At 41.1% G+C, this 288,358-nt stretch overlaps 2 protein-coding genes across 2 annotated transcripts; both read left to right on the top strand.

Moving 5' to 3' along the window:
- The first annotated feature begins 92,318 nt into the window (after positions 1–92,318).
- Positions 92,319–251,349, top strand: ZMIZ1 (zinc finger MIZ-type containing 1). The gene is made up of 20 exons (XM_059821143.1): positions 92,319–92,408; positions 109,485–109,598; positions 122,861–122,966; positions 201,790–201,934; positions 217,558–217,672; positions 219,642–219,859; positions 221,321–221,519; positions 222,539–222,811; positions 224,965–225,147; positions 227,431–227,605; positions 228,939–229,080; positions 232,421–232,631; positions 233,843–233,948; positions 234,503–234,663; positions 234,977–235,044; positions 236,913–236,981; positions 237,503–237,750; positions 240,789–240,952; positions 246,727–246,975; positions 250,702–251,349. The coding sequence occupies exons 1-20, from the start codon at positions 92,349–92,351 to the stop codon at positions 250,807–250,809; spliced, it is 3,114 nt and encodes a 1,037-aa protein (XP_059677126.1). The 5' UTR covers positions 92,319–92,348; the 3' UTR covers positions 250,810–251,349.
- Positions 251,350–266,034: 14,685 nt separating this feature from the next.
- PPIF (peptidylprolyl isomerase F) lies at positions 266,035–274,804 on the top strand. The gene is made up of 6 exons (XM_059820964.1): positions 266,035–266,223; positions 268,459–268,489; positions 269,374–269,462; positions 271,669–271,765; positions 272,586–272,661; positions 273,079–274,804. Exons 1-6 carry the CDS (start codon positions 266,035–266,037, stop codon positions 273,212–273,214), a joined length of 618 nt encoding a protein of 205 aa, XP_059676947.1. The 3' UTR covers positions 273,215–274,804.
- Positions 274,805–288,358: the final 13,554 nt, after the last annotated feature.

Raw genomic sequence — 288,358 nt, 5'->3', positions numbered from 1 at the left:
TTGATTGACAGCTGGCTGAAGATGAGCCAGCAGTGTGGCCAGGTGGCCAAGAAGGCCAACGGCATCCTGGCCTGTATCAGAAACAGTGTGGCCAGCAGGAGCAGGGAGGTGATCGTGCCCCTGTACTCGGTGCTGGTGAGGCCGCACCTCAAATACTGTGTTCAGTGTTGGGCCCCTCACTGCAAGAAGGACATTGAGGTGCTGGAGCGTGTCCAGAGAAGGGCGACGAAGCTGGTGAGGGGTCTGGAGCACAAGTCTTCTGAGGAGCGGCTGAGGGAACTGGGGTTGTTCAGTCTGGAGAAGAGGAGGCTGAGGGGAGACCTCATCGCTCTCTACAATTACCTGAAAGGGGGTTGCAGAGAGGTGGGTGTTGGCCTCTTCTCCCAAGTGACAGGACAAGAGGAAATGGCCTCAAGTTGCACCAGGGGAGGTTTAGATTGGATATTAGGAAAAATTTCTTTACTGAGAGAGTGGTGAAGGACCAAACAGGCTGCCCAGGGAGGTGGTGGAGTCACCATCCCTGGAGGTGTTCAAGGAACGTGTGGACGTGGCATTGTGAGACATGGTTTAGTGGGCATGGTGGTGTTGGGTTTATGGTTGGACTTGATGATATTACAGGTCTTTTCCAACAGTGATTCTGTGAGTCCTGACTCTGTTTCTATAGAGAATAACGCTGGACATCTTTGGTGTATCAGAAGGGGAATGAGCAGTAGCTGCAACTGTTGCCATTAGGGTCCTTTGCTGTGTGGTATGTTCACTTCTACCAACCAAAAACATGAGTGCTAGGCAGGTAGATGTCCAAGATCTTTCAGGTTGGTCAGGAGGCTAATCTAAACATGTGAGTGAGTGTTTGATCCCTCTCATTTGCTTGGAAGGGTGATTTCTGACTACATTTTTTTTGTTGGTCTGGTTTTTTAAGCATACTTTTTTTGTTCCATGGGAGAGAATTAGGGTAGTTCCCCATCTGGTTTTGAGACACGGGAAGGCGCTGTTGTAATGTTGAACTTGATTGTGAGAAGCATCTCATGCTAGGTGTGCCAAGGACACCATGACCCCCAGGAAAATGGCCTGATTATGGAAGAGTCATCGGTTTTACTCCTGATTTGACTTGGTTCTTGCTGGTCTGCTGCTGATAGCTCAGGATACTCCTGTCTCAGCCTCACTACATGGAAACTTCTAGAGGTATCACGGAAACTGGTTTGTTATTGTAAAGCACTTTGTAAATAATAAGCAGTAGTAGAAAAATAATTATAATGTTATTGATGTATAATTAATTCTTCCAATAAAACTATGAAGAATTAATTTGCAAATTGAGAACTCAAATCTGAGGTTTTCTGCCTGTACGAACCAAAAGACATTTCTGTGGTCATATTTCATTTGCAGTTTATGAAATAACTTATTTTCATGTTGTAAAATTACCTAGTATGCAAGCTCTCTTGATTGAGTACTTGAAAACAAACATGGCTTTGTAGTAACTTGCTCTTTTCCCTGAAGAATATGCGTGCCCTTTCTTGCACTTGGCATTGTACTGCTTCATGTGGTTTTGCCTTTGGTATACAACCCACTGTGCTCCAGCTCCATTCTTGATTAAATGGCATTATGAAGTCTCTAATTATAATACCTTCACTTTATTACACTCGAAAGGATTGGCTCTGGTGGATGGTAGTGCTAACAATGTGTAAAGTGAATGCGCTATTTTAGTCTCCTTATTTGTGTTATTGATATATGCATTGTGATCTTGCCTTCTGGTCACCATCATGGAGTTAAATATGATAGTGGCACTATACATAATGAAGAGATGGTGCCCTTCATACTTTACTATCTAACTAATAGTTCATAGTTTTATTGCAGTGGCAAAGTCTACATTGAAACAGGTGTATCTCACATGAATGCAGTATCCCATATCAAAGTAAAGAGCTGGTTTTCTTTTTTGGATGGATGTGAAGCAAGTGTTAAGACATAGCTTTTCAAGCAAGATTTTGCTAGGGAAGACAAATAGATAATAAGGTGTTGTGTATGGGTTTTGTAGCTAATCTGAAGTCTGGAACCATAATGACAAGGAAGTTTAGTGTGGTGTTGGAATCCTGTCTGGTTTTCTTTCCCTTCAACTTAATTAACCTCTAGAACAGTAGCAAAGTTGCTGCATGGTCATTTGTATTTATGGATTTGCCGCTTATGTACTATTTCTTCAACAAGAAATTGTGGAGGTCCTTAATGGGGTCTCACTTCATTGACGGTAATGTTAAAGTCTATGAAGCTGTTCACATGGTGCTATCTTCAGACAAGGATCTTGTCATTTTAATAGTACAATAGCAGTAAGGAGAGTTAATGTCCCTATTGACTTAAACTCTCGTAGTACAGAAAGTCCAGGGAATTTGACTGAAGAAGGGACAGAACAGGACTCTGCAGAGACCGGTCTGGGATGAAGGGTGTAGTTTAAGTCTTACCAGGGACAGAGGAAAAATAAAAAGTCAAAGTTGTGGTGAGGACCTTGCCGAGAAGGAAATAGTTTATTGAACTTAGATCCAACAGAATGTAGGGAAAAGAAGAAGTGTAAGAAACAGAAATGCAGGAGTATGCTCACTGGGGGAGTGGGGTAAAAGTGGCTGAAGAAAATAAGTCATAGGGAGTCATTGCACCAAAAAGCAAGTAATACTCACTCTGGGCAGAGGAGGAGCATGGCCTCCTATTTCTTGAGGGCAAGGGCCTCTGTTCCCTTTTACTCCAGGCAGATGCTTTTGCCTCCCTTTGAACACACTCCTCGATAGTCCGATGCCAGGTTATGTGATTGCTCCTCCCAACCCTGCTTTTAGCTAGTGTCCATGCAGCCAAGCTCCAGGAGAGCCAGTCCCCTTCTCTCCTTCCTGGAGGCAGCAGTCAGGTGAAACAGGATGTGTGTCCCAGGTGTGCTGAGGCTGAGCCCGTGTTTTGAACAGCCAGTGTGGCATCGCTACGTGCATCCGTACGCTGTGGCGTGAGTCAAGGGCTTTGGATTATCTTAAAACGGAAACAATGTCATTGAGGCACTGTAAAAGAAGCATCAGCAATTATTTCTGAGTGCTGCAATTTTTTATTTTTTTATAAATATGGGGGGGGTTTTGCAACCAAAAACATCGTAAGCTTATTAAAAAAAAAAAAAAAAAACAGAAAACAAACCCAAAAAACAAACGACAAAACCCAAGCCATTGAGTTTATTTAGTGTCTTGTTTAGCCTGATCACGGGGGCATAATCTCTAAGGATATTTTGTGTCCTGTGAATCAGAATTGTGGGCTGCCGTTTTGTGCGTTTGTGGCAGTGATTTTGTGGTAGGCTGGCAGAGTCTCTGGGTTGAAACCAAGTGTTGGTGGCTGGCAGGCGTGGTGGCCGGCATGTCTAAGCGTGGTTGCGTATAAAGAGCCCTTGTGCATGCTGAAAAGAGGTGAGATTATAAATGTGAAACTCTTGAAAACGATCCTTCGCCTTTGAGTTTAAAGAAATTCAATTTGTTTCAAAAATAGATTCAATACCTAGTTTTCCTGCTTTAACTCAGCTTGATGTATATAGGATCTAGTAGAAGGCGCAGGGGGGTTAGTTTTGGAGCAAAGCAGATCACTGGCAGATTTAGCATCGTGTATGTGTGCGCCAAGTTATTCTTAGCACGAGTGGAGCCCAGTCAAAAGACTTCTGGTTTGTGTGCTATTCTGCTGTATTTTAAACTAATGCTGTGCATAATTGGCATTAGTTAAAGGGAAAATGTGGTGCTGTTTGCTTACATCATGCAAGGTAAAATTAGTGCCCAAATTAATAATAACTCATTTTTGAGGCATGGACTGGAAGCCAGTTGCGTGGCAGTACTGTATGGGGAAGAAGCAGCCAGCTCAGTTTTTATATTGCACTCATTAATATTTTCCTCCTTCTTCTATCCTTTATGTTGACATTAACATTAATTAGTTACTTGCAGCAACCAAAAAGTATTGATGAAAGCCCGGGAACCCAATGTGCTTTTGTAAAATTAGTTTCCTGCTTAAGCAGATATTTCTCTAGTAATTGACACAAACCAGCCTCAGATGGGGAGGCAGAGGCAAGCTGGTTGTATGATTAATTCACCATGTTCTGTGGTAATTTCATGTTTATAGAAAAAGAAGACTCTAAGTATAGGGCCAGATGCTCCACCTGTGTCCTCAGCTGAAGATCTGGCCTGAATAATTTATTAAGGTGCTATCCTTTACATTCTGTTCGACTAGAGGTCTTACCATAAAAATGCTAGAATTGGAAAACCTTCCTCTTGTTTTCCTTTGCCTTTATTAAAATAGTGGAACAGTATTGTCAACCCTAATACTGGTGCAGAATAACAAACCATACGTGCGAATGCTACAGTGTCTGTATTGCAATATGGGAAAAATAACCACCCACTTATAACTGTATTCTCTCAAACGCTTACTAACTGCAGGTGTTAAAGTGACTCATCTAATGTTTTAAGGACACATTAAAGGAGTTTGTTTGGGTTTGTTTTTTTTAAGAAAAAGATTAATAAATAGCCTCTTTTGTTATCCCAGGTAACCTACAGAGAAGAAAATGGCATCAAATAAGAACTGATCCCCAATAACATTTTCTCTTTGAAAGGTTAAGTAGTTACCCGGTGCCAACCTTGTGGCTTTAGTGTGATCTCCCAAATAGCACAGAAGCTTGCTACTTTAAGTACTGACTTTCAAACAGCTAATATTCACTTCTGTCTTACAGGACAGTGAATCCTCCTGATATTCCCTCTGTTTTGTTTTGTGATTTTCATTTTTGTGTAGGAATGTCCAAATATTATAAAAGGTCAGGTGGTTTCTGTCTAAGTAATGGATTGCTCCAGGCTTTAAAAATGATGCCTGTTTATGGTCCTGCCATCTGCAGGAGCAGCAGCCTATCATGAAGTTACTGTATTGATCTGTCACTAGTGCTGTCTTGTCTGCCAAATGAAAAATGGCTTAAACTCATAACCTGGGCCAGCAGTTTTCTTATTGTAAGCCAGACAAAAATGCTATTGATCTTCTTTGCTGAAGTGTTCTTTTCACAGCTTGCCAGCATCAACAAACTGTTGTCCTTACTCAGGGCTAATTAGCTAATAATTTAATGCAATTGAGACGGCAGTCTCAGTTTGGTTTAGCAGCAAAGGAATATTCTGTAACTTCAAAAGTATGAGGGACCTTTTTAAAACATGGTCCTGATTGCAGTGCTTGTCGCAACTTTTGCTTCAAGTTTGATTTCCTCTGCGCTAAAGAATAACAGTCTAGTTAGATCGCGGTGTGCTGTCGCTTTAGGATTTATAGGAAGCAAACCCCAGGTGCAGCGTTGGTATCTGTAGTCTTGTACAGTGCTCTTGGTTATGCACTCACACTTTAGCTTTATATGATCGCTTCTTGAGTGAAATCAAATAGTTCATTAAATTAATCATGGGAACCCTGTGGCTCGTGAGTTACAGACCAGATAGATTCAGTCACGTCTGAGAAACAGTAGATTATACTTTTTTGGGTTGGTTCATTTTTTTGTGTTGGTTTTTTTTTTTTTTGGTAAAATACCAGCCAAACAAAAAATCCACTGCTAAATTGTTTTAAATCCAAGTTTATACAATGGATCTTTCTTCCTAAGAAATATGTTTTCTTAATCCTCCTACTGCTATGAAGGCCAGAAGGTTGCAAGGAAATTCAGGTGGGAAGCATGGGAAAGATGTAATCTTCTCACGTGTTGAAAACTCATAGGAGTCCTCCACAAGGCTTTTTTGATCTTTTTAATTCAAATGTTTGGATAATCAGGTGTATGAATGGAGATTCCTTGTCTCCAGTCCCTAGCTGCATATAAGAAGCAATTGGTACAATTTGGGGGTGGGGGGTGGCTTGATGTTGTTCAGCCCATGTTTCATCTTGTGGGTGGTTCTCCTGGCTTGTCTCATACTCTTGTGGTGGTGAAAGATACAGCCTATACAGCATTTCTTTTGGAATAAATGGTAATAAAAGCTTCTGAAATATAATTATACGCATTTTGCCAAAAAGAGATGGCAGACATCATCTAGCAGTTTTCAGCTGTCACATATTTTTTAAAAGTTCTTGACTGAAGGCAGCTTCTTCTGCATTCTTTGCTCAGCCAGTATATGCCGCATCTTAGTTTATATTTCAGAATTAGGCATGATTCAAGTTGTATCTTTGTTTTCTGTTCCACGTTGCTGAGCACAGTATAAGGCAGGGCGTACAGGAGGCGGAAGAAAACAGATAATCCCTCAAGGAAGTTATTCTTTACATTTCATACATTAATTTTGCCGGAGTGTGGGTGCATATGTTAATTTTGAAAATCTATGAGGACACTTAAAATTTGCTTGAAATAAGGGAACTTTTAATCTCTGAAAGCATCCCCAAAGTGCAATTAACTATTCTGATGTCCTGATGACTCAACAGATGTTTCTGTAAACTAGAACACATCTGTCAGATTACAGAACTGATATGCCACTATATGTGATTTAAAATGACTGCCCATAAATGGATGTATTGTGATAAATAACATATAGATGGCAGGGATGTCCATCTTTTCGATAGTCCTGTAATAACATTTCACAACGCACTATTCCTTGTTACTCTCTGGAGGCTGCGATAGTTCTGTGAAACGTCCAACTCTTCCTTCGTATCTTTGTAAACTTGTTTGGGTTTTTCTGCATCTTCTTGGCTCCTTTTTAATGCATGCAGGCTATTGAGTGGTATTTTTAATAAAACAGTAGAACTAAAGATTTTTCTAAGCCTTTCTGAAGATTCCCTGTAGCCAATTGAACTGATTTTAGACTCCACTCCATCTGTCTAGGAAAGAAAGAAAATACATTAGTAGTCCACACATGAGCAGCTTATTAGTTCACTTGGTGTGTGCAGTACAGTGATTCAAGACTGATCTAAAATATTCATCCACAATTACTGGTGCAGCACAGTTCAAAGTGCTTCAAATCTGTGGGTTTGGCTGAGAAATTTAAGGAAAATAGCTGCAAATTGATTCTGTATGTAATTAATGACACGTTTCATTCTTATGTAAATATTAAATGCTTGGGTATTTTTTTTCCCCTTTTTTCCTTTCCTCTTACTGAGCTCCCCCTCCCTGACCTTCATTATATGTTTGTTTGTTTTACAGGATGGTGGGTGGGCTGCCATGGGGGCATATTCTCCTGGGAGGAGGAATTAATAGCTGAGTCCTGTGACTCATTCACTGAGCAAACAGCTGTTCTCCCTCTAATTCACCCCTCCTCAGATGGCCATCCCACCCCCGGAGAGGAGGTGCCAGAAGGCAATGTTTGCCTCTGCGCGGTTGTTGAAGCTCTCCATCCACTTCCTTAGCAAAAATGCACTTTCCTTGACCAAACCGCCCCGTGCACACGTCAAGCAGAGGTGCGGATGTGAGCCCCCCTGGCCAGCTCCGCTGCGGGAAGCTTCCTCTCCGTCGGAGGGACATGGCGGATGGTCACTGGCAGCCACATCTCAAAAGTGTCTGAGCAAGATTTTCCAGGGCTCACCTCTTACAGAGCAGTGGCTTTGCCACAGCAGTGCCTCTTCTGAGCGGGGGCTGGATGCTAGTGGCTTTAATACGGGTTAAAAGCTTTTGATGTGTTGGAGAGAAAGGGCTTTTGAGGACAGGAGAGGAGAGAGTGGATGTTTATTCGGATGTAAGGAGTGAAGTCGGTGAGGCAGGGCTAGGGTTTTGCTTAGGGTCTCAGCCCACCTCTTTCAGTGTCACAGAAAATTAATCCAAGTTTTACAAATGCTATCAGTGGAAAAGTTTAAGAACAGCCTGCAGTAAAACTTGGAAGATCCTGAGGCAAACTTCAGCTTGTTTTGAAATGACTGTCTTTCCAGCTCAGTTGTCCACGCAGAACACAAATCGTGCAACGTTGCCTGCTCTTGGCTGCCTCTCTGAGCTGCTGATGGCCTCGAGTTTCAGCGCGGGCAGCCTGGCAGGCTTTGGCATGAGGGGAGGCCCTGGACCCTGCCCTGCAGCCCACCAGGGGACCAGAAAACCAGGATCCAGGGCTACCAGTGTCGGAGTACTTGCGTAACGGCTTGTGTGATAAGACAGCAAGGAGCGCTCATCTGCTGCGACCAGATGACTTACAGGGAAGAAGGGGGGGGGGGGGGGGGGAGATGCTTCTAGCTATTAAATCCCAAGATATGACTCTTCCTCTGAGGCATCTGTGCAATTATTCCTTTCGGTGCTTTTATTTCTATGACATTAATTTGCATAAAAGGCTTGGAGCTGTAAAATTGTTTACCTACATCCTACTTGGGTGTTGCAGCTTCCCTGGCACGACAGCACCACTCACACAGGCAAAGCAGGCGATAGCCCGCACGCTACACCGTGTGCGGATGTAGGTTTTTGCATGTATGTGCATGTACATGGCTTTAATCTTACAGAAGAAAGTGGTTAGAATATGGTAGTATTCAGTGAGCTGATGAGAAGGTGGTCAAGAAAAAGAACTTGGCAGTGGATAGATGTGAACTTGCATGAAATGCCTAGCTTTACACTTAGTGAGGTACGTGTTCATCCATAGGTTTTGGCGCACCCACTAGGGATAGTGGCTAAACCCAACGAAATTAGTGTTTGTAATTAATGAGTTGACTGGCAGCAATATAGGATGTTAAAATTACTTTTTTTTTTCTTCCACACACATGTGGGTCTTTAACACATCACTTGAACTGCTTTATGTTCAAATACGTGTTTATTGGCAAGTTCCATTCTGATTTAACTAAAAGGGGGAAATACCCTTCTCATCTCCAGTCCCCTGAGTGGAAGATAATGGCAGGAATAGAAATTTGTATATTGATCAAGTTTAAAAGGTTATTAGGCAGAGATGGTAAAAAAAAATATCTGCCCCTGATTTCACATTGCTGACCTTTAAACTTTATTTCAGATAGGAGAATGTGGGAGAAGGAGATGGGTTATATATGTTTTCTTCAGATACTTTAGTAAGAGCTCTTAGATGCTAGTCTTTGGTTTTCAAAAGTAATGCATCTAATTTTTAACTTTTAACTTCCTCTGTTTTAAGAAGCTAAACTGGAGGGGGTTTTGCTTTCTGCTGCTAAGGTCAGAGCCCTCTTTTGTCATTGTTATTTGAGGCAAGTGGGCACAGGAAAATTTTTGGGATTTCAGCTAAGTTCTGCGGAAGGGTTTTAGTAACAGGGGATCCAGCTCAAAACTACAGGTTGGGGGTACTTTCCACATGAAAAAGCTGTTTAAAAAGTACTTTTTAGCTAAGAAGAAAGGAAGAGTTTTTCCTTAAAACCTGGGCACAAGGCTCTGAAAATGTTTAAGGCTTTGTGGGGTTTTATTGGTATTTTTTGGTTTTGTTTGGGATTTTTGTTTCTTTAAAGTTTTATCTAAAAAGCCTCTTTCCTCACTTTTGTGGTCCCTTTCTGCCTATGTGTACTGCTGTCTATGCAACCCTGTTTCTTTCATACTGTATTAAGGAAGAATGTTTTCTGACCAAGATGAAACACAACTTTTTGTTTATAAACAAAAGATGTCTAGTGTAATGAAACAAGTGGAAAAGATACACCTCCACCATCAACAGGTGTAGTCTTCTAAGTTTCTTTCACCCCAGTATTTTTCCTGTAATGTAGGTATTGTGGGGGGTTTTTTCCCCCCACCAGCAAAAATAACGTGCATGTATTACATGCACTTCTAAGCCGTTTGTTCTGCCACTGCACTTAAGTGGTAATGCCATAAAGATTTTAAAAAATATTCTACTGCCAAATAGAAGACATTTGTTAGTCTCAGAGATGATGGCTTAATTTTTAGTATTCCTTGGTGGTTCATATCTTGACATTTCTTATGACCTACAATTAAAATGACTTTAGTGAAGTCTCAACTTATATCCAGATTGCTGAGTGTGGTTGAGTGTCTCCAGGGAGAGCCTTGAACTGCTCGCTAAATCAATTTGTTCTTTTCTCAAAACAGATTAAATATGTTTTACCACTTTAAATTTAAAAGTAAATAACCCCATATGACATAACTGCTACATGTAAAATTAAAAATGCGCTCTGCACATTTTGAAGGGTAGTAATTTTGATGCCAATGCTGTTCTGATGGTATTCTACCAGAGAGAGAAATGAATGGTTAAAAAAAAGCATGTCTAATCCTGTCTTGCTGTTCTGCTAGTCTCATTTGAGAATTAAGTTAATGGCACACTGCTTGGGTGGGTGCTAACTGCTAGATGTGGCAATAATCTTCTTTAGCAGAGCCTGAGACACTCTGCTTCCACTGTGCCGCCTCCCTGGAGTTAGATTTTTTTTTTTTAATTTGTCTTGTTCATGCATACCGCTTTCTTTTCAGGTCATCCTTCTCTTACCTATTCCTGTAGCAAGATGAGCTGCAGAACTTGCTTGTGACTCACCTGCACCCTTAATCGATGCTTCAAGTATAATTTTAGTAGACAACTCCTGCCTGCAGCTTATTTTGTATCCAACACACAGCAGAAGCAGAGGGAAATCAGTAGCTTTTGGCGCTCCACAAATCTGCGGAGGATATGCAGGCAGCTGTATGCAGGGAGAGTCAGATGCCGTGGCTATGCCAGAAGCAGCCTTTGTTCCTTCAAACCACTTCCATGCTTGTGCTTGAGTGGGTTATTGTTTAAGGCTCTGTAAGTACAATAGGATATAGGGAAAAGGGAAGGGGAAATTTTTTCTAAAATAGAACAAAACAGACTGAAAAAGTTGCTACGGAAATAGATGGCAAATGGTCCCTAATAATGGGATCTTACAAGAGATGTCCAATCTCCAGAACAATGGTTCAGTTTAAGCCAAGGTTAATAGTGCTCGTTACCCTACGCCTGTGAGTTGGCAGTTCAGTCCTCTGCTATAAACAGATGCAGTCTAATATGCTACTGTCTGCCGCGGACTTGGGTAGGAGCCATTACTGCAATGGTCACTTGTGAAATGATAACGAACTGCAAACTTCTAATTGTTTTGGATTCACCTGCCCCAGGCTGATTTTTGCTATTGCTGGCTGCGACGCTGTTAGACTGGAGCGAGCGCTGGAGAGGGCGCAGCCTGGCTGGGGCTGACTCCCTTGCGCAGAGTAGCCTCACCAAACCTTTCTTGTTTCAGCTCAGGCCAAAGCCACCTGCATCAGGTTACTGTTTCACAGCAAAGCTGTGGTGTGTCTCTTCAGAAAGAGGCACCGAAGTGCCCGTCCTCCCAGTCCTATTTCTCCGTTCCTACTTACACCCATTCCTCCTTCCTGGTGCTGGATCTCCTGATCCAGCCTACTGACTCATGTGCAGCCCCTTAAATGTGGGATGTGAGGCTGGGAGGGAGGTGGGGTGCAGCGCTGCCTCGCGAATTGGAGGGTTTCCAGGGTTGCGGCAGGAGAGCAGAGACAGGGGCAACAGCGACGTTTGCCTGGTGGCTTTAGGTGCACTGGGCCCGTCTTAAGTTCACATGTGGCATGGAAAAGAGGGCTGGATTGGAAAAGTGGTTCTTTCAGTAATGGAGTTTTTGTGGAACAAGTTGGGAGAAGCAAAGGATTTTGTTGTTGTAAGCTGAAGATCATGATACTGCTTACTGCTGCTGTTAGGTCTTATATATGGAGGGTGTGACACAGCCCTACCGTTCTGTTCCATCTCAAAGTGAGGAAATTGCAACTTCATGGCTTCCTACATCTGAGAAAAAGTGTACTCCAGTTACGTTTTATTTTTTTGAAATTATGTGAAATACAATTTTGAGATGGATTTAATTTCTCTCTATGCAGGGAAAAAATTAAAGGTAAATTTTTGTTAAAAATTGGGAAAACTAAGAGAGGAAATGGTGACTGAAGAAACAATAGGGGAAAGAACCCAAGCAAACATGAAAATACTTATTACCGCGATTCTTTCTTATTTTGCTCTACCCTGGTGGCGTTCTGCCTAACAAGGTGAGCCTGAAAAATCTCCCATCTCCCAGGAGGACTGGCTGCAGTAACAATGTGATACAGCAACCATAGGTTTGACGGCATGTCTTAAGCGCCTGTGGCGTTCAGCACAGCGGGCTTTGCCATCACAGCCCCTGCGATCTACCCTGCAAGAACCTGCTCCTGTTTTGGGAACAAACTGTATCAGGAAGAAATGCTGTAGTGCAGGAGTGCTGGTCAAGGGTTTGCCTGGGACTTTGGGGGGCACGGGGAGCCCTGGTGGGATGCAGGCAGGGAGGTTCAGTGCAGCGTGGCTGCTTTCTGTGGCTTTTTGCTGCTTGTGTTCGGAAGGAGTGTTCATCCTTTCTGTTCCATCAGATGAATGCCGGTGTTTTACAGCCATGTGGCTGCTGCATTTTGGTGCGATGTGTTTGTATGCCTTTTCGTTCTTCTTTTAATAAGGATTATTGCGAACCAAGTCTAGGTGTAGGAAAGTTGAACGTTGTCAGTTTGAAGTTGCAGTCCCTCTGCCCCCCTTCCTTCTGCTTCTGTCCCCCCAGATCTTTTATTCCCAATTTTACTCTCCTCCCTTTACGCCGTCTCTGCCCAGGAAAGGAGCACACCAGCCTGCTTTGAGCTTAGTCTCTCTTTTTCTCTTTCTCTCTCTTTTTCGCCTCCAAAACCCCCATCTATTTTGCATTGCTTACTTTAGCAACAGTTTATGCTTCTCTTTCATATAAAACTAGCAGACTACCCCTTTTTCGGCAGAGGACAGCATCCGATGCTCATCAGGTGTACACTCTGTTGATTTTGAGTTGCTTTATAATTTCAAAAAAGCCCAAGTTTCTAAAAAATCCTGAGTCGATAGAGTGCTATGATACCTAAAAAGGACTGCATATAATATTTAAACACTCTGTAGAAGTTTGTAAATTTTCCCATGTAGCAGAAATACTCTTGTTGACCGGTAATCTTATTTAGAAAGTGCAGCACTTTGTGTTCTTGACCTATGACCCAGTTACAGCCCTGGATAGATGAGAAGTTGGGATTGCTGACACGCTGTGGTTTTACAGGAATTTTGAGTTTGAACATATTCTGCAGTTCAAGGAGAATAATGCTGGAACTTGGAAATAATTTGTGAAAGTAGAAAAATACCCTGAAGTGCACCTGTCTTATCTATGTCCCTAAGAAGACTGTACAACATACTTAACTGTCTATCTTTGCAGTATTTCTGTTTTCCAACAATTTCTCTGTGTGTTTTGTATTTGCTATCTCTTCGTTTTTGTTTGGGTATGTAGAGGCCAAGCGGTATCTTGTGTATGGAAACTGAAGGTTTTGCTCTTGGTTACCCTTAGAATTTTATTTACAGTTACTGAAGTCCAGCACAGGCTGAGCTGAGGTGTAGACAGTGAGATACCCGGGGTCCCTCTTGCTTTCCTCAGAGGGTAAGGCTGAGGAAGAGACACAGGGCTCCAGGAAGCTCTATAATAGTCCAGGAAGCTCTATAATAGTCCAGGAAGCTCTATAATAGTCCAGTCTCTAAAAGCTGGTGGCCACCGGGTGGGACTGGGATGTGGGGAGAAAGCAGGGAAAGTTGGTTGTGTTTGACCCAAGTCCCTTGCAATGATACGGCTGAGACTTAGGAGGCCTAAAGATGAACTCTGTATTGCTTCCCTGTTGGATTTCTTCCAGTTCCCCCCTTCAGTGTTTCTTACGTGCTTGGATTTTAAGACTTGCCGTGATGCACAGTTTGCTCTGGGTGTTTCCTTTATGTATATTGACCTTTTTCCATGGATTCATCTTGGCAAAATCAGTAAGAACCAGAGTGCCATGTTAAAAGAAAAATGTTGAAACTGTGTGGTATATTGGGCCTAAAATGCAGGGTTTGGTGGCAAGGGCTGCAGGGGTGGGGGGCATCCCGTGGGCTGCCCTCAGGGATGCCCCTGAGGGACCAGGGCTGCCCCAGACTGGCGTGAGGGCACCCCTGAGGGACTGCAGCCACCCCTGGCCAGAGCGAGGACATTCTTGGGGGTCTGGGAGGAGTTGTCCAGGCTGGGACAGGGGCAATTGAGCGAAGCAGCAAGGAGCAGTGGAAGGACAAATGAGAGAAGCAAGGAGCAGCAGACAGAAACTATTGCATACACAACCCACAGTCTCCTGTGCTGCCTGTCGCCTTGCCAATGGCATTGGGATAGACTGAGTCCAAGGCATGGCGGAAACAAGGGAAGTTAGACTAGCAAAGCAGGGGGGAGAAAAGGTGTTTGACTGAAGTTCAGCCTTGGGAAGCGGGAGGAAAAGAGTTACCCTCAGTGTTTGCTGAACTGCTTAGTCTCCTTTTTTTTCTTCAACTCCGGAAACAGTAATTAAAAGTGTGTTAATTGGCAATAAATAAAGTAAAATTAAGTAAAATTCCCTGAGTTGAGATTTTTGCCCATGACATAGAGACAAGAAATTTTGGGGGTTCTTGTACTTCTTTGCCAGTTTTTGAGTCTTTGGGGTTCACCTCAATCAGCTTTGCAGCTTTGCTTTTGAACTTTGGAAGCCTAGACCTATATCCTTTAAAACAACAAACAAAAATCTGAAAGCTGAAATTTTTGTGTGATGATGAGACTTTGGAGAGCTGGCTGTAGGAAAAATTCCTAGTATTGCAGGATACACAATAAAATCGCCAGAGTTGGCAGCCCTGCTGTGTTGCCTCTCCTTCCTCCTCTCAACTTCTGCAGCCTTCCCTGCTTGTGTTGGTCGTCTCCTTCACCATATTGATTTTTAGGGTGTATTCTACTTGCAGCAAGGGTTTTGTCTCTTATGCGTTTGTAATGCACCACACATGCATTACTACAGAAATAATCTACTACAAAGTGTCTGGGATTTCAAGCATCGAGCGGTTCGTAGCCAAAAAAGCATTTGGCCAAAAAACCGGCGTTTTTGTGCTCCCTCTGCTGGATCTGGAACAGCAGAAATCCCACCGGCCGGCACGCCGCCCGTTCCCCTCCTCACTCGCCTCCGGTTCCCCTTCTCACTCTTCCCTGATTCACACCCAGCAGCTCCCTTATCGGGCACTGGTGGGTATTTGCGGGAAGGACTTGGTGCTTTCCAGTGTCCACTCGTGCGGCTGTGTCACAGGACGTGGAACGGGTGTGAACATGAAAAAGGTGGAGATTGTGCGGCATCGAGTTGTGCCACAGCGAGGCCATGGTTTCACACCTGGAAAGGGTGGCTGATGCCAGGTTTAAGGGGTTTCCAGTTGTCTCCCCTTCCCCACCCATCTATTTTCATTTCCAGGGGTAGCCCGCTACCCCCAGACTGTGCCAGTGAGACTGTTTTAGGGATCTTCCTAGAGATAGGATGAGAGAACGGATCAGGCTTTAACAAAAAACTAATTTCACCTTTAGAAACTGATTCCAGTTCAGAGCAAAACCCTGTGAAGTCTACTGGCAGAGCTGGGGCTGGCATGAGGGCACGGGAACAGACTGGGGCGGCGGTGGGGGAGATGGTACAGCCCCTGAACAGGCTGGGTGATGAAACCAGGGAGCAGATGCTGGTGGGGACAGTGCCAGTGTCCTTAGAATAAGCCTGGACCTGTTTTGCGAAAGGGGTGGGTGGTCTGTAATGTGAATTCACAGAAAAGTTAATGGGATAACCCTTTTAAGAGGTGCTTTATAAAACAAAGCAGGAATTGTGGTGCTAGTTTTACAGATGGGCAGAACTAAAGCACAAGGGGGGGAGCAAAGCCTTGGCTTCGTGTGTTGCAGCAGTGCAAAGGAAGCTGGTTTAAGCAGGCTCTGTTCCTACCCTCTGCCATCACGGCTGATCACTCCTGCCCTGTGCCCGCTCCCTGTGTTGTGTTGGCACAGCTGTTTACGAGAAACATGCTAAAGGAAATTAGTTCCCTGATCCAGCTAACCATGCAGCTGCACAAATGCAGGGCTGGAAGCAAGCGTCCAGGAGAGGGAAGTGAGAGGTAAAGTTTAAGCTGCCAAGTAAATGCCACAGCCCGGTTTGCCCAAGTCCCATCCCGTCGCACCTGGGCTGGTACCCAGCTCCTGGGGCAGACAGAACAAAAGTTCATCCTTCGGAGGAACAAACTCAGAAGTTGGATAAATAACTAATTCCAACTTCATTAAAGACCCAGTCTGCATAAGCTGACAAACTCATGTTAACACATACTAAATCTGACTCAATTAACATGTTTTTCCTGGCTTGTATAAGCAGAACAAAAGCACTGGGGAAAACTTCTGGGTGAGAATAAATATGTTCTGGGGGAAAACATTCGCAGCTCAATGAGGCCTTAAAAGCCAATCATTCACCCAGGGTGCCTGTCAATATGTAACTTCTCTAAAGCTGCCGTTTGTTGTGGGACAGGAAAACAGGCAGAGTTCCTGTCCGAAGCAGACGGTCCCTTGGTGGCACTGTACGTGTCAGGGTGGGATGACTGTTTCTAACATACATTTTTCGGACATGTTTTTACTCTTTGTGAATTATCAGTGAACAGAATAAATATGACTACAGAACAAATATTGACTGCAAGTAACAAGCTATTTGTAATAACTTGAGGTTTTTCTTCTGCAGTTTTTAAGTCACCTGTAACTTTTGCATCATATGAGTTGTTATGGAAGTGTCTGTTCCCACAGCTGGTCCTTTGGTGGGGGGGAACCTGGACTGGCCGGGAATTGCGTGCCTTACTTTTTTCCATAATACTTGCTTTTTCATGTTTGATGGAAAATTCTTCTGCATTAAATTTATTTGGAAGTTAGTCAAAAGAGAAGCAAAATGCAGTCATCAGGTTCCTTCCTTCAATATTTGCTGAGTTTTTGTGCCTAGTAGTATAAGGCTGAAAGGACACCTTGTCTGCTTGCTGAAACAGCATGTAACAAAATAGGTACTGCCCGTAAACATTCCCCTGTCTCCCTTTGCAGTCTGTCTTTATAATTAAAAAGCATTTCCTAGAAGTCACAGTGCTCTGCCAGCGTAATCCATACACTTGCTTTGTTTTGCTATAGACAGGATGGTGGTTTTGAGGTATTTGGGCATATTCGCTTAAGCAGAGTTTGGGGGTTGGTTTGTTTTTTTTTAACGGCACTTAGCTCACAACAGTCAGCGAGTAGCCTTTATAAAGAGAATAAAAGAGACTTCAGCATGACCTTTAATGGAAAAAAAATTGCCATTTCACTCAGGAAATTCTGATATAAACCTCAACAGAATTCTTATTATTTTTTCTTCATCTCATTGTTACAGGCAAGAAAACCTGTAAGATTTAAACTGCTGGAGTGAGTCTCAAAAGCTTGAGTGTGGCAGAGCTGGGCTGGAACCCTGACCCAGCCTCAGATCTGGTCTTCCAGGCTTGGTCCTGGGACTCCTAAATGCTCTTCATTTGTTTCAGGTCTGTTCAGTGAGCTTCTTCAAGTGCTGCTGTGTTATGCAGGAGAATGGAAGTATGATGTGTCTGCATTTTTATTGCAGGAAAATGGATCTTGTTATGTGAGGGCGTTGAGGAAACAGTCCCCAGCTACTGAGAGGAAGAAAGGCTGTGGGAAATATTCAGGTAGGAAAGCTTTATGGACTATCAGGTGGTAAAAACGCTTGTGGACCTTCAGTCTTTTTCCAGATGCTGCATCATCTTTTATGCTTTAAGGGCTGATCTGGTCACTATCAAAGTTTATTTGTTGTTTTAAGAAGCAGTCCTGTTTAGTCAATTGATTGCAACAACAAAACACTGCAAGTAAAGCCCTCAGCATAAACATTCCTCGGGCTATCCCTGGTACAATATTGATCTTGATACAGAATACAAACAAATTACTCTTTGCGTGAGCCAACCTGAGCTATAGAACAGAGCAATGATATGTTCTATTTGCTGCCAATAAATATGCATTTCTAATAAACAAAGTAGAAATCCCTGAGTGGAAATGAACAGTAGGTTTAATAATGTGTTTAATAGCTCATGTCCAGCTGTTGTACTGAATTAAAAAAACCACAGAGTGGGCACTCCAGGGTTTCAGTTGCACCCCCCCCCCCCTTAAGAAAAATAATCTTTGCAAACTTGTTCTATTGCTGATTTGGCTTTGTTTGGAGATTTTTTAAGATATTTTAAGTATTTTATAAAGCAACAGGTAATCTCTTCTCTGCCTTATTTCCAGTGTACTTCAGAGTTTCTCAAGAATTTGGTCTACATCTTAATTTTCTTGTGGACCAGCTGCCTTTCCTTACACTGTTATGTGGGTCATCTCCACTTTAACTCCTTGTCGTATCCCTGTGGCATTTCCTTATGCTGGGAAATAGCATTAAAGACACTTTCATGTATTTGTAGTTGTTTTGAATGCAGCTCGAATGGCGGGGGGGGAGGCGAGCAGTACCCTTGTGCCCATCACAACCAAGGGTGTATGGATGATAACTGAACCCATATTCAAAAGGAAAAAAGTTAATGGTCATTAGAACATAGATTTCTTTTTTTTTTTGATCTGTTCTACCGTGCTCACATAATCTTCCTCCCCCTCATCCATATTTTCAGTCCTGTACTTTGATGAGCTACAGACAGTTGACCTGAAGGCATTTCTTGATGAACATTTCTGTCTGCTCTCAGACTTGAAAAACTCAACCTTTTCAAGAGCTGTATGGGAGAAAAATGTGTAAGACTAATATTTATAGGCTGAAAGAGAGGGGAGAAGAAAGACTAAAGTGTAAAACTTGCTTCCAGCAGAAATGCCATCCCTTTTTTACCTCTGATAATTAGAAGTATTTCTGACATGGCTACAAAAGCAAGTTAGTGGTGTGTGCCTGCCATTTGCTGTGCTTTTGTACTGCAGGACTGTTTTCCTTTTTGTATGGTGATGCTTTCTTCTATTTTGTTTTTAAGACAAAACACAAATTTCAGCTGATACTCAAGTATTACATTATGATTCATACATACTCCTAAAATTTAAACGATTATTACTTGGGTACTTACACATGATTGTTTGTAAAAAATGGAAGGTTGTTATTCAAGTTCACATTTTGAGTACTTTTTCATAATGGTTAGCACAGATCATGTGCATAAATCCTTTCATTAATAGTTCTCATCATACTGAATGAGTAGAAGGAGGAGAGGTTTTAACTGCTGTAATTTTTGCCGGGGAAAGATCTTGGCTATATTAAGGAATACAATATACTGATTGTAACTCTAACAGGAGGTTTAAAGGACATTGCAAATAGTCCTTAAAGAGTATACTGTATTTTATGCCCCCTGAGTATAGATCTAAGATATTGGTCTTTTATTGTAAAAATAACGTGTGCAGGCATAGAAATGCAGCAAATAATTTGAAAAAAAAACCCCAACCAACCAAAACAAAAAAAAACCCCCACCCACACTAAAACCCCACCCTGTTTTAAAACTGTGTTCCTGAAAATTTCCTGGAGATTTCCCTAGACTTGGATCCTGGTTTAAAAAATAAAATAAAAATCACTTTTTCTGTTCAGTGAAGAAACTTGGGAAAGAAGTTCCTTGCTGTGCCTTCGGGTCATGTGGCCTCGCTGCTGTAGAGCTGGAATGTTTGCCATGGTATTTCCGGAGGCTTCATAAACACATAGAAAGAAGGGGGGGGGTTAGGAGGATTTTTTTTTTTTTTTTTACATTATTATATTCTCTCTCCCACCCCTTTTTTTGGCAGCCTAAGTTCATTACACTTTAGGTGTGGTGGTTTTTTTTAGGAATTCAGAAGAGTTTTTATCTGATCAGTCCAATGAATTCTAAGAATTAATCTGTTTTTCTTTTTTTTAAAGAAAAAAGTTAAAATATATTTGGCACTTCTTTAATTGCTGAATTTGTCTAGAATTATTTCTTACTTAATGTAATACCTAGCAACCTACATATTAAACCTAACTCTGCTATTTGGACGGTCTTAATGGTTTAATTTTGGCATGTGTCACTGTGAGTGTCATTCAGTGATCTGACTTGATAGCTGTCATCTTGCAAGCTAGAGTACTGCAAACAAAAGATGAGCACTCAAACAAGGTTACAGTGAAGATCCATTTCCTAAGTCCTGCTGCAGCGGTGTAGGGTCCCCAAGTCAAATCAGAACAGTGCAGAATTCGTTCCGGCTCCTAGGATATGAGGGTTAAGATTATGCAAACCTCTTCTTTCTAACTGTAGGAATAGCACATGCTCCTTTTGAGACTTTGCAAACACCAGTTCAAACTGGGATTGTGAGGACCTTGGTGTTAGTCTGTAATGTCATGGATATGTTATGTCTTAGCGGCAAGGTGGGCTGAAGGAGACCCTGCAGTCCTTCTTACACCCCTGGGCTGGCAGAGTTGCATCTTCTCCTCCTCTTACTCACTTCCCCTTCCAGCCAGGCTGAGCTGCCTGTTGAACAAGGGCAGAGAACTGATCCTTTTTAAAAATAACCTGGCAAAAAAGGGGGGCGGGGGGGAATGAATGGACTATTTTTAGCTTAACCAACTCAGTTCGCTACAAAGTACGGTAGAGCTGTCCTAACACTACCAGGAGGGGTGGGGAGAGAGCAGTACAAGGGGAGCTGGTAACAAGTGGCCAGAGGTAGGAATTGCTTGTTCCAGCTTTGCCACTGAGAAAAATCTCCCCGGCAATGTGGCTGTGTATTCCATGAGGCTGCTCAGGGCATGGTCAGTGGAAGGTTTATAAACATAGCAAGATGGGCTTGTTGCTAAGTCAGATTAATTACATCAGAAGGCATTACAAAAAGGCAGCACAGTTTCTCTTAGAGCTCTCCTTTAAAGTATGAAAGAGATTTTTTTTTTTCTTCTTTTTCCCCCAGATTCAGGCCCTGAATTGGCATACCGAGGAGGAGCCTTGGTAGATCTGGAATTGAGCAAGAACTTGGGTTCTGCACATTGCCAGGGCTTCCTTGCTCCTTCTTCCTCTCCCCTGCCAAACTTTTTGAAGCCCGTCTTTAAGTGTGACTAATTATTTAATGACATTCTTCTGATATGGAAGTGTAGCATCATTTACTTTATTAAAGTAAGACTTATGTTTGGTTCCAATAAAATATGTAAAGTCTGATTGCCACAGGTGCCATATTGTCTGACTCCTGCAGGTACCCCTGCACACCTGTGTGGACACAGCAACACAAATGTTGGACAACAGAAGAAGGGAAAGAAGACAGAGGAGCAAAATCATGTATTGAATAGCTGGGAAGGTCTTAGGGTAGGAAGAGTAAGGCAAAGACACAGCAAGGAAAAAAGGCTGGAGGTTTGAGGAGGGGAAATTGTCCCTTCCAAAACTGCCTTTGTTGACAGAAGTAGATGTAAGAAAACATGGGCATATTCCCGTCTAAAAGAAGATGGGAAGAACCATTTGAGGTGGTTATAGTGATAATTTTGGAAGTGCTCCCATGCTGTAGGGGTAGGCAGATGGGGTACAGCATTTGCTGTCTAGACCACTGATGGTTGACTCGCTACTTCTGTTTGCATTTCTGCAGTTTCAAATCTGTAAAGCTGAGTTGAAGCATGCTTTGAGTCTGAAGGTAGCCAGTGGAACTGGTAATGTTCCCACTGTTTTCTGGGTGCTCTGCCCCTTGTCGTGTCAGTATTGGCGTGGGGAATGGGAGTCCTTTTTTTCCCCCTGCTTACCTCGGCAGTTATCGGTAGAAAACTCTTGGATCCTGTGGCGTAAAACACGTACTATGATAATTGGTCAAAGTCTTCTGGATTGGTCTAGTCTATAATGGTGATTCAAAGGCAAACTCTTTTAAGTTCAGCTTTATCTGCTTGTATATGTTTGGTTTTTTCCAAGTGAACATGTACAAATGTGGAGAAATACCCAAGAAATCTTGCACAGTATAACTGAGTAAAATGTTGGTAACTTCTTACTTGAGTTGTTTGCAGTGCTGTGCTTTTTAGTAAAATGCTGTAGCACCTTATGTTTCAGGTAAAAAAGAGACACAAAGCTGCCTCTTTAGGTAGCGGAAATAGTGTACAAAAGTTTCCTTTTTTTGGAGACGTTCCAGTGTTTTATCTTGTTCCTTAGTATATGTCACTGGTTTGTAGCTTCTGTGCCTTTGTAAGAATGTTCAAAGACGTTTTACAGTTAATTTTGCAATGATAATATGTGTATCTGAATAATACTTTTCATGCCTTTTGGCTTTGCCCTTTGCCATCTAAGACTTCCCAAGCCTTTATACGGAACCTTTGTTTAGGTAGGCCAATGGGAATCATGGTTGAAACTTGTTCTCAAAAGCTCCGTGTTCTTAATTGCCTTTGACAGTAGTTGGGAAAGATGTCACTTCAGCATAGTGAAAAGCAACCAAAATAAATTGTATTTTTAATGAAGAATTCTCTATCTGGATGAATTGATACTGGCAGCACAGTATTGGTTAAAAATAGAAGAACCTGCTGCAGACACATTGCAGTTTATCCTGGTTTTGTCTAAACAAAAAGCAATGTACACATACCAAGTGTAGACAGGCCTTTTAGTCTGAGGTGCTTCCTTTGGCAGATGGCTTCTGATTTTTTTTTTTATTTTATTTTTTTTAAAAGTAAGTATTGCTTTGAAGGGAGACCAAATAGAATCAGTATTCAGGTATTGTGTTTATCATGTGACTGCATGGGAGATGGCTGTATCCTGTACTAAACCTATTTTATGGTGATACGGGCAAGATTCTTATGGCCTTATAATGGAAGCTAGCTTGCATTCCTCTGTGCAAAGAAGTATTTCCAAAAGAAATAATACGCTGATTGAATATTTATTTTTGTTCAATACAGAAGTATTTGTAGCTAACTGGCAAATATTTTACTTCTGTCCTTCCCTGTTCCCCTTAATCTTATTTATCTCTTCAGTGTTTTCTTCCAACTATTAGAAATGTGTTTTTCCAGGGTACTTTAGATCAGCTGCTTTACAAGCCAAGAATTTGTACCTTTTCACGGAAAGCATATGTAGGGAAAGGGACTGAATGGTTAATTTGACTCGTATAGCTTATGCATGAGTATATTGAATATATTAGACATTTTTTATGTATATTAGATATGTGTGTGTAAGTTGAGAGGTTGTTTCAGAACAGAGTCTGTTAATGGTTGACAATTATATATTATATATGTATTTTTAAATGACAAATTTTAAATAAGGTTAAATTAACCTGCAATAATAATACTGTTGCAGATTTTTAAATATGTTTCATATTGAACAGTATTTAACTAAATTCCTCTATTTAATCTTATTTAAGTTAGAAAATTCAAGGTACGACTGTTTTTTCACACATTTTATTAGGCCTTGATATTTCTGATAGCATAGCTTTCTTTTTCAGGCCTTCAAGTGGGAAAAGAGAATGAGAAATTTATTTCCTTCTCAAGACAAAAGAACAATGCAAGTGTAATCTCAGCTCTCAGATTTTCTTTTGTCTATGGCTAAGTCCATCTCTTAACCCGGTATGATAAATCTGGTTTGATTTTGTTCATGTTTTTAGAAGTTTATGAAAAGACAGAGGAAAGGGAAGAAGAAATTCCTTTTGAAGCATCTATCAGTGATTCAAATGCTGGCTTGAATCATAAAGATTACATTTGACCGAGATCTGTGTTTTCAGAGTGCAGGAAATACTGTGTGAAATGCTAGCAGGTGTATAGCCCGAACTGATGATCAGGGCCAAGTACTTAAACTAGTTGTAGTCTGCTGAGAATGTATGGTCTGCACCACAGATCAAACTCAGGTTTTTCAAAGAAAAGCTTTTGAGCTAACAAATTGTGGAAAACCTCCACGTACACAATGTAATCTAAAATCTCACACATGAAAATAAACCTAATTGAGCTGCAGAATGTAAATATGTGGAGGAAGGAAGGTGTCTGTGACACCCCGTGAGGTCCCTTCTCTCACTTGCTTATACCTGTCCCATACAACGGAAAGCTCAAACAATGGAAAACCAAAAATGCTGCTTTACAAATAGAGTGGGAGGAAGAAGAAAACAGGCGTGAACACCACCTTTCAAAGATACTAAGTGTTTGCTGCAGCAACAGTCTGGTGGCAGAGAACTCAACAAAATAATTACATGTTGAATAAGAAGGTGTTTCCTTTTGTTGCCTTTGAATGGGGTATGGATGTTCCCTAATTTAATGGAATTTCCTCTTGCTCATGTGCTCTCTTACTGGGTGGGCAGAAACTTACTAACTTCTGTAGGCCGGTTTCTGTTTAATATAGCTTAGCAATGACCGTTTTATTACTATCCTTTTAAATGTAAACATGCTCAGTCTTCCCAGGCACTCTTCTTAAAACATGCTTTGTTTCACACACACCCCACCCTGATGATTTTCATTGCTACTCTTTGATTTTTGTCTCATTTTGCTCTGAATCCATAAGTTTCTCTTAGAAACTATTGCCAACCACTAGATTATCACTGTTCCTTAAATATAAACTGTGGCATCAGGGGAGCGCTGTTTTCTGAGGTCCTGGTTTGGTAACAGATTTCCTTCTCTCAGCACATTCCTCTTTTGGACTGTTCAAACGTCCACCAAATGGAGTGGATTCTTCATTGGTTGGTGGGCCAGATGCCTGTCTGTGCAGAGAATCCATTTAACATCTACTCTATTGTAATGTGGGGGTTTTTTTGTCATTATTGCCTGGACCTGATAGAAGCTGAGGAGCTAGAGGTGGAGTGCTCTTTATCAGTTCGTAGAGTCTTGCAGTACTTTGCCCTGCCCTTCCCTCACACCTTTGGCATTTCTGGTGCCTGTCTCCTACCTGGTGCCTAACACTTTCCTGGGGCCTTTTTTTCTCATACTGCCTCTGAAGTTCTCACCTGGAGACCCCTGTTCCCTCCAGGTGCTCACAGCCCTCAGGTCCTGCTGGCTTGCAAGTCAGAGCATTTTGGGACTTCATGTAGAGGGAAGCAAATAGTCCTTGCAGTAGAGGGATATACCCTGAGAGAACATGTTCCTACACCGCATCTCGTGGGCAGACATGAGCTTGATCTGCTCATCTTCAGCTGACTGCGTTCTGTGTGGAGCCAAACCAGAAGCCCCATATCCATCGTTAGCATTGTGTTGAGCTTGAGCTAATAAGCTCGGTCTCTTGGCAGGATGTGTTAGATCAGGCTTACTGCTGTGCTAATTGTGCTTACACAGCTTCCAGTTTGGAGCTGGCTCATTTACAGCTGGCTTGGATGGTGGCCAAGAAGGCTTGCCTCTGCTTGCAGTATGCCATGTAGACATACACGCATCCAGCACTTGAACATGTCTGTCAATAGCAGGAAATTGTATTTGGAGGGAGGGGAAAATCTTTGGCCTGGCTGCAAGCGTAAACAAGGACAATATTAATAAATGAAGAAGTAGGTAACAGTTTTAATAAGGAGAAGGATTGATTATTCCAAATGTAGACTCACTACCACAAGTTGTTTTCGGCCTCTTTATTTGGCCCCATCTTGTTCCTCATTTACCACTGTTTTTGGTTTTGTGGGGGTTTTTTGGTTGATGGGGGTTTTTCCCCCCCCCAATATTTCTGGGCAATGTTTCCCAGATTTAAGAAATTTCATTGTAGAAGTCAGCAGCCTGGTATTTTAACTAGGAAACAGAAACTAATCTAAACACAAGGTTAAAAACGGGCAAAATTTCAGAGGGGAGAAATTTGCCTTTACGATTAGCCCATCCTCTGTTTTTGTCTTCCTCTATTTCATATGTTAGCAAATTAGTTTGTACATTAGTTATAATATAGTGTCAAGGATCTGCCCATCTTAGTGTTGAAGTGCTATAGTTACCTATAGGTAACTACCTAAAAGTACAAAATACTCACTAGTAACAGGAATTATATAGGAAGAAGAAACCCAGAGCTGTAAAAAGCTGAAGTTTGTTTATTTAGGTTTGGAAAACTAGAGTTCAGAATGACTTGAAAGCCACATCCTCAGCTGGCATAGATTGGTTTCATCAGTTACCAACAGTTGTGTTATTTACTTCAGCAAGAATTTGTCCCTCAAATATTAAGAAATCTTCTGTCTGTGGAGGAGTGTGGCGGTGGATGGGAACATATGAGTGTGTATGTATATAAATATAGAGAAAACTGGACTAGTCTCTTATTGTGAAATAATAAAATGATTCATCAGCCACATCACTATGAGCTCTCTTAATTTTTGAGCCCGTTTTTCTCGAATTATTTTCTTGGTCACAACTGTACATGCATCGCTGCATTAATTTGCTTGACAGTTTAGAGGCCACTTCTCCATTTGAACAAGCCTCAAAGAGACAGTACCAACCTTTTAGTTCTAAAATTGCTGTTATTAAAACAACCAGGGGACTGTATCTCTGCAAAGGCAGAGTTGAATAATGATTTAGCTCCCAGAATTAATTTGAAATTTCAGCATCACTAAGTAATATTTTAGTGGCAGTATAATCCTGTACATTACGTGTTAAGTCTGCAGACTGCGCTGCCAGTGGAGGAACCCTGCAGTATTGAAGTGACACTGTAACATCATGGTCTTGTATTCAGTTCATTAGGGGGCATTTTACAGGATTGGAGTTATCTGGCGGAATGTCAAGGGTGAATTGTATAATGTCTGTTTCTTTGCCTCTCCAAATATGTAGATTAGGGGTTTAAAAAAAAAACCCCACCAAAACAATTACGCCTAACTCACCAGTGTTCCTTCTCTGTCTCAGCCCACTATATCACCTGTGCACCACTTGCACTGTCAACAAATGCTGGGAGCGTAACTGAAGGAAAGGGGAGTAATACGTACAGATGGCTCAAATGGCTGATGATGTAAGCGGAGAAAACAGTGTACTGAGGGCTGGGGTTGGTTTTTTTCCTCTATGAATCGGAGCAATTGATGGATAAGCATAAATGCAAGTATTTGGCTTTTGTGGCAGGTGTCAGTGGGTGTCCAGAATGATGGGAAATGCTGAGCCCCAAGATGAGTGTTTTCCAGAGCAGATCCCTAATGCGAACCTTCTAAAGAGGCAGGGGCTCTCTTGCAATTGAATGTACCAAGGGAGATGGACACCTCTCTCCTCTTTGTGCCTTTAGAAATTCCTTCTAAATTCATGTGTGCGGCCTATCATAATGATTTTGATACCTCTTTTCAAATGTACTCACCATTCAGACAGCTCTGGTTGAAATCAGAGACAGATATTAGGCTGTGAAAAGCATGTGTTCTCAGCAGCTTATTTGCTGCCTCTGGCAGAAGTTACTACCATTCAGATCTGCTAGCTAGATAGTTCACATGATTATTCCGTGCACCATTAGAGACAAACTGAGCTGGGTTAGTTTAAACATGTAAATAGTAGGTTTGAATAATTCTTTCTGCCAGAAAGAGATAATTGTCACAGAAGTAGCCTAGCTGGCTGGTAGGCAGTAAATTTCACCATGTGAGTCTTCCCTTGTCCTTCACTGAGTTTTAACTACAGCTTTTGGGTGATGTGAACAGTTGGAAAAAATTTAATAGTAATAATAACAACAAAAGGATCGGTTAAGGCAAGTGAAGTTGAGGTGATGTCTAGCTTCCAGTGGTGAGAATGGCGATGGTGACATGCTGGTTGGTCAGGGGTCGATAAACTTTTCAACAAGCAAAGCAGCCATCATGTGAATAGGACACATGGCTGTGCCCTTTCTGTGCTGAAAGTGGTTGAGGGGGGGAACCCCAACAACAGTTTGCTTATTTGAAGAGTTTGTTTTCCTCTAGCCTAGAATATGGCCAAGTTCCTTTATGGTAATCCCTGTTTTCTTCTTGCTGCACTCCATCTGATGGGAAATTTTTAGAGAAGTCTTGGGGGCAAGAGGTATGTTTTGGCTGCTGCATACCAGTGCTCTAAAGGAATGCTGAGGGTACTGGAAATTATTTTTACAGGTCTTCTTTCCAAAAATAGTCTTAACTTCTTATTAGGGAATGGTGCAAGACTGTCATTTGTAGAGAAGCATTGGCTATGCAAATGGGAGAATTGCCTTACTTGGCAGACCTGCTGCCGTAGGAGGTTGTGGAAGCAGATTAGCAGGTTAAACATGGCTGTGGATGACAGGTCCATCAACAGACACTAAAGGGAGCATATGTTCCCACTAACATCTGACTGCGGATGCTGGGGAGTAAAGGCAATAAACTACAGATAATGCCCGGGCTCACGTACCCTGCCTACATAGTATCTTCTGCTTTCATCCTTGGAGACAGAATACTGAGCTAGACGGATGACTAGATTAACCTAGTATGGCATGTCTTCTGTTCCTACTGCATTCAGGTATATAACAATACTTAAAATATTATTCACACCATATTTTAAGTTACATCAAGAACAGCAGAGGCATAGGGTATTCTTTGGTCATCGTCTTTTTTTACATGAGAAGAGAGTAAGCTTTTATGCTAATATTTTTGTGGGTTTTATATAGCCTACTTTCACAGAGGATAAAGTTTCAGTTTAGATTTTGAGGACTGTGCTATCTTGATGTTCCTTTGGTTGTCACTAGCTTTTGTTTTAAAATGTACAGTAGGAAGCCAGTTCTGCCCCACCATTTCTCTTGGGTGTTTTTTCAAGTTAAAGGCAGTGGGCTTTCCTGAAAAATGTCCGTAGAAAAAGAACTCTCCAGAATAGGTCTCTACTGATCTGTGTAGTTAGCAATTACTCCTATGAGCTGTCATCTTAAAGTAACAATAGAAAATGTAAAATATTGATTACATGTGCAAGTACAAGAAATGTACATCTGTATACTAGCTCTCTAGAAGCTTGTAGATAAAAATAGATTTAAATCACACTTTTCCTTCTAATGTGGCACAAGTAATAGTTTTGCTTTTGACGAAGTATGTACGAACCCATAAGGCTATGAGCTCATGGAGAGAGCTTTATTCTAGATATATCGTTAAACGAAGTAACATTGGAAATCTTCTGGGACTCCTTTTCTTAAATAAGGGACGTGTGCTTGCTATCAGGGTGCAACAGTGAGCAATACCATGAAGTTCAGCATGGGAGAGATCTTTGTTCTTTATCAAATGCATACTGTATACCAGGTATTTACTGTAGTGTATACACACTAGAAATAAACAGTGGCCTTGCACTTAATGTTACTCTGCCACTTGTACCGCCTTTTCAATGTGTTTGCTGAGGCTGCAACACTTTTTTGCACTAAGGTTTAGACAGTTCAGCATCTGTCTTTCTCAACAGAAATAATCGTGCTGCTCACACTGGTGGTACACAGCTAAAGTCTGTTTTCCTCCCAGCTCATTGAAGGCAAACATCTGGAGTACAGACTTCACTATCTGTGGCCATTGCGTCCATTGTGACTTTTTGGATGCAATCAGTTTGAACCGTTGCCAGCTATCGTTTTGGTCCAGAAACTTGTCAAACCTTGTGCCTCTAGCTTTTATAAGGACTGGTCAGGGAGTTATGAAGATTGTAGGACAATCCACATTATCTTATGAGAAGATGTGTATATAATAAGTTCTGAATAATTACACAATAAAGTAATCATCCAGCAAATTATTATGTTCCTCAGTAGGGAACCTCAATAATAGGTCTGGCATAAATAGAACTTTTAATAGCCATTGTCAAAGGGCTTTAAGTATTAGCAGTGTTTATCTGAAGTTGAACTGATATCAAGTTCACATTCCAGTTCTTTCTAGAATTAAAATTCTTTGCTCAGAATGAACCTTAATGATGAATTGAAGGTATTTTAGAAATAGGGTCTGCTGTGGAGTTTCATTTCAATGTTTATTCCCTTCCTCCCCATAGTGTGGTGCAGGATTGCTCAAGTTATGCCTTATTAAAGAATCTGAGTAACCAGTAACTACTCTAGTTCTTAACCTGATGATGTTATAGGTTCATACACGGAACCAGAGAATTGACCAGATTTGCTCATTTTGTTGCGTAAAGGTAGCTGGACTTCTGCAAGAAGTCTAGTGGATTGGATTCAGTTTTGATATTGGTCAAGAACATACCTGTGACAACATCCAGCATTTTTGGGAAGGTTTTGCCTTTGTCTTCTGTAGCTGGTAAATTTATTTCTTTGGCTATAAATACACGCAAAACCAATTTACTACTTGTAACATGAATGTACTATGCAAGCTACCAGAATTGTAATATTTATAGATTAAATGTTCTGTGATGGAGATGCTGTACTTTGCAGTATGTCTGCTTTCTTACTTTTGCAAGCCTGCAGTTGATTTTTATTTTTTTTTTTCTTTTGGCAATGTGCGTGCACGCATACATGCACAAAGCACATAATCAGCCTAAAGCTTCAGGCTAAATGTGTGAGCCCAGGTGTCGTATTTCTAGTGCCCTTTGCATGAAAGTGAAATAATCGCTCAAGTGTAGAAACTGTACGTATGTTTATGAAACGTGAAGTACAGGCATAGTCTGAGATTTCAAGTGTCTTATGAAAATGTGTGTGTGGTAAGGCCACGCTATCTTCAAAACAAACTTTTCATGTTCTTGAACTTTAGACTTCTCAATCTTTAAAAGTGGAATGAATGGCAGAATACCTTAAATACCTCCGTATGTGTTTATATTTAGTAGGCATAAACCCACTTACACCAAGCTAACGTACTGCAAAGGGGAAACATGTGCTGAATTAATTTTCATGAAGTAAATGGTTCTCTTAAGTTTCTGTGTTGTGAAATAGTGGCCTCCCAGCCAAGAGGGGAAGAAACATACGGGTGTAGCGATCTGTTAAATAAATGAAACAAGTGAATAGTGGGTAAATAAACATGAGTGACAAAGAGATAATAGAGGGAGAGCAAAAAGCGCTCATACAGAAAGAACAGTGGACAGTGCATACCTCTCCGTCATGGTCCCAAACTCCTAGAAGAATCAAAGGCTTCATTCTTACTGGAGAGACTGAAAGAAGGTCAAGTTCAAAAATAGCTCTGGGTCAAAAAGGAGGGAGGAGAGGGAGATGGTATAGTCACTGAGATGAGTAACTTTAGATAACGTTTGAGTGTCTGAGATGTCATTGAGAGAACTGCTGCTTAGGAAGATGACTGCCTTAGCTTATATTTTCAGTACAGAGCCACATGAAATCAATACCTGAAATAGGCTGCTCTGGGTTCAGGTTGTCTTTATACCCTATTTACTGATCTCTGTTGAGCCTCTTTTTCCGTATGGGTGATGCTGGGACTTCTGAGGCCACATGCCTTCGTTGTCTTGTGGCAATAAGCCAAGCCATTCTATAAATCCTTCCTAATGAGTTATGGAGGAAAAAACCGGTCCTGTTCCTTAACTGGTTAAGACTTTTAGGAGGACAGTGAAGGCTCTTGTGTAATTTAACCCTTGTACTTGTTCTCAACTGCATCCTCACTTACAAAGCTATAAATTGGCATGAATGCTGAATGTACACTCTAATCCTTACCACTGCTTTATCACCTTGAAGTCATGACTGAACTTTTTTTTGTAATGCATGGATACAAGAGATGTCAAGTCAAACTGTACAGAAAACTAAAGTCAAAACAAGTTTTTCTAATAGAAAAAGTTGTTTTGACTAAAACTTTCGGTTTGGAAATACAGCTATATCAGAATTACTGCAAATATTTACACTGTTTCTCTGAATCTTACCAATTTCCTTGCCCTAGGAATAAAGGCTGAGTAAGAGCCTGGGTAACTTGTAAGAAATGCATATCCTAGAGGGTAAATGCCAGTGTGACAGCTCTTGGGACTAGATGTTATGTAAGGATATTTTTTTTTATTTAAAAAAAGAAAAGAAAAGAAAAAAGGAGAGCTGATGACCTTTGGAAGAAGGGGCAGACCACTCAGGAAGACTACAAGGATGTTGTGAGGTTTTGTATGGAGAAAATTAGAAGGGCCAAAGCCCAACTAACCTGGTGACTGCTGTAAAAGACGATAAAAAATGTTTCTATAAATACATTAACAACAAAAGGAGGACTAAGGAGAATCTTCATCCTTTACTGGATGCGGGGGAAACAGTGAGAAAGGATGAGGAAAAGGCTTAGGTACTTAATGCCTTCTTTGCCTCAGTCTTTAACAGTAAGACCAGTTGTTCTCTGGGTACCCAGCCCCCTGTGATGGTAGATAGCGGTGGGGAGCAGAATGAAGCCCCCACAATCCAAGGGGAAATGGTTAGTGACCTGCTACACCACTTGGACACCCACAAGGCTATGGGGCCGGATGGGATCCACCCAAGGGTACTGAGGGAGCTGGCAGAAGTGCTCACCAAGCCACTTTCAATCATCTACCAGCAGTCCTGGCTAACCGGGGAGGTCCCAGGGGACTGGAGGTTAGCAATGTGATGCCCATCTACAAGAAGGGCTGGAAGGAGGATCCTGGGAACTACACACTTGTTAGTCTGACCTCGGTGCTGGGGAAGATTATGGAGCAGATCATCTTGAGTGCCATCACACGGCATGTACAGAACAACCAGGCGATCAGGCCTAGTCAGCATGGGTTTATGAAAGGCAGGTCCTGCCTGACTATCCTGATCTCCTATGACAAGGTGACCCGCTTACTGGACAAGGGAAAAACTGTGGATGTAGCCTACCTAGACTTCAGTAAATCCTTCAACACTGTTTCCCCCAGCATTCTCCTGGAGGAACTGGCTGCTCGTGACTTGGACAGGCGTGCTGTTTGCTGGGTAGAAAACTGGCTGGATGGCCAGGCCCAAAGGTAATGGAGTAATGTGGTGAATGGAGTCAAATCCAGTTGGCGGCCAGCCACAAGTGGTGTTCCCCAGGGCTCAGTATTGGGGACAGTTTTGTTTAATATCTTTCTCAATGATCTGGATGAGGGGATTGAGTGCTCCCTTAGTAAGTTTGCAGACAACACCAAGTTGCATTGGGAGTGTTGGTCTGCTCGAGGGTAGGAAGGCAATTCAGAGGGATCTGGGCAGTCTTGATCAACGGGCTGAGGCCAGTTGTATGAAGTTCAGCAAGGCCAAGTGCCGAGTCCTGCACTTGGGTCACAACAACCACATGCAATGCTACAGGCTTGGGGACAAGCGGCTGGAAAAGGACCTGGGGGTGTTGATTGACAGCCGACTGAATATAAGCCAGCAGTGTGCCCAGGTGGCCAAGAAGGCCAACGGCATCCTGGCCTGTATCAGAAACAGTGTGGCCAGCAGGAGCAGGGAGGTGATCGTGCCCCTGTACTCGGTGCTGGTGAGGCCGCACCCCAAATACTGTGTTCAGTGTTGGGCCCCTCACTACAAGAAGGACATTGAGGTGCTGGAGCGTGTCCAGAGAAGGGTGACGAAGCTGGTGAGGGGTCTGGAACACAAGTCTTCTGAGGAGCGGCTGAGGGAACTGGGGTTGTTCAGTCTGGAGAAGAGGAGGCTGAGGGGAGACCTCATCGCTCTCTACAACTACCTGAAAGGGGGTTGCAGAGAGGTGGGTGTTGGTCTCTTCTCCCAAGTGACTAGTGACAGGACAAGAGGAAATGGCCTCAGGTTGTGCCAGGGGAGGTTTAGATTGGATATTAGGAAAAATTTCTTTACTGAGAGAGTGGTGAAGCACTGGAACAGGCTGCTCAGGGAAGTGGTTGAATCACCATCTGTGGAGGTATTTAAAAGACCTGTGGATGAGGCGCTTAAGGACATGGTTTAGTGGTGGACTTAGCAGGGTTAGGTTTATGGTTGGACTTGATGATCTTAAAGGTCTTTTCCAGCCTAAATGATTCTATGACCAGCTAGGAAACATCTATTTCCAGCTGTGCCATACTATTATAGTATTCAACTCTGATCTGCAAAGCCCCTAGTGGGAGTAAAAGAGTAATTTGATTTCTGTGCCATTATTTTTGGCGCTTTCAGCTCTGCCCGCCACAAAGAGTGCTAGTGCAGTGGCACCAAGTCTAGTTGGAGGCCAGTAACAAGCAGTGTACCCCAGGGTTCAACACTGGCTCTAACACTGTTCAGCATCTCCATGAGCGATTGGGATGATGGGGGAGAGTGTACCCTCTGCAAGCTTACAGATGACACAAAACGGGGAGGAGTGGCTGATAACACCAGAGGGTTGTGCTGCCATCCAGAAGGAACCTGGACAGGCTGGAGAAATGGGCTGACAGGAACCACATGAAGTTCAACAGGGGCAAATGCCAAGTCCTGCACCTGGGCAGGAACAACCCCAGGCACTAGTAGCTGCCAGGGGCCACCCAGCTGCAAAGCAGCGTGGCAGAAAAGGACCTGGGGCTCCTGGTAGATACCAAGTTGACCGCGAGCCAGCAATCTGCCCTTGCTGCAAAGAAGGCTAACGTTACCCCGGACTGCGTCAGGCAGAACGTTGTCAGCAGGTCGCGGGAGGTGATCCTTCCCCTCTGCTCAGCGCTGGTGAGGCCACACTTGGAGTGCTGTGTCCAGTGCCGGGCTCCTCAGTACGAGAGAAACACAGACCTCCTGGAGGGAGGTCAGTGAAGGGCCACGAAGGTGATTAAGGGACTGGAGCACCTCACGTATGAGGAAAGGCTGAGAGAGCTGGGACTGTTCGGCCTGGAGAAGGGAAGGCTCAGGGGGATCTCACAGATGTACAGAAATATCTGAAGGGAGGATGTAAAGAAGACAGAGGCAGGCTCTGTTCAGTGGTGCCCAGTGACAGGACAAGAGGCAATGGGCAGAAACCTCAACTATTCTATGATTCTGTAACTCTGGCCATGTTCTCAGTGAGGTGGTTTCTCATGCACCAGGACCTAGACTGAGGTAAACACTGATTTTTGTGTTAGCTAGGTCTGATTTTTCGTGAACTTGGATTTAGTAATTTCAAAGATTACCACAGAATTAAATCTGAGGGAAATTGCATAGTGAGCATTGTGAGGCCAATAACTTTGCTGTGAGACAAGGTAGCCTTGTAGGGTAGTGTGGCCTGAAAAGTGGGGACTGGGTGGTAAGTTGGGAAGCATTTGTAGCAGCAGAAATGGTTTGATGTTGCTGACAGTCCTTTCCTATATGGATTAAAAATAAAAGTGGTGGTAGGCTTAATCTCAGACACATGTTCAAGTGTTTTGACTAGATACTCTCTGGATTTAGAAACAAGGTAGGATCTAATATGCCAAGGAGGAAGGGTTTATTCAGTTTTTTTAAAAAACTTTCAAAGAGGTGGAGTCCCTGATAATCTTAGCAGCAGGTACCTGTGGTTAGATTTTGAGGAATTAAGTGTCTTCTGCAGGTGTCTCAATATTTAACTATAGTTTTCAAAAAAAAAAAAAAAAAAAATGTGAGTGAGGCGTAATGCTATCGAATTAGATACAAGAGTCTGAAAAGCCCCGCTCAATAAACTGATATGTTCTTCAGGAAAATGATGATGATATATCAAAAGCTGTTTCTTCAGATAGCAATCGCTAGCTTAGCTTCCCAAAATGAATGTGAAATTTGAACACTGAGAGAAGACTGTGTCTGCTTATAATGGTGCTGGTTTTGTATACAGAGTTCTGGGCTTATCTTGAAAGGGATTCTGACACAACAAAACCCACGAAAACTGTTTCAGGCAGCAGTACTTTCTTCTGACCTTAAGCATTTCTTGGTTTACGTGTATGAGATTAACTCAAAGACAATTTGATGTTTTTTTCTTTCTTGGATTTTTGTTTTTTAATGACCAAACATACTGGATGAAAACAGGTCCTGCAATTAAAGATAAAAGTTTAAACTGAAGCATATTCTCCCATACAGTAATAAAACGATGAATGTATGTCTTTCTAGTAAATCTTTGTGTACAGGGCATAGAGGCTGTATCTGTGGTGGTGGTGGCATCTTTTTCTTTTAGAATAGCTGAATGTTTTCTTCAAATAATCTGTTTTGTGGCTAATCTGGAAGTCTTTGCCACCACTGTGGAAGTGAAGCAACGTCCACTGGACCAACTGGTATCTTGCATTTAAGTCTGTTGGTAGAAGGGAAGAGCAAGATGCACATGACCTATCTCTAGTTTGTGTATCATAGATTCTGTCTCTTGAAAAGGAGCATTCATAGGTTACTTCTGTTAAACTAGAAGTCCCTGTTGTAAAGGGTGCTCTTCATTCACAGGAATGCTTGTGGAGGGAGGCCTGTTGCTGTCCCATTTGGTGGGGCACTAGAGCCCCCGAGGTCAGCTGTGGGCACAGAGCTGCTAAACCCAGGAGATCCCCTAGGAAACGTGAAAGCTTTGGGGTGAAGTTCAGGTTTTGAGATGTGGGGAGATGTTGTTTGGTCAGTTAGTGTATTTGTGTTTTTCATCCCTGTTGGGACGCTCTTTGTATTTAGTGTGGTGAGTAGTGTAAATGGGCATTGCTTGCCTGCATTGAGCCACAGCTTAGGTGACCAAATACGTAAGTGAGCTGATTTTTGCACTGAGTGGTTTTTTCACAAACTGGCATAATTCCTGCTAGTTCCACTTTCATATCTATCTAATAAAATGAGTGATCTTTAGTGTTTGCACATGATGTCTTGGAGTCATTAATTATTTATCTTCATGACTGCATGTGTGTGAGAAGGGATTTGGTTATCCCTGTTTTACAGGAGACAGGCGGGGCGTGAATTGACTTGTAGACTGTGCCTGTGCAATCATAAAGTGCTCCATAGAATGACTCCGTCTTAAAGCTTTTCAAAAGCTGCAAGGAAGGGTGTTTCTCATTATGCTACGCTTTATTTTTAGAGGATTCAAGAGGGAACTGCTGTAATCACCGGACTGGAAGAAATATTGCCTTTGCTTGCTTTTTGTTTAATCTCTAAAAGTCCTTACAAAAAAAAATGCTAGTGTTTCAAAGTCTCAATAATGGTTTAAGAGTCTTGTGTCTACTGAAGGAAGCCCATACCAGCTCAATTGTTTCTTTTGAGGGCAAGGTGCAGTGTGTTGTTTGTGCAGCCAGCCTTGGCAATGCCTTCCCCTCCCCAACTTCTTTGTCCCCCTTCTTCCCTTCCCCCGCCTCCCCAATTATTTTTCCAGAGACCTTGGCTTGCTGCTTCTGGGGCAGCAGCAGCAGCTGCTAGTGCTGTCCTGTAATTCTTCCATCTCGGTCACAGGGGACTGGAAGGGAAAAGACGGTCTGTCTCAGCAGCAGTCCACCAGCTGCCGCTACAATCTATAATGCGTAAATTTGCAAAATGTAGCTTTTAATTTTGCTTTGCAGTCAGAATGAAAAACTAGAGCGCACCACCGCTGCCATCATTGATTGATTAGTAGAAATTTATGCTCCCTGCTCCACGGTTCAGACTCGGACAAAAAGTACTTGAAAGTGGCTAAAAATAAAAGGTAAGAATCCTGACAGACTTTCACACCGATGGAATAATTAACAGTACAATGTTGTGTATGTATGCTTGAGAATACGCTCTAGATAAAAGCTGTTCAGTAACACAAAAATACTCAAACTAAATTAGAGTACAAAATTACGGTTAGGGTCATAATACTTTCTGAAGTACATGGGTAAGCAGGGCTTCTTTGTTACAGTGTCAGTGAATGAGGGAGTTCCACAGATTGTAGCGTAAGTAGTTTCCCTGCAAATGTGTATTGAAACATTTTTGGTTTTGAGGCTTTTTTTGAGGGAGAGGAAAGGGAGGATGAAGGAGAATAGGCAGCGTAGTTACTGTTCTTTCTCTGCTGGCTATGAACTAGCAACAGTACTGCTTGTTTTGTGTCCAGTCATACACCTCAAGTAAGGCAGTAGCAGGTAGAAAAGGTAAGCAATCCCCTAACTGCCATAAGAAATGGATTTGTAACCCCTTCAGTGTGTGTGTATGAATGACGAATCTTTTTGTTGGACTACTGAAGAAGAACCATCCAAAACATGGCCAGAATTTGTGAAAGAACTCGTTTGCACTGAATACTTTGACTCAGTGGGTAGTTCAGACGACTTGAACACTATTCATCCGTAAAAGTAATTCATGTGTTTGTGGCACACATTGTTGGCCAACGGAAGACTGTTGTGTGTATAGCTGAGAGAACTAATTTTATCAAGTCAATTTTGCAGCTGATGTCCTTAGAGACCCCTTTGCCCTCTTTGTTTTTCTTTAAACACTCTGGAGTCCTTTGTCATGGAAGCTGCGTGGGAACCGTAGTGCATGAAGGCTAGCACAGAGACCTTTGTATGCCAAGTCGTTATGGGGACCATGAGATGGTCTGTGTCCAGGCTTCCTTGCTGGTGGAAGAGCTCGTGGCAGCTGGCTGTCTGCTTTCCTCAGTTGGTTTCATTGGGGGCAAGGGACTCGGAAGCCAGCTGCTATGTTGGCGTGCGTGCTAGGGGTTGTGCATGAAGGACATCAGTGGTGGTGTCAGTTGCGGACTGCTGCCCTCCAGCATGTGCTACGGAGTAAATCCAAACGTGGAGCCATCACAGATCTCATTTTGACAATGTGTCCACACTTTAACTCTTCTGCTGAACAGCTGTGAGTATACTAGTGTGCAAGTTATACTTTTTTGCTAGTAATTAGAATACACTGGGTCCAAACCAAAGCTTCAGATGCAAATTTGTCTGGATTTGGGAGAGAGCAGATCTAGACCTCACCTTTTGTGGAACAAGCTAACTCTACCAATAGAAGCACAGTGTAACCTAGTACCCATCCCCAGAATCAGCAGTCCTCAGTTCTGTACATCTTATGTCATACTAATGTCAGCAACCTTAAGTGAAAGCACAAGCAAGCCCTAATCTCACCAGACATACTACTTTCAATAAATACATTGTATAGACATGCTGGCAGAACTAAACTAAATCTAGATGTGTCTTTGGGACTCAAAAGGAAAATAATTTAAAATAGTTTCAAGAATTGAAGTATACTGCATGTATGTGTGTGCACATATTATTTTAAATTTGTTGGAATTTTTTAGCATATGAAAAATACAGCCCCGAGTGTACACCATGCCTTCCAACTCCAGGGCAAATACAGTAAGAAGAAATTATATAGTGACCCATTATTCAGGCACCTGGGAGGTAAGAGAAAGGAAGAGGAGTGTTTTGCCCTGAAGTTCCTCCTGGTTATTTTTTTTAAATAAACACGGTATGCTCAAATATTTATGTAAAAGCGGTGTTCACTAGTCTCACTTAATCGGGCAGAGAAGTCAAATTTAGCGAAGTGCACACACTTTGTGTGGTTTGAGTGCAGTGTTTTGGATATGCCACCCGCTCTTAGGGAGAGGATAGAAATTAAATGACAGAGGCTGTTCACAAGTAAACCAGCAGAATTCTTGCAAGTCCTGCTTTAGCCAAACTTTACAGTATTGCATGTTACTAGTCTCTCGAAGTACCAGAAATTAACTGTTGAAAACAATTTCAGCTTTAGACCGTAAAGAAAGACTGCTAGAGTATGTTTTAAAAACTTCAGTGGTAGCAAACCAAATTGAAGCTTGCTAACTTCTGACCAGGTGGCAACAAAGGCCTCTAGGACTCGCAGTGAAGTTGCTAAGAAAGCAAGCTCCCTTTTCCGATACGTATTTTCATTTGTCTTCCTGTTGCGGTAAAGGCATCTACCTTCTGCCAGTGTTTTCTGAGCTATGCACTGAATTCTTTTGAAGAGTACTGAATGAGCTTTTTCTTAACTTTTCTTTTCCTTCAAAATCAATACCTTTAACAGCTGATCAGTCAACCTCCCAAGCACAGCTTCTTCCATACAGAGATGGTTATCTTGGTGCTACAAACAAGACCCTTACGAGATACTGATACTTACAGCACAGGCTGTTTTCCATCCGTTCTGCAAGGAGCGATTTTTAGTGAGAAGAACAGCATGAAATTCTCAATGAGAACCAACCTTTCCTCATTTCTTCCCCTGTTGGGATCTGATCAGTCTCTGCAACTTCCTGCTTAGACATTGTATGCAGGGGATACCACTTTGGGGGCAAAGCTAACCTGGGAATAATTGAAGGATTGGTTTGAGGGAATACGCTGAAATTTTCCAGCAGCTGCAGTCTCACTGCCTATCTTCCATGTAACTCTCTATTGAAGTTAGAAGGTGGCCCTTCCCATTGTATCATGTCTATGAAATTTTGGCTATGCAGTAAGCTCATAGTCTAATCAGTAGATCCATTCTGGTGCTTAGAATAAAACATTTTGAGAAAAGAATAATAGGAAACGGATATTAAAAGAAGATGTTTCAGAAAGGGGACCTAAAAGCACACTGCAATCTCCCTGAAAGAATATGGTATCTAGACAATGGGAAACTTAATTCCTCCAGCACAGAACTCCTTGGTGGTCAGACCTCTTAAAAATCCATATGCCCCCAAATCTTTTCAAGGGAGGGAGAAAGAAAGAAGCAGAACAAAATGTGAGTTCTAAGCTTGCCTAACATGTCACTTGGGATAACATCACTTCTGTTTGTCCTTAGTAAACACAATACCAAATCAGGAGCCAGAGGATAATCTTTCTCTCTAAATTGTTTTCCTCTAATATCTGAGGCTGCACAGTATCAAGTCAAGAGTGGAGAAGGCTATCCTGAGCCTCTTGCTTTGCCTGCTGATACAAGCATGATTTCATTATACAAACATTTGCTCCATTAATTGTGATAATTCCTAATCCTCCATTTTGCTTAATGGCAAAACATTTCACTGGAGGAAAAAAAAAATTAGATTAAAGTAAAGACTTTCAGACAGTAAAGGCTACTAATTGAAACCTGCAAGGGATATCCCCATCATGGAAATTCAAAATTACAGAAATTATTACTGAGATAAATGGAGAAGTGATATCTGAAAACCCTCAGACATACACTTTGGATTAATTTTTTGTATGGTTTAACTGAGTATTTTTTTTCTTGCTCTGTAAACATAAGAGCAAAGCTTTAGTACACGTGCACACATAGTGATACATGTGTATGTTTGTACAACCTGCATTTTTTTGTCTTCTGATGGAAAGTAGAGGGTTTGGTTGTACATGTGTACCCATGTGGACCTCTAAAAGGAGATAAATCGTAGATGGGGATGCTAGAACATTTTGGTTCTGTTTCCTTCTGCTCTTGTGGTTTTTATAGTATCTGTCTTCTGCAGTAACCTTGCATTGAGGTCTTGGAATAAAATATTTTTCCCCGTGCAAAGCTTGTGGGGGGTTGTGTGTGTTTCTGTTTTTTCCTCCACAGGCTGTGGTATACAGCAATGTAGAGGTGCTAGTTTTTATTCTCTTGAGGTTGGTAATACTTTAACCAAAGGAAAAGTGAGGCATGTGAAGGTTTCCCTACCCCCTCTTCCTCCTGCAGCTCCCGTGGGAAGTGGAGAGCAGTGAGCTGCTCCTGGAGCTCCTTTTCCGTATGATAAACCCCCGGCTCCCAGGCGCACAGATGGGTGTTGAGTGCATAAAAACATGAATGTTGATGCCTATCTGAGAAAGTCGGCAACATCGTGTGCCTTCACTGAGTGTCTGTACGGTGGTAGGACAGCACTTCATAAATGGATTTTGAGGTTGCATAGCATTTGTTAAGGGTTTTGAAAGGAAAAAATACAATTCTAAAAGACAAGACCCCTCAAATATTTGTCAATGATTCCTGTTGCTTTGAGGAGTTTAAACCTATATAGTTCTGGATCTTTGGGTTATCCTTTGGTTTCTTGATTGAACACATTTTTGGATGCATGGTATAGCATGTAGGTTATGTGTGTCATTAAGAAACCCCAGTGAAATACAAATTCATGGGGTTAAAATGCGACTTTCCCTGAAACGATCTATTTTCTGTGCATTTTCTGTTCAGCGTCTCCCTCTGTTCCCCCACCCTCAAGTCCATTAGGCGTGAGTTGGATTAGCTCAGTGACTCTTATCAGACCTCTTTTTTCCTGTTACCCCCAGATAAATTTATGCAACTTGAAGAGTGAACTCCAGGCATAACCTTACTCCTGCTGGGGACAGGAGCTGCATTTGCTGAAGCTCTGTGTTGGTGAATAGTACCCCACTGTGCTCTATATGGGAAAATATGTGGGTGGCAATTTACATGGTAAACAAAGGCAGGCAGGGAAGGAAGATAGTTAAGCTTCTGTTTCTTAATGCTTTAGATCTCCTTAAAACGTGTCTGTTGAAAATTATCAGCAAGAAATATCACAAAAGGAAGATCAGTGTAGATTTTGCTATTTTTAAGTATCAATCTTTAAGTAAAAGGATTTTTGCATGTTTGTGAAATTAAATTTATGCTGTGAAATTAGATTTATTAATATGATCTGTCCTGATTTTGTAATAGCAAATAAAGACTGTACCTGCAACTATTCCCTTTAAAGATAAATGGAAGCCGTTTATTTCATCAGCAAAATAGGCTTATAGTCATCTGTAGGATCATCCCCCCCTCGTGCTGCCCTAAACAGGTTCTTTGTTTGTCTGTCATCAAAGGTATAGGGAGGCAATGTGAATTTAGACGGCAAGGGACTAGAGCGTGTGTCAGGAAGTATTGACATCCTTATTTGTGCCGTGTATCTACTATGTGACCTTGGACAAGTCTCTTCACCTATGCCGTATCATGTTATTAGATTATAAATCCCTGCTGGGAGAACGCTTGTCGCAGTTTGCTTTTGTATCTGGCAAAGGGTCTTACAGATATTATTGTAAAACAAATAATAGAAATAAGGGTAGCAGGTTTTTTTTCTGGAACACTAGCCTTTGATGGAGATAGGGATTTCATTTTAACCTTGCTCTGGTGCCCAACTCAGCTGCAAAAAGGTTCTTTAACTCTGTCACTTTGCTAGGCTGATTCTTGCCAGCAAAAAAAACCCCTAACTTGAAATTTGCTATTTATTCAGATAAATAAATGTTGTGAGTGACTGTGTAGCCCTTTAAAAGTTTTGCAAACGCATTCTAAAATATGAAAACGAAGATATGATTATTTGCAATATTTTCTCCTAGATTAAACTAGAGATTTTTCTGTGGCATTGGTGTGCAAGTTGTTTGTTTAAGTTGCCGTCACAATATATGCTTCCTTGGGGGAAGGCTTGTCACTCAGAAGTAGCCGATCAATGTGATAACTGTTAGCCACGTACATGCTAACAAGCACAGCTCATGCCGCTTCAGGGAAGTAACTGGCTTATTCCATGTGATGAAACTCTTGTTCCAGTTCACCTCTTGTTTTTAACTGATACCCTTCATGCTTGCGCTGACACTGGAAAGGAACTTCACATGGGAGACTCTCCCTTCCAGGTCACTGACTTGCATCCAGGCCACTTGCTGATGCTGCCCTGTGGAGAAGCTGCTGGTCCGTGTGGCAGGAGAGCTCCTTGTGTAACACAGCGTGTCACAAGGGTTTTGCAAGCACGGTTGGCCACAGACTTCTCCCTACGCTGAGTCTGATCAGCAGTGTGGTTGATTTGTGGGAATTCAGCTCTGTCTTTTGCAGGATTTAATATTAGAAATTTCATGGATTTGCATGTCATTGGGAGGAAAACCTTACTTGCTTCTGATTGCAACTCTGTCAGCTTTTCTCTGGAAAAGCTTATAAATGTGGAGGAGCAGATTTTTTTTTTTTTCTATTTAAGGAGTTTGGGGTTTTTGTTGGTTTTTTTTTTTTAGAAGAGTGTTTTTGGGGTTTGGGTTGGGTGTTGGTGGTGTGGTTTGTTTTTTTTTTTTGCTTTTATGGCATTCAGGACACAGGAATTATATTTTTCAAGGTTTTTGCTCCTAACACACTACCAAATTTTAAAAAGGGAGAGAAATAAGATTTCCAGGTGATAGTCACTTAATTCTAGGACTTGACCCTTTAATTACAAAATAACACTTTAATTCAAAATAACATAAGATTACTTTTTAATTGCTTTATAATGTCAGAAAGGATAAATATGTCAGTCTAATCTATGCTCCTGCATAGAGCCAAGAGTCTCCTTTCCAATAATATTTCTGTCAAGCTGTTTAGTTTGTTGAAGCTTTTAAAAGATGTCACGTGATGCAGTAATTTAAAAAGTAAAAAATTAAGACAGTGGAAAGAGAACGTACCTGAAATGAATACAATGTTATGTTCACATGGTTCAAATTACTTTGAATAATATTCCTGTGCTGTCCCTGTTTGTTCCTTGGGCGTACCTTTGCCAATAGCAGTGAGGGTATTGACTAAGGTCTTTGCTGATAATTATTTCCTAAATATAGTTAAATATGAAGGTGGGGCTAGCAAGATGCTAGTTGGCTTACTAACAAACTTGGGATTTTCCACTTTCCTGGTACCACTAGATTATAGCACTTGGTGCAGCAGTTCTTCGACAGTGGAGACCGCCGGTCAGATTGCCGAAGCCAGCAAGCAGGGTGTCCTGTGGTATCACGGTGGGGATGAGGGCTTTGTGCTTAAGGCACTGGCAAAATACTGCTTCAATAGCTGTGGGACCTTAGGGAAGTCACTCAGTCCCACTGTCTAAAAGAGAAGTAATAACACTACCTTTGTTTCTTGTCTTTTTAGATTGTAAGCATTGGTGGGTTTTTTTGGTATAGTTAAAAAGTTGGTCATTAGCTTACAATGTTGCTGTAATACAGGCAGGTTTAATAATGTGTTTGCCATCATGCAACAAAACCATTGTGGGTTGTCCATATTAGTGGGGATATGCTATATTGCAACCACACTGACTTTCAGCTATGATCAGCTGTTTGGAAAGTCCCCAAATGTTGCTTAGACAACCCACCTTATTCTTCCAAGAGCCAAAGCTTTCATGGAAGCAGTAAGTGTAATTTTGAAAAGCAGGCTGGCATGGGAGCACTACGAGATCTGAAAGACAAAAGGAAATGGAGGCTTTAATGAGCACCTTTGTAAAAGTTAGCATGCAGCTGGTCCCCAGCAAAGCACGCTGCTGTTCAAATACGTGGTGTTTGTGTTGTACGAGCGTGACTAATGGCTGTGATTCATGAGGAAGCATGGCTTGTCTTGGGACCGCTGAGCTGGTTTCACCTCAAGCTGTCTGGTCCCTTTCTCGGAAGCTTGCTTTGCTGCAGCAGGGTTGGCAGAGCTGCTCACCAAGCAGCTGCGGACCTGCTGTGAATGACAGGCTGACATATGAAGGTAAACTGAAAAGCAGTGCTGCTGACAGAGTAGACTTTGTAGTAGTGGTCTGTCTATGATACCTTATACATTAAGCCTTGAGCTGAGACTGCTACAGACGGATGATGATGCAGCGATGGTTTTCAGTGGGAATGTGTTTTCAGCAAAGGCCGAAATCCTTATAGTCTGCCATCAAGTACTTGTGGACAGTTTAGGAAAAAAATATTGTGAGTCATTGGCAGCAAAAGCCTCTATGTTTTCTTTAAAGCAACCTATTTTTGTTGATGTTTCCTCTCTTCATGAAATAGAGTTCTTGCATTATTGCTGTTTTGTTACAAGGTCAGAAAAAGTTTAGGTTATCCCCTAATTTCTCAAATATGAGGGGTCTATAGTTGAGGCCAAGCATAGGAACATGTATCTGCTGAAATTAGTTGTGATACAGTGAAATTTTTTGGTCTCGGTAGGTACTATATCAAACATTATTTTAGACCTATTTGTTGCCTCACTTAGAGTTTTTCAGACCTTTGAGTTTATCCTGTAACTGCTCTCAAGAACTGATTTTTATCAACGTTTCATTATATAAATCTTTTTCAGTCTTGGGAAGATAATGCATCCTTGTGCAAAACCTGCTGCTTGCTGAAATCAATGAACAGCAAGGCCCAGTTGCTTGCAGGGCAGTGGTATTGTTGCAAGGTTATCAGAAGGTTAAAGGTACAAATCAGCTGTTGGCTCCAGTAACTCCTACGAGGGAAATATGGATAAAGATACCTCTTTCTGTAAATGAGATAGCATAGCGGGTGACTCTGCTAGAATCTGACCTTTGCTGTAAGAGGTGCAAGTGCAAGAAGATTTTGTGACTCCAGGAAGAGGAGATTTAGATGCTCCCATTTGGGCTGTGATGGGAGGCAAACTTTTGCAAAGAGCATTCATAATGCTTGTCATGGGTTACCGCTGCGTATCCTGCTTCAAAAAGCAAACCTTTATCCAAAACTTTCGTCCTTTTTAGGTGGTTGAGGAAGGTACAAGAGGCATTTTACAGCATTTTTCATATGCCTCTGAACTGCTGGGTTTGTTTGGAAGAGGAAAGAGAAATACCACAGAAAAGGCTATTCTTGAAGTATTTGTGACCATTTGGGAACCAGGAAGAATTGAAACTCTCCCAGGATTTCTAGACCAAAGAGATATGCGGGTAAGTATGTCAACTTCTGGAAGCCAGCCCAAACCTCTGAGAGTTTGGAGGTTTGCACAGTGCTAGTGACAATTAATGATGACTGAAAAAAGATGCACGTTTTGGGTTTAAAAAAAAAATAGACTTGCTGTGATATATAAAACATAACATATTTTAAAGCATTTTGAGAACTGAAGAATGATTTTTGGGTGGTTCTACCCTGTCTTTCCCCCTTCCCCATTTCTATTCCCAATAAATCTGCCACACTGAAGTTATGGAAGTGATTTAAGAAGAGAAGACTGGGCGACATGCTTCCATATGAATGGCAGACACATTAAGGATAAGACTCTGAACAGCATTCTGCTCTCTTATTTGAAGAAGCATTTCATTTAACATTTAACCCCATTAGCACCTCAACATCGTAAAAGATGATGGTAACATTTTAAAAATATTCTGTATGTTTTGATTATTCTCATATATGTCGTCATCCTGTGTTTATAACAGAACACATAGTGAGTTTAAAACCTTGAAAATTCCTTATTTGTAATTGAGAAATGTATTAGAAATAGGATTTTTCAGGCAGTCTGAGTTTCCATCTCAAATGAACTGGAAATCCAAAGTCTTTCAAATTTCCGATGAACAAAAAAGTTTTAGAAAAAAATTGCTTTGAAAGTGGTGTCTCTTAAATGAAGCAGAATGCTGTTATCCTCCAGTTTCTCAGTTTGTCTACAACACCATTCTGTAACAAAATATAACTGTACCTGCATTGTTGCTTGAGCTCTGAGGAGCCACAGTGGTAGGGCAGTCCTGACCAAGACCCTGACTTAGTCGTTGACTCAAAAGCAAGTCTTGATGCTGCTAATTATTGGACTGTGAAGCTTTCAGTATCTAAGGCAGGGAGCCTTAGCATTTAAAATATTTCATATTCAACCAGTGTTTTCTGAGGGAACTTTATTTCATCAGGAAAGCCTGTTACAAATCATTAATCCTGGGTCCTGATTAACAAGGAGCTGCATGCAAGCAGAAACCTGCCTGTATGGCATTTTCATGAAGGTTCAGTGCCCCTGAGTTTCTAAAAAGTGTCTTCAGAAGTTTAGAGCTAAAGCCATTCAGTTTAGGTTCTCGTAGGATGAGAAATGTCAGCTTTGTGTGACCTGACCTTGCTGTGAAAGGGCTTTCCATTTAGGGGTCCTGCAGATCCCAGCAGGTAGGAGGGAAACGGGAGCTCCCAAGAAAGTAATCCCTTACCACACTGTTCCTCTCCTGGGTTTTAAAGGCCGTTTGGCAAGCTTGTTTGCTTTGGCAAAATTTGTAACTGATGAGCAATTTTAAAGAAAAGTTTTACTAATAACTTACCAAAGGAACCGTTCCAACTGTTATGCCATGTTTTACAGTCACTTTTTGTTTGTTTATTTTTAAGCGCAAACCATTGAGAGGTGGTGCGTTTCTACAAATTAGCTTGTTCTTCTATGGAGCTTGCGTTTGTAAACAAACCAACCCCCAAAACATTACAGCTCAAGGAGAGCAGGTGTATTTTTCGGTTTTGTTCTGTTAGCATTTGTTCTGGTTTTAAGGGAGAGAATAAACTGCAATTTCAGAAAGTGCTGTTGTATAATGCTCAGTGATAAAACGTCTGCAAGTTCTGCTCCCTTGTGCATTACCTACAGTTACGAAAAGGGAAATGTGCTCATATCTTTATGATAACAAAGAAATCGGTATGCTCTGTTTTTATGTAAAATAACTAAATTTTAGGCATTTAAATAATAGTGCTGGTAAAGGTTTTGAGATTTTTGAGCTATAAAAATATTTACTAATGTGTCACTGTTAAGACTAGAGTTTAGAAAAGCATATGAACACATTTTAACTTTAGTCTTGATGTTGTTTTGTGGTGTACTTAATGTGAACCTAATTACGTATGGTAGCGACGTCCTGACTCAGAGCTATGATGTCAATCAAATAACTAAAAAAGGACTAGTCCTGCCATAGAGATTAAGCCAGCTCCAGGAACTCCAAGTGTTAGAGACTTGCAAGTCAAAGGATCTTGGCAAAACTGTCTTTTGTGACAAGAGTTAGAAGTAGGTATTTTTGTGATTGCTTGGCCTATTCTGACCAGGATATGTAGGTTCAGGTTTGGCTCTATCAGACTCCCCTGTGTGGTTTTTGGGAAATCACTGCAACTTTCTGTGACTTAGTGTTTGTCCTACCAACAGAGGTGAAATTATTTCTCTCCTGCCAGTTGACAATCTTGAAAATAAAGCTGAGGCCTGAAAGACTTCAGCAGCACATGGACTTGGATCTTTTAAATATGTCTGAACATTATTCAAATGTGGTCTTCCAGCATCGCTGTAATAGGAGGAAGACTGTGTTATGCTTTTTTGCATTCCAAAAAAGGTTACAGTTGCACTTGAAACATTCAGAAATAGAACTGTTTCCCTTGATCCCAACTATCATGTTTTTGGTAATGATGCTGTTTTGTCAAAGCAGAAGAGCTGCTTGTGTTAGGGCCAGTCCCACAGGTTAGTGCTGCACACCTTTTCTCTTCTAACAGAAGATAGTTCCTAACAGTCGATATATTTTCAATCAAAAGGATTGTTGCAGTCTCCTTAAAAATGAAAACAAAACCACAGGGATATCCAAGTTGAAAAAGCGACAGTTTGTGGCACTGCTCCGTGTGCTTTTTAATCACAGTGGGCAACATCCCAGGGGTGCCACTTTACCATTGCAACCAGCCACTGACTTGAGTAGGATTTTAATGAAGGTCCTGGTGAGGATGTAGTAAAACATCCAATAAGGGTACTAAAAGTTACATTTTTGTCACTTTCAGCTCCTGTAAGGTAAGAACTCCTTTTTTCCAAAGGATACTTTGGACAGCTGAACATCACAACTCTTAAGGTTTTTTCTTTCCATCTGTCCCCACCATTTTTTTTTTTGTAGGCTTAAGCTGAAACTTGTTTTTGTTCCTCAGCTAGTCCAAACCTCCTCCTTAGCCTGAGAACAGTTGCAGATGCTATCCATTAAGATCAGCTTCATCTGTTTAGCTTTGGAGATGAAAAGCTCCTACCCTTCCTCCCTCCCTCCAACAGTGATTACCTTCTGTAAACCTGCTTCAAAACCTCCTTGTGCTGAAGAATGTAGTATGGGATGGAGGAGGGATGGGAGAAAATGCACTGGGGAGGGTAGCGGGGGAAATGAGACTGATTCAGTGTCTGGTTATAGATACATTTCTCTAGATACTCTGCAAAGCTTTAGATCTTCACAAGCTTCCCCCCAAGTGCCTTTGTTCTTTGTATAGCTCACTTGCAAACCTGGCATGTGGAATTGTTTTATTCAAACTTTACTGAAAGACAGGATGTACCTTAGAATTAGAAATATGATGGGCTGTCAGCTGTTTCCCCAAATTCCATCAGATCTCTATAGTTCTTAATAAATGAACTGACAGCTTATTAACCAGATAGTACAACAGGAGCTTCGTTCTGTTGTAAAGTTTTAAATCATGTTGTTCTAACAGGTATGCAATTTATCTCCACCTCTTCTTCTTTGGGAATGAGAAATGAGTAAGAAAATATCAAACCCTCTCACCCTCCTGACTTCTGGCAATATTAATAAAGAATTTGAGCTATGTGTAAAGTTAAGATAGTATTTCTGCAGGATATCTAATTGGGCACTGAGAAATTAAATTACTTTGCTACCCAGGGTTAAGTGAAAACTTGGAATATTAAAGAATTTTAATGGTTTTTTGTTTAGTTTTGTGATTCCTGGTAAACAAATGATATATCTAACAGCAAAACATTATCTTTTAATTTAGTTAGGTAAGCTACTGGATCTTAATTTAAGTCTCAGCCAAACAGAGGTCTTAAGACTTTTTCGTTGTTACATGATTCACTTGGTAAAATCAGTCTGATGATAAATCAGTAATGAGCGAATGCTGTTGCTGGCTGCATATTGTTGTGCAGTTATGCAAAATCCTGTTTTTCTTCCTCAAGTTGTGGAATGCTGTTAACATCATGGAAATTACCACTGAGAATGATTCCTTTATTTATCTTTTCACTTGGAAGGTCAGATATGAGTCCAGAGAATTAGGGACTGCAGTGCTTTATCAGGTCTGTGACCAGCTCCTTTACAGTAATTAAATAACACAGTGCAAGAAATGGTGCTTAGAGCTGAAAACTCTCCCTGTGATTTTCAGAGAATCAGATTGGAACAAACTGAGCCGGACTGGAAAGTGTTTACTTGCAACATTTCATTGAAGGTACTAATCTGTGTGACAGTCTGGGCACACCAGGGGGAAAATGAATCTCCTAAATATTGTTTTTCCTCTGTGAGAAACTATGGAGTACTTCATGAGTGAGATTTGAGCTCTGTTATGCCCGGTGGCACCCAAACAAGGTTTCTGTTAGTGGGAGATAAGGACGTGCAGCCTGGCTAAGGCTCCTGTGCCCGGGCTGCCTTGTGCCACGCTGTGGTGGGGCCCTGACTGGCTGGGTAGCACGGGCGCTCCCTTACCTTGGGGCGCAGCCATGTGTGCGGCATAAGAGGTTATTGGGCTAACTGGCAGCGTTGTTCCGCATCGTGGTAAGCTGCCGTCTGGTTAATAACCTATCTGTTTGCTGAACTTTATTAATAATCGTATTCATCTGTTGCATTGTAAGTGTCTGTCATCTCTGGCCAGACTTCACTGAATCTTATGCTAAACTCTTCTTTGGGTGTTGCTAATATGTATAACAAAATCTTCTCTAACCAGTATACATGTGGTAAATTCTCTACCTTGCTGCTTTAAATAGGAACATCCTTTTCCTCGGTACTGCCTTTATCACAGGCTAGCTACTAGTGAGAGCTCAGGTAACTTGCTTTGCTTTGAGAAGTACAAGAAGTCATCAGCTCTCTTCCAGCAATAACTGGCTCTAGCTGGGAAGAAAGCCACGCGAGAGCTGAAGTGCTGTAAGAGTATTTGTGAGCATGACAAAAATCAAAGTTTTTTGTCTGGCTTTATTCCTCTGGAGGTGTGTGCTGTAGTGTTGCTGTTTATTCCAAAGAGCGAGAAATGGAAAATGTGCACTTTCATCAAGTATTTTTACGAGTCGGGGTTAGTCTCATGATTAGATTTATATCAGAACGAAGATGTTAGTATGCACTTGCAACTTTTGAATCACAACTGTGTTCCAGATGACAAAAATTCCTGCACAGGCTTAGGTGGGCAAGATCTGGGTGAGATGACTGTACTAATGTGTATCATTCCACCATCCTGCCCTGGGGAAGCCTGCTGAGCCCTGGATTGTCCCCAGTGGCCGCGGTGCCAACCGACTACCAAATGCACTTTGATATCCGGAGTTTGAGTTGGCTCGGAGAGAACCACAAAGCTGCAAAATTGGATGCGATGCCTTCCTTGAAATATGATTCTGTTTTTTCTTTGTAGGAGACGGTTCAGTATGTGTTAGTTTCCTTAAAGTTGCCATGATGGAAAATAATTAGAACTGACCTCTGGAAAACAAAAGTGAACTAAATTAGTGATATTTTTTTTTTTTTTTAAACACACCCACACACCCCCCTTTTTTTTTTTAAGGCAACTGTCTCCTTGCACAGTTGTTGGCAAAGCTGAATGTTAAGCAGATTACTTCTGGGTTGGGAGTCACAACTGGTGGGCATCTTTGGATGCTGAGATGGAGGGGTTTTGCTGTGGAGTACAAGAATTAGAGACAGAAACAGAACAAGACTGGTTTACCAGAGTCAGCTGATGCAGAGTTTTGTAGATTTCCTCTGCATGGAAATGTTATTTTCAATAGAAACATTTTTAATTTCATGTTGAGGCTGTTTGCTGATATCCATATGTTTTGCTTTGTAGAAGTGGTTTTTAGCCTAAGCAAAGCTCTCTCCTTCCCCTTCTCCCTCTCCCACTTTGGGAATTTATCGTCAAGATGTGAATTATTCCAGCGTGTGGAGGCTCTAGTATAGTCCTTGAGCCTGAGCTTGTGCCTAACTCCATGTCACACTAAACACAGTAGTATGCTTTGCTGTTGCATCCTTAGGAAGTTTTCTGCTTAAGTGCTGGTCGTTTCAAGTAATTAATTCAGTGCATATGAATCTCTTCAAGAACTTTTGTAATGTTCCAATGAAATGCAAAATCCTTACTAAACAAGTTCTTTCCCTAAGAATAGTATATTATTTTTCTCTATTATAAAAGTAGAAATAGTACATTAAAAAGCTATTTTTCCAATTAGAGCTTTGGGCTGCATCCCACATCCTGGTCCTTTCACATGCTCCAAACCAAATTCATGCATTTCTTAGGACAAGCAAAGAAATTCAGTGTTAGTTTTTTCTCCGTGTTAAGTTAGTGATTCCATTTATTATACATGGACACTCACACAAATACCTAAATTATAATGTAAATTTATAATTATAATGTAGGTTCAGGGTGGAGGGTGGATGGAGTGGGCAAATGGGGAGCACAAGAGAGAACACACACTAGTCATTATGTGTGCTAGGAAAAATTATTACAAATTTAAATATTCCATAAACACACCTTTGAAAACTGAAATTAAAAGCTAATATAACTTTATTTTTTTAACCAGAGGGCAGTTGTTTTCCGTGTAGGAGAACACATGAACCACCATAATTTGGTCAATACTATTAATTAGAAGAGGCTGAAATAATCTCTTTTCCCTTTAAAAATGTTATGTAAACATCTTTCTTTTTTGAGAATAAGCCTGGGTATCTGACTATGGAAATAATGACTATACTTTACACTATGGCAATAGTAATATATATGGGAGAAATTACTATTGATTCTGACTTACTAATCAATGTCAAGGTTTGAGTATTACGTAGAAATAATAATTTCTTACAGTTTTTTTCCTTTTCCCTCTCTTCATCTTTCTAACCTCTTTATATCCTTTCCCAAGATATTTGGTGGGTGATAGCAAAGAAAGTTACTTGAATGACAGCACATGTGAAAGAGATTAAAAACAAAAATGAAACTCTTGAGCACACAGTTCACTAAAATATAAATTTCTTCCCTTTTGTGTTGGGAAGAATTTGGTCATATCTAATTGGTAAGCTGCTTTCCATTTCTGTGTTCAGATACTGTAAGCCTGTTGTTCCAAGGCTTTCAGAAGGGATTTTGGTCCAAAGATCTCAAAAATTTCTTTCCAACGTTTCTAATAGAAAAGATTTCACCCACAACAAAATAAGGCATAGAATAATTAGGCCATTTACCGAAGGGCACGTTGTGAGTCAGTGCCACAAACAGGTATTGAACTCGAGTCCTTGAGTTAATAAATAATAATTAATAATAATAATAATTTTAAAAAATGCTCTGAGTTATCCTGTCCTCTACAACAAAGCTGTCAGTGGGATGAGCTTTTTCTGATAGATCTTAAAGTATACTTAGTCTTTTAAAGCTGTGTTTTCTTTAAATACATAAAAAATATTAAATAAAAATTGCATAAACTTTTTTTAATCTTGCTATATTGGCTGAATGAGGATAAGCATCCACAGAGCGGATGAGTATGTCAGTAATATGTACACTTTACAAACGCCGACCTTAGTCTTTTAATTGGAGGTGGTTTGCTGGATGGGTTGGCAAAGTCCTACTGGATCCTAGTGGATTTGGCAAAAAAGAGAACGTGAACTTTAATGTTGGCAGCTGAGGTCTTTGTTTACATGCTTATCCAAATATTTGGAGACACATAGACATAGTTCAGACACCTCTTAACCAGAGAGAGTTAGCGTTTCATGATGGTTCAGCACAAATATGTTTTCTGTTTATATTAAAGAAACCTCATTTAGTTACATACCTGAAAAAAATACATGTTATACAGAAGGTGTGTAAATATCCTTAATGAAAATTTCAACAGGGAGAACTTCCAATTTAAAAATGCTTCTCTGCATTCCATGCTAACTGCAGATGTTCACAGAGCTTTAGTATGGTTTTGTTGGTAAATATCAATATGGAAAATTTTTCAGAAGATCAGCAGAGCGTGCAGTATTTTGTCAGACTTGCCTGAAATATTTTGGATCAGAAAAGAGATATTTTTTTTTATAAATTATTTTTTTCTTTTACTGTTAGGTCTTAGTGTACAGCTTTCTTGTGGTACCTTGTAGATCTTGAATAGTATTTTTACGTAACACGTGCAATTAAAGCAATTGCACGTTCTTCACTTCACAGTCTGTAAAAATCAGAATCATTTGAGTCCTGAAGCAAGGCCAAAGAGTACCAAATGGAGTAGAAAGGGTTAAGGTAAGCTTTTTTCCCCCCAAACAGAACCACTACAGGGAACCTACTTACCACAGCTTTATGATGCTCATAAAAATTTTAACCCCAAAATTTTTACAAGGACAAAAGATAGTATGTTTAGTAGAACAGAACTTTCATGGTGTTTCATAAGTCTAAATAGTATGTATTGCCCTATAGGGGATGTTTACTTGCACTGAGGTCACCAGCCCTAAGAGTCCCCAGTTAGGTGAGCTGGTTTTTAAAAATCACTGATATGCGAATATTTCAAACTTTCACATCACTCCCATGAGAGATTCCATATTAAATATATTGTGATGGAAGGAATTTCAGTGAATTAGTTGTTGGGAAAATAGTTGATTTTGAAAATGCTTTTTAAGCATTGGTGGTTTTTTAGTAGTGATTTACCATTTCTTTGAGGTACTTTATTTGTTGATTAAGATGAAGTTACAAAAAATAAATTGTTGAACCCCTTTCTGAAAAAAAGATTGACGATAAGACATTTTAACTCAATATATTTATCAATGGCAAGTAGAGTAGATTTTTTTTTTTAGTAGGTCTGGTCATCTAATGTTGTTGAAGACTGATAAGGGTATATTTTATCTGGTAAGTTGCAGATTACTTTTATAGCTTATCCTATTCTTTTGGTGTCCAAATCACTGGGTGTGTAAGAATTTGATTTCTAACAGTCACTCATGTAATTAAGATCTGTATACTGTTGCCTACCTCCATGGAGGAAGCAGTTAATTCTTACTTTGGTAAAACATTGACCTAAATGTAGTACTTGGACATCTCTGTCTGAGAAGCTTTAATTTCTTAATTGCATGTAACAAGAACTTGCTGCTCTGGAAATTTTTTAGAAATGCTTGCAAAAGTAAAAATTGATCTGTCTGTGTGTCTGTCTGTTTGTCTCTGTGTCTGTCTGTCTCTCGTCATCACGTTGAAGGAAATACATCCTGCATATGAACTGATGTATGACTGTAGGCTGGTTGTTTTAGTCAACACGTGCTTTTCTGATGGATTCTGCTTATGCTAAAAAGAAAATGGTGCAACAGTTAGAGAAATGTATAGCTTTCCTTTGAATTATTCTTTTGTAACATAAGTAAATTATCCAGAAGGTACTCAGGCACAACACTTTGATAATACAGGTGTTTAAATGGTAATAGCTATTGGAATTGGAATGGGAGTGAAACAATAAAGTCATTAGGGTGTTACAACATGAAATTAAGCTATTGCTATTACTGAGCAATGTTATTATCCTAAAGTCTGCAACTCACAGAGCAAATGAAAACAATGTAATACCCCTCTAACAGTAGTTTACATTAGGATTTAGTTTAGCCATGATGTTTGCTAGTGTTGTAATATCTTTATTAGACAGCACTCATGAGCCGGTGCACTGTTTTGTAACACAGAAGGAATAACTTAGAGCTACTGAACCTCTGCCCGAGTAAATCCCATTACCTAAAAAATAAAACTAGCTATTGCTCAAAATTCTCATCATAGTGGTAACTCTAATGTTACGGTTATCAAGAGTGTAGAATATTAAGAACTTTGTGCTTAATCTTTAAATTACTTAATTACATAATAAAAACTTAGATCCTGTTGACTTCTGTATGTATCTATATAATTTTAATGGAAATTCTTGTTGTTTGGTTGAAAATCTCAGCGTCCAATTTTCTTAGCAATTGTTCCTGAGATGAGGAAGACTTATGAAGTGAAAATGACATCTATGTTTGTGAATATGATGGAAAAAAAAGTACTTCTAATTAATTTTACTTGAATATGGCATATTCTGAGTGGATGTTCTGTAGGATAGTGTTGTGTATTCATCAGTTCTAACAAAACTACCACGGAGTTAGTCCAATCATTTAGGGGCTAATCAGCTTGCTTAGAGACAGTTGAAACTTCTTAAATTAAACCAGGTTTTTTTGGTCTGAATTTAAAAATTTCCTGGCACTTTTTGCAAACACTGTAATTTTGCAAACATTGAATGATCAAATGTATGCTGCTGCTTCTGGTGTTGTTGTTGCTGTGGCCATTTATTAGTGCATTAGCGAAAAGAACAAATTTATTTTCACTGTTCAAACTGTTTGTGCTGAAACAATTCTTTCAGTTATTTATGATATTACTAGGAGGCAGCCTACCTATGACCTGGCTGCAGTTTGCTAGCCACTATACGTGCAGGGGTGATAAAAGGAAAAATAATTTTAAAAATATAAAGAAAATATTTTCTTTTTCAAGAACCTGCAATGTTTCAGTGCAGATTAAAAAAACTATTACTGCTACTTTGGGACAGATCATAAGCCAAAACACATTATCACAGTGTCATAGAAGTAGATGGAATGAGGGCAATAAATATCAGCTGATAAATTACTTCCTTTTGTTTGTATAAATAAGAATTTTTCAGTTTTACTATCATCTACACCAGGAATTCCCAGCATATCTTTGAGGGGTTCACTGCCACTTTTCCTTCTAAGCAGCTCTCCATCTTTCCATGTTTTGCTCTGTGCGTGCCTCTGCTGCAAGGGACTTGGCCTTCCACTTACTCAGATCCAGGGTTTCCATCTCATCATCTCCTGCTGCCAGCCTGGGACCAGGGGCTTCCCCTCAGCACAGGGCATGCACCTGAGCTGTGCCTTCTGCAGAAGCAGCATCACTGCTGAGGAAGGCACAGGTTTATGAATCAGGAGGGGTAAAAAGAGCTAGGAATCTGAAATATCTCTTAAGAGCAGCCACCCTACTGTGGCCCATCTTCCAGTGGTTCACCTTCCTGTGCAAGGCATAAGCTAATAAGCCCAGAAGATCTTACTGGCATTTATTTCCCTTTTCCTCGCCTGCTGACAGCATGGCACGGGGAGCTCCCATTGGCACAGAAGCCTGACCTGCTAACTGTGGCTCAGCAGCTACGCTGCACGCCACAGGGTCCTCAGCTGCCAGAGGAAGGGGTGCTCTGCACACAAGGATGTATGAATTAATTTAGGCTTGCTTACACCTAAACTAACCCTGTTAGGGGACATGGTCCTAGCTGAAGGCTGGTGCCATCCCTGGGTCGCATGGCTGGATGTGCACACGTTGCGCTACAGGCTGCGGAGCCACTTTACCCTCTCCCCCACCTTGCGTGCAAAGACTGAGATGGCTGAGAACCATGGAGAATAATCCCTTGATGTTCGTGGGATTAGTCACATTTACAGTCAAGCCCCTGCAGCACCTCCTGCGCTGGTCTGGGCTGAGCCTTGAGACTCCAGCATGGTACAAACACTGACAAGTGATACTGAAGTACAGCGCAGATTTGTTGCTGAACCTTGTTGAAATTGCCTTTGTTTCTGAGGGAGCAGTGCTTATTGCTGCTGTCTTGTCTGTGTGGATTAACTGGGACATTACGGATCTAGGAAAACCAGCAAATTTTCCCTTCTGATCCCTCTGCTGTTGCACGCTCTGCTCTGTCGGTTTGTGTCCTGCTCTTTTACAGCTCTGCCCCACTCACCACTGTTTCTACAGTAGTTTTGTCTCCAGAGGAGAGAGGAGGAAAGAAAACAAATTAATCCTTTAGTGAATAGTTTGACCTGAATGTTATTGTGACGTTTACCTCTAATGCTTCAAAAGGTTCAACGTAAATTCGTTTGCCAGTAGTTACTCTGCAATACAGTTCTTCGTGCGGACCCTGAAATTAAAAAGCTGGTTGTGGTTTTGTAACTTAAAGGGAAAACTGAGATTTCTGTAAGAACCGGTATTATTACTTACAGTATTTTTAAAAAAAATTGAGTTGCTGGATTTAAACAGAACTACCCTTCAGGTGGGCTGACACTACCAAATGGGTTTGTCCGTCGTTTTATCTGGGGAATTGTATCCTTGAATCTTGACTTAGCTGGCAGGAGCCAAAGAGCTACAACTCAAGGTCTGAAGTGATAATGAACCGACATTCAAGTACTCCGGGCTTGTCTTGATTTATTGCTGTCTTCCTTGCGTAAATGATGGCTGGTGTTTTGGTATTCCGACAACAAGTGAGATCAGTGCAATAGCCGGTCTTCAGAATAGGGGTTGGTTGTCTGAAATTAGACGAGGAAAGCGTGTGTGCGTGTGTGATTGCATGTACAACATACTTGTAGTCATGCCTTAAAATTCGGTCTTTGTCTCTTCTTGGAGCCCAGTCAGGTTTGGTGACTATATCCTTTTGATCTAGACAAAAAAAAAAAAGGTTAGAAAGAAAGACGGGGGAGTGGAGGGGGGGAGATAAGGGGTGGAGGGGAGGGACGAGAAAAGGCATGCCAGCCAGTGCAGCTGCAGGTTTTGAGCTTTGTCGGAACTGAAGCAAGGCTGTAGGCTGTCAGCGCAAGTGAAGAGCCAGAAAAGATCTGACAGACATAAACACGACTGCTTTCTTCAGCTGCAGAAGTGCAAAGGAACAAACTCAGAACTTGACATACATCTTCCTTCTTCTTAGAGAGTATTACCAAATACATGGGTAGTCACCAAGTTTTATAACCCATCAAAGCCCAGCTCACTTGGATAACAGAGAAATATTAGTTGGCTCCACCTGCATAAACCTTATATTTGGGAGATAATTAGAAATATCAGAGGTCTTACTGTGGATATCTATGTGGAGAATATTTTGCTTTGTTTTCAGAAATTTTAAGCAAGCTGGTGGCACAGCCATTCGAAATCCTGGGACGGTTTGTGTGTCGCAGTGAACGTGCATGATTTCACAAATTGCTGTTATGCAAAGGCTGAAATCACCGAGAACACCCACGATTTCTCGACTTTGATTCCACAACCCTTCCATGTGCGAAGAGAGCCTCCTGTGTATTAAAATGGGCCATTTCCTCACTCCTGGAAATCTTAACTTCAGCAATGGAAAAAAACCTTGAAGGTAGATAAAAGTAGGTCCTGTATCTTTACTCCAGCTTGGTGTTAGTCTTTTTTACTTTGCCATTTTAAAAAAATGACATAAACGCAATTCCTAAAAGAAAAGAAAAAAACTTAGTTCCAAAACCACTCACCTCCTTGGAATGAAATAAGGAGGAGATAACCTGATTAAATGAAGGACATGTCAACTGAAATCATCATGTTCCCTGTTTGAAGAATTTTAAAACATTGGACTTCATTTGAGTTTGGAAAACTGGCTTTCCCTTCAGGAAGTGTTTGTTCCCTGCTGCTCTGCAAAAACAGTGGAAAAGAGAAATCTTTTCAAGTCACTGTTTCCACTGTAAATAGAAGAAGAACTTATAATGCCTAGCTTCCATTTTCCTCTTTGTTGTTGTTACTGCTGGGGATCTCAAAAATCCTGGTTTTCTTTCCCTGGGTGAAGCCCACGAGGTAACCAGATAAAAAGTTAGAAAAAGGCTTGTGGGAGAGCAACAGAGAAGGAAGGAGTAGAAGCAGAGAGAGGAAACGTCTGGACTTCGTGGATCGAAGGAGTAAACACATTTCCGTGGTATATATTTTTTGGAAATGTTTGTGTTTGAAAGAATCTCTTTAAAATACCCTGTTCAATAGTGGCCTTCAGTAACGATACACAGCAGTAATTGCATGGCAAGCCCCAGTGGGCAAGAGGAGCAGCCTTTCCCCGTGTGCCTCCTTCCTGGTGAGCAGAGCCCTTTCTGTCTCCTCTCTCCTGACACAAGCTCAGTTACACTTATTTTTAACGTAACTGAGGTAGGTAGAAAAACTTAGGGGGTAGATGTGAAAACTGAATCATATCTGTATTCAAAGAACCCTTTCTTTAATAGCTCTGTTCCTTGTTTCTGCGAGTAGCATGGATCCGCAGCGCCGCTGTAGAGGAATCCTCTCTGCCTTGCAGATGTAGCCTGTGTGGCCAGTACCCAGCAGATGAGAGGAGGCAGAGAAAGTTGTTACATTGGTAATTCTGCCTGTCAGTGTTCATGAAAACTCGTTTTAAAAACAAGCACATACCCACACATCTTATTTGTGCTTTCAAAGTGTCCTTTTGCTTAAGGAAGCAGGGAGAGAGAGAGAAGCTCTTAGGTGTCTTATTAGCAGGTCAGTAGTGTCCAAATTGCCACTTTGCTACGAAAAACTACAAGCAAAACATTTATTTCTGAATTATTCCTGGTGGAGAAGGTCTTAAAGAGTAAAGAAATGCAGTCACACTGTTGATCAATTTGCCCAGCGCTGTAATTATTGTGAAATATCAATGTAACTTTCTTTCTTTCCTTCTTCTAGTCGCACATCGTGGGTTTACTGGTACTACAGAAACCCTGATTGTATTACCCGGGCGTTCTCAGGGACTGTTAAGCAGGAGTCTTCTCTCTTTTGCTCTAAAACTCATCTAAATGGAAAACACATTGTCTTCATTATATGCCAGTGTTGAATGAACAGAGTTGCCATAGCAACAGCCATCTGAGGCCTTGCTGATTTCAGGCCAGTGAATGGGGTAGACAAACAAAGTACCTTCAAAACCAGAAGGGAACAATTGCTATTCATTCAAGCCAGGTTTAAGATCAGCAAATGTCTTTAGCAAAAGAAATGCAGATAAGAAAGTATCAGATATGGCCAGAGAAGAATAACAGAAAATTATGATAATCTTCAACTTTTCTGCCTGGCGGTGTAGCATGACAGATGATTCTTAAGGTAAAAAAAAGGAGAGAGCGCTGAAGAGCCAAACCACAATTTGCCGACAACCTGGCGTAGCGGCGTAAGCCGTGGCCGCTGACGCGCAGAGCCTCTGCAGCGCCGGCAGTCATGCCGAGGAGCGCCCGAAGGCCGGGCTGGGGCAGGGCAGGGCAGGGGCGGCAGGAGTGCCCGCGGGCGGAGGTGGCCGTGTCCCCGCTCAGAGGCAGCCTCTGCTGCAGCAGCTCGCGCTGAGGGGGCAAGGAGCGTCTTGTGTGGCCGGGGTTATTATCGAAGAGCTCAATGGCATGACTTCAGTCATGAGCCTCCGCAGATTACTCAACAGCGCTTGAAGGTAGTCAGGAGCCCCGATATGTTTGTTTCACCATTTTGTTGCTCCTGAAAGACTGTGATAGCGGTTTTACGTGTGACGTGGTTGACATATTCAACGTAAAACCCGGTTAGACTTAGTATGTTTTCACACAGAATTCCAAGAAACTGACTGTGAAATGTTTGCCTTGAATTAGAGGTGAGGCACATGTATGTGTGTTTGTCTGGTATGTATAACGGTGTTTTCTTTCTCCTTAGTCCTACATAAAAATTTAAATAATAATTTTATGACTAAAGTACTGTTTCTGATCTCAGTGTTGTCTAACCTGTAGAGACACGGTGGCAGAGGCAAGAAAATGAGCATACGCAGGTAGTGTATTGTGTTGGCAGTGTGTTTATAAGGTTTCTTTTGAGAGCGGTGGGGCCATGAAGGTCTCTCTTCTGGCCCCTGCATTGCATTTGGCAATAGCCGTCATGTGCAGAGACTGCATTGCAAACAGCCAGCGCAGCAATGGGAGGAAAAGTGCAGGAGCAGGTACACAGGATGGGGTTGCTTATGGGAGGCTGTGTCATCTTTTACCTGAGTGAGCACTCTGGGTTGGAGGCTACCTCAAGTGATCAGCTGGATCGCTGAATCCCTCTCTGGGAGGTCGTAGAGAAATTCTTCTATGTATTGATTTTTGTATGTTAGGTAGTTCAAGAAAAGGAAAGTTGCAACAATACGTAAGACGCACAACTTACTACTGTCTTGGCACTCTAGTCAGTGTGATAATATAAACTGTGTGCTGTACTAGCTGGGGAGTTGGAGCCAAGGTGCCCTTGTGAGAGAGAGATCAAACCTCTCGCTAGTAATAGGAAAATACGTTATCTTGGGAAGCTGGTCTTGAAGACAGAGTCTGTCAAACTTCACCTGTTTTCACTGCTATATTTTATATAGCCTGTGTATGTGAGGGAAGGGTTATAATAATTAGTGATCAGTTGCAAACGTCAAGGAAACTCTTTAACAGTGATGTAATACTGGCAATAGGTATCACTGATAATACAGTGTATTTTTAGGCGGTTCACAAAGGCATATTCCTATGTTAATCATTCTTACAAAATGGGAATGGTGTAACAAGGTGAATTTCTCACCAGTAAAGTTTTGTTAGTATAATGGGTTGATTGTTTTTTTTCAGAATGGGGAGAAATACTTGAAGTACAAGGCTGTTTCACCTAGAACTTACATGAATTTGGACTGAGGAAATACTCGGAGGATAATGCTGAAAATACTATGAGATGAAACACAGGTCACCTCTCCTTGAATAAAAACTTATTTTCAGGTTGGTTATGAATAGACAGGATAGGCAAGATTTAAATCCTGGCAACAAAATTATTAGCCAGAAGGATGAAGAGAAATTAAAGGCTGACTTATTGTGTTTAGAAGACAACTAAATGTGAATGTGGGGGAGAATCTGAAGTAAGCAATAGCATGGAGGTGAATCAAACATCTTTCAGTCTCTCTTCATAGCATAAGAACAAGGTGGATTTGCTGAAACTGAAAGGTGAAAGGCAAACGCATATAACACAAGTGATGAATAACATCATGAATGCCATCATTGCAAGGCCGAGATGGTAGGCAGATTCAGAAAACTGCAATTAATTTTATTTGTGTGTATATATGTGTCTGTGTATTTTATATACACACACCAGTTTAAGCTTCCACGTGAGTTCCATTAATTAGATTTGTCTCCTTTGTAAAACACAGAAATTAATGAAGTTGTGTCTAAATTGTAGGTAGCAAAACTTTGCACTTCTGTAATGGAGCCTATTGCCGGATTGTCGGTGCCTTCAATAGGTGTGGCTCTGATTGCTCTGAAGATACAATGCTGCAATACCTTTCTTTCTGCTTTTGTTTATGAAAGCTTCCAAGAGGCACACACGAAGGTTTTTATTTTCTTGTTGCTATACTATTATTATTCTGTGAAAGAACAGCGTGTTCTAAGGCTTTGGATCCCCCCTTGTTTTATCTAATGCCACAGAGAGTGATCCACAGCTATCTGCACAGCATTATAAACAGACTAGGATTTGCTCTATCTTTACAATATTATCAATTAGCAGTCTGATGTGCATTGTGCCTCGTGAGAACTTTTGGGGACTGACAGTCGGCGGTTTGGACATGTACTTCCAGTTATATTTTCTGAGAAGTTTGAATGGACTTGATATGTTTATCAAAAACCACAGAGGTAAAGCAGACATTCATACGTTTATCTTATTTAGACTGTGATTAACGGCATGTTTCTGTCCTACTTCCAAGGAATTAAGAATTATTCTGAAAAAGCTGGTTTTAAACACAAGTGTGTTACCGACAGGTTCTAGAGGCAAGGTATGTAAGCTGGTGCATACGGGATTGTGGTTCAGTCTGTTGTGATAACTGGATTGGGGTTATAACTTTCAGGTATTTCCAGCGTAACGGTGGGGTTTGGTTTGGGCCCCTCCCCACACCTCTCACACAAAGTACTACTCTTATCACAAAGCTGTACTGAGAATGAGCGTACCTAATCCCTTTCATCATTTGTGCATGCTGGGAGAAGTTACGCATTTAGTCCGTGGAAGTTAGGTGAAATGCATGGGAAGGCTGTCCTGTGTTCTAGACCACACCATTGCTCGTGATGTGAGCTTGGAAACTGGAAACATTTGAGGTTCCTCAACAGTGGTGCTTGGAGCATAGTTAGGGCCTGTCTTTTCCAAAGCTTTACTCACTCTCTGTACAAATGACTAACAGGGCTCAGGATGTGGTTCCTGTGTCTTCAGCAGTTCATGCTTTCTGCTTGTGTTTTCTGGTGTTAGTACCTCAGTGCACTTAAGCCTCATCTAATACAAAGGCAGAGTACAAAGAAATAGTGTTAAAGGTTGAGCAGCTGGGTAAGATGATGGATGTTTGCCTCGGAAGCAGTCATTAGACAGATATTTCATTTTCCTGTGTGGGATGTTGGTTAGATGTGGAGCTTGTAATTCAGTGGCTTCACTGAAAAATTACTTGACTAGATAAAATAATTATGGGCAGCTTTTGAGTACTTTCCTTTTTTCATGTTTTAGCAGGGAATTAGTTACCAGATTTTAGAATGTTTTAATGCTTTGGTTAATGAGCAGCAAGAGTAGTAAAACGAATAGTTAACGTGGAGCAGTTCTAAACGTTATAAGTTTCTCCTTCTTTTGCTGAATGTGACCTGGAGAATGAAGTCAGTGGTTCTTTTTAGCAAGGCATGCTGAGTATGTTCGAAGAGGCACGGCAAGCGAAACAATCCAAAACATGGCAGGAAGATCACTTTTATTTCCGTATTGCAGTGACATCCTGTCTCATTTAGTTGCCTTACTGCTTCAGTAGGGTTCAGTAGTTCCCATGTTATGTTCCAGTGCACTCAATCCCAAGGACACTCAGGAGGAATGTCCAGAGAGAAGCCCTTTCTGAAGAAGGAGGGCTCTGCTAAAGCATTATCATCACACTTCTTTGGTTGAAATAGAAGAAAGTTGCTCTTAACTCTTCAAAACAGGCTGCTGTGGCCAGTCCCCAGGAACTTGTAATAGGAAGGGATAATCTGGATCATTGAAACTAGCCTTCTGCAGAAACAGGCGGCCATATCATGATTCTTGACTCATAGACATCGGGGAATTTACTTCATGTATTGTACTTGTGTCTGATCCACCACAGAATAAAATGGGAGCCAGCAAGCTCCGTTGTTCTCTCTGTATGGTGATAGTGCTCATGGTTTCACTGCTTAGATTCTAGGAGGTGACACTGAAGATGTCAACCTGTGGGAACTTTTCAATTCTCTTTGCATATTATCCCAGTAACTTGTGAGTTTATTTTCTAATATAACAATTAGTAGAGAACCTTAGGATATGTTTTATGTGCAGAGCATAGGAGGCGTCACAAAAGTTTGTGGGCAGTTTGTATCTGACAGTCTTGAAATACCGGATTGTTCCTGTTCCCAAAGGGGCAGTTTGAATAAACAAGGTATGGGACTAAAAGAAAATTGTTTCTCCAGGATTACATTGTAGCCTGGAGATGAAGCTGGAAACATAGCACATCCATTCAGCTGTAGTGAATGTGAGTAACTTGGAGACCATAACTCGTTAGAGAGCTACTAGACATGTGGATTGTATCACAGAAGATGAAGAGTAAAGGGATGGGAATTCCTTTCTAATGGAAAGGAAGCTTTTCAGTAAGGGAAAACAAAATTAGGTGGTGGCCGAGTGTTAGGCATGGCCTGGGCATAAATGATAATATGGTGTTCTTCCACAGTTGACCTATTGGTGGTTATGTGGACAAGCAATGAATAGAGGAGTTGGCCGTTTTCTTGAAATGACCCATTTCATCCTGGAGACTTTGACACTATCAGAATGAAGATGTTGCCCATTGCTGCTACTTCTCAGTCTTCTTTGGAATGTAGATAGTAATTGGAGATAAATACTTGTCCAAAATATTTTCTCATTTACTGAGACCTCTTCTAATTTATCATAGTGACTCGTACCTTCAACCCCTGATGCACTTACGCATGTGTGTGCCTTGCCAAACACAGGTATAATCTATGAAGGACAGTTATTTCCCAGGAATTACATTACTGCCTTCAAATGTGCTGAAACAAAATAATTGGAGTAGAATTCTTTCTACCTTAAGAAAATACAGTTTACTTGGGTGTGTGTCAGTGTTAGGTGAGAATTATATAAGCTGCAATTTATTGAGACTTTGTAAAGAGACTACCAACAGGTTCCTGTGTCCTTCTCTTGGGTATTCTGGGGTTTTTAAATGAACTTTGTGAATAAGAATTTTTGCTCTGCTTTTTGTTTTAAATACTCATATTAAATAATATTCATATTTATGAATTATGGAAAGCATCCAAAAGCATGCTCCAGATAAGGTAGCAGTGAGAAACAGTGGGAGTTGCAAGGTAGAAGAGAGCACACTCATGTTTCCCAAAGTGGTGTTGAAAGCTTTTGTTGTATACTATGACAAGGAGAAATACCCGATTTGTGAAAAGCACAGCTTTATGACAGTTGTAATATGGGAACTACTGGGCAAGCCTGGGTAAGCTCCTCCTCTTCGGAAGAACCTCATGCTCATGTTAGTATTCCCAAAGATACGTATGCACATACGTGCTCTGAATTGCATACAGCTCAGATTACCAGGGAGGAGAGCCAAGTTGTTAATCTGTCCAGACTTTTCAAAGCAGGTGCCCAGAGAAGATAGCTTGAAGCATCAGGCATCTTCCTGCTTCATTGTTGACTCCAGCACAACACTTACTGTGAGAATCAAAGCAAGGTAATTATCATCTGATTTCAGTGGGTCTAAACAGAAGTAAAAAATACATCTGTCTGTAGTGGAAAGAAAAACATTTTGGGCTAAGTCTATAAACTCTTAGCATTTTGCGATACTGTTAGACATACAAGTGTACATAAAGGAACTCAAAACAGGCAGCAGAACAAAAGCTAACAAGAGTTTCTTACCAGCATGAATTTATACAAAGAGTTTAGTTAAGATAGATCTACTAACACTCTTTATTTGCAAATACCAAATTCTGCAAGAAAAGAAAAAATGTGGATTCTCTTTTGTTTATGATAATATCAGTAAAAAACAGTGCACCTTTCCAGTGCTGTCACTACCAATCTCAGCACTTAAAAGCCCAGGTGGCTTTTCAGGCCTATTGTGTGGAACATGCTAGCACAGTGTGAAGTAGCATGGTGTGACTGTGACCATGTCTGCTACCTGTCAAGCAGGAGAACCTGAACACCTCTGAACATTCAGAAGGCTACTGATAGTTAGCAGTGCAGCTGTATAAGCCCAAGATGTGCATACGCTTCTGTATACCTCCAGCTGATGCTAAAGAAAATGGGAAGCTTAATAGCTAAATTTAAATCAAATTATAAATCTTTTTATTCAATTCTGTTTCCATTTAAAAATTAATTTGGTTCAGTGATAGGCATGTGACTGCAAGCCCTGAAGACTGAAATGCTCTTTATCTAGACAGCAAGCACACAACTGCCTTGACCTCTACCTAGAGGGACTCTTTTAATCTATTAATTCAGTTTTTATGCCCATTCAGTTCTTGACCTCTCTGACTCAACTTCCAGTTAGTGACACTCGTGATGGTTGTTTCTGTGATGGAGACACCTGCCCATTAACAATGGGACTGAGCTGAACAACCTTTCTCTTCTCATCTAGGCCACTAAACAGGCAGATGGTGACAACATTTGGTGACCACTGATTGCACTTGCATTTGAACTCTCGACCTAAAGGTGAAGGCCACTGTATCCTATTAGGAATATGAGCCATCAAATTTAGTTTTAGTTGTGATACCTAGCCTGGGATGTGTGTGAAGTCAAACACTTCACAGATATGTGAAGGAAAGGAAGCTATTTCTCCTCCATTTGTTCTTTCTTTTATTGTTATATGCTATAGTTAACTCTGTTAACTCTTCACATTAGCAGCCTCTTGCTTAGAGTGCCTCATGGTAGTGAAAATTAACTATTAACAAAAACACGGTCCAGAATCCTATCTCAGGAACAATTCTTCATTTTCCCATTGCAAAACACAATCTTTCTCACTCTCTTTTTTGTACTTTTCCTATTCATGCTGTCATTTTTGTGTACATAATTAGTAAACAGTTTCCTGAGACATGGGTTTTACTATTAAACAGTGACCCCTGCGATTCTCTTGCTATGCACTCTCTGCCTTGCCCACCTACAGAACAACATGACTTTTTCTTCAGTGTTGTTATACCTGTTGGTCTCTTTAAATTTAGTGTGTGCATAACTATCAATATGCAATACTGTGCCGCTACTTTTGTTATTCTGTGGCCTCTAATACATAATTTGCTCTGTCCTTTCGTCTTTATTTGTAGGCCAAAAGATTATGGCTTTCCACTTCTTTGTTGAAAACCTCAGTCGGTTTGGGAAAAAAACAAAGAAGTGCTACTAATCCATTACTTCTAAAGTATGAATATATTTCTATTTAGATGTAACGAAGATGGATATGGAAGTTTTTTAGCCCCACAAAGAACTGCCATCATGAGCTGACAAAAAAAGGTCTCTAATAAGCTAGAAAATACCCTGAGGTTTGTGCTGCAAGCACTGCTGCCAGGCACACTACAAGATTCACAGTTTCTTTAAGTTGCTGATGGATCAGCAGTTTTATAGTATGAAAAAACAGGACACAGAATTTCTCAGTCTGCCTGTTCGATCATGTGCACTGCATTTTATCTGCTTAGGTGGTGTCTGGATCTGTTCATTTGGGTATCATTTCCAGTTTTGGTAGTTTTAGTCTCATGAACAACAGAATAAAGCAGGTTGAAAGATTAGAGGTGAGCATTTCAAAGCATATAATAAGAGGGCAAATATTGTTAGATGAATTTGTGTTTGATGTCTGTTTATTAAACTCTTCCTCATGTTAACTAACACTGTGTCTGTGCCTAGGCATTCTCCGCTACTGAGCAAATAGCCCTTCTGTAGCGCTACAGTGTGTACGTGATGGGACTTCATGCAACTGTGCGTTAGTTCTGGGCTTTCCCTAACCAGCCAGTGGGTGCCAGTTTTCTGGCCCATCAGTGTTGCATAAACCCACACAGTCTGCTCTTGCTTTCCCATACTTGATGTTGCGTTATGGGAAGCATGTTATAGTAATTATACTCCCAACAGGTCAGACCACCTATGATGATAAAGAAGTGCTAGCTGACAAATGTTAGTCAAACATGCTCCCTGTGGAATCTCACTAGAGGGCACTCCTGGTTTTAGCATTAAAAAGATTCTCCTACCAGCTTTATTTCCTTTGCTGGTGCTGGGGCAAGCTACCTGAGTGGCTTTGGAAACTCCACCATGCCTATGGAGACTGGTAGCTTTTCACACTGAGCATGCTGTCTGAACTATTACGTTTGCACTGAGCAAGGACTCAGCCTTCCCACTTCCTTAATTATTACATACAGTTGAGTGATAACAGGAGTAACCAGAACTCTGTCTCAGTGGGCAGAAATGACATTCAGTGAGGAATTTAATGTAAGAACAAGACCAAGCTGCTAAATTCTGAAGAGAGCAGACCCAGATTTGCAGTTAATCTTAAATCATGACTAAGGGAAAACAGGGGGTTTAGAGTGCCATTAGTGGATATTTTTTGGAAACAAATCTTGAGCTTTCAAACTCACTAGGAACTACTAAACAATGGAGCCTTCTTTTGTTTAATAACACAGCTCATCCAGATGTCAATAATTAGCTAAAACAGTGTATCATCTTGATTGCCCAGTGGTTGGTAATCAGTGCAGAGCTGAAGACTGCTTTGTAAACAGCAGTTGGTGTATTGCAGGCTGCCTTTGCAGGAGCTGCAAGCCATTAGAAGAGAAAAGATGCACCAGGACAGCTAACCAGCCAGCCACGGCAAATGAGAAACGCAAGCGTTATGTTAGCAAAGGTGAGACAAGGTGGTGGCCTGTCTGTTCCTGGGAATTCATTACATGCCTGTATGTCCCGAGAAGGGTGATAAGGAAGATATGTGTGAGAGATTTGCAATTCTGTTTACTTTCAAAGTTGTAAATCAGTAGCACTCTGCTCTATTAAGGCTGTACCAAGGCAAACAAGAATGTGCTAATGGTCTTGCCCAAAGTGTCACGTTCCTCGTGCTCTCTTTAAAAATTTGCGCTAAAATAAACTCTCTGATAAGGACAAAGAGCCTAAGTAACCTCAGGGTCTTGTAATTTTTTTTAATAATTAAAGGTGGTAATACATCATACTGGACTCTAGGCTTGTTTTCTTTCAGGATATTAATCTAAGTGAGCTTTTGTAATTTGGCTTCATGCATAGCTGAGAGAGATGTGTTTAATTTAAAGAAAACACTTGTATTGCGCTATACTTCATCTAGATACTTTTATGTTACCTGTGTGATTGAACTAATTGAGTAGTTCATAATTTTTATGTATCTGTTCCCATAACACCCTGGGAAACTGTATTATCCCTATTTCACTGCTGTTAAACAAGCACATAGGAAGACCCTATGACTTGCCCAGGCTTCCATGGGAGGAGCGATAGGGGTTGAATGCAGCTTCCCAGATCCCTTGACTAGGGCTCCAAATAATGGATAAATTCCTCCCATTTTATTGTGTATGACAAATATGTACATTTGCACATTAGTGTAGAGAATGAGGCTTATATCAGTTACTGAATATATTGCATAAAATATCCATGTCCTACAAAAACTCAAGCCTCTGGACAGGTCTCTTCACCATATTTTTTTTAGCGATTTTTTCAAAGTGAGTATACTTGCATTTTAATAACAGGCAAGTAGAATGTACAGCAACATATTTACATACAATTTACAATAAAATATAGGTCTTATTAATCATGTAAGAAACACTTCTAATATTTTTTTAGTGATAAACCAAGGATCATGTAATAATTAAGGACTCTTTTTTTTCAGATACTTTTAATTCTACCCAAATTAAAATTAATGCGCTTCATAACATTAGCACACAATTTCCAGACGTGTCAAGGACACAAAGTTTTGTTTTCAAAAATGAGGCGGGGACTAAAGAGTCTGCATCATCCTCCAAGTCAGTGAAGACTCTGGTTTCTTGAGAAATGATCTAGACTTGCTCTATAATCAATGGACAGTAATGGGCGTCTCCAGAGAGCAATTTGTGCCACCCATTTTTGACATGTTTTAGCAAGGGACAAATTGCGCTCTGAAAGTACCACTCTCCATTGGCTATTGATGGAACCTGGATAATTAGCTTAGGCTAAAACCTCTCTATTAGATGGCTAACACTAAGAATCCATAGAAAGTAATTTCTGGAAATGTGAAAGTAGAGTTGTTGGTCCTTTTGCTAAGGTAGGAGAAAAGGCACTAACCAAACCAAAAGCTTCTTTTCTTTTTTTCTGTGCAGAAATCTCTGAAGAACTTAAAAAGATGAGTCAACCATCTAACCATATTCTATGGAAATTAAATTAAATCAATTATTTTAATTTTTTTTGAAAGCTTTACTTGCTCTTAAAATGTTTTTACATCACCATATAGAAACAGAAGACTAGTACTTTCTACCATGGGCTACAATGTTAAGGAGAATTTGAGCTGTGTTTCATTTTTTAATTGTTGGGTTTTGGATGTATCATCATATATCCAAAAAAAGCGCTTTTTCAATTCTATAAAACACAAAAACTGTAGGGATCTATTCCATACCATGCACTTTCTAACAATACATGAGTTAGATACCTGTTCCAAAATAGAAGCGAAAGATGACAGTAGATCTGCACGATCAGTAACCCAGTCCCTACAGACCTAAATTAATTACACAGCTCAGGAAACACTAACCCTACATAGAAAGTTAAACGTCTTGTGGCTGTTTCTGAAGGGGGAGCAATGCTTTCATTCTTCTTAGCTGCTGTAGTACTTGTGTATAACTTTGCAAGTAAAATTACTTTTTCCACTGATTTGTCTTTTTCCTTTTATATTGGACAAAATATTTATTGTTTTCTTTTTCTAGTAGAGCTTGAAATTAATTTTTTAACTACATTTCTTAGTGCAAAATCCATGACCACAGTGTCAATGAAAGAGAACTATTTATTTTTAGCTGAGGCTATACAGCACATAAAGGTTTTTACATAGATTTCAGGTTTGGTTTTTAAAAAGCCACTGGTGCATGTGCATTTTCTTTAATTGCTGTTTTAAAAAGTTTAAGTAACCAGCTCACACCTTACATAATTATATATATATAGTACTCAAATTGCAGTAGCATGAAACGGTATGCTATTTCACTCTATTTAAATTTTCAGTAGTGCCATATCATTAATTCCATTTTTTTCCCTGGAACTTTAATTACTCTGTGTGTATTTATTTATATTTTAAGGTCCCTATGATGTTTTATCAACAAAGCTTTAAGAATTTTAGGGAGTGAAAAGGTCTTAGTAGTTTGACTGTCTCCTTTAAAAATATGGATTCTTTATTTTTCCCAAATGGCTTCAAAGGGAAACTTGCGCAGCCCATGAGACAGAATTCTGGGGGTGCTTCAAACTCTGTCATGGATTTCGTAATCTATTGATGTTTGTTTGGAGATTTAGGGCTTCTTTTTGTTGATGCAGTCTGCCTGATAATAAAGATTGTGCAGTCAGAACACTGCACAACAGCTGACAACTCTGTTCGTTATATGTGTCTTGAGTTTTTGCAGAGTTATCAATAAAGTAGCCTTACTTTTGTTCTTCTAAGTGAAAATAGCTCCAATGTACAGAGATCAAGTATGTGCTGAAAAAACATACTCTTCGCATAGCAATTTTTGTATCTGTAATTTTATTTTAAGTGATAGAGCTGCTTTTTATCATGCATTTTAAAGTGCTCTTTATCATGGATTCTATGGTGTTAGTTTTAGGAGGAGATACTACTACCTCTGTTGACTTTTAAATATCACACAAAGAGCATCGTTTTGCATCACAGTGATAGCTAGTGGAAGGAAAAAAGATTACAACTTGTGAAGAATCGGTGTTGAAAACCAGCATTTCTTGATGAAGAACAGTAAATGTTGGAATACTTCCAAAGGGGGGCATGGGCAGGAAAGCTTGAAAGCTGAAAAGGAATTCTTCATGACTAAGAGCATCTTTGTAAAAATTAGGTTTTGTATTTCTATTGATCAGAGTAAGCTGGATAGTTCCAGGGATAATTAAACCTGGGGCAGAGAGACAGCTTTATGATATTGTGCCTAGTTCATTTTTCACCAAAAATCATTATCTTAAAAATAAGTATTTACATTTGTGTTCAATACTTCTGTTGGGAAACATAGATCTGTAGTAACAGACTAATTTTGAGCCCTGCACAAACAGGAATTGCATTTCCCTGCAAATTTCAGAGAGAAGCCAGTAGTAAATTATCTGGCTATAGGTACTTTATGCAAAGTGTTAGTAATTAAGAATCATAAAAGTCTGTAGCCTATGTCTTCGACTGTGGTTTATACTGCTGGATGCCTCAGTGTTTAGGTTTTCAAGCTGAAACATCTTAAAGAAGCCTGATTTCAGAGAGCACCTTTCTTTTGAGGATGAGTCATGTCAAGAAGTACCAAATTTGGATAATTGAACTCGATCAATATTTCTGATATTTTTGCCCTGGTCTGAGCAGCAGTTAGGTGTGTACTTGGTTTTAGAGAAAATAGTTTATCCTGCTAAAATTGCTATAACTATTTTTAAGGAGGAAAAGTTTAAGCATAATTGTTAGTAGGATCACGATGAGTGTTTTTGTAGGCTTCCTTAAGTGCAGACAATGTTTTCTGGTTAATATTTTGAATATTTGAAGCAAAAATGTAAATTACTAAAATACTCTGCATCAGGTCTTCCATTTAGAATTATCCTTTCACACTGCGGCGTAAACTAATGAATTACAGCATGATTACATAGCACATAATTAACTTTGTAATTAATATGCAACTGCCACTTAAACTAAAGTACTGCTTATAAAGATGTACGGCAACAGTAAATCACAGGTCAGAAGTAGCACTTTGGAATTTTCAAAAGAATGAGAGTAAATGCAGAATCACTTACAGCAGCAGAGCAAGTTAATTAAAAAGCAGATTAATTGTGAATGTCCTGTTTAATTTTAAATACCTTTGCTATTTCTTTTCCCTGAAGAAAGAACAAGTTTAAAGCCTAACTCATTCATTGTTTTCTTAGATGACATATTTAAAAATGAGCAGTTGTTTAGCTTTAAACTGTCCTGGTTGTGATTAGGAGTCAGTTAGTATTCCTTTCTTGTTTTGCTGTATAGAAGGGTAGGATAAAACCAACTGCTTTTTACTTTGAATTAATTCCAGTTTTCTGCCATGGTCTTTTTTTCACATCAAGTTAGTGAAACAAAGTTAGGCAAACCGACTCCATCCTTTGTTTTTAAGGAAGATGAGGATTTGTGCTGTGCTATCAGAACCAATGAAGAATGAGGTGTAAGTTCCGTTACTTCAGGCAAACTATTTTTTACAGCAGTTATCCACAGTTGCTAGTATTTCCACCAGTTGTGCTAATGCTAGAGGCCCTCGTGCAAACAGACCACGTGCTTCCACAGGCATCCGGAGCAACACGTTAGTAAAATTGCACGTCTTGCTGCAGGTTTACAAAGTAGTAGCCAGAGTCCTGTCCTTTCCCATACCCTTTTGCTTTCTATCTGTCTCCATGTGAAATGCTATTGACCATGACAGGGAATTAAAATCCCCAATGTAGGTGTGGCTGCACTGTCTTGATTCAGACTGCACTTGATCGATGGAAAGCACCATTTAATATGGTACCAAACATAGTATGCCAAAGGTTTTGGTTTTTTTCAAGTGATGGGAATTTTTAAGCATCTTCACGATTTGTTTTCATTAAATATCATACAGCATTAATACATATTCTTTCTTTAACAGCCCAGATAAATATGTGTGTTGTTAGGAACATTAGCATAGAATAAAACCAGATGAAATTAGTTCCTCGTCTTCTCCAGGCAGCATTCACAGGAGGGGTTTTAGATACTGACTGACATCAAGGTCACTCTTTTCTGTACTATGCCTGCCCAGAATTAGAAATGGACACACACTGGAGAGCTCTGTACCCAGAGACCATGGGAAACTAAGTGTTACAGCACTTCAACACCTTTCTGACCATCTGAAAGTGATGGAATACAGGAACTAGACCCTGCAAGTGTATCAGATGCTGTTGCATGCTGTTCAATACTTCAGGATAGTGTCCTTGGTTGGCTTGGTCTACTGTTGGGTATATCCTGTTTAGTGTCTGGTTAAAAGAAATTAAACAGGATATATGTATCACAATCAGTAGGAAATGGCTACCCTAAGCATATAATGCATCTTTTAAAAACATTAACGTGTTTTGTTGATGTGTCTTTTGCTACCCAAACTAGTTTTTTTGTGTTCAGCAATACATGACAAACAGTTCTAAATGCAGAGCTTCTATGTTTCTGAAACACTTTGATTTGTGTATTCAGTATTCATGGTGCTCAGTATATTGTTCGTTGCTTCATCCACATTATGCTTTTTTTTTTTCTTTTTAAATGGCCAGTGGAAACTTCTGACCTGGAACAAAGAATGATAGATGCTTCACAGTTGCTCTTCATTCTGGATAAATAATCATTCAGGCATAATCATGGTGCATCTCTTAGTACTCGTGAATACCTACTGCCTGCTTGAATAGCTGGGAGGGAATGTACATTGCCCTTACAAGCAGAACCCAATTCTGAAGGATTTGTATTGTGTTTAGGAAAAAAATTTAAATAGAACAAAACAGACAACAACAAAAACAAACAGAAAAACACCCAAACAAAAAATCGGAGATCCAGAAAATTTTGTTTTCTGCTTGCTGACTTTGATTTTCATTGGTCAGCTGCTCAACAGGTTAATTATTATGAAAATTAACACGTGAGAATAAGTATGCTGAGTTACTCTCCAAGAATAAAAAAAATTACTGGAAGTAGGGTATGCGCCATAAGTGGAGTCTAACCTAATGGAACTTGCAGGGACTTTTGTCATTTGAGTTTCATGTGTCATTTAGTGGATCATAATATGAGAAACAGGTCAGTTTTGTAATCATCGGACTTCTGCTTTAGTGGCTCAATAGGGAAATGAAGCTTTTTGGGAGGTGTCGTCTTCTGAAAATGATGTGCGGTACATTCTTGGAGGTTCAGTTCTAGGCATTATGAACAGATGCTTCTGAACTAATCTCAAATGTCACATTTCATGCATAAACCCTGGGGGATTAACAGTATCAGGATTCCCTGAAAGTATTCCTGGAGGTTTAGCTTAATACTCTCTCCCAGGGAAGTGTCCCACCTAATAACTTAACGAATGCTTCCAGGCCTTCCCAAAGGCATTTTCTCTGATGCTGATCTAAATAAGGCCAGGGGAGAGATGACAAAAGCAATAAATTGCAAAGCAGTGGAGCTTTGAGATGGCAAGCAAAAATCATGTGGCCTCGAAAAGTTGCATTCGTCTCAACAGAAGTGAAATCATAAGATGATTTTTATATTAAAAATGCAGAGTCATCAACGTCTGGTAGAGGAACAGTCACAGCTCCATATTTATGATTGAGTTGTAATAGTTGCGAAAAATGCAGGTGATTTAAAATAGGAAAAAGTTGATTTCCTGTCTAGCAAATGCCCACCTTTCTATTTTAAACATTTCAGTGACTATTCAGAAAAGCTTTTATTTAAAAAAAAATAAAAATAGTAATTACTAAAAAAATTAACAGTTGTCCAAAAATAGAGGTGCTTGTGATGGATCCTTCGATAAACTCTGTAACTGCAGAAGAATTGTTAGCTGTGTTTTTAACATTCTAACAATTTTTCTCTCACTTGTAATATCTATAATATGTTGGGGTCAGATGAAAGAAAATTAGAGAAAATATTTCCTTAAGCCTCTGTTAGAGTAAGTTCCTGCCTAAACAGAAGGTAAAGGGAGGGAGTTTTGCTGCAGTTCTCTTCCATCTACACAGATTTTTTTGCGATGAGGTTTTAATATATGTTAACATCATGCTGACATGGACAGCTCTAGCCAATAGGTTAAAATTGTTAGGTAGTTTGTCTTTTTGACAGATCTTGTCTCCATGTCTAGCAATTTATATGACCTTCCAACTTTGATATTTTCCTTGCCAGTGCGTGTCCTAAATGGCTCCCTTCTACATACCGGCTCTGCTTCGTTCTTAAGAGTCTGACAAGGCAGCCCAGGCTTCTCTGAACCTGCGAGGAGGCCCACTGGGTCATCATCAGTGTTAAATGCTGCTTTATTCTGTTGAGTGTTAAATTGCTTGTTCAATTCTTGAACATTTTTTTTTAAAATTAATGTTTTAAGCTAATTTAAAAATTCCATTTCTTTCAGGTAGGGACATGGCAATATGATACGAAACGTTATCATATTTCCCATTATTTTCCTTTTATAATTTAGTACGTGGGATGATTCCTAAAAACTTAGGCCAAAGCTAGGCACATTCTGCATGACAGATGAATTAAACTGCAGAATAAAATCCCTGTTTCTGGAACAAATTGCTAAATATCACTTGTGCAAACTTTTCTCCTGTGTTCTGTCACACTTTGGATTTGTTGTTCAATCTTGCAAGGAAGTGTTTACATGCATTTGTATATATAAATTGTTTCTTACCTAGCATTTCATCCTGTTGTATCTGCACATGTGCGCTTATGTGTGTGTTTGTGAGTGTTAATTTAATCAGAGCCTTATAAATAGCAGCTCAGTTGGTTTTCACAAGGAAGGAGGCTTATTCAAAAAAATTTTATGCCGGTGAATTATTTTTCACAGGCCAGTCTGAAAGCTCTCGGGACCTTTGCTTCTTAGACCCATCAGAGGTTTTTTCCCATAGCTGTATAATAGCATTGCAGTTGCTGTGCAGTGCATTAGTAATTCTCGACTTTAGAACAGGTGTGATGTATTAAAAGCACTTGCATTATGATACTGATGTTTAAAGAAACTTGAGTTGCAGGTAGTATAAACCAATCCGTTCTAGAGTTTTGAACAAGTTTCTAAACAGAATCTAAAACAAGGGGGAGAGCAAAGATGGCAACCCTGATATACTGACTGAACGGGTGGCAGCAGTAAACTAACTTACGTCCTTAGTCGTACTTGAGAGACTTGAAAATAAATGAGAGTCACCCCAGGAAACAGGTATGTAAATTGGTTTTAAACCATTTTAGAGAATGAATTTCTATTCCTAATATCATCTAAAAATAGAATAGGATAACCTACAAGTTTTTTTAACGTGTTCTTATGATAGATGAAGGAGAGAGACTCAGATGTTAGGACACTGTCTGGTGCTTATGTGAAAAGTTCAAAATTGCCTATGTTATTACCTTGGATGAGTCATCTAGAGAACATGCAACTGGGCTCCTGCAATGCATCTCTGCTGTAGAAGAGACCGGACTATCAAAACTGTAGTAAAGAACAAGTTTGGCTCCCTAGATTAATATCAACCTTTGAGTGAAATACCTTCCCACTTACCATTTTTGAAAAGTATATAATTTTGTTGCTTAGCAGTGGAAACAAGTCACAACATTGCTATATGATGTCGTACACATCCCCCTAAATTTTTTCAAGCTTATTGAAGGCAGCGAAAAAGAAATTTGTGTTCAAACTGGGTCCCTTCTTTCCATTTTGCTTTCCATGAGAAGCTTGAAAATAGTCAGCTTGTTCAGTGGCTTTATAACACTTGCAGGTGGTAGCAGGTCATCATTCTGTGGAGCCAGGATCCCCAGACTTTTGACTGTTACCTGTAGCATCATGGGATATTTTCAGGGGCTGAATCAATCTTACGAGGAACTAATGCATAGTATTTTTCCAGTTACAGAATTGGCATTTTAAGGTTTCCATTTATTTGTTTCTTTGTTTATTGTTAACGAGCTTAAGATTGAGTTAGGGTAGGTGATTAATAAACACTGACCTTTTTACTAAAAATCTTAGAAAGATCTTTATAATGCAGTAATGCTTGTGCAAAGGAAAGTGATTAATTTTGCTTAACTTACACTGTACAAACTTTGTGGCAGGGTCTCTTTTTTTTAATATTTTTTTTTTCCCCTTGCTTGCTGATACAAATAACTTTCAATCCACATCTTTGTTTCTTTCAGGCCCAGGTCCCCAGTTCTTCAGCTTAGGGTTCTGTCTGCACATAATGTGGCTTACTTCTTGCTTGTGCATACAGCTTCCTTTCTCAACAAAATCTTCTGGAGTCAAGAAAGGGTTCATGCCCTAATTTTGTCCTGCCATACAGATGGTCATAACACCTAGTATTACAGTAATACTTCTGTATTTGAGCTGGTAAGAAAAAGAGAAGTTTGTCAAATAATTCTCATTTTTCTAAAGAAGAGAAGTAGTAGTTGAAAAGAACTGAAGTCATGCATTCTCCCACAGTATTTCATAGAAGTTAGAGGAGATTGTATTTTGTCATGTTTTGTATTGTAGATCTCCCATTTGCCCATACATTTCCAGTATTTGTGCCAACCTGTAAAAAAGATGGTGAGTTTTGTTCTCTCAGACTTTTCTTTTAAACCTGTTACTTGCCTGCCGCTAACTTAAGGACTTGTTTAATTGTTGTTGCTTTGCTGTTTGCCAATAGCCAAGGAGTCAGCTGTTGGTAGAAGACATTTACATAGGTGTTTGCCTGCTTCTTATGCTTTGTACAGTCAGAAAGGTGAAATTATAAGCTGAGAAGTGTAGAGATAGAAGATAGAGTACTGCATTATTTAGTAGTTTACTGTCTGCCTTTTTGAATACCACCATTACCTTAGGAGGAAGAACTGCGACTGCCTAACTCTTAATCAGCTAACAGACAGCATAGAAAGGTAAGAGAGTAGAAATTTCCTTATCCAGGACTGGTAAGTGTCTGAATGTATTCTAAAGGACAGTGGAGCCAGGTTCAATTTTGGACCTATGGCAAAGATAGGAACAGATGGCTCAAAGAAGTCCTTAATTCGAAGTAGTGCAAGTTAGTGAGATGGTTTTTCGTTGGGAAGGAAGAGCTGCTGTTCGCTACTTAACTCCTCCTTTGTGGCTTGATTTATGCCAAGAGAAGCAAAATCAGAAAAAATACACTCTCACTTCTGGTACTAACTGTCTGAACCGGTTCCCTTGTCCCACATGGGACAGGATCGAATGGGCTGCTCCCACAGGGCGGCCTGTTTTGTGCCAGCTTGCCCTTTCCTTTTACATCCTGTTTGGATCAGCCATGCAATAGGCAGGAACCTTCTTAAACCTGTAATGTGGCATAGCGGGCAGGTAGGCTTTTTAAAAAATGAACCATCTTTCAAAAGATACCCCTCCAAATTTCAGATTTAATGAACCCCACTTACTCAGGGGAAAAAAAGCTGCTAAAATGGAGCCACTCAAGGATGACAAAAATCAAGAGCAAAGGACGAGGAGAAGTTGCAGAGAATAAAACTGCTTCTATCCAAGGTTTGAAATTGTCAGAACATGTCTCTCCTTGAGTTCATCAGAATGAAAATGTGGTATATCGGTCTCTGTTCAAAGTACAGCCTCTTTCATACACGTACCTTTTCAAAGGGGATACTTGTTTCCTTTTTGGGGGAGCCGTGCATTGTTTCAAGTAAGATGTTACTCCTACTCCTGCCTGCTGAAGGCTTTGCTGCATGACTGCTCTGCCAGCTTTGTATGCGTGTCGCCAGCACATCACGTTTGATCAGAATGAAAGTCGCTCCAGAATACGTCTAATCAGGCAGGGCTTCAGAAAAACTTGAAGGCTATAAAGCTGACCTCCAGAATCTGTAGTGTTGCCGTTGAGAACAAAGAAGAAAGGTGGGTAGCTTTCTGAGGTCTGTTACACTGTATCGTAATAACCATTTTAACAAAAAATAAGAAGGAAGGATATGAGTAGAAGAAAAGAAAATGCCATCTGGACTTAAACTGTTTTTATCCAGATGTCATCTGGATGCACAGTGTAAGTTTAGCAGGTTAATTTAATTCTGTATTTGGAAGACTGGCTGAATGTTGGAAATTTTGTCTTGAAATTGCAGGAAGGGTAATCTTAGATGGTTTATCCTTAACTTACAGTAGTACATACGTTAAAGATTTTATTGTATCACTTTTCATTGTTTATATTAAACTAGCATGTGGTAGCCCCAGTCTGAATTGTGATTTGTGTTGGGCATTTTCTGTGTATTTGGTGGAGACAGCATCTGCCCTGAGGAGCTCTCAATGTAATTGGAAAGCCAAAGGAGGTGAAAAAGTGAAGGGTTTGGTGGTGGTTAGTCAGGATAAGAGCTCAGGTCTCTGTTCACAGGGCTGACTTTGCTCTGCGGTCATGGGGAAGAAGTTTCTGGGCTTTGTAATAGTGACGGTGGTATGAAAAACACAAGACAGTCTAGGTGTCTTAATTTATGGCTCTCACTGTAAATAATTCATTAGCAATAGTGTTTCTGTTTACATTGTCTGTAATAAAAATAGGAAGTCTGCCTGCTTCAGTTTGTAAGACAGTTGTCACTCATAAGTTGTGAGGCTTGCTCCTGGCCTGTTCCTGTGGAAACAGCAGTGGTGATGAGGGGAACTGTGCCCTCCTCTTCTTGCCAGGGGATACCATGTTGATTCGTAGTTTTTTCCATCACGGTAGCTTTTGTTCAGGCCCAATTTAGCATTTTTATAGTTGCTGCTCTCAAATACTTGAGAGGATTTTGAAACACCTGCTCTGTATCTGTGTTGTATTCTGCCAAATGCCATTTCAGCTTTGCTCGTGCTATCACCTGAGGGTGAGAGACCTAGTGGAGGTACTGCTAACAGAGATCTGTACTCTCGTAAGAAATACTACTGAAATCCTACTGTTCCTGATTATCCCAAGAGGTTTGTGAACTGAGCAGGTGACAGATCTTTAACCATGGAATTCATCAAACCTTTGAAAACCGAATTGTCTGTTAAGATTCTTGGTAAAATGAAACATTTCTTGGTTAAGTGTAAAATTCTCTTTATTTGCCTGTTAAGTAGATCTGGGATACTGGCAATTGTCAAAGACCGATTTCTAGATATAAAGGTCATCTCAAGTGATAAGATAGTGAGAAAACAGAATGGGGCAGTGCAGATGATCATGGGTGTTTCAGTTAAAATCTTTCTTGAAGGCAGCAGACTTTGCTGTGTAAAGCTCCTGCACCGTTTTGTAATATAGGTGTCTAGAAGAATTTCCACCTTACTGGAATTATGGGCACTTAGAAAAAGCAGCAGCTACATTATAGATAGTCAAATAGTAGGGATGTGTGCAGCTTTGACTTTCTTGGAATGAAAGTGCTGCAGTTGAAACTAGTTTTTAGATTACATTGTTTTCAAAGTCAACTATAGGATGTCAAAAATATTTCTGGGCTTCTTCATACAGTTTCAGTAGCAGTAGATCTGCCATTTTGGTTGTGTTTCAGGTGTTTGAATATTGGCTGTTGAGACTAACATAAATAGCAGTCACATTTCAAGCCTCCCACTATATTGTGTTCACACAATGCTTCACTGCATATGTACAAAAAAGTTTTCCTTGAGGGATACACAGTCATTTGTTTTTCTTGTCCAAGCCTGGATCATTTTATCCAGACTGTCAGCAAGGTTCTTACCATTTAGGATTTGGTAGTGACTTGAAATATTAGACTTTTGTCTGCAGGACAATTCAATAAAACCAAATACTTTGGGTTTTGATGTGTATTCTACAGGTCCAGAAGGATTAATATGGACGGATCTCCCATCATCTGTCTTAAAGTGAAGATGATAAAATGGACTAGAGAGCTCACCAAAACTGTAGTTTTGTTATGTCTAGGTGTCCAATATCTTTAGTTTATTTTAAAGAAATGGCACCCCCAAGCACTAAATTGTCATAATTCAAAACAATTGAAGAATTTCAGAGAAGCCATGTTTGGGTAGCCACTGAAAGCAGTGCAGAAAATACAATTTGGCTGCCAGCAAATACTCTGTTTCTCTAGCTACAAAAATTCACAGCCATGCAATTTCTACCTTCTTTCTTCAGCTGTATTTAGCCTTTGCAGGTTTTGCTGGTCCTCCTGGAATTTATCTTGCTTCCATTCTGGGAAGTTGGGTAAATCTTTACTTAAATTTCATCAGAACAGACCAGGATAATGGCAGATATCAAAGTTATTAGAGCCTGAGTCCCAAATCAGCTATTCAGTTGCTCTGTTCTCTAGAGACTTTGTTAATTGAGGCAATGCTGCTTTTCTTCCTCCTCTCCTTCCCTCTTCCTGAGTGATTTTCTCCAAAGGAGTGAGTTATGCATTCCCTGGTGGCTTACCAGGAGTCATTGGTCTTGGGAGCAGTTTCTTAGTTCTCGTAGGATGAAAGAAAAGGTGAATAAATCTTATGTTTATAGACCATAAAGAGAAATCACCATCTAGTTTTGACTATATGCCGCCTTCACAATGCTAAACTTCCTGAAAAAAATGAGTCCAAATCTATCTTCCTTCCTTTATTGGGTGCAGTACAATTCGGGGATGGGGGATTGTTACGTTCTTCCTGTTGTCACCCAAGAATGAGGAATATAAGTTGTGATGATACAGTATCACAAGAAGAGATCAGCAGACAATTTCCTTCAAATGCTACAGTTCAACTTCCAAAACATGCCTAGTTTCATCAGACAAGTAAGAGGGCATTCAGTGTCAGAATGCAAATCCTTCTCATTTCTACTTCACAGTGGGCTTGAGATGTTTCTTGCTAGGAGCGTTTCTTTGGGCTGGCCCAAGAGGTTTTGACCTCTTTGTTATATAGCAGGCTGTCTGGTTCAAGAGAGATGTTAGGGGAGCATAGCAAATACAAAATAGCATCTTCATGTTTTGATAGGTTATTGTTAAATTGCTAATATTTGCTGTTAGTGCCATCTCTCCTCTATCTTTCTTTTCTCCTGCTTCTGAGACCATCTTTGTACAGATCAGTTGGTTTGTTACTGTTTCCTCTGGACCTTTAGAAAATGTTTGTATTGGGTTGTCTTCTGTAGCTCATCTTTCAGGTTTTAAGCAAATAATTTGGATGAGTATGTCCAAACCAGCTGGCTTTCTTTAGGAGCTGATAAGTGTCTGGCAAGAGCCGGAGAAAGTTTACCGTTCATACGCATTCTTTGTAGCAACTCTGTAGGCTCAGCCCCCAGAATGCATGTAAGACAGATGATGCTAGCAGCAATTCATGAGTATTGCAGTATTTGGTAGGCAAACACAAAGAATTTTCAACAAATACTTTACATCTTACCACAGAACCTCTGAAAGAAATGAGCTTTCATTAGGTAAATAAGCGAGCATCATGTGCCAGAATGCAAATCCTTTTCAGTTCTTATGCTCACCTGATTTCCTCTGCAATCCTTCCACCAAGCCTGAAAGGCGGGAAGAGATGCTAGATTCTCTGTTTAGGAATTTGCAATTTATCGGAAAGGGTTTTTTTTTACAGCATTGTTGTACGAGTGATCAGGGACACTGGTTGTGAAATTATTTGAGTGCAACGCGGCAAGCTTTTAGGGATGGCTCATTTGCTTGTAGCTGTCCCGATGAGGATTAGCATTTCTTACCTGCAAGCTACAGTACATTTAATAAAACCACTGGATCAGTGGATTCTGCTGTGGAACTGTCAATGTTTGTTCTAGCAGATCTGTCTATATTGGAGTGTGCAAAGCCTCCGAGAGCACTACAGCAGGTCTGTCAGCCCTGGCTCCCCAGGAGCACACTTCTACGTACTTTTGCCTTTAATTTTGTGTTATTACCTCTTGCTGTTTTAAACTGCAGTGTCCCTTTCCCTCCTTGCTCTCCCTAAAGATAACAAGCTGACAGAGCTGATGACACTAGGAGCTGGGTGGAATGCAGGGAAACCAACCTTGTAATATAAGCATGCAGCAGGGCAATTACCCGGAACTGGGATCTGCAGATGCTGCTCTCTGTCTGAGGAAACCAGTTGTTTCAGCCAGCGGGCTGGAGGTGAGGGCTGCCAGTGCAGGAGGCAGTTCATGTGCTTTACGGTTAGTGCTGGCCAGTGACCAACTTGTCTGGTCTCAAAGGAGCTCTCTCCTTAGCTAGAGATGTGGTATTTTTACATCCCTGCAATCACACTCTTAGTGGGATTTTTTTTGTTGGTTTTTTTTTTAATGTCTGTACTTTAAGCATAGGTCATATCCCAGTGCTGTGTGTGTGCTTCCAGCTAGCCCTACCACCTTTGCTTTTGTAATCAGGCTGCAGATGTGCTTCATGATTCAACAACTTATGTGCATTGCCGCTCCTCCTCCCGGAGGAGTCCAGCAGGCTTGCTTATGCAAGCTGTCATGCTGTCTTTTTTCAAAAGCATGTGTGGGTTGCTTTTGTGTGTATCTGGCTGGTTGTTCATGCCTGCATATAATAGGCTCTGTATATAAAAATGTTCCCAAGCACACGGCTGCGGAAACAGCTTCCTTAAACCCGACAAAACTGCCAGCCCTTGCAGCTCAAGCCACCATAAATTACAAGAAAGCACTCCCACCTCGCTGAAGCTGTGGCTGCTGGCAGCGCACGCACACACGCACGCTCGCTTTCCCCCTCTTGCAGTCAAAGATGATAGAAAGTCTTCTGGGGATTACTGCACATTTGTAGAGCAACAATGGAAAGCAGCACAGCACAAATATCTATTCTTCCTCACCCAGCATAACAAACGCTGCTTTGTCTCACATCTGGCCCTTTTTAATAGCTCAAAACCAACAGCAGTAGCTATTTAGCAGCTTATGGTAAACAAATCTTTATTAAAACAACTTCCTTTTTCAAGTGTTTAGTGATTAAAATGGCCTTTCACCTGACATTTTATACTACTTTATTTATTTTCAAGTACTATATCTAGCAGGGGAAATAAAATAGTTGTCATGGAAAGATATTAAACTTTTTCTAGTTTTATTCTTGAAAAGAAAATAATCTTTAATAGCATCTTTGACAATGCTCTCACTGAAAAGCAGACTTAAAGACCTTTTACTGCAGTGTGAGGACATACACCTGTGCCTGTGTAAATGCATACATGCTGAACCGCATACTGTACCTTTGCATTTTGAGGTCTGACTACAGCTCTGTGTCTTTTGTTGTTGTTGTTTTGGGGGTTTTTTTGCTATGCTGCAGGAGGGCAGTAGCCTATACTGAAAAGGAGAATTAATGCAATTATACGCAATTAATAGTATTTATCTGTCTGTACATGCGGAGGTATATTCTGATAGTTCAAGAAACAACTTCTAAAATACGTTTAATGTTAAGGAAACTGTCAAGTGGCATTAGATGGCTTTTGTCTCTGGATCGCCCCGTTTTACCGCCAGGGCCGGGCGCTGAGGGCAGTGAGGGTTCTTAAATTTAGCGTTGGAGGCGACGGTCTCCCGAGAGCTGCCGGGCTATTTCTGACCCGTCTCCTCAGGGATCCGTGCTTTCAGGCGACGGAACGCGGCTTTTCCGCCTCGCGGCCTCGGCAGGGCCCCGCGCCCGCGGCAGACGGGAGCCCGGCGGTGGCCTCCGCCCCGGGCACGGCGGGCCCCGCGCTCCCTCAGGGCGGCGGCGGCCGGGCCCAGCGCCCCGCGGCGGGCGGGCGGGCGGGCGGGCGGCGGCGCGGCCCTGTGGCGCCCTCTGCCGGCGCGGTGGGGAGCGAGCTCCGCGGCCCCCGCTGCCCGGCCCGGCCCTCAGCGCCCGCCGCCGGCCTGCGCCCTCGCTTGGTGCTTCCCGCCCGGCTGGCGGCAGCTCTGCCGCGGCCCCCCCGCGCCGCCTCGGCGCCGCGGCCCCGGCCTCCCTGCCCCGCACGCTCCCGGAGTCGTTAGCCAGCACAATCCTCTCCTGCCCTTGCTCTAGCTTGGCTTGTTGCTTGATCAAAGTCACTTATTAGAGAAAAATTGTCTGCCCTCTCGTACGACCCTCAGCACACTGGAGACATGCAGGAAATTATTAGTTTTAGCCGATTGAATAAACACTATTAACCAACTTCTGGTCTATGGTGGGATGGGCCCGGGAGGGGAAGAGGGACATTTGAAAACTGCTGTGTTGAATTTGTGCTTAGGGAACAGCTTTCCTCTTTTCTTCCTCACACCTACTCAGTAATGTTAAAAAAGGAATTTCCTGACTGATACAGGTTTTTCATGTGTCTTTTTTTCATGCTCTTCTTTTGTTGAGTGGTTTGAAGCGGCTCCAAATTAGATCTTGTTGACTGTAGCAGCCACAGATTCCCAAAGGGTGACGGGTAGTCTGCTTGTCCCCTGTGGAAACGGAAACCCCGTGTGACGCGGTGCTGCGGGTCCTCCGACACCTCGCACAGCAGCTGTTTCTCTGCCTCACCTCTCTCCTTGGAAGGGCTGCCTTTCCTTCTCTGCTCTCAAAACGGCTCTTTGGTGGAAAGATGAGTCACTAAAAACTCAGTTTCTCAAGAAAGGGCACTCTCTTGCTCAGGTGAGGGGCAGGTGGCAGTGCTTCGGCTTGGTCAGGCTGTGGGGCCTGCACCGCCCTTGGCGTGGCAGCAGGTGACATGTTTCCAGTGAGCCCTGCTCTACTTCTGTTTCTGCCCGGCAGTGAGGGAAGAAAGCATGCGAGGAGGGGGGGGAAGAGCAAAAAGCACGGTGTGAGGAGTCTCTCTAAACTCAGGGAGAAGGTCTGGCCTGTTTCAGACAGTGATTCAGGTCTCCCTTGGCCACAGGCAAGCAGGGTTCTGCGGTCCATTGGTCCTGGGGTGGCAGAGCTCGTGCTGTGGACAGCAGCCTTGGCCGTGAGGAGAGCTCATCCCAGAGCAGAACTGAAACCACATTTACTTTCAAACTGCAGTAGGTTTTTAGGTATGTCAGTGTTTTAAAGCAGTGCTGAAATGTTTGGGTTGTTTTTTTTTTTTTTTAAGAGGCTGATTAGGCTGCCTTAGGAACTGGTAGGGACCACCACGTTTTACAAAATTGTTCTTAGATGCATTACTGGAAGTCCAATTTCTGATACAATAATTGCAACTCCTGACTTGAACTTTCAGCCAACACAGAGCATAGTAGAAGCTTGTGAAATTCTCATTCTTATAGTTGCTACATAATTTCATGCTTTTCTCAGTATTGAAGAGAGTTTTGTAGTAATTGTTTAAGAAAAAAGATTCAGTACGTTTAGGGTTAGAAAAAAGTCTAACAGGTCAATACATCTGTTCCTTTAAAAAAACACATTCTCCATTTTTGAGACATCATAAATATGTAAATGAGGGCTCTTTAATTACTGCTTAGGGCTATAAACTCTCATGCTAGAGGGGAGGGAAGAAGGAAGGCAAAGAATAATTCACGTAATTTTTTTTTTTTTGTTTTTGAGAGAGAGAGAGATTGGGTCTTTATCTCAGAAAAGACAGCAGAAGAATGGGGCTTTTTATTGCTGAATTACCAGAAAGTGCTGGGAACTCTTCTTTTTTTGTTTATCCTTTTGGATGGAGTTAGCATATAAAGCAGTAGCGTATGACCTTTCTGGTTAATATGTGCACCAAACGGAGGGGATTTGTTACGAAGCACCGGGTAAAATTGCCTTCTCTATCCCATTCTGCCAGTACTCTTAATCCCAATCAGCAACATTCCCTGCGGTCTCTCGAGCTGCTCGCAGCACCTGAATCTTAGCATGGTTTCTAATGCGGGTACGCCAGAGGCTAGCGAGGGACCCTGCAAAGTAATTTTCACTTGTGACCTGATAAGCGCTCAGCACTGAACCGAATAGAAATCTGCTTTTATTTGGGCCTGCTGGCCTTTCTGTATCTTAAGCACCATTATTTTTGAGTAAGGTGATCCTGCCGCTACTTTTAAAACTGCGTGAGATCGACAGAAAGGGCATTTTTTAAAATTTCAGGATGTGGATGTGCACATGGGGAACCAGACCAGTGTACGGCAGTACCTGTATAGTTACTGGAAATTTAATTCCACTGGTATTTTTTCCAGGCAAAACGGTCTGGTGTCAAAATGCTTATTCTGCCTTGGTAAAACTTCAGATCCATATGATAATTTTCACTTTCCATGTTTAATCTTTTAATTCTTGCTGAGGCCTAGGAAAGAATAATTTCCAGATAATAATGGTTTCCCGCTAATGAGCTCTGTGTTTTTTATAGCAGAAATGACTTGGAGCCAGTATGCTCACTGAAAAAAATTATTCTATTTGATGCTTTTACGATGTATCTGACAGAAAGGTAAAAATTAGTCTCGCGGGGGTGAGGCAGGATATTTCACGTACAAAGTGTTAATGTCATTATATCTGTTGAAGCTTCATATGTACAGTTTTAGCTGTTTGGCTCATGCAACAAATGTTTACTGCCTGGCGGAGTTAGTGGACTGAGGGGCTTCTCTTGACCAGAAAAGAATAAATGAGCTTGGGCTGGTGAAAGTAGCAAACCGGTGGGGGTAAAGGGCTGGTGGGTGTCCGTCCATGCAGTGAGGGGGAAGAGGTGGAGGGAGCCTGGCAGCTCAAAGACTGTTTTAGCCAGAGAGTACTAGTGACATGAGAACAAGTGGAGTTGAGGATGGAAGTGAAAATACTTCTAGCTACTAGGGGAAGGGTGAGAGTCAGAGAGCGCTTTTCAATGGGAGCCAGGGGGTGTTAAAAGCAGAACTATTTTTGAGACTGAATTTGATCAGTTTACAATAGAAATTGTGTGGCATGTCTGTGTAGGAGAGCAGAGCACTGCGCTCCCCGTTCTGCCTCCAAGAGGAGGCCCTGTTGGGCTCCTGCTCAGCTGTGCGAGTTAGTTCTGTGTGCTCTGCCCTCTGCTTTTCCAAACAGGCTTTGGAAGCTACGCCGTGTGGGAGAAATGACAATTTGGACAAGTATAAAAGTAAACTCTGGTTCAGGTAGCTGATAGCAATCTTCGATTTTGTTTATGGTTAACTGGAAGGCAGAGAATTGGGGTCATATTATATGTACAGTTCATAAATCAATGTGCAGGATAGTTTGTTGGTGTGAGTGACAGTACATGAATGCAAGTCGTCATTGTCTCTAAAATCTCTTTGCAGTCTCCCAGCCCTGAAGTATATTGCCAGTAACACCAGAGGCAGCTCCTGATGCCACCAGCCATGAGTACTATGTATCTGGCTTTAGTTGAGAATTGTGTTTTCTGGCAGTACAGAGTATGTGTATGTATCTGTTGCTTGGGATAGATACTCTTTTCAACTTGGCTCTCAGTTTCTCTGTGTGGCTGTATTGAACTGAGAAGGTTAAACAGGTAATGCCAAAATAGACAAAAATTGTGTTACAAAGTCAACTAGAAATATGGTACTTTGCTTACTGGTTCATTAAGCAAAAATGTCCTGACTTATAAAAAAAAAAAAGCCTCAGTTTGCATTTCTTCAAATATTTCAACAAAAATCTATGTGCATGTATGCATTTGTATTTGTTTTCAGCATGCCCTTCTCCATCTGTCCTGATGTTCAATTAAAATGCAGATAATGTGTCCCAGCGTGTAAGATGGATCACTGCTGAAGTGGTGTCATGTCTGGGCTACCTTATCTCTTGATAAATACCTCTGCTGTCCTCTGAGAGATTAAACTTCATGACTGCTGAGGTCTGTTTGGGGGTCTTACAGGCAGATAAGACTGTGTTACTCGCTTTTAATAAAACATATCAATTTACATTTGCTAAAGGACCTTTGGACGGCATTTGCTATTGAGAAGGTGGCAGTGGCGTAATCAAATTATAATACTTGTATGTGAAACTGGATTTTCCATTTCATAAGTATTATAATTTATTGACAGGAGTGCTTTATTGAACCCTCTTGTGTCTAGAGTGTGCAGATGAGGAGCTTGAGCTGTTGTTATAAGACCTCATTTAGCTGTCTAGCAGAAAAAATGTCTTTCCCTGAGTCTAATCTGGCAGGAGCCATGGAAGAACATTATCGGCTGGGTACAGAAATCTCAGGCAGCTTGGGTGTGTGGGACGTACACGGATGCCATGGTCTGGAGTCTGTCTTGCCATGACAGCCAGGCAGTCACGGTTCCCACCATGGGGAACGCTTTTCTCCTTCTGGGGGTTGAGTATGGACAGTGCTGGACTTGCAGAGGTGCTTTAACTGAAGAGATGTTGAGTCATGTGTAGTAGGAGTGGTGAGCGGCCGGCTTCTCTAACCAAACAACTGTCTGAAAAATTTGCTGTTTCTTATGTGTATGTAGGGAGTGGAAAAGAGATTTGTCATGGACAGCTCTCTGAATAACAAACTGCTCAGTGCCACTGAAGAGGTTCATGAGGGAGAGGTTTCTGTGCGAGTCTGGGACCTTGTTTGTGCTAGTATAAAATTTTATATAAATACAGCATTTGGGTATATATTTGTGCATCTGTGCCCACTCCCTGTTTGTGAGCGTGAGGATACAGCTTCTTAGACTGTACCACTCTGTTGCAGTGAAAGGATACAGGCATTTGTAGGCAAAGGCTGTTTTCATGTTCCAATGCGCAATGTCTATAGTTTCATTTCCACTTTAGATTGCCATGAAAGTGATTGAAACAGCAGAGTATACATACATATATGTGAAACATCTCTGTGCCCCTGAGAAGTGAGTTCTAGAAAAAAGTACTTAAAACTGCTCAGCTTATTAAGTACAGGCTGGAGTCTCATGCAGTTCTACTTAAAACATAAATAAGTAGAAGTCACAGTGCAAACTGTTTGGTAATACAAAATTATGGACTGAAACTGTTGATTATTTTTTGGCTTCTGTCTTTACGATCTCCTGTTCTGCCACTATGGGAAAGCTATAAGGCAAGGCCAGAGAGGGGGAATGGGTGGAAGGGGCCCAGTGAAATGCAAACCATGCCCACATCAGGAGGCTTACTTACGCTTACTTGTGCTTTCAGTGTCTTGCTCTTGGTCCAAGTTTGAGTGGCATTTTGGCCATTCCTGCCTTTCAGATCAGAAGAGCTGTTTGTGCTATGGCTAACCCCTTACGCCAGTCTGAACACAGGGATAAGGAAGAGGTAAATGGCAAATTCATCGTGATGTGTGCGTGCTGATTTAGCACCTACCGTTTCCCCCTCTTGCAGGTGTTGTTCTTGATTCCAGACACATACTGTTATCTTGACAAAGAGCCACTTATGTGTGATCATGGAGTATGATGTAAAGCATGGCTCTGAAAAAGAGTTAACGAATACATGGAGCAGGGCTTGTCTTGATGGCACCAGTGTGTACTGAGCTGTATCCACAAACATAACTCAGCGTGACGAGCATCAGTGGTGGGCTTAGGGGACTGCGGGTTTGCTCTTTAGATCACCATAACTTGTTGCCAGTTTTCATTTGATGATTTTACACAGCTGTAGCAATGTGAATTAAAACTCCTGACACCCCTCTGAGCCTTCATTTCCATTTTCTAGATATTTTTTTTAAAGTCACAGGGAAGTTTTCATTTGCCTTAAGTTACACAGTTGGTTAGAGATGGGTCTAAAGAGCACAAGGAATGTTCTTCCAGAAGTAACAAGTAGTTTGTTCAGCTGTGGATACCTTCAAGAGCCCATTTTTTCTAGAAGACAGGAACTGCTCAGCCCTTTGGTCTGAACATCAGGCCTCTTCCATATACGCTAGGTTGTACATCTGGAATTGTTAGTCATTCTGAAAGTCTTGGCTCAGTTGTGAATCCCAGTTTTTCACTCACTGTCGTCTCGGCCATTTCAATGGCTCATTAAAGAGATCTGCTAGTTGGAGGGGAGTCCAAAGTATACCTGTTGCTTTTTTCGATACAGAAATCCAGAGTCTTCGTAACACACATTTTGTGTTATTTTTGGCCATATGATACTCTATCTGATTCATTTAATATTTATGGTTCGTATTTTCTCTTAGAGGAAGATTAGGAAGAATCCCCATGCCTTTGTCCTTGCAAAAGCCAGACCATCATTGTTATTTGGATTATTATTATTTTATCTCGCACTGTGCTCAGGGGTTTCTTGCAAGCAGCTCTGCTCGATTGTTTAGGTGGTAGAAGTGCATGGACTGTGCTCAGTGATCTTTACTGTCCTTTTTGTCTTCCAGATCGAGGGATTTTAATGGCTTTCAGGTAGAAGAAGGTGGAGACAATCAAAATGAATTCTATGGACAGGCACATACAGCAGACCAATGACCGGCTGCAGTGTATAAAACAGGTAAGCTGAAGGTGGAGATCATTGCCACTAGACAAGCATCATGTAGTGTGTGGCAGGGTGTGTTGTGCATTATGGTTACCTGTCGCTTAATGAATATCCTTGCCCTTTAAGAGGGGGGGAGGAGAGTGGTAGGACTGAGACATTGCAATCTCATTAAAGAGAAGAGTATCTGCTGCAAGAGCTGGTGTATAAACCTCAAAAGCCAAACTTTCCCTTTCACCTTTCTAAGAAATCTTCAGCCTGGAGACTCAACAAATCTGTCTCAGCTGACAGCAGTGGGGTGCTAGTACTGCCAGCTCTGCCCTGAAGGTGTCACAGTGGGCAGCCATCGTACTTGTGCTCTGAGTACAGTAATCCAAAATTTTGACGGTCCAGCCTTGGACAGTTGGCATAGCTCCAAGTGCTCAGGTTAATCGGTTTGTGCGGAGATGTAAAAACTTCTGTTTGCAAGGTAAAATTTTCAGAAGCATCTGTTTGTGAAGATGAAAGGCCCTTATAATTCACAGAAAGGCATTGGGATCTAAGTCTCATTTACAGATTTCCGCACTGTAACTGTGCTTGCAAATTTATTTATAACCAAGTGAAACTACAAAGGCAAGGATGGAATGAGCAGATGCCATCTTTCCCTGCTTTACTATTCTCAGTGAGCTTTGCTCTCTGGCATTGCAGGCAGCATGTATCCTCCCCTTGCATTCTTCTCCATGTGCAAGAATCCTTACAGAAAATTCATAGCAATGGTCCTTTGTGTGGAGGAGGTGAGCAAGAGAATGGTTTCTCATGTTGATGTTCCCTGTTTTTGTCTCTAAACCAATGCGTGCATGCAGTAAACAGGTGCATAAATGCAAGCTGCACACAGGTATTTTGAAGATTGGTTATCCCAGCTGAATCCGTGAGATGAGCTCCAAAGTTCATATCTTCAGAACCGGTTGAAATTTTCTGAATTACATTGGAAAAGCAGAAAGACGTTATTCCATGAAATAATGTTCCCAAATAATTTTTCCCTGTTGTCTGAGCAGTTTTCTCTGTCAGTTCAGGCCACAGCATGTTTAGAGGCCAGAGTCCTGCTGTTTCAGTTTTATATCTGTATTAACTAAGTTAAAAACCTACCTGCCTACTTTTGCTGTGGGACATGTGCATATTGCTTCTTGAGGGAGTGCAGCATTTCTCTGTTCATAGATTTCTTTGTGTTGTAGACACAAGTGCCCTAAATCAAAGGAACTGATAAATAAGCATGGGGGTGGTACTGGATCGGTCTAGATTTTTAAACATATTTTATTTCCTTTTATCTACAACTCTCTCAAGAGGGGCAGTAGAGGTGAAGGTGCTGATCTCCTCCCTTTGGTGACCAGTGATAGGACAGGAGGAAATGGAATGAAGCTGCATCAGGGGAAGTTCAGATTGGACATTAGGAAAAGGTTCTTCACTGAAAGGGTGGTCAGTCACTGCAACAGGCTCCCCAGGGAAATGGTCACATCACCAAGCCTGTCAGAGTTCAAGGAGCTTCTGGATGATACTCTTAGTCATATGATTTAGTTTTAGGTAGTCCTGCGAGGAGCAGGGAATTGGACTTGATGATCCTTATGGGTCCCTTCCAACTTGAGATATTCTATGATTATCTGTTTCCATTCTCTTAGTTTCAGCATTATGTTTTGTCATGTTTGCCTAGATATTGGTAGAAGTTTATATTTTCTAGAATGTGTTGTAATGCAAAGAACAGAAATTGTGTGTTTATTTGCAAGTCTGGCTATGCAGATGCTTTGGGGGGATATAAAAAAAGAGTAGAGTTTATACCTAAACCAGCTGATTATTCTCTCCATGTTTCCTTTATAAGAGAGAATTTCAGAATAAATCAAACAGAGCTAGTTCATAGGTCAAGGAGCAGAAATAGGAATCTGTCCCTGCAGAATTGCTGGTCATAATTCAGCCTCGGTCTGCGGTGGCTCTCTCTCTCTTTCATCACTCTGTGGTGAAAGTTAATGCATCTCATGGCCCTTTAGAGGCCTGAGGGAAATGTGAATTTTGGGATTTCGTCACAATTTCTTATGAACAACTATCTGGTTCAGAAAAAACATCCCCTTGACTGGCACAAGTTGGTGTCCTTTTTGGCTGTCCTAGCCCATAGGATGAAGAATGAAGTGACTTGCAGAACAACTTAACCTTCCAGCTGTAAGAACAGGCCTTTTAGATCAAGTGGAGACAAATGGAGGATGCTGCTCAGTTCCTTTTTCTAGAGCTGTCAGTTTCTATACATATAGAATTTGTATTATTTTAATTAGATAAAAGAATATCAAATTACATTTCTTGCAGTATTAAAGAGATATTTTTGCCTATGTAATGGGTACTCTGTCAGTTAAGCCACTAACTTCATTTATACATAGTGCTGGTTTACATATGCAGCTAGGATATTTCTTCAATGGTGAAGGCCGAGGGGAAGGGAGGAAGGTCAGATTTCCCAGTATTCTTGGTTTTGTTTGGTCCTGTCTGGAAGAAGGGTTTTCTGGTGGGCAGGGGCATGCTTGCATAGCTGCTCTGTTCTGTCAGACAGCAAAGGATGCCTGACGAGGAGGTATCCTACTTGGGCATGCTCGTAAATTCATGATGCCTGCATTTTATATAGGCCCGAATAAGAGAATAGGGATGCTTTTGATTTCAACTCATGAAAAAGTGTAGTTAACCAAGACAGTGACTGACACCAAAAATATATAGCAGAAAGCTTTTTTGTGAAAGTGGCAATACTTTCAGTTCTGTTGGAGCAATGGCTAATACTTCCCCCCCCCCCCCCCTTTTTTTTTTTCCTTGAAGAATTTAGTATGGAAACTGCTCTTTGCTTTTTCACAGTTCCAAAATCTTTTGCTGTTACCTTTGCTGTAGTGGAGAAAGAGACAAGAGACAGAAACTGACTCTGACTAGCTTTTTGGAGGAGACTCGCCACTCTGTCACAGGGTCATAAATTTCCAGCTTGGAGAAGTTTACCTTGTTCTTTGAGACAGGTCATTATCTGGCAAAATTAATGTGGTACCGCAAAGAGTAATTTCCAGTTCACCCATAGAGAACTGGACCGCACACTGTTAAGTGCACGTTGGTTTTGGGAGCAAAGCAGTACCTTGCATAGCCGTATCAATGTATGCTCACTGATTTTGGGGATTAACTGCAGGGTCAGACAAAAATCTGCCTGCCTTTTCTTCCCTGGTGTCCAGTCTTTTATTCTTTCTTGTCAGCCTGTGAACAAACACTACTGCTGTTCTCCTGAAGAGATGTGTGCTTTTGGGTTGGTTAACGCAGCAGTGGCATGGAAGGCGCACTGCAACAGGGGGAGGAAAAAACCATCCTTTCTTGGCGCCCAGCATCTGCATGTTTTATAAGCTCGCTGGCAGCTAGTGGTTCATGCACCCAGACCGAGAGCTGTCTGCCACCCTCCTTGCCCCTCACCCCAGTCCCTGAGAAACGCTATAAATGGTAATCCATGTGCCTCTTTAACTAGATCAGGTTTCAATGCAGGGTCAGGACAGGCTTCTTTCTTCCCAGCTCTGTGACTTGTGAGACACCCACAATATCCTTGCTGACTTCTGTTCCAGGATCAAGGTTGTGTTTTACCTTCATCTTTCTTAGCACTTTAAAGCTACAAACCCAAAACTTGTATATGATCAGCTGGTTAGGAAATGGAGAGTGCGTGTGTGTGTGAAGTGTTTCAGAAGAGATGAAAGGGCAAACTGAAGAGGTGGCTGTGTATTTACGCTTAAAAAACCCCCAGACTTCTGTGGAAGTCTGGAACAGTTTGTGTGGTCTCTTTGTAGCTGATTCCCTCAGTATTTGTAAGTGTATGTGCTTTAAAATCAAACATAGGGTTTTTTGATATACAGTGGAAAAAGCCGAAGTAACAGGCTTCCCTTAACACATGCAATTAGTTTGTCATGACACAGGAGACTCTTCAGAGTATGTTGGAGGCTGAATCTTCAGGGTGCAGACTCTTTTTCTTTAATTCTTTGTCCATACAAACAAAACCACAAAATTACTTTGTGCTCAGCAAAGTTCTGATGGCCCCTGAGAACTGCCCTATTTGAGGCTGCAGTAATAATCTGTTTATCTGCTGAGTACTCGCAGGTGGAGTGGCTCTGATGCACTGCCTACCATGGAGCTCCAGGGCAGCAGGAGCTGGCTCGGGTGGGCACAGAGCTGAATATGAGGGCTTCCCTGGTGCCTGAGGCCCAGGCACGGCCTTCTGAAGGAGCCAGCTTGGCTCCCACTGCATAGGAAGTCCCGACAGAGAATTGACTGGTCTTCTTAAATGGTTCTTCATAATAGACCAGAGGTATGGCTGTAATCAAACGCCATTCATTATTTTCCTTATGTGATACGAGCAAATACCAGGCAAAATCAGTGGGTTGCATGACATCTCTCTACTCTAATCTTGATGGGCCCACTTCAAAAACTTAGAGCTATTTTAAATCTAGGGACTTTTATCTTTTGTTGTCTCTGTTTGCTGTCAGTCAGTTTGTAAGGTTTCTATACATCTCTTCTGAAATTCTTGAAAAGAGGAAGATGGAGAAAATCTTTCTATATTTAGGTTACAAGGAAGCCACCACTTTCAGAACAGGTGCATGATATCTTCCTGCCATGCTGAGGATGGTTGTCAGGGTACATACTAAAGCTGTGCTGAAATTTTAGTAACAGGTTAAAGGGAAGTGTGAAAAGGCGGTCTGGTGTCAAAAGTATTTGGTTGTGGTGGGAGCAGAGAAGGTTGTTTCTGCTGCTTGTGTCACAGTACATCAGGAGACATTGAGCAATATCATCAAACGATGCTGGATCACTTGGGGAACCCCACTTAATTGGAGGCACACATCAAATAGCTGCTTTCTAGAAACAGATTAGCATTTCTACCCTTTCCTTCAAGAAAGCTTGCTGAATTGCTGCAGTTGTGAGGCTTTATAATGCCTACCCAGCCATTCAGAGAGATATGCTAAAAGTTGTAATTGCTGTGTGTTTTGGTGATATTTTCTTGCTCAATTTGGAAACAAGCAGGCCCATTTTTTTTCATCATTCAGCAACTGGGTTTTTGGTCGCTTGCAATTCAGAGGAAAATAGAATTCTTTGTGTATTTACGTAACTGTTAGCATTTAAGCCCTGAAAGACTTGAACTAATTCTTCTGCTCTTCAGTGTTATTGTTGCAGATGCATGTAAATGGTCAGCAGTCCTAAACATGTCATTTTTATTTTATTTTGGACTGGTTAATATGGACTGGTATGACATTACAGCTGAAAAGGTTTTAATAAAGCCTCATGAAAATTTCATTCTTGAAGAACTTTGAAAATGAGAAGTGTTCTTATGAAGGACACATTTATTTAGAATATGTATTTTTTGGTTGTAGCCCATATAAGTGTTAAACGTTTTTTTAGCAGCTAAATATGAAATAACATATAGCAGTAAGGCTAATGGTGAAAGAGACCTTTCTTTTCCATAAAAAGACATTAAATGGGCTGCAAGTGTTACAGCTTATTGGTTGAATGGTTCATCAATGCCATCTTAGTAGCTATATTTTTTCTTTTTTTTTTTTTTTTTTCTGAGACCCATAGCTGCAAATTCTTTGTCTGCTTTTGTGCTCAGTCTGTTGGAGTATTCCTCTGCTAGAGTTAAGTATGTTTAGGAAAAACTGACAGCAGACCAGCTTTCCTGGCTCCTCTAGTCCATTTAGAGACTTGTCAATCAACATTCCTGCCCTGTTAGATCCTGCATCCTGGTAGGGACTGCTCTGACTCAGGCAGTGAAGCGACAAAGAGGCAAAGTGCTAGAAACACTTCTGGAGGGGAGGGGGAAGAAAACACCTTCTCGATGTTTGCTGTATTTGTCTGGTTTATTTATCTGACGAGATTCCAGTGGGTGCAATATAACCCATAATCTTTTGAGGCAGGCTGGTAAAGTCAGTGTGGGTACGCTTCTTCCCAATTTTGCTGCTTGTTTCACTGCAGCATCTGTCCTCAAGGCCTGGGATGTTGGTATTGTTAACTGTTTTCTAAAAGGAAAATATGCATGTTTTAAACTTGCACTTAAATCTTCTAGTACCCATAGTATTTAGAATAATTTCATTCTTTTCTGTGCACCTAACTAATCTGGCCTATTGGTAAATAAGGGTGAACATTGGAAAAATATAGAAATCTGTATGTTGGATCCATGGTATCACCTCCGTGTCAAATGAGCATAGGAAGTCCTTTTCGTCAGCAGCTGGGTCAAACTCTGCAGCAAACATGTGATGTAGCTGGCAACATGTCTTCAGCTTCTGTCATGCCGTTTCTGGCTCTTCCTTCATACATATGCGCTTGCTACGTCAGTTCCTTCCATTATGTGCATTAATGCAGCAGTAAATCCATAGCACGTATGACTTATACAGCATTTGCACATAAGGACCGTTGTATCTGTTTGTAAAAGCAGAAGGTGTTTTTACAAAAGTTGTTTGAACTGGTACTGTTAATACCAAGAGCCTTCAGCTGTGCAGACCTCTACCATCCTCTGCTGAAGGAAAAGTCTCCTCGCTGGTGGTGTTTGCTCCTTATTGCTTCTGTGCACTACGCAAGAAGAGCCATTAACGTAGTACATAGGTAGGTCACAAAGCACATGCTGCGGACAGTTTTGTAAGCACATGCAAATGAAAAAGATTTTTGGGGAAGCGTCTTTCCTCTTGACATCTTCCACTATGGGTATGAGTTCATGTAGTGGTAATTTTAAACAGTCACCTTGAGATTTTATCTCTGCATAGCTTAAGAGATTTAAATAATAAAGATTAAGTCAGTTGATTAAAAGTGCTATAAAAAGCACAATCAGTGAGTAAGTAAATTACGCAAATGAGTCAAAAAATTAATTGGAAAACAAAATATGTCCAACAAATGTGCTGCTGTTTGACCAGGTATACTGAAGACTATTGATTATTTCTCAAAGTCCGTGCATTTGGTCTCCTGAAATTTAGAAAATTAATAAATGTATTTATTTGAAATGCATTTTTTAAAGTTGGCTCAGTATACAAGTCAGAGTAATCTGAGTCAGTGCTTTTTTTCCCCCCTTGCCATCAACTCATTGTATACTCTTGGGTAGCGTTATTTCTTTTTAAAGGATGTACTATTGACAATAATCTTACAGTAAAGGGATGTTGTAATATTTCATGAATGTCTTTAAAACACCTTGATATGGTAAGAGCTGCGTGGAAAAAAAACACCGACCCAAACTTTTCAAAATGCTGTGATATGCACCTCAGATTATTAAATTGCTTATAACACAGAATTATTTATATAAATTACCCACTTTGCCTGTACCCTTCACTTAATCTTCTACTAAAAGACTTTGTGAAGCTATGGGTTTTTTTTGTAAAGAAGGCAGGTAAACAAGTCGAGAACAAATAAGCCTATTTTCATCAATAAAAACCATTAACAATTTAAATAAATATTTAGATCATTATTCTAATAGTGCAATAGTATTCTAAGGGAAAGACCATGGCCACTGCTTTGAGAAAATTAACTCCTTGATATGTTGAGATATTTAGGACTGAAACTACTGGCTGAAAATCACGAGGGCATTAGAGAAGAAAGCTCCTGTATTGTTATATTGTCTATTGGAATGATAAAGCTAAAGAAACCTTAGCATCATTGCTGTAGTCACATATAGAGACGTCTTATGCTAGCATGTTATGACAGGGAGATACTAATAGAAAATGGCTTGTTCCTGTTGCCAAGAAGAGTGAGTGAACTGGTTAGGCAAACTGATTTCATAATTCGGTTGAGCTGTAATTGCAAATTTAAAGATAGATTGGAGTCTTGCATCACTGAGTATGGCCTTAGAGAAAGAACAAACAGTTGTATCTTTGTTTCTTGACTTTTTTCCCGTAAAATCACTCTTTGTAAGTGATTAAGGAAATATAATTCAGAGCCCCCTGATTATTTTGAGTCCTTTGTAAACCATACCATTCTCAGTGCTCTCAGCTGGCATAATAGCAGTCCAGGTGCTGGTGGTAAGAAGGGTACAAAGATTGGACTGGGCACTGTTGTTCCATCTATCAATAGATTAATAAAAACACATGTTGCCACTGGTGTGCAACATTTCCATCTTCAGTCAGATCTGGATCACAGCCTTTAGGACCCCTAAGTCCCAATTTCTTCTTGGGCAGGGGAGAGTGGGGTGGAACAGCAGTAGATGGGTTTATGACAAAAGAAGTTTAATTTGCTGCATGTTCATTTACATAACACAAAGTTATATCAAAGCATATCATAAATATATTGCAGTTCTGTAAATATGAAAGGTACAGAGCAGGAAGACACCGATGTAATTCTGATCAGCAGAGCTAGGGAGTGATTCTTATTTCATCTCTTCTAGCTTCTGTGTATTGTGTTTGAGGATCAGGATGTTGAATCCATCTCTAACACTTTTGTAAAACTAACGGACAAGCCAGGCTTGCAATATCTTTCCTTTCCTCCAGCACATGCACATAGATGTGCAATCTTCCTCACAGAGCTTATGGTATATGAGACCCAGGCAGCAGAACAAGGCTATTAAATTACCAGGCATTCACCTTTTCTAAAACCAATACCGATTTATACGAACACTTTATACTAAAAGTGTATGAGAGAAGCATGTATGGAAATCTGCATTAGTACAGGTTTTGTCCCTTACAGTTCACAACTGGACAACTTGCTTTTTTGCAATTCGGTGGCGCAATGCTCCTATTTTTTTATTTGTTCTTTTTCTCATTTGTTTAACATGTGATTTTCTGGTTTTAGCGTTGACTCCCCTGCTCGTCTTACCCAGTATTTTCATGTAGTTAAAACATCTGATAAAGAGGTGCTGTTCTTTGCTCAGTATTTACTGTTTTCCTTTGAAAAAGAACCTGCAGTGGGCAAATGGGACAAAGGTGACTCCCTTTCATACTGTTTTTTAGAAGTAGGCATGGCTAACATGGTTTTAATCTCTCTCTCAGTGTATCCAGTGCTTCTTAAAATGTGAGCTTAATAAAATATTTATAAAGCCTCTGGTGGAATGAGCCATGTAAGTGCAAGATAATTCTATTAATTAGGGATCTCTCAATCTCACAAACACTAAATTGGGGGGGGGGGATTATCTGAATACAAAATGCACAGCTTGAGCCTTTTAATTTTTTGATAAATAAAACAATCTTTGATATTGAAAGAGACTGTAGAGAATTGAACTATATATAACCACATCTAGATAAACAAAAATCACACTCCCAAAAGACAGAAAATAGCTCAATATACCCCTCTATCCTCTTGAAAAAGACCATTTGTTTTGAATCTTTACTGCAGATGAGTTTTTAAGATACAGAGTATAGCTGCTTGTGGATAAGGCCTTTGTATAATCACACTTGAATAGAGAAACTAGCTATTTCAGGTTATGGCATATTCTACACTTAAAGTATATTCTTGGTTAATGTTCTGTATTTCTGTAACACTCCTTGAGCTCTCTTACAGCCAGTGGAGGGCATCCTAGGGAGAGTGAGAATTCTTGGGTGGGGGACCTGAAGTAGAGGCCTGTGCATAGGAGAGGGGCTCGTGATTGGGCTCACGCATGGAGCCTGCTCAGGTTTTAAAGTAATAAGGGCTCTATTAATGTATTACAGCAAATGACCCTTGCTGATTTGCAGGTCCTCTGCTGCTTGGTTATGGTGCTGAATGAGCTATCAAATTTAGGTCTAGTGGGAACATACTTGTGCGCTGAGTAATGCACAGAGACCAGCCTTGTCTCGGCTTGGTTACTCTGTGTCAAGGGTGTCTGACCAGGAATCCTGTTTACATTCTTTAGATAGGTGATTAGTTCTCGTTTGGGAGCTAAACGCCCTTTGCCCAACATGCAGGACCACGGTAATTCTGTTCCTGGGTTGTTTCAGTTGAAGGGCACGTAATCTCTTTCTGTTCTCTCTGTCCGTTCCCTTTCCAGGTCCTTTTCTCTCCTATTCCCCTATTCACACCCCTTCAGTACAAAAGTGCATTTTTCATTACATGTAATTGCAGGCATGTGTGGATGAATATTAACATAGACCAAAAAAAAGTCTGAATTGCTTGGCAGAATCTGCCAAAGCACCTGGACACCAAATCCTGTCTCTCAAGGGTCAGAGCAGGTATGCACCAGAGTTAGAAGAGTCATGTAGGCACGAAAAAGAGTGGGTCAGCTATTTCCTCAATCAGTATCAATTGGTTTAGTTCCAAAGGAACTACGGTTTCTGCATTAATAGTTCTGAGCATCCTTGTTTTTATATATAAAGTTCGATAACTGCTGTATGTTTTGGTTTGCTTTTAAATTCCTAGATTTTACAACCATATGAGAATTTTAACTTCCACTGTTATGGAGAAAGGCTTGAAAACCTGCATGCCAGTAGCTGAAAATGGCAAGCAGATCATGTGAACTTCAGAGTTGTACATATGCATTTCAAATGTCACGAGCTCTACACAGAATTTATGGCATGCTGAATATCTGGCTCATCATTTGGAAAAGATGGGTTTGGTACTGGGTTTTATATCACTTGAAATTCTGGACCTGTTGCAAGGTTTTACGGAACTCATAGATGAACCTGTTGTCTAAACTAGGAATAACTTGGCTGAAGTCTGAGGATTAACCCCAGAGTCAATATGTACAATATCAGAACACTAAAAATCATTATTTCCTTTTGGCACCTCTCTTTGTATGCGTAGTGTTTTATGGAGAATAATGAGGAATTTTCATAACAAAAAATACTTCTCTAGGTTGAAATAATCAAAAGTACCATTATTTTAGAAAGGGGGGTGGTGGTGAGAGGCAGGAGGAGTATTTGTACTGTGAACTTAACTTGTGTCTTCCTCTTTATATTGATGGTATAGCTCCACCTTCGGGAGAAGTTTTGTGATGTGTTTAATCCAAAGTGTGGGCTGCTGAGAGCAGAGTCCTGGAACCTTCCCAGCCCTGCCTTTTGTTTGCTGCCACCTTCTTTGAGTCAGGTCTAATGATTGTGTGGTCATATGGGGAATCTCACTGTAAGCGATGAGTGAAAATCAGTATTTGGGAGGTTAGTTCACTATTGGAACAGCAAGCGTGGTCTGATGCACTGGAAGTGGTGAAAGTATGCAGTTTGGGGAAGAAGCTCTTGGGGCAGCCTGCCATGAGACTGAGCATATCAAGAAAATGTATCCTTAGTTTTAGGTCAGCTTCAGGCATGAAAAGATGACGTGCTGTAACCCGTGACCATTCCCATGAGCTCCTGAGTGGCCTGCTGCTGGAGCGGCACACACTGCTGCTATCTCCCCTGCTAGTGCTTAAGGTTCAAGTAGCTGCACTGCATGTCATTTTGGAGAGCCAGCGCAGCTGAAGTTACTAGTATAGGATGAGGCTAGTTCACCATGCAGCCATGCGTCCTCTCGTGCTGCGCAGGAGAGCAGGCAGGAGAAGGTAGAGCCGTGGGAGGCAGGAGCCCTTCAGGGCTGGCAGCCGCCAGTGCTTGCGTTAGCTGGCAGTGCTTGTGGAACAGCAGCCATAGCTTTCTGTCCTGCAGGAGAGCACCTGCCTCCTGGATTTAATTTCCCCAACTGCTGTACCAGAAGTTTTGCCAAGCATGCAGCCTTGCCACATGGCGTGTAGGAATGGGTTAATTTCAGAGAGAAGAAAAGGCTACTGACCATCTAGCTGTGTTTTCTTTTTCTGTGCAGTCAGAAGCTCCCTGTGTTGCTAGTGTATTCTGTTGCTAATGTAAAATTCCCAGACTCGTTGATTAGTGAAGCTAGGCAGTAGACAGGGTCCAAGTGGCTAACCATGTGAGAAATTCAGTGACTGTAGGCTACTGTTAATTAACCTAGAATCTAGCAACATGGCGTAGTGTCTGTGTGATAAGTTATATTATCTTCAGCAGCTCAATTAAATGAAGGAGTGAGACACAGAGCAGACATAACTCGGCAAAATAAACAGACAACTTGAGTCAGCCTTCATAATTTGGTGCGACATCACGTAATAAATGCAATAACTTGTTTAGCATAGTTAAGCAGTTTGCTGCTCAAAAACTTATTTGCATGACATCTCATTTTGAATAGGTTAAGTTGTGGCAAATTAGGTCTGTGCTTTCAGTCTGATGTATTCCACAGAAAAGAGAGAAAAAAATCCTCCACCAGAGAGATGTCATTTATAAATTGAAAGTCTACATTTGTCTTCTACAGCAACAAACTGGAACATATGGATTCCATGTTTAAATGATTCACTTTCCATACCTTTGCTGTCACATTACTGTTTCTTGATGTGTGTGAGATAACGTTAACCCTCTGTAATTGCTCTTAATTTTGACTGTTATTCTTCTATTACTTACTAGACTGTTCTGTCTAATGTGCATCTGGGTTGCTGTTTTCTATGTTTAGAGGAGGTAAGGCTGTTGTTGTCCTTGCCATATTTCAGTGTGAATAACTGGTTTCTGTCTCTAAAATCATATTGAGTCTTTGGTTGCAGGAAGTGGTTTGCACCCACTTTGGTGTGGGTATGTATACTGAAAGTACTCGATTGTGCTTTAGTATCCTTTTAGTATCTTTATTACATAGTATCTTATCCTTTAGTATCTTTATTACATATGTCTATTTCATTCATAGGGGCCTGAATTCATATGTGGGATGATGCTTCTACTTTTGGGCCCATTGCAGAGTTTTATTGCCTATCAAGACTTTTTGATCACTGTCTAATTGGAAAAGAGTAAAAATTTAAAGAAGTGTCTGTATTTTGAAATGTTTGCACCAAAAATTGCCACAAACTAGCTGTTGTGTGCAACTCCCCGAGGGGATGTTGTCTCCTTAACCTTCCCCGTGCCCCCCCGCCCCCGCCAGGTGACTACACAGCAGCAAACCATGGAACAGGCACACAGACAGCTGCTGTGAAAGCTAATGAACTTGAGTCCTACTATACCTGCATCCTCTGCCTGTATGTCCCCTCTAATTTACAAAGATGGTCTGTTCTTTATGTAAATAAAACGTTTTAAGCCAGAGGTGGTCATGAGCAGCAGGTAGATGTTCCTGTCTTACCTGGAATCCAGCCTAAATGTCAGCCCAGTCCTCAGAAAGGGGCTTTGCTGGTACAATTCACTCTTGTTGGACATAGCAAAGGACTTTGCTTTCCACTTTACTGTTTTCTCCATCCCCCTACACGAGGCTGTTAATTGAATTGCATCAAAGAACACAAGATTCCTTCCAAGACCAAAAATAAATGACTCTGAGAGACTGTCTCTTCAAAGCACCACCTGGTGATCCCTGCAATAATGATACACTCACATGCATCAAGTATTTTTGTGATTTCTGTTCCATTCAGGCTAAGGAAATATTAGGTTTTTGGAGTTATAAATTATTACACTGAAAAATTTCTTAGGTTTTGAAATAATAGAAATTGTAATTGAGTAGAAATTAGCCTTCTAAAAAGCAGATGATACTGAAAGTAATCTGGTAAATAACAGATTCATTCAGTTCTTTTGATTTGTTCATCTCTGCTTCAGTTTTTATTCATACAAATCTTCTCCACTTGTTGAAAACACCATTGCTTGCAAGCATGGTGGTATTAGGTGGCCCTTCATTAGTAGCTTTGAAGATACACCAAGGTGTATCATAGCCAGATCTGGTTCATTGTCATGTTTTTCTAAACCATCTACTAATGAGGTGAGGGGTTTTTTTCCCCTTGTTTACATGAAGCACAGTTTCAGACTAGACTCTTCAGGCACATGCCTTACTTCTGTCAAAATGCTGCCAGTAATTTCGGTTGAAGAGGATGGAGCCATGCATGGGAAATGCTTCACAACAAAGCTGATGGATGGATCTGGCATAAGCTTTGTTTTGTGCTTCTGTTCTTGGATCGAGAGCTAAGAAAATCTCTTTAATTTCTTGTTCGATGAATATAGTAGATGTAATATTCTTCTCAAGCAGACTTTTTGTTGTGAGGATGTGAATGACATGGGCTTTTTGCCCTGGGTGCAGTGTTTAAGCTGTTGATAAATAAAAAATCACAGTAGGCATTTGGAATGTCATCTTGCGTAACTGAGGGAAGGAATTGCACCTGCCTTCATGCTTTGGTTCATGCTGGATCTTCTCTTTGTTTTCCACAAAAGTAACCTTGCTCTCTGTAATCTGGAAAAAAAAAAACAGCAGAGGAGAACCTTAATTTTAAAATACTAAGAAAGTCGGAAAGCTGTGAGAAATATGTCCCGGACAGATCTGCGTGTGACATTGCAAGACGTGTCTCCACAGGACCAGCATTTCTCTCATCCCAGAAACCACTCAAATCTGCTTCACAGAGATAGAAACCGTTGGTATTCTGACAACTTTTTCTTATGGTTTGGGGCTTTTCAGCCTATAATGGAACTAATAGAATTGTGTATCTTGCCCAACGAGTTTCTAAACTAGTTTCAGTTGCATAGTTGCATTTAAGAAGTCAGGATTTCAGCATCCCCTCTGTATTTAAGAAGCGGGTTATGATAGTGTGCCTCTGTGCTCAGTCCCAACCAAGTGAAATAACTTGATGGAGAGTTACAGAACAAATAATTAAATCAAGTCATTGAGGTCACCCCTGCTTTGACACAGGCAAGTAGAAGGAGCCTTTTCTTCCACAGGGAAGTGCAAATTTCATCTATGTTGGACCTTTAGGAAAGGGATACTGCTTTTCAGTGGTGTCATGGTAAGTAGAAATTGGCATTATGTGGTGCTAAACTGAAAATGAAGCATATGGCTAAGGTCCTGCTCTGCTTTTGTTAGCCTAAACCTATAAAAATCGTTCTGATTCAAGTATAGTATCTGTTTTTCAATGGGGAAATTTCATTGTAAGCATTAGTGGAAGATGTCATGTACCTGGCAAACGGCAACACTGGAGAAAATAAATAATATCTAGCTCTTATTTAGGGCTTTTCATCATCAGATCTCAATAATTTCACAAGGAGGGGAGGATTATTAAAGGCTATTTCAAGTACAGAATGGAGTAGCTTTCAGTGAATTTTTCCTTATGTTGTTTCGGTGTGGAAGGGGTTTTTGATTTGGGTTTGTTTTTTTTTTTTTTTACCTCTTAAGAGACCTGTGTCCTACCGGTACGGTATGTGTTCAGTATGGTGCGATTTCTTCACCAGCTTACATGCCTTTCTTGCCTTCTGGAAATCGCATATTTGACAGTAGCAGAGCTTACATGTGCTATTGTAGAGGGGTTTGAACCAACTTCCGTTTCCCCTGCAGATGACAGTGGCGTTTGGAAGGAGCAGTATACGCTGAGAGATTTGGTGTCAGGCAATCACTTGTTTGGAGGATTAAATGAAGCCTTCAAAAAGGCATCCTTTTCCCTTTTAACTTACAAGATTTGTAACCCAAACTGCTGGCTCTGTTCATGGGACTTTTTTTACAAAAAGCCTTAAAATATGGCTTCTTACATTTATTTACTTGGATTCTTCTCTTTAATTTGTGTATGCAATAGTTTGACTCCTCCAACAACTGGGTGATAGCTGGCAAAGAAATACTGTTCTAAAATGCAGTCTAGGTAAAGCTATCAAACTGGATGGCAGCATGAGCTGTAGTGCATGTTTGCAGAGCAGAGGAAGAAAAACACATTGCACAATGCCTGTCTGATTTTTCAAATTCTGCTGCTGTTTTTAAAATCCGTGCCCCACATGTCAGTCATCTCTTGGTAAAACAAGGCCTCTGACCAAGAGCCTTCATTGAATAAGAATTACAGTAACATTGATCCAAAAGCTCACAGACTTGGGAACTCCTCAAAACCTGGCATGGGAGGAATTTTTTTTTTCCTTCATTTGTTGTAGAGTTAATACATGTGCCTTCTCAGGCATGAGGGGACGCGGGGGAAAAATAGGTTATGAACATTATTCTTAATTCAGATGCTTAGAAATCAGCAGTCATGTTTTCCCAAATTATGCAACTGATTCAAAAATAATGATGTATTTTAAAAATGATGCCTTTGGGTTTTGTGCCTTCCAGATAAAACACTCATCTCATTTCCGTGTTTTTCTCAGCAATCCCAAGAATTATAAAACTACTATTTAAAAAGATACCAACAATTCCTAAATACACTCTTTTCTTCTTGTTTCTCGAGTTTTCACTGAAACATCTAGCAGCACCAGAACTGGAGAATTTAGTAGCAATATTATTAATGTAAATTGAATTCCTGTGCCCGCCTTCTGCTCCTGCTAAAATGTTGGCATGCTTTGGCAATGTAGCACAGTGAGGGATGACAGTGTGAATAATAGTATCAGGTTAGTTTACTAAATGCCTCAAAAAACAGGACTACACGTTGTTCAATACAAAGGTAGAGATGAATTTAACAGTTAAAAAAGTGCATTGCCCATGCAAATTTCAAAACAAAACCAAGTTTTTCTCTCAGAATTATGCCAGCCTTTTCAGGAAAGGTAGGATTCCACTCTGAAATTTCTACATACTTTCTGTGCATGTGAAAACGTTTTCGGCCATGACCGTATCCCATCACACTTCAGTCAAGAAATAATCCTCCATTTTTAATCATCCGGAAACTGATCCCCCAAATTGCTCATGGTGATACTTCATGATGAACAGAAACCAAAACTGTAGAAAGGATCAATATAGTAAGTGTGCTTTGCTCTGTCACTGGTATTTTCTGAGACTGCTGTGTTTGCCTCCTGGCTGGCAGGCAGAGATTAAAATCTTGATTGTTGAAAGGCGTGGCTATGCTGGCATGTCCTGTCAATGGGGCATAAACCCAAGGCAAAGTCTTTGAACATAAGACTGAAATTTCCCTCAATTTGGGCTCCGACGGTTTTGATTTCCAAGTAGAATCCATTACGGTTTGCAGGGGGGAGAGGTGATGTTACGGAGGAAGGAATTCAGGGGAGCTTTGGTATTTCAGCTACAGCTTGCTTCTAACTAATGAGTTCATATCAGAAAATTAGAAAATCTGCGTAAGTATTAATAAGAATGAAGTAGGATTTTCTGCGTTCACTGAACAATTTAAGGTCTGGCTTCCAAATTATATGCTGTTCCTAATTTCCAAATTTTGCATTAACGTGATGTAGAAAAGACTATGTCAGCCCTTGTGTATGTTATTTACTGTGTTGTTTCATATTCCCTTTCCAGCACTTACAGAACCCTGCAAACTTCCATAATGCAGCAACAGAGCTCCTGGACTGGTGCGGAGACCCCAGAGCCTTCCAGAGACCATTTGAGCAGAGCCTGATGGGTTGTTTGACGGTATGTCCACTGTGGCGGTGGTTCCTATCCTCTGTTTTATACTGTATGCAGTCTGTCGTGGCCAAGGGAACTTGATTTTCAGAATCTGCATTTTGTGGGGATTTTTGTCATTTTATCTTAAACACGTGAAGCCAGATCCTAAAAACTGTTTATTTGACTCCATTAATTAACAGGAAGCAAAATGCAGTAACAAGAAGTTAAATCATAAAAGGGAAAAACTTTTCTAGTTAGATTACTTACAAATGCATAGGCTAGGTTACTTGATGTGCACATACAATATTTATTTTCATGGTTTGAACTTGCTAAGTGAGCTGTGTTCTTAAGGAGTTAATGGACTTTTCAGGCGTTTATTTTTCCTTTGCTCATTTTTGGTGGGACTGGAGGACTACTTGTCTTCTATCTTAAGTATGCTGTACTTTCAGCTAAACAGTGTTTCTGACATGCCTGTTCGGCTTACTTTGTTACGTATATTGACTGCAGGTCTAATCCTGACATACTAATTCCAACGGTTTTATTGACTTTCAGTGCTTTCTTTTCCATTCATTCTTCATTAAGACCAATGTAGTTCCTAAAGCAACTTCATCATAATGCATTGAAAATATATTTTAGTGTGTACGCAACAGCATTTTTTGTTGTGAAAGTTTTATTTCCTATGTACCCAGCAGCAGGATCCAGTCCAAAATCATTACGTGGAGTCAAGACTTTAGAAGAACTAAATTCTGACTGGAGTAGGAGTCTTCAAAAGCTTCACTGCAATTTGTAGAACAAGTTGATATAAATAAATAGTCACAAAGACATTTAAAATTAGAATTTTTAAAATTATTAATGAAGAGACCATCATTGTATTTGTTGGGGGAGCAGAAGTGCATGGATTATTTTCATGCACTATGTAGCTGATGTATACAAGACAGTCACTAAGACTGAGATTTAGTTGCCAGAAATCCAAATGTTAAGGAATGGCTCCATCTTAATGTGCTCAAGTGTATAGCATCCCTCAGATTTCTGTGTCAAAAAGTTAGAATAAATCCAATGATACAAGGAGGTGCATATCATTCTTCCAATCAGAAAACAAATTTTAAAAATAAAAAATTAGAAATGTTAGTAGAGTCCAAAGATAAGATATTTAACGATTCTATTGGAAGTAAAAGTTATATATAACCTCAATCATGAGAAAATGTACATAGGATCTGATGTGACCATAAATATATTTTATTTATACTTTTTTAAAACTTTGCTAGCATTTTCAGGTTAGCGTTTGGGAAAGGAGACGTTCAGCTCAAGTATACTTAGGCAGCCTGTGCACAGTATTTCTCTGCAGACCTCTGCTAGAACATTGTAAATCTGACCTGCAACTTCCTTGCTGTTTAAATCTTGTCTTTCTACATAAGCAGATCTGCAGCCCTGCCCGAGTGCAGGGTCGAAATAAGGTCTGACTGCCAGTGGTTCACTGTCTTCACAGAGCGTAGGGAAAGCGAGAAGGAAACGCTCCATGAAAAACAGTGAGGTAAAACACACAGTACCTGGTTGTCAGAGTTTCTTGAAATGAAAATACTTGAAGTGAAAATACGTCTTGAAAAGAAAGAAAGAAAAAAAAAATCCTTATTATCTAAGTACTGTTAAGATTTGAACAGCATGTATTGCTTTGCTTCATACTTCTCCCTGAAATCTGAACAGGGTGGCATGAAATTCCCCTTTCCCAAGCTTTTTATGGGAGAGCACTGTCTGCAGTGTAGGACTGACTGGCAGCATCATCTTTATCACATGTTGTAATCTCATTATATTCCTAACAAGAAAAAAGGACAGGAACTTAACCAGTTGGCTTGTTTTGTGTTAGATAAATACACAGGATTTGCAGAATGCATGTAAACTGCAATGAGTATGTGTTTCTTGTTCCTAATTTTAAAATCCCTCTAAGGAAGGTATTCTTTAATTTCTCACTGTGTACATGTCTCTTCCTGCTTCCCATTAAACAGGTTTAACTACATGGTTGTACCCCAAGAGGTTGAATCTTCCTGTATCTTCCTAATACACAGCAGTACAATGAGCAAGGTCTTTTTTTTTCTTTTCTCCGTACAAAAAGTCTTTCTATCTGAGCTTGCTCATATATAACTTCTTTCTAAATAATACTTTCTTCTTCAAAATTTAGCAAAGGTGGATGTTGAGGCTTGTTGTTCTCTTACAGGAAAATGTGTTTATCTACCTTTATTTAACAGACATGATAGAACTTCAGTCTGTTTCCAGGGAAATTATTGAGAGAGTTGCAAATAAGTGAAAGGCTGCTGAAATACTGGAATATCATGAGTAAATTTAACATTAGCTAGCTTAGCTGCATGTTCTGTACTATCAAGAGCCAATTTTTCTTAATGTTGACAAAGTTCATCAGTGTTCTTCTTTGTGAGGATTATGCTAAAAGAAAAATGAAAAAGCAGTATGAAAGTCTGCTCAACCACTAAAACAGGATTATTGTTTTATTTTGCCAGTCTTTAAAATGACCTTCAAAACCAAATTCCCTTAAAACTTCCATACTTTTGGTTATGCTTTTTAAAGTAGGTAGTCTCTATCATCATGACAACATTTGAGCTGTGTGGGTTCCTAAAGGCAAGTGCATTTAATCCAGAAGTTATACAAGTACTGAAAATGCTTGCTTGCATATAAGGCTCCTCCTCTGTAGTGTACAGAAGGATTTTTTTTCTTTTATGACATTCTGTTTTGTTAACTCTCTGACCAGGGAAAAAGTGGTATACTAAACTGTTCTGGAACCATCAAGGGATATGAAATCATCACTAGCAGATAACATGGTATATACTAATCCAAATTGAAATATATTAATATGTCATGACTGCAGAAGGGCAAACTCTCTCAGAAATGAGCAAACTATCCATTCATACACTGCAAAGTTTAAATGCATCAGATGCAATGACAGAGCATCAAAACAGATCTATTGTATTATGAATAGCCAATTTAATGGTACCTCTAGTATAACAGATTCCCTACATCATTTAAGTCTTACCTATAATAATTTTGCGAAAATTAACCAATTAGATTTAATCCTATTAATAAAAAGGAAAAAAAAATGCTGAAAATCTTGAAATTGTGCTTTAATTTACGACCTGGTTCTTAGAAAGTAGATCTGTTTATCACGGAATCACAGAATCACTATGGTTGGAAAAGACCTGTAAGATCATCAAGTCCAACCATCAACCCAACCCCACCATGCCCACTAAAGCATACCCCACAATGCCACGTCCACATGTTCCTTGAACACCTCCACTGATGGTGACTCCACCACCTCCCTGGACAGCCTGTTCCAGTGCTTCACCACTCTCTCAGTAAAGAAATTTTTCCTAATATCCAGTCTGAACCTCCCCTGGCGCAACTTGAGGCCATTTCCTCTCATTCTATTGCTAGTCACTTGGGAGAAGAGGCCAACACCCACCTCTCTGCAATCCCCTTTCAGGTAATTCACACCATCTTCCCATTGGCACTGTCAGTATTATCTGATTCACTTTATAACACCAGTATGTTTTTATGCCTGTTGCCAGTCTAACAGACCCTGAATGGATGCAGAAGAACCGTCTTAGAAATATTCTGCTTGGGCATCAGCAGAAAAGCTTCCAGCTTCACTTACGGAATCACTGTTTTTGATAATAATACATAGAATAGGCTGTTACAGAAGGTTTTCTGTGCTTAAATAGTACTGCCAGCACTTACGGAAATCTTGATGACTTCAAAATTTCATGAGTTAGCTAGACAGCGCATGTTGAATGTCAACACGTTTCTAGTGTTCCTTTTTCCTCAGAGTTGTTTTTTTTTTCTCTTTCAGAATAATAGATGTGCATGATATACATACTGGCTATTAGCAGTAGATGATAATTTTTACGTATCAGCAGTACTTGATATTACTGGAGTTAGATTTGCTACTATGGGCTCCAGTGACATTGTATGCAGAATAATAGGAATGGTTTTCTTGTCTCACGAACAAACTCAGGATTTGGTATAACAGCTGAAGTTTTACCAGAGAGGTGTCTAATAAGGCATGTAAACAGGCTTTGTTTAGCTAGTTAAATACTTTGCGTTTGTTATACAGGATCCTTTGAATGATTGCTCTTTTAGGGTAAAATAACTTGCGTTTGGGATAAAGAATGCTAATGCTCTCAAGGCCCATGAATGAAACTGGAATAGTTCTGTGCAGTTCAAAAAGTCAAAGAGAAAAGGTTTAGGGTACATGGGTAAGCCTATGTATTTTTTCATGAACTAAGCCCCAAAAGCTATGCCCCTTCTGGCAAAAATGTGTGTGTGACTGCACATGCATTGCTGTTATGTTCAAACAGTGCTGGCAGACACCAATTCTAGAGCTTACCTTTTTGTGCTCACCCATTACAGAAAATCACCAAAGTGAGAGTGGGTAATATAACTTTATAAAGAAAACGCATTTCAACAGATAAATAAAAAGTCAAGGAGGGAGGGTAAGCTTTGCATCTGTGTTCTTCCTTGCAAGCTACAGGCTACAGAAAAGTTCCCTTAAACAGCTCATGCAAACTCATGCAAACAAATTATCTTTCTCAGAGACAATAAACTCTCTTCTAACTTGCCAAGAAAAACTAGGTGTTATTTTTCAACAGTAGTTATTTTCAAATCAAACAGAACTGTCTGTAGGCCAGGAACTGAATTATAATTGAAATAATAGATTCTATAAATTATTGAAATTGCAATGGATACAGTGTTCTTTGTTATGTAACATTACTTCTTGCACAGTGTCATGGGGAGCTGACTGAAATAACTTCCACTTTCCACAAACCAGACGTAGCTATGTTTTTATTATGATTGAAACAGTTTCTGATTCTAGTGTTCATAGTTTTTATAAAGCATTTTGGGATGAGATTATATTATGGTAAGGCTAATATTCTTGATAAATTTAAGAATATCATTCTCTAAAAACATACTGTATATGGCATTACCTTACTGTCTTCTGAAAGAAACTGCTTTGGTTAACTACACAGCAGTTAAAAAATATAACCCTAGTTTGGTTGGACAATGTTGTCTCACTCTTTTCTGCCTTTTCTCAGATCCACTCTAGTCTCATCCCATAGGTCTGCTCTTGCCAGGCAGTTTAACATGTAAATGATCTTACTGAGGACAGTGGCTATCTTTTGTGTCAGCACTACAGCAAAAATGGAAACGAGGGGACAGCTGAGAGCAAAATGGACAGATTTACAGACTTGTCTTCAGCGAAGGACAATAAAGGCACTGCTTTGTTCTCTTACTGCGCTTCAGTGTTACAAGGCGCCAGGTTTATCGTTCTTCGGGGCTCTTCAATGTGTCCAAAAAAGAAATAAAAGGGTGAGAGAAGCACAGCTGTGTACAGTTACTCTGTAACTGTACCTAGAGGCTTAGTCTAACAAATTAAAATCCAGCACCACAAAGGTTTTGGACAGTAGGAGGAATTTAGGTAAGCAGAGTGTGCTTACCTGAGCTGGCTTTTGGCCAAAGCACTAAATGCAACAGAGCTTTTCTAGTGAAAACTGGGGTTTCTGACCGCCGTGGTTAGGACTTGGGTCTCTCTTTCCATCCAGGAGATGGCACTTCCTACCCCAGTTTGTCCACAAAAAGCTATGCTGAAATAGTAATGCCTGAAATAGTAATGCCTTCCCCCTACTATCTCATTGCTCTAGGTTTTTCTCTTCAAATGTTGAGTCTACCTCAATCATCAGATGAGGGAAACTTACCCATGTTTAAGAAATGTTTCTCTTTTAATTTAAAGAATAACAACACCAAAAGCTGTAGTCCTAGTTGTACTCTATCTGAAGATTATGGATTTCATTTAAATCTTTTGTGCTGCTTGTGGCTCTTACTAGATCCCTGTCCTGCTGAAGAGAGTTGCTGAAATAACAAGCATCTGTGTTAAACTGATGGAAGTATCTGCTATAGGTTCATGTTTTAGTGATACTGATACATGGTACAATAATCTTTTGAATTGTATTTCTCTTTGGAAAATTTGGAAGACCCTGGAATTGAGACTGTTGAGATTTTTTTAGGTCATTTTAAGAAAAAAAAAAAAATAGCTGTTCCTGGTTTCATGATACAGAAATCTTATTTTAGCTTATCCGATACGTAATGAAAAATATAATTGATTAAAATATATATATATATAAAAAAAAGACAAGAATGGTATCTTTGAGTGATGTCAAGTTTCCACAACAGGGTGCCTCAAGACAGCAAAAGCGACGAAGTCAAGTTAATGCTAACGTGTTCACAAGGTATCTGCTGCTACATTGACTTGACGCCTGGCTGGGTTCATTCTGTTTAATGCAGAGAAGTATGTAATCAAAAATCAGCATGTGACATTCAAAAAAATCAAGTTTCAAATCAGGTTAGGATCTGAATGTAAGTAATTACAGATGGAAGAGTTGGTTCAGCATATCTATACCCAGAAAATGGCAGGATGCAGCTGCCCATTAGAGCCCTAGAAATGTTGCATTTAGTCTTTGTATCCAAGACTGCCAGAGCAAAAAGTTCATGTGGAAGAAATTCTGCTTCCATTGTCCTCTCCGTGCATTTGTTAAGCACACAGTTTTGTGTGTTTGCAGTGCATCACAGCACTCCATGGCTGTGTGTACGTGCTGTACCGTCAGAGTACAGCCAGCAGGCACAGAACACTCTGCTGCAGAGCAGCTCGTAATGCTACCAAATAACTTGGTATTACTGGCTGTCATTTGACCCCATGGTGTCCTAAAGCCCTTTTTTAAACTTAGTTTTGTTAGTCAAAACATGGGTTATTTTACGACTTTAAAATATTTGTTTGAAATGTGTTGCTGTCCAAATTAAAATGCTTTTGAAATTCCTTTATCACTTTCTTTATATGACAGCTGTATTTTCATCCATGTCATTGTTCAATGTCTGCCAGGACTCAGGTGGCAACAGTATTCCAGTGACCCAGTGATCAGCTGGCTTAATTAAAGCAAAATCCCTGCATCTTTCCCTCTGGGAGAAAATTTCATATGGAGACAATTGAGTATAGTGACATTCTCTTCTATGTTCATGGTTATTAGAGACATGCAGAGAAGAGGAAGAGGATATGAAGGAGGAGATGCCCTTATTCTGCATGGTTTACTTCACTGTTGTGGGAAGTGTCAAGAAAAGTAATACATGGCAGGGATACTGGTTTATTTTATCTTGAAAATACGGTCCTTATCCACCTAATGGGGTGGGAAATACACTGTAGGAAGACCCTAGATGAATACAAGGGCTCTGCAGAGTCTCTTATATTTGCAGAACCTACTTACTGTCTGTTTTCCAGCATCAAAGGCAGGCAAGAAACTACATGATATATAACTTCACTCACCTGCTTTGATTGTCTGCATTGTTGAGGCAGCCCTTCTGCAACTGGAGTGTAAGAGTCTCATCAGACCAGGACTTCAGATCACAAAGATTTCTTCTTCCCTTTCCCCTTTTTATTTTTTCGGTTTGAGGCAGATCACTATTCATGTTGCTAAATTCCTCAATTTGCTTCTTGTTTATCTGATCTTTGTGTGTTACTGAGGGGGAAAAATTACCATCTACATTGCAGAATTCTAATTACAAAATTTCTGCTGTAGTCTTCAAACTGCATTCAGATAATTTCAAGTATGCACAAGTGGCTGAACACAGAGCTGTCTGAACTAGCAATCAGCTGGCATTTTTAGTTTTGAGCAGCCAGCAAATTGGTAAAATTCATTCTGATGCCAGCAGGGGGGGGTGCTCTTGACTGCTGCTGGTTAAGAGATTCATTGAAAGTGTGACATAATGGGAAGGGAGTTTTGTAATAAGCAGTCATATAGCTCTCTTGATTAACAGGCCCGTTAGGTTAAGAGGCACATTGTTCCAGTACTCCGTGGTGTGATGACAAGAAGGGCCGGGAGTAGGGCTTGCCAAGGTGTAGCTTCTTAGCCTTGCAAAAGGAGAAAGGAGAAAAAACTGGGGGGGAGGTATTGCAGTTAAATTCGGCAAAGAGGAAGGAAGTTGGTAGCCAAATGTATCTGCTTTTCATGTTATTAAAACTTTGTTCTCATCGTTTTCCCCTCACTGTCAATGACCCTGAGAGTTCAGACAACTGGAAGTCTGCAGGGTTGTGTTACAGGCAGTGGATGCAATGTCTCTGTTACGAATGCAATATTATTCGGATTAAAGATTTCAAACGTTTGGGGTGATCAGATTTTCTTATTGGCGGTTAATGTTACAATAATGTTTATTTGCAAGTAAGGTATATGCTCCTTTAAAGACATGGCTTGAAATAGTTGTCAGGACCATATCTAAGTTAAAATAAAAGCTAGGTGTTACAAGCGTATGTAGGAAATAGCCTAGCTTTTTATAAGGTCTAACTGTCTCAACTGTTGCTGTAAAATAACATACAGAAACACTAAGTGTTGAACCTTGGGCTAGCCAAGCACTTCTCTCAACCGTGATAAAGGATGGTGATCTCAATTTATGACTGTGGTATCACTGGTAGCTATGTCTGTTATTTTTTTTAAATGCACTACTTTTCAACAGAACTTTATGGCATGTGTGCTTAGGTCAACTAAGATACATGCTTACAGCATTCCAGAATGAAGTCATGGTTGAACGCATGTTGTCTGAATTTTTGCTGATGTGCTCGACTTGAATTAGCAGTTAGAGAAAGCCTGAGTATGTTTGCAAGTGGTATCATATCGCTTAGCCATAACATTGAATAGATAATTGAAACTGTGTTGACTTGATCCCATCTGATCAGCACTGTACCTAAGATCGAAATCACAGGAGGTTTCAGACTTGGGAGAGTTCCTGGGACAGGATTCAGACTGAGCTGGGTAGCTCCAGTCAGCAGCAGGAGTCTGGAATCGCTGAGATTTGGCTTGGGACGGACCTAAGGGAGCATGATATCTACTCTTTTTCCCCAAGCTGGGATGTCGTACAGATATTGTCTGGTCTACTATAAATCCCCTTACTCCCCAAACTCCAGGGATTGATAGGTAGCCTGTTCCAGTGCCTGATGATCTTTAATACCTAGAATGTTTTCCCAGTATTTATCCTTAGTCACTTGTACACTGAGCAAATGAATTCTGCTGTGTGTTCCTAATTTTCTATTTGGGCATTTGATTTTCCTTTCCCATCTATGGTATTTTGTACGTGTCTCTTTGGCCTGTTTTTTGGAACGTTTTTTGCAGTTTATAAAGATTACTTTAAACTCTTATCCTGTCCTCTTAAGTGTTTGCAGACTCTTCTGCCTGTTATCATCTAGAAGTTTTGCAATTTACTCTGTTTCATTGTCCAAGTCACGACTGAATCATAGAAATGACCTGTATCCGGGACAAGTTATGACTTGACAGAGGACTATTAATTAATAAGCTGAGTAAAATTTATACTACTGTCATCTGGGCTATGTTCCTCTGTTATGACAGTGTCATATAGGGCAATGTCAAAAGGCATATTAGAGTTAAGATATGTTAAATCCACTATCTTTCTTACGCTTACAAGGCCAGTTAACTCATTAGAGTAGAAAACCGTACTATGCTGATGGATTCATGATGATGATCTGTATTACTCACCTAATATTTGTTTAGTAATTTGTTTTGTTGTCTGTCTGGTTACCTGTAATTTCTGAGATTGACCTTTTTGCCATCTTAAAACTAGAGATTTGATGTGCCTCCAAGGTCTCTGACTTGAATGAATTCCTGAAGATAATCATAAGCAGTTACAAGGTTTGCCTGGGCTAGTTCCTTTGAGGCGCTCTAAGGTAAACTTCAGCAGGGTCTGCTGACTTGAATACATTAAACTTACCAAATGTCTTGTAGTTAGTTCTTTGTGTTTTCTGGATCATATTCCTATGACGCATTTGTCATCTTGTTTCTGAGAAATCTCAGTGTTTATTTAAAAGGCTAGGGGGTCCCTTGCATACAGGTTTACCAGAGGAAAGCCTTCTAAGTACTGAGTGAGCAATGTCTGACTTCGGCTGTAGGCAACCTGAAACAGAGTTTTTGGAGGATCTATGATCTGTTCAACTTTCATTTTGAAATGAAAGTAAGTCTTTAGTTGTCACAATTGAAAGAAAAACTTTAAATACAGTTAATGCAAAAATTCATAAGCCTACGAAGGGACTGGAAATAAAAAGTGAACCACCCTATTTGTGTTGACCATGGGGATTGCTGAGGAGTGATGTACAAAAGCCAAGGGGTGCGGGAGAGAAGGGCCCAGAAGAAAGCCCTCTTGAACATGGTTCAACCAGTTTGTTTTACAGAGGCTCTTTCTGCATTTAGTGGAAGGCACAGAAGAAAAATCTAGGTGGAAAATTACTCTTGGCAAAATGGAAATGTCTGCTTTCTAGTAAGTAGCTGAGGGTTTTGTTGTTGTTCATGTGAGAGGAAGAAGGGGTTTTGTGCAGTTTGTCAGTGGAAGCACTTTCTTTCTTTCAAATTTAGATTTTTTTTTTTATTTTTTTTTTTTTTAGCTAAAATGAATTTGCAGTTTGTTTTCCCTCACATTTTTCATGAAAAATTTGAGCAATAAGTAACAGTTTGACTGGCTGACTTCTCTAGACTCGCAAGTTCAGATTCCACCTTCTCATGCTTAGTCTGCTGCTTGCAGTGCTTGCTAAGGTACAGCTTCACCCGCTTCGAAGTAGGCTTTAGCAGGACCAATGCCATGGCCATCGGGGTGCCGTTGGTGTCAGGGCTGCGTGCCCTGGCATCTGGAAGCTCTGCTTTTGGCCACAGTGAGGTACAGAGCAGTGCTTTCTCTGGCAGAGGAAATCAAGAAAAGGAAATTGATGTCAAATGTCAGTGTAACAGGTTAGGCCTCAGCCTGTTGTTAGGACTTGGACTGACCCAGACTTTGCAATCTATTCAGTGAAGACATTGCAGTCATAGATTGGCTTTCGTGAGCTCAGGGTTTTATGATTCTCTGTATTTCCGGAGCTACCTTGTAGAATTTTTGCTGTAATTAGTAAGATGTCAGATGAGAGTAAGTGACTTGGCCTCTGGCCAGCAGTGTCTCAGTATTCGTAGCTTCATGTTTTAAATGAACCAAGCACGTAAGCAGACAATACGTTTCTTAAGTTACTGTGTGCTCGCTGATGAGCAGGTGTATCTGCCTTCATTCCTGTCCAGTTTCAAAATAAATAGTTCAATGATAACGTGCTTTTTCAAAACAGAAAACGGGAAGGCCCTTTCTCCTTTATTTTACAGACCTGAGTGGCGCTCTGAAATGCGTTCCTCTGTGATGGTGCAGTAGATGAAGTCTAAAGGAGTTTAAATAATGTTTACACATTAATGAGACATTGCCCTCAGGAGCCTTTAACAAGATGGTTTTTTTCGAGGAGCTTTCTGTCTACTTCCTACTGATCCCTTCCATAATGTTTACCTGTCAGTGGCTGAACTATGGTGATACTGGAAGTAGGAAAGAGGAACAATTAGATTTCCAAGCGTCTGAAGTGTCCTCCAGATTTCATAGCAGCCCACCAGTCTTCACTCCTATTGCTAACTTAGCATGAAATACGAGCTATCTTTTGTTCTGCTGTTGTTCTTATTTTATCTTACTTTTGAAAATTTGGACCCAGAGTCTTAGCCAGGATGTTAACAACAACCAGACTTTTAAGTATAATGGATTAAAAGCTGTTCTACCAATTTGGAAATGTTTTGTGATTTATCAAAAATAATTGCATTCTTTCTCACAAATTATTTTTTCTTTCTTATCTAAAACTATCTAAACTATCTTATCTAAATTGTAGTTGTAAAGAGAAACAGGAGATAAAACAGTAGCTGTGTTCTAGGGATGTGTATTATTGTACTGAATATCCCAAATTCTCATTTCATTTCCCTGAAGCTACCTCTACCTCTACTGCTCAAATTTGAGATTGGGAGGGTTAAAAAAAATTTAGGGAGGGGACATTCCCACCTGATAAACTCATGTGAATCTGTAATTTCTAAATTAATAGGAGCAACAGAAACAACAAAAATCTACCTGGGAACTTTATCCATGCTAATTCTTTCTTAAGAAACAAATTTGGTTCTTAATTGTTAATTAAGAAAAGTGGATATTGGAAAAAGTTCAGAATAATAAGATTCATGTAATAGTGTTGAGTAGGTAGGGCAGAATAGTGCATTTATTTACCATTTGTAGGTTATCACATATGTTGGTTCTTCACTCTGTTCTATACTGTTGCTTTTTGTGGGGAACCAGTGCTGGACACAGATAATTGCAGTGTCATTAATTTAGAAAGAAGCTTTCAGATGGAGATGGGGTGGGAAAAGGATATTTCCCTGTTTTGTAAGCTATTTAGGATAGGGACTTTCTTTTGCTTCACACAAGGAAATGGTGTTCTGTTTCTTGTGGAGTTCCTTGACCATTGTTTCAATGCAAAGCAGTAATGGCTATGTTAAGAATAATCTGTTTTATCTATGCCTCTGAGTCTGAAGTCATCCTATGCCACTAGAAGGCAATATAAAAGCTCTGCTGTGTATAACTTCAGCGTAGTTTGCCAGAATGACCGCAGTATTATGTTTATACTATGCAGATTTTCATGAGGGTGCATTCTGATAGCTGAGTTGCTGGCCTGGAAAAACAGTTAACTGCTTTTCATCCTTAACTCCACTGCTTTTCATCCTTAACTCCAGTCTTTGATTTGCGTAGTTTTGGTAGTCCTTCTAGATCAGCTCCCACTTCCAGGAGAAGTCCAAAAAAAAAAAAAAAAAATTTAATGTGTTTGGCAAATACTTCTTGCATAGGCCTGTTTATTCTAAAACTGTAGTAAATGTGCTTCCCAGTAAGGTATTGTTGAAATGCAGTAACTGTGACACTGATCACAGCACAAGAGAGCACTAACCATCAGTGTGGAGGAGGGCATTTTAACCTAAAGGACCTGGGCACTGCTCTTGAGAACAGGGTCAGGAACTGCTTGTGACACAGAGAGACTTAGGAACTTCTCATTCCAAAGTCTCAAGTACAGTAAAATGTATTCTGTATAACCTTTGCGTACGTTTCTCTTGCTTTATTCTGAAAAGCTTTGTCTCCAACTTCTGTGGAACTACTAGGCCTTTTTTCTGGTGAGTGGTCAAATAACCAGATCACCAGAAGACTCCTGTGTTCTGTTTTTGCACTGGAAACTGCTGAAAAGCAATGCTTCACACCATGTTTGTACTGTGGCTATTACAGCAGATTCAGTTGCCTAATATTAGTGCTGATAAGCAGGTTAATGTAACTTTGCAAAGAACTCAAGTAACCCCTAATGAAGCTTGCTTTCTTTCCCTTTGCAGGTGGTTAGTCGAGTGGCAGCTCAGCAAGGATTTGACTTGGATCTTGGATACAGGCTACTGGCAGTATGTGCAGCCAACAGGGACAAATTCACTCCAAAATCAGCTGGTAGGAAAAGCCTTTTTTTTTGGTCTGTTACTGATTCTTGGATGGTCATATTCTGAGTAAATGCTACCTGGTACTGTCTTGCATTCTTTAAAAACCAAAACCAAAGACATGTTCGGTGGTAATAATGCTGCTGCTTTTAGCATTTCAATGCTGTTCTGAGGATACATGACTTGGAAATTCGTATTTTCCCCAACTAGTGTTGTTCGTTGCTCCATTTGATCTTATAGATGAAGTGTTACTTCCAGAAGCACTGATGTTCAGTAATTTCATGGTGGGAATGAACACACTCAGCCCCCCCCCTCCATCTTGGTAAACAATTGATTTTCTGTTGTGTCAACCTCTAAGTCTTTCACATTCATTCTGCACTCCCTGATGTATCTATTGCCAAACTTTTATTCCTTGACTGCATATGTATGTGCAGCGGTACCATGGTTTCTCTTACATCTAGTCATTAACTTTTGAGCCAAAAGTAGGTGGCGATGCTATTGCTATAGTATTAAGTAGCCATTTTTCCAGTATTTTATTGCAATAATCTGTTATAGGGCTCTGATCAAGTAGCAATATTTGATCATGATGTATTGCCATTACTCCACTGTATAGTACAAGTAGAAAATGCATTTTCGGGTCTTTCTTCTTCTCACGTGTTTGATTTAACTGGAGCATTTAATTCTGGTTCTCCTTTTCTTAGCTGATGAATGTCAACATAATGTGCACTGGCTTGGAAAACAGAAAGATAACTGTTCCATTCTGGAGTGAGCATGGATAACTTTTCTGCTTAGTACTAAACTTCTCTGCAGTCCCCGCTTGAGAAAATCAGAAAAGGTTGCCTTCTTCCAAAACAGTAATTTGTAGTCATCTGATTGGATGTTAACATTTCTTTTCATGTTCCTTTTCAGTTTTTATCAGCCCCAAAATTCTTTACTCTTGGCTACCTTTTGTCCTAAGTGCTCTAAGCAGTTCCTTGTGTAAAAATGCATCAAGGCATATTCACTGGACTTACTGCTTTATCTTTTGTATGGGAAGGGATTGTTAATTCTACTAAATGTCGAATAAACTGATCTTCGACTGGGAAAACTGGGTGGAAGGTAAAACATTCAGTTGACCAGGCACAATGTCCTAGTAAGTTTCTCCGTTAGTTATCACATCTCTTCTTGATTTCTTTTTTTTTTTTTTTTAAAGCTTGTCAAATGAGGATTTCCAGCTATGAGTGCATTAAGTGAGACATTAAAACTTTATTTCCTTTGAAAATATACCTATTAAAAGTAGTCATACCCCCTTTCTTGCCAGTTCTTCCTGAGGTGTGTCTCTGTCAGTGTGTTAGTGAAGGTGAGGTTGTGAGTCTTTGGAACTTTGCATGTTGTAGTCCTTTTCCTTTAAGGCCTGGATGAGACCATAGTCTTGAAAACTGCTGGTCAGTCATCAAGTCCTAGGAAAGCCCAGTGTCAGTGTTTGATTTCTACCAGTATTTACTTTTTGGGAATATATACTTTTTTTTCAACTCATTACCCTAGCAGTCTGTACAGATTTCAGTCTTTCCATTGTTAATTGATACAATCCTGAGAAAGCTGATAATGAAATCATGTGCTCTTCTCCCAGTGTATTCTAAAAACCTTCTCAGTCCTTTGTTTTGCTTCATATTGCCCAGTTGCATATACGACTAATTTGTTTCTAATAATCTTAAATATTTGATTTCACAACTATTTCAGTTTTACCATGTATACAGTTGTTTCACCAGTTATTCCCAGGCTTTCATCATGCCCATCCACACTGTGTTTTTAATGCTCTTATTGTCTGTATTACTCATATTTTGGGGCATACCATAACATATTTTGTGAAATGTCATATATAGCCCCTACTGTAAGGATGTCGCGTTCACATACAATCTGAGAGAGCAGCTACAACGTTGAATGGGCAACTTGAAAGACTCTGACAGGTTGCGATTACAAGTATGAGGTCGTTTCAGACCATCCTGGCTGTTTTGCAAGGGTTCATTTCAACATCTGAGTGTGTTAACATTTTCTGATTTCTAAAGCAACAGTGGCTCTGCTCCCTCATTCAGTTTTTGTACAAATGTTGAGATTGTGTTTTGCTTTTTCTATAAACAGTGTGCATCATTGAAAACTGCCTTTCATGATTTGCTTAAGTTCTTGTCAAGGATGCTTACATGTTGTTTTGAGTAACTCATTCTTTTTTCTGTTACATTTATTGAAAGACACCTTCAACACTTCTTCCAGTCACTTTCCTACAGAAGTCCCCTGATGTAGATATCAAATGGCATTATTTCTAATGAATAAGCATTTGGTTTTCCCTTCCTCCAGGCTTAATGGGAGTTTACAATGGTTTGAATTCATTCTTCCAAGTATGAATTTAATGCTGCCAAAGGGATCACTCCGGAAACATTTTTAATCCATGTTGTGCAGTGTCTGACATTCTGAAATGTGAGGAGACAAAAAACTTTTCTAATTAAAACATATTTGAGTAGGTAAACACTGGGGAAAATATTTGAACCAAATCCTTTCAAGGGCCATCCACTATTAGTACCTCTTTACAGTTTAGGACAAGGCTTGTTGACTCTTGTCCCGCAGGCTGGGATGCCTGGGGTGGCCTGGCAGTGGTGGCTGGCAGGCTTTGCAGCTCTGCTGTGTGGAGCAGGCAGACCATCCCAGCCTGATGTCCCACAGGTCTGCTGGTTTGTAGAGGCAGCTGAACCAGTGCAACTGTTCCTGTTCTCCAGCAATTTCCAGCCTGAGCTTGCTCAGGGACCTGTACTGGCAGAAGAGCTTTTGCTGGTACGGCTCGTTTTCTGTTTGACTGGCTCCCTAAGCTGGCTCTCTGCAGGACCCCAGGAGAGCAAGGATACCCATGGCAATGCCCAAGGGTCTCTGTTATCCCTGATGGAAGAGCGCTGGAGCCTGAGGCTAGAGGGCAGAGCAGCCAGCACCAAACTGGCTGAACTCTTCGGGAAACTCACACCCCTGGCTCATGCAATTGGCCCCGCACTGTTTCATCCCAGTTGGTTTAAACCGTTTTGGTGATAGCTCCCTGCTAAGCTGAAGAGGTTGAGGCGTGATTACAGGGGCTGCAGATGGCAGATCTCAGAGCACAGGCAACCATGGGGGAAGTGGGGGAAATGAGAGGCTGGAGCCAGGTGGGACAGCAGACTTCTCAGGTGGCACAACCTCAGCCAGGGGAAGGTGGGGGAACAGACCAAGAGCTGTCAGCTCCTTAGGATTTCCCATCCAGGACCATTTGGTGTCCCAGAGACAGGGTTTGTTGTCGTGCTTTTTTGTCTTGTTTTAGTTGACCATAGAGATAGTTAACAATGAGCTAATACAAATTGTTTTGGAGAATGCCTTGAGGGGAGACTGGTGTGGTATGAAAAGTATTAAAAAGTTGTCATGTGTGCTTTTAAATAGTGATGATGATTTAATGACTGTGCCTTTTGTCTCTGCTCTCTGGTGTTTCTACCTGAAATAACAGCTGTGTCTCCTTTTATTCTTCTTGCCCATGATGCTGCATCTGGGCTGCTGCCTCAGCAGGAGTTCAAATACAGCGTTTCCCACCCTGACGACAAATGACAAAGCCTTTAAAAATATGTGTCTCTTCTGGTGACAGCTGCTCCCCAAACCTTCCACAGCAAATTCCTTTACCTTGTTGTGACACATACAGGGAATGGCCCAGCAGGTTAGCTGCCTGCTCATTTGCTTTCAGACTGCAGCAACCTCATTCACTCTTAGTATGTGAGCACATGACTGTTTGCGTATTCCAGTTTTTCTTCCTTAAGCCTGAAGAATACCTTTCTGAATAGTGCTTGCATGGACCTTTTCTGAGTGTGGTATCTGCTGCTTTTGTCCTTCCTGTAGAAGATTTTAAGTGATTTGGTAGCTTTATTTTAAGGTCTGCTGTTCAAATAAAACAAGAGTTCACCGATCAGAGTGTTTCTTTTTTAAAAAAAAAAAGGAATAATTTTCTGTTCTGAAATATTTTTTGAAAAAATACTTTATCGAGCTACTGAAGTTCATTGCTGTTGTAGCTACTTTTGCTTTTGTCAGAAGGCCAAGCTGAGGCCAGACAAGGGGACGACAGGATGAGATCATACAGGGAGCTTTGTCAGGAAAGGACAGTGTTCAGTATCTCTGTAAAGAGAGAGAGGGAGGAAGGAGCCTGAGGGCAGAACTGCGCAGAAAAGGTACTTTAGCAATCACTGAGAAGCTACAGCAAACAAATGCTGTGATAGCTTGGATGGGCAGCTAAGTGTTAGATGTTTGATAGCAGAGATAGCAACCCCTTTTTGATACTGCTTTGTTTTCGGTCCCTTAGGCTCTGCCTGGTGTGCTTTTGATTTTACTTTTCAAGAGCAGTATGAATAATTTTATATGAAGCATAAACTAAAACTTCATGGTATTTGAGGATTTTACATTATGTTTTGTTTATTTCTTTACCTTTAATCATTGTAATATAATGGTAAAATAATAGGGCTGTTCTTAGTGGATCTGATACCAAAGCTGTGAATAAATTGGACCTTGGGTTAACAAAGGTATTTACAGTGAGAGTACTGGCAAATGGTGGTGTTAAAACATCACCAGACAGGATACTGAGACCTAAGGTATGTCCTGATCAGGGTATGTCATCTAACATGTGCTACTGCCTTGTTTAAAGCAACAGTATAGATTGGGCAAAGTGTATTTGGTGTATTATCAAATCAAATTTACAGAAATGAGAGAAAAGAAGAAATGAGGCTGCAATATGAATGAGGAAAAGGTAGAAAGTAAGGATAACCTCTAGATTATGGGGGACCGTAAGGCTAGATGAACACTTTGCCTAAGTTTCCAATAATAATGCTCATGTCATCTGTGGAGACAAGGCAAAGTGAGGCGGCTGAAAGGATTACAAGTATAGAATGGAAATTCCTACAGCCGAGGCTGATGGCATCCCTCCAGCTTGAAGGGACTGAATGATCAACATGCCTGCATTTGGAAAGAAATAACATATGAATTGTCAGTCTCATGCCTCTCACCAAAGATTTTCAGCAAATCAGTCAAGTCAAAATGGTCTCATATGATTGGAGAAGAAATACAAATGCTGTACTTGGGAACGTGGCTGATAAGAAGAATGGGTAGGCAGCACTGTGAGAGCAGAGTAGAAGAGCTTGGCTTGGGTTGTTCATGAACTGAAAGCTGAGCAGCGTTATGAAATGTATGTAAATACTAACAAATACACAACTTAAAACAAGAACTAAGAAGCTACAGGACAGTGTTAGCACAAAAACATATAGGTGTAAATTGAATAAATTCTTGAAATAAGGAGGAAATTCTGAGCTATTAGGGCAGTTGTGTTTGGAAAAGGTTTTCAGTTAGTATGACAGCAGAGAGGGAGGGAGCAGAGAAAGGGGGAATGGAAAATCAGACTGCCTTTTTTAAAGATAAAACTCAATAAACGTATGAAACTGACTGTATAATGTGGTTCTTGGTGTAGTTGGAAGCCGGTTAAGAATCTTTTATCTGTGTAGTCCTAATTTCTTGCTACATTTCCATGCAGCTGTCTGATCCAGTGGTATTTAGTGTCCTAAAACTGTCCACTTGACACTCTTCATTAAAATAAAGGCATCGTTTTCTTTTAGCCATTACCTTCCAAAACAGCTTTTGATGGAGAAGACTGGCTACATTTCAGGTGGTCTCTAGGTTCACTTCCCAGCTCTTAGCACAGATTCTCACTGTGTGCCCTTGGCCGCTTTGCTCTTTGTTTTGTAGTGTTGTATCTTTGAAGCAAGGATAATATACCTTTCACCTCACTTTTATTTGTCTGGTTTAATTAAATTCAATATTATGCAGGACTACCCCTTCCCCTGTAGGTACATATCCGGTGCAGTGGAGCCGTGGTTTCAGCTGGGACACTTATGCTTTGTTATCATACAGATAAATAATTCTGTTCTGGAACATATATTGGCAAGATACACCTTTGTGGCAACTAAGGCTCTTTAGGAAAAAGATTTATAGTATGGCTACTACAAATAAATGAGTAAATAATTCTGACTTCATTCAGATTATGGGGTTAGTTTCATTAGTTTCTGTTAATGAAGTCGGCACCTCCCCTTGACCAAAGGGAAGCACAGTCAGTACTGTTGCTTAGTGGCAAGTAGCATTAATTTGTATCTGTAGTCTGCGAGAGCCACACTTACATTGACTGCAGAAATGGGGATCACAGGGAAGGCACGGTGGACTCTGCCCATTTGTCTTGCCCATGAGTTTACTCGGAACAAAACTCTGAAAGACCTGCAGTTTGGCAAATTGTATGCTGTATCTTGACCCTCTGTCAGGTTGGCTTGACATGCGGCAGAATTGTCAGGAGTCAGCTCTCAAACATCTCAAGATGGAGCATCTGAAGAGCCTGCAGAATGAGAGATGCTCTTCCCCTCTGGGCCTTACTTGTTCAAGCTGTTCCTGTTCCCTTTCTCTGAGACATCTGTTGCTGATGCATTTGGTCTGCCTTCTCCTCTTGGAATAAACACGATCATACCTGTGTCAGACTTTCATTATCCTCAGGTTGGCAATTCCTCTTCATCTTTAATGTGAGTTTTAGGGCCTCATGATATATCTATGTAGATAGGTATTATTTTGCTGGAATGGAAATTTACTTCCTTTTTGGCATTCACTACTCTGTTGTGCACTTGAACACCTATGTTTATAAAGGAGGTTGCATGGCAGAGCTGCTGCTTCTTTATTCTGTCTAGCCAAAATATCAGGTGATTTATCTGGCCTGTTCTTTTTGACGTTTGACAGGTTCTTGTTACCATGGTACCAATTCTGACCTCGAGAGATGTAGCAGTAAAACTCTGTTGCCAGGTTGGAACATTTTTGCACTAATGCCTTTACTGTAGCACTTAGGAAAATTGCAGAGACTCAGCTATAGTAACAATCTAGGTCTGCTGTTTTCTTAGTCTGTGTCTTGGATTTTCATGAGGCTGGTACTTACCTGAATGCTTACTTTGTTGTGGATTTGAACTGTGTAGCGAGTTAGCTCATCATGCAATTCCTGGGCAGTATCTTTTCCTAGTGTGCATGACACACTTTCACTTGGACTAGAACTGGCATTCTCCAGAGAAGATTTCTGTTGATTTCTATGACTGTTTTCTGTCTTCTGCTTAAGGGATCCCATATGTGCTGAGAGCAACTGAAAATCTGGTCACAGAGACAGACAAGAGCTTGGTCTCAGTATGAATTTTTATGTTTTATTTTCTGTTTTTGTTTTGAGTAACATGGCTGTCCCTCTGAACATGAGGTAAGTCACAAATGGAAGCTAAGAAGGGAGGCAGCTGTGAAAACATACATATATTCATGGGAGTGGAGAAAGCAAACTCTTCAGAATGGCATTTGCCCTTTACAAGTTACCTTTTCTCAGCTTACAGCATGCAGTCCTGAACGTGTTCCCTTTTGAGCTGCAGTGCATTCAAATGTACCTCACTGCCAGTGCTCTTTTATCAGTCTTGTGTGTCTTGGAGGCATTCAAAGAAGTTCATGAGGAGTCCAGCTATGAGAACAGTAACATAGCAACTTCCGCGGGAATTGGTAGCTTTTTTGCTGCTGGAGGGCTGAACAACCGAAAGCCTGAACTGTGCGAACAGATCAGATCATCAAGGTCCAGGACAGCAAGTTCACTTCCTAAATACAGCTGAGATTCCACTGGTCAAAATCTCAGATCCATTCCTAATTCCTGCAAATTTGTCTGTGGCAGGTAGTCAGCTTGTTAAGAAAAGTTCTTGCTCCGAATACTCTAAAGACAACACTCTGTGAAACACACTGCTCGGTAGACAAGACGTTATATGTAGTATTTCTCTTTAAAAAGAGAGATTTCCATACTGAGAAGTCTTTCTGAATAAGTGTTTTAGTGTTTCATCTTTTTTAATGCTCAAGTACACCTGTTAAAATATGCCAATAGCAAGGTATTTACATAAGTGCTATGTGATAAAATACATTTATTTAAATATCAGTTAAAGAATAATCAAAGAATCATAAGGATTCATCATCATAGATTGTTCTAATTTGTATTAGTCTTTGTGCCTCTTCATGAGAAGGAATTCAAGGAGAAAGACCACAGAATAACAGAAAAGGGATTTGAAGAGAGCTGTTAAGTAATATATTCCCCAAACCAACACGGTATTGTTCCTTACAATGTGTGCTATTTTTCTGAGAAGTTCAGTAGAGGTTAGTATGTTCATGTTTGATAAGGCTTCTGGATTGTCTCCATTTTATGGATTCTTTTTGCCTCAACTTACTTCAGTTTCAATAACACATGTAAAGAAAACCATCAAATTGGCTTTTTTCTACAGGTTTTTTCGATGCTGAGGTAAATACTCCCTTTTTATTTTTTGGTAGTCTGATTGGATATCTGCAAGGGTATTTGTGTCTCATTGTGAACTTCTATGAATACCCTAATAAATCCATACTTTCCTTATTTATTCCTGACACTGTATATGCTAAATCATGTTTTTGTAGCAGTTATCAGTAACACCTGATTTGAGGAATAAATGGAAGAAATAAGATTTCGCTCAAAAAAACCCCCCAACATGAAGTTTAGTAGCTTAACTATAATAAAACCCAAAAGGTGTGAATCTGAAACTAGAAACTTAAGTTGTTTTGAATTTTATTTCTGTTACTTAAACCAGGCTTTTAGGAGAGTCTGGATGTGAAGTCTAAGGAGCAAGTCTATGATGTGTCTCTGCTCCTATAAGATGTCTCCCTAGACGTAGTTGTTGGGGCTGGGCTCATAGATAAGATTTGCTAATGTGCTGGAAGGAAAAAATTATCAAGCATTAAGATGCCTGGATATTGTGCAGTCCTAAGCAAATCTCTTTGACTCTTTTATCTGTCTGTATAGTAGGTATTGCTGTTGTACCTATGCTTTGTTGTTTTGAATATGTATTTCTTCCATGCACTGTTACAAAGGACCAGTGTTCCTTTGTATTTTGTATGAACTGAGTATCTGCTTGACTTCAGAGTGTCACTTTCAGTAAAACTTAAAGTAGTAGCATTTCATACAGAAACTTAGCTTCTGTGAAATATGTGATCAAACTAATGGTTAAATGCAATGCCCTTCAATATATTCTTTATTTCTTTGAGAAATGCCTGCATTTAAAGTGTGCTGGGGTTACTGATTTTAGTAGGCAGAACAAGTTACGGCTTTTTAAATCTTGCCTGCCTGTGGTGGTGTTTCCCAAAGCCACGTTTAGGGCTCTCTAGATTTGAACCTGCAGCCACAGACACCGATTCCTGGATTCAGGTTCACAGACTAGTTTAAAATGTGCATCTTCTGAAGCAAGCTCTCAGAGGAAACGTAAATTTAAACATTCTTAAAGGTAAGTATTACTGACTTGGCTTTGAAGTCAGTAATAGAAGGCTGAACAGGGGCTGCTCCTGAGGAGATAAATTGAACACTGAACATCTGTGTACAAAGCAGGGTATTTCTTTGTTGTGCGATAGTCTCCCCTATGATTGTCTGGTCAGACCCAAATGACATTAATCTTGCTCACTCTGGAAGATATTGTCTTTCCATCATAGAAGAAACAAATGAAATTATTTAGTGTATTTACTACAGAAGCAATTTCAATTAAGGCAAAGAACCAGAGAGACCTCTAGGTTCTCAATGTGAAAAATGACTCACTGTTGGTCTGAAATGAGATTGGGAGATGTAAATTGTTGGAAATTCGTAACAGTTGCTGTTTCCCACTGGGAATGTTGGAGTGGTCCTTGAAAAGCCAGATACCATTGCAAGCAATAAGGGGGTTTTGCTTTAGAGGTCTTCTAGTATTACAGCCAAATCTGTGTGTTTGAAATAATTAGCAGTAACTACAGTAACTCTGACTTGGCCGAAGGAAAAACAACAAGGTATTGGAGTTGTCACTGTTGTGCTGTCTTGAGAGCAAAAGCAAAGACTTCAGGTAGATTTCTGTTAGAACCAGATTTGTGTAAACCTCCTTTCTTTGTTCTGTTATGACATCTAGCGTGCTTTACAGGACAATAAGTTGTTTTTAAATTCTGATCTAAAATTTAACTCAATTTAGCTAAATATACATCCGGTACCTAGGGTGAGCATCATTGTGAGCTGGAGAAGGGCTAGACTGACGTTGTGGTCTAGCAACTGTCAGAAAGAAAAAACGTTCTTCCAAAAGAGAGAGATTCTTTTTTCTTCTTTCAGTGTATGGAAAAATTAATAGGTAAAGACAAAGTCTTTGGTTGGAGCAAGTTCTGTGTTCGTTTGATTCTTTGCAGCCAAATACTGCTCCCAACTTGCAGTGATAGAGAAAGAAGGCAGAAGCTCCTTAGCCAAGGCAGTGGCAGTACAGTATGACAGCTGCTGCTCAAGGACTTCCTGCCTCTGTGCCACTCTTAGTTATATCAAACCAATTGTGTGAAGCTGCATGCTTGGTGTGGGATCTGGGGACTGATCTACCTTTTAGAGAGTCTTGATAGAGGGTTGGAAAGAAGTGTTGTGTTGCTTGTTTTGTTTAAGCCTCCACACAGAGTCATTCAGTACCTCTAAAGGCACAGAAAACTGTGGTTTGAAACAAGAATAACGTCTGAGAGCAAAGTCCTTAAGCCTGTGACACAAAGTTGGTGGATCATCAAACCACTGCTGGACACTTAAGGGGATCCTTTGGTTATTGATTATAAGATAACTCTGACACACACCAAAATTCAAACTTAGTTCAAACTGAGTGAATTTAGTGCTAATACGAGAACCCAAACCATGTGTCAGGGCAAAGAAGTCAGCTGAGCAAAGTTCAGCAGCCAGTCTTCCTGTAGAGTCCTTACTAGGAGCTAGGTGTCAAACAGACCTCAGTCCTTATGAAGGACGGCAGACTGGTTTTCAGCATCCCTTTAGAACAGCTACATATGCAGAGGCATTTCAGCAATTTTCTTTTTTTCTTTGATTGTAATGTGTGGAGTAGCAAACATTGAAGGTGATGTTAGAAAAACAGAGGGGAAATCCGAACTGCCATGTCTGACTTGGCACAGTCCCCTTTGGTTTAGTCAACGCTACAGACTGCCAGACTTCAGCAGTTGAAAGTATGTTCTGTGTTCCTCATATTTTCTTGATCTGGTAGAATTCACATCTTCGTACATCATGTGTGCTTTCACTCAGAGTGGAAGAGCCAGAGTCTCCAACTCTGGGGAGGGTTATGTTTTCAAATCAAGGGAGAATGGGAAATATATTGGCCCCACATTTAATTAAAACTTAAACTTGTCAATCAGATAGTCTAAAACTCTGTAGAAAGATGATGATGACCTCTAAGGATAGTCTTCAAAAAGGTAACACTGATACATGGCTGACAGTCTCTGCATGATACAAATCATGCTGAAGCGGAATTTTGTAGAGAAGAAAATAAAACTGAACTGAGGATCTGGAAGGAATGTGAGCATATATGTGCATCTGTTGTGAACTAAATATATTTGGACTGTGGTTTGAAAACATACTGGAAACTTGGAATAGTCAGATATTAATTATATATGTTGCCCCATGAAAGGAAACTGTTTATTCTGCAGGTGCCATTTAGTCTACAAAGGTGAAAAAAAAGTCTGTAAAGAATCACTGTTCTATTGTTGTATTTATTTGCATAGGTGATGTTTTTATCTGCCTTTCATCTCTCTGTCCAAAACTCTTTACTTATCATGAGGTCAATGAAGCTATAAAGGTCACAGGGAGATTGAAAATATAAAGCTGTGCTTGAGAAAGCGCATGTATTCAGAAATAGCTGCCTTCTATAGCAATGTTGGAATTACTTTTTAAGGTTCCATGTCTAGAAGCATTATTTGTTAGCAATGCCGTTTCTGAACATTAAGTCTCCCCTTCTCTGGAGAGAAAGCCTTGATTGCTGGCTGCACAGGATGGTGAGAAATTGTGGATTCAGTGTTTCTAGTGTGCCCAGACCAAACATCATCTGTCCTACACATTAAACAGCGTCCATTCTTCTGGCAGCTGTTTGTAAATTTTTAAAACAGTAGAAGAGTTGAGATGAAAGAGTTGAAATAGGTCTATTTGTTTTACTGATGCAGCAAAAAGATATGGAGCAAAGAAGGGAGAGGTCACAATATGGGAGCAGAGGAAAAGGATGGCATATGCCTGCTCTGCCTGCAAAGCTGGCAAATTCTAGGCAAATGAATTAGTGTCGGAGAGCCTTTTTAGGGTAAAAATAGAAATTTTAGCATGAAAAAATCTAGATGTGTCTAGGAAAACCTAGTCATATGGTAATGCAAAATCCAAATGGGAATGAGATAATGAAGTTCTATGAGATCTGCAGGTAATAATGTGGTTCTCATTATGGCATGCGCAAGTTAATAAGCAAATAATACCCCCATAACTAAAATTACTAGCTAAATGAAAGTTTTCCTACATCTCCTTCAACCCCAATGTTGTCAACCTATCTTAACAAACTAAATGGCTTTAAAAGAATTGTATTAGTTCTATTACTTCAAGCATATTGCTTTAATAATCCAGCTGGTATGTTCTTATTCTGTTCTGGTGTCTCCATATGCACTCATGAAGTAGACGCATAGCTGGCTTCTTTATATCATCAGCTTTCTCTTCAATGTAATTTGAGGCTACATCTTTTTAACTTTTTTCCAGTGTTCTTTTAAAAGCAGAATGTTAGGTATGTGCTAACAGTTCTTGAGTAAATGAAGGACTAGCCATCTCACTACATGCACAGATTTATAAGTGGGGTTTCTGAAAAATCACAAAATCAATGGGATTTCTGCTGGATATTTTTCAAAGACCTGTTGGTATTTCAGCTGTGTATTTACCAGTAAAATTAATGCAAACTGCATAACAAATCCTTTGCTATTCCAGTTGCTCGGCACAGCTTAGGGACCTGACAGTCGTTCCATTAGCATGCACCCCAGTCCGGTGCACCACAGTAATCCCACCATGTGTTGCAGCATCTTGGTACAGGGGATCAGGGAACCCTGCAGTGAGCTTTGTAGATGAGGATTGTGATAGACGACAGAGAGTCTTCAGAAGAAGTACTCTTCGGGGTTCCTTGTTTATTTTGAGTAACTCTTCCTGTAGTGTTTTCCATAGTGAACTCACTTCTTGGTTTTCTATTTTCCTCTTCCCCCACCACTGCTGTATCCTTCCAAATCCACCTTTAATTGTGGTGTGCTTGCAGTTAATAAATGGCTGTCATGTATTCCAGGTTTTAAAAGGCCATAAACACAAGAATGGGCTGAAGTATCTGAGTCAAAAGGCTTGTTCAAGATGCTATCTGTGTGGTGAATACAATTGCATGGGCATGTTAAAAGGCATCAGATTTTCCTCTAGTGGTGTTTATCAGAGCAGCCTGGCAGGAGTTGGGGCTTTGATCTTGCTCCTCTGCTCTGGTGTGTGTACTATGAGGGCACCTAGCTGTCTTTTGACCTCTGGGACTTGAACTGTTATTTTTGTTGTCTGAATGAGTGGTGTTCATGTTCTCGGCATTCTTCATGCAGGGTTTGTTGGGTTTTTTTTTTTTTTTAGTTTAATGCTTTATTATTTTGTGTTTGTTTTTACGTGACTTTAAAATATCCTGGATATCGGGACCTAAAAGCCATCATTCAAATGAACAACTAAGACATTTACAGCAGGCTCTTCCACACTGCAAGAACTAATAACAGTGAAAAAAGATTCCTATATAAAACTAATTTCTCTATGAAGTAGCTGCTTAGTCGTAAATTTTCATTTATAGTATGTGGAGCATGACTTTTTGCTCTTTATTTACATAAATGGAAAAGGATTTTCTATCTTTTAAAAAAACTGACATAAAAAGAAAGACTGGACCACCGAATTTACAGTATGAGTGAAATAACTCTTCCTCTCTGATCATTTTTCAATCATGAAATTGTCATTATTCAGGAAAGCACTTAGGTCTATGCTTATCTTTTGAGACATGCTTAGCCTCTTTTTGCATGTTGGGGGTGAAGATGAGTTGTTTAACTGCATTCCTGAATCAGAACCTTAGCACTAATCCTTCAGTCACTGCAAAGAATAAATGAGGGGCAAAGACAAAGGGCCAAATTAAAATCAACGAGATTCTATTCAGATGGGCTCTGCTTCGGCAAGCACATATCTAATTATAAGCACACAAGTAGGCTTACTGACGTCAAAGTTAATTAAACTGCTTAAATTTAGGCACATGCTTAAATTCTTTGCTGAATCAGTATTTTTGAGCCAATGAATAATAGGACATTGCTGGTCCAAAGCATGATTTTGTGGATGGGAAGGAGTTTAAATTCCCCCTTTCCTCCATCAGTTCTTCTGAGGTCTGCCTGCTGGCATTTTATTTGAGGCACGGTGGTGAAGGCATGTGTCTGTATGTTAAAGTTTCTTAGAGTGTTTGCTAACAATACCCAAAACATGACAGCTGGATCTCTGGTATTTTTAAGGCACCTTTCCTCCATGCAGTATGCTATGCAGTATGGCAGGACTGTGCCCAACAGAGCAGTCTTTTCAGCTATGTTTTTTCTGATGCCACCCTTACGAAATTAATCCCTTTGTCCAGTCTCTGAAAGCCACATTAGTAACTAATTTTCATAACAAAACTAGAAATTAAGAAAGCATGTAGATGGAAGTATTACATGAAGAATGCCTGTCAAACAGAAGAAGTTTTGATTCCTTTGGTTTCATGTGTTATTTTAATTTATGATGTCATAAATAAATAACCCATTATTTGTTGGCCTTGAAACATTAAGTGCCTAATAAGAATTTCCCCTGTAGGAATACGAAGGACAACATGATACTTCTTACACAGAAACGCACATACGAGCATTTCAGCCACATTTCGTAAATGAACTGGGGCTGGTTGTGAGCTTTTAACTATGCTCCCTGCCTAAATAACACAGTAAAGTTGCCCTGGTGTACTAGCAAGGGATTAATCAGGGGGGTTCACTGCAAAAGATCAGATTTCTTCCACTTAGTAAAACTCACGCCATAGGGACTTAGGGGCTGCAAAGGAAGTTAATAAAGTTATCAACAGCAATAAGTTCAAAAAAGAAAAGCAGGTAAGAGAGCTAAATAAATCTAGACTTGTGTTTTAAAAGGTACTCAACATTTCGTTCATGTGTACGTTATCTTCTAATCACTGTTTCCTGGTGATTGCCTGAGTCTAAAGCTTAAATTTAATCATCTTCTTTAAGATACCAGAAAATGACCTGTATGGATTTATGTATTCATATGTTTGTGGTTTCAAAAAAAATAATTGCCTTCCCTCCTGATGACTTCTGCATCAGTTTCACCAATAGTGACTGAAAGCTCTTGCTTTTGGAAGAGTGCTCCCTTACCTGTGCCTGCTGCCTTGCCGGAGAACGGGTAACCTTGTAGTTAGTATTTGGCTGTATCGTGTAATTTATTTCATGCTAGTTAGCAGCTATATTCACAGTCTAGAGTAGCATGGTCTAAGAGGTGGCTGGTAAGTCAAGTTGGACCTTCAGTTTGACTTGGTTCCCTTTGCTAGGTAAGGTAAAGTAAGGAGAGAGGGAGCAGCTCTTTGAACAGTGAATGAGAGACCGTTCTCTAACGAGAGAGCTGGGCTACTGTCGCTGACAAAGCATCAGCTTTCCTCTCTTGGGTATCTCCCACATAATCCTCCTCTTTCCCGTAGCAGCTCGTCATCTTGCCACAGGTCAAGAGTATAACCTGTCAGAGCAGCTACTGCAACTGCTGAAGTTGCGTGCATGGAGTTAAGAGGAAGGAAGCAGCCCATCATGCAAGCAGCTTTCTCATGAATATACTATAAATCGCCTTTTTTTCTGGACATCATCTCAGCCAGCAAAGTAGAAGAAAAACTCAGGCCTGAATGGTGGATTTTTTTGACCATCTTTTTTGTAGGGTATTCCTTGACTGCATCCCATGTGTCTCCCTAAGATGATGATTTAATTAATTTAAACCAGGATATTCTTAATTTTTTTTCTGAGATTTTTTTCAGTCATATCTCCATATTTTGCATACTAAACAGGATTAAAGTGTCAAACTATATCCAAAACACTCATCATGATAACAAAAGGATCAAAGTGGGGGCACAGCCATTTAATATGTAGAAGTTGTCTAAATGGATAACAGGATATAGTAGAACCTGTAATAAAATCGCCTAAGTGGGCAGATTTAGTTATGATTAGAGCGTGCTGTTGGAGGTCTTGAGTTACAACTGGGACCTTGCCAAAGACTTGTCTCTCTTTTCTTCACAGCCAGCTATCTGGATTTCCATTATCAATTATCCTAGATGCTTCAGAGGGATAGCGGGTAGCTGTTAGAGCCATGAGGCAATCTCTTGTTTGCATGAGGACTTTGAAATCTTTGTTTGGAAGCATCTCAAATATAAATATAAATATTTGAGTTTGTATATAATTGAATTGAAGAGAGAAGAGAGTCATTTGCTGACCACTAGAGAGAGTTCTTTGAGGAGCAATTCCATTTCCCACTCTTCATTCTTTTCCTTTTATCGTCTTTCTTTTTTCTGGGGTTGCTGTTAAGGGACAGTTAAGAACAAGTGGTATGATCTGTCTTTCACACTTACAGTGTAGAGAGCAAGGGCAAGAGGTATCCCCTAGACTCTAAGAAACAACGCTAATCTCTTAAGTGCTTGTTGCAAACAACCATCCGAAGTGTACATATATGCAGGGTCTGTGCAGTTTGCAGTACTCCCGCTATCAGTAAATAACATTTTCATCAAAAAGGCTAATCGCACATTCTTATTAGAGGCACTGAAGTATCTCCAGAAAGCATTGCTTTCTGACCTTTGAAACTGTTACCTCCAGGGCAGAGTGAAGCAGGATATTTGCCTCACTATTGACTGTGACATTTCTGTCCTAAAAATAGATCACTACAATCCCTTTCTGGTTCAGACCGGCACCCTCTATGGGTATGTAATAGTCACTCAGGTCCTGATTTTCAGAGGTTTTGCGTAGCTGGATATGCCAGACAGAATGCTAAAGCCCCCAAATTGGGCTGCTAAGGTGAAAAAAGAGGAAGGAAAGTGCCTCACTAGGTTTTAATTTGCTGTAGTACAGAAAATGTGTCCTGTGGAAATCTTTAGCTTAATCTGAGTGTGCTGAGATCAGAGATGATTAATCCACTTAGTGGATCCTTCAGCAATGGAAAGTGGCTGCACAAATCTATGTAAACCAATGGATCTTCTCTATTGCCTCACTTTACATAGTTAAGAGTTATTATGTTCTTATCTACAAGCATATGGGTTTATTCTGCACCATAACAAATGGCATAGCTTAATAGCACTTACTATCAGTATTTTAAGTGTATAAAATAGATATCTACTCATACTACTTACGTTCTCTGGATGTCTTTTATACTCTAGATGAACTGTTGATTATATTTAGATTTTTATTTTTGCACATGCTTTGTCTATATGCAAAAATCAAGCATTTTTATGAATACATTCTATTTCCTGCTAATCTTGATGACTGTAAAAGGCACCAAATGTGAATTTAAACTGGACTGGTTGAAAAATGTTAATGAAAATGAAAAAAGTCATAATGCATTTTATTTATTTATTTTCCAGCCAACACTGTTAGTTATCCAAGGCCATGCAAACAAACATACTGATCCTGTTTAGCCAAATTCATGCTGACCTTCATGTAGTTGAGTTGCTCCTTTGATATTGGTGTTAAATAATAACATATGGGAGTTAGTGATCATGGGAATACTGAGAATTAATCTTTACAGCAGAAAAAACTCTTTTTCAGTAGGATGTTCAGCTTGGGCAAGCTGACATGGTTAGGCAGAGATCAAGTTTCCTCTCACTATATCTGTTTGCCTACCTACATCTTAGTCAGATCACAGGCTAAATCATTTGATAAGTCTTTCAGTGTTTTCAAGAAGACTTCATCGGCTTTTGATGTTGGGGAAGACATATTTCCCTTCAGTGCCCTGGGAAAGAACTGGCACACCATTTCAGCTTAGAGCAGCACAAAGAGCTGTGTCAGATCCCTTTAGAAGTGCTAAGAAGACACAGTGGGAAGCGGAAACTGTAACAGTACAGTTCCTCGGGGAGGATGAAAATGGCATAGGGGAATAGTCATTCATATAGCTCAGGCAGGTAAACACAAGCGCTTGTGTTGATCCACCAGTTACCTGCATGGAGGATGCTTTTAGTTGAAGTTCTATTCAAATTAGCTGTGGGACTAACCTTTTCTGTTTGCTTGTCATCTCGGAGAACTGTTTGCTCTTCTTCTGGGGATGGAGAGAAAGGAGGAGAGATCACTGTGTTACAGAGAAGATATGCTCATCGCTTCAAATCTACCTACTGCTTCTGCCCTGCTGATCTTTTTGTACTACAAGAAAGTCATGGGAAGTCTGTAACTTTTATGCTGAGGAAACACATTCTTCACATTAATAAGCAATTTCCCACAACAAGTAGCAATGGGAACTTTTGGGTTCTTCCGTTGGAAAGAATGATACTAATTGTTTTGCCATAATAAAGTGGCTAATAGGAGCTCCTTCCCCACATCCCCCTTTTTTCAGGTCAGTGTGGCACATTCCAATTTGAGTTTGCTTCAAGGCACAGGAGGAATCCCTCATGGAGGGGGAGGGTTGTTTTATCACGCTCGAGCGGGCAAGCAGTAAGCCTTTTGCTTTCTTCAAATACCTCAGTTTCAGAGTAGTTGGGAGGATTCTGGATTTCCCCCCACGCGCTCCAAAAATGCAGCATTCTTTGTTTTTCCACCACAAATGAACTGCAACCCATAATCTCTGTACTGAGCAGAAGTGATTAAAATAGTGTGGAACAGATGGTTTAAAAGCTGCTCAAGATTGAATCTTTTGCTATTTTGTTTCTTGAAACAACTACATTAGTTCCTGAGTCAGCTTTGAGTGGGCCATCGTAACTCATTGGGGACGAGCGAGCATACTTGTTTTTCTGTCTTTGGCTGCTCATTAATAGCAATTCATTTAAAGGGGGGCGGGGGGTTTAAACTTTTTTAAAAGATCTGTATGTGCTACAAATTGGGGTAACGCATCGTTTTCATGCAGGACAAAAATGGAGTTTTTCCACAGAGCTTTTAACATTTTTTTTTTTCTTGGAAATTGTGCTGCTTGTGTTTGGGTTTGTTCACTGGAGGGGAAGGCCATGTTTCGGTTGTAGTACTTAGAGAACAAAGGTACCACAGTACTTTAAATGGTATGTGTTTTTGATGCTCAGGTTGTGTGAGTTTGACGATCTATACACATTGATTTGTACAGAGAACTTTCTAGACAATCTCATGGTCCAGAGACCTCTCGTAAAGCTGTCAGCATCAGGTGTCCTCTCCCTGCTGTTCCAGAGGAACAGATGCCTTCCACTGAAGGCTTAAGACCAGGGGACTTGCAAACAGTATGGAGTCTTATCCTCCCCAACGCATGTTGTGAAACAGCGTCTTCCTCTTTTGTGCTTTTTGTTCTACCTTTTTGTTTTTTTAAGCTGTAGTCTGTAGTTCAGATCAAAGGAAGATTTTTACTATTAAGCCAAAGCATGTCAGCTATATAAGTGAATGTATGACAGCAGAACACACCATACTGGCCTCTAGTCTTTCACATCTGCCATGGAGCCACGCCGGTGGTTTTCTAGGTTGCCAATTCTGACAAGTTCTTTTGATATTCCTAAGTACCAATAGTTTATTGGTGCTACTTACAGTGTATTTTACATAGCAGTTCTCTGCTCTCAGAAAGTAGGTCAGAAGGTTTGGCATCCCCTTGAGGAACATTTTTAGAGATCAATTTTGTGGACTTAGAGAAATATTTATTGGCCACTTAAAAGTTTTGTGAAACCTTGTGATTTTCCTCTTGTACAAACCTTGCATTTGCTGAGCCATTACCATTTTGTTGTCTTGATCCTAATTAAAGTTTTCAAACAGTAAGATTCCTAGTGAAGTAACATTTATTTTTACATATTTGATAATGCAAAAAGTTCCAACTTTGACATTCAAGTTGGGAAATAGAATGCTACCTGTGTATAGCGCCCTAATAAATGACTTCTAAAAAGGAGGGTAGCAAAACCAAGCTGCATTTGTATTTTTATTTAAACATGCTCTTAATTTTGTTAAGGTTTGCAGTTTTAAATTAGCATTTTAGAAATTTACTAACAGTCTGATTTCTGTAGATGGTGCTCTGTTTAAGCAAAGCAGTTTTGAAAGTCTCACAGAATGATTGCTGGAACTGACTCTTATGGCCATCTCCCCTTATGTTCATGGGAACTGATCTGTTTGGCCACCTCATTTTCTGTTTTCCTCTCCTACTATAGCAGCTACCCAAGGAGAAAAAGCTTAGCTGAGTACTCTGTCTTGTCCAGGCTCTTCTGTGAAGTAAAGAACCTGGCTTCTGAAAGATTTAACTAGAATTAAGGAGGCAGCTCAGTTGCTCAAGTCTGGGGGGTACCACCAGCAATGCTGTTGCAAATTAGAGACTTGAATTCTGGAGAGACTGTCCCCTCGTTTTTCTTTGTGGAAGACTGTTGTATATGCTGCAGGTGTATCACCAAACCTAAGTTACTGCAATACACCTGAAACATTACTCAGTCCTAGTGGGTCTCATCTAAATATTTACTCTCTTTTGCTTTGTTTCCCTAAGGGATTAAAGGCTTGATACTAAATTGGGTTTTATTCCCTGTTTTTTTCCTTCAGGGGATGCAGTATCTCTTGTTGGTCAAACCTTGGTTACTCAGTTGATAGACTTTATATCTCCTAAAGTACCAATTTTTTTCAAAGGGAGAGGAAGACAAATGAGAGGAAGGATTTTGAAGGTTCTCTATTGAAACTTCTGGTTTTGTTTATTTTTTTAATTCTCCTAAATAAGCAGTCTGGGAAGTGATATAATTGCATACACTTTGAATTTCCTCAAGGCTCTGTGTGGTCTTCATCCAGCTTCTCAGATGTTGGCTACAGATGTTTAAAATCACTTCCTCCCAATTAAACATCTGCTCCGAAGTGACAAAGGGTAAGACCACATATGTCTGAAAGGCCAAGGTATGTGCAAACAGTTTTGTTTAGTAGATATGACGGAAACTTTTTCCCTTGCTTTGGCTTTTAATGCACAAATGGTGAGAAATTGCTCTGCTTATTGAACTTCATTGAAGAGACTGAGTGCCGGTTTTAAATACACGTTTAAAAATGTGCTGCTTCTTGTTGATCTTCTGTGTAAATCATTTGGATGTCTCTTATTCAAGGATGTCACTTGCTCTACTATCTAAGGGTTATTTGCTGTCCCACTTGGGATTTTTTTAGATCAAAAGTAGTGACGTGAGTTGATCTGGTGACTTTAGTTGGAGGGAATATGAAAAAACTCAAATTTTTTTTTTTTTTAAACTTGGTGCAGTATGGCTGTCGTACCAAATAAGGATTCACGTAGCAAGTCTCATCCTTTGATCACTCGATGCATAGTGGTCTTTGCCTGGAATGGCAGCAGAGTAGATGTATGCAAGAGAAGACTGACTATGAATAAATGGTAATAACAGTACTACATCTGAGAGAAGAATGAAGAAAATGGTGGGGTTTTGGGGTTGGGTTTTTTTTTTCATTGACAGAGGTAGACCATTGAATATTGATGACATTAGGTAGAGGTAACAAAAGATTAAAAGAAACAAGTTTCTGAAGATGTCAGAGAAAAATCTAGGTTTTATTCCATGGGGGAGAAACCAACAAAATGCAAACAGTGGCAAAGAAAAACCTTTGCTGATGGAAATTCAGCAACTTAAGTTAGAATTAAAACATGTATGGGGAGAGTTTGTGCGTGTATGTTGTTGACACACTGTGGTGTTAGATAACAACATTCTATAGTGTGTTACTTCTTTTGTTACATCTTAGTCTGCAGAAGTGCAAATGGGTTGTAAAAGCATGATGTGCTTTGCTCCATCGGTCCTGCTAAGTAACTATTTCAAGCATTTTTAGTGGGGGGAAAAAACCACTAAATGAGAAACATTTCAAATTATAGGTAAGAGATAATGTTTCAGGGATGCAACCTGCTGATTAAGAGCTTATTAGGCATTAGAGGACAAATGTAAAATGAAACGTATTCAAAAAATACAATGTTTCTCAAAGCAGAATCCCTAAGTATGAAATTCTTTTCAACTGTGGACAGTTGCAACATGAGCAAATGATTAGGAAACTTTCAAAAGTAATTTAGGTCTGAACAAATTAACCAGGCAATATCTGGTTTAAGTCCTTTACTTCTTGATCAAAACAGATTTCAGAGAGGCTGAATTCAAGATAACAAATTTGGTGATGTAGGCATGTGAGCTGAACTGTGCGCTCATTTTGTAAACGCTGCTTAACAGCTACTGATGGTAACAAGATAAGCCAGGCCATATCGCAACCCAAACTATAGCAAAAGGCCACTCAACCAAGTTAACAAAATCTGGAACTCGGTTGTTATAGTTACATCCTTGATTATAATGATATGTCTTTTTAAAAGGAAAAAATATATCACTCTTGGCCTTCTTAAATGTATAATGTTCCGTTTTTAAACAAGTTATTAAAAACCTTAGTTCTTGCCTTCATCTGTTCATTAGATAACTAAATATTTGTTATACCAAATACTGGCTGTAGTCAAAGCACTCTTCTGTCCTGTCCTAACAAGGTAACCTCATCTGCCTCAGTCACCAAAGAAGAAAGTGCAGAACTTTTCAAAGGATCTAATGTATAGTTTTTCTGGTGCCCTGATGCAGTGTTACTTGGTTGTGGTGTTGATGTTACTCACTGGTGCTCTCAAAGATCCCACGTGAGATCAAGGCCAGTTGTGCTAAGAAACCCTGCACACAGTTTGAAGGTTCTTTGAAAAACTTGTAACTGAGGTAGACAGAAAAGACAGAGGGTAAATGAAGGCAAGGGCTGGGGAGGAAGAGGTGGCAACTGAGTTAACCCTGTCAGAGAGCTGGGGACTCCTGTCTTGAGTCTCCCAACTGCCTTGATCACACAGTTGTTTTTCTGCTACTGCCGTTTTGGAGAGAGAGGATAAAGAATTTACTGTAGTTGTGAGGCTTCCTCCTGCATTTGACATCATCTTCTTAAAAGTGATGAACCTCCTGTGGAAATGAACAGTGTTAACGCAATTACAAGAGCTTTTGGACTCATTGCAATTTACCACTGTGAGTTCTTGTCTGAAAGCAGTCAGAAGCCCGATTTAACCAAACATCTTAGTTTAAGGATCGTGGTTTTATGAGACCCAATTCAGGACAATGCAGTCAGTGACAGAAGTGAGCCAGTCTCGCCACAGGGGACTGAGGGCTCCGTATCAGTACCCAACACTGTGCCCCTCAGAGCAAGGCGACCTCCTCACCCCCTGCCTATGGGATATACTAGCAGCCCTCGTCACTCATTTATTCCCTGAAGTGAGGATAGCAGACGAGCAGTGGATTTGCTGTTATGCACTAGTATAATCGTTTATGTTAATGTGTTGAACTCCTCCCAAACAGGGCTCAAATGGTGACACAGTGACTTCTTTCCTTTTTCTCTTCTCTGTTTACTGTCTTTGTAAATATAACCAATTGTATTGGGGGTTGGGTACTGCTTTTATTTCCTAAGTTTCTGAGCAAAGGTGCCGCCTTTTCTATGTTTTTTTCATTTACGAACACAGAACGGAAAGTGTGCTAGGTTACTCAGGAGGATTTGGCCTAATTTGCAGGAATTCCCAGCTGGCTGCCTCCCCAAAGCACACTTCAGTCTTGAAAGCTTTTCCTTCCCCATGTTGCCACCTCCCAGCTCTGCTCGCCGGGAAGGCAGCAGCAGTGGTAGCTGCGCTCCCCCTGTCTTGTTTGCTGCTTCCAAGGGCACCACTTGCTGTTCTGGCAGTTAAATGCAAGAGTTAAAAGAATGTATGGATTTTCCTTCAGATTGCAGTCCGTGTTTGAGCTTACTTGCTAGCTTGCATTACAGTTGATAGACATGGTCATCCTCTGTAATCTTAACCACAGTACAGAAGTGTTGTTTTCCCACACCTTTTTTCCTACCTTTGCATTCCTCTGCCTGCAGGATGACTACCCTTAAAGAGCATCATTACTTAAATATCAGCTCTTTAATCTGATGTAATTATTTAGAGAATGTTTTCATCTTTTTGATGAAATCGGATATCTCAGTCAATACTTTGTCTGAAAGTAACATAAATATTTTATAAGAATCATGTAAATTATGTTCCACATTTTAGTAGGTTTAGAGTTATTACTTGCTTTCCTGTGGCGTTCTGTAGGGATTCATGCTTTTTTCTCCCCCCGCCCCGTTGCTGAATGCCCATAAATCATTCTTGTTGTTAGATGAGGCAATGTCAAAGTCTTAAGAATTCAGTTGTATTTTTAAAGCTAAAGGTTAAAAATTGTATTGATCATTTCTGTTATGATGACATTCTACTCCTCTTTGGGTCTCTGGGCAATAGTGTACCTCCAGTGATTAGTCATAGAAATATTAATTACATTGGACCCATACTAATTCTGCCTAGCTAATGTCTTCCTGTTGCAGTGGTGACACTTAAGACAAAACAAAATGTTGATTTGATCAATGTTCTTTTTTTTTTGCTCATCATAAACTGACGGGATCTGCATGCTTACTCCCAGAGTATAGAAACCACTTGTATGGGCTTTCTTTTGTTTTCCAGTAACTCTCAGTCTAAAGGCCTTTAATTTTTTTCCTGATGATCTGTTACTTTATTTTGGAAACTGTATTCAGTAATATAAATTAAGTTGCAACAGAAGAAACAAGAACATGTGTGTGTCTATGTGTCAGGTATTTTTCATATTGAGGCGGGTGGAGAGAGCACAGATCAACAGAGGTGAACTGGGTTAGAAGTGTTATTGTATATGGTTTCCCCTGGAAGCCAATTAAAAAAATGAGGCAAGAGCTACTTGCCTACTCCCATCCTTCCAAAAATCTTTACCGTAGAGGAATTGCTACCAAAAATCCTGGTTGCTTTCACGGAGAACCCGAGAAGATGTTTGTTCTCCTCAAGCAGAAAAAGAAAATTGCGCCTGGACTTGACATAGTTTATTTATAGTGTACCAGGAGATGGTTTGCAGTGAGTAGCATGTGTCTGGCATAGGACTAGGAGCACATAAGTGATATATTGAGGGTTATTGAGAAACTAGGATTCTTTCTCTCCCATCCTCCCTTTTCCACTGATGTAAAGAATAAGTGAGGAACCAACTTTGTATTTCCCTCCATCTTTCTCCCCCTTACTCCCAGGAGTGTGAGAAGATTTCTAAAAGCATTAGAAGACATGTAAGTCTTCTCAGCTTGCTGAAGCAGTCATTTTTCTCTTCTAAATGCTGAAGCTGTTGAGGAGCGGTATTGAAGGGTACTTACTAACTTTTCTGTTCCAGTTCTGTAAAGCTGGCTTCCATTTCTCCCTCTCTGATTTTGATATAGGAGTTGATGACAGACCCCTCTGATTCAGATCTGACAGAAGTGAGGAGACTTAGTTCACTGAACTTCAGTCCTTCAGCAGAGATAAGAGCTACCATTAAATCCCAGAAAGAGATGGCAGATTAGAGTGGAGATAATACTAGAATATAAACCCTAATTTTGTCGGGGCTATAAATATTAAAATTACAGGCCTTCACCCAGACAAATGTCTTCAAAAAAGGTAATGGTGATTCAAAGCAAGAGAAAGGCAATTTGGAGAGGACATCTTATGCATGAGAAAACAGAAGTGGTTTTGATGAGATCTGAGGCGCTGTAGGATCTTTGTCTTTCCTTCTTGGAAGTACCTGCCTCCTGAAGGTTTAGTATCTCTTATTCCTCATCACAGAAACTATCTTTAAGCATAAGGCAGATTCTTTTTTCCGTTGACGTATATTTCTGTAAATATGTCTATTATTCTCTTTCCCAAAGTAAAAAGAAATGTAACTTTTGTAACTTCATTTCTCCTACCTTGGGTAACAGCAATTTGCTTTGAATCTACTAATTTTTCTTTGCAGGTTTGAAAGTATATTGCATCTTTTTAAGAAAGATTTTGACATGAGTCATTTCAAAGACTGCACAGCATTTTCCAGGGAGCAGTCCTCCAGGCCAAGATAAGTGGCCTGTGGAGTAACACTAACGTGTATTAAGCCTCATTTAAATAGGCTTTTTAATTTAAAATGTTGATGATAAAGGCGCAGTGATCAGTAAATAGTTTGGAGAGCTGACAGTGACTGGTCAAAAGTTAAGAGCTGTGGTGATGCAGGCCACATTCTCAAAGCAGACTAATGTCCTGTGGTTCCTCAGTTCTTGGATGCTCAGCTGGAAATATGTTAGAGATGCTTGACTTCTAGCTGCAGGAGATTTAGCACTATCAGAAAAACAGACCCAGTTATGCTTTCTCAAGTCGAAGAATCCAAAATTTTAATTTCCTTTGAGTGCCTTCTCCAGATTGTATTTTATCATTTAAGTCAGTCTCACTACACCTGAACTTTCACTTCAGCTTTTGTAGTTAAAGAGGAGATGCTTCAATGTGTATTCTCTAAGTACTTTAAGAAATTAAAAGAAATTAAGTGATTAAAAATACAGTTGTCTGGTTAAGCTTCCAAAGAATATGTTCAGCTCTAATGTTCACTTACCAATGGGTTCAAATATGAAAGAAAAGGCAAAACCACACTTACAGCTTAAGGGAACATGCAAAATTCTTCTGTTTTTACTTTGAAGGCTTCATTAAAAATAGTTCGCCATCAAACCTCCCATCCTAAAGCTTTTGTCTTGAACTGTTCAGTTCTCCATGTTTAGTCTTTTGGCTGTGGACAGTCAGCCCACCAAGGTACTGTATTGTATGTAGTGGACAGAAAGACTAATCTGATGCACATCGATTAAAAAGGGGGCAGTTCCTGTCATTCACAGTGGAAGTGGAAGGATTCTTGACTTGATCAAGCTATTTCAAAGCATCTCTTACAGATAAGATTTCTTTCTGGTGTCTGTACATCATTAAAGCACTGCTTTTGTGAAACTCTTTATGCAATGTTGCAGAAGGGAAGTAAGAAATAGTGTTAAATGCTGACGGATAGTTCCCAGATTATGGAATCTATATTTTTATAGCTATATTATTGCTGCATATTCTAACAGAATGTAAATTATTTAACAGATGGATGCAGTTATTAAAAAAATCTTGAAGTGTGAACTTTAGTATTTCTCTGTATTTAGATATAGAAAAAGTGTGGTTTGGGGGTGAGGGTCGAGATTAAAGGCCCTAATAAGCTTCTCTGCTGTTTCATGAATGCAGAAATTCACTACATTAAAGAATAGAAACTTGTTAGGTCTTTTGTCAAATTCCCTGTGTAGGATTGTTCCTTATGTTAGATTTCCTGTGGCTGTCCATGGCGTGTTTTTAATCACATCAGGGAGTGGGAGTAGTTTTCAGTAGTCATAATAAACATTATTTCATTTCAGAGAAAACATTGATAATATGTTACCTTCTAATTTTGTCTCCCACATTGTCTAGTTATTGGAAACTTTGCAATAGCTATAGTTGTTGGAAATACACCGTTCTTTTATTTGATTACTGCACTGAGAATTAAGAGCTATTTTAGATTATAGTCAGTTTCCTGGGAAGATGATGTCCATAGTGAAGTTCTGAAAAGCCTCTTTAATTATGCATTTATATGAAAAGGGGCAGCTCCCACATGACAATTGGTGATTCTTCTCAATCAAAAAGAAACTTTTACTGAGAAGAGCTTCTGAAGGGAAGGAAAGTAGTTCAGTAGAGATACGGCACAATGCAGTAGACCCTGAGACTGAGGCAACAAACCTAGCTCTGGATTCAGAAATGGGATAGTCAATAGTGAGGTGCCCACGTTAATTACTCCTGCCAAGAAGGGTTTACAGTCCCTGGTGTAATGGTATGATAATAGTCCTGTATGGCTTTTGGGACTGAAGTCAATGTCATAGCCTTGCTGCATAGGAACATACCAATGGCTCCTGCCTCTTTTTCCTAGTTCGCATCATTGCAAGGTATAGACTTGCTCTTAGTCTCAAAGTAGACGAGATCTATGCTAGAAATCCTCTAGTAAAATAGGACGTGTTTATATACATGCCAGAAGCCCTCTTGTAGCGAGATCGCATAATCCCTTGATTGTAAACTTAATTTCAGGGGGGAGCCAACAAAGGCAATATAAGACATAGCCTCTTGCCAGTATGAACTGTGTCTACACTTGGTAGCAGCTGCCACTGTAACTCACTTCTACGGTTGTACTGCTAAATATTTCTCGGAGCAGAGTAGGTCTAAAAGTCTTTCAGCCTCATTTAAAGAATTACATATGCTGCTTTAAACAGAAATATGCAGAATTAAGATGGTAAAAAGAAAAATAGAAAATGTGTGTGTAGCTTTATGGTTAGAAATGTGCTGGATGCTTATTGACGATCTCAACTTGAGGGATACTTTTGTGTTGTGTGGCAATGATATGTTTTGGTAACTTCATGTTCTACTGTTCTCATGAACCCATAAGCTATGATGCTTTAAAATGAATCACAGTTTAAGAAGGATTAGAAGCTCTTCATTAATACCTCCGGATCTATATAGAGATATATGCTTATCTATAGTGCATGCCCTTGTATTTTGTTCTGAGCTGTTGTATTTTCCTTATTTTATTTGAGAAGACGCAATTGTGCTATCTATATAAGGACGGTGCTTCTTAAATCTAAGTAATAGGTGGTGAAGGGTTAAAAATCTGAGGTCCTATTAACGTAGGGAAATGCTGACACAAGTTCTTCAGTCCTTTTCCTGACAGAACACCCATCTTTAATTTGCTTGTCTCTTTACCCATATAACATTGTACATCTGTCCTTGAAAACAGCTCTTGCAGCGTGAGCGTAGCCAGTGGAGTCAATTTAGCAAAGGTTGCTGTCTGTGTCCTAGCAATGCAGGCAGACAGCCTGGAGCTATGACTTATAATCAGCTAAACAGGTATATGAATAATTACTAAAGATAGGAGCCTGTGTTAATTGCTGTTTTTAATCTTGTTCTCATAAATTGTTACAGAATTATCCCCCACCCCACCCCCCAGCAACAAAACGTTAAAATGAGTATTTTTCTCAGATTCTAAGTAATCTAGTGGATTTTGGAACATTTTTCATTTTAAGGAGATCCTTGCTAATATTTAAGCGTACACATACTCCCTGAGAGTCCTTTATATCCACTTCAAAGCTTTGTTCCACTGTCAACATGGTGGAAGAAAACACGACACTGAAAAAGCATGAGGCTTGAAGTATCTGGAGTTGACTGAGACCAGAGTTTGCCAGTTTCTGAAAGCAAAAACCAAAATGTTTCCTTGACGAATCTGAGCAAATTCACTTTCTTTGCAGACCATTTCCTTTCTTCTGCAATCGCTGTATATTTGATTATCAAAACAGACAAAACGATAAAGATCCCCCTAGTTCTATCTTGTTGTTGCTAATAGAGTAATCCTCCACAGTAAGTGGGAAAAATTAAGGGATGCTCTTAGAGATTGATTAGTGTATGGGGGGAAGAGTAACAGTCACTGCATTTGGTCTTCACCAAGAACATTTTGCCTTATTAGGCTACTTTGCAAGCTAAACTGTACTTTATCTCACAGTCCACTAAAAATAACTCTGTATGGCTTTCTGGCAGATTGATCTAAAAAGTGTATGATGATGGTACATGGATTTGTTTAAATACAAAGCTAGAAGCATGAGCTGGCCTCCAAATGATGAATGTCTTTGTATTCCAGAATGGAAGCTTTCCAAGACAGTGATGCATAGCCACCAATTTGTAACTTTTCTTTTAATTTGTAACTTTGGACTTTTATCTATTTGTTTGTTTATATAACCTCTCATATGTTAGGGCATCATTAAGCGTCTATATGTACTTTTGATGGTTTTCTAGACTCTGCAGTTGTCTTGGAGAAAGTGACATTCAGTGCTGTTTTTATAGATTTTTTTTTTCATTAAAAAATACACTGCATCTCAACTTTCTCATTTGAATGCTCTCACAGTTCACTCAGAAAAAAAAAAGGCTCTGTCATTAACTTTCCTATGTATAGAGTGTAAATACTTAGCTAATGAAGGACATCTTCTCTTTACATCTTTTCTTATTCCATTAATGTCCCACTCAGGATGTTTGTATCACATATTCCTTCTCACTACTGATACCTTCCATATTTGTGGGGGTTGTTTTTAGAAAGTAATAATAAAAAAAGGATATAAGCAAATAGCCTAGGTCTCCTCTCAAACCCATTTTTGGGTTAGGGACAGCTCAATAAAATGGGGCCAACAGGATTATGCAGAGGGGAGGACAATTCAGATTGAGCCACTCCCCAGAAAGCAGGAGCAGCCCTGCTCACAGCATTGCTTCGAGGGGGCTGGAATAAGGGGAAGTGTCAACTGGAGACAGATGCATGTATAAAGTAGGAGGAAAAACTAAAGGAAGATAGTCACCAGGATTGAGTATTTTCACGGAGGGCTTATTCTTTTGAGATCTTAATGAGGAATATTCATACAATTTCTATTTCTGAAAAATATTGCTAACGGTCAAAACAGCACAAACTGGATTTTACAATGCCAAGAAAAGTCCAGAAGCCCTAGCAGGGCTCCTACTTTCTTTCCAAGCTTCAGTTTCATTTACTCCTTTGCACCCCTTTAGTCCTACACAACCTCACAAGCTGCTGCTCTGATAGTTCTCTGCCTTCTTTCAGTAAGACCTGATTAGGTTGCTGTCTTCAGAGCTGCCTCCTTATCCACTTGAACAGTTAAGCAGGGAGAGAGGAAGCTTAGCTGTAATTAACCCACAGCTTGCCAGAGGTGGGGTGAGCTTCAGCTACAGATAGCTACACGCTCAATAAAAACAAATATTTTGATGGAGAATGTAATCTTGAGCATCTCAAAAAGCAGCAGAGAAATATGTTTTATTAAGGTGCATAGTAAAACTTCCTTAGAAAGAGAGACAGGCTAATCCTCATTGCGTTTGAAAGTCTTGCTTCATGAATAACAAAGTTTTTAATCCTTTGCAGAACATATGAATGCGAAAAGATTAGTTTGAAATCTAAAGAAACAGTTCAACAGATATTCCCCCAAAGTGGTAGCAGGCTGAAAATGTCTAACCTATATGAGGAAAATTGAGCAGTTTGCAAGATGTGGTATAAAAATCTGTTTAATTAAAAGTTAATGAAAAATACAGATGTTTTAGAAATCCACTTGATCATGCTTAAAAATTGGATTTAGTATGGGAAGTTCTTCAGTTAATTAATATTTCTGTCTGATTTGCTAGGAGAGATGCCATGAACTCTAGCCCAGGTGCCAAAAGAGATGCGCACTGAAGACGTTTGTGCCATGCTCCAGTTTACTGAGGAGTTTGAATGGAAGCAGCTAAATATTGAGACATCTCTAAAATTTGGAAAACAATAAAGCTCCCATGTCACAAACAGTTTTTAAAACATTCATTAGTATTTGTAGCAAAATAGATACAGCAAAAGAAGGGCAGAGTATCACAGGTGGTGTATGTTCCATCTGTCTTCAGAATTGCCTGACGGACCAGTAGGTGTGGGAGGGGGCAGCTGCAGTAGCTTAGTTGCTGATGAAGTAGTGTTGGAGACAACTCTGAAATGATGCTGTCATTGTACAGTGATTTTTATTTATTTATTTTTAGTTCTGTGAATCTCTCTTCTGACTGTCATCCTACATTACAGATGTGATTTTTCCTTAGTGTACTTCATTCTGTATTACTGCGTGATTTGGTTAGTTTTGCTTTTCAGTTTTCTGTAAAAGTACAGCTGTGAAGAGAACCAAAGATACAAATATGATGAATGTGGCTTCACTCTGTAATTCCAGGGGGTTTTTCCCCATATTTCATTGTAATTTTACAGATCTTCTTGTTTTCCTGCACATGGTAAAGACATTTAATCAAAAGAAGGAAGGAAGGAAATAGAGATTAGAAAATAGCAACATTGCATTTTATTAGATGGATTCAAGGTAGACCTCCTTTTCCAAAGATGATGGCAATTGACAGAGGTGTTTTTCATTTCAGTGCCTACAGGTCTGTCCTGATCCTCTGCACAGGTTTGAAGGAACAATTTTTCGTAATGGGGTAACAAGAATGTGAGCATTTCTGTGGTCTTGAAAGTTAAAAAGGGCATAAGTCTCCTTCAGAAGGTTTTGAGTGTTTCAGTCCAATTGTTCTGTGCATCCAAAACAGCATTCAGTGTTTCCAGGTGTGTAGTCCAGATCAGAGGGTCTGTCAAAACATTTAGCTATTGAGGGCATATTAAACACTGGTCATGGGCAGCAGGAGAAACAGAAATGCTGTGTTGTTACGTTTTGTAACTTTCCTACCTTTGTTTTATAAAGCTTGACAAAGAAGGGGACCAAAGGGTAAGTACTTTAGTCATAATTAACTTTGACTTAAATAAGACAGGACTAAACGACATAAGAGTCGTCTTTACTTTGCTTTTTATGCTGGGTTTTCCTCTCACACCTCTCTCTGGACAGAGTTGGTTTGATCCTGGAAAAGTGGGTTATGCATGAAAGACACTTGATGCAGAGTCAAAGGATTTTATTTTTTTTTTTCCCCCCAAGAACATGTCTGGTTTCTGACTGGGATGGAGCCCTGTGATTTATAACAGCTTCAACTGACTCAGCCTACTGTGAAACATTAGGAAAAATACACAAGGCCACTGATCCATGTATTCTGTGTATTTCAACTATGTAATTGTAAGCCTTCTAAAGAGTTTTTTGAATCCTTTGAATCAATAGTAATGTATGTACATATCCAGGGAACTAATTCTTGGGCAAATAACCTGCTCTAGACAAATGTTGTAAGGAACTACCCTGCTGTGTTCAGCAGTGCAGCAAAACTGATTAATACAGAGTGGTCCCCAAGATAAACCTTTAAATCTTTGGTCATAGAAAATTTGCATTGCTAAAGGGTTATATTTTGACTCAGTGGGCAATAACTGGTATTACAGCTACTTGAAGAGAATTTCCTTACCCCTTATGTTTTCTTCCTCTAAAGAACTTTTCTGCTCTTTCCTCTGCACGCATCTCATAATGAAATTACAGTAGAACACAATGATGTCCCCCCCTGTACAATCTACTTGATACTGAAGCATCCAAATGGGGGATTTGATCTCCGCCCCTCTGCAGCCTTTCCTTCTTTTCCTCTTGGCAGTCTGTGTCTTTATTACAGGTGTTCATGTATTTGGTTCATTTTTTGCAATATCACCAAAGAGGAGCAAGGAGGGAGAGAAGCGAGAATTACACCCAAAGGCATGAGCTAATTAAAGATAAGCATCGTGCCATTTATGCTGAGCAATCAAAGGCATCCGAACATACAGATCTGTCCATATCATTCTCCTTTTCACCATAAAAATTGGTGTTCCATGGGCATGCAGGTATGTTGCACCATCATGACTGAAGGATGGACCTCTGACTTTTTAAAAATAACAGACTTTGAGAGAGAAGTGTCTTGGCATGGAGAGCAAAGAGCAGTACCATATGGATGTGCTGGTGGTGATACATTTCTGTGCCAAGTGGTGACTGACAGGATTGAGATTTGGGAGGATTCTGATCAGTAATATTGCTTGGCATTGACAACATACATTAAACGGACAAACGCTGCCTCCTGCTTCGAGGTAAATGGGACTTCGAAAAATCTTCCAACTCGTCTCCTTAATCAGCTAGAGGTGGCCCAAATGTGTCTCCTCTTTCCCCCCTGTAGGACTGAATGATGCCCTGACCCCCTGGCTCCCCTCCCCTGTGGGGCTGAGTGTCTTGCTGGCCCTGCACAGGAGAGCAGCCGCGAGCCCAGCCGCTCAGGGTGCGAGCAGCCAGGCACACCACCGAGCAGCGGGATCCCTGGGGCCTCAACAGAGCCATGCAAAGCGCAGCTGAAGAGTCTGCCCTCCCACCCTTGCATTTAAAAGGTGCTTCCCTGGTATGGGCCAGCTTCTCCCAGTAGTACATGTCTTCAGTGAGTCTTGTTAATAGTTATCACTGCCTGAGATAACCTTCCTGGTGATGTAATTTGACATCCTGCTGTCAGTGGGGCTTAAACATAGTAATCTTTAAAAATGATTGGGAATTTGCCCTAGAGAAAAAACTGTTATGATTAATTTCTACAAATGATAAACCACTCCTTCTTCAAAATACTGCATGCTATGAAGTGTGATTTAATCCATTTAACTACAGAGCCTGATGCTTCTGACAACTGTGAATCAAATGTCATCACAGAAAGTGATATTTCAAGTGGCAGGGTGGAATTAGAAACCTGCTGAAGATTTGTCAAACGAGAAGTAAGTACATAATTTTTAGATAAGTGATTTGTCTACTCTAAACCACTTCCGCTGAAAAGACGGGCAGCTTAAAAGAAACTTACACTGTTACACTAGAAAGAGCATTTAACTGCAGAGGTGGGAAAAAAGGCAATCCGCTTGCTTATGATGAAGAGAGAAAAAGATAGGCTACTGAGGAATATGAGTTTTCTATACAGAAATAATAAAATTATTTTTTCCCTCAGAAAATAACATTTCATTGAGGCTTGTATGAGGAAGGAACCAGTTTTGCTATTTGGGACTTTGCAACTGCCTGATACGTTTCTTGTTATTGTTGCTTTGTGTGGGTTTTTTGAAATACGAAGTAACACCATGATAGCTTACAAACTGTCTGAAAATTTTGTAAATGCAGTAAAACCTGAAACACACAAAAGTGTATATTCTGTGTCTATCTAGAATTTATCTAGAGTTATAGTCAATTATAAATTTCGTTCACATCCACCAAGTCTGAACTCAGTGCAGTTACGTTAGTAGGGAATTTGGTCCTTGTTTGGGATTATTGACATACTTCTCTTATTGCTTTGCCAGTCCTCTAAAACTCGTGCTTGCTATTATCTATTCTGCCAGCCTAGCTTATATAATTTAGATCTCCTTAAAGCATCCGTCCACTCTGAAAGGCAATAAAACCAGTTGTATGAGGTTCTGTACTTTTCTTTTGTGTGCTTGAATCTCAAATTTGATCAACATGCAATGGAAACTACATTTTGTGTAAGAGTTTGTTCCAGCAGCCCCATGGGTCCACCTCTGTCTCCGAGGTCCTAGCTGAAGGCTTGCCTGCGCTGTACGGACTATCTGCTCTGGATACCATCCCAGTGCTGTGTTTCCTACCACCTGTAGCAGCCATATTGTTAAGAAGTCTTCCTTCGGTCAGGCTTCTGCAGCTCTGAGATTGCAGCAGAAGTGTTACGGCGGGTTCCGTTTGCAGTACTGCTTAGTCTGATGGCTGAGGAGAGAAAGCAATAACCCTGTCTGACAGGCTGACCTTGAGCTCGTACTTCAGGAGTGGAAGTTAGGTGCAAAGCATGCATACCTTTTACTTGTTTGAAGTGGATTCCCTGGGGAAAAAAATGAACATGAAATCTGACAATGCTTTTTTGTGAAATCATTTTTCAGAGAAGAGCTGCTCTTTGATATCTGTGATAGCTTGCTGCTCCGATCTGTCATGTTGCAGACTCTCTGCTAAGGTGTTTACGAAGCACGGTTAAGTGACTGTAAGCATGGCAAGGAAAGCTGAGGCCATTTTTCTCGCTGAAAGGAATTTTGCCGGAGGGCCAGTATTTTTTTGTTTAAGTCCTTCTTTTATGTTGTTTCTATTTTGTTTGGGTTTTCCCTGGAACCTGCGGGCTAGCTGCACTGCAAAAGGGCCGGGTGCGCCTTTAAGAGGTGGAGGTGCCTTTGTGCAGGTTGCGCCGGGGAAGGAAGTGGCTCTGCACCGCAGGAGGCTGGCAGGAGGAGGCTGGTGCTCGGCCGGCCACAACTTCAACTGCCAGTTTTCCCTCTGAGAGGGAGCAATTAGCTTCCTGTTTGGGTTTTGTTGTGCGTTGTTTTTTTTTTTCTTCGACACTGTCAACTGAAACGCTGTCCACCAAAGGCTGCGTTGCGCACAGTTTGATACGTGAAACTTGTTGAAAACTCTGTCATGGGCAGCGCTGAACTCGGAGTGGCGTGGGAAAGGGTGATGCTGCGGGGAGCAAGGGGCGACCGGCAGAGGTGGAGGTCTCAACTCTTAAGAAAAGCCCCCAAACCCCAAGCACACAGCCCAAGCGCGGCTGTCCCGCTGCTGACAGTGATTCCAGCTGGCAACCCGTAGCCCCCCCGCCTGCGTGCCTCAGTTTCCCCGCCGCAGCGGAGGGATGATGCCTGTCGCTTCGCCCAGCGGAGCGCTGCGCTGGCCGCGGGCGCGCCTCTCGGCGGCTGGCGCGGGTCGCCCTCGGGGCTACAGCCGGAACCTCCCCGCGCGGCCGCCCCGCCTCGGGCCGGGCCCGGCCCGCCTCGCCGGAGCCCGCCGGTACCTCCTGCCCCGGCGCGGGGCGGCGGCCGGTCCGGAAGGAAACTCCCGGCCGCGGGGGCCGCCCGCCTCGGGCGCTGCTCTGCCGCCGAGGCTGCTCTGGACGCTAATTAGCATGACTAGTTTGATGGATTTAGTCAACAGCATTCAGCAGGCAGGGGAGGGGGGAAACAAGTGTGTAAGATTTCCCGAATCTAAAGACTTTTCAGCCCCGGTGCCCTTAATGGTTTGTTACGCGGACTCGAACAAGTGTTGCTTCCAATTAATTGATCGAGGGGATTTATTTTAGTATTTTGGCTGGATGCCAGAGACAGAGGCTTTGTCCTAGCGTTTTAAGCACCACCCCTCCTTGCAAGTTTGAAATGTGAGCTGCCTGGGTGTTTTTTTTTTTTCCTCCTCTCTTTCTCTCTCTCTCTCTCCCTTCTGGCAAAGTGGCTGTGGCTGCGTGTGTGTGTGTGCGTGTGCGTGCGTGCATGAGTATGAGAGAAGGAGGGAGAGGTGTAATGGGAAAGCAAGAGATGGATCACTAGAGACAGAAAAGAAAACCATCAATATCAGTAACATGCAGCTGAGGTGAGATTTTTCTGAGTGTTTGATTTTTCTTGAAACCCTTTCAGAAGATTTAAAGCAGCCTTCTGCCATGCTGTCTGCTGAAGACATACTCCTAAGCAATGTCATAGGGATGCTTACATGTATATTGCCGTTTTAGGTCTGTTCGCGTACGTGTGAAGTTTGAAAGCTTAACCTGATTCTCTTTATTGTCTCTAGAGGGTTGTAGCTTGAGCACAAATAGCCTGTTGGCAAGTACGGCATGAGCCCATTAGCAAGACTCCATCTGTGATTGGTTTTGCCTGGAAACCGGGAGACAAGCAATGAATAATTGATGTGTGTTGTGCAGTAGCTGGACAGGCAAAGAGGAGAGAGAGAGGGAGAAACAGAGCAGGGTGCCCTCAGAGGGGGGAGAGCGAACAAGCTTGAAAATAGCTACTGGCTGCCTTGTGCTGAGATGAAGGCAACCCCGGCCGTCTTTGTTCTGCACTGGCTGGTTTCTGCCTAGAAGTGTTTGCAGACATATGTGGCCTTTTTCTGCAGCAGAGGAGAGGCAGGCAAGCAGAGGAGGGGGAGCAGAGGAAGACTAGGCTTTTTGAATGAAATATAACTTGTGGGTAAGTTGGTTTCTCGGGGGGCGGGGGGACGGGACCGTACGTGTCTAAGCGGGGACGTGCGCGTGTGTTCGCCTCAGCCTGCCTGAGAGTGAGTGTGTGTGAGTGTGTGTGTGTGTGTGCGCGCGTGCGAGCGGGGTGTGTGTGCCAGCGCGAGGGTGCATTGTGGGTAAGGCAGTGCTGCATGTTGTCAGAGGGGATGGCAGGCAGAGGCAGGCTCCGCCGGGAAACGGGGACGGGTTTGCGTACAGCCGCCCTTCCTTCTGGTTGCCCCTGACGAGAATTGGGGATGCGAGAAGGAAATTGACGGCTTGCTAATTTAGCTGGGCTTTACCATGTTTTTATTTTAGGGGGTGAACCGTTAAAATTTTACAAGAATCTTGCTTACTGCATCTGCGATCGTAAAACCGAAAGGCAGCAGCAGTTATCAGCGGCATTTTCTCCAACTTTAGCCTGTCTAGCACTGTCAAAATGTGACGTGCTGTTCTGCGAACAACAATGACAATACTGCTGCCACCATTTCATTTTTGCTGTCTTTATAAAGACCTTGCCATGCAGAACTCACATCTGTGGCAAGTGCTTTCAAAGAAGATCCCAAAGAAGTATTAGTATCAATGGCAGTCTCGGGTATTCAGGTTGACAAGTTTTTTGCCCCTCGTGTTGAGTAGTGACAAGTGTCTTGTTGATCTCTCTGCCCGTGTAAAAACAAAAAAAAATATTTAATTTGCATATGATTTATGGAGTTTTCAGAAAGTTTCAAACTAGTGATGCCAGAGTGGAATTTGGGATGTTGGTTTAGTTTTTGGTTTAGTTACTTGGATTAAAGCAAATAATAACTTAAAACTGAATAAAATGGCATCTATTAATGTACAGCAAAAATGAAACGCGAGGATTCTATACAGCTTCAATGTTTGCAACTCAGACATTGACAAGCATGGTTTATTGGGGGAAGAGACTTGCTGTTGTAGATAGCAGCTCTTCAACTGGTAAAATCGCTGTGTAAGGTGTGAAATAGACTTTGCCTAAAGTAGTGTCGGTGATCCTGTGTCCACTGAAGTCACTGTCAAAACAAGTGTTGACTTCAATCATACAAACTACTTCCCCTGAGTTCAGGTGAGCCCATAATAAGATCCAGCTGAAAATCTCTTAGTATCTATCAAGTTTTGATTAAATAAATGCTCTCTGCAGAGAGATCTCATGGGGTGAACTGGCCAATTTGAACCCCCTTTTATGACAGCAACTCATCTTGGCTACAGATGATGATGTTTGTTGTGCAAATCTGTAGATTTTGGAGAGAAAAGTTACTGTGGAGAACGGTTTCTTTCAAGAAGTCATGTCTCAATCAGGTTAAGCTAACGAGGTCATTAGGCTGGGATGACAGAGAAAGAGAAACAGTTAGCATGGCTGAAACTCTACCTGGAAATGGAAGTACATAAAATTAAGATCCAACTAAAATTGCTCTAAGTTACCCAGTATTTCCTTTAATTTTTCCTCTAGTTAGAACTTTATTACAGTTACATTGGTAAAGAAAGTAATTATCAGCAACTAATCATGCATAAAAGTAGAAGCTCCTCTCCGTCAAGCAGAAGCATGCTTCCTCTGTGCTGTCACTGATCTGCTTAGCAGGATTTTGTTCCTCTTTTTGCTTAGCACTTAAATCAAGATGTCAGTTAAAGTGCAGTAGAACTTGAGAACAAAAGTTTGGTTTTATGTGAATTTACTTAAGAAGAATTCAGTCAGTAATGCTTCAGTGTGAGTTTAAGCCAACAGAAGAGTGTTACCAAAGGCTCAGTTTTGAATTTATGATTAAAATTTTGATTTTAAAAAATACGTAACATAAATTTGATTTCCACCCACCCCACTTTTACCCCTTTCTGGAAGAGCCAGCAGAATATCTCTGGGTAAATATGTCTGCAAATGCAGTGACATTTCACTAGTAAAGAAGTCATCTGAATGTGCAAGGTACAGTTTCATGGTAGCAATTGAAAATACTGATCATAAGAGAGGTTTGAAACTTAAGTCTTAAACTTTTAATCTTGTGTAGATTGTAGTAGAATGGGCGCAAATGTCAAATCTGTGCGTGTCAGTGGTCCTGGCAGAAATGTTGCTGTATTCATGCTTCAGTGAAACACATGTACTCTTACTGGTATTACTTGTGCCAGAAGTAACATTTAGTCCTGGAACCCTTATGCTGAATGCTCCAGGAACACCCAAGAAAGCTTGTCCCCATGTAGTGCACAGGGGATGGCTCTTGGTTACAAAGCAAAAAAAGAAGAGCGTGCAAACTAACAGTGAGGGAATAATAGAGGACATTTTTGGCTCAATTAATAAGCAATTTGTTGTTGTAGTAACAGGTACTGTATTAATTACAGTGAGATAATTTAGAGAGAATGGTCTGGCAAAACAGGCCTTCTGTTGCCATAAAGGTTAGTATAGCAGTTAGATTAAGAGAGTCTCTGAATCCAACCCTCCAAGACCCCCCAGTTACAAGATGTGTAACTAAGACAAGAGAATAGTGGTTTTTCTATGTCACAAGGTAAGCTGAGGACACAGAATTTCCCACGTTATCCTCGGTAGTCACTGGGGCTGTGACAACACACGGCTGCTTTCTCATGGCCAGGACACCAGCAAAGGGGATATTACTGATCAACAGCAACGAAAAATCTTACTAGAGTGCAGCCAACAGCAAACTGTCACTCTACGGGATTTTACAATTGTAATTTGTTTTTCCTCTCACAACAAAAGAAAAACCAGAACATTATATTGAACAGCCAAAGAGCTAGCCAGTGAAGGAGCTAACCAGGGGAAAACAAACAACCCCAAAACCTTACCATGTGGAACATTGCTAAAATGATGTTCCAGAGATCTCAGTGAAGATGATCTCTGGTTTTGTTCCTCTCCGTTTGAGAACAGAGACTGCCACAGGAAATACCTTCCTCTGAGGCTGCTCTTGCAAGTGGAACTTCTGTTTTGTCTTGGGTGGAACAAGCAGAAGAAGCTGCTGCTGTTAACAGACTGCCATGAAACTGCTTGTAAGCAGCTGGACAGCAAGGCTTTTGCTCAAGGGAAAAAAAAAGTGGGGAAAAGTGGCTTCCTCCCAGCACTGCTCAGCTATTACTGCATTGTACTTCAGAGCTATCCAAGCTAGAGCTGGGTGATCTAATCTGAGTATCAGAAGCCTAGCTGGGCCATGTGGATAGCTGTGCAGGCTGGGTGGATGGTTTACTACCTCTGGTAACTTGCAGGGTACAGCATATTGTGCAGCATAGCCATTATCCTGGGAGTTTTAAAAATAGTGCTGTAACAAATGATCCCACTGCCTGTCCTCTAAATTTCCTAGCGTTTGCTGTGGTAGTTTTCCTTGTACTGCCTTTCCAGATGAAACCAGAAAGTTTTGTGAAAAAACACTAGACATGGCATCTGTTTCCCTGTAGCATGGAGTTACTGATTGTTTCTTTAGAGTGACCAAAACAAACAGGTCCTTATAAAAAATAGCTAAAAGTTAACACACTGGAAAAATATATATTGTGTTAATCTCTTGACTCTTCTAACGGCAGGATAGGAACAAAAATTCCACCAGGTATATCTGCTTCTAAAATGCTTTAGCAAATGGATGTTCAGGTATATAAAACAGTTATTCAAGAAGTAGCTAAAAATCAGCCTCTTCAAGATTGGAACCATTTGAAGTTACTGAACAAAACCTTTTAAACCAGTATGTAAAAGGATGAGCTAGCCTTCAAATGAAATGGATGTTTCAGTAATTATCAGAGGTACACCAATGCACACTAAAGCAAAGCAGTAATAGCTTTTCAGGCATGGTGAAGAGTGCGTAACTGTTCATCATCAATGAGAAAGCAGCCAGCCAGTCTGGCACATATGTAGACTCTTTCACTGAGGATTCAGTAAGGAGACAACAGAAGCCCAGAAAGAACACAGACAGGTTACTTTCCCCATTTTTAATTGCAAGTTCCCTGAAGAATTTTCTCCTTAAAATCAAGACAAGGTATAGTTATAAAATGAGCGACACCGGGACAGTAATTACTTCAGCAGTGTGGAAGGCTGCCACTCAGCCTACCTACAATAAATATTACACATTTCTCCACTTCTTGACCTGGATCATTCTCAAATGTCTTGCATTCTCCGAAGTGTGTTTCTAATCCTGGTTCTTAGCTTATTGGGGCTTAGTCTGTTGACAGTAATCTAGTGTGACCAATGGCGGTTTTACCTATTCCAGAAAAAAAAGTTAATTGTGTTCTCAGTTGTCTTTACTAGTACCAATAAAATGTTCAGACACCCAGCTAAGCTCCTAATTCTTGTTGTTTATTATAACTGAAGTACAGCTCTCACCAGTTTGATGAATAACCTTTAACGTTTGTTTATCAACTTCTAATCCTCTAACTGAATTTTCTTCTTAATAGTTGGTGTTCTTTGTACCTCCTTAGTGCCCTTTACATCTCTTAAATCCCTTAAATTTCAGGAGGTAGGCAGGCTGGACTCTTGTCTGTGTTGACATCTGGAAGCAGAAAAAACCCCACAATTGCTGGTAAATAAGAGCTCATTAGAATGCTATTTGAATATAATGTTATAGTACCTGGATGGGTTCTTATCATTAAAAGTATTTGTACTGGATTTTCAAAATCATTCTAACGTAACTTAGTTACAAATGAAGTCAGTAGAGGTTCAGCAGAAGCAGAACTAGGGCAGCCTGGGATGCCTTTACTTATTCACTCCTTTACTTATTCTTGGATATCTTCTCTTACTCAAGCCCAAGAAGGTAAAAGAGAGAGCTAACAGGAGATTGTCATGACTCTTTTCAGTACTCGGTTAGCTCTGCTAACCAGCTTTCCTGGCCTGTTGTTTGTTTTAGTCGTTTAATATAGTTAACATTTTATTAAGAACCTTATTTCAGCATTAGTAAGTAGTAGGAAAAGAAAAGAATACTGTGGCGTTTTTTGCCACTTACTTATTGCCGCTTACTTATCCATATTCTAGCCAGACTTCAAAGAAGGGTGTTAACAGTACTTTTACTGTCTTATCTACTGACACTATCCAACTGTTTAAGAAAGTTGTGTTTTTCAAGCATCGCCCTAACACCACGGCTTTCAGAGGAGCCTGTCATGATTTAGTTATTCATACAGATTGCAGTGGCTTATGTAGTCTTGATCCTGCTTGATCTGCCAGCAGTATTTGCTTCTGTTGATCACAGGCTGTTATTTGACTGTCTTGAGCAGCTTGTAGGTCTCCCTGGTTCTGTTAACGGGGTCTACTATGGATATTTCTCAATGTTCTCATCTTGTTGCTGTTGATAGTTTTAACTCCAACCTTCCCGCTCAGACAGATGTGCCGCAGGATTGTGTCACACCCTTTGTGTTTTCTGGGAAGTTTGGTAATACCTTAGTGAACTTTGGCGCTGTAACTGGGGTTCTGTCCAGATTTGGCTGTTAGCTCTGATTTATAATGCATGTTTGACGCTGTGCCTGGCTGTCATGTTTGGTTGTAACTGTGTAAAAAAATCCTCCTATCCTAGGTGTAATAAAATGGCATATTTTTGGAAGGAAGCACCAGTCCTTCATGTTCCTACGTACCTTTTCATTCATATGCATTCCTACTGCTTTTCTAGGAATAGGGCAATTGACACGTTAGTCTGGAGGAAACTTCTAAACCCTGTGGTCTTCTTGCACATAGACAAGCACTGTTAAATTGTCCTGTTCCAGTCAGCTTTCCAAATGGCTATATATGTTTTCTAACTATTCCTCAGGGAGGAAATACTGTAATTCCTTAACTGGCCAATCTACCTGGAAGGTCCTTAAAGTGACTATCTGAAGTAATTTTTGGCTGTGAAGAAATAGACTTCATTAGACAAAAGGTGCATTAGAATCAGGTTATAAACAGAAACATTCATGTAAGCTTTTACATGGTCTTAGTCCATCAGAAACCAGAGATTTTAATCTTTTTACTAAATGACTTTATAGCTTGCAAATATACCTTTAAGCTCTTCGAAAAATAGAAGCATAGATTGTCCTTGTGTATTTGTGTTTCTGGTTTTAATATGAGGGTGACCTTCTTTTGAACGTGCAGTTAAGCTTCTGTCTGTTATTATTTGTGGCTCCTTGTATCATTTTCATAGAAAAAGGGCCCATCAGATGGTGTTTGAGCAGAAAAGATGAGATAGCCACTGGCTGGCTTTTAGAAGAAATATTTGAGATGGAGAATTATGGGGACCAAGTGATTTTACTTGTCAGGAACATGATGACCCACTCTTTTCACCCTTCCATATAGACGCTTTTACATTTAGTGAGACTAGGATGTAGGCCTTCTGGCTTGCCTGACTTTCAGCAAGCTGCTGCTTTGTCTGTCCATCTACAAAAAATATCAGGGGGTATTTATTCTCTCATCGAGAAAGTTTTGAACTTGGAGAGTTAGTTGATCATTAGTGTGTAATACCGCATAATCTTGGATTATATATTTTGCAGTGAGCAGAACAGAAGATACAGTTTATAATTTCTGCAAAGTAAAGAGTAGATTATAAGAGATTAGAAAAAGGAAGTTTTAAAGTCCCGTTTTCAGTGCTGACTTAAAACGGCTCACTCGAAGCACTCACGAATCACGTTGCAAAGGCAAAAATGTTCTTCTTCTTATATCACTGTAATCTAAAATGTTATCGAGAGCTAAATGATTTATTGATGTCTATTTCTGAGGCATTTACCTGCACCTGTAGCCAGCCCATTCCATTTATTTTGGCTCGCTGACAAATTAGCAAGCTATTTGTATGTCAGATTTGGTCAGTAGTCAACTCCCTCCCCCTTACATATTGAACAGCTTTTAATTTAATTGTTTGTGGTGTTGGCAATTTATTATCCAGATAGATGTCACTCAGAGGAGCTCTTTTAAAAAAAGAAAAACCTGAAGATTTATTTGTGAATATTCTCATAGTACCTTATAAAAGAGAGTATGCAGAGCAGCTTTCAAGCCATTTCCACACACACAGGCAATGATGTCTGTGATACCTTCCTTTCCGTTAACTAGTTGGGAATGTGAAAGATTAGGTTTTATATTTAATGACTGGAATAAGGTTAGCTCTGTGATTATGGCCATTGTCATTGTATCTAGACACCTTTAAGGAATGAGCAATCAAAATTACATGTTGGACTTGCAACTGCATAAACGTGTTGCATAAATACTCTCAGGCAGAGTTGAAGTGTGCGTTGCCATCTGCAGCGATTACACTGCTGTTCCTGAGTAAGTTTTGTGGGGAATTTAAGGCAAAATTATTGTGTCTTGCTAAATTGTTTTAACTGTTGGCTTAGATTCTCATCACGCTGAGGATCTGAGTGCTACTTTTCAAAGGCAGAATGCTATACTGTTACACAGAGGCAATTGCAGGTTACCTGACCTTAGCTACCAGGATGTCTCCTGTCTTGCTGCTCCTCTGCGACACCGCTGCTGCTGGCTGTACAGCAGCTGCAGGTGTTTCCCAGCTGAAGAGGACTAGTGAAATCTATTGTATGGGTACGTTTTCTTAACCTTAATTAAGCTGATCTTGCACTTCATGAATTTTAAGTAACATATGAAATTTGGGCTTTGATGTAGCAAAGAGGATTTTCCTGTCATGTGAGCATGTCCAGTGCTGGCCATGCTGGTCACCAGATTCTGCTAGGGCTTCCTGGGACTGCAGCTGGTGGAAAGACCCAACTATTTTTTTTTTTCTCCTCTCAAACAGCGCCATGGTTGCTAGTTAACATTGTTGGCACTGTACAGCTTGAAACGTTTTATGGTCTTACATCTATTTAACCTTTAATGTTTTCTGTCAACATCTATCATGACCTGGTGGCCTATGGTTAGTAAAATGTGCCCTTGCAGGCTGCCAGATACTGTAATGTAATTAGGCCTTTAAAATTATCAGACCTGTCAAAGGGGCTTATAATCCTGTGAGAGCTTTAGGTGGTTTCTTACCTCCACTCGAACACACATTTGACCTGCTTGGGTTTTTTTTACTTCCTATTAATATTTTAAAAGGGGGGGGGGAACTTGGTTTCCTTGGTATCTTTATGAACAAGAACATGGGGTCTCCTCGGTTCTGTCCCAGATGTCTTTTTTGTCTTCTTTTCTCTCTCTTGTACTTGTAGATTAAGCTTTACAGACATTTCAGTGGGAACCTGTTCCCTTAAGTAAGGGAATAAGGACACTTCGTTATGTGGGTTAGTCAGTCAGTGTGCACTGAGAGCTGACAAAAGTTAGGAGGCAATGTCAAGCTTGCTTTGGGGGGGTCAGACTCAACGTAGTACTTACAGAAGGTGCTGAACTGACACTTTGGAAATGAATGTCCTCTGCAGAGCGAGTGTGGGCAGGACAGTAACACTGCAGTTACTCATATTTACCACCTCTGTGCTTTATCCTGAGCAGAGGATAGTACTAGAGATATGAGATGTTTTACCTTTTGCTAGTTAGTTTTCAACTACCTGTGGAAATGCTGAAAGTAGTTTTGTGGTCTCCCTGTGATTATAACACAGTACCTGGTGGTCATTAGCACCATGAGAGATTCTGTAATGTTTCTGAACTGAGAGATAGTACATGTGTCATATCCAACAGAAATTGAAACGTCCAGTAGAAGAGGTGATTTGACCATTTGACTCAGCCTGTAGCTGAGTTTGGCAAGTCACCTTATCTGAGCCTGTTTCCTGAGTCCTACTTCAGAGCAGTTTCCTGTCTTTGTGAGGTTGTTGCATCTGAGCTGTTTGTTTCAAATTATTGCAAGTTGTTAATACTGCTTTTTTTAGTTAAAGGGTGATTCGACTTTGGCTTCTGAAGGAGTGCCATGCTGACTCAGTTTCTTACCACCATCAGGGTGATGCAAGGTGAGGAAAGAGAAGGAAGCTCATAAAATGCTGCTGTTTGAAAATATGTCTTGTTTGAGATCTTATACATAAGTGATAGAGGGAAATGCACTGCAGCCATTTCATTTGCAAGGAAAAGACCTTCTATTACAGAGATTTTTTTGACATCTCCATTGTTCTCATACAGCACAATCAAGCAAGGTAAAAGAAAATGTTGTCCCTGGTACTAAACTGTGTGTAGGCATTAGTAGCATAAATAAAATTAATTAAAAAAAAAAAAGTTTGGGTTGTCTGAGGTGACACTAATTGGGATAGACGCTGGAACAAATTGGCCTCTGAGCAAGGAGGACAAATAGACAAATACCCATCCTCCAGGAAAAGTAACTCCTGTTTCATTTTTTAGAGCGATTGCACTCAGTACTAAATCCTGAGCTGGAATGCTCCAAAATTCTGACCTTCTGAAAGTTACGGGTGTACTTCTCTTTTCTTTGGCATACAAACCCCAAGAATCTACCAGGGCCCCCACTGCGCTAAGCAAGAAGAGGTGAAGATGTAGGAATGAAATCAGTCATCAGGCAGCCTTGAGAGTGTCATGAGATGGGCTGTCTCTTTGATCCAAGAGCTTGAGTATATGGACGGGTAATATTTTTACTTCATGACAGTCTAGTGAATGATCTCATCAGCTGTTACTAGCAGATGCAAAAATGATGAGCTTGTGGTAGCAAGCCAGACATTACACTGTTTTCTGTGCTTGTCTTGGGATACGAGTGACAGACATGCCATTGACAGTTTTGTTTTTGAATAAAATTGTCCGCAGCATTTTGGAAGGGTTCAAAGTACATTAGAATTAATTGCTTAGTGGAGGGAGAGGAGAGGACCCCTCCCAGGCAGTGGCTGCTCGTTGGTGAAAATCTGGGATTCTTTCTGGCTCCTGGGAAATGGATGTTTTAAAGGTTGTATAGCTGTCTTAAGAGGAAGTACCTGAACTGTTGCTATTTCTACTTTCATGGCAAAGACATGATAACAGCTTTTAAAAAAAAAAAAAGGGGAGCAATGAATGTCTCCTTTCAGTACTCTGTTGTTTATTTAGCTGGATCACAAAGACCTCAGATGCCTACTTTTTAATCAGTTTTTATTAAACAGCAAGGAAAAAGCAGTTTATGCAGTCAGGCAAGCAGCTTTCTGCAGCGGCAGATTCATCAGTCCTGATTCTCTTCTATGGTGTTCTTAGTGTCAAGTCAAGCAAAGCTGATGCAGATCACTGGAAAATGGGACCTCTGTCAATGTTTAGGTTATTTAATCCTCTATGTTGATTCCGAGTTGTGATGGTTTCTCTTACCAGTATGTTTACTCTGAGCTTTCTACTTCAGTTATAAGTGTCCCTCCTGTAGCCAGAGCACATGTGCCTAACCCATATCGACACTCAGAGTGTCATCCAAAATACTGGGTGACAGATACTTTACTTGAAATATGCATTTGGTTTTCCAGCCATTTAATCAGTTTAAGGATGTACAAATTGCAAAAGGTGTCAGGGTGACCCTAAGCAGATTGAAATGAGGGAATTTATTTGAATGAGGCAAAGCCTGATCATAAAATAATACTGTATGCGAGTTAAACATTTCTTGTTTTAGTGGAGTCCTAAGTAGTAGCCTGAGTATTTCCTCTGCAGCTCAATTCTGCCTACTTTCAACTCTGTTTAATATGTAATGGCACTTTCCCCTAACATTGCCTCACTTTTTGCTTCTGTGCCTGCATTTGTGCAGTACCTGACTGTTAAAATGTCTGTCTGACTGCAGTATGAAAATTAATGTCTTAGTGTGAAAGTAATATTTATTATTCATTGTCTTTACACTGAAATATCTCTGTATTTGTTGATCTTCACAAAGCCTGTCAAACAGCTGATAGTTCTTCAAACTTGAAAATTTTTCTCACTTTAAATAGGGCTTGTTACCTTAAACTGAAGGCTAATTGTGGCTCTTGGTTTTCTCTCAGTGGAATCACCATAAGCCACCCTTCTAATTTATGCCATTTCAAGCTGTTGTACAGTTCCACTCGTAATATTTGGCAAATTTTTCAAAGTCTTCTTCAAAGGACTTTAGATTGTTAACAGACTAAGGCATTTTAAAAACTTTTTACCAGTTGTTACCATCTAAAAACTGGAGTCTACAGTTGAATTTTCCCATATGTATTTTCATTGTTTGCCTAATCTGTTTTGAGATCAGTTTTGCATGAATCAAGGACCCTAGAGGAAAAAAAATCTTAAGTGGTTCTCTCCAGAAGCTTCTGCTGCAGATTTCATTGATGATTAAGATATTTCTGGCGTGTCCTTAACTCACCTTTTTCTTCCTAATTACACTGGAGGTTGAAGATTGTGTTACATACTGCATGAGTAGTAATAGCTACATATACCAGTATTCACTCAAGCAGCAAAATAATCCATGATCAGCTTTCCTCCAGTGATGGTAGTTTCTCTCTTAAAAGCTGGAAGATAGTTCTACCTGTGTAGGAAATAGAATAGACCTGTGTTCTGATTTGACAGTACTGTAAGGAAGCGGGGAAAAGAGAAAAAAGAGAGAGGGGAAGAAAAGGTTACCAAACCAACAGTTCTTTGGTAATTATGGAATTACTAACATCTTAAATTTAAGTTAAACTTCATCTGCTGTAAATTAGCCATCAGACTGGTAACTTCTGCCTACCTCATACAACCCCTTCACATTTTCCCACAGAGCTGAATATGCTTCCCTTTTTCGTAATCTGAGCTCTGAAAATTTACCTACTCTCCACTTCAGTTTTACATGACATGAAAGGCATGCACCTTTTGGGAGATAGTTTGTTGCTTTGTTTCAGTGATTTCTCTGAAACCTGGAAGGAAGGCATTAAGCTACAACGATAAGGAGTTTTGTGGAGTGAGGATGAGATCACCTGAAGTGAGATCCACACATAAAACTTGTGTGAGCATGGAAATGTCGTTAAGGACTGTGCTTATTTACAACTCTCAATACAGGCAAAAGTGCTAGGGTAGGTATAGTTCCACAACAAAAATGGCCTTTTGCTGATGCAGCTTGTTTCACTGAAGGAATTATTAGTATAAGCTGTAAACTAGCAAGATCACTTTTCTTTGCTGATACAAACTGTATTTGCAATAGGCACGTATATCAAACTTTTTGAGGGTGGTTGTGCTGGCAGAGTATCTATTGAAATGGTCACAAGGAATGGAAGAGGCAAGCAACATACTCCTGGAAGTAGCTACATCTCTTACTGCTTATATGAACTTTCCAACCTTTTCACTAAGCGCTGTTTTCTAGGTAATGCTTTGTACTGTGTACTCAAACTCAGGTTGTGCCTTTAGTTAGTCAGTGTAGTTAGTATGAAAACGTATTGGTCGCTTATGAGGTTAGTTGAGGTGCGTGTTATAGCAAATTTGTTTCCAAAGACTCTCTCCTGGATATTCTTCAATATCTCCCTCTGAAACAGTCCTCTTCCCCATAGCATCATTTTCCTTTGTGTCATGGATCATCCATGAATAACAGTAAACACACCTAGTCTACAAATTCTGTAGGGGAAAAAAAGGCTGGTTTTTAAAGATTGGTAAGCAGTTGGACTGCACCAAAATGTTATACACTTGTTCATGAAAGTTGTCTTGGCATTATGGAAATGCATAACTAAAGCTTTACTCCTTGAGAGTCATCTTTAGGATCAGTCTGATGTAGACCTGTATGTAATTTGGAGGCTTCAGTCTGGAAGGGCTCGATCCCACCCTGAGTTTCATTCTGAGGTTCAGATTCAAAGAACTATCAAAGAAATTATGAACTCAATTTAAGTGGGCTTGACTTAATTAACAGCAACATCTTCCATATTCTTCACTGAATTTGTAGTTGCCCAAAACTGTTGACCAAAATGTATCCCAACATCTCTGGCTCTTTCAGCAACCTCAGCTGTTTTTCCTTTGATAATTTCCTGAAGAAGCAGTTTAGCCTGGTTTCAGTATAAAAATATTCAACTCTAGCTCTGAGTGAAAAGTGTTTTTCATGTATTCCCAAGGCTGCTTGGTTTTTTTTACTCTTCCATGCAGCGACCTACCCTTTGGAAAGAAATTGGGACTTGCCAGAGCAAGGCATATTTGCAACTTGAGCAACTCCTGTCTAAACCACATCTGTGAGCTTTTTGTAAATGAATTAAAATGCAGTTATGCCTTTTACACCAAAATTGATGTGGTCCATTTTTTCCAGCCAAATGGTCTTTAACCGAGTTTGGAAGATCTGTTCAAAGATAAATATTGCTGCTGGTTGTCTTTTTCCAGTGTTGGTTTGCTTCTGTAGAAATGTGATAATTTATTTTTTACTTATAATTTAGGTTTTGACAAATAAACCAGTATTTGGATCAAATGACAAAAACATGGGACAACCTCTCTCCATATTCTGGCAATTTAAGTGTAATAATTATTTCTAGCATTTGATAATTGCTTGTCTAGAATATCATGTTTAGCCTCTTTAAATATCTTGTTAATCCAGCAGTAATGGACTGTTGATGTTACCGTTAAGTGAATCCAAGCCATAGAATGATAATCCAGTGATTGACCAGCCTGTTACCCAAGGTGGGGCTAGAATTCATCCTCATGTGGAGCCAGTTTGCAGAGCAGTTACTTTCCCAACCTGGGGAAGCCTGTGCTGAACTCAGAAATGTAAGATTTGTCAGTTCTGACCTATTCGTATGCACTGCGCCCTTGCAGGCAGGGAACAACAATGCAAGTTACTTCGGTTATTTTGCTGTGGATAGGTTTTCCATTTGAAAATTAATTGTGTTTTCATCTGCATGGTGGTTACTTGGAATAACAATTTAGAGTAAAAACAAATCAGTAATTTGCTTTGTGGTTAATAACTATAGAATTCAGCTGTTTATCATAAACTGAATTCTTTCATTTCTGTTAATTACTATTGAAAGTTTCTATTTTCCTTGAAACAGAAGAAGTGGGAGAACATAAGTTCAGGCAAAACCTAACAGCTGCAGTCCTACAGAAAGCTCAGGTTAGGTGAAATGCACTCAGGACTGGGACCTGCTGTGTGTGAGTAACCAGCATAGTGGTCTTGATCCCCAAGCACAACTTCACTGAAATGACACACACACAAACTCTCTCTCTGTGTCTCTCTCTCCCTGTTCCCCTCTATGCCCTCCCTGCCCAAAAAAAAAAAAAAAAAGGTGGGTCTGTCAGCAGGAAAGAACTTGTGTGGTCTCTTTGGGCTGCATAACTAAAGGTGCTGTTAGTAATCCAATTCCAGAATAAAGACAGCTGAATAAACAGTTACAACACTCAAAAGGTAAGCAGGATAGGTGAAGTCCATGAAGACAGGAATAACAAAATGCGGATACACAAACCCTGGTAGGCAACACACCTGAATCTGATCTCAGTCAGGGAGGGGAAAAACTCCCTAAGTTAAAGAAGATATTGGGTACAGGTGAGGGGAAAATCAAGTGTCTGATAGCAATATTGAAGTTCAGATGTGCTTTTTGCTTTACAAGCTTATACTTTAGAAAAGCTTATACTATACAGAAAGAGTGTTTCTGACTTGGAAAAGTTTAGCTAACAAAACCTTTGAAGAATTGAAGTATGAATTGATACCAAAATTTTGTCTCGAGTTTGAGAACAGGTTTTTAAGATTTCTCTCTTGCTCAAGGAAGGGGCTGGCCAATGTCATGGTAAGTCTGTGTGGATAGGCAGGTGGGCAAATGTAGCTGCCTGACTTCCCGCATGACAGCTGTACCCATTAGTCTGCATTTGCTATCCTCAGTATCTCTAGTGCCATATGTTCTTTTTCTTTAAATAAACAGGTATATAATAGTTAGGACAGATGTGAATAGCAAAATGGCATAAGCAGAGGAATGATTTGGAACAAGACTCAAATGATTAATCTTGACACCAGCAGTCTTAACCAGTTTATGATAGAACTGAATTAGTATGTGCTGTACGGTTCCTTTCACTGTCCTTGTCAATGGAAGGGTATCTTTAATCAACTTGCAATTTTAGTTTCTATCTGTCTGCTTATGACTCATTAGTGTTTGTCATTCCATCCTTTTTGAGCTTAGGGGCTTGTATATTGCTTACTAATATGCTTCAGGAATGTTGCAGATTAGTTTTGTAGATGGTCTAGTCAGTCTCTGCAGCAGAGAGGCTCATGCAACTGTTTTTGTTTTGTTTAATTTAATTTCACCAGTACAGACTCACTGAGGTAAATACTTTTTTGAAATGCCTTAGAAAACAATGGTATTAAAAGAGTAAAATATAAACATGAAGGAATTAGCATTAAATTACAGTGAAACAGCAGCTGGAAATGTAATCGTGTAGATACCTACTTTACAGCAATAAATCCAAAAACAGTTATACAGTATATGAGTAACACAGATTTTATTCAAAAAGATATCGGGACTGTGTCAGAAGATTGGAAGGGGTAGGACATTCCCTTTCAGATATGCAGTAGAGAGGTATAGTTTCCCCTTTCAGGGGAGGAGTTCTTTGATTTCTATTTTATCCTCAATTCTGAAGTCTAGAAGGTTATTTTTTGTTTAGAGAAGAGCATCTTTGAAAACAGTGTCTACTATTATGAATCTGATCTTTTTCTTCCTTTTCCTGGTCTGCTAGTTTTACCACGTCTAGTTATGAAAAAATACAGCTCCAAAACACAAATGGGGTTCTCATTATTTGCTACCTGCACTTGATTTCTCTTTCTTCCCCAACCCTTGGGGAAGACTCACTTGGCTTGCCAGAGTGAAGCACGAGGATAAGCTCTGCATCTTGGTATATCCTCCTCGATGCACTGCAGTGGTTAAGTGGCCCAGTCAAGTCCTCATGCCCGCTGTAGGAAGCATACGCATGTGGAACTGGGAGTGTGGAGGGGCGCCGAAAGCCTGACACAAAGGTCTGTTCTTCCTCTCTGCCCAGAAACCCAAAGGGTCACTTTGTGATGGAGAGGGCAGTGTCAGCATCCTTGGCCCTGGGAAAGTAGTTGGAATCCTACCTAGCAGATAAAATCCCATCCTTGCAATAGTTGATGTAGGTTTTGCCATTCTCCTGAGCACACTCAAGACTTTACCAGAGGAGTTCATTTTCTTGTACTTGTTTCTCGATATTCCCCATAAATGAAAGAGAAACTAGTGAATAAATTCTCTCTCTTCAATTCATGTGCTTTTTAGTTTTGACATGGTAGCTAACGACCCCTGATACGCATTTTATAAATAAACCTTTAGGTTTAAAATGCTGCCTCAGATGTGAAAATGGACTAAGCATATTACCAATGAAACCTGCACATACCTCTTGTCTTTTGGACATATAATCTCTATGCATCGTGTTTCCTTCTTCACATTCTATTAATTTTTTATGAGCTTCATCAGAACTGTAAAGCACAAGCTGTTTTCATGTAGATGGTTTTTATGGTGACTAAACATTGGAGAAAAGAAAACAAATAATTGTTCCAATATACATATTGCCTGGGATGAACAGATTGATTTAAAATGCACTGTGCCCAGTGCTTTGTATAGGCAGCAGGCTTGTATGATTCAGTTCTTATTTTCTGGCCTTCAGTTTGCTAATCCTGATTTTTCAGCTTGTCATGTTTTTGATATAAGCCTGTTGCCTTTTTAACTAATACAAGAAGTTTATATGTGGTGCATTCATTGTGGAGGTAAACATTGAATAGAACCATTAGGTAAGAATAACTGCTGGGTCTTTTTTGAAGTTAGTATCCTACATTTCAGAAAATTACTCTTTTTTTTTTTCTTCCACTTTTGATCTTAGATGTCACACGTGACAAATGTATGAAACTTGCTATACTTCTAAGAACAAGAACTGATGTTTAATGTCTATTTGTCATTTATCTTTTCTAATGTCAGTGAGCATGTGTACATATAAATGCTTAATTTCATTTTGAGTTCCACTCTGTTCTTGGCTTCATAAATACTTTGTAATAGGGATTTCAATGAACTTGACTATTTGAGCTGTGTGAAAGAGAAAGCTAGCAGTAGTAAAAAATGGGTATTCATTTCTGAATACTAGTAACATAATTTTGAAACCTTTCCTATCAAGTTTATCTTTTCTGTGAAGCTTGATGTTTCTATATTCCTCTTTTTGTCAATAATATATTTTTTTTACTCATTCAGGTGTCTTGTTTGCTGATCTCTGAATCTTTTAACTATTTGCTTAGCTTTTTAAGGCAGAGAAACCAAAACTATGTACTATATTCCACTGAACAGTGAGCCTTTTATTTAAGTAGCAGTAATTAATGTATTATTGCCATTTCCTTCATATGTCCCATCTTTCTATTTCTTACTATATATTGATGATTTCCTCTCTTTTTTTATAGCGCCATGCCCTTATCCTGAAAGGCTGTACAGCTTTAGAACACAGTCATGTTTTAAACTGGTATAAATGGTCATATTCATTAAAAAAAAAACCAAAGCAGTGTGGTATCCATTTGACCATACCCTTTTTTTTTTTTTTTTGTTCCCCATCTTGTCATCTTCTAACCCAGAAATGTGCCATCTGAAAATTTTGTACTCTTACTTTCAAACTCTTTTTCCAGAGACTGGGTGAATACATTAAATACCTGTAATTTTTGACGTGATTTTGATCCCCCTCACATGTTAAGCATTTGTCATAATAAGTACTGTTGATTCTGTTTGTCTTTCTGTTAAGGAATTCCAAGCGGATGACAATGCTGTTTGCCACAGATCCCATGACTACTGAGTTTCTTGATAGTCTGTTGCTGGGGGCTTTGTCCAAGGCTTCTCAAAAAGGCATCTGAGTTACATGAACAAGCCTCATTTCAGGCATGTCTTCATTGACACCTTCAAAGAACTGTACTGGTTTACCTCTGTTGTATGTTCAGTTACGTGTTTCTGGGTATTAAATTAAGGTTAACTGATCTGAAACCCTTTAAACTGGGACTTGTCCTACCTCAGATGTTTCACTATTAAAAAAAGCAATAGGATTAAATGGCCAGCTCAACTGTGCACTATCAAGAAGGACAGTACTACTTGTTACTGTTGCTTGCCCTGTTGCCAGTGCAGACTGTAAGTAATTTATATCCTCTGTAATTGTAAGGCATGTGGTAAATTGAACTCTCGGAACTCTTGTCTGGTGCTGTAACTGTCCATATCAACAAATACTAATTGGTGCACCTCTCCTTGAACAAACTTTTCGAATGTCTTGTTCGTAAGACTCAGATGTCATATAAGCAATAAAAGCCTTGCAAGCAAAGCAAAAGCAGGCGTTTTGGTGACATTCTAGTGCAAGTCAGCTGTCTGCCCCTATGCTCTGTTTTTATAAATATGGTGGTACACTGCCTCACGATCTAGCAGATCAACAAGGTCAGTTTTGAGAAGGCAGATAAAGGAGACAGTAGTGTCTGCCTGCTGTTTGCACCATGCTGAATAGATGGACTCTGGTCATGTTGCCTGTGTGGGATTTTTTTTTTTTAAATTCATCATGCTCTACTGTAGTCATTTGCACAAAGGATGCTTTTAAACGAGTAATGAGTGCTTTCCTGTTTGGCAGTTGGTTAAACTGAACTTTGTGTCACAGCTCTTTACGATTCACTCATACAAGACCTAAAATATTCAAGACTGGTAGGGGGGCAAAAAGCTCTGTCTGGCTCATGCTGTTTCTAGGAAAAGGGAGTCTTGGGGGCGGGAAAAACCCTGCAAAGACCTACAAATTATGCAGTGTTCTTTCTGTCCATGAATAGTTTCTCTTGTGAGTGAATGAGGCTGTATTTTTGGACTCGCAGACAAAGCAACTTTTGCTACAACTGGCTTTTCTCCAAAGCACACTTTCTGTGCTTATTCTCTCTTTATTATTTAAAAAATATAACGATTTCCTGAAAGTGGTCTGAGGGCCTGAGTCAAACATCCAGTGTCCAGTCGGTCTTGGCTGTGGTAGTTTTGCAGATCATCTTCCTGGGCAGTGAGGTTCTGTTGAGCCTTTCAAGCAGGAGAGGCTCTCCTCTGTTTTAGCAGAAATGTTGTTTTCTGGCTTCTCATCTTCCTACTGAGAACTGCCTCATGCTTGCACAGAAAGTCAAAAGCTGAATCAAATTCAGATTTCAGACTGTTATTCTTTACCTTTTACTTCGCATTGTAAATAATGCTATAAAATTATACAATTTCATCCTGAATTAAGATCATTACTGTAATACATATGCTCAGCTCCTTTAAGTATGTGGCCCTCTGTGACCTCAAGACCTAATTTGAAAGGTCAGTTTGAAATATGTTAATTTTAACTTCTGGAGCCAGCGGAGATCTGGTATAGGGCACCAGCTTGCTTGGCTTCAATTGTATTTCATTCTGCTACTTATTCCAGGTATGAATTCATACCTTTGCGGTTTAGCCTACCCAACTTCCATGTGGGAATAAAACAATTTTGATGCAGGTTTTGTGAGAATTCATTATTTTTAACTTTTAAAAAGCCTGTGCAGTAAAATCTAATAAGATGGCAAAATTTACTGGCCTTTATAGAACACTTCTGATGTAATCTTTTTTTTTAACTACAGGGTGTTCTAATAGCTATTCAAACAAGTGCGTGTTTATCAATTTCAGTATGGTTTTACAAGCTTTGCTGATAATTTCTCAAGACATATGCATTGCAAAGTCCAGTTTTTTGAGCTGTAAAAACTAAGATGTCTCAGGAAAATTAAAATAACTTGTTAAAAGTGAAAATTGCAATCCAGTAAGTTGAGGCACCTTTAAAAAAACCCATTTTATTACAATTAAGAGACCCCTCTTGCACTGTGGTTTAAGAATTATCTCTTTGGTGGTATCACTGGCAGAGGTAAAAAAGGAAATCTTCTCTACTCAGTGGGTCTCTTTGCAGTTATACTGGTTGTGGAGGTGGGAGGAGCAGAGTAGTGAAAGGTTGCAAGACAGCACTCCTATTAAAAGTGCTTGTGAAATTACATTCTTGTTTTAACAGCTGTAAGTTTAAAATCTCTACTTGGACGCTTCATATGGTCCCACCTCTTCTCTGTGTCACTTGTCAGTACTGAGAGAAGATCACTAGCAGGCTAACAGTACAAAGGCTTCACATTCAGGTGCCCCTTGACTTAGGGCAGCTGTTTGATACCCCCTTTCAAATGAGGGGCTGACCTTGTTCCCTTTGGCAGTAGATGGGGTGTATGGCTTTCAGCATGGTGTGCTGTAACATCTGGGAACCGTTGTTGGTGCACAAGTAAGGGGACTGGGCTTCAGTGGGTATGGAGACGCTCAAGGCCTCCAGTGTAGCTGGCCTCTGTGAACTAGGCTGGCGGATTAGTGGTCGCGTGAGGCAGGAGAAGCCTGTGAGGGGGAGTTGGTTTGTTTGGTTTTTTCTTTTTGAGCTTTTCTCCAGTTAAGTAGAGTCATGTCAAAGAACATCACTGCTGTAACTATCATACATTCCTAAGTGTTCGCTTGTATAAAAAAAATAAAAACAAAATCAGTCAGTGTTTTTTCCATGCTGGTGAGGACTGGTGGGAATGTTACCATATGTTATAGCTTGTAGGTGCAACCAGAACTTAGCCCATTGCTGCCACCACCACCGAAACGCCTCCCAGGACTTTGTATGAATTGAAATTGTGGTATGCACCTGTATTGGGTTTGCATGGCAAGGTTTTGCAAGGGGGGGAGCTACAGGGGTGGCTTCTGTGAGAAGCTGCTAGAAGCTTCCCCCATGTCTGATAGAGCCAATACCAGCCGGCTCCAGACCCGCCGCTGGCCGAGGCCGAGCCCATCGGCAACGGTGGTAGTGCCTCTGGGATAACGTATTTAAAAAGGGGGGAAAACAACTGCGCAATGGCAGCTGGAGAAGAGAGGAGTGAGAATATGTCAGAGAAACAACTCTGCAGACACCAAGGTCAGTGAAGAAGGAGGGGGAGGAGGTGCTCCAGGTGCCGGAGCAGAGATTGCCGTGAAGACCACGGTGAGGCAGGCTGTCCCCCTGAGCCCATGGAGGGCCACGGTGGAGCAGATATTCACCTGCAGCTCATGGAGGAGCCCACACCAGAGCAGGTGGATGCCTGAGGGAGGCAGTGACTCCGTGGGAAGCCTGTGCCTGGAGCGAGTTCCTGGCAGGACCTGTGGACCCGTGGAGAGAGGAGCCCACGCTGGAGCAGGTTTGCTGGCAGGACTTGTGACCCCACGGGGGACCCACGCTGGAGCAGTCTGCTCCTGAAGGACTGCACCCGTGGGAAGGACCCACGCTGGGTTCGTGAAGAACTGCCGCCCATGGGAAGGATTCACGTTGGAGAAGTTTGTGGAGAACTGTCCCCTGTGGGAGGGACCCATGCTGGAGCAGGGGAAGAGTGTGAGGAGGAAGGAGCAGTAGAAATAGCGTGTCATGAACTGACTGCCACCCCCATTCCCGGTCCCCCTGTGCCGCTCAGGGGGAGGAAGTAGAGAAAATCCGGGGTGAAGTTGAGCCCGGGAAGAAGGGAGGGGTGGGGGGAAGGTGTTTTTAAGATTTGATTTTCTCATTATCCTACTCTGATTTTGATTGGTAATAAATTAAAATAATTTCCCCCAAGTCGAGTCTTTTTTGCCCTTGATGGTAATTGCTGAGGGATCTCTGTGTCCTTACCTTGACCCATGAAACTTTCGTTACATTTTCTCTTTCCCCTCCAGCTGAGGAAGGGGAGTGATAGAGTGGGTTTGGTGGGCACCTAGTGTCCAGCCAGGGTCAACCCACCACAGCACCATAATGGTTCATAACACCTGTGAAGAGAAGAGGAAAAGGGATTTTGATATAAAGTCCTTAAAAGTTGCCCATCCTAGAGTAGCTGAGTTTCATTACTTAGGAAATTATATTAAGGGGAGGTTGGTGTTTTGTGGGGTTTTTTTTGTTTTGTTTCAAATGAAGTGTAGTCAGGAAGAGGCTGACCTGACCAAGGACAGACCGAAATAAATAACCAGACAGGAATCTTTATCAAGGTTTTATGCCATATGCTCTAAGCAGCGTTGTAGTACCAAAATGATTTCAGCATTTACAAAGATAATTTCACCACTTGGTCTTTGTGGATTTAAAGTGGTTGTCAGAGCATTTTTTAATTAGTCTTACCTGGGCAGGTGATAACAGTGGAGGTCAACTTTAGGTATATTTCTAATAAAGGCAGGATTGCTAGGGCTCATCATTCCCATTGTGAGACTGGTTTTGGGTCCTTCTTTTGCTGGGTTTTAACAATTCTGGCTGAAATTTAACAAAGTAGGTATCTGCATCTGAAGGAAAAAAAGAGGAAGGAAAAAAGGAATACATATGTGTGTGTATATATACACACACACATATATAGATGTATATGTTAAAAAAAAGTATATATATTTCAGAGAACAGGCTAGGCCATTGTTAATGGAAAAAAATGTCTTGACCTTTTCTGAGTAGATAGTGTGTTTCCCATTTGGCAAGATGCTGGTCTTTGAGTAGCAAAGTTGGCAGGGGTTTTTTTGCCATTTAAAAAAAAAAAAAATCTATCCAGAATTGTCTAAGTTGATACACAGCTGAATGACTGTGGTTTGCAAGTACTCACAAGAGACCTCCTTGGCTTTAGAAGAGAAAATCTCAGAAGACCTCCTCGTGGCTGACCATGTTTGAACTGTTCCCAGCTTTGACTGCTAACCAGCATGTTCAGGCGCCAGCCCGACTTACCAGCTGAGCAGGCATAGCCAGGCAGCACCAGTGAAGCCAGACCTCTTTGGCAGCTATTACGAATCACACTGAAAACAGAAATAGGTCATATTATCAATGTCTAGTCATAATAGTTTGGATTTCAATATATCCATCAGAAAAATTACAGCATTTACACTAGCAGATGCCTGAAAAATTACAGCATTTACACTAGCAGATGCCTTGTCCTGTGGTGCTTCTCAGGACATTTGCATGTTCTGCTATCAAAAGTATGAGAAATTTCCCACCTGAAACGATGCGGAAGCTGAGAGATTGCTGAGATGGACCATTTTGAATTTGTTACTTTTCGACTGATCTGATATAAATTGAATGCAACTTACTTTACTATAACTGTGCAAAATGGAATACTAATTTGCAAGTAGTGGAGTAATACCCAGCTTAAGTGTTCATGATTTTTTATTCTCCATAGTTAATTTTTCTAGTACGAGCAAGGTGTAAAACCTGAAACCGTTTTGTTAGCAGTAGGGACGTTGGAATTGATTTGAATAATGTGGAACAACATCTCAGTTTTTCCTTCAAGGATCAAAAATTTGTGGTGCCATTTATTTCATCAGTTCCCTGTCCACTCCTTGAGTTAGCTGGTTAGAAGTGTGCACACAGAGGGATGCACCCCCTCGCGCCCCTCCCTCATTGCCTGGAGCTCTGGCTGGTATTGTTACACAAGTAATAAGGGTTAGCTTAGATATGCCTGTGTTCTGGCTCGACTTTCAGTTACTGAAAATGTCAGTTTATTCTAATCTGGATGGGGTCAGTCTGCTTTCTGAGCCACAGTAACTGCTTACAATAAGGTGGGGGGAGGGAAGCCTTGTATCATCAGCTTTTGGCCAAATATCCAAAGTGTTTGTGTGCTTTTATACATTAGTCTTCTCAAGTTCAGTCATCACCAGTTAGACACGAATTTGTTTGTAATTGGAAATCTGGGTCAATTGTAAATCCTCAAAAAACCCAATGGAATTACTCTTTGTAGGAAGAAATCGACATAGGTAACTTCCACACATGTAAAAATACCATGGGCTAATAAAAATATAATCCTTGGAGTTGGGCAGTTAATATCCTGAATTGTTGCTTTCACCCCTGATTCGAATGAAGCCTTTTTTCAGCCTGCTGCAGGGGTTAGCAGTGTGGGAATCAGGTGTCCTCCCGTGCCAGGGCCTGTTAGGAGCTCATTCCGTTCTGGTCCTTGGGAGACAAGGGGTTCTCAAATTTGGGGCGTGGCATGTGTGCAGGGGGTAATGTGAGAGCTGATGAAACATGGGACTGTTTCACTTTCCACTGCCCACCCACACCCATTTCTCTCCTGCTTTTCCTCCCCTTTTCTCCTGTTCTCCCCGAGCAGATCTGTAGGTCTGTCTTATGTACTGTTTCCAAACGCAAGTTTAGCAGCGCCCTCCTACTTCTTGTGCCCATTCCTGTCTGGGTTTTTTAGTGCGTGGGAATCATGCCCTCACCTACTGTGTCCGTCCTTTGTCCTGTTTACTTCTTATGGGTTTATGTTTTTTATTGGTTTTGGTTAAGTCTTTGGATTATCCATTTGTGTTTACCATGTCTTAAGCAAGGCAACAGCAGCTAATTTTTTTCTTGTAGCCAATGTCACTGGTTTCTTCTGTGTTGTTCTGAGTGTACTTTGCTGCTAATAGCCAAGGCATTCCTTAATACGGAGTTTTAAACGGAACAAGCTAAACCCAGAACTGCTGAAACCCAATGGTGCAAGTTGTGAGCCAGCACATATTTTTGACCGTTTTGATAGTGTTTTAGAATGCTATGTGATTTCACCAGATTTAGGCACTGTGACTCTTAATATTTCACTGGACAGGTTTTTTAATGATCCTGATTCTTTCCACCATTAAAAAATGCTGGTTACAGATGTGCTGTTTTATTGAGGATAAAGCATTTGCCGTTATTAATGTTTGGTTAGTGCTCATATCTAAATCGGAATGCCCATTGTGCTAAGCACTGTACAAACACATTTGAAGAGACAGTTTCTGCTCTGAAGAGTGGAGCAGATTTATACTTTAGTCCTTTCACCTTACTACTTAATGGTGGGGTTTTTTTGCATTTCAATTATGCTTATCTAATGGATCTCTACGCCACTCGTGCTTCTCTGTAGTTGTAATAGTGATATTTAGATAGCCAATTTTTATCTTGATCAAATGCAAGTTCCCGAAGAATTTAAAAAAAAAAAAATTCCAGTGTATCATCAAATTGGCGGACAAAGACTTTGAAAAACCCCAGTGCCCCGTGAAACACTGCTGTATGGTCCTTTCTCAAAAAGGAATGTTTCCTGTGTTCTAAAGGTTTGTTTAGAATCGGGGATTAATTATAGCTTGCCTGCATGTATGTTAGGATTGAGATTGCTGTGTTTTCAGTTCTACATGTATGGAAGATTGTTATTCATCTTAAGTTTCTGAGCTGATGTTGTCGAAGTAAGCACATTGGAAATACTTTCTCCATTGCCTAGGACAGATGAAAATGCTCCCTGAAATCAAGAGACCATTGGTTTGATCCACTGTAGTTTCTCACCTGGACTAAAAGAGGTCTTTAGTAAAGACTTTGACTTCTAGTCCTTTATGAATGTCTAGAACACAGCAGTATCAGTTGCAAGAGATGCCAACTGTCTTTGTTAATTGTTCTGTTGTTACGTCTCATCAGTTTAGTGACTGACCTTCGTATCTACTCTTTCTCCCTCACCTTAGTCCACAAAGGCTTAAGTTGTGGGTTTTGATGGTTGTGGTTTTTAATCAGTGTCTATATGCAGAAACATGTTAGTCAAGAACCTATCTGAGAGAAGATAGGTTGTCACTTGTTTCATCATGATACCTACAGTAATGTTTGCTGTACATCATATAATATTCTTCCAGTCTTCCCTTATGAAGTCTTTATACCTTTTTTAATGCATCCCTTTTATCTTGCAAAGCTCTTCGTGTTGGCTTACCCGTGTTGTGTTCTGCTATCCTTTTTGATTCCTACATTTTTCCAGGATGAAATATGTTTTTGCTTTACAAGGCTTCCTTAAACATACCTTCTCCATCAGTTTATTCCAGTCCATGATAGCGGGGGCTTAGTCTGTACTCTATGAAAGCTTTGAGATAGTACCCTTTATAAATACTGCAGTGAACTAGACTATTTCACTTTAAAGCTTTGATTGCTTCATCCTAGGCTTCAGCTTTGAACCCTCTTTTCTCTATTTAATGTTCTGGCTCACGTTGCTGGACTGGTGCTGGAGCTCTCTGGAGTCGTTGTTCCGGGTGTCAAACAGGCTGCAGAGCCGAGCACTTCCCAGCACGTGCTTGGAAGTCCACTTAAAAAGGAAGGTGTTTAGCCTTTGCCACTTTGTTATTATTTATTCTGTAGTGTTCAGTGGCACATTTGCTTGGGCAAGAATTTGCAAAGAAGTTTTAGAATCCCCGTTTCATTCTCTGTGACATGAATCTGTGCTTTTTTTTCAGCTGCCTTGCAGAAACTCATCCTGTCAAATTATCATGGTCTAGTGGTCTGCATCCAGGCTAGGAAAAGACCCTCTGAGCTGTAATCCCACATCTGATGTCAAGTGCATTGGTCCTCTCTTCTCCAGGATGCTATGGATGACTGAATGTATGTCCTTAATGACTACCATTATCCTCCTCCAGAGCAGTTCCCCTCTCCTTTCAAGACCCTGCTCTATAGATGTGAAAATCCTGTTTCTATTCTAATGCCCAAACCCCTTCCCTCCTGGTCTTTTTGTCAACAGTTACGGGAAAGGTCCCTCAGGGAGAGGGGCTAGTCTCAGTGGCAGAAATGTATCAGAAAGGACAGAAATCTTCACTTAGACCTGCCAGTCAGTAGCCTCAGAGTTCCTCACCCTGGCGGCAACTAAATGTGATTTCACTGTACCTTTACAAAATAACTAGTCTCTCTGACATTCTAACCTGAGTATTTTACCTAAAGGATTAGTTCACTACCTTAGTTTCCCTCTTTGTGAAACTAGGATGATGTTCTCTTCACAGGATTAGGTGAGGATTAGCTAGTGTTTATCAGCGACTTGCAGATAAAAGAAGTGCTTTGTTTACATGTATATCTTTTAGACTGTGTGGTCTCGATCACATGGCAGTGCTCAACTCTGCATTTGAAAAACACCTGATTTAGGATGCTGCTACAAAATAATTGTTACAGACAGTTATGAAGATGTGCATATTTTTAGAATTGAATCCTGCTTCCTGAAAACTGAAGCATTTTGCAGTTTGGAAATATTCTGCCCTAGCCTCTCCTTTTTTCTTTTTTCTTAATTACCTTTAAATTTTTTTGTATTAGTGTTAATACATAGGATTTTTATGGTTGTGCTGGAAATTTCAGTAACATTTCTGGCCTAATGGCTCTGAGTGCTGCATAGAGGTAGAAGGAAACCCAATGCTTTCCTTCAAGAGTTGTCTTGCTAAGACAGACAGACAATGTCTGCTGTTACCTTTTCACACCAAATATCCCTGGTTCGTGAATTAAAGTATCTGGAGCCTGAAATTCACAGTGGTTTTTTTTCTGCTTCTTTTATCATTTCTGAAAATAAAGGTTTTGCAGCAGCTGGAATCAGCTAACAGTCTTGTTGAAAATACATCTTGTTCTTCCCTAGTGATATTGGCTCTGTGGGGCTTTCTTAGTAACATGAACAGATATGACTCAGAAGACAGAGGGAGAACAACTATGTTGTGTAGGAAGTTAAAAAATGGTTTTTTTACCATTTTTTTGGCCAACACCACAGTCAAGCTGCACTGCCTGCCTTTTATTTTCTTCTCTTTTTTTTTTTTTATTTTTTATTTTTACTCTTCTTGACAGCCTTTGGAACTGGAGCTGGTGTCCTGAATTGATCTTAGCAATCAATATGAAATCCAAGAGAGAACAACCCAGATGTTCTCAACAGCCAGTTTTTCTTCTTTCAAGAGGGTTGTGCTAACAAAGAGGGAGAAGGATGATATGTGTGTGTAGTATACGAGCAGGAGCAATTCCAGTGAACAGCTCTTTCTCCAACGTCAATGAAATGACCCAAACTGTGAAATTTTGAAGTGCTGAAATTTCTAGTTTTCATAACACCAAACTGCAGGTTGCTAATGCAGATGAATTTATATTGCAATAGACAAAATTAAATGGGGTATTGTATGAAGATATTATTTGAATGTGGCCAAATTTGGACAATTTGGCTTTTTGGAGGCTTTATTGCGTGGGGAGGTACATATACGGGTTCTAAGCAGGGAGAAAATGTAGTAGAAACTTGTTCTCAAAGTAAAATACAGGACAAAAAGTATGCAAGGAAAAAAATAATAAAATCACACCTTCTTGGAGCCCACGTAATCACCCCTTCTCCTTTCTCATTAAAAAGTCAGCCAGCACCCTCAGTTCTGTTCCTTGTTCCCTCCATCCTTGTTCCCTGGGTTTCTGTTGCTCTTGAGGGTTCTCCTTGTCTCTTCCTCCACCCTCATGTTTTCAAAATTACTTCAGTCTATTCCCCTTAGAGAAAATTTCCTAATACTTGGCTGCAAACCCCTTCTTTCTTTCAAGCCCTTCAAGTAACCAGCTCCTTCCAGAAAACATTCCTGTGTTAATTTCCCTGAGAAATTTTTGCCCATGCCATCTTGTTTTTCAACTTTTATTGTATTTCTTTCAAGTTCCTTATGGAAGGAGACAGTTCTTATGTGCTTGTGAAAGGCCATTTGTATAGTCCCCAGGCAGTAAGTAGCCAGGCACAGTCTGTAGGCAGTAAGTGCATCTCTCTAACCTTTCAGAAACCTTACATTTTTTGAATATATTATCTTGTCTCTTGCTCTCATTTTTGACCCTCTGTTCTAGCCACTTTCCCACATGATATCTTAGTTTACATTGCTAAAATTAAAATTATCATCTGCTAGACTGACATGAAAGTACTTATCAATGTATAAAGGAGAAGTTACGTTTTGTAAAGTACACTTAAAATCGTGTATTTAAAAAAAAAAAAACCAGACTGGTAGAAGTTGTGTAAATGTAATACAAGAGATTCAGCCTTCCTGCTACTAAAGTTGTTTACTGTGTTTTCCACCAACTTCAGTAGGAGCAGGAACTAGTCCAAAATGGTTCTGACCAAAAGAGGAGAATTTTATTTCCCATCTGCTTGGATAGCATCTTACTGTGTGTTTTACGGTAGTATTTGGTGTTCAGATGTCCATTTTGATTCTTCTTATCCAGATGTTCTGGGAGCATAAAATAGACGTGGTTGCTGCTCAGATAGGATGTTTGCTCTAGTGCTGGTATAGACTGCTGCTTTTCTACAGGCTGTGAAACAGAAATGCTGTCCTTGTGAAAAGCTCTGCAGAATTAACAGGGCTTGAAGTCTTGGGAAATCCTCTGCGTCCCTCGCTGCCCTCCCTCCTCCCTTCTCCTCTCCTCCTCGGTATATGCTCTCTTCAGATTTAGCTTCTGAAGATGAAAATCTTACCCCGATAATGTCTTGTGGGTATTAGTCTTGGATAAACAACATTTTTGTAGGCTGTATTGGTCATGTCAGGTTGTATTCTAGTCATTTTCCCAGAAAACGCCCTGAGGAGTCACATACAGCTGATCTGAAATGGTTTCCTATTTGTGTTTGTTACTAATGCTGTGGGATTGTTGAAGCATCCAAATCATGTATATATATTTATTCTTTAAAATATTTTTTAAATCATCCTTTTGCACTGCTCTAACAGATTTGCTGTAGAAAATTGGCGCTAAAACCTGGTTCCGTGTGTCATTAGGACTGTATTATTTTCTCTGTCATCGCAGTCCTCCGCCTGAAATATTCACAGGAGGCTGGGAAGACTCATGCTGCAGTTCCGTGCAAGATGGGAAAACTGTTCCCGCGTGTGGCATCCATGCTGTGCTGTCTGTCTCACTTTCTCACCCGCCCACCCCTCCCCACGCTGCCTTGCTCAGGCCCATTCGCCTTTTCAGTGGCTGAGATAAGATGTCAATGAGAGGGGAGGGAGGGTTAGCAGAGCTGCTGGAGGAATTGATTCTTGTCTGCCTCTCCAAGCCGTCTGTCTGCACAGCAGCACATGATACGGTTTTGCACAATACCCTGCTAATGCCCTAGTCAGCAGCTTCCAAGGAAAGAACTGTATTGAAAAAAATTAATAGCAGTCCTCCGCGAGCCGCAGAGAGTGCACGGACCAGAGCTAAATTTGGAAAGCTAAAGCTTATTTCATGCAAGATTATCAGAATTATTTGGGTTTCCAAATGCGTGCTCACACACATGTACGTATCACTGGCCAGCTTTTCCACGTGACTCGGCTGGATCCAAATGCAGTTGTTATTTATAGATGGCAAGAGCAGTGATGGCATTACCTTATACACTCCAGTCCTGAAATTATAGCACTTGTGTGCAGGGAGAGGGGGCCAGATGCCCTCTGTGAGAATGTAGGCAGGCTGTTCTTCTGCAAAGGTCCGTAAGATGAGGTAGCGACAAATAACCCTTCCCTTCTTCCCCATTTCTTTTTTATTTTCAGACAGAAAAAAGAAAGATATTGAAAAATGAGTGTGGGCTGTGATTTCTACTGCCTTCTTCCCTATATGCATGTAAAAAGCCATTAGCCACATTCATTTTTTTACCTCTCTCCTATTCCATAGATAACCTATTTCTACCTATGTAAAACCATAAATATTCCCCTGAAGACAAGGAAACAGCAATTTCTAGTCTGTCTGAAGCTAATGTTCATACTTAGGTTTTTAAATAAAACAGTCTCATGTTCAAAACTTCTGTGTGCTTGTAGCTCAGTTAATTGGACTGAGGCATGTACGCGTGCACTGGAGCTGTGTCTTCGGATCCTGCCTGTGCAGAGAAACAAACAGCTGGCTGATTTCCACCTCTGCAGAGTGCCGTAGCCTTGGTGCTGGGGCCAGACTCTGAGCTGGAGCAGGGAATTCATCTAGCTGGGGGAAAAACACAAAACAAAACCAGATAAATGTCTGGAAAAAAAAAAAAGAAAAGAAAAGAACCAGTCAGATCAGATCCCTGGTCAAGTTCACAGGGTGGTCATGAAAAGAGATGCTTCAGCAGAGCTGGGAGCGTGCAAGCCACAGCAGGGCATGGGCACAGACAGCAGAAGAGAGGCCTGCTGAAGGCAGTATTGATGCTGAACACTTTGTACTGTGAAAATACAAGCAAAATAATCTGAAGATCAGGGTGGGGTTATTTAGATGTTTCTTATTTTACACCAACTTGAGTTTTCTATGTAGCCCTAATCGTAACAGAGCATAGATGATTTGCTAGTTCTGCTTTATTGGTAATAAATAAAATAAACACAGTGCACGTTGTGTCTTAAAGGGTATCGGAATGCCTTAACAAGAGCATCCATGGCTCACAAAGTCTGCTCCTTTAATACAACCATATTTGGGGTGAGAAATGTTCATTAGCCCAGTCGACACAGCTAGAAGAAACAAACTTTCAGGGTATAGAAGCCCTTCTCTTGCTCAAATTAGTTACCGAGTTCCCAATGCAGCTTGGGAACAATTATTTGGCATTTAACTTTGGTATGTTAATTGAGTGTTAATTAATTAGGCAGTTCTCAAGAAAAGGTGATTGGTAGGAGAGGAGCAGAGCAGGTTGCTAGTAAAGGGAAGATGGCAGGATTTGTGGGGTTGGTGGGACACAGAAGGAAAAAGAGAAGTAATGACTTTGTTAGAAAACTAACGCATTAACTGGGGGGTGAGACGGGAAGCATCGCTGCCTTGAAATTGCAGTGCATGCACACATCTGTCTGCTCTGTATTACAGTATCACAGAATTATTAAGGTTGGAAAAGACCTGTAAGATCATCAAGTCCAACTTGTTCGAAGTAAGTTAAAAACTCCTGTAGGCTGAGTTTCTCTTTGCTGATGTCCTTAACTGTTTTCGTGTTCAGCACATAGAAATTATTTTATACGTAGCTGTAATTTTCTTTCAGAATGAAAGATACAAGGATAGGGTCAGAGTGCTTTCAGCTTTTTCTGTTGAAGTACAAAGTTTTTATAATATGAAAAATGGTCCTGCAACCCCCAACTTTGAAAACTAACATATTTTTTTCCTTGCATACTTAACGAGAAGTTGGAAAAGGTTGTATTACACTAATCATACAAAAATAAAAGAATTCTGAGGACACCTGATAAAACATTCTTTTCCCATAAAAATGCGAAATAATGTAAAATTGAAGCAAAGAGCGAGACTGCAGAACCAATAAGCAAAAGTTCCTAAAATAGCTTTCGGTCCTTCTCAGAAGTTCTGGCTGCGTAATGTTAACTTTGGAAACACGTTTCTGCTATAAATTTTGGTTCTGTGGTTTTTCTAATTTTTTTTCCTTCTTGAAAGCCTCCCCAGATGTTTTACAGTTGTTGTTTGAAAATGTTCCATGGCAGGCACTGAGACTGCGGGCACAGAGCAGTAACGCCTTGATGTGGTGGTTGTGGTTTTTCCTTGCAAGGAGAGGAAGGTGTGTGATCCTCTCTGTTCTGGAACTCATTCTGTCGCAAATGGTGTGACCTTCAGGACATCACCTGCTCACGATTTCTTTCATCTTTAAAACTTAGCCAGCAATCCATGCAGCTGGATGGCCGCTTCAGCAGTTTCTGCAGGAACTCCCCACTCTCTAACCGAGATGTGAAGTATTTTTTACATTTCTTGTCTTTTTGCAATAATTACAAATACAAGCCAGATTTCAATATTTTTTCGATGCAGACTGTTTGATTGAAATCCCTGTGTTCACAGTCATAGATTCATTTGATTGTAAAAGACTTCAAAAAGTCATCTATGTCATGCCCCCTTGCCCGAAGAATCCCTAATGCTGCTCTCCTGGATGTTTATCTGACCTTTCTTCGGCATCTCCATTCCTGGAAGTTCTTCAACTTACCCCTTAGGGTATTTAGGAGCATTAAGATGCTCCTAATACCTAACCTGTGTCTTTTCTATCTCTTTGTGTATTATTTTTTGGTGTTTCTACTGAGGATATGCATAATGCTTTGTTATTCAGTAAATTGGAATACTGCTCTCAATCTGCCCTCTTCAAAAGAGAAAAAACAAAACAAAACTGCCAAAACCGCTACTCCGTGCAATCTTTTCTTGCAGGTTATATTGATAATTTTTTTCCTAATCATTCTGATGACTTTTCTCCCCCTTATGGGGCTGTATATTGTGGTGGGGTAGAGAGAAAGGAGAATTGTGCATCTTTCAGACCTGGCTTGCACTCGTGCAGCCGAGGAGGCTGGTTGAGTTTGCTGCAGCAGCACAGCACCGCTCAGCCTCTGTGCAGCTACTGCCTTCAGCTCCACTTCCAAGAATTCTTGCCTTCGGAGGTGGTTCTCACCTTGTTGTTGGGAAGGTGCACAGTGTCGTAATTTGTACTTGTCCCTGTTGGACGTAGTTTCAGACCATTTCTCCAGCTTTTCAAGATGATTTCAACACCAGATTTCTGCAGTGAACTGATGCTTCTTTCCAGCTTGTGCCATCTGTAAATTGACCCAGAATATGTTGTAGCCCTTTATCCATTTGCATAATGGATATCCATAAATGAAGCATTCAGTAATTTCAGACCCAGAACAAACTCCTGCAAAAACCCATCTGATGATGCCTGTTTCTATTGCTGACCGTTGGTTTAATAGTTTGATAAGCTTAAGTTTCCAGCCATTTTGTGTTGTGTTCAGCTAGGCCTTATTTCCCTTGTTTATTTGTAAGAATGTCACATAAAGCAGCACTGAAGCCTCACTAAAACCAAACTAATCTATGCGCAGGGTCTCTTGTCTGCTAGTGTAAAGAAAGTACAGAAGTGTGGCGTGATTTGTTCCTGACATATCTGTTTTGGTTGTTATTCATTTTTTACTTTCCTCTTGGCCCTTTTGAATAGTTTGGGTTATTTTTCCCCAGTAGGAAATGGGACTCCAATTCTGCAGTTACTCCTTCTCCTTTTTTGAAGATAGACTCTGGATTTTCCCTTTTCCAGACTTCCATCATTGTACTCATTGTGCATGGATTCCCTGTGTTCAAACTCTGGTTAAATGCCTCTGGTATTTTTTTTCTAGCACTTTTGGGTGTTAGTGGTAGTGTTAGCTCAGGAGTTGTTTACCGTAGTAATTGGAGGGCTCAGGGTGGATTAAGTGAAACTGAGCCTCTCACCTACAGGTCACTGGTTTGAATCCAGACAAAGATGAGTTAAAGCGAGTCACTTCCATTTTTCAGATGCCTGTATTATGTGTGAAATCTGTTGATGGCTAGAACTGGCATTACAAAATAAAAGCATACAGCAGTAATGAAAGACAGTGTTGTTTGAAATCTAAGCAGTGAAACCAACAATTGGATGAGTAAGAAAACAAGCAGTCTAATGCTATTGGAGTGCATTTCCTTTGGAAAGCCATATCCAGGATTCACTTGCTGGTGGCCTTTCACAAGCTTTGTCTTCTCTTTATAATGGGACATGTTTTCAGATGTAGCAACGTGGGTACAGCTAAGCCTAAATGAGATGCTTACGTATTTTATCTGGATCCATGCAGAGTGTTTTGTGCTTGCCAAATTGAGCCATTGTTGCTGTGTTTTGTAATGTATTACTTCAAAGTTAATGTAGTGAATCTGGTAAGATGCTCTGCCAAGTTCTGGCAAGTGTAGAAGGAAATTGGGGAATCCCAGTTCCACTGAAGTCATGGGGTAAGGATAGCAGTATTCAAATCTGTGTTTCCAGCATGTGCTGTTCCAATTGGCAAGAGCTTTGGCGGAAGCCTATATATATGCGTCTTGAGAGGTATTAGTGAAAAGCTGAAGATATGCCAAGGCAAGCTGGACCCATATTCAAGACCAGACTTGTACGTGGTGTCACTCCAAAGCAGCAGCCTTGAAAGCACATGCTAGATAACTCTCAGGTTTGCAGTAGGGGTTTTATTGAATAAAACCTCTGTTAATTAATTTGATATTACATTCACGTTAATTAGGTATTCCCCATGTTACCTATTTTGCTACAAACCTGTGTGGTGTTTGGTTTTTTAATGGTAATACGTAACTGCCTTATAGATCCTACTGGGACAAAATTGGGTATTTCTGCAGGACTCAGCTGTAGCTATAGTAATGAAGGAGGCATTGGTGATATGGGTCATTCCTTGGATTATTAGCAGTAGAAACATGTATCATACCCTGTTTCACAATGTTGAACCATGGCTGTTGACTTGGTGTTCCTGTTGCGATGAGCAGGGCAGTTCATGCCTCCCAAAGCACATTTTGAGCCAGCTGCCCCTTCACTCTACTGGGGAATTCAGTTCCGCACAGTTTGCTGCGTGGTCGCTGGGACTAGCACTTTTTAAACCTGTGTGCATTTGGAGGTGGACCAAAGATACAACTTGCTCTCCTCACTACTCTACCAGTGGAGCAGGTTTGTGTTGGTACTTTCAACTTCAGATAAAATCAGGCAGTTTAATCCAACTTGTTTACTTGGACTGTTTAAGCTAATGTCGCTGATTTTGCCTGATGGAAAACAGCAAGCACAGTCCTCAGCTGCTCAAAAAAAGCAGCCAGCTGGGGTGTAAGCCTCCCAGTATGAGGTGGGAGGAAACACCTGGGAGCAAGCACTGGCTCTGTGCCGTGGGCCCCTGCATGCGGAGCGGGCATCGTGCCGGCAGCCAGAGACCGTAGGCCTGGGAGGAGGGGTAGACTCCCTGGGAACCACTGTGAGTCCGTGTTGAACAGCCAGACTGCTGAGCAATGACTACTTCTGCTTTGTAATTGGCTTTATATTATACTCCTTTTGTGCTCTCGGCGTTGAGGCAGATACAGAGCAGGAGCTTGTGTAATGACAGGGGTAGGGCTCGTCTGTCACAGGGTTAGGACACGTAGGGGTACCTTGAAAGAACTGAAGAGGAGGCGCAAACACGCATACTCTGAATCTCTCCTAATGGATAGTTACATCCTATTTCCTTTGTGGCCTTGCTTTCCTGCCCTGACTGACTGTCCTACAGGTTAGCCAGCCATTGCCAGGCTCTGCTGGAGTGTGTGAGGAGGAGAGCTGCAGGAAGATCAATCCTTGAAATAGTTCGGGATGACCAGTTTCTCCCTCTCTCCATTTCCCAGCTCTTTAAAAGCAAAATGGCTTCTAAAACACAAGGAAAACATCAATTTACTGCTGCCCAAAATTGTGGACAAAGATTCCATCCTTTTAAGGCAATTGAAGTTATTTTTCTAATACTACAGCACATTGAGCATTAGGAAGTTAACATTTTTAATATATTTTTCTAAACAGTATATAGTCTCCATTTTTCTGTGTAAAAAGAATAACGTTCTTAAATAACCAAGACAATAGTTATTTCCACTCCTCTTATTCTCTTCGCTGCTTCCCTTCCCACCCCACCAAATCTTCTCGCTGGATGATTTCTAAAAACTGTATTTAGATTGCGGAAGAGGATAGAAAGCCCTCGGTAGCTCTGTATTCCACTTATCTGGAATTCTCCATGTAAAAAATATGAATTTGTTTCTAAGAGCAATATAAAATTAATGGATATGAGCTGTGAAAAAATACTGAATTTTCTTACTTGTGCTGTAAATATCTTTTCAGCCAAATGTGTTTCCTTCTGAGACACAAAACCAAACTAGCAAGACGGTGCTGAACAGATAGCTCTCTGAATCAAACTCCTCCTTTTTTCCTAATATTTTCATTGCAGTGAGTAAGAAATACGGGTCTGCCAGTCTGCCTATTGAACTATCTACTGCAGCTTAACTGCAGCAAGGAAGCGGTAATCCTATTGTGCTCCTCCAGCAGTCTCCTGGGAAGCAGAAGGCATTGAAATTACTGAGCTGTTGTCCTATCCCCTCCTCACCTGTCTTTGTGGCTGTAAATATAGTGTCTGCCTGTAAATAACGGTTTGCTGCACCTTTAAGCACGTCCCCTAACAAGAGGCAGTGATTTACTGAGGTGATAAGCTGTAACTAATACTAGGGTATCATAATAGGTAAATAGATTAGCACCATGCTTCTCTGTATTTTGCTTTCCAGGGAGCCCACTGGCTCATTCACTCGGAGATGCTTACTACAGCACTTTGCACGGAGACAAGTTAAATCAGTCAGTTACAGGATTGCAGCTATTGGTGCTGGTGTGGATGCAGCTAATGAAATGCATTAGTGAATCTATGGGGTAGCATTGATTGCTTAGCCTGTTTTCCATCCCCTTTCTGTTCCTTGGCCCAAAAGGGTTTGCAATGGGCTGTACCAATATTCGATACCATGGCTATAAACTATTCTTTGAACTGTGTCATCAGCATCCATCATGTAAATGTTGCAAGTACACTGGCATCAGTTGTTGTTAAGAAGCAAGAGGCGGTGCGGGCCGCCTGGGCATGATCCGTGGCTTCGCCTAGCTCGAGCTCCTTGGTTTTCCTAACGGAAGGGCCCGGCACTTCCAAAGTGGTTGTGATGCTACTGCTGGGCGATGGGCGCACACAGCTCTGAGGGACGGGAAGGTGCCGTGAAGTAGGCAGCCGATGCCTTTGTTTCCATACTGCCTGGCAGGTTTTTGGCACAAAAGGGCCCTCACAGGAAAGGAACAGTAGCGGGGCGGGGGGTGTATGTGGCCAGTCCTAATAATTGTGTTGCAAATCTTGTGATATTTGGCACGTTCTTAAAGACCTGGCTCCTGGAGGCGGGGGATTAAATAACAATTGCTTCCTTTCTCTTTCAAGCAAGGCTTAGCTCTGTGGTTGCAGACAAATGCTTGAAATGTGGCTCGGGCTGAAGGGGAAAAAAAATAAGTCCTTGCCTTCCAGCCCTCTTCCCTCTCCTAGTCCCTAGGATCCCAGTGTCGATACATTGCAATGTCTTAACGATTTTTTTCAATGAAAGTGTTTAAAACTATTGGAGGCATCCAGAAGGACATAAAGTGTGGCCAACTCTGGGTGCGTGGGAGTATTTATGAGTATTTTAGGTCCGTCACATTCTGTGCTGAGACACACTCGCAACTTCTGGTCCTCTTCAGAGAAAGGAGAAGCAAAAATGGGGCTAGGTGGCAGCAAGCTGAATATCTCTGAATGGGATTTTTCTCTCGCTTCCTTAGGGAAACCCCTTGGGGTATTCGTAAATGAAATTTCTCTTACTTTTAAATATTTCTGGTTTTCTCTATTTCACAAATAGAGCTGAGGCTGCTCATTTCTGTGTTGGTTTCTTAACACAGGCGTCGTTAGCAAATCAGTATTGATTTATTCCTATGAAAATATATCAACTCTTAAAGTAAAACACAATCCTATTAAGAATGATACAGGTTTTGCAAATGAAGAAAAGTAGGTCAAATATTGCACCAATCATCCCAGAGTGTGTCCCTTTAAGCCAAATAAATGTGTGAGTACACTTAAACTGTCAGCACGTCATTTGATTGCCATTATTATGCATCTTTTGGCATGAGCTGGCAGAGCCCTCTGTGACTAAACAGGGGTTGAAAACGTCGATTCTGGTGTATTAACCAGGTTATATTTTACACCTGGGCCGCATACAGGAGCGTGGGGGGATGCATGTTTAAGGATTTTTCCTTTCCCCCCATTGCAACAGTTGACTTCAACTTAAGCAGGAAAGCCACATCATTATATGCAAGGGACATTGTAGCAATGCAGCACAGGAACACGATTTAAATCTGATCATTAAACTGCCGCAGCAAGAGGCTGCGAGAGACGGTGCGGATGGTCCATCTGCAAAATCTGTGCTCCTGTTGTACGAGGAGGAGGGGTGGAGGGGGGAGAAAAAGCAGCTGCTTGGCTGTGCTATGAGAGGGAGAGACTGACTGTTGGCACCATCTGTAGCTGTCCTTTGTGCTTGCTGCTTTATCTGTTCATTATAGTATGATACTGAATTTCTCGTGCTTTGAGTGTAAATGAGTTGAGATGCGCCTAATACTGTCAGCATAAAAAGCAGTAACTAAGTACACTAAAGATGAATAGTGTAATCTGTAAATTCATTTTGAGTTTGTTTCATCTTGCTTGAATAGCCCAGGAAGTGATGTTCTCCAGAAGCCAGCTGTACCAGATGTGTGTGGGGGTGCGTATATATTCATCTTACCAAGTGGGGAGCGGAGCAGTGGAGGTGCATGGGGCAGGGGAGAAGGGAGGCTGCCCCAGCAGAGGAGAGCAGACTCCTTTAGAGAGTTCTTGCTCCTGCTGAGCAGGATAGAGGGGGACTGGTAACTCCTAAGGTGGCTACAAACAGCTCTGTTTTCATTCCGTGCACAAACACTGACGTAGGGAAGAGAGCGATTATTATACATGGTACATGAATCAAAATGTCTCGGGGGAGGAAAGGTTAAACCTCTCCGTAATGAGTGCTGTGATAGGGATGAGTAAATTTGCTACGTTTTATACCTGCAGTTTCTTAGTTTCTAAAAACATGAGTCCTCTCCAGGTAACTTGGTAGAATGAAACCATCCAGTTTATCTTGAGGGACCTCTTTGTTCTTTGATGATTTACGTTTCACCTTTATAAATGTGTGTATTGGATATTGGTAATAAAAATAACTCATTAAGATGTTTTCTTATCTTCACCTCACCAAAGCAATGCTATCTCATGGGCATATTCCTTTTCCGGGAGTTACTCTGCTTTTTTTCCCAGCAGGTTTGGCTTTTGTTTGCAGATTCATGTCCTCAGACCCATCGGGTTGTTGCTTTTTATCTTATTTGTCAAGTGCATATAGGTGTGCAGAAGGAGCAGCTCCCTCCTCCCGTCAAAGCCTCCTTTAAGATGGACAATTTCCATTTGACACCGTAGTAATTACACAGAGCTGTGGAAGTGCTCAGCATCTACTATTACTCTGCGACGGCTGCGTTTAGCATTCGGCAGAACACTTTGTTCATGTTTCTCAGAGCTCAAGTGGACATGGTGCACGGGAAGAAACCCTGTGAGGCAGGGATTTGTATATCCAGGCGGCTGGAAAAGGGGGAGGGGGGCCTTTGTCACTGGCACATTAGTAATGATATGCCAGGGAGAAAAGGTGAGTATAATTTGATCAAATCCTTGTTGACAGATTCCTTGGCTAATAGAGAAGCAGCTTAGACTGACACTCGTTGCTGGAACACTTCACAGAGCTCGGGGGAATGCTTTCTGTAGCCTACATGTGAGGCTGACAATTTCCGAGTGACCATATTTAGTTACATAAAGAAGCGGTGTCCCCTTTTTGTCACAGCAGAGCTCTAAAATGCCTCCCTAAACACTGCTCTTGACCTTCCGCTTGATAAGTGCAATGAAATTACTACCTCTCCTTTGTCCAAATGTGGGATTAATTCACAGGAATGGCCCAGGCTTTAAGTAATTTTCTTCTGTGGCCATTAAATTTGAGAAATTCCAATTGTTTCTCATACTGGAAAATCATATTTGTGGGTGTTCTTGGCAAAGCAGGTTTCTTTTTCTCCCCTACAAATATGAATTTACAATTAGTCTCTTTGGAATTTGTTCTAAGTATATGTTAACAGTACTTGTGAGTAGCTACTGGAAAAAGAAGGTGGTGTACCCTGAAATGATAGTTTGCTATTGCTTATGATTATGTTATTTGGTGAAAAGACAACCATTAGAAAAATAAGAAATTAAAATAAAAGAGCTTCAATATTAGAGAATTCTGCACTTGTGTCTTTTAAACCAGCAAGCCTAAAATTACATTAGAGCTCTCCTACTCTAAACTGCTGTGGCAGCTTGGGTTTTGAGTCGTCTTCTGGTTCTCACCTACTTGTGCAATCTGTTGATTTGTGTTCAGTTCATAACACCTCAGGAAAGCACTTAGTTAAAAATTAAATATGAAGCATTTTCTTGTTCTGAGGGTCTTGTAAAGCATACTTTAAAGAAGGAAAAACCCCAAGTGCTTCCACTTGAGAACATTTCTTCAACTGCAGAATTTTGAAATTAGTCTGCACTTCATTCCGGTGAAACTCTTCACCGTGTCATACCTTGGTGACTTTTTACTGGAGCCACTTCTGATGCTGGAATTAAACAGGCAGCTTTGAGGGTCAGTCGAGTGTTGCTGGAGGCTTCAGTGGGGTGTCTTCGGTGGGTGCACTCACAGGAGCCAGACTTCACCCGCGCTTTCTGGGGCTCTGCTTATTGCAAAGTAGGCGGTTTCTGTAACAGGGGCAGGTCTTTTCCGAGTGTGGGTGCATGAGGGAGAGGCCACGTTTCCAGAGATAATGACCCCTTTCATGTCTTTAGAGGGAGTTGCAAGCTTTTCGTCCCTCTTGGAAATGTCTGCATCTTCATAGTTCGTAAGCGTGATTTTCCTGTAAACACAGAATTACCCTCATTGACCAGAAGATTAGGCTCATAATGGAAATACACACTTAGGGGTTGTGCTGGGTCAAATATAGATTTTAGTGCCTAACTTTATAACCATACATCAGTGTGGCCATATTCTCCTGTTTATCTATTCAAGACTGCTAGCTGATAGTAATTTTGGAAACGAATTCCTGTCCATGGGTTTGTCTTCATGCCTCTCCAATTACTCCTTTGCACAAAAATAGTCGAACAGAAAAAAGATCTTGTTGTTCTTTGCTCCCCTCTGTGAATGATGTTTTCTGTATGTTTTTGTTACATTTCTATTAGTGTGAAATGAATTATTCTGCATCTTTTTTTCACTCACAACAGATATCCCATGTCCTTGTGCCTCATCCATTCTTCATCTCTGTGCCGCTCAGCTCAAACAAGTTCTCTCGTGCCTCCTGGGCTGTGCAGAATGTTTGTAACTTGTGTAAAAACATTATAATGATAGCGTAGGGCAATTGCAGACTCAATTTGATAGGATAATAATGTGAGTGGTGGTTCGTGGACAAGCTTTTCACTCCTGGGGTTTGTCTGTTCGGATCATGACTCTTGTTACAGTAGCTTGCATCTGCACTCGGCTGTGCCAGTTCTTCAGTTGTGCGCTTACTGTCATTGTGTTCTGTTTGCACAGCGCTGCTTTCGTCGTGGTGTGAGGAGCTGGGACGGCTCTTGCTGCTTCGCCACCAGAAAAGCCGGCAGAACGATCCTCCAGGGAAGCTACCCATGCAACCCCCCATGAACTCTATGAGCTCCATGAAACCCACCCTCTCTCATAGGTGAGTCTCAGCCCAGTCCGTAGGAGTGGCAGTCTGGGCAGATGTACCGCATCACAGATCTGTTAATTGAAATGTTTATTACCATTGACGGAGGTAGCTACACCGTTTCACGCACTGAACAGCAGTACAGACAACAGGGGATCTGTAATTACCACAAGTACTAAATAAACTTAGGTTTTGTCTTGGCTATTACCTGGAGCATAGTGAAGTGATGCTTCCATCTTCAGATCTGCGCTCAGATCAAGAGGGCTTACTTTCAAACTTAAAGTTGTGCCCTAGAGATAAACTTATACAACATGTCTCTCACCAGACATTTTCCTGCTGTTTATTTAAATACAACTGGCTTTTCTTGAGGTTGAAAACATTTCACCGATGTTCTGTTTTGTAAGTGTCCTTGGAAATGTATTGTATACAAAGCAATTGTATAGTGGGCGTAGCCATAGGTGGGAGAATGTCCTATAACACCTTATATCAGGTGAGGATCACAAAGCACTTATATTTAGAGAAAATGTGAGCATTAAAGGACACTGGAAGAAGCTGAAGATGTGAAGCCTTTGGTTACCAAATTAAGTGAAGAAGCAGTATTTGTATTTCTTGTCTGCAGAGTCTTGGTCAAGGCAAAAGCTGAAGAATAAGTGTAGACAGGATTAAACATTCATTTCATGCTTTATGTTTCTGGGAGCTTTTTTCCAAGGCTGTCTATCCCTCAGCATCCCATTAAAGAAATCACAAATAGTATAAATTGTTTTTAGTGTAGGGCACTTTTGTTAGTAAAGCATTGTAGGAGTGTGGATGAGGCTAAATTCCTTGTACCTAGATTCCATGGTAGCATAAGTAACTTGAACTTTGGTGTTAGAAGCGAGCTTAGGGACATCTTTGTACCAGTGCATTTGCATGTGTGAATTTGTCTAGCAACCACTTTTGGGTTTGGGTTTTGGGTTTTTTTTTTTTTTTCCCTCCTTATTTTTGTTGTATTTATGGGAAAACGATGCAAATGCTACGCCTTTTATTATAGCCCTTGAGAATAAAGTCCTTTTTTGTAGTATAACTAATGTAATATCACTGACTTTTTAGAGCACCTGGATTGCCTCTTTTTTCAGTTGCTTATGAAATGATTGATTTGTAAACACACTTAAAAAAAAAAACAAACCAGAAAACCTTCTGTTCTAAAATAACTTATTTTTACACCTGGGAATACCTTTGCAGAAGCCAAGGTGAAATTAGTGGCCAGTCTGCAGAGAAGGTGTGGTACAGTGTATAAGCTCTCTTAGCTGTAGTTTTATAGTTTTTAGATGCCTGATTCTCATCTGACCCTTTAGCTTCTGTTCCCCTAGAGTCTATAAAGGAAGGATGAAAGCACTGTTCTATCTCATAGAGGCTGTGTGCTACATTACTAGATAAGATAGGCACAACTCTTTTCTTTCATGGCAGTTTTCCACTGAAACTGTCACATGTCAAAAAAGAAATACTTTCTTCTGCTAAACCTAAATACCAGCATTTCTGTCAATACCAGGTTACCCAATATTCTACCTAATAGTAGAAAATCCTGCCCAGTATCAAACAGTCCCTGTAAGTTTCTCTTGAGTATTGCCCTTGAAATGCTTTACTGGGTAAGACACTGGGAGTCAGTTCTAAATTACTGCTGTTTACCTATGAGATGCCCTTCTAGAAACATAATTTCTGTGGCGTAACTTCTTATCTGTAATAGCTGCAGCAGCCTCTTAGGGATTTGGAATACCTGCATCGCTGCTTCAGTGTGTGCTGTTGTCTCGTTTGTAATTTAGCCATAACCATGACTGCTCAAAATCTCTCAGGTGGTACATTAGAATGAGACATCTTAATGGCTCTTTATTTTCATGTCTGTAAGACGGTAGTGAAGTATGGGGTGAAGAAGAATTGAGTTTTCTGTTTGTTTGAATTAAACAGAAGATGAAAAGCCATTAAGTACAATCCCAGTGATCAAGCTGTTGATGAAGCAATATTTGTATTTGCATTAGATTACATTTGGGTCAAAAGCTTAGTATTAAAGTTCACAGTATCTTATCTCTACTTCACAGGGTTTTTGTGTGAATTCAAACAAAAGAAAAGTATGCTTTGCATTTCCTACAAGAAATTAATGTAGCCAGCTAGTTCAAGTTTTGTAAAAGAATTAGATATCAAATTAGAACAACCAAGAGCATATTCAAGAACCTTATGTAGCCTAACAGAGGGAATATAGGATATATGTCAGCTGCTGAATATCACTAAACAAAAAAAGACCCCTTGCCCTGTCGTTGGACTATCTTGAGTACTTCACACAGATCTTTCTCTGCTCTTGCTTCTACTAGCAACAAAATTACCCAGAACTCTAGTCAGGGACTAGAATCCCAATGTACCTGGTCCTACAGAAACGCAGCTGCTTAGGTTATTTAAAACGTCATACTCGAGAACGTATGACAAGAATCTAAATCTAAGATTTATATTTAAGAAACTGTGGGCACATACACTGGAGGGAACTCAGGTCTGGCCTATTTGTAGGGACAACCTTTTATTTTTAAAAAGTTAATTGAGTTGTGGGAGAAAACTGAAGTAGACAGATCAAGGAGGGCTTTGATAGTGATACTGTTGGTCAAATGGATTAGAGCCAGCAGAATATAAGCCATGCAAGGATGTGCAACAAATGCTTTCAGAGTAGGGACTGTATTGTGCTAATTTCTTTCTAAATTTAGTTTTTCGTTAACAGAATGATCGAGTGTTGCGTGTAGAACAAAAATTCAGCTAAATACCTACTTCCTTATGTAGGGCGATTGGTTGGACTGCAAACTGCTGTGCTTTATGAACAGCATGAGCACTGGCTTCTCAAAAAAAAATCCTTCGGCCTTATCTTTTTTTTTTTAAGTCAGTGCAGTGTAATAATAGTTAACTCAAATTTGAATGTGAGATTCATTGATTTTTTTTTTTCCCCAGATCTTATTTTTAGACTTTTTTACTGATTCATGTGGGTAAACTTCACCCCTGTACTGAAGGACCAGTAATGAGACCTATCCACCTCCTAAATCCTGTATAACTTCTAATTTAAGTCCTACTTAAAGGATTTATGGGGGACTTAAGGAGGGCTGGTAGTCTTTGGGCTGGTCCTTCTGCATAGGAGTGAAATTTCATGCTTTCTAGCTTGCAGGGAGTAAGTAACTTGTTTGTGTTGTAGTTTTCCCATCTGACATAACGTCTGTAATAACAGGTACTACTCAAGGTGGCTGAGTTTTTACTTTTAAATGAATTTAAGGTCTTTGGCAAATGCTGTTATGTAAGTACAAAATATTGTCATTATACACCTTCCTTTGCTTTGATCAAGTTTCTACTTAACGTTTCATTGCATTAAGTGGTAGACCTTTACATGTGGATCAAATTGAATCTTGGTTGAAAGGTTTCCATCAATCCCAGCGGGAATTGCACCCTAGTTCAGTTTAAGCTGGATCTGACCCATGCAAGCCCTAGGGGGCTTCTCATTTCTTGCACAGATTGTAGTTAAAGCTTACTTTGTCAATAAAAACACCTGAAAACAGACAGCTGTAAGTTGCAGTTTGGTATGTTGACATGAGCATTCGCCAGCTTCTTATTGTCCTCTCTCGTGCTCCAAATTTTGGTCTTCTGTATTAATGGCCAGCTGTCTTGCAGTTAGTGATCAAAGGGTAGTAATGTCTGTACAGGGCAGTCAAGATTGATGAAAAATATGAAGATGAAAATATTTTTATCACAAATTACTCAGTGCCAGAGGTTTTGAGAAAACTAAACAGTAGATCAAATTAAGTAGTAATTCAATATTACGGTGGGTGCTTTATTTATTATTATTATTATTACTGTTTTATGTTCAGGCAGTCACCATAAATACCTTTAATTGGTTAGACTTGCTTTACAAGGATGCTTATTTTTAGTGTTTGTTTTGTCCCTCTTTTCTTCTAATATAAACTTTACTAAGAGCTGAACTTTCAACATCAGTAGGAGCTCTTGGAAAAGAATGGCAATTCTATGTTTGAATTTTTACTGGGTGGTTAGGATTGGCTCTTACATCCTTTCTTAAGAATCAGGAATGATCTGGCTATAGCGTACCAGTAGAAACAGTGTCAGAGTTTCTGCAAAGGTTGTTGCCTTTTCAGTGTTGCCATCATAGGCGGTTTTGACCGACAGTGATAGTCACTTTAAAGACGTCTGGATGAGAGAAATGGTTAAAGCAAAAGGTCAGGTGCAGCATATACACACTTTCATGAAAGCAAGCACATAGTGTGTGTTTTATACATCAGTTTGATGTTGGGGATCACTCCTTTACTGCATGTGGCTGTGGTGTACAGGAACAATCTTTGCAAAAGAGTTCAAAACTCTGCAGGTGAAAGATAAGATTGTTTCAAAGCCTTTTCATCTTTCTGTTTGTGAAGTTGTGAAATAAATATAATTAGGGACTGAACAGGTGGTAAGTCCTAATATAAGAGAATATACACAGTAAAGCAACCTGTGTTACTCTTGATTCTGCAAGAGCAGCCTCTCTTTTTCTTCTGTCTTCCTTTCTGTCAAGAAATGTTAAAATCCACTATCCGGAGAAAAAAAGGGAAAAGTTCAGAATCCAAAAATGTTTCTGCAGAAGTGCCATTTCTTAAAAAAAAAAAAAAAAACACCTCAAGATTTGCTCAGAACAGTATTAAGTAAGACCCCTGATGCTCTAAGCATTGTAAAGACAAAACTAATTGCTTGAAAGTACTGTCCCAAGATGTTTGCCCATCTTGTCTTCTAAGTGAAACCACTGATACTAGTTTTAGCGCATACACTTATTACGGGGAGGAGGTGGAAGAAAACCTTGAAAGAACGTTGAAGCTAAAAGCAATACTTAGTACTCTGTAGTTGAAAACTGATAATGTGTAACCATTAGCTGTTAATAATTAAACCTGTAGTATTTTCATGTGAAAAATCTGCATTTCATTTTAGGTGAGATAAGTTTGTGGTCAATTCTTGTGGTAACAGGAGAGACTGAGAGACATGATCTGTGAAAACAATAATGGGCAGCTTAACTTCTCTTCAAGTATATATTCTTCACATGCTTGGTAAAAGGTATAGGATAAGGATCATCTTTTATTGTGTGTACAGCACCATGCACAGATGTGAAAATAGGGCTTTGTATTGATTAGAGCGTCAAAGTGAGTGCTATTGCGGTAAGAATAATATGTAGCAACACAACTACTATACTTTTGTATCAGATTTTTTTCTGATAAGTACATGTAAGTGTTATGTATTTCGCATTTTTTCCTCTAAGCGCTGTATATACTAGATAAAAAGTTTTAGGGTTTTGTTTTGTGAATTCTTTTTTTTTTTTTAATTAAAACGTGTCAGCTGGTATTTTTAAAAATCCCCATAAAGACTAGGCAAATATTATTTAAGGTATGCCTGCTGACTGAGGCAGAGTCTGACCTTCTGAGGCTTTGCCCTGTCTATGCTGGTTTTTAAAATACAGTAACTAACACCTTTGAAAAGACAGTTGTCATTCTCATGTTTGGGCCATATTGAACATCCAGTTCCTGAAAATGTCTAATTGATTGCAATTTACTGTTTAGTGATAATCACAATAGTATCGTGCTCTTTACATGAGGGCTGCTCTCAAAAGCAGATGATTCCTACTGAGTTCAGGTGATTTTCCTCTTCCAGTGTGTTGGGAAGGTTTCCTCTGTCACTTGTTCTCAATGAAACCAACGCAGTTCTGATGGCACTGGAGTTAAAAATCATTCAGCTATGGCAAGACCCCTAGTTTTTACCAATTTTGACTGTCAGCATGATAACTGCGTGGTGACACTGAAAGCTGTACTTTGCCTAGCTCTTTGATGCAAAACTCATTAAAATCATCAGGAGTACTTTAACTGGATTGAGTACCTTTGGATAGGGAACATCAGAGCTAAGTCAGTGCCCTTCAGCTGCTGCAGCATCAGGTCTGTGAGAGGTTTAGCAGTCCTTTTTGCCCACAGAAGGCCTGGGGGGGGGAGCCTGTGGTTCACACAGGGTAAGTTCAGTGTGAGTAGCTGTTTGCTGGGTCCCCACGCTGTTCCCATCGCCCTCCAGCCTGCCAGCCAGGAGGTGACATGGCTTCTAAGCAGGGAGGGAGTTTTGTACTCTGGCGACGTTTTCAGTGGAGTGAAAAAGAAGAGATGATTGGCATAAATGATGGCAAATACCTTGTCTTTTTTTAAGATTTTTGTTCTCTTTGCATAATTTGGCAACAGGAACACAGATGTGTATTTTGTCTAAAACCTGGTATTTTTCTTGGTGCCTTTTCTTTACATGTGTCTGTCATTCAGGATTCCCCTGTAAATAGATTACAAAAGGAGCGAATTCCTGATCTACAATTTTGTCTTTTTTTTTTAACTCCTGCTATCCCCACACACTTGGGCTCTCTCTCAAGTCTCTTCAGTATCGCAATGGGAAGAAAAGGAAATAGTCATTACAATTTGCAGTGATGGAGGGCTTTCCTAATGGTTTCCCTAAAATAAAATGGGTTAGAAATTCTTGCTAAAAAATTCCTGACTGGTTTTCGCTAGAGATGCCACCAAAGCCTGCTCAATAGACAGAGCACATCAACAACCTGTGCAGATGGGTCGGTGACATTAATTAGATACTGACAGTGCCTTTAGCAGGAATCGGTGGTTTCTTCCCGCGAAAGGGCTGTTCCAGGAATGAGGAATAGCACGCCAGCCGGGGCATCTTCTTGAATGTCCTCATCTCCACCAAGCTGAGAATGCGGGGAAGGTACCACAGGCTGTTTATGCTCCCCGTTCCCACTTACCATGCCAGGGGAGATACGACGTGATGGTTTGTTTGCCCGTGTCACTGTGTCAGCAACAGCATTTCCAAACAACTTTGACAGGCAGCATGTCGGAGACGGCTCGGAGAGACGTTTCCCAGAGCTGCCCTGTATGTGCCACGAAGCAGAGCCGTCCCCCACCGGCGAAGTCATTTGCACGGACTCGCCCTGCCCGGCCCTGCCCGGCCGCTGCCCTCCCCGCCCGGCCCGCTCCGGGCGCCGCCGCATGGCGAGGGAGCTGCTCGGCGGCTGCCCCCCGGCAGCCGGCTCCCCTCCCGCCCCGGCCCGCTGGTTTCAGCCCGGTCGCGCCTCCGGCGCTGCGGGAGCCGCTGCCGCCCTCGCCCCGGCCGCTGCCCGCGGCAGGCTGCTGGCCGGCGGCGCGGCTCGGCAGGACTCGCCCCCCGCGCCCCCGCTCCTGGGTCAGCCCCGGAGCCCCCAGCCCGGCTCGCTTCCAGTAAGTCGCGGTGGTGCCGTGCTGCCCCCCTCCCCTCCCTCCCTCCCTTCCCGCCGCGCCTCTTGAAGAAAGCGGGTTTTTTTTCTGTGGTCGGGGAGCGTAAATCAGCTTCATCTAAAATCTCGGAAGTGCAAGTCCATCAAATCTTCCTCCTAGCCGCCTGCTACACCTTGCGTGAGTCAGACTGCAGAGCTCCCGGTGCCCTTCTCGCTGTGCGGGGCTGCTCGTGTTTCCCCCTGTCTCAGAGGCAAAAGCAGAAGTGGAATCTGCTCACGCTTTCAGCGGTTCCTTCCCTGGTTGTTGTAGCAGTCGCTGACCTCCAGGCACTATGAATAAACAGCAAAGCTGGGAACAAAAGGAGTCTTCTGGCTGCCATTATCTCACATTAACATAGCAGACGCGCTGCGGTGTGAACAATGCGAGTCTCATTCGCCGATAATCAGCGAGTACCCAGGCATTTGGATTACCAAGGCAACAGGCAATGGTAGAATACTGGGTGGGTGTGTTTTTTATTGTAAAGGAGCAGTCGGATATGGAAACCCAGGTATATTGATAAAGCAGAGCAGAAGGAATGCCTGGTGGCAGGGGGGGACTGAGGGCTCGGGGGTTGCATTCCGACACACGTGAGATAAATAAGACATGGATGAAGCAGGTCTGTGCTGTGAGATGCAATAAAGATTAAACTGCATTTGTCAAGCTGAAAACGATCATAAGATAATTTCAGCATTTTGAAAAAAGGTAACAGGTGGCATGTTAATAGCAGGGCTGTTACCGGTGGATTTTGTAACTGTAGTCTGGGCTGTAGTAATGCATGGTCTACTTGTGTGACAATAGAACTGGGTGTGATGCTTTAATCTTTTTTTCCTGTGATCGGATGGATGCTGTAGTCCCATAATGTCAGACGATGGTAACCCCTTCAGCTTCTTCTGAGGCAGGAGTGGGTCTCGATAGCATTTTTGTTTCTTACCTGCAGAGTTATGATTGTTGGTTCCACATGGACAGAAATAAGTTGCGTTATCTCTGTGTCTTTGCGCGCGTGCGCACACACATGTGCATGGGCGTACGTGAAATCTGTAACGTAGCAGGACTGCGTGTGTATGCAGGGGGGTGGGGGCGTTTGCAGGTTCAGAAACTTCTGAATTAATCTAATTATTTGGGGTTTTTTTTAATGCGTTTTTCTAGTTTCAGGGGTTAGAATAAGCTGCACTAACTCTTGTGGAGCCGCGTGGTACTTTGCAGGCATGGCTTTCTAACTGATGAGACTGTGTGTAGAGTAAGGTGCCAGGAAGCAGCAGCAAGCGTGTCACAGCCTGACCTATAGCAACCCAATGTGAAATGGAAGGCAGCGTTCCCACCTCGTGCAGTCATAAGTCACCCAGGCCTCACAGGCCTTGTCAGGACTATAAAGAAAAAGTTAAGGGCATTCAGCTTCCAGAGGTACTTCGAACCGCCGGCTCAATTCGGCCGTCTCAGTCTCCACGCAAGCGGCTGTATTGTGCGTATGTGTGTGGCTGCATGAATGGTTATTGTAAATGTGTGTTGATATTTAAAAGAGCAGAGGCGGGCGGGGGGTGATAGCCACCTGCTCGCTGCAGGTGTCATCCAAACCACCAGGTTGATAAATGGCTTGCTGCTTTCACCTTTTGACTGCTTCACCTGCATCTGCTCACCTAGAATGGGTTCAAAATGCTTCTGTGTTCTCAAACTGTTTGCCAGAAAACAGCCTTCCTTCTTTTTTACAGTGAATTATGAAATTTCTAACCGCTTCCACTCTTCCTCTTCAGTTTACATTGCTCATAGCCTGGTACAGGCAACATCCAGTACTGCAACAACGCTTGAGGTAATTCTTTCTTGATAGGAAAGGACTAGGTATGGATCCTCTGTGCATTTGGAATTGGGAGAATCGAAGCTTTCCAAAGGGTTAGAGAACATAGTCATCTAGTTGGAACGAGCGGAGGGAAACAACAGACTTGAGAAATTGCGGGGAGATAATTTTTGGAGCTGTATATTTTCTCTGTGAGATCTGAATGTTTGGAGTCACGCCATTAAGAAGTAGAGGGAAATAAAGTCTTGCAAAATGCTTCCAAATTGACTTTTTTCACTTGCATTATATAAATACATCCAGTGAATTGGATGAGACTCTGTCTTATGTATTTGTTTAGTGAAATCACAATGGAGCCTTAATTTATGCCAATACCTTCTTCAAATAATGATACTAAATAGAAGAATGTGTTTGAGGAAGGCACACGTCACATAGGCAGCATCAATCAAAAGTAACTGCTAGCCATCCAAATTCAGTATACAAACTTACGACACCACCCTCTTTTTTTTTTTTGCTCGTCTTCAATGTAAACACTTTAGGGTGCCTGTACACAACATAGGCTTTTAGTTTGCTTTACATCGGTGTGTGATGTACAGAGATAGTTATTCTTTGTTTTCTTTACAATATGTCTTCATATTTTCTTGCTGAGTGTATGTAAGTGGTCTTCGTGTCCTTCCTACATGGGTGTCTCCTTGCTCTGCCGTATTCCTCCATGTGAACAGAGAACGGATTGTGTAGAATGGTTTCTACAGTCTACAGAAAACACAGCACAAAAGATCAAGGGATAACTTGCTTAAATTTTGTGTTATAAAATTTTTTTTAATAGTAATGCATTTTAATATCTGTTGACTAAAAACTAATTTTAAATGTTTTAAGTTGAAGCACTTTGGCCAAGCACGTTAGCCATTTGAAGATGGTGCATGTATCTCAGCTGGTGAGGCATTGGTTTTGTTCCCCTGAAAAAAAATCTCGATGAAAAATGAGAAGTCAGTTGTTTCCTTCTCAGTGTCCGGGGTTTTTAAAAAGAAAACAAAAGCAGATCTCTGAAATGTTTTTGATTGTCAGTAAGAGGAAACAAATTTTGGCTTTCAGGTGTCACATTGTTCTTTTCAAATCAGTAGTCAAGGCCAAGGATATTTTCAGTGGAAATTTGACCAGAAATAAATAAAATAAAAAAATCCATTTGATCTGTTATTTATGAGTAGATTGTCGGGGATTCCTAGCTTAATGAATTGGGAAAAAATTATCTGAAGTCCTTCCTGGAGCATTTTAGTGTTGCAGGAAACTGCTAATAGTGTTCCATCTGTTCTTGCGATTTTATTTTTAAAGAAGTTGTTAGGTTTTGCGGAAAATTATAAAAATGTGGTGCAATTCATGCCTGTTCTATAACATGAGCACACCGAAAAGGTGGTTCAAATTCAGTATTTGCACTGCACCATGCAAAACAGTCTTTTTCTTAAGTAAGAGCATGCTTAAAATAAGTTTATGGTGGTGCCCTAATCAAGAAGAATTGCTAACTGAATCCATATTAATAATTAAAGCTACGTGAGTGGTGTTCATTTGAGAAACCAAAGTAAAACAAAAACTAAACCTGAATGAAAGAAGCTAAGCTGCCTTACTTGTGAGACAAAACAGGCATGAAACACGTGTATTGGTGCTACAGTTACCTAGGGCTTTATTTCCTGTTCTGATTGTGGGATTTGTGACAATTTTCTGCTGCAGACAGATGAGGTTTCAGGGGGAAAAGAGGGGTGAGGAAGGAGCAAGGAGCCTTGTTTGGAGATTGTTATGTTTTAGTTTGTATTAAAGTAGTGTCACCTAGAGGCTCCAACCAAGAATACAGCCAAAGGGTGCTGGGCACCCTGAGCACACACGTGCCCAGAGGCAGTTGTAGGGGCAAAGTAAGGTGCAGAGACTGAGAGGTGCTGGTGGGCAAGAACAGATCATGAGCCCCGGTTTTGGGCTGTGTTTGGACTGTTCTGATTTTTGGCCATGTGTAACTGCAAAGGAGTGTTTGACCTGGGTAGATCTCGGACACCTCACTCCTTGTTGTCAGATGCTCTCCTCTCTAGGTGTCCATGGGTGACAAAAGAAGACACGGGAGAAATGACAGTCAGTGTTACACTGGCAATTACCTTTTTACCTTGGCGTCAGCTGAAGAAGTTATGATAGAGTCTGTAGATTTCAAGGACTGTGTGGAGCCTGTGTGTGTTAGCTACCAGTCAGGTGGGATGACTGTGCTTCAGAAACTTTAAAGACCCCTGCAAAACTGTAAAGCTGGCTTCAGGGTAAGCAACAGAAACTAGTCACTGAAAGCCCAGTTGTAGGAAACTTGATTGCAGTGCTTGGAGTGAAAAGGTTTCTTGAGAAAGCCAACATCTGGTGCTTTTCTGCAGTAGTTGATATATTTTCAGTGTTTAAAATGGAGATAGATGCTTTATGAAGGTAGTGTTTTAGACACCTGGCCTTCTCAACAAGTGATGTGGAAAATCACTGGGAAAGTATACTTCCAGTTTTTACCCTCCTCCACAACATGTAAAGTACCAATGCTCTAGGGATGCGTACTTCACTAAACCCTCTGAATCTCTCCTTCCTCAATCAATGAAGGCATGTAAACAGTGTCAGATGCACATACAATTGCTTTAATGACAACATAAACATATTTAAAACAGAGCATTTTCAAATGCCACAAATCATGTATAAAATACAGTAATTCACTAGTATTAATTTACGTAGCTCACTTTTTATTAAGCAACTTCTATTAGAATTAACTAACAGTCTGTGTCTGACATGAAGTCTGTAACTATTCCAAAGAGGCTGGGTATCTGTCTGGTTCTGTTTTCCTAGTACTGAGATAAAGAGAAGCTGTTTAGACCTAAGTACCAATGTACTTCTCCAACATAAGTGTTGTATTACTGATGGTTTCAGTACATTTGCCAGCAGCTAAGAAATCCTTCCTCCTTATTCCTTGATTGCAGTTTCACTACATCATAGTTTGAGAAGTAATTTCCCTCCATCTTTTCCTCTTTGCTCTATGGCTTCCTCTGCTGTTTGGCCTTTAATGCTGACCGGTAGTATGTATAGGTTCATTAACACTATTACAAATTTAGTCAATACTCTTTTAGTGGACTCCAGCTGAGCCCAAACTGACTCAGTGCCCTCCTGGGTGTAGTGAGAGACTTAATTACCCTTGTACCATTCAACAGGAACAATGTTGTGGGCAGCATTTCACTGTGGCTGGAGAGGTTGAAGCTTCTTTCTGTATTGGCTGCCATTTTCAATTTTAAAGAAAGGGATTTCGGAATAATTCACAGATCTGTATAATAACAGCGGAAAGCCACTGCTCTTTTGCAAATGAGAATTGGATTGGTCACGTTTCATTACGGTACTTACATGGATTTTCCATTGATGGTGGGAGTATTCCTTTGGGTTGTCTAAGGACAGAAACACCAGTTGAAAGAGTGAAGTGGAAGGACAAGTAATCCTTTAGTTGTGGCACGTGTTTCAGCATCTCCTACTGCTTGAAACCAAAGAAGCCTTCACATGGTGGAGGAAGGGTGGGTATTGTATCCAGTATGGCAAAAGTCATATGAAACGTGTGTAATTGGTGATGGGCCAGAGTGTCATGCTTGGGGAATGCAAAGGACGAGAATGCTGTGTATCTCTCATTGGGGTAACTAAAGTGAAGTTTGAGTGAAGTGAGGTCTAGTGCAGTAAGTGTATCTTAGGGTGTGTAAGCTGATGTTCTGCAAGGCACATCCCTCACTATTTCAGTGTTACCGTAATTTCTGATATTAACATTGTCTGTGATTTAAGGCTGTGTTGGATAATGTAACAGTCACGTGGTTCAGTCTGCACAATGAATGTTTCTCAACAAATTTGTACCTGGTCTTTTTTTCTGGCTTTCCTATGTTATGCTGGGTCCTGTGCTGGAGGCTTTCACCATATGTCTCAACAACATGGTTTCTTGAGGTGTCACCCATTTTAACTGTAATACAGTAAAAATTGAGTGATTTACTCTTCTTTGTAATTAGTAATTTGTAACTAGATGAAGTGATTGTATAATCTTCAAGAACCAAGTGCAGCTTCCACTGAACAAACGCTCTGACTTTGGAAAGTACAGATGAATAACATATGAAATCTCCTCTTTGTACTGTCAAGGAGAGGAACAGGTAAGAGAAACATGCTTTGGAGGCAAAGAAAGTGAAGAAATGGTTATAACTTCTTAACAGCAGGATAAGGCGTTGCTAGCTGAAAGTTTGAGTATGCATATAAACCCTACAGCATATTTGCATTAGAAGAACCTTCAGTGACTCTGTGGTTTGATCCCTGCCTGTCATTACCCTTCTTATTTACTCATACACTTGCGAAATATTTGCCTTGTCCCTCAGGTTTCATTACCTGTCCACAGCACATCGGTGGGGAATAGAGAGGAATGGCTGCAGTGAGTCCTGTAACTGCTTATGTCATGGAGAGAGCTTCTTTGTAGTCATTGAAGTATACAAACACTGATATGTGCCATAAATATCCAAACTAAATCACAGAGCAGACATCATCAAAAACAGTCAGAGAAGGAAGTAAAGTAGGAGGCATCATTCAGAGCAGGAAAAAAGAGGAAAGCTTCATAGCAGTCACAAATTCTGGGTTAGTCATCATTTGTCTCCATGCTGGTGGAGGGGACTTGCTGAAACATTGTGTCATTTGCAAATAGTAGTCACTGAAGCTATTGTCTGAGCCTCTGAATGAGAGGGGAAAGATTTTCAGCCTTCTGAGAGAAAATACTTAAAAGAAAAAACGGGCTAGGAGGACTTACTGATTGCAAGGTGTTAAATATGCCCTTATTCACACATTGCTTTATATGCACGCTGTCAACGTAAATATTACATGTCAAGCATCTTATAGAGAATTACTATTTTCCATTAATTTTCCCTAATTATTTGTTAGGGGAAATTATTCTTTTCCCTCATTTAATTAATTGTAATTGCTTTGTGATTTTTATTGCTTAATTCAATTTGGGTATTTTGAAACAAATAGGTCAGTTCAAATTCACAGTTATGTTGTAATACAATGCTGTTGTGCTGGCACAGCATTATGGAATTTGTTCGAAATTTCCTACTTGTTTGTAAAGTGTATTCACTGTTTCATTTTACCTTACTGTACTTGGGACATAGGCAGTTTTTGTCACATGTGTGCACACTTCTTTGTGCAATGCAATTCCTATTCTTAAATGATTTACACTAGGTGTTATGAACAGACTAAACAACGAAACACATAGGTAGTCCTTGATTTTGGCTCACATCACAAAAGGAAGAAGTGGTCCAAGCCTGGAGTGCTGTCTGGGGATATGGGAGAGTCAGCTCCTTGGTCTGCCACAGAGCCCTTTTTAGGACTTTGGTAGGTTGGTTGTCTCACTGTGTCTTGTATGAGTTAATTGCGTAGACTTTATGGTGGAGGCTTTGAAGCATGTGGATACAGCGCTCATAGAGCTTGTATAGTTTCTTTAGGCAAGGTAGCCCTGTATAGTATTCCAGTGACAGCTGGTAGTCCAGGCAAAAATGCAGTTCTTGATTTAAAATACACGTCAGTGGCATTTGAAAATGAGAGCAATGTGTGTGTGTACTAAATGGTATATGTATCTCTAGCTGAGGGAAGATCGTGTGTGTGTGTGTACATATATGCACATATATAGAAATCTAATTTACAACTTAATAGTATGAAAATGAGTAAATTTCAAGTGGGATATATTTACAGTTATGGGATTAATAGCTACTTTCACTGGATTTAACATATTTCATTAATTACGCTAGATGCGTACCTATCCTGTGCTCATTTTGAAACCACCGATGCTTTTGTACGAAAAGAACTGTAAGAAACGTTTGCTTGTATCTGTGGACAAAGGTAATGGAAAAATCCAGTCCTCTCATCCACATATTTATCTGAAAGATGTGTTGTATATCTGCAGTTGATTTTCTAGAATGCTGATTAGCTAATACTGGTTTTGGCATGCAGCTTATCCATCGTGTGGGAGAACACTATCTGAATTTCAATTTACTTTTCAAAATGATGCTGAACTGCTATTCCTTTAAAGGCTTTTCTGGCCATTTGGGGACCCAGTGCAGACAGCGGAGCTGCAGTCTGGTCTCAAAATCTAATTGAATTGATACGAGGCAGCTGAAGCAATGATTGTTGAAAAGCTTGAGATGGATTGCAAAAAATAAGTGTTTCTGAGCAACTTGCTTAGTGTCCTTGTTTGAAACTCTGCCCCGAGTTTATTTTTACTCTCATTGGTAACAGACCTTTATGGTAAAAGCCCTGTGCTTCAATATAGTTAAGGAATCCATTAGTCCTGTGAGGTTTTGATATGATCACATTGCTATTAAAGAAGCTTTATGCCTCTGAGAGCACTGGTCCAGTAATGGAAGGAGGAGCGGGAAGTTAAGGTAATGTCAAGTGTTAATCCCTTTGTTCCCACCAGTAACTTGCCACTGTTTAAACTTCCAAAATCTCACCCTCCTAAACATTTGTTTTTGCAGTGATGGGTCTTTCCCTTACGATTCTGTTCCCTGGCAGCAAAATACCAACCAGCCTCCAGGCTCTTTATCAGTGGTCACCACAGTATGGGGTGTGACTAACACCTCTCAAAGCCAGGTAAGCTTCATTTTTATGCTCCCTCCCCTGTAGATACAGGTTTTCACTCATGTTTGCAAAATGGAAAGCTTTTTGGAAAATCCTCTTGGGATCGGTAACAGTGCCCGTGTTCTGTTTGTTGTACATGCTGCATTTTTTTTCCAGTCGTGTCTTCTTTAGTGGCATAGGAAAGGAGGCATCTGAGAGCTTGAGTCAGTAACTCCTTTAGCTGCATGCAAATGTCAGGCTTGGGTTTAGCATCTATTTTGCACTGTATGATTTCGACACTAAAAGCATGATTTTGGGGTAATCCCAAACCTCTTGGGAATTTCAGATTGAATTTGAAGATTTGTTTTATTAAAAATAAAATTTCTAGCTAAATTTGCCAAATGACAGTTATTGTTGATTTTACCCAGGGTTGTGTCATACTTGTGGGCTGGTGAAATCCACTGTCTACCCCCACTCTGAGGTGCTAACTACCAAGCTATAGGCTGTACTATTTTCAACCTCTCCTGTTAATACTGCCTTCCTTTGCAAAAATATTTCCATATGCATTGGAGCAAAAGCATGAGCTCCTGTCTTCCAGGTGAGAGCCATTCTTACTGGATTTTCATTCACTTCTCTCTGCTCTTACCTCTCTTTTTCTTCTGCAATGTATAATGAATTATGCTATACAAAAAGAAGCAGCTTTAATAAGGAGATGCCAATTATTTGTAATAGTGTGCTGTCCAAGGGGTGTAGCACAAATCAAGCTCTCACACAGTCTAGCTTTTTCTTACACCATGGATGAAGTTCTCTAAACATATCACTATCTTTAATGAGCGCAAATGGTACATAAATCTAACTTGTCTTTTCTACCTTTTTCAAAGCAAGTGACATCAGATCCCATAAAAACGTCTTTGTGGATTTTTTTCAAAATTATTTTAATTTTGGTCACAAAATTAAAAACAGAATTGTTATGGATTGAGCCATTTGAAGAAGAAATCATTCAGGGCCAAGTCATATAGATACTCACATGGCAGTTACATAAGTACTGGTTGTGGCAAAATCTTCCTTCAAAAAATAAAGAGGAAACAGTTACAGGATCTATAACATCACTTATTACTGATAATATTAATAATTAATATTGAGGGGGAAACTCTGAAACATGAAGCTTGATTGTAGCTGTTCAGAGCAGATTGAAATGAATGACAGGGTTTCCCATAAGTCTTCATGCTCCCTGAGGGAAAGGAATGAGCCAGGCTCACCGATTCCCTTTCACAAATTCTCACAGCTGGTGACCTGGTCTTCTGCAAAAATCAGGACCACTAAATTTCTTCCCAGGTAGGAGACAGTTTTCCATACAGCTGGTCCATGAACAGCCATATTTACATCTCAACAGAAATCACAGCAGTTTTGGTTCAACTGGAAAAAAAATGCTTCAAACAAGGAAACCAACTCCTTTTAAAAACAGAACAGAGGATTCTTTTTCTAAGAAGCAATAAAAACCACTGACAGAGTTGTGTACACTTTAGAGACAGTTAGATTCAAGAACAGGTTAAGCCACTGAAATATATTATTTCACAGTCTTTGCATCTGTAGTACCCTTTACAGTATGTCAATGAGACTGAATATTTGCGAGTTACTTCAAAGTCCTACATCAAAAAAAAAAGAAAAAGCATGTACTTAATCAGATGAATTTGTCACCTACAGAGCATGGCTCTAGCAGGTCTTCATTGTAACTTTTTTCATAGGTGTTAGTTTGGGTTCCATCTAGTTAAAAATCTCCTGTGAAGGATAGTTAGAGAACAGAAACACTTGTTTGTTTGGAAATGGTAAAATAAAAGGAGAAATCACTAGGTATGTGCACCTAGATATCAACAAGGTGTATGTTCGTTAGAGTTCAGAGTACGGGGTGGTTATACTGTAATTTATTGATTGCAGCAAATCAACTTACTTTGCTTGATGTTGTTCAAGGTACAGCCCCTTATTTTCATGTTTCTACTCACAGGTGCTGGGAAATCCAATGGCAAATGCTAATAACCCTATGAATCCAGCAGGAAATCCCATGGCTTCTGGGATGACTACCAGCAACCCTGGAATCAATTCCCCTCAGTTTGCTGGACAGCAGCAACAATTTTCAGCCAAGGCAGGCTCCACTCAACCATACATACAGCAGGGCATGTATGGGCGACCCAATTATCCTGGAAGTGGAGGCTTTGGTGGCAGGTAAGATTTACTTGTGTGAGGTGGAAAATGGACGTAAAATAGTTGATGAAGCTTGTTTTAGTGACCTGGCAGAAGTGTCACGGGCTTATTTTAATTACATAAAGTCTCAGTAGCTATTTTATGCTGGTTAACTGAAGTGTATACTGCTTTTACAGCTTCGGAAATCAGCTATCCAAACTGCAATGAAATTCATCACAGTAAATGGAAATGGCTTAGGTCAATCAATTAGCTCTAATAAACCCCAAAAATAAAGTTTTAATTAAGAGAGATTGTTAAACAGAGCACAGGCTTAGGAATGATTAACATTTAATAAGGCCAGGATGTGAAAGGTATTGATGGTATAATTTCTACTTGTGTATGGAGGAATAAGCTTGAGTATTAGGCAAAGCAGGTTTCTGTGCAATGGGATGTTTCTGCCCAAAGACTTACTCCACAGCAGGAATTTGAAAAGATTTAGGGGTGAAGATGTTTGTTAAGAGAGATGGTCAAGCTGTCTATTTGTTTTGGGGAAGTAAATGCTGCATTAGTAAAGTAAGCGAAACCTAATAGCCTGGGTTTTGTTACATTTTGCTTTTGTTTGTTACATTTGCTACATTTTGTTACATAGACTTTCCGTGTTTATGCTTTGTAAACAAGGGTGGTAAGTGCACTTAACTGAAACCACTGTTTATGGTTCCTCTGCAAAGACTGCTGAAAAGGTTGTTAGCATAGTCAGTCTAGTGTGAAGAATGTAAGCCTGGGACTCGGGGAACTTATCTCTCCTTTCATCTCTGCCACTGATCTACTGAGTGACCTTGAACAAGTCAGAAAGTTTCTTTAGCTTTGTATTAACCTCTGTAAAATGGGCACAGTATGCTGGCCCATATTTATCAAGATAGTTGATGTCTTGGAGTGGGAAAGGCATGATTTAGCTTAATTTATCTTATGATCAATAGGAGAGCTGGGTAGGAACTGCAAAATACATTGTGAGGGATCCAGTAGAGCTGATTGCATTTGGTCTCTCCTGGTCTTTCTGCTGAGGTTCAGGGAGGAATGCTTTTACAACGTCAGGAACACTTGGCATAATTCCAGACTGAGGCAGATGAATGCACCGTATCAAAGAGGAGGAAGGTCTCTGTTCATGCTGCTGTGCAGTCTGTCCCTACACTATTGGGAAATGGAGCATGTATTAACTTTCAGGATTTCAGTTCAACTTCACAGTAAGCTACAGAGCTGCAAAGCAGTTCACTGCCCCCAAAGCGACTGACGGTGATGCCTTGCAATCCCAGTGGCAGCCCTATGACTGTTGCACCCGAGCAACACTTGCATCTCCTGTACACACCTAATTCCCCATCCTGCTGGCTTTTGTTAGGCATTGATACGTGGTTTTGGAACAGTTCCAGATGAGGATCACACAAGCGTTCAAAACAAAATCCACCAGGCTGTCTTAAGTCTTTCTCTCTTTCTTATCTTCCCTGTCAGTTACCCTGGAGGCCCAAATACCCCTGCAGGAATGGGGATCCCCCCACACACGAGGCCACCAGCTGATTTCACCCAGCCAGCTGCAGCTGCCGCTGCTGCTGCAGTTGCAGCTGCAGCTGCTACAGCAACAGCTACAGCTACAGCCACTGTGGCAGCCCTTCAGGAAACGCAGAATAAGGACATGAACCAGTATGGACCGGTAAGAGAGTAACGCTTATGTCTTCATACCTGCCTGATCTGGACCGTTACAGGGAATTGGGCTGTCCTTCTTACTCCTCTGGTTATTAGGGTGCCTACTCTATTATTTTTTTTTGTGCATGAGCATGGTTATAAATGCTTATGAGAAACTGCTGGAATGTGTGTATGTAAGTATGAGTCAGTCTCCTGTGTTTCTCCCAGTAAATCTTGCCTAACTGTATTTTGTAGTTTGGAGATTGCCCCTTAAAAAAAATTGAAGATTACCCAAAGTTACAGCTGCATCTGATGTGATATATTATTGCTGCCTTTGCCAGCCCTGTGAACCTCTAAATTTGAGTACCCGGTGAAATGTTCCAGAATCTTGGAATAGGTTTTGTACTGCTTGGGTAATTGTTTATTATGCCAACTACAGTTGGTTGGTTGGTTTTTTTCCCTTCAAACACGGAAACAACAGTAGAAAAGATACTTGCTTTTTAATAATGTTGTCTATGAGAACAGCTATGTGAGACATGCATTTCTGGTGATCCATAGCCTCCAGCATGTCATGACTTCATGTAATAATTTTTTCTTAAATAAACAAGGATTTGATGAATTCAGGCTTTTTACTCCTCGGCTTTTTTACCTCTCTGAGTTTTGAAGTATATGGACCCATATGCTGGGTGATGTAAAGGAGCACAATTTCTTACAAATTGTAGTATTGTGCTGTATTTACACAGCCAGCTTCCTAACCTGTTACCTTACAGTAAGAGACTAGCCAATCTAAACGATTTAATTGCTTAGCTTAGACTTATGTCTGTCTTTCTGTCTTACGCCTTCTACAATTCCAATTGAATTATTATAAGTAACATCACTGCCCATCAAATGTTGGAGAACATTGAAGAAAAATGCGACATATATTCTCCCCTCCTTTCCTCCCCCGAAAGCATGTTCAGCTCCCTCCTCCCATTTTAAATGCATGTCGCATTTTATTCTTTTTTTTTTTTTCTTCTTCTTCCGTTGAAGGTTTGTTCCTCTTTCCAGATGGGTCCAACTCAGGCTTACAACAACCAGTTTATGAACCAGCCTGGTCCTCGTGGCCCTGCTTCTATGCCAGGCAACATGAACCCAGCAAGCATGGGAGCAGGAATGACACCTTCCAGCATGAGTGGGCCACCCATGGGCATGAACCAGCCTCGGCCTCCTGGAATGAGTCCCTTCAGTACCCATGGGCAGAGGATGCCTCAGCAAGCCTACCCAGGCCCACGTCCCCAGTCTTTGCCTATACAGGGCATAAAGAGACCATATCCAGGAGAGGTAATAAAACAAATTATATTTTGCGTACAGTGTGTTACTTTAACTAAAAGCTGCAACATGCTGGGTAACATGTGATGTGCTTCCCTGTACAATAGGTACATCTTTGTTCCTGCCTTGGTAGGAATACTGCTGTTAAAACACAAGCAGCAGCAGCTCTTCCTTTTTAGCTTCTAAAGTATTCAGGTTGTCCCTTGCTATGTTAGTCAAGATGACAGTCATTAAAACCAAGAAAGGCCCAAAACTGGCTGAGCCCTCAAAATGTCACTTTGAGATTCTCACGCTAGATAGTGAATTCACAGACCTTAAGCAGACTTTCTTCACAGGAGTGGATTTATTTAACGTGACAACTTAAAAGAGATGTTGAAGGTGAAATACTTCATTTGAGCCCAATACGTATGTGATCTGCATTTTCTTGGATGGTTTTATTGTTCTAAAGAGATACAAGGCATACATTGTATAAACACCAATAGTAATAACATTTATTTTAAAGACCAGTTGCTTTCCAGACTTCTTGGGGCTTGATTTTCATAGGCACTGAGGTGAATATAAATCATGTTGAACTCAAATCCCTCTGTGTCAGCATTTATCTAATGTAAGTTTATTTGGAATGTGGTATTTCTGTCTAAGTTCCCATGCTGTTATATGAGATCCGAGTGGCTTTGTAGACAAAATTACATTGCCATTGACTTGTGTTATGACCTTGGGTAAAATGCTTCGGGTCAAAATTTTAAAGAAATTCAGTCAGCCAAAGTTGTAGACAGACAAGCTTTGGGATTTTTAAAAAGCACCAATGCATTTTTCTGTTCAAATTGGTGTGAATGGGGCAGTAGATGCTTTTGAGAATCTCACCAACTCTCTCTCAGGATCTATATGCACCTAAATGCCTTTACAAATCTAGTGTCCAGTTACTAGCTTCAGAGGTAATTTCCTGGTAGAATTCTGTATTAAACTAGACTACAACAACAGCTATAACTCCAGGTGTGTAGAGCTTTGAATATTATGATACTGCCCTGACTATAATAATGGTAGTAAGAGTTTATAGAAAACGTACAGCAAAGAGTGTCTTGGTATGCTGAAAATATAGCAAATATTTATTATGAGCTGCATTTTTTCCATGATCAGCAAACTCTTTTTTTTTTTTTTTTATATAAAAAAATCAAACAAAAAAAGTTATGTGCCTTTGCAGGAGTTCCTTCTCTGGGAAGGCTTTTCACTCTGTAAATACTGCCACTTTACAATTAAGAAAACACAGAATGTGACTCGTTCAGATAATTTTTATCTTCAGATTTCCTATTTTAAGGAAGACTGTAAATCCCTTTTTGCTGCTTCAGAAGCAGGTTTTTCATTGTAAGTGAATATGATCATGTTCCCAAGAAGTCAATGCTGAACAGTGCCCTAAATGTTACATGCTTGTTGGTCTGGAATTCTGCAGATCCCATAGATGCTATTTGCTTGGTTTTTGAAAGCTTCATTTATGGAAACTTCTTATTAATCAGTTAATTTTTCAAACTGACATTTTATTACATTTGAAGTTCCAGTTTTCATGACTTTGATTCCAAAACTGCAGCACAGTACCAGCTAGCACTAGCAAGGTGTTTATGACTAGTAATAGCTTCTATTTAGTTGTTAGGGTATTGCTAAACACTCTAGCACAGGGCCAGCATAGCAATTGTGTTGGGAAGACAGACATGGGCAGCACAGCTTCTATTGTCTGCCCATTCCAGGGTTATATTTTTTTATGTTACTTTTTATGTCTTTCATTCTCGATCTGGAAAAGGAGCCCCAGGGATGGGGCTGGTAGCACTTGCAAAAACACAGAGATTTTGTGAACATTGCATCTAGTTGTAATTCTGGTTTCTTCAAACACGGTGCCCTTTGACATCGCTGCAAGGCTGAGTGTATGTGTGTGTTAAGGTACCTGGTTATTCTTATCCCACTTTGGTTTGCGGGACTTTTATGCTTTTGAGTGAGTATTCACCTCCAGCCATCAAAGTCCTGGTTTAGGCATGCCCGGCACCAAGTTGAGGAGTATTCACCTGGAGGGTTTTGTTGTTTGTTTTGATTCCGCTATTGAATGTATGCTAATAATCAATTCAAGACAGCTGTTTGCATGAAACAGATCTTTGTCTTCTTTCATCTCTGTCATGAAATAGCCAAATTATGGAAACCAGCAGTATGGACCAAATAGCCAGTTTCCAAACCAGCCTGGTCAGTACCCCGCTCCCAACCCTCCAAGACCCCTTACGTCTCCCAACTATCCTGGACAGAGGATGCCAAGCCAGCAAAACACAGGACAGTACCCTCCTCCAACAGTCAACATGGGGCAGTATTACAAGGTAAGAATTTTTAGATTATCTTGTTGCGTTCTGGTAGACATTTATGAATGAAGTCACATTGATGACTTCATAAGTACTGCTTTTACGCAATTGAAGGAAAGAGAGAAAAAAGCACAGTGTTTTTACTAATGTTTTGGACATCACAGAATCAAGTCCATCAGCCAAGTTGCACTGTAACTTCAGAGCAGTTCATAAAGAAAATTGAATGTTACTGCAGCTCATTACAGGCTTTTACAAGGAAATGTTGGTTTTGCGTGTAAAAAGAAGTACCTAATGGGATTCAGGTGTAATATTTTCACCTATTCATGGCACCCTGCAAGAATACAACTTTGGAAATTTGTAATAAACAAGTTCCACATTGCAGCATCCCAATTTAAGACCTACAGTGGTCGCTGTTGGATTAAGCTAGCCCAGACTTAAAAGCTGTTACAGCTCTAGAATTCATCTTTGAACTGAAGCTTGCGTGACTTTCTCCGACCTCTCCCTCCTCTTTTCGCCTTCTTTTCCCTCTGTGCTGCTTGTTTTGGGCAAGAAATAGAATTGTTAAAATGTTGCCTAAAACCTGTTTTATGGATACATCTTGAGCATTTAGTATTACCCAAACTGAGTTCGTACTGAGGGCCTGCTGAGGTTTGATGTCTTTGAAGTGCGCGCAAAAGTGATCTTTTGCACACAGGTTGTCCAGTGAGTATGAAAATGGGGAGGACCATCAATGGTCTGACCTACTCTTAAAGCATTAGCTGTTGAAGTCCCTGGACTACATTCTGATTTTGAATGTAGGCTGAAAGAATCCAAGATGCACATTGGTCTTGAACTGGAATTGTTCTGGTGTGATTCACACAGAAAACACCATTGAAAAAAGAGGAAGAAAAAATCCTTTGCTATAGAGCATCTGTTCTACGTGCAACCAAGCTGTCCACTGTGGTACCCGAAGGAATGCCTGTTGCATCGTGGAAGCTTTTGCAGTACACTGCCAGGAAGAATACAAGGAGGAGACAGATCCTCAACTACTGTAATTCCAGTGCAGTCGCTTATGCTAAAATAACAGCAGAAGATCTCTGTGAAGTTTTTAAGTGACAGATTTTTTAATACATTTTACATGTGTTTATTTTAGATGGGGTTTAAGTTTTTTGTTTACAGGATAGTTCTAACAGGGAATCTGTCGTCTTTCCAATGCATCCCCTATTTTGTATTCAAATATCAACCATTCTAGAAACAGAAAATAAGAGACCTTGTTAAGAAGGGAGATTATCCTGGCTGGGGGAAAAATTCCAGCTTGCCACAGACAGGACCTGAACCTTTATATTGTAGTGATTGTGGGGACAGTAACTGTATGTGAAGAAAGAAAGAAAGAAAAGATGGTTGGAAATGTAAGTGCTTAACGTTTCAGAATGCAGCTCTCATGTACTTTAGAGTATCCTAGGCTAGCAGTGCAGAATCAGATCTGAAGTCCTGATACTTTGGCTGTCTGTAAAGATTTTCATCTTCTGACACTCTCATGTGTATGTGCTTATGGTACACGAGCTATTACAAGAGACTGCCATGCAACTGCAGTTTTGTTTAATGTCAGGTTCCTTTGCGTCATTGTTACTAGTTTATTCTGTTAACTGCAACCATCCCCTTAATTACAAGAAACAAAACCAATGGTGTTTTAATACTATAGCTACTATTTATACTTAACTATCCTTTTTCTCTTAGTTTGTCTTATTCAGCAGCAAACTAAGAACAGAATCAAATTGTAGGTACACAGAATAAAAGACGTCCCCTGACCCCCAGAGCTTTCATTCTGAGCAGATGAGTTGGACAGGGCTGGAAGAAAGGATAGATGGAAGTAAAAGGGGGACAGACATTCTAATTGTGTGTCTTTGGATTTTGTTTTTCATGTAGGCTTTTGTGCACTGGGGCTATTTTGGGAGGAAGCCAAAGAGATACAAAGGGCTGGGTGGGTTGGGGTGGTGTGGAAAAAATGAAGCGAATGGCTGGTTGGTTTTGGAAAGAGAGCATTCAGAGGAACGCAGTAAGCCTCTTGGCAGCCTTGCTTGTATCTGGTCATTGCCTGAATTAAGCCGGTTGGTCTGCTGGTTTCAGTTCCTGCTTTGCTCTCCTAGTCTGCCTCTTCCCCGAAGGCCTCATGAGATGTCCTGTGGTTTCTTGTCCTTCCGGAGACAGAGGGCCCTCCCTACCTTGTTTGTATTCTTTGGTATTTGATAGCAGTACAGTTCACAAGGCTTATTATTCTTATTTTCAGACTGCAATAACAATGCGATGTTATTTATTTTCTAGCCATCAAGGCCTGTACCTGTGGCAAATTACCCTCATTCACCTGTTCCAGGAAATCCTACGCCACCTATGACTCCAGGGAGCAATATTCCTCCATACCTGTCACCTAACCAGGATGTCAAACCACCATTCCCACCTGACATTAAACCAAATATCAATGCTTTACCACCACCTCCAAGTGAGTAGCAAACAGAATGCCCCCACAGTCATTTATTATCCCTCTGTTCTCTGCCACATACATTTCAGAGTCTGAAAACTAGCTCTGATTGCTGCTCTGGGAGAGGCTTGGATTGCTAAGTTGTGATAGGTGCCATGCACAGTGCAGGCTCACTAGAGCCAGTGGACGGAAAAGAGAAAGATTGCTATCCCCTCCTAAAAGAGAGTATCAGAAAAGTTCTTCCAGGTTAAACATGTAAGGATTTTACTCCTGAAGTATTCCTTTGATACGCTTCCTGAGGATAAAACAGTTGATTTTGGGTTGCATTATGTGTGCTTGGTAAGCTTGTTTATTGTATGAACTTTCATTGTGGTCTGTTTTGTTCAAGGGCAAAACCATTTATTGAACATCACTGCAGAACAGCGTAAAATGTGAATATTTATAGCAGTTTCTCTGTTGTCATCCATACAGGCTTCTTAAGAATATTCAGCACTATGCCAAAAATTGATATATATTCCTTTCAAAGCCACTCAACATCACAGCTACATTTGGCTGCGAACAGAGCAGGAATACCAAGATCTCTCTGGCTGTATACTAGCACAAGATATTTGAGGTTTTGAAGTGACTGATGAACAGTAGGAGATATCATTTACTAGGGAACTGGGAAAACCTTTACGTTTTCTGTAAAATAACTGCTGCTGCATTAGCACACTTTGCAACTGGTGTTTGGAATTCAGGGTAGCTGAAAAATTAAGCAGAAGAAGGTGGCCTGCAGTATTGGGCAAAACCACAGCATTTAAAGACATTTGGACTTCATAGGTTAGCTGTAAGTTACCACATAACCTTGTTTTATGAGATCAGATGGTAATTGAATACCAATGTCTTTGGTCATTGGATAGTTTCAGCTGATGAAACTGTTGGAACTGATTGGGTAATGGTAATCCCAGTTCAAAGCAGGGAAAATAAGCATTATCACAGTTTGCCATAATTAAGAGATTTGTTGTCAGTCTTCTGCCAACAGAGTAATTCTGGACACAGAACCTATCCAGTAATAAAAACCAGGAATTCTTGCCATGCCTGGTTTCTGTTTGTGGCCGGAATGTTAAAGTCCTCATGTTAAGTGTGGGAGAATAGAAGACTTTTGTTTGCCATCGCTATCAGTTTGAGCCCTGTCACTTTTATTAGTTAGGTGATGTAGTTGTGATTTTCTTTTTTGTGTGTATGAACCTGCTAAGTTAGACCCAGTAGCAGATCGCTGTGCCATTTGTTACTATTCTGTATAAATATACACATTATTATTGCACTGCAGATGCTAAAGGGAAAGTTCACGCTTTCTCTCCCTCTTCGATCCCAGCCAACCACAATGATGAGCTGCGTCTGACGTTTCCCGTGAGAGATGGTGTTGTACTGGAGCCCTTCCGGCTGGAACACAACCTGGCAGTCAGTAACCATGTCTTTCACTTACGGCCAACTGTTCATCAGACGCTGATGTGGAGGTAAGCTCAGCCTTGCTGCGAGGAAGTCTTGGACCCAGTGATGGAGGAGTGGCAGGCCACATGAACTTCATATAGGTTTGCCATGAATTTCACTTTAAAAATTGTGGCCTAGGTAGAGAAAATGCCGTTTAAACTCACAGATACTCTCACCTGTCACTTTCCAGAGACAACATGTTCTAAAATGCTTCCTGATCTGTGTGGCATCTCCTTGCCAATAGCGTATGGCATACAGTGTTTGAAAAATCACTGCAACTGTTCCATCCTTTCTGCTCTGGCTGGAACGGGTGTGGGACGTGCACAACTGATACCAGTACAAACTTCCATTTGGGAGACTCTGAAGTCCTAGGCGCTTTGTGAAATGTTAGTTGCAGGAGTAACTATGCAGGGCTGTTACAGTTTATGCTTAAATTAAGTGCTGCATAGTAGCTGATAATGAAAAATAACACACTAATGAAGGACCTGATTCAGAGGCTTGGTAAAATCATTTGGAAAGACAAGTGCTTAAATTCTCCAAACTTTAGAAACTAACTTCCTAAATTCCCCCTCTCCTATGACTCCACAAGTAAGGACAGGTCAGAAATATTGAAGCATAGCTTTTGACATACAAAGGCTTCTGGTTTTCACTTACATTGAGTACTACTTCCCAGCACAGAGGAGTAGTTTTCCTAGGTGATACTTTTCTGCATTTAATGTAGATCCGCATAAGTGATTCCAGGTTATGTCCCGATTCCACCATGCTCATGGAAGGGCTTTAGATCAAATGACAGAGCCTTAATTTTTTTTGTTTGTATATTTGCAAATACCATGGAATAATTTTTTCTCCTCATTCTGTTTTTCTCAGAAAGCATCTCAGTGTTTATCCTGGCTGCTGATTACATTGTTTGAGCCTGTCTCTGTGCACTGTGAAGGCTGGTTAGTTGCTCAGGATCTTGTATGGAGGTTGTTTCACAGGTGTAGCAGCTGAGATGGTAAAATGCAGCATCTTAAGCACATTTTTCGTTATGCCTGCCTCACTTTCAGTTTCTTCCTGAGCCTGGACCACATACCCCCTGACCTTAGTGGGAGTGATAACTTACAGCTTCAGCTCTTTTCTCTTTGAGGATCTTCTTCCCATTCACTGGAATCCACTTGAGACTTCTATTCTCATGGTGTGGAGGGCGTAAGGTGGGCAGAGAGGTGGACTCGGTTCCCTGCCCCAGGACAGACTCTAGCTCTAAAGCTGAGGCTTGATGCGGGATGCCAGAGTCCTTGCTGCCGTGGTGCCTCCCTAGCCTGAGGTAGCCTGGGGGTTGGAAGGGAGAGAGATTGCAGGCAGACCACATCCAATAATTAACACCTAACTTTGAGGTCAGTTATTGCTTACTTGCATTTCATTATCGTGGAGTACTCGCAGCAGAGGGAGTTTTGGCAGTTATTTGCCAGTTCTTATTAATAAGTAATCACTACTGGGGATTGTGCTGGCTCATTCAGTAGATTTATAGTGCTGCACTGAGGCATGAGGCTGTTTCTTAATATCTGTTCTTTCTTTCTTCCTTAGCTCACCAAACACATAGCCTTTATTTAAACTTACTTTAATGAAGACTCATAGGTAAACTGTGTTCAGGTCTGCTGTTTTGAAAAGCTTGTTAATAGTGGGGAGAACGGATGGTCCTGTAATGAAGTCATTTCACATTTAACTCAGGGCTGGATGGATTCCAGAAAAATGAATTAGTCACATGTGTGGATGGATTTTGGTTTTATAGAGAATGGTGGAATCGAGCCAATTCTTAATATTTGTCTGCCAGTTAAAATATTCAGCAAAACTTCTCACATGTGCACACATAATGAATAGCAATGCAACTGTTTTTCTACTCGCTGGGAACTTTTCATGGTTACGAGAAGGCGAAAGGTTGAAGGCAGGGAAAATGTTGCCTTGAAGCTGGTTCAGTCTTGGCACTGCTTAGTTATTAATAGCATCCCATGGTGGAGACACTGCGTGCTAAGAACATGAGGATCTTCTGAGCTCTGTCACCACTCTGTGACGTTCAGCAGGCCTACTCAGAGTCCTCAGGAACGCACTTAATCTTCTTGGTTTTTATATCAGAAGTCCCGAGCCTTGCTTCCCTCTGGGTCTGCGTGACTGCAGTGTGTTCTTATGAAGTGAGAATCGCCAGTACATCTTGCAGAGAGAGCTTTCAAAAAATTGTTAATAAAATATTCAAAAAAAGCCTGGAAAGACTTAATATAGATGGATTATGTTGAAAGGTCAGGTAATTTGTATTCTATACCTTTCTTTTTAAAAAAAGTCATGTTTTTATCCAGTGCTAAATCTTGATGTTTTGAAATCCAGAAAAGACGATGTTAAGTCAGAATCGAAATCTCTGGTTTTGGATAAGCAAAATGGCAGTTAAGGTGATGGTCTCCTGAATGGTCTGTTCCTCATGGATCTTACAAAGATATCTTCCTTCAGGAAAGATGAAGAAATGACCACCTAGATTTTTAAGCGTAAAAGATAAACATTCAGCTGTCTTTTGCTGTCATGAACAGTAGAATCCTGACATTTCAGTTCAGGTCTTCATGTTCTTTTAGATTTCTTGTTCAGATTACTCATTCCTAACACAAGCTTAACATCCATGTATGAACCTGAAGTCATAGTCTCTACCCACTTAATTTGTGATTAACTTAATCTCAGCCTCTTCCTTTTTTGGAGGTGTTATAAAACTTATTTTTGAGAAGGTGAAGAGTGTGTGGAAGTTACTATTGGAGAGGTCGGTGGAATTCATGCTCTGAAGGAAGGTCTAAAGTGGTTAGATTTAATCCACAGCTGTGTTAATTTGGAATCACAGAAACGCAGAGGGTGAGATACAGGCATCATTTTATCTTAGTTGATTTACGTGTTCCAAAGCAGGATTAGCTGTACTTGTATTTTGTCTGACAAGCGTTCATTCAAATGCTCTTTTAAATGCTCTGAAGAAGTGAAGAATCTGCAGTCCTCCAGCACAACCCACTGCAGCGTGTCACTTTCTTGTTCTGAACTCTAAACACACAGGAAGGACCTACCCATTTTTCTTTCTGCAGGATCATTCCATAGTTTAGTTTTGCAAAGTGGTTTGAGGTGTTCCCTTGGAAAGTCCTTTTTAAGTGTAAAATACTAACAACTTTGTGTCATGCTTGCATCATTAATTCATCATGACTTGCTTCTGTTAAGGGCTTTTATGAAGGAAGTATGTTACATCCTTTACTGGCAATATTTCTAGAAAAATAATCTGATTGATAAAGAAAAGGCATTCCTAGAATCAAAATGACCTCCCTCTGCAATGTGAAAGCAAAGCTAAAGGAAGATTTATTGGTTATTGTACAGGTCTGACTTGGAATTACAGTTCAAGTGCTATCACCATGAAGACAGACAAATGAACACAAACTGGCCAGCTTCAGTCCAGGTCAGTGTTAATGCAACCCCACTTACCATCGAACGTGGCGACAACAAGACATCTCATAAACCTCTGCACCTAAAGCACGTCTGCCAGCCAGGAAGAAACACGATTCAAATTACAGTCACAGCATGTTGTTGTGTAAGTACACTGAGCTCACGGTTGTAGCTGCTGATGCTGACTTTGCTGTTCAGTACAGTTTGCAAATGTTGCCTTAGCTGAAAGAGCCTTACTCTCATATTTTCATATGCGTTTTTCTGGTAAGGTGCTTGTTTGATGATGTTGACACAGTTAGTGTGCTAATATGGAAATTTTTGCTGCTGAATTATTGCGGAATGTAGTGGTGTCCTTCCGATGTCTCTGAAAAGGCTTGTGGTCTAGGGGAGGAAGGGAGTTTGATCTCCTACCTGTTTAGCGTGTGCCTGTGTAACAAGGCAGATGAAGTGTATTAATGTAGAAGCAGATTATTGTGATGCAGGCTGTTGTCCGGTACTAACTTCATTTACTTAGGGTATGAAATTATGTTTGGTTTAACATGAGAACTTCAACACCATAATCATTGGTGGTGGGGATGATTTTTCAAATAGCTTTTCAGATGAAAAACTCATATTCTATGATGCAGTCTAGACCATGCAACTTTCCCCTTTCTCCTTTTCCATGCTTTAGTCACTCTCGGGGATGAGTACTATATTTTTAATGCAGACTGTTGCACACCTACAGTCTGAGCTTTTGACTGTTCTGTTGTCACTGACAAGAAAGCAAGCTGCTACCTCTCCCAAGGTCACAGTGTGAGGCACGTTGACAAGAAGCCATCCACCCATTTTGCTTTACTTCACGCTGATGTTTCTCTGCATAATGTCATTTATCTGTTGGCCAAGAGCGGGGGCAGCATCCTGTGAATCCACAACGAGCTCTGTGTTGGGGAAGATTCAGATGGTTCCCGACACATCAGTAGCAAATCGTTTTTGCGACTTCCAATGTAGTCTGAGGGCAGGCGGGTAGGCTAAACTGTGTCAAAAAATCCAGGGTTTTAAAAGTAAACCCTGGTGTCAGAGATGAATACATCAGCCCTGTGTATTCTGAATATTAAGGAGGGAGAAAATGCAGAAAATATTTGCTTTTTTTAAAGCCCTTGTATACATCATGCTCTTGGAGCACGGAACAACGTACTGCGCAGTGAGCAGAATATTCCTAAGGGAGCGCATGTGTGCAGCAGAGCAGAACCAGCTTTCGTATTTAAGCATCAGGCCTTTATGGAAGCCACGTGTCCAAGGGAAGAATGCAGCTCTGTTCAGCAGTGTATTTACCGTGTGTGTTTGGTTCTCTTGGTAACAAAATGCGTTTTCTTTCAGTCACACTTGTTCGTGTTGCAGTTAGTACACCGGCCATCAGTTCGCTCCGTACTTCAAGGTCTACTAAAGAAACGCCTCCTCCCAGCAGAACATTGTATCACTAAGAGTGAGTTTTCATTTTGTGTGGGTGATGACTTTCCAGAATTCCTATGTTCAGTTGTGATAAGCTATTTTCTACACAAGATTTACTTGCTTATTGAAAACCTTAAGCTGTGTTTGTCAGGAATTTGCAGAAAATCATGTGCGTAGATTAAATCCTCGGTATCCTCAAATGTTGAGGGCTATTTGGATGGGGGTAACAAAGTACCAAGGACACAAGCTTAGTTCCCAACGAGAACTCTCCCATTCCGGGAGAATCTCTCTGGTTTTTCCCCCATACGTGTTTTTGACTTACCTAAAAGCCCCATGTAGAAAGATTATTCATTTAGGGCTGCTTGAAGTCCTTGTATGGCACTTTATTTGGTTGAGGGTATAGCTGATACACACATGTGTGATGGTTTGTCTGTTCTGGAGAATGTTCTAAAATACACAGACTACACCTATGTGGATAAATTTTTCGTTAAATTGTCCCTTAAAGGTGTTGGTCTTTCCGATTTCTACATCAGAGTTTACAGTACACTTGTGTTTTCTCATACGTACACATTCCTTCTTCCTAAACAGTAAAGAGGAACTTCAGTAGCGTAGCAGCTTCGTCTGGTAACGCGACATTAAATGGGGAAGATGGAGTAGAGCAAACTGCTATTAAAGTGTCTCTGAAGTGTCCGATCACATTCCGGCGGATTCAGCTCCCAGCAAGGGGTCACGATTGCAAGCATGTACAAGTGAGTAGCTGCCAGTGGCCTGGCAGTATTCCCTCAGCCATGTGTTGTTGCAGTACCTTTAGCATGGTTAATGTATGAGAGAGACTAATGAAATGGGATTTCTTTGTGTCTATTGACCTAAGTAATTAACTCTCTCTCTATGTTTAACGTAGAGGGAAAAAGTAAGCTATTTGGTTTAGTTTTCAATGCTAGTAGGCTTTTTTTCATGGCAGTTTTACTTTTGTCCAACTGATTCAGTTAATACAGTATTTTCCCTTGATTTCCTCTTTTTTTTTCTTTTTTTTTTTCTTCTTTGTTTCTTTCTGATACCTAGTGCTTTGATCTGGAATCTTACTTGCAACTGAACTGTGAAAGAGGAACTTGGAGGTGTCCGGTATGCAAGTAAGTGCAACCATACTACATGAAATGCAGTTGTACACCATTTGACCAAATTCAGGTCGTATTTAAGGTCATGGAGGGGAGAAAAAGGAAGCGCTAGGAAATAAGGTGTATATATTACATTTACCTAATAGCATTAAGTCCAATAAGGAATTCTTGCGATATTTCATAAATTGAGGGAACACCCTGGATTATTAGAAATTTAAGAGCAGATAACAAGAGATATTTTCCTCACAAAATACATAATCTGTGAGCTCTCAGTACCGGCTATCAATGGGTTGTGTAGAGTTCAAAAGAAGCTCAAATTTTACATTGATAAGACAGATATCTACATAAACAAATGAACTGGGAGTTTGTCTTCCCATAGATTGTGAAGTGTAAGCAACTAGCAGACAACAGCATGGCATGACAAGAGAACAGAAAGTCTATTCTACAGTTACTTTTGTATAATTTTAATGTTGTAATGCCCAAATTACTGAACTTCAAATATGTAGATACTGAAGTGTTCAGCATCCAGCTGAGCATTAAGTAAGGATGCCAAATAACTGTCTCGGGTACTGTGCTTTGAGTCATATAGATATGCAGGTAATGGCAATGTTCAAGGAGAGGAGGAATTTTGGAGACTGCAACATTTCTCAGTAATTAGGTAGGAAATGAAGTTGGATCCTCCAAGCCCAAAGTCAACATCAAGTGCAAATTAAAGTGAGAGCAGAAAGCAGGAAGGACTCTAGTCCAGAATAAGGCTGATTTTAAAAAAGGTAAAAGATTTCAGAGCAGCAAAAGTTTGGAGTGATTGCTTAAAGGAAAAGAGGGATACCTTGGCATACTTTCAACCTTACGTTTTGACCAGAGAGCTAGTATGCTGCAGAAGAAATGGAATAAAAAGCTTTGAAGCAGCTACAGACTGCCCATTCTTAGGTTTAACTGGGCAGAAAGAATTGCAGAATGTCTGCAGGCCAGTTCAGTGTCTGTAACCTACTGTGCTCAGTCCATAGCGTTACGAGTTTGCTCCAGCCTCAGCTGAGGAGCCAGGGCTCTTTAGCTCAAGCAGCTGTAGCTGTAGCAGCTTGTACTTTATCTCTGCCAGTCTCCAGTTCAATCCCTGCTGCGCCAGCCAATGTTAGGTATAAACAGGAGTGGAGATTGTCCATTCTGTCTGCTTCTGTGGACATTGCAGGCTTGAGATGAGCTTGTTTCGATGATTATCCATGATTGATATGTATCCTAAAGTGCAGGTGTGTTCTCTGAACTATCTGAATCTTTCCTATCTTCTAAGTTCAGCTAAGAGTATCACAAGAATTGGATGTCTTGCTTCTTAATTTATGTACTCATACATCCAGGCCAAAATTTTTGTTCTGTTTTTCTGAGTATGACCGCCTGCATTCAGATCTAAGTTCCTACTTAACTAAATAATGTCCGTTTTTGTTTTGTTCTGTCCCCATCTGTGCTGATCTTAAGTAAAATAGCTATAATACATAGTTACTTTGAAGCCATATTCCTGTGTAGCTCAAAAAAAAGAAAGATCCAATTCGAAAAAAAATAGTGCTAGCTGATGTTCACAGGAGAGATCTGCTATGTTTGGAAAGCCTTTAAATTCACAATATACTTCACTAAAAAAATTATTTAAAGGATATGAACAGCTTGTGGACACACACAAGTAGATGTATCCTTATCTCATTTATTTGATGTAGAATATTATTATCCTGGTAATACAGATGTAGAACTAAAACTGTTTTCCCCCAAATAATTCCTAAATTATGTGTTACAGATAGTAAGTTGGTGGATCCCAGCCTTACCCTTCTTCCATCCTTCTTTTACATGTGTGTAGCAGATATTCTAACATGAGGTTTGGGTCTTTTCTTCCTTTCTAGTAAAACTGCTCTGCTGGAGGGCTTGGAGGTTGACCAGTATATGTGGGGTATTCTGAACGCTATACAAAAGTAAGTGAACTTACTCTTTTCCGATATCCAAGACCAAGCAACTAGGAGATATGTTAATGAGTACTGAGATAGTCATGCCAAAGTAGGTCTTAGTGATTGAACTTGAATATTCTATTTCATGGCTCCTTGGTGGAGCTAGTGATACAGTGAATCAGTTTCCATCTACTTAATAGATCTTGTTTGGGTTATCTCTTGATGGCAGCCTCAGCAATGAAGCAGAGGGAAGAGTGAGAATGGAGGATTAAACGCTTTCTCATATTTACAAGTAGTCCCTCTGATTCATATGTGGCAGACCACATAGATATGTTTGGATTTCGTTGTGTGGATAAACACAGAAATGTGTTCTCACAGTTGCCTTTTTTAAAACTTGCTTTCGGCACACGCTTGAGGAGTGAAAGGTTGTATTGTACTCGAGCATTTCAGAACATTTGCTACCATGCTGGTTCTTATGGAAACTTCAGCAGAACTGATCAAAAAAAATAAATCAATTAATGAGCTAAAATTTTCACATTATTTTACAGCTCAGAGTTTGAAGAAGTTACCATTGATCCAACTTGCAGTTGGAGGCCGGTCCCTATAAAGTCAGATATTCACATCAAAGATGACCCAGATGGCATTCCCTCAAAAAGATTTAAGACCATGAGTCCAAGCCAGATGATCATGCCAAATGTGATGGAGATGATTGCAGCTTTGGGTCCTGGCCCGTCACCTTACCCATCCCTACCCCCTCCTCCAGGAGGCAACAACTCCACTGAATATGGTAACCAAGGTTAGTTTTACAGCTTTGTGCACCCAGGTGGTCACTCTAGAAGTCAGTGGTTCAGTCAGCTTTGTGATTCAGGTATGTCAGTGCATCTTTTCAGAGAGATGTATAAGGAAAGCCAATTATATGGCTGCAATTCTGAAATTCTGCATCAGACTTTTCATTTAAGATTCATCTGTTTAGAAAAAAACATATTTTAGTAAGGAAATTTGGTGCTTGGCATATTTATTGCCATGCAGCCCTCCCTGAATCAACAAACATTGTATGTTACCTTGTATATTCATGGCCTTCCTCATTTTTTCTGTCCATTTTCCTTCTGTTCCACTCTCATTCAAGTGAAGGCTCCTAGTGCTACAGAAGTTACAAAGTAGAGAACCTGACCCATTCACCCTGCTACTCAGGCCACTAAGTTTAACTTGTGGCCAGATGGGTGACATTTGGTAGGCCACCCAGAAAGTGGATGACTTTTAAAGAGCTTTTAACTGCTTTGCAAACACCTTTGCATTAGAAAATTATTTTTGAGTTCCTCTACCCATGTGCTGCCAGACTGAGAAACAGGGAACCAAATACAGGCAGTGGAGATATGTTTTCAAATGACTGGTATATTGTGAATAACTCAGTTACAGTGACAATTCTGAAAATATGAAACCAGAGACTGCTTCTTTTGCAAGTAATATGATGACTCAGTTCAGCTCTGGGAAAAGACCAACTGTTCACACCATCAGAATCCCCAAATTGATTACAAGGTGATACATGTGCTTTTTGCAGGCATTTGAAGAAAAATATAGATTGGGTGCAAAATATGGTTAATTTGCTCCAATGACTGCAAAACTGATGACAGATGATAAAACTTTTTAGGTTTTCAAACAGATGAATGATTACTATAACAAAGCCAAGAGCACTGAATCACAAATTTTTCAGTCGTTTAGTAGGAGTGAAGTACAGTCAGAGCGTGAGAACAGAGCCATCTATTCTTCATCATCTTTCTAGCTCATAATCAAGAATGGACAGAGTAGTCACATAAAGTGGGGTTTAGGGTTTGTGTAATGATTGCTGCCTAGACTGTTATTTCCCTGCCTTCCCCTGTGGATCCTGTAGCAGAGGTAGTCATTGCTTCTCAGAGCCCTGACTCATCGATGGCAGGTGAAACCCATGCCCCTCCTATTTCCCCTGCAATAGGCATAACAATGCAGAGCACCAGATTATCCTAAATGTCTTTATAGGTCTGTCCCTCAGCATGGGCCACAACTCTTGCCACAGAGGAGGGCGTGCTGCTGCATGGCTGTAACTCCCTGGGCATACTGCTTTGCATCTTCGTTCTCCATCAATATGTGCACTGAAACTTAGTGTTTAGAATTAGATAATGTCCTCCGATGAACAGTACTCTAGAGCAAAGTAGTAGTAGTATTACTACTGTGGTTTATGTTTGTTTATTTGGGTTTGACAGTAAGCATACTGAAGTTTAATTTGCAAATATAACAAGTACTCAGTAATGCAAGACCTTATTCCAGCTCCTTGCTATTAAATCTTTCCCGAGAAGCAAGGCAAGACTAGCTATATTCTGAGACTCATCCAGTTTGCAGATTAACAAAATGAGAATTAGTAAGGCTCTGCAGTATTTACATGATGGATCAAAGTCCTGACTTTTTTGAGAAATACTCTTGCATGGCTAATGACTTCTATTCCTCTGAGATTAAACTTCTGCTTGTGAAGCTGTGCTAAAAAGCAAATGATGCAGCTACTTCAGTTTGTCAAACTCCCTTCTTGACTTCAACATTTAAAGCTGCTGTACTTCAGCTGATGAACTGCAGGCTCTCTCTGCAAGCTCCAAAGCTATGCTATTATTTCAGAGCTCAGTATCATCCAATTCAGTTGCTTATATGAAGTAGCTGAGTGGCTTTAGTTCAGTTTTTGCTGTTCATAGCAAATAAGCCACCAGAGTTGGTATCTCTGTTGGAAGTGTTAACAGAGGGATCTGGACAGAAAAAAATACGGAGAGTAAAATCCCTGTATTGGGATACATGCTTGTTTTAGAATTCAAGTGAAGATCGCTGTGCTGAGGTGGGACGGATCAAAACATACCAACAGTGGTCATACAGTACTTGTCTCACAGATCAGCAGGGGACTCCAGGCTTGTTGCTAGATGGTAGATGTGTGTGGGTAAATCCAGATCATTTATTTGGAATTGGTGTGAAATTTTGGTGCTTTGGAGAACATTGCTTCAGACTGAAGTTAGGTGGATTTCATAAATTCACTAGTTTTTCATGACGAGCGTGCATATCCACATGCTGAAACACAGGCTACAGGCAGCCAGTTTGTAACTCTGAAAATGAGAAGAATAGATCCAAGAGGGGAAAAATGATGTTGTATTTGCAGACAGTCAAATGAATTTTATTAGGTTTTGTGGGAGCAAGGAAAATTGCATCACAAACCCTAATTAGACATGAAGGCCTCTTTTGTGCTATCTTAATGGAAGTTCCCTGTTTATACTGCAGATGAAGAGGTAAAATAGATGCTGTGCTATGAACAGGTCCTGTGACATCTTCCTGGTACAGTTCTGTCAATTAGCTTCATCAGAAACTGAAGCAGTGCTACAATCTTACTGAGTGCCTGGAAGCATAGACATAAATAACACAGATGTCCTATAAATAATTTTGGACTTGGGCAGTCAGCCTCAGTTGCACTGAGATGCTTCCAGCTGCAAATATTCCCTAGAATTTAATATCCCTTTCACTTCTCGACTTGGTTAAGTTTATGTGGTGACTTGACAGTAGTGTTTCAAAATGTCAGCAGTTTTCAATTAGTTACAACATGTACATGAATTATTTCAGCAGCCAGTATTTGAAAGCTGAGTGCCGTTTTTTCCTGCCTATTCCTCCAGCCCGCTCCAGCAGTGGGGAGCACAGTGTTGTCACATTCAGCGTTGCAGTTGCCCTGTGCTGTGCAGGGAGGATGCCATGCCACACAGCTTTTACAAGATACTCTGGGAGATCAATGTTGGGAAACAAATAATTCCTTTCGTATCACATCTGTTTCTGTTTTAGGCAACAGTTACCAAGGTCATGGCAATTTTGACTTCCCGCATGGCAATCCCGGTGGTACGTCTATGAATGACTTCATGCATGGACCACAGCTGTCACATCCCCCAGATATGCCGAGCAGCATGGCAGCTCTCGACAAACCTCTCAGCCACCCCATGCAGGAATCTGTAAGTAATGGTGCTGCGGATGTAGATTTTCCTTTGTTGGGGTAAGGAGCTCTCATCCAGCTAACAGACTTGCCTTGTGAACAGCTTTTACTTTTTGTGGATTCCTCACTTTGGAAGTTTGTGAAACGGAATAGTCCTGAGAAGTGCCAAAAATGACATTTTTAGTTTCTGGCCTTTTCGAGTTTTTGGAGAAGCATTTCTGAGCTTTTTGAATTGTCATTTAAGCTTGTTTATCTGAAAGAGACAACCTGGCTTGGTGTGCTTGCGTTAATCATTGTGCTTTGCTCTGACACGTGAAAAAAGCTAGACTTCATTCCCTAGGCCAGCAGGGTCTGTGAAGATCCACCTTCAGCAGACAGCTTGTTATAGCAAGACATTGACTGACAGTATCTTCCCTGGCTTTGTCCCTGAGGGCAAAATTTGCATCAAAGCATTTTGAAGGGGAATTCTACCCAAACAGCATGAAAGGCACCTTTAAGCTGTTGGGAATAGGACAAGCCTGTAGATTTCAAGGAGAGATGCTGCCACTGGTCTGAGAGTGTATCAATGGAATAGACTAAAAAATGGAGATTCCTCAGGTCTCCGATGGAGAGGCAGAACTGTGTGTTGGAAAAGCAGCTTGCTCAGAGCACTGAGTTTTATATACAAAACTTTATATATCTCCAGAAAATGCAGTACTGCAGCAGCTAGGTGATAGAAAAGCTACCAGCAGCATTTAGCTCTTAGGCATGGTAGTCATCTATTTTAACTCGGGGTGGGGGGGGGGGGCGGGGGGCGGGAGTGTGGTGGTGGTGGTGGTGTGTACATCCTTTTATATTCATTTAAGTTACAGGGCAGGGGCCTTATAGTGTGCTGTTACTGCACAGGAAGGATGTTTAACTTGACAAGTCATCTGTGCCATGTCTTTAGTGAATACTAGAAAGTACAATTTTAGAGTGTAATGAGGAAATGTGGTAGCAGATGCTCAGAAAAAGCCTACTCAGTCAATGTCTCCTCTAGCTGGCAGTGGGTTTTCCAAGGAGGATGGTGAGAAATAGGAAGGGAGTGGAGAGTGAGTTCTTAGTATAGCTTGGAGAGAGGCCAAGTAACAAGACTGTCTGCAAAGGAAGAGTCCAGAAACCATAATGACTTTACCACTTTAAAGGCTAATAAAGGACAGGACAAACATGCTGTAAACTTCATTTTACATTGGCAAATTCCACATACCCAGCTTAAAGAGCATTCTGAATTATCTGCATCAGAACCAACTGTACAGTATTAGAGAATAGTAGTGACGGGAAGTAGTACCAACCTGAACCACTCACAGCTGCTTTCCTTTGAATCAAAGCCACAGGGAATTATTCTTTGCCTCCTGACACCTACCTCTTGACTTTGTCAGTTAACTGCTATACCTTTGCTATAGTAGTTGCCCCAGTGAAATTTCTGAAGTGGTAGGATATAAAGTGGTTGAATATGAAAGTGAAGAATTTGTGGCTTTCTGAAAATGGGACTTCTTACAGATGACAGCAAAGGTGAAAGTTGCTCGAGGCTATGCATGTTCCAGAGCTGTAAGAGGGTATTTGGGCATATGTTAATAGATTTTTGGTTCTGTGGGCCAGTCTGTACCAAATCTGATACTTGCTTGTGATGATCACTGGCAATTAAAGTAAACTTTTGCCTCACTTCTCCCTCATCTATCATGATATGCAAGCTATACTGTTTGGGAACGGGAAGCGGCACTAAAGCAGGTTCCACCTAGTTTATGTCAATGGCTGATTTTGTCTAATGAGGATCAGTTTTCAGGTCTGTTAGCACAAGGGAATTAGGCTGACCTTGTCAATGTGGCCATGCAGTCTTTAGGCCACATTTGAGGACTGTTGGTGCTCCCGCACAGTTTTTTCAGTATTATAAAGTCTCTGCTTTCCTCTTTCTCTCTTTTTCTTCTTGTTCCTTTCTTCTCTCTCAAAAATGAACTGTTTGTCTGTAGCAGACACTCAGGAAAGGCAGCTTTAAAATTACTGCTTTTAGAGAAATGCATGCCATTAACACGTTCCTAAATTGTGTAACTGAATGTCTTTGGACAGACATCTCTGCACGAAAATAACTATAAATCACATTGCGTAATTGAACTAAGGTTTTAAGATGTTGCCTGTGCTCTTGTCTGGCTTTCTGTCTTTCCTTTTTACACATTTAAGGTGTATTTTGTTTTCCTCTACTATTCACTTTGACCATTTCATGTTTACAAGGTGAGTCAGGATCAGATGTTTGGTCCGTTTAGACCCAAGCTGAATGCTGATGAGGAAGGTTCCTAATTTTCCTATTATGAAGATTTATGTGGTGGCCCTTATATAATGGTAGGCAGAGAAAGTTGGCCCCTCCAGACATACTCCATAGGTCACTCTAGGAAATGCAGATGTGTTTTCCCAGTGTAGGTGGGGCTGGGTAACCAGGGCTGGATCATCGGAACTACCTTCTATCAACACCGCTGTTCCACTCCTGTGGAACAAGAAAAAATCAAGACCTGAGAGGTGGCTAGAAGTAATAACTCTTCCCCAGCGTAAAGTGTTGTGAAAACTATAGAACAGATGCTTCTATGTCAGGGCAAGATTGCTACAAAATAGCTGCCGCAATCGCATCATGTTTGTTTTGAGAAATTGTAAACAGGTTTTAGACAAAAGGTGAATTCAGAGTTACCTCTAGCTTAGTGCTTATTGCAGACAGTGTAAGGAGCGGTACATGACTGAGCAATGGCTGATCACGCCATAGTTTCATATACACAGTGAGTGGTGCCACTGTTAAAAGTCATCGCTCTTGCTTCTATTTTCAGTTTTCCTCTCTCTCACACCAGTCCAAGTGTTATTGCAGCCATGAAGTGATCTGGGGCCGGGTACTGATGTGATTGAAAACTAACTCGGGGGAGGGGGGGAGTTTAGCTTTGATCCATGTCAGTTCCCCAGTTGAGTGCGCTGCGTGTCTGCGAGGATGGGAAGAGTGGCTGAGAACAGCAGCAGGGCAGGATGGCATCTTTCAGTGGTTCTGCCAGCTAACCCAGCAAAAGAGTTGGTAAAACTATGACCCCAATAATGGAGAGAGATATAAACCATCAACTTAACCTGCAGATCTTTATTTCACTATCAATTTTCTCCTGAGATGAAAGGAATATTATTCTGCAGCTGGCAGGTCCCGTTGCTCTACAGCTATGCATCTCAGCACTCCTAGAGGTCACTGTTGGGCTCATAAAGAGTTGTGTTGTTTTGTGCTATTAAGCTGAAGATGTAGTTGTGTCTGCTATAAGCTTTTCTTTTATCGATTGTAAATGTTTTAAGAGTGCCAAAGTTTACACTCCTGGAAACAACTCTGGAATTACCTTGCTATGTAAGCAAAGGCAACTTTGTTAGATTCCATGTTTGTAGTGTGGGTTAGTGTTGTTAAAATAAAATGATGGGAGTTGCAGACCCAAGCTGAACATACACAAAGTGTATTGCTTAGAATGTTTTTGCACCACGGCAAACTTATCATTAGTTAGCTGAATGCAAATAGAAAAATGTTGAAGTCCTGAGCATTTTGCTTTCTCCCAAGTAGGCTGCTGGAGTCTGTGGCCTAAGTCAGATGGATTTTGAACCTGCAGCGGCTGTTTAATATCATGGTGGCCTTACAATCTGACAGTGAACAATTACTCCCTATCCAATAGTTATCTCAGGGCCCAAGATACTGCCTTATCAACTAAATATTTATATACAAAATGCTTTCATATATAAACATAATTGAGAATTTCTAACCTGTTTATTTGTTTTGAAATATGTCTGAGAACATATGAATGCCTCTTGGTTTAAATAATTATTGATATAAACATACCAGTATGACTCTTGCTTTGTGCATTCAGGAATAAATTTAAGAGACTGTTCAAGATAATCCTGTTTGGTTTTGGGTTTTTTCCAGAACCTGCTTTCCCACTTTAGCAACACTGTCTTAAATTGCTTTTTACTTTTTGTTATTATTAAGCTTTCTTAATTTCCACACTTTCTGTTGCACGAGTCCTCAGTGAATGAAGAAGGAGACAGTACTATTTGGATAGACATCTACTTTCACTTGGACTTTTGCAAAGTTTTCAGGCTGTAGATTCATTTTCATTAAGGTGTGGTCTGTGGGCAGATTTTGTACAAGTTTACCCCTAAGGTAACAACAATAATGTTGCAGAACACTTTTCAAGTAGTCAAACTGTGACCGTAATGGAGAGAGGAGTGTGTATCAGTACTTCTTAACAGTTACTTTAAACTCTCATATGAGAAAGAGGCCCAAATGTGGTGTTGCAGATAGAACCCTTCTCATTTCCACCAACCTTCATACTACCAAAGTATTGAAACGGAGCTCTGTGTAGCTGAATATGACTGTCCCAATGGATCAGTATTCAGGTTTCAGTTTTCGTAAGAGTGGTGAAATGTATTTTTTTAAATGCTTGTTTCTGTAATTTTTTTTTTAATTTTGTGGGAACATTTTAATTAAATTTTGTAATAACCTCCTTTTTGCTTTCCAAAACTGAATACTAAGGTTAAAATAACCTTGCAGTTTACTGTGATATGAAAGGGTCAATGCTGACATAACATTTTGCTGGTTTCTGTTGGCTTGGCTGGATGAATTTCATGCTGTTATTGTATGTATCTGTTCTTTTATTTCAACTCCACTTCGTGGCAATATGTAGCATTCCTCAAAAAATGTTTACATTATTTGCTTCTCCATATACCCAATTAACATGAGACATCTGATTCTGAAGCAGACGCTTCTTTCTCATGGCACCAAGATCAAGCCCTAAAGAATCCACTAGCATTAAATGTGACATGCAGCAGAACGAGTAATTGGGCTTGTGCATTTTTGTTGCTTCTCTGTCATGTGAGAAAGACTTTTCCCCATTCTCCCATAATAGGGTTTGGAAGATGCATGTGCTTTGGTAGGTTATTCCCCACGGAAAACATAAAAAATACTAAGCTTTTGCTAGAGAACTTATCCACGGCATGAATACAAAATAGAAGTGTGATCATTAGCTTAGTTTAAGCTAATGCATTGTACTTTGCAGTCAGCAGGTATGCAGCCACCTACAGTAGCTCTGCTGATGGGCGGGGAGCTCGCTGGCTGTTTTTTCGTCCACCCTCAGAACCCATGAATATCAGCAAGGAAAATCTTCCACCCTTAAAAGGGGTGTTGCATTCTGAAAAGAAAGGGAGGGGGAAGAGTGGGGAAGGGCTGCTGTTTGCAAGATGTTTGTGATGAGCTGAAACATGAATATGCAGTGGTGTCAGGAAGCTACCCAATAAGGGAGCTGAGCAGAAATGATGCATTTTCTGGGTTAATCAGTTTCCTGGCATAGGGATCATTATTCAACAAATTCTCCATTCATTCATGGAATTTCTTAGGGAAAAAGCATCTGCCTTGCTAATGCTGAGCAGCACCCATAAGCCTCCTTCCCTCCTCTTTGCGGTTTGTTACTTTGCATCTTCAAGCAGTTTCCCACATCACAAGGAAGCAAACCAACAGCACAAATCCAATGTGTTTATCTCCCCCTTGCAGATAACCTTCAAAAAGCTGAAAAGCTTCCTCTGACATTGGGATATGGAGTTTTCTTTTCCAAAAGCGCTTTTTTCTTTCTTTTTTGGGTTTATTTTTTTCATTTTTTTGGGTTGTTGTGTGTCCTCTTTTAATTTATTTATTTCCTTTTGTAACATGTGGTTACAGAGTCAGGCACCGCGAGCACTGTACCTTGTGGCCTCACTTTCTTTTCCTGCTTTTTTCCTCCTCCGCAGATCCCTCATCCCGGCAGCACTGATCAGTCCCATACTTCCATGCAGCAAGGTTTGCACGTCCCTCACCCCAGCAGCCAGTCAGGGCAGCCATTACATCACAGCGGGCCTCCTACCCAGCAGTCCCGGCAGCCGCCCCCGGCCGCTTCTAGCAACCATCCACACAGTGACCTGACCTTTAATCCCTCCTCAGCCTTAGAGGGTCAGGCTGGTGGACAGGGAGCACCCGACATGCCGGAGCCCTCGCTGGATGTAAGTCTGTGTCATACTATCATCTGCCTGCCATAGCGTGTGCTTCGCATCGTGGTGGGAGGATGGGGAGGGCACGGGGACGGGGAGCTTCTTCCACAGCACATGCCATCCTTTCATGCTTTGGTACATGGGTACAGGTGCTGCAGCCAAGGTGACAGGGCGCTCCTGGCTTGCTGGGAGAATGGATCTGGTTTGAGCAGCTGCATGGCGTGCGAGCCATAGCCTCTTCCTAGCACCAAGGCAGGTGTTTCTTCAGATGGCAGTTCAGGCAGCAGGCTGGGAGCCATCTCCTCCCTTCCCCCTCATCGCTGGACGGGGGCTCCTGTGTGCTCATCTAGACCCTGAAGCCATCGCAGTGCCTGAATAAGAGGAAGGATGCAGCTGTGTGTGGTTCTGACTGTGGTGGAGCTATGCCAAGCGAGCTGCACACCAAGCCCTGCAGCATGCCCTGGCCATTGGGACAGGATTCTGTGCCGGCCCACCCTGCGGCACTGTCCCTGCTCCCTGTGGCCAAAAACAGGCTGTGCCCATCCATACCTGCTCCTGCGGGTAGCTCAGCAGCACAGATTCTTCTTCCCGGTACACCACAAAGGAAAATAAACAACAAGGATGTCTTTCGTCTCTGTAGCCACTATGGGAGGCAGCTCACAACTAAGCAAAGATAAACCTAGTTTTAAGGACAAAAGTAATCTTCTGTCTCTTACCATCCATTCAATGGAATCGGAAGTGAATTAGCTGAGGTATCTCTCTGGTTAACCACTTACCTCCTGAAATACAAATTCCTTAGCACTAGGATTGGATTTTCATTTGAGTTGTGCATTCCTGTATGTGTATCTTGTCTGTTCCAAAGTCTGCTGCTGCACAGTGTAATTTTCTTGGAGAAATGTTCACCTCTGTGCCTTCGATTTATATCTGTATTTACTGTTGCTGTATACTTACGTCTTCCCTGTCACACACGAGCACTGTGCCAGCAGGTAGCCTCGCAGAGGGGAGGGAAGGGGTTAGGGGAGGGATGGATGCTCCAGTTACAGGAACAGTGGTCGGTGGAGTAACTTCTATCTGGACCAGACTGCTGCTGTTTCACACAACACGGTCACGTGCACATCCTTTGGGAACGACAGTTCATGTGGCAATTAGAGTTCTGAACCCTTAAGGACCCTGTATGAGCAATATTAATAGATGAAATAAAAATGTCATTTTTTTCTTCAAATATTTAAGCAACATTAAGTATGCCGTTGCGGGTCAGGTACTCATTCCTCAGTGAAAAGCAAAGTAGAAAAACCTGTACATTTATCATAGTACCATGGTTATCATGGATGGAGGCATGCTGGATTCTTAACGGGAGGCTGAAATCATCTTAGCTAAATGAGAAGGCAAGTGCTGTACAGTGTGGGGAATATAATTCTTTGAAATATCTGTGAGCTCAGTCACGATCAGACGGATTATTTTAATGGGTTTAACTTTCAATGGCTGTGTTGTGGAACCAGGCTGAGTAAAGTCCCATGCAGCAAACCAAACAGGGGACTGTACCATGGGCAACTTGGTCTGCTCCCTTACTGACACAGTCACATTAATTCTTTAGGACTTCAGTGCGATGCAGTCTAAGGTTTAATCTGTGTTAAAGGATATATCTCTTATAGATACAGGTATAGATACAGGTGATCTGCAGTTGTACCTCAGGCAACAGAGGCACAAAATCAAATGACTGGTTAGACCTCTCAAATATTCGCTTCGAGAGCACTGGGTACACCTCTGCAAATTCTCCCTCTAAGCCTGGCACGTTCCTGTAGCTTCTGCCCCCATCGCCCCTGCCCCCTCGCAGTCCCTGTTGCTCCTCTCTCTCTCATCTCTGCTCCAGCACAGCACCCTCAGTGCCCAGCAAGTCTGTTCTGAGGTCTCTGGTTTTCACACCAGCTGGGCAGAAGGCAGGCTGTGCTGCTTGGCCCCTCTGACCAAAGCAAGATGAGGTCACCTTCAAAACTTAGAAGACTTCATCTTCAGAGATGCTGAGCATATTGTTTAAAAAGTTCACCTTTCTAAAAAAAATTTTAAAAAAAAACCCTGTATACAAGAATGAGTCTCAGAGACATTATGTTAAATTTTTAAGAGTTGGGTTGTAAAATTGTAGGACAAATTCAACCATTTTTTACTTTCTACACACTGGGTGGGACTGCAGTTTTCTTTTGGGCTTCTGTACTAGGTATGCACAAAAAATTGTGGTAGCAGGTGAAATACATTTAAAAGCCGCCTATCTTTAGTCTAGTACTATGGCAATAGCATTTTCACCATGAATAAAAGGAGGCAGTATTTTAAGAAAACCATTCCTCTGGGAGATTCTGCTTATGTAAACTTGACGTTGCATTTTTTTTCGAAATGCTTAGGAAGTAATAAACTTCTTTCTGCGTTTCATGTTTAGCTTATTGAAAAGTATGTTCATCCATATAACATTAGAAGATGAAGCTGCATTTGCACAGGAGTAGTAGAAGCATATAAATACAATATTTACATGCTAAATGGGATGCAGTCAAGCTGTTAGTTTTAGAGTATTTGAAAACACAGAACAACTTAAAATTAATTTCTCATACCTACTATTAAGCTTGTTAAAGCAGTCCATAATTTTCTGTCTTTGCTTTAACACAACATTGAATATAAAGGGGGTTTATTACAAATTCTCCTCTGCTGTTTCTTATATACAACACTTCTACTTTTGACTAGGATATGGCGAGATGCAGAATAAAGCAGAAAACATTGCCTGGTACGTAACCCAGGAGTTACAATTTATTATCTGTCAGATCAAAAAGAATCTGAGTGATGGTTGGAAAAAGAAAATTTTGAAAATTTGAAACATAGTATTAATGAAAATCTAAATCAGACTCCCCCAACTATTCCTTTTGATACTTTAAAACATTGTGGAGATTAGTGCAACTTCGGTTGGATGGGGTGTTATGCCCCTGACCCTTTAAAATGTGTGCAAGTGTATATAATGCTGTAGTTGAGTAAGTACTTCCAATCGCTGTAAACTCTCTGCCACAGAGAGGAAAAGGAGTCACCCACCTGCCTTGCCACTCCTCCCCCCACACTCCTTCTCAGTTGGGGTTTTTTCCTCCCCCCCTTTTTTTTTTTTCTTCTTTCTGGGCTAGTTTTAACCCTGGGTGAGTTCCCTGCTCCAGCTCACTGCCCCAGAGCTTACATCAGCACACAGAGGCGTTAAGAGGATGGCTGAGGGGTGAGCTGAGGGGTGCCTCTTCCTACAGGGATGCAGGCTTCGGTTGGTCATCACACTGACGTGTGCAAGTCAGACCAGTCTTTGTTGATCTACCTTAAAGCTCAAATATGTATTACTCAAACTGCATGTTTCAAGTTTTTATTCAATGTTTTATATGAAACTAACGCACGTAACGAGCATTTATCGAGAAGCTTTTGTCAGTATCACTAGCCAGGAAATATACTTTGTTTATTGATGAACTTTTGTGATCGGGAGGTTGATTGAGAAACCCTAATTGAGATGGGAATGTAATTCACAGGTGAAAACTGAGTAACACAGACTTTCACAAACAAGTGGATACTGCATCGTCTTAGGGTGTTAGGTTTGTGTCACTGCCTTCGGATTTATTTGGATATATACATATGAAAGGCAGTTTCCTGGAATGTGTGGTGTTTAATCCCTTTTTTTCTCAATTGTGTTTCTGTTAGCTGTAATTTTCCTTCTATCTTTGTATTTTATAGCTGCTTCCAGAACTCACAAATCCAGATGAGCTGCTTTCGTACCTGGATCCTCCTGATTTGCCAAGCAATAGCAATGATGACCTTCTGTCTCTCTTTGAGAACAACTGAAACCATATGTATTCTCCCATCCCTTTCACTTGTTCACATGTGTGTGGCTGCACAGCGAGGAATCTTAACACTCCTTTTCCACAAGAGAAGAAAAAAAACTCACAACTTGATCCAATGGTGCACTCCCTGCTTTCTTCATCTCAGAACTGCTTTTGTCAGCTTCAAAGACTGCGAAAGTGACGGGAGAAAAAATTACAAAAAATAAATAAATGCAGTAATCTCCGAGTCTGCCGTGCTACACGTGACAAAGAAGCATAGACAGTTGTGCAGCTATTGGAAACCCCATTTGTTTTTCATCCTCTAGAGAGAGAGTTCTGTGATAAACATAGTGTGAAGTATCTTGGCAAAAATGAATCTTGGCAAGGGAAGACAAGGCAACAAAACGGAACTGTCTTTAACTGACCCGTCTCAGAGTGTCCTTCCAACGCGTGTTCTTCCATTTTTTTGAAACTGTATCTCCCTTCACCCCACCTCCCCTCTCTGCCCCCCTCCAACCACAGATTTGCGTTGGAGTGATTGTCCTGGCCACACACAAAAACAGAAACACATACAAAGCTCAAAAAAGCACAAATCCTCCAGTCAAGTGGCAAAGATAGGGAAGACATACAGGCCTGTCAGAGGGAGCCAGCAATTTAGCGAATGCGACTTCAGTAACGGAGTCCTGAGAATATCCAGGCTGTAGCCGTGGGTGTTGGTATTTCTGCAAGCGCAGGAATCTTAACCACCTCTCTGCAGAGGATTCCTCTGGCCAAACACACTGATTGGAAACACCCAGGAAAAAATTTAAAAAAAAAAAAAAAGTTTGCAATGTTTAGGGATTTTTTTTTTTGTGGTTTTGGTTTCAAATAGGTAACGTTTGTGGCTGCATTAACATCCAGCTGTTGTGATCGCTGTAATAGATCTTTTTGCCATGTATGCCATACAGAATGGAAAAGAGAGGGAGGGGAGGTGCAAACCAAACTGTTCCTGATTATTACCTACAGCCTTCGGTGCCCCGAGCATTTGTGTCACTGTCTGTACTGCACAATACATAGTAAGACAAGCTGGGTTGAAGGCAGCCAGGAAATCATTGCAGGATGGGGGGAGAGTAACATCACTATCTGCATAATTATTTCTAATAATCGGCTTGAGAAGGGGCATTGACATTGGACAGACATTGTACAGCTTCATTTTTGTTTTGCTTTGCGGCCCGTTTTCATGACTGTTACAGATAATTCAGCCTTTTTCTTTTCTCCTCCTTCAGTTTCTTTTTTTAAACTTTGGCTGCCGGGATGAGCTCTTTCTCCTGAAGGACTGGGCGTGGGGAGAATAAGTAACTGTCAGTAGGTTGCTACTGCCCTCAAGAGACCCTGCTGCCACAATCACTGTCTTGCCCCTGTGATCTGTGCTTCTCGTGTGGTTGCTGCTCCTGCATGAGCTTCCTATTGCTTCTGTGCCCATTTCTGTGCTCTTCGTCTCTCTCTCTCTCTTTCTCTCTCTTATAAATGATGTACAGTAGCTGTGTAAGAAGTGCATGTGTGCCAACTTTGCCCTTGTGGTGCAACATTTCAGCTTTTGCCCACTGTACAGTTATTGGTTTCGTTTCTTTTTGTTACTAAAGCAATTTTGACCCTGCTCCTTTTCGTCATCCCAAATCCAATCAAACACCCTTCATTTGCTCGCCACAATACATTTTAAACTGAAGTGCCAGGCAAAATTTTGGTTGTTCCTGTCGGTTTGACTAGATAGCTTCCTAGCCCTCTGTGTTTAGTTTGCAGTGCTGTAAATGGCATGCTCCGTGCTTACGACTCTGGATTTGCTTTCCCCACCAAAGTCATATTTGTAAATTCTTTGCGGTTTTTGTTTTATTTTGCTCTTTTTGTTAACGTTTCCCACTACTGCTGTACATGCGTCATGATATATATATGCTAGTCAGCAGCACCTTGCTGTAGATATTAAAGGAAATGGCGGTTTAGTTCTTTTATTTTCCAGTAGGAGTATTGAATCTGTCAAACATATTATGTAGAGATGGTCCCACACTTATATTTTTCCTGTTTCAAGTTTTTTTAAGAAAGGCGCTGTTCATTATGCAAAATCAATTATTTTAAGAATTGCTATTGTAAATATCTTTGTGAATATTTTAGTATCGTCTTTGATAATATTCAACATTTTCATGATCTGGTTATACTTTTGCTGGTGTTTTTAAATACCTTGTCTGAAGAAAAATATGGGTCCTTTTTTAAAAAAGAAAATTAAGGGTTCTTTAACAGAATAAGGGAGTTGGTTTTTTTCTTTTTTCCCCCCATTTTCTTTGATAAATTAGCCCAAATTTCATATCCATTTATGTGATGAATGAATTGATACATCAGGCAGTACCTGGACAATCACAGCCCAGCTCTGTCATGGAAACATAAGAAGTGATTGCCTAGGGCAAAAAAAACCCCAACTAACCAACCGATGTTCATTGACTGTGGGTGATTGTGGGCTGGTAAGGGCAGAGATGTTGTTTGTTTGCCCACGTGAGCAGAACACCTAGGACCAGCTGTCTGAACAGGTAAAGATGCACTAAGGCAAGCAGCAAGTATGTAAGGTACCATATTTATATCACTATACTGGTGCTCTGGTCTCTGAAACTGGGGCACTGTAACATTTAGGGATGTTGGTGGGTGGGGGAGGGAAACAGTATAGTGTATTTTATTCTGCTTAGAAGTGTCTTTTTTCTTATGTAGGCTTGACAACCTGTAGAGGATCTCTGCAGAGTATGAAAGATACCTTGGTGTAATACATGGTAACACGGTTGCGGTGTGGTGCTGCCATCACACAACTCCTAGGAAAGACCGTTCTTCAGTTACAGATGTGTTTTGTAGCCATTTTACTGTAGTAGTTTCCCCACGTATTTTTGCTGCATTGTTTATATAGTTATTGAAGTCATTTGCAGGGGTGGCTAATGATGAACTGACTTTATGCCCTTAGAGTTTGGGGGGTTTGGGGGGGGGGGGGGGGGGGGCGGGGTGTGGAAGTTTCTTAAGCCATAGGTTTGGGAATAAAAAGATTTCTCATTATTAGTTGGAACTGGTTGCTCAGATTTTTTTTTAATTGATTCTATTTAATGTTCCACCCTCCACTGAGTCCTGAGCAGCTAAGTTAGTCACCTGAAGTGATTTTTCTCTTAAACACAACATTAGTATTTTAAAGCAGGTATGTTAAGGATTGACCTTTTGCTAACTGCTAATATTTAAAATGTATAATTTAAAAGTACCTGTTGGAAAACATAAAGGGAAAAAAACCCCCCTAGATATTAGCAATATGTTTGGAGCAGTGTTTGCATCTGCTTTGTACAGTAATAGAGAATTAAAGTGGATGGTTGACATTTTTAAACTCACAGAAACATTTGGTTTCTAAGCAGAACTTAAGAGACAAAATGCGATTTTTACCTATCACCCAAATGTTGGACGTTTGAGACAGTTGTAAAACTTATCTGTCAGCTAAAATCAGGTACTGTATAGTGGAGTCAGTATGAAAAAGCTTCTAAATGAAAATTTAGTTATTTTTTTATCTGTTCACTGCCGTATTAAAGTTTAGAGAAAAAAACCTAGCAAATAGGGTAATCACAGTCATTTCTTTTAAAGCTTAATTATTATATGAAATTCCAGTAGTATTTTTATTCTTCTTTTTTTGTTTGTTTACTTTTTAATTGTTTCCCTATGGAAGTTCATCTGGGAAAGAACCCACAGAGATCTACAGTTCTGCTGCCAAGACATTATTATAGGACTGATACACGCCAATGTCTGCAGTGGAGACTCAAGGGACAGCTGTACATATGTAAATGACAAATAGAGACATGTTAACAGAAATGCATTCATTTTCCTTGGAATGTGCATTGTTTTTATTTCGCAGGAAAAAAAAAAAGCTTGAAGCTCCATCTTATGTGGAAAATGAATCCTGTTTGTTAGCGTTTGTGGAGTCTCAGCATTTGTTTCACTTTCACTTCTGTAATATACTCTGATCCTTTGTTTTGTTTTGTTTTACCTACATGTAATATTTAGCTTACGTGTACTAGTCTATCACCTGTGTATTTTTAGGGTGCTACAGAAATAATGAAGAAAAATAAGGGGATTAAAAAAAAATTGTAACCAAATTCATACTTTGTACAATTTTTGATATCACGATCAGAGGAGAATTAAAAAAAAAGTACAATCTGAAGTAACATGCAAAAATGGCCATTGTCTTTGTTTGTACATTGTATGTACAGTACAATGCAATCATTTCATACTTTAAACTGGTCAGAAAAAATAATTGTGATTTTTAGTCTTGCAAAACTGTATGTAGTTAGATGATGTGACAACCTAATATTTATCTAATAAATATGTATTCAGATGAAACCTGTATATTAGGTGTTCATGTGGTTATTTTGTATTTAAAGATCAAATTATTTGACTATTGCTAGACATTTATATACTCTGTTGTAACACTGAAGTATTCTCATTTGCTCATGTTAATTTTTTTTTTCCTAAATAAATCTGCAAAATTAAGGTCTGGCTAATTGGCAGCTGCTTTGTAAATTCTGAGTTTCTTTTTGAAACAACTAACCTCCCCTTTGCCCTCCCTGGCTTGCGTTAATGCGGAAAGCAGTTGTGCAGGATGTACTTTTTCAGGGAGCAGGACCTGCTGCAGGAAGAGAAAGGTGTGAATCACCCTGGAAGAGACACAGAATAAAAGATTATGAATGCAAATTTACTGATAGGCACAGGATCACACAGAAAAAAGTCCCTGCTGAGCCAAGGTATTGGTGACTTGCAGTTCAGTACGCAGGGCGCTGTGTATCACCTGAACAAGTAATAACTACTTTGAAATGAAATCTTCGCATGATACGAAAAATAGGAAAGGAGGGCTTGTCTGGTGTTGGCACATGTGGAGGGATTAAACATCCAAAACAGTAGATGGTTAGCTTTGTTTTAAATTCTCACGAGTTTGATACTTTTCTTTCAATTGGAGCCTGTCATTAAAGTGAAATTAGTGACCTTGGAAGATGACTAAAATGAGATGATTTTTTTTAATGCATCCCCATCTTAAAGTTGAAGGACTTGGTTTCAAAATGCAGCCTTTGAGTTACAAAGTCTGCTTCATTTATCTGCCTGTTTAACTGTAAGCAGACTGAATAGTGACACAAGGAATACACAGAGGGTCATATCAACAACAGCCGTGGCACACACAGGTCCTGTCCCAGCAGAGTTCTACACCCATACTTAGCCACAGCCACAGATGCTGGTCACTTTGCTTCTGAGAACTTGTTATAACAGAGAATTACCAAGTGTCTCTGTATTTATATATGGCATTTGTGGAAGTGTTCAGTCTAAACCCGCCTTTGAAATGCATTCAAATACATAGGAACAACCTAACCCTTTCAGAATACGAGTATCTATACAAGCATGTAATTGAGATACAGCAGTTACTCCACAGCTCCACAAGAACACAAGTCCTTATTGGTGATTGAGATACGCACAAGTGTATATACAGATACATATATAAAAATCTAGACTAGAGATTTATTTTCTCAAAATTGGGAAAAATCGTTTGTTTCCGACTCTCAACTTCTGCCTTTCTTGCTGGCACTACCCATTACAATGGCCTTTTAGGATAACGTAATAAAACTAAGTTACAGTGCACCCAGTAGTGAAACAGAAAAAATAGTTATCCATTCCAGCAGATAATTAATGAATATTTCGGTTTTGGTGTTCTGTTTTCCTGGAAGCTCCCAAGGAGTGTCAGCAAGATATTGTGCAAACCCGCTTCGGCACTGCACAGATGGAGAAAAGTACGAAGAGCTCGAGTGATGTCCTGAAGTGCTGTACGTTTTTCAAGCTTACTTTTGGGAAGGCTACGACAATTCTGAAAGTGGAGTTTCTCCCAGATGTCACCTGAGGACCCCAGGATAGGTATCCATGTGTGCATCCAGTGGATGTTGGTGTCTCCCGTCCCGCGTTCTGGCAGTGTGTTCCGTGCATCATGCACTCCATGTGTGCTTCCAGGCAGCCACCTACATGAGTATCTGTCTATGACTCCTCTCCTTATCAGTGTGCTTATCAATTGTTGAACAACTTCAGAACACATTTACTTCCCTACATTTTTTCTCTACTGTTCCTAATCAGTATGGATCTCTGAATCACATTTTGGTTGTGCACTTCATATTCTGTTGCCATGCACTTCATCATGCCTTCTACAGGAGCAAGAGACTGAAAACAGAAACATGGAAGAAGGATCCCCTGGTTTTTTTCCTCCTTGGACAATGGGGATGGGACTGCTGTGTGTAAATAGAGCTGCTTGCTTTCCTTTAAAGTAAGCTAGACAACATATAAAACAGTTGTACAACTCTCGCCTGATATGCTATATATAATGCTCTCATTTGTTATTCTTCTCTCTTTCCCTTTAAAACTAATTAACGTATTTTTGTATTTCTGTACCTAGTCTTTTACTTGTACGTCTGTTTAACCAGAACCCACTTCCTTCTTATCTGCTTAAATTCCAAGTCTGTACAAATCTTCCTGTATTGCGAACTTCCAGTCATGGACAATTACCTTTCTTTTTTACATTTTGAATTATTACCAGCATGTCACCTTATTACAGTTTTCCACTTTCTGTGTCACTGAAATCCTACTGACTTTATGTAGGATATCATTCCTAATGTCTGTCATTGTGTCAATGCACTACTCGCATTTGTTCTCTCTAAAAGGAATACAGGTTTTTTCTTGTATCAGACAGACCTCCGAAATCTTCTGCTGAGGTGTCTTGTCTCCATCAGTCTACAGAATTTTCCAGGGGAACATAAAAATAGTCCACAAGGAACCTAATCAATTACGCAATTCCATTTATAAAGCATGCAAACAGCAATTACGTCATGACTCCTACAGGCGTTAGCATACAGCATGGTACAGATGAACTTACTGGTTTGTTTGCTACATAGTTCATCTGCATTTCCAGAAACTCCTTGCCTAGATCATAATAAATGGTTGTCTGCTATTTAAGTCTATCCTTCTGTTAAAAACCTTCTCTTTTCTAAGTGTGTACACCAGACGAGTGTGCTGGTTTTGGCTGGGATAGAGTGAATTTGCTTCATAGTAGTTCCTTCCCCTGTTTATTGAATATGTCTGCTTCATTTGTCCAGTATCTTTCCATTTACTGAACTCACTATAGTTTTTGACAGATCCAGTTACACACCGTAAAGTTAGCTTCTCCAGAAACACTAGGATCTACCACTTCTAAATACACTGGTTTCTCTACACTCTTTTGGCTTTATTAGACATTCTAAGAGTTTTGGGATTACTAATTCTGTTTTTCCCCTAGGTCAGAATTTTGACCAATTACATTTTTAATTGAATCTTACAGTCTAGACTTTGCTGTTTGTTCATAGTTGTTTCATGATGTTGTTTTTTTGGATTTTGTTGAACTATTCTGGAATGTTTAGTTTCATTTGTCACCTTCTTCACGCATTGATTATTGTGAACATGGAGACAGGTTGTTAATTAATTTTAACTAGTCAAACACTAGAAAAAGTGAAATATTTTTTTAAGTATTTAGACTGTTGTTAGGGTTGTATTCTTTTTTTCCCTCTTCATTTGGTTTGCAAAAACTGTTGAAATACCCTACACTTACTTAAGGAAATGCTGGAGCAGAAATCTTACTGGGGTTTTAATGCATATTTAAATTGATTCAAATTTTCACCAACTACTCTTATGTTTCAAATTTATAATCAATGCTCATTTTTTCCTTGTTCGTTGCTTCTGCATTTCTCAGAATGTACATTTTGTACATTTTTAAGACATGCAAAATCAGTGCATTTTGGACTTACCCATGTACCGGACTGATTAGTGACTGGTGAAAATAAGCCATTCATGAACTTAGGCAGAATATGTTGCTTCACAAGAAATCCTATTTGACTAGCAATTTTCCCTTCTAAATTATCAATGATGGTCCCTCTGGGAAGAAGCATTACTTTCATATTGCCGCTATCAAACTGATGGCAAAACATGCAGGAGTGACACTGAGACAGAATTAAAAGTTAAGGAAACCTAGACTCCTAACTCCTCTGAACGTTGATAGAAATTCTTACCCTGAGCTTTTTAAGTATTTCACCAAACATTTAATTATCCCCAAAAATGATGTTCTTCAATTGTAAATGTGACACATGTTAATTTGCATCTGACAACTTGTTAGCTAAGTTGGTGGGACATTGTGTATTCAGATGATTGTCACATGCAATTATGTCACGTAAGTATGTCATAATGTTCCATGCTAGCTAATGCAGTAATGCTGTTATATGCTGATGGTAAGCAATCCTTTCTGTAGTGAAACTGCAAAAAAGCAGAAAGGAATCTGAGAGATTCTGTGTTGTGAGGTTCCAGCAGAATTGTTCATTAGAAAAACTGGTGGAATTTTTTTAGTCTCGTTACATCTGTGAAGCTTTTAATTTCTGGGTGATTCTTGTTCAAACTCATGCTATCTGACCATTTTTAGCTTTCAACTCCTGTTGTGAAGTTGCACAACTAAAAAGCATGTCTCAAAACTATGGTTATTGTTAGAATTAGTTTAGTGCAGACAGGATAAATCATCTTTTACAAGGTACCGAGGCAGCGGTTACCTCAAAGAGTCATCATTAAGATTTATACACAAGACAAATTCAAGGAAAAACCAAGGCTTTACCAGGCATCTGATTAAAACAGAGCTCTTGAGAAACAGGGTGGAGAAGAAAGGTCATGAAGACATGACAATGTAAGGAAAATAATCGTGTAGAACGCTGCTAAATATCGGGGAGGAGAAAAGATCAGAAAAGGGACCAAATTGAACCAAAGACCCATGAGAAAGTAAGTCAAAAAAACAAAGTACTTTAGCAGGGATGGAGAATGAAAAACTTATAGTTGGGAATCTGGGACACTGCTGGTGATGTGCTGCATGGGACCGTGGGTCCCACATGGCCCTGTGCCTCTGTGAACACTGCAACCATTTCCCACTTGAGTTGCAAGTATTACTACTTTCTAAAATGCACCTCAACCTAGAATGTGGTATTACCATCCTTTCAGTCTTAAAATGCTAAATGTGTGATGTTCTTCCCCTTTCTTTCACCTGGCTGCATTTTCTAGTGTTCTTGACAGTGATTGTAGGAAGTGTGAGTACTCCTCTGGTTTTGGTTTTATCCGTTATATATTTGTTATATCACAGAAACAAGACCTGGTCAATGGAGTCACAGCGAGAGAAAAGAAGAGGCACGACAGGAGCTGGTAGTGGTGAGAGAACAGATGCAGGTTTCCATGCAAGTGGGTGTTGCAACAGCCTCTCAGCATGGAGGGGAGGCCAACGCGGTGCTGACTTCCAGTCCTCAGGAAGGAGCTGCTGAGAGTCTCCTCTGATGAGTAATTCCTGGGCAATTCCATTTTCAGTAAGATCATCCCAAGTTCCAGACTCCTCTTACTCATGCAAGATGAAGTAGCATGACTAATCAATTCTAAAAGTATTTCTGATGTTATTACCTTATTACTGTTCCTCAGCCCAGAGGTGATACTTCACAGGTAAATAAACTGAACTGATCCTTATAAATTTCAAGTTCTGTTGTAACTGAAAATTCTGTGTTTTAGAAGATAGAAGGGCTCCCGTAACTTTGCTGTATCTTAATACTCTTTCATGAGTATGCAAACCACCTCCCCACCCACCCACCCACAGACAAACCAGCTATCTACATGTCCTGAAGCTTTGTGAGTTCACTGGGAGCAATCGCTGCATTTTTCTTGTAACCTAAAAACATGCATTTAAAATGTCCTACATGCCTCACCAGGCTGTTGTGATCTATCCGTAAACATTCATGGAACAGCTGTAATGGTGTATGGACAATCTTCTGGGAAGCTGCAGGCAGCTGCAAGGTGCCCTGGGCATTACGTAAAGGTGCTGTGTAATCTGACATGCTAGCAGTGAGTTTCCATGCATTATGCAGGGAGATTGAGTAATGAATTCCGAGCAAGCAATGTCACTCAGAACTTCTGAAACGAAAATGCTAATCACGGCTGTAAAGAGCATGAGTGGATTGAGGTTTTTCTTGTATGACTATTTGTAGGTAATTAGTATGAAATCATGTGGGGAAACTCCTCCTTTATGTACGGTGTGTGCTGGAGAGAAGGTTCACGTTGTGAGCTGGGTTACTACAAGTTCCTAAGAGGAAACCTTGATCAGGGGAAATATTTATCAGCATTTTTTCTTTTTATCTGTAAATGTACCTGTGTGGCTACTCCGTGCCCTTTGAGCTCTTGTATGATTTAATTTCACGCTGCAATCGCTTAGTATAATGGAAAGGTCTCTCACCATCTTCCCCCCTCTAGTCCCCATTCATAAATAAATGCATATCACAGATAGAGAGCACAGAAATCCTTTCCAGCTCTCAACTCATCTTCTAGCTTAGCCAAAACCTTGAAGAAAAACTTACGCTGAGTGTTTTGAAGTGCAGCACATCCAGGCTGTGCAGGTGGAGGGAGGGAATGCCCACTGCAAGTTCTTGCTCTTCCCACATAGAACCAAGCTGAGTCCCTGTATGACCTCTCCCTCTACTAACAGTCCAGATTATGAGAGTCCTTGAGATAACTAGGTCCCAGATGTTGCAAGGGTTCTTAAAATCAATGTTAAAATCAATACCATGGGAATTCCCTGTATCACAGTATCAAGTGATGTTCACGTGAAATCCACTTAATAGTAGATTGCTGCAGTCTCTATTTGAGTTTTCATTTGCATGGTCTAGGCATACAGCCCCATGAAGAGCATATCAAAGTGTGCCACAGACAAAGATGAGTTGCATGTAGTTGCATTCTTGCAGATGGTAGGTTGCAAAATGTGATCTTGCCACAGCTGCCAAGATCAATCCAACAGCAGCAATCCAAGATTGAATAATACAATTAACCTACATTCCTGTGTCACAAACAAGTAGGCATGCAGTTGAACAGTTAGAATCAGGAATGCATATCACCTTTTTACCGGAGCAGTGTCTGTCTGCTGGGAGGTAACACCATTTCAGGCCCCTTGAAATCAAAATCCCCAAATTGAGGTCATGTTTCAAGCATTTATTCCTTCTGTTTCTTTAGAAGTCACTTAACCGCTGTTGTTGTTTCCTGTCCATCTTGACACAATGGTGGTAATATTTAGTTACTTCATAGTCTTGTTTATGAAGACTTTTAAGTTGTAAGCAATGTATCAATATGAAATACTGTTACTGTATCATTTAAGGCCCTTTTTCTTACATGGGAATTTCTCTGCTGGGACGTAAGAAGGGTCCTTTAATAGGTGTGTTTCTAAAAATACCTATTTAGAAACTTATATCAAAAGGGTCCTCTTTGTTTATCCGTCTGTAACTTCTATATTGTCTTTTGAGGCTGCGGGAAGGGAGAGAGAATGATGAAATCTGTGGGGCCGGGTACCCATCTCCCTGACGGCTCTGCTGAAGCATCTATCTTGACTTTTGTCTGTGCTGCCACATTCTGTTGCCTATCTTGTACAGCGCAGGGATGCTGGGTGCGCTCGTTTTTCTACCCAAATGTACTTATTTCCTAGACAGATGCTCCAGAATTTCAACGATGAGCATATCTTCACACAGATGTGTTCAAAGCTCCTCTAAAATAATTTCAGCTGGCTGAGCTAGCTCTAAGCTTCGTTTGGTAGTGATCTAGGGTGGTCCTTGACAGAGTTTTTGGAGCATTTTTTCTGTCCTTGGAAAGCAACCTCTGTAACTCACAAGTTCCTAGTCATACTGTCTCCATGAGTTTTAATTCATTTGACTGTGCAGGAGTAGACCATAACGAATAATTTAGTAGCTTTATTGCATAAGCGTAGAGATGATAATTCAGTCCATATTCCCAAATAAAAAAATCACGACTATGAAAGAAAGCGAGTTGTTTTGCCTTCTCACCAAGGCCTGCAAATGAGGAAAACTGCTTTGTTTGCTCTGCCAAAGGCAGCTGACTCTTAGCAAAACAGCTCAAAGCCGTTCTGCCAGTGTTTCCCAAGTGTGAAATAAGATGGTATTTTCTTTTGCTCATCTTTTGTCTTATTAAATAATAAATCTTTCAGGGCCAGAACTGACTGTTGTTACAGGTATGCACAGAACTTAACACCCAAGTGCTAATTTTGGTTTGGGCTTCTAGTTGCTACTACAATTAAAACAACATTTTAAAAACCTCAGTCTTTTTTGGTCACTAGAGAATAAGAGATTGTAGATTAAGTGAAGTTATCATTTCCCAAAAATGGAGAATAAGAGATTGTAGATTAAGTGAAGTTATCATTTCCCAAAAATGGACTTGAAGCTGAGAGGATATGACAAGGTAACTAGAAAATGCATACTGATTTAGCTACTATTAAAAAAAAAAATCACCTTTAGATTATTAGTAAAGGAGTAGAAAACACCGCCATGGCACTTCATGAACAAAGTCATTGTTCACCCTTATCTTGGATACTGTGCAAAGATCCGCTCATCTCAAAAAATCCATAAAAGTGGAGACAGCTCAGAGAAGGGCAATAAAGATGATCCTGAAGACATGGGACATCTTTCTTGTAAATAATAATTGAGTTGGCTGTAACTTTTCAGTCTTGAAAAGAAATGACAGAGAGGAGAAAAGATGTAGGTCTGAAATGCACAGTATGACAAAGATGGATACCAATCAAAACTTGTCTCCTCCAGTAAAAGAAGTAGGGCGCATTAGATGAGGCTAATGGGAGCAATATTCAAAACAAACGGATTCTTGATGCGCTGGGCAGCAGGCCTGTGGAAGGGCAGCTTCCAATTCATTGCCAAGGAAGCTGCTGATGCTAAGGGTTTAAGATAGGTCCAATGAGTGGGTAAGTACACAGAAAAAAAAAAAAGGAAAAGATTACTACATTCCAAAGTCACATCCAGCTTGGGAAGTTCTCTGAAGTGGAAGCAGTAGGAGGTTGAAAGCATACTAGCCTATAACACACCCCTCCCCTGTTTTCACTCTTCCTCGGGCATTCCTTTAAGACAGGATTTGGGACCTTTGGCATAGCCTGATCTGGTTCTGTAGTTACAAAGCATGGTACATGCTATGGCCATCCCTACGACACTGCCAGGTGTTGAATTGCCATCTCAAAACTCTTAACTTGCTAAATTTACCCCTGATGTCCTTCCACTCAATGGGCATGAAGTATGGGTCTCTCTGGAGTGTGTGCCTGAAAAACAGTGTTCATCGGGGGTTTCTCAGTCATCTGTAATTGTACGTTGTGGTTCTGCCCTGAACTTTGACAGCTTTCTGACGATTCCATGAATGTCACTTTTAGCTGCTTGACAACATATAACTTAGGCAGGATTGAAAGTTTACTATTCCTTGCGTAGGGGCTGTCTCTGTGCGATTCTGTCATACTGTGTTACATGATTGCATTACTCTATCCTTCATTAGAATAACTTATTTTATAAATACAAGGAACGTGAAAATTACAGGTGCGTAACTACTAGAAGTAGTAGACTACTAGAAGTTTTCTTTTTTTTTTTCTTTCAAGAGTCACTTTAGGCACTATTTTCCCACATTCAAGGGCTATAATTTTTAAGAAGAGTAGCCTGCAGTACTATAGATAAATGCTATTTAGTTTTGATGACTTACTGCCTTAAAAAAAAAAATGTATAAAACCATGCATCCTGTTTAGAAATGTCTTAATAGAAATCCTATTTCCATCTGGGAAGCTGAAAAAGCAGAGCAAGCAGACAAAATGTCATGTATGTGCAGAGTTCATTTTGCAGAGGCACGGTGGTCCAGTTGTGCGCTGTTAACTGCAAGGTTTATCATAAATGAAAAGCATCAGGCATTGTGGGTGTCCTTTGCTTCAGGTGTAATGGGGCAGAACTGGGTAGGTGTAGCACATTAGCATGAGCTTGTCGTGGAGAACTTCTCCTGTTTGTTTTCAATGAAAAAAAATTGGTCTCTAATACCAGTGGGTTTGCGTTTGTGATACGACTGCTGGCTGAAGAAATGCTGATACGCTAATGGTAGGTTGTGGTTCACCTAGCAGCGTGGAACTGTACCATTAATTATTTGGATGAAATAAAATGTATGCAGATTGTAAAATATCCTAAGAGGACTAGGTTTTTTAGGGACCACATATACTGTCTTATGAGAGGAGCTGTCTTGCTGCTGGTGTGTTGATGGAAGAGCTTTCTTTGACCTCACAGACCAGGACCAAACCAAAGACATTTTGTGGCATTACGAATCTGAAGAACTTGTGAAAGTTCTTGTATACAGAATCAGGATGGCAACTGGAGAGGATTTCAAATAATATCTGAATATGACTAAAATATATACTAAGTATTTTGATCCAAGTTACTAAATTGGGAAAACGAAAATGATAAATGTTATTTTCATATAAAACATGAACAGTATTTCCCTTTACAAACCATTTAACCTGGACTACTCGTACTCACTTTTGTCATCCCTCAGGCAGGTTTCCTGGCAAAGCCAAAGTCAGGCGACGAAGCGCTGTCACGGGCACCGCGGGTTCGGCGACGCCGGGGTGACAGCACAGGCAGGCGCTCAGGCGCACTGACCCGTTTCCTCATCTGTCACGACGGAACTCCCTGGGTGCCGCCGGTGAGTAAGGCCGCACGGGCAGCCCGTGACTCCGCTCCCTCCGCTGCCCCCCTTCCCCCCGGGTGTGATGGCGGCAGCCCGGCCTTTCCTGCCGAGGTGCCCCCCGGGGGCCGGCGGGACAAGCCGAAAGGCGTTGCATGGAATTACAAAATTTTAGAAACTTCCCGTCACTGTTGATGCCTGGGGTAAGGCGTTGTGACGAAATGTGGGAAAAAAAAAAATATCCCACCCAAACAAACAAACAAAAAATCCAACAGCCCCTACATACCGTTGCGAAATTGCAGGCGGTGAGAGGACGGCGCGGGTCCCCCTCGGCAGCCGTGCGGGCAGCCGGAGCCTGCCACGGCCCGTCGTCAGGGCAAAGCACCGGCTCCATCCCGCCCGCGGCTGAGCCCGCACCGCAGCCGACGAGCAGCGGCAGCTCCGGTGCCCCGGGCCGCCTCTTCCCGCGCTGCCCCACAGCGCCCCCGCCGCCATTTTGCCCTGCGCAACGCCCGCCGCCCCCAGGGGGCGCTGTGGCGCCGCGGCGGAGCCTATAAAAGGCCGCGGTGGCAGGGGCCGCGTGTCGCCGTGTGTGCCAGTGTGCGCCAGGCCGCGCGCCCTGCCCGCCCTCCTGCCCGCCCGCGGCATGCTGGCGCTGAGCGCCGCCCGCCGCCTGCTTCGCCCGCCCGGGGACCTGCTGCCGCCGCCGGGGCTCGCCTGCATGTGGGCGGCCGGCGCCCGCGGTTGCTGCGCGGCCGGTGCCGGCCCGCCGAACCCGGTGGTGTACTTGGACGTGGGCGCCGACAACCAGCCGCTGGGACGCGTCGTGCTGGAGGTAGGGGCGCCTGGGCTGCCCGCAGCGCGCCTGGCGCCGGGGCCCAAGGGACGGTGCCCGGGGAGCCGAAGGCGGCGGGCGCCCGCGCATGGCGGCCGGTGAGCGGCAAGGTCAGGGCGGGCCCGCGGGGGGGCGGCCGGCGCGGCGACCGGGGCCGCGGGAAAGGCGCGGCGGCCCCCGGTGCGGCCGTGAGAGGGGCGCGGGGGGTGGCGGCCCTCGCCGGGCTGCCGGAGGCGCTGCCCGGCCGCCCTCGGGGCTCTGCTCCCTGGGCGAGAGGGCGGTGAGGTGGCCCCCTCCCAGCTGGGAGGCGAGCGAGGGGCTGGAGTGGGGCACCCGTCTTGGGTTTGTCGCGGTAGCGCTCGGCTGTGCAGCAGTCAGTAAAGTCATCCCTGCGGGAGGGGGCGGCGGGGTTTGGTGCTCGGGGTGGTGCGGCCCCCGAGGTGGCGGTTGGGCCGCGCCGTGGCAGGGAGCCTCCCTGGGAGAACACTTCGAGCCGTGGTACAAAACCTGAAACACCGACCAAGAGTGAACTTGCTGCTGAAGGGTACTGCTCGCTTGAGCGGAACAGGCACGGTTCCAGCAGTGACAAAGCGCCCGAAGCCCCGGCACGGCCCCGCGCTGCCAGTGCACGGCGGGACCCCCCCGGGCCGGCCTGCTCCCGCCGCAGCGCGCCCATCGAGGTCTTCAGCCACTCCTCCGGCTTCGTCCCGTTTTCCCCTTCTTTTTCCTGGGTGCTTGACGTTTGATTCTTAGTCTTTGGTTTTCTGAGGTGCTGCCTCGTTGAGCTTCCCGCTTCGTGTACCTTTGAAAGGTTTGCACGGCTCTGTTCGAAGGGGCAGCTAGCTCAGCAGCTGGCTCAGCCAGCTTTATCCTTAAAACTCCATCTCTGAAACACTCAGCCGCTTAAAGAAGGCCTGAACAGGAAAACTGCGGTACGCTCCGCTCTTACGAAAAGCGTGATAAGCACCGAGACTTTAATTGTGGTATACCACGTATCCTTAGGGCCGGGCACGTGCCCCTGAATACATGTGTTGTGTCCGGGAAGGCATGCAGGCTGTGCTCCAGAACCACGCGCTGGAGAGGGAATGCTGCTCTTCCAAATTGCTGCCTACTGGGGGAATTCAGTGTGGCCTTATGCCTCCAGCACCCACGTTGGGTCTGTGTCAATAGGTTATTTTCTTTAAACATAATTCATAAGGGTTCCCTCTAAAAGGGTTTCCCTTGAAGTTAGAGCCCGATTCTTTTTTCTTCATTGAAAGTGTCAGGATATAAATTAATTGGACACTGCCAGCTCTCATGTTCTTAGGAGTTAGCGTTTGAGGGACTCGTAGGTAAAAATATGCTGTGCAAGGTCTTTATTCATCAGTGAGATTTAGTAAATAGCTGGATGGTATTATAAAAAAGTAGCATTAATGTTAATATATTTCTTGTGGTAACATTTCATTTCCATGCTAAAGATTTTTAGTGTGCCCAGTTTACAGAGTATCTGAATGTATTGCAGCATTGCCTTTGGCTAAGTGGTGGTTAGATTCAGCTGCAAATTATAGGTATACGAGGAGAGCATCCTAGGGAAGGAATATTAACTTCCTGCCACAGCTATGCTGCTTCTAGATGTCTGCTGCTGGCCACTGTCGGGATGTGTGACTAGATAAAACTGTGGTCTGCCCTGATATGGCCATTTTTATGTCACTTTTCCCATGCGATTATAATGCCATATGTATTTGAGATTAGTAAAAAGAGGTCTACTAATCAGAATCAGAAATTTCTATTGGTAACAAATGTGTATGTAACGTCATAAGTCAATTTTAATGCACAGTTTCTGCTCTTCTTTTTCCTTTGTCTTTTCTGCAGATTTCAGTGGATGGCTCTGTGCTGGGGAGACTTATCTCTCCAGTTGTATCCAAACTGACTTTGATCCTTGGGGTCCATCATAAAGATTCTTCTTAGTTATTGCTAAATTATTGTGTTGATCGATGAAATCATTAGACACTGCTCAAATTGCTCTTTGTTAACTGGCCAAAGAGTTGCATTGAGGGGATATTTTTAATTACTAGCCAAATGCTTGGAAGGTCTTAAGGTGTTCTTGCAATTTTGGGTGGCTTGTGGTTTCAGATAGCTCATCTCATGAGCTAACCTTCATGAAGAGTGTTCAGTTGTACCAGTGTGCCATGCAGAAGTTTTTCTATGTGTATATGAAAAAGCTGACTAGTTTTTTTGTTTATTTTTCTTTAACAGCTGAAAGCTGATGTGGTTCCAAAGACAGCAGGTAAGGCATCATCTCCAGAATTTCATACTGAAATATTTAAGGTTTAGATTGTGATTTTCAGGAACAAGAATATTCTGTTACCTTTTGGAAACTATTTCTATGTTCCATACCCATTTGTTAAATAGAGAGATACAATACGAACTTTGTCAGAACAGTGCTAGTGAGGAGTTATCATTTGTTGTTCCAAATAGTTTCATTTTGTAATTTGTGCCAAGACAGTACAATCCATATGTTTGGTTACGAGTGATGAATAAATATGTTTAAAAACACATTAGTTTGCGTTAAAATCAAACCCCAAAGCAAATAGGAAACGGTAAACCAAAGGGATGGTGTTTCCTAGAGTTTCCAAAGAGCATATAGGGTTTTGTTTTCCTTGTCACTAGCTGATCAGTGCACTCTTGTTACAAAGTTTCTATGTTTTATCACGTGCTTCCTTCCTCATCTGTTTATTTTGGGGTCCTGAAAAACTTGTACTTTTCTTTCAGTTCCCAGTAGATGAATATCCTTAAAAAAAAAAAAAAGCATCGTCTTCACAATTACTATAGAGAACAAAGGCATGACAGTCAGAAAATGAAATCTTTGACTCCAGAGTGGTGGGTTTGGGGAGGTGGGGGGGTTGGAGGTAAAATATAACAGCAAAACAAAAGGGAGATGAGATGGAAAAGGGTTGTGTTTGTACCCTGTTCTGAGGCTAAACAAGCTTTGTTTCCTTAGCTTTATAACAGGCTTTTTAAAGCGTGGAAACAACTAATAAATCAATAATACCTTAAAGATACTATAAAATTTTTGAGGTGTATGAACTTGGGACATAGTTAATCTAGTTGTGTTTGATGATATTATATATCGTGTATGGCAACATAATACTTTATACTTTGTTTTCACAGAAAACTTTAGAGCTCTTTGTACTGGTGAAAAAGGTTTTGGGTATAAAGGATCCACTTTTCACAGAGTGATTCCTTCATTTATGTGCCAGGTAATGTGGGTTTTTTTTTTTTACTTCTGCTATTAAATTTATCTGTATGTTATTTATATATTTTTAGAACCAGTTAGCCTAGTAGTAGTAACATTTTAAGTGGCTCTGCTCTTACCTTTGCTGAATACAGAATAAAGAAGTGACAAGTGTGGCTTGTGTTTTTGATCTTTTTGCTATGGCTGTTGTTTAGCACATCTTTTGTACAAATAAATGTGAATTATGTGTAGAGTGTTTTAAAAAAACTGGCTTAAGGCTTTAGGCTTTCTGTTTTTGTATACCAGTGTACTTAGCGTGGGGCGTATTTGGCAAAATGGCACTTGCTTGGGCATTTGTGGGTAGAATGACAAATCAACCATGTGTTCTAAGTGAGCTAAGAAAACAACATGTCCATTCTTTATTCCTAGTAGAATAATCTGTTCACAATAGAGAATGTTTTTTTAAAAAAATTTTTTTTTTTTTCTGAACATCTCCCTAATATGGAGGGGAGGAGGGAACCAAAAGGGTTGGTTGGGGTAGATTTTTGGGATGACACGCCTGAAATAGATTTTGTTTTGATTTAAAGGATGAATCTTTCAAAATTCTTAATTAAAGTCCATGCACGTTAGCAATTTTTTTCTTAAAGAGCAGCAGTGACAACAAGCAATTTTTTTCTTAAAAGAGCAGCAACGACAACAACAAACAAATGGAAAAAGCCTTTTTGAAAGCCTTTTTTCTACTGTGCTTGGCAGATGAGCAGGATTTCAGCTGCTGTAGTCCAGCAGATTGTATGATTCCTGGTGGTCCTCTCTTCCCTTAAAAGAAGCTACATTTCAACAGCATTGCATCATAGAATGGCTCTGTGAAAAATTTGACATGAAGGTTATAGTAAGCGTGCTTTATTTATTAACTGATGACTGTGATGGTTCTCCCTCCTCACTTTTTTATTTCTAAGAAGAGAAAGGGGACAAGTGTGCTGTAAAGGACCTGTTTTCTTGCCTTTGAAATGCAAACTGCGGTTTTGTGATACTGACAAAGGGACAAAGTTTAGAAGTCTTGCTGGGGTCAGAAATACACGAATATAAGAAAAATAGAAATCCTACTCTCAGTTCTGTCACTAATTTGTCAAGTTCTGTGTAAGTCTGTTCTCCTTGCCTCCCTGTTTTGTCCCCATGAATGGACCTGAAATGAGGATACTGGGTGGTTGACTCCGTGGTATGGCGAGATGATGAATTGATGTTTAGGAATTACTTGGTAGTCATTACCAAAGTGGAAATACTGTCACAGGTTTCAAGTACTGTAAAGTGAGAGGACATAATAGAGGCCTCTCCGCTTGTTGAGATAGAGTATTAATATGATTCAGGCAATTGGTATAGCCTAATTGGAGGTCATCATACCCAGGGCTTGGCAATTCAGGTGCCTCCACATGGCATGCGGAGCATACTTGTGGGACTGCGTAGGAGTAGCTGTAACACCACCTGTAATAGATTGCTCAAGGTGAGAATGGAAGGATGAACATCACATGAAATTCTTGTTAGGTAAGAGTTCTTTGCTGGCATGGGTGATGTCACTTCTGGGAGAGGAGGTGGCAGATTGCTGGAAGCAGTGTTTAGTAGCCACCTTTGGGAGTTGCTGTGGCTGGGGTTTTTTTGTTTGTTGGGTTTTGTGTGTCTAACCTAGGACAGGTGGTCACATTTTTCCCAGCAAACAGCATGTTGCTGAGGGAAGTTTACAGTAGCTCAGGTGTAACACTTAAACAACAAAACCTAGAAATAGCAAATAGTAATAACGGAGATCCTGACCAGTATTTATACCTGTTGGGAGAAAGCAAGAAAGGGGGAAAAAAAAAGTTCTCAGGTCTTGCCTATGGTAATGAATTTGAGTGATTTTGTTTTGAGGCCCTTGAAGTGTTTCTTAAAATTACTGCTATTTGTTGCGTCACATTTGGGAGCAAGGCTGGTAACACAGGAAGGTGGTTGTTGGAGTTATGGAAGTCAGTTGGAGAGTATCAGCAATATCTGGAGCAGAAATTTACTTTTAGCTTGATTGTATCTTCATCTAGTTACATGGTTTTAAATCCTCATGTGACCATACTCATTCTTAACCTGAAGAAAATTTGGTGATTTTATTAGTTTTAAATCAGAGCAAGTGAGTATATTTTCAATAGCATCACTTATGATGTAAAATAATGCTTGTGTGCTAGTAAAGTTAATAGCCATTTCTGTTTCAGGGTGGTGACTTTACCAATCATAATGGAACTGGTGGAAAATCCATTTATGGCAGTAGATTTCCAGATGAAAATTTCATACTTAAGCATGTAGGACCTGGTAAATAAACATATTCTTTCTACCTTCTAATGACTATAACCTCTAACGAAGCATTGTTTATGAAGATGTATTTTAAAAAAATAAGGTTTTCTACATGTGCGGGGCACTTGGTAGTTACAGAAGTATCGAGGAAGTTTAACAATGCATTGTCCCTGGCATGTGCTTATTTGTGTAGACTGCTATACAAATATAAGTCAGCCTGTAACGGGTGACATTGCCACTCTTGCTCTCACTATAGAAGGGACTGTGCGAAATAAAGTATGGGGTTTTTGTATTTTACTTACAAATTCTACAAAGGTGAAATTACTGCTTTTATTTTCCTCTTTCGTAAGTCATAGACTTGAATTTTTACTTACATGATCACTTTGTTTCACTTCTGCGGTAATCCGGGGTTTCTTATTTGCCAGATAACACAGGCACGTCCTTTAAGTTCAAATTAAATCGAGAAAAAATAAAGGAAAAGCCATACATAAGAACATCTAATTGAATTCTATAGTCTCTCTTTCTTGGATTGTTACTTCCTCATCAAGGGAAACTACTGCTGCTGTTGAACCACAGCGGAGGTTACCTGATGTTAATCACATTCAGGATGTGTACAACTAATTACATTACTAACGTTCTTGCTGTGGAAAGAAGGGAGGCTGCACTTGAGGGAATAGTCAAAGACAAGAAGCTGGCATTAGAAATCATTTGGAGACAATGTGAGACCATCACATCTTCTGTCTATCCATCTTTAGCCTTAAATGTGCAAAGGAAAATTGTCTTCTCTACTGCGTACTTGTTACACCAATCTAATAAGCTGCTGCTGCTGTTGTTCTAGGTGTTCTTTCAATGGCCAATGCAGGACCCAATACAAATGGATCTCAGTTCTTCATTTGTACTGCAAAAACTGACTGGTAGGTTCTCACCCCTGCATATTAACCTGATGAATTGATACCTGGATCTGGAGGGTTTGGGGTTTTTGGGGGTTTGTTTTTTTTTTTGTTTGTGGGTTGACTTTTTTTGGTTGTTTGCTTTGTTTTGGGGGTTTTGTTTTTAATTTCCAAATTACTTGACTCACAATGGAAAATAAATTGTTTTGTGCTACTTGAGGGAGGAAGGGCTGTGAGGGTAACAAGGCTGCTGTCCCTCATAGTACTTCTAAGATCCAGAGCTAAAAGTATTTCATGTCATTTGTAGAGCAGTTGTGCCTTTGCCATAGAGTTGGTCAGCTGGTGAGAGCTATGAAGATCTGCTAACATCCCTCCACTGAGCTCAGTTTCATTCAGTCTTTATGTTGTTTTAAGTAAAGCTTCTGTTTATTTGTTTTACAGGCTAGATGGAAAACATGTGGTTTTTGGGCATGTAAAGGAAGGAATGGATGTCTTGAAAAAAATTGAGAGCTTTGGTTCCAAGAGTGGAAAGACCTCCAAAAAGATTGTCATTACTGACTGTGGCCAGCTCTCCTAGCCTTTTGCCCTACCATTCAGGACAACTTTGATGCTGTGAAAAATGAATCATAAAAAACCCCCAAACATTTCTGATCCCATGAGTAGCACCTATGGAACCATATTTTCTATTTAACTTGGTCCAACTTTTTATACTTATATTAAATAATACTGATTAAAAGCATAAAACAATAACTAAAACATGTTTTAATGGAGCTACTTTGGTAGTCACACTGATTTGGTAGAGTCCCATTGCGTTTTGAAGGAAGTAGTACGGTCACCCAGAGCGCATCTGGCTGCAGTGTTGATACTGTTCTTAGGATTTGGATGTTTCAGGTGTTAGAGTTGGTGGTGGAGTTGACAACTAAATGTTCTATAGTTGGGGGTTAGATATAAATTGAGAAATACTGTGTTTCCTTTGGTGCTAATAAATGCCTATTCTGTTGTTCGTCTCATCATTTTGAAAAAAATAATACTAACTAGTGCTGTCAAGGCTGTCTGCAACATGACTGTCAGACATTTTCTTTCTGTGTCTCAGTTTAAGTCTATCCAATAGAATTAATGTGAGGTTGTGGGGTTTTTTTAAAATTAATTCTGTTTTTATCTTTTTTTTTTTTTGGTAGTCTCAGACCACTGTTTAAAGTTGAACTCTACCTTACCTTGCTTCAATGGAGCAATTTGACTTCTGGGTTAAGTAAATTGCTTTAGGTTGAGGTAGCCTACTACTAGAGCTCTACCTGGGCAATAAGACCACAAATTAGCCAAAAGATCATGGGACTTTTTTATTCTGCAACTGTGAACTTGCCTTGAAGTGCAGTTCTGCTCTGAGATCTGGTTCTGTGAGGAATACAGCACAGTTCTCAATAGATAGCCTATTTTTGCACTTTGAGAACATAATCAGAGTATAGTGAGCTTGCGTGAGTGAGAAATAGGTTTCATTCTTTTTTGTCCTGTTGGTCCTGCGAAGTCAGCCCACCTTGGGTATTACTTGATTATGATTTCTTCTCATGCATCATCATCAGGAGTCGGAATTGGTCACCATGAAGTCACAAGGAAAAATCATTATTGTTGGGGTTGATGCACGAAAAGAAAAGAATTCAGCTGATCAGATACATGTATTTCATTTGTATAAACCGGTACGTTTTAAGTGGAGTTGCTTGAGCAGTAACAAACGTTGGAACCTCACAACATCACTTTTAGAATCACTAAAGCTGTGAAATATTAACACTTGTAGGGAAAAAGCGCTTGACTGTTTTTGTGCAATAATCCTGTAACTGAAGAGAAAAATAAAATGTGATGGCTCTCTTGAAATGTGAATTTACTTCCGTTGCATTCTGATAATATGTGGGTTTAAAACTATTTTGCACTGGATTTTTTATTCCACTGAGGGCTGCATTCTTGTGTGTACGAGGTAGTATTCAGAGTGCAATTTTGCAGAAAATGGAATTGAAAAGCTTTTTATTCTTTCCACTGTAGCTGTTTTCATTTTTCTTTGTAGTATTTTTGAAATACTAATTTGTGCGGGTTAGGCTTATTGCAGTTTGATAGAATAATAATATTTTTTGTGTGTTCTCTTGATTTGTATATGAAAAATAATTAAAAACAGTTCTACCACAAAAAAAGTCTGTTTCTTTCTTAAGTATGACTTTGAACACTTACTTGAAAACAGGTGTATGAGGAGCTGAAACCTGTTGTGTTTACTCAGGCTATTCTATTCTGTCCACTTTGTGATGAGTCTCATCTAGTGGTATTCAGAAGCCATGCTGCCGTTCAGAGATACAGCCAGCGAGAGGCGGGGTAATGGTGCCATGCTTTGCCGCTCACTGCTGAATCCAAAATACCTGGTGTATGGATAGTGGTTCAGGTTTTGAGGCTGTTCTCTTTTCTCATTTATTCCATCAATTTGCAGAGATAACTGGGAAAGTGCAAATTCACTGAGTGTATTTTTAAATTTCTGAATTCCTTTTTGAAAAGCTGGTAGTTCCAGATTTTGCTGGACAATTGAGGAAAAGCTTCTTCCTTGCTGTGTACTCAGAGATGACCTTAAGAATTTAGCATCTTCCTGTGCATCTGCAGTATTTGTAGACTGGAAAGCCCAATGGAAGATGCTTTGCCACAAACCGATCCATTTTCTCAGAACTGTGTTAAACCTTAAATAAGTAATGGTAGTATGCATGTTATAATGCTGTATTCCATATGGCTGTGGCTTTTACAGACACATTTATGCCCTAACTTCTGAAATGTAAAAGCCAAAATTTTCCGTCAAGGCTCGCAGTCTTGACTGGAAGATAAATATTAAGACCTGCAGAATCACTGTGATTAGTAGCACTGGTTGCAGTGTCTCGATGGGGCTGGCTTTGGTTTCCAGATTCCAGTCCTCTGCATACTTTTCTCTGCCAGAACAGTCTTTGCTGCCTGGGTGCTTAGAGCAGTGTAACGTGAGTCTTAATGTTTTGACAAACTAAACAGGTCCATCTCTTAAAGTTTTCTTCTATGAAGTATCTTCCTCAAAATGGATTTTTCTGGCGTTCTGTTCTTAATTTTTTCCTTCCCCGCCCCCCCTTATTTAAAAATAAAAGACACAGAGCTCTATTCCAGTGTAAGTCTTGCACCCTGCAGCATTGCAAGAGTGTTCCTATACTGAAAATACAGAACTACAGCTTGTACTAAGTATACCCAAGCTAATTTTAAGATGTGATTGTAGCACCACAGGACACCAGAGCAAGGGTTGCGGGACCTCGGCACGCTGGATGGCCGGCCCTAGCCCTCTGTGGTCCTGGGGCTGTCAGTCTTGGGTAGCTTGTCCACTTTGGTGTGCAACCCCAAGTCAGGATTGCAGCCTATGGGTAAGTATGCAGAAATCAGCCTTTGCTAGTAATTCTCTGCCGGGATCTAATTTTCTACAGGATCCTAAGTGCCTGTCTCTCTCCTGTTAACCCTCATGTATCACAGAGAGCTACTAGAAGACGGTTCTCCTTTTGCAGTCTTGCTTGATGGTTTTGTCAGCTTCAAAATCGTGGACTAGAACAGAAGAGTTAGACAGTGCCATCACTTGTTTGTGACTTCCTTACTCCAGGATTTTGTACCCCTTCATCGCAAAATGATCTGTGTTATGACAACAGTAAACTCTGCCTCACAGCTCTGTCGCATGCAGAAAAGGACTTTGACTTCTAAAGTTAATCCACTTCAACTGTGAGATAGGAAACTGCCCAAAATTATTTTTTAAATACATTTAGATGTTAAATGGATGTGCTTTCCTTGTCTTCTGCGGGTAGAAAAACATGGATCTTAAAGCAATTCAGGACACGGTTCATTTTAAAGCAGCTGAGTAACTAATGTTATTCATGTATATATAAGAAATGTGAAAAATTGCTGCTATACGAGTTGTACAGCGTGATTTTTCCACCCCCTGCCCGGTGATTTGTTACTTCAGTGCTGCTCCTGGCACAGCAGCTCTGGGGCCGAGCTGCAAAGCCGGCGCTTGGCTGAGGTGCCCTGAAGCGCTGGGGAGCCCCTGCTTGGGGTGCAGCAGAGGATTAGAGAAAATCTTTGCTTTTCTGTTGAAAGAAACGGATCTCCCCACCGAATGATCAGCGTGGACATTATTTCTCCCCCAGTGCGTTTGATCGGTTAGATCCTTGGCTGCTGCCACCGGTCGCAGGCTGCGCCGTGGAATGAGTACGTTGGTAGCAGTTTATAAACTGCTGCCTCTGGTTGTCACAGGCGGTCGCAGACGGCGGCGACCCGCTGCCCCCCTCTTCCTGCGCCTCCGCACCCTCTGGCGGCCTCCGGCGGGGCCTCGCGCTCCCCGTGCCCGGCTGCGGGCGGGTGGCGGAGAGCCGCTGTCGTCCCGCCCCCCACCAGATGGCGCCACACGATCGCTCATCGCGTGCGCGGCCGCCGCCGCCGCGACGCCCGCGCTGACCGCTGCGGCGGCGCCTTCTCCTCCACACCCACAGCGAAGGGGTCACAAAGCACCGCTCAGTTCAGGTGAGCAGCAGGCAGAATTCCAGTAGCGCTGGTAACGAACCGTCCCGCAGCTTCCTTTCCGCTCCGCTGGGACGAGACGAGCTGCATTTAGTTGCTCCTGAAGCAGCAGAAGCTGCAGTTGCGTGTGTACACCCTGCGACCCCGAGGGGCTGCCGCACCTTTTGCGGGATGCGGGATGAGAAGACTGGTTAGTTAAGTAACATCTTTCCCCACTGCAACCACGCATTGCCGCGATCTGTGGCTTACTGAGGTGCGACGGAAGATGTTAAAATGCAGTACATTGTCTGAAAGAGCTTTTGGGGGACTCCTGGTTAGAAATCCTGCACAACTCTCATAGGTCACGGAAGAGAGAGGAAGGTATTCCCTATGGAGCTGTAGCTTTGAGACGAGCGGAGGCGTGGCGGGTCTGCTACTGTAGGTTTTCACCTGGATGTTTAGAATAGAAGTTCACACCCTGGAAGAGCGGCTGGCACATCCAGGCTGCCTCTGGGATGAGGCACGGGCACGCCGGGAAAAGAGCCTGCGGAGTGAGCTCCGCGGTGGCTACCACTGACGTGCTTCCAAGCGCCACACAAGTAAAAAAATACACGCTCAGAGGGCACCCTTAGGTAAAGTGTAAATAAATATACACAGAAAAAATGAGTTCCTATTTCAAAGTTGTTTCAACAAACTCACAAATGTTTTTGTTTAGTCTCATGCTTTAATTATTTGTTCCAGACTTTCTGCTTACATAAATTGCTTTCTTTGGTGCTAGAGTGAGCCTATGTCTCTTTGTTTGTAAAGTTTAAATGCTTTGAAGTCAAGACATTGGAGGTACAAAATGTTGTTCTCTTTTGTGTACTCTACTGGTAGCCATATATCAACAATCAGAACCTCAAAGAAGATAATTACTTAGAGTACAAATCATTTTACATGACATTTCAAGGACAATCTGGATGTCCTGCTGCTAGCTGAGAATTTGTAGTTAGACAGATGCTTTCTACCCAATTTAGAAGTAGCCAGGCTAAAAAGATATTGACCTTCAAGTGGAAAACTTTTAAATCTTGAACCGCAGATTTTTTGTATTGAGTCTGACTCAACACAATGTTTAAAGACATTGTATGAACCAGCTGATCACAGGTGAATTTTGGCCCAAAATCTTCACAGCCCAAAACATCAATTTGTTGCACTGTTGAACTGAAAACTGAACGTTGGCAGCAATTGTCCTGAGCCTTGATGTTACTTCTCCAGTTATCAGCTGTCTGATTTTTCCAGTACAGCTCTGGATACACCTTTTCCATGCTTTCCTGCCTCCATGCGGTCCCGACGTCTGCCAGGGGATGCTGCGCCGGCTGCTGTGGCCACCCAGAGCCTACATCCTACATTAGCCGTGGGTGAACTGCCAGATGGTGGGGGTGAAAAGAGCCGCAGCACTGTGAAAGCACAAGTACCTCTCCCGTGTAACCTCTTTCTCTTTGCACTGGTTGAGGCCTGGGAGCCCCACATCTGGGCTGTGCCGTGCCACAGGGTGGCTGAGCCCCTGCCTCGCTCCCCCGGACATAATTTCCATCCTCCTGGGAGGGACTGCGTGCAGTTCGCTTCGTGTGAGCAAAACTGCTTCCTTAGCAGTACCCGGCTGGGTGAGGGCAAACAAAGAAGCAGACGGAGATTAGCACTGTTTTTTTCTTCTCCCCAAAACCTCCAAGAGAAGGAGCTTCTGCTCCTGCACAAGGTCACCCATCGTGCCCTGGCATGGTGGAGAGGTGGGCTTGGGGGGGCAGTAGGACGGAAAGGCTGCACCTGGGGAAGCAGACGAGTCACTGCTTTGGGAGGCAAACAGGAGCAAAGCAGTGGTTTTTGCTTTTGTCAGAGCGGAGGCCAAGGGTGTCAGGGACTGGCAAGGGCGTGATTTAAGAGCTGGGATGCAGGAGGACCTTCACTGCGAGCTATAAATGGTGGAAGATGAAGGAACTTGGAGGCAACTGCACAAGGCAGGAGAGCTCACCGTGGCAGGAGAAGGGAGGTGGTTCTGTTACAGGGGATCTGGATGAGGATAAGCTTGTTTGAATTCAGATGCCATGCCTAAGTGGAGGAAGGTTTGAGGGACCTCACTGCAGAAGGCTGTCAGTACCTGCTGCCTGCTCTGTCAGCGGAGAAGGACATGTCCTGGGACATAGCTGGTAATAAAATGTTGCTGGTGTTTTTGACTTGAGTTCAGTGCAACCATATCAGAGGTTAAAGCTGTCTCTAAATTGCTCGTTATTTATTAGCTGGTTAAGTGAACAAAAATCTAAAATTCAGTCATCATTGGGATTGATGAAGTTTGAGAAGAATGAAGGAAAACTTACTCAGCAGCACACCTCATCATCTCTCAGGAATTCAGCAAAACGTTCAGGTCCTGAAGGCCCTGGAAAAGAGCAGCATAAATGAGCAGGTAACCGGACAGCAAGCTCTAAAACTGCTGCTCCAGTCTGCCTGTCCCCACTGAGGGGACAGTTCTTCACCTGGTTTGATAGCACGCCATGTACTTTGTCCATTCTCACATAGCTATTTCTGAGGATTAAAACACAGGTTATAGCTTCTGTGTAAATGCCAGCGTTACCTCCAATGGAGCAGCAGCCCTTGCTGTGAGTGCTTCAATGTGTGTGTGTTTTAGCAGAGCACCTGCTTAACCGCAGAGCTCAGAGAGGGTTTCTCCAGTCGTCCTCCCCCCACCCTCTCCAAATGTGGCCACTGCAGCTGCGAGCGAGTGTAGGGTGAGGGGACAGGCGCAGCGACTGCCCCGTGCTGCGGCTCCTCAGGGCCACCTCCACGCCGAGGCAGGGCGTTGCTGAGGTCCACCCTGGCACATGCTGGAGAGAAACTGTCGTCCCTTGCCAGCCGGGAAGGAGCTGTGGCTTCATGGCATTTGTTATTTATTAGGAAGCTGCATTTCTTTTTGCATCCATATCCCGGACCTGGAGGTCGGAGGCAGGCAGGTCTGGGCCAGGGGGGCTGGGGTGCAGGGCTGGACCAGGGGTGCTGGTGTGGCTCCAACCTCCTCTGATGGGTGACTATTTTTAACCACCCTTGAGAAACATCGATGTGAATTCCCGGTTCTTTTTACCAGCCAGGACAAAACCCACATAACTGGGGGAAATAACTGACTGTGTCTTTAAGATGGGGTCAGGGAGAAGTTAAAAATGTGCAGAAACAGAGGTTTGGGGGGGAAAAACTCTGTCACTGTTCTCGTTTTCACTCACCTCCTACTTAAAATTCATCCAGGAAGGTAGGCAGAGGAACACAACAGCTGCTAAAATTACTAGGTGGAAATCATTTTTAGCAGGCGCAAGTGTCTTGTGGTTTTCCTGCTCACTCTCTCCCCCTCTGCTCCCACCTCATCCCCAGCTCGCTGCAGTTTCCTTCAGAGAGGCTTTCGTGTGGCTGGTGTCTCTCTAGTAACAACCACTGTCACAGCCGAGCCAAAGGCAATCTGTTAGTGATGTGTAGCAGCTGCCACCCCAGCCTCCGCTGGGACCCCGGCCCCGAGGAGGAGCCCAGGGCCGGCCACGAGCGGCCCTCGGAGGGCTCGCTGCTCCGACCCCACCACTGGCACAGCTGACACGAGGTGGTCCTCAGAGATGCAGAGGAGTGTGAGGAGGAGGCAGCAGCTGCTAGTGTTTAGGCTTTGCCGGAGCAATAAATTTTGCATTAGTACTAAAACAGCGCACGCTCCAAATGATGCAGTGTCTTAGGGTTTTTTTTTTCCCCTGCCAGAAGTCAGCGTTTGGTTAGGATTTTATTTTTTTGGAAGCAGTACTGCTATTAACTTGATGGTTGCCAAGGCCAAACAAAGTGCAAAGTGTCCTTGGAGAAAGCTGCGTGATTCTGTACATTAAAAACTGGCGGATGCCAGCACGCAGTCTCGGCCTCGCAGCCTGTCACATGCTTTCTTATGTCGCCAGGATCCTATAAATGCTTTTGCTGCATTTTTTAAAGAACGTTTCCTTGCTTAAACTGTAGAAGCTCAAGCTTTGCATTTTTTGGTCTGATTCTTTTTCGGTACGGGGCTGTGCCGCTTGTGGGAGGCGCGTGCAGCGGAGCCAAGGCAGGCTGGCTGGGCAGGGGTGAAAGGGTTATAGCTTGAGGCCAGCGTGCAGTTACACCCAAACGCAGAGCTACAGCCCGTGTCCCCCACCCTGAGCGCAGCATGACGTTACATAGCTGTTAACCCACTAACCCTTGGCCCCTTGACTCGCTGGCGTATGCAAACAATAGGCTGGCCCTGCGCAATAGGGAAACAATGCAGATTGCTGCCCTGACAGGCGCCTCGAGCATTAATTACCCGTGGCTGACAAGGAAGGTCTTTAAGATTGCTGTTGGGTCAGTGGCAGCACCTCAGATGGAGAGCTGGGGCCAACTTTGCAGGGCACGGTGTACGTGCAGCTCCCAGCCAAAGCCGCCTGAAAAAATAGCCCTTTGGCTCGGGTGCCTCCCTCCTTGCTTTGCCATCACCCGCTCTCCTCTGTGCACCCTTGGTCATGTCAAGCAACAGAGAGTTCAGAGCAAGGGAGCTGCAGAGAGAACGCTGCTTTGGCTCCTGATATGAGGCCATGCAGCTCAGTCCCCTGAGATATCTACTCCCTCCACCCCACAGAGGAGACCTGAAGGAAGCTGCAGTTTAGCCCACTGCCAGAAGATCTGGCCACGACTGTGGCATCCCTGGGTCAGCAGGGTGCAGGCAGAGCTTTGTCCTGCCCTGTGAGGCGGAGCGTGCTCAGCCCCCGTGCAGCAGAGCTCCCAGTGCAAGATCTGCTCTCTGAAAGCGTGGCCGTCCTCCACACCCCCTCCCAATACAGCAGCCTGCTCGCAGCTGTGGCACCAACAGCCGTGAGGTTCTGAAGGTAGGGCCGGATTCAGGGCTGCAGGCTGGTGGCCCTGCAGGTGTTGCTCCCCGCGGGGTGACGTGAGATGGAGGTTGTGGCCGTTGCTGGCTTTCCTTCCCCAGCTGCTGGTTGGTGGTGGGGTCAGGCAGCGTGGCACGGGCAGGGGGACATGATGGTGGGAACGGTGGCACTGCTGCCAGCGGGAGCGGGTGCAGCGGGGCAGGTTGTTGCAGGGCTCTGTGAACACATGTGCTGCTGCTTGTGCTTTCCTTACATAGGCATTTAGGTGCCTGAAGATGCACTCACTCCCTCTCATGTCCAGCTGGATCTCGCCCTGTACTAAAGCAACTCCCTCAGTCTGCGGCAAGAGCACACCATTCCCTCGACTGCCTGTGAGTCACATGCTTGAAATCACACCGTAATACCATCTTCTTTCCAGTAAACCTACCAGCAAAGGCAGATGTTGACTGGGAAACTGAACTCCAGGCATGTGCAGTGTTTGCCGACTGTCACCAATTCGTGCCCCTCGCGCAGCGCCTGTGCCTCCAGCGGGGGAGGACGGGGGGGCTCAGGGCATCTGCCTTCAGCCTGCCCTGCTCCCGCCTGCCCGTGCAGAGCGGGGGTCTCCTGGCACGGCTGCGGCTCTCCGACTCTTGTCGCTGACCCGCCTTTGGAGGGCGAAGGTGGACACGGCTGCCCTGGCTCTGAGCAGAGCTCCCGCATCCCGCTGGGTTGCAGGCTCGTCCCTCTGTGGGAAGTCTGGCCTGTCTGGCTGAAAGCATCAATCCCAAAGTGCTGAAACCAAAAGAGGTGTAAGGATTTAATATGCTGGGAAAAAAAGCCCCACTCTCTGTTAAAGGCTTTCCTTTGACTTCAGGGTGAACAGGATCGCACAGAGCTTGAGGGCTGGAAACAAAGGACAGCGAAAGGGGAGATCACCAGTGGATTGGCCACCTCTGGGGTAGCTGTTGTTACAAACTGCTTGTTGGAACTGACTGTGTCACGTTGGGTCAAGGCAAAGCAGCTCATTTTTTCAGTGCTTTTATTTAGTTTATTTTCCAGTTGTTTTGAAACCACTGGAAAAGTGGTTTGATGCCCCTGGATTTTGGAAAATAGTATTCATGGACACAGATGCAGGAATGCATAACGAAGGAAAACTAGGTACTACTTTTAGTTGTAAGAATGACTTCATTTCTGGGGTGACCTGGGGGGATTATATGACGGTTAGTTACAAAATACATAGACATTGGTGTGGAACAGTGGGGAAGATAATTACAGCTTGCTCTTCTCCACCTTTTCAGCACTGTTCCCTTCATGCTGAAATGAAAGGAAATGCTTTTTTGTCTTCACAATAATATGAAATAATTTTCCAGAAACCATCCTGGCCCAAATCGCCTTAGGCAGAGTTATAAAACTGCATCTGGTTCAGCACACAATTCACAAGAGAGGGCGGCCAAACTGTACCCTGACGGCTGGCTGACATGCCCTTCCTGTGGGGTCCTGCTGCATGCAAACCCAAAAGCTGTGGCCGGCCCCTTATTTTACAACTCCCCCGCTTCTTGGCCACACTCAGAAATGCGACTTTTGAAGTTTGCAGCTAATGCTTCTCTCTGCCGTTAAGATCTGATTCCTGAGAAAGGTGGAGGAGGCAGCGGGTGCGGGGGGAGCCGGGGGCCGGTTACCTTCACCTGCAGGCAGCACAGCAGCATTGCCCAGCTGCTGCTGATATTTTTACTCCCATTTAATTACTGCCCCAGTTAATGAGGTTTGTATCATCTCCTTCCATAGCTGTTTCAGAGGGTGTCTGAGGAGCAGGGTGGCCGGGGCACCTCCACCCACCAGCAGCGGAGGGAGGGATGTCCTTTGCTGCCAATGTCACACAGCAGCGTTCTGCCTTGTGGGGGCAGAATAAGGTATGCCTTCCACTTTCTATTTTCTTTGCTTTCTAAACTCAAAACACAGGTGAAAGATCAAGGGTGTGAGACTGAAGAGAGACAAAGCTGCGGCAGCATGCAGCGAAGTGCCAGGTGGGTCGGTAAAACAGAAACAAGTCTGAAACCAAAACAGCTCACTGTGGACGCAGTACATTAGAATACAGAAGAAAAGAATATTTTATATCTATAGGAGAGGAATCAATACAGTATTTCAGAAAAATATTTGAGGTAAACCAATGTATTTTAGGAGCCACAAAATTGAAAAGATGAAAGCCCTGATACGTTAGCTGGGACATCGGCTGTGTACCTGAGCCTGCGGCTGGGGAGGAGATGCGAAGAGAGCACACAGCTACCTGCAACTGCTGCAGGGCTGCAGTTTCCCATCCCCACGTCCCCGTTCTTCCTGCCAGCGCTGGCTCAGGGGCTTCTTCACGCTGCCTGAGCCTGAGCCATCCTGCTCGCCCGCAGCGAGGGGCTCTGCGGACCTGGCGGGTGGGAGCCTTTCCATCCCACCTGCCTGGCTGGAGCTGGGACGAAGCCACGGGGACGAGGGTTTCCCAGCAGGGCTGGTGGTCAGCCTGGGAGCTGGGCTGGTGGTTCCCATCCAGCTGACAGGCTTCTGCAGAAATAGTTAGCGTATGGCAGCATTGCCTCCTAAGCCTTTAAATATAACTTAAACTTACAGCCTAAGGGCTCTGCCTTGCTTTCAGTGGGACTTTGTGGCTGCAGCCATTATTATCCTGCCGAAGATAACGCAGTTCCTTTTTTTTCCCCATTTTGGGGCAATTGGAGCACGGCCCATGCCAGCTTCATCTGCTCAGAAGCTGCCTCAGTTCACCAGGAATGAAGCTGACAGTTTTTCAATGGCTGCTAACAGCCTGCAGATAACGTAGGTTTGTTCCCTGTTGTTCTTCGAGAGCAGGGCCCCTCAAAAAGCAGACTGAACTCTGTATCAAGAAGTCAAAGGGTTAAAATAATATTGCCTCAGTGTGTCATTGCTGACTAAGGTCCTGGGCTTAACAAGACCCCAAATTGTTCCTGTTCCACTGATGTAATTTGTTACCCTGAATTTCCCCCTATTTTATTATTGCCATGTTCCCATCTCTAAAGTCATAGCTTCAATGTATGTTCTTCAGTCACTCTCTCATAAACCTGGCAGAAATACGAGTCTGGACGATAAACTAGTTCTGATCTTGTCTGTATTTGACATCATTCGCCTGGTGAGCCAGTGCCCTGCTGATCAGGGTGCTGAGGCTGATTCTGTCCCCACCCCAGGTGCCTCTGGCTCATTCCCTGCTGTTTAGTCATGTAAGTGGGATGTGCTGGGAAATGGTAGTGGTCCCAAAGGTGGAAAAACACCAGGAAAAATGACTTGTGCCCGTATGGTGCAATCCTCAAGCTGATATAGATCTTCAATAATCAGTGAAATTTTTACCCTATTCCAGCCCAGTGTAATTTATTAGGACAAGACTCTTTCCTCCTGGGGAGACACGTAATGTATAGCCAGTTATTTCTTAGCTTTCTTCTACAGTCTTGTAGCTGGGGCATCTCAGTGATAGGGTCCCAGTGTTGAGGTGGCTTCTTTGCTACCGGCAGACCATCAGCATAAATGAGGACAGACAGTATTTTACATGTATTTTGTACCAGCTGGCACAGAGCAATGGAAAGCTCGAAAAAACAAAATCACAGACTATACAGCAGAATGAATAAAAACAAAAAAATAAGCTAGGTCCTTTATTTTTGGAAACTCTCCAACAACCTCTAATATGCATTAGTGAGATATCAACTTTCTGCCTTGCAGGATGAACTATAAAATATTCTATCTTAGCCCTGCACATTTTCAAGTTCCTTGTGCTTTATTACAGTCACTGTTTTATTAAAACTGGAAATGGACCTAGCCCAAACCTCTGCCTGACTACGTCTGAATGGCTGCATCCAAACCCTGCAGCTTTTGAAAACGGATCTCTAATGTTTAAAACAAAACCAAGCCCAACACAACAGCAAACAATTTCTCATTTCTCCTCCATTAGCTCCCTGCCTGAACAAAAATCCTCGCACCTGAACGTACAAAGCTGTTGGGTTCGTGGGGTAACTCCTTGCCCGCTAACATTAAAGGCAACATGCCCAGTGTGGTTAGCAGTGTCTGAGGATTAAAACTCAATCCTGCTTGACCCAAGCATATATGATCAATGAGGAGTTTGAAAGTATATATTTAGTTTTTTTTAAGTCCATTGATGTGATTTGTTCTGTTTGTAAGACTAACTGGCAGTAAAAGGTATGAATCTCCTATCACTTTTTTCCAAATTGTCCTTCCCTTGTCCTTGTATTTTATGGTCTCCATTAAGGAATGTTGTCCTCTGGATCATTTTTATTGGCTTTGCTTTTTAATAATCAGCATTCATGCTTAATACAGCAGTTTTTTGGTAACAAAATTCATAGCTTAAAAACCCCAAAGCAGCCCCTCTTTCTTTTGGACAGATTTGAAATGTGATTACTTTTGTAAGTTATAAATAAAGGCCTGGTAGTTGATGTTTAGTGGGAAACTCTCCCAGTGTATTTCAGAGCCGTTTTTCAGTCTCCTCTGATAAGAAAACTGCTGACTTGGCATTTTTGGGAGCTGTTTTTTGTGCTTTGTGTTCCTGCTGTAGCTGCCAGGGGTTAGCAAAGCTCCAGGCTGCAACGTGGCCAAACCGGGAGCCGCTTGTGCCGCTGCACTCCCTGCTAACCGTAACGCCACGCTGGCGGGTGCTGGGTTTTGCCTGCGAGCTGCCGGATCAGGATGAGCTTTGGGCCATGAGGTTGCTGTCCCCAGGGTCTTGCTCGTGGTGGCACCTCCACCAAGACCTGGGAGGGGGGTCTGTGGCAGCCCTTACCCCACCTGAGTGCTGCCCATACCAGCCCACTGCAGTTTACCCTCACCATTAGGTTAGAGATGGTCATTGGGGACAACCCGTAACAATGGCTGCTTTTTATGTTTGCAAGTCCCGCAGAGAGAGTTTGTTTAAGAAGAGGTAATGTGTCTCCTCACTGTTTGTATCTTGTCATTTTTTTCCCATGGTAAGACACTGGGCTCAGTCTCAGGCTCGGGGGACGCAGCCCCAGGGTGAGCGGGGGCTGGCCAGCCCTTCTGCAGGTAGCAGATAAGCCGCGCTGTCTTCATTGCTGGCAGGCTACTGATGTGGTGGTAGTCTGGGGAGAGATAGGAATCTCTAGTGATAAACGAATGGCTTCAACTAAAAGCAGCTACTGACAGATACGGCTGAATTATTGCATGGGTTTTGTAAAGCGAAGGGAAGGGTTTGCAGTGATTAAAATGACACCTATAACACTTGATTTGCAATAACGATGTTTTCTCTTGACATCGTTTAGTGAGATTCTTTTGTACCAAAGATGGACCAAAGAGTATTCATGGACCCAGAGGTTTCCTGAGGGGTTGGTAATTTGGCAAAGGTGTCTCTAAATGGCCTGGCAGAAGTTTTGAGGAAAATGTGCTGGTCTGTTATTGGGGTTCCCTGCCAGCCTGTGCTAGAGATTTCTCTCCCCCCCGCCTCCGTAATCTGCTCCAGCAGTTCAGCATAGAAAAGTTCAAAGGGGAAGTAACCCTTCTCGGGAAAAAAAAAGCTGTAAAAGCAATGTTCCTGATGCTAGTGGGTGAGGGCCCAGTAAAAGAGATGATGATCCAGCTTAGAGCCTGCTTCACTAACCCAAAAATAAATAAATCTAGTATTTAAAATTGAATTAACTTTCTCTTTGGATTGCGGTCAGGTTGGAATCAAGTTTAATTCCTTCAAGCTATGCTTTCCTTCAAACACCATTAGTTTTTAGAAGCTTTCCTAGGAGAAGCCAGTTCATTTGTCTCACAGCACGTCGTGCTGCTGGACTTTGTCTCGGTGGAGGAGGAAGGCTGGGCTGGAACTGCAGTCTCTCCTAATGAACTCATACTTGTCACATATCCAGGACTAGATGGGCTTGTCTGCCCCTTGCACCCACCCAAAATATAGCTGTGTCCCAGGGCGATGGCCTCCACCCTGGGTCCTGCAAGGACTAAGCAATGCTGAGGTACGCGCAGGCTGATGCATCCCTGCCCAGGGACTGCCGGGATGTATGCCTCTGGTACCGCTGCCAGGAGATACAGGACAGCAGAAGCAGCTCAGCTTTCCTATCCTACAATCCCAAAGGAGCACAGAGGCTGTGGTTGCACTGGGAAGTATACAGGGAGTGTGCTACTGCCGGCAGCTGCCGGTCCCTCCCCAGGTGGAGCAGGCAGCAGGAGGGCCAGGAGCTTGTGACAGGACCCCAAAGACAGGATTTTTTTTTTCCAGTGGTTGATACACCCACGCAAATAACAAGTGAGATGCATTAGAAATGCTCATTAATGGCAGAAGTATCATATAATTG

This window comes from Gavia stellata, chromosome 9, assembly GCF_030936135.1.
Source record: "Gavia stellata isolate bGavSte3 chromosome 9, bGavSte3.hap2, whole genome shotgun sequence".
Classification (NCBI taxonomy): Eukaryota; Metazoa; Chordata; class Aves; order Gaviiformes; family Gaviidae; genus Gavia; species Gavia stellata.
This window is presented reverse-complemented; position numbering and strand designations above follow the sequence as displayed.

Coding starts and splice junctions, on each gene's coding strand:
- ZMIZ1 (XM_059821143.1), top strand. CDS start 92,349: ATGAATTCTATGGACAGGCACATACAGCAGACCAATGACCGGCTGCAG. Junction 92,409..109,484: donor GGCTGCAGTGTATAAAACAG/GTAAGCTGAAGG, acceptor TTCCCTTTCCAG/CACTTACAGAACCCTGCAAA. Junction 219,860..221,320: donor AGTGGAGGCTTTGGTGGCAG/GTAAGATTTACT, acceptor CTTCCCTGTCAG/TTACCCTGGAGGCCCAAATA.
- PPIF (XM_059820964.1), top strand. CDS start 266,035: ATGCTGGCGCTGAGCGCCGCCCGCCGCCTGCTTCGCCCGCCCGGGGAC. Junction 268,490..269,373: donor TGTGGTTCCAAAGACAGCAG/GTAAGGCATCAT, acceptor TTGTTTTCACAG/AAAACTTTAGAGCTCTTTGT. Junction 272,662..273,078: donor TGTACTGCAAAAACTGACTG/GTAGGTTCTCAC, acceptor TTTGTTTTACAG/GCTAGATGGAAAACATGTGG.